This window comes from Musca autumnalis, unplaced genomic scaffold (assembly GCF_047663935.1).
Source record: "Musca autumnalis isolate F117 unplaced genomic scaffold, ASM4766393v1 scaffold_1, whole genome shotgun sequence".
NCBI lineage: Eukaryota > Metazoa > Arthropoda > Insecta > Diptera > Muscidae > Musca > Musca autumnalis.
In genome coordinates, this window is record NW_027411644.1 from 329,018,047 (window position 1) to 329,298,974 (window position 280,928).

At 34.3% G+C, this 280,928-nt stretch overlaps 1 protein-coding gene and 4 long non-coding RNA genes across 7 annotated transcripts; 3 read left to right on the forward strand and 2 right to left on the reverse strand.

The window, feature by feature from the left end:
- Positions 1–36,030: 36,030 nt before the first annotated feature.
- Positions 36,031–193,070, forward strand: aus (argus). 3 transcript variants are annotated; one of them, XM_073963369.1, is made up of 15 exons: positions 36,031–37,785; positions 83,163–85,344; positions 103,519–103,666; positions 116,583–116,845; positions 187,473–187,586; positions 187,658–187,795; positions 187,866–188,003; positions 189,317–189,420; positions 189,669–189,796; positions 190,830–190,949; positions 191,007–191,152; positions 191,214–191,388; positions 191,460–191,857; positions 192,253–192,450; positions 192,526–193,070. In XM_073963369.1, the coding sequence occupies exons 1-15, from the start codon at positions 37,702–37,704 to the stop codon at positions 192,639–192,641; spliced, it is 4,452 nt and encodes a 1,483-aa protein (XP_073819470.1). In that variant the 5' UTR covers positions 36,031–37,701; the 3' UTR covers positions 192,642–193,070. The 3 variants fall into 3 exon arrangements, with proteins under 3 accessions (XP_073819470.1, XP_073819469.1, XP_073819471.1); XM_073963368.1 differs by having other exon boundaries at positions 116,583–116,844; positions 187,463–187,586; XM_073963370.1 differs by having other exon boundaries at positions 116,583–116,647.
- LOC141390442 (uncharacterized) lies at positions 150,531–154,852 on the forward strand. The gene is made up of 2 exons (XR_012409357.1): positions 150,531–152,981; positions 153,032–154,852. It is a non-coding gene; the product is annotated as an uncharacterized lncRNA (long non-coding RNA).
- A 65,984-nt stretch (positions 193,071–259,054) lies between the features above and the next one.
- LOC141390440 (uncharacterized) lies at positions 259,055–265,801 on the forward strand. Its single transcript, XR_012409355.1, has 2 exons — positions 259,055–262,388; positions 262,466–265,801. It is a non-coding gene; the product is annotated as an uncharacterized lncRNA (long non-coding RNA).
- Positions 259,665–265,579, reverse strand: LOC141390438 (uncharacterized). The gene is made up of 2 exons (XR_012409353.1): positions 261,583–265,579; positions 259,665–260,798 (listed from the first exon to the last, which is right to left on the reverse strand). It is a non-coding gene; the product is annotated as an uncharacterized lncRNA (long non-coding RNA).
- Positions 265,802–271,022: 5,221 nt separating the features above from the next.
- Positions 271,023–274,616, reverse strand: LOC141390433 (uncharacterized). The gene is made up of 2 exons (XR_012409348.1): positions 273,377–274,616; positions 271,023–272,237 (listed from the first exon to the last, which is right to left on the reverse strand). It is a non-coding gene; the product is annotated as an uncharacterized lncRNA (long non-coding RNA).
- Between the last annotated feature and the right edge of the window lie 6,312 nt (positions 274,617–280,928).

The window sequence follows — 280,928 nt, forward strand, 5'->3', positions numbered from 1 at the left end:
TCACGGTAGTAACACAAATTTTGTCCCCGCGAGTAGATTTTCCAACGAATTGTTACTACAGTTTTGTATATTTTTTGAATATACGTTAATAAAGACGAGTTTAGTACTCCTTTAAACCGTATCAATGATTAATATGTAATAGAGAGATAAAGTAAAGCTTATTACTGCCGCACCGTTTATAGAAAACCACGGATATACCGAACAATTTGTCGCCATTACTTATTTTACTTGCAATGAAATTGTAAACAACAATATTTTTTACATTTATTATTTATTTCTTCAAAACTTCCACAATTTTAAGACTTTTTATTGAGAAGTAACCTAATAAAATCTCATAAATATCAAAAAACGGGCAAAATCGGGTTTTGAAGCCTAGTAATACCAATGCAGAAGACTTTCAGTAATTTGTTCTAGGTGGCAAAATCGCAGCCAAACACGGCCAATTTAGTATAAGTCTATATGAAGTGAGTTTAAGAAAAATAAAATATTTATTTCTGACTTTTTGTGTTTTTTGTTCGTTTCCCAAAGTGTTTAAGCTATATTATATATGAATTTTATTTATTTTTCCGCGGTTTTAAGTACATTGAAATTTGCCTTACAATATATATTTTTTAGTTCTTCTTCGAAATTCTCACTTTGACTGCAATTTAAACCGCGATAATGACGCTGTTTTGAAAAATGTCATTCATATTAATATTTTTAAATTATAAACATCAAAGGCGCGTTACCGCTAAATGATGGCTTTATCAAAACAGGTAACTCCTTACTCACTGAGGTTCCAAAATGCCAATTTTATTTACGCCGACAAATTTGATAGCGATTGAAATATTCTCTAAACACATTACATTTTTATTATCCAGTATTATTTTTGCCAATTTACAGCGGTAATATGCCAAGTTAAGTCGAAGAAGTTGAGATTTGTATGTGGTACCTTAAAAACGAAAAAAAACGATCCGCAAAGCATTCGTAGCTTATGAGTTAAATTATAAAAAAATTAAGAGGTAAATGAACAATTTCCAAAATGAAACTTATTGTTGATGGCATTGACAATATTCTTACGAAAAAAAAAAAACAAATTCAAAACTCGTTTTCTAAGTTCCTTAAAAATAAATTCTTTGTAAATGTATTTTTGTGCTATTTTTAATATCATTGCTATAAATTTATGTTGAGTTTTACTAATGTTGGCCCCGTAAGGGCAAGTCCATATTTTTTTTAAATACAGGGGAAAGTCTCTAGTTTACGATAAAAAGAAATCCAGCTGCCACCATCTGCCTCCCTGTAAGTTATTCCCCTTATACCACGTCTGTAAACGCCAAAATTCCGAAAATCGGGAGGTACGTTTATATGGGAGCTATACTGAAACGTGGACCTATATTGAACATTTTTTGCAAGGAGGTATGGTGTTCCCTCAGAACTTAAAATGCAAAATTACAGTCAAGTCGGTTGTAAAATTTGGCTAAAATCGTCAAAATGCCGAATATCGGGAGGTACGTTTATATGGGAACTATACCTAAACTTGGACCTATATTGACAATTTTTTGCACGGACGTATGATCTTCCCTTCGAAGTCAAAATACAAAATTACAGCCAACTCGGTTAGAAAATCTGGCTAAAATCTTCAAAATACCGAATATAGGGAGGTACGTATATATGGGAGCTATACCTAAACGTGGACCTATATTGAACATTTCTTGCAAGGTAGTATGTTGTTTCCTCAGAACACAAAATTCAGAATTACAGCCAAATCGACCGGAAAATTTGGCTTAAATCGTCAAAATATAAAAAAATCGGGGGGTACCTTTATATGGGGGCTACACCCAAATGTGGACCTACATCCATTAAATTTGTTTTTCTCCCTTTCGGGCTCGTTATAAAACTATCAGCCCTATTCTGAACGCATGGGAGTTGGGAATTTTTTCCCATTCCCACATTTTCGTATTCTGAACAAAATTTTGTGGGAGTTTTTTTTCCCATTTCCCATCTCCCCTCATTCTGAATGAAGTTCGAATTGGGAATTTGTTCCCATGGGAAAAAAGTATACATTCTCTATCTTGAATTGTGGGAGAATTTTGTGTCTTTTTGTGGGAAAAATCTCCCCAGCAAACAGTGTGGGAGTTTGAAAAAAAAAATTCAAGAAATTTCATATTTTTATGAAATTTCATATTTTAAGACATCTACACGACAAAATTATTGCAAATATTTATAATCGCCATGTGTTTGCTTAATAAAAGCATACAAAATGTACTGTAAAATATGTCATTAGTAGACTTCGGATTTTGCATATTCTTATATGATACAAAAACCTGCAAGAATCTAACATGTTTTACACCGATAAAAAATTTTCCTTTATGTTATCGAACAAAACAAAAAAAAAAAGTAGTAAAAATTAGTAGATTTTTGCAGTTCTGGAACAGACCATATGTATTGAAATACGAGAAAAAGAGTCATGGTTGATTCTATTAACGCAGAACAACAAGTAAAAACAAATCAATTTCAAAAGAATTTTTGGCAATAATTATTAAAATATATTGGAAAATAACCATAATATATACAATCTTTACAACTTTTATTCATTTTCGTAATATAACCTTCGGGTTTTTTAAATCAGACGACCAACGTTCTATTGAAAACGTGTTAGTCTCCTCAACGACACGACAACGATCACAGGCGTACATACATATATGCCAAATTATTGCAATGCTATTCCATTTTCCGAAATGCCTTTTCTTGAATAGGATCGTTATATTTGAACGTAGAAGCTTGAAATTTTGCAAGGGCATGTGTTTTAGTTTTAGATTCAATCACAAACGAATTTTATTATTATTTATTTATTTATTTTTTTTTTTTTTGAGATACGTCTTCGGATATTTATGGTGACGATATGTAATAACAAGCAAAAATATGTAATAATCGAGAAAAATATCCGAACTTATCCTTTTGAATTTTTTTAAAAATATGCAAAATACGAGTTCTAGCGATCATTAGGAATAAGTAAAACTAGCGATATACTCGTTAAACCCCTAACTAAAATTACTCGGTATCAACATACAATTTTTAAATTCGTTACAAACTTAAAAAGTTCCTCTTACTTTTTACATAAAAATTATGTTTGCCTACTAATTAAAAAATGCTTACACCAATTCGCACAATCTGAAGAAAATGTGCTTATTAGAACAACATCACACATCGTTGACACCATTCACTTAAAAAATCCATAAATCAATGCACGGTTGTTGAATTAAGTAAGTTGTGCTTTTGCTAATCTAATTCAAAAACCGCGAATTCAATGCAAATAGGCATTTTGTATTACAAAACAAAATTACAGCCCCCCAAAAGTATGCTATCATAATTTGGTGTAACTAATTTCGAATTTCGAAAATTCAATTCCCATGATTTGATGTTCCCACGTCGTTGAGAATATGGAAAACGTGGGAATGGGAAATTTCGCTCCCATGGGAAACAGTTCCCATGGGAATGTTCAGAATAGGGCTGTATGTTTAATTTCGAGGCGTTAACTCGATTAGAACTATTGTTGGCACTCCTTTCCATACAAGTGGGACCACTGTGCAACAGGGCGATCTTTGATTCCATAATAATTTTCACGAAAATGCTCTAATGCATTAGCATGTCATTTTCACAACGTTGGTTGTGATTCCGAGTCTCCGACAACATGAAGCCTAATGTAAATAATTAATCTTATAACGGGTGATCTAACAAGAGGTCCTTTTTTCAACAGCCTTTTTTGACAGATCACGCGTGAGTCGTGTCAGGTGTTCATGTTATTTTTGTTTAGTACTGTTTGGCATTTTATCATGGAAAAGCTTACGTCTCTACAACGTTTACAAATCGCTCAACTTTATTACGAAAATTCGCGTTATGTGAGGAGTGTGCTTTGAGCCTAATTTTGTTCAGTGATGAGGCACATTTCTGGCTTTTTTGGCCCTATTTGGCGACCGTTATTGCGCCGTGATAACCGACTATTTGATATATGAAATTGAAGCTCGTAATCTCGGCGACATTTCGTTTCAACAAAACGGCGCCACTTCCGACAAATCGCATGAATCAATGGATTTATTGAAAGAACACTTCGGTGAGCACGTTTCGGACCAGTCGATTGGCCACCACGATCGTCTCATATCACTCTGTTAGACTTTTTCCTGCGGGGTTGTAATGGTCCACCTCCTGTAGATGTAATGTTCTTATTTTGCGACATTTTTTTTTTAGTTTCGATTTAAAATGAGTCCATACCATGTGCCATTCATCTGGTGTACGCACACAACTATTTAATTGCTCCGAAACATCCTTCCACACCTCATCAAAAGTGGCTTTAGTTTCGCCAAAAAGTCTGACTCCACGAGCTACTTTTGGGTGGGCTTCCAATTATTCAAGCAGCATTTCAAATTGCTCTTGTAATAATTTTTGCCATTATAAGTACACAAACACCAAAAAACGTATATAATATTAAACAAATTCACTTAAAATAAATGAAAATGTTATTTATTTTTCAATTTTTCGTTTTTATTCACTTGTAAATCCATATGCACGGCGACAGCTAATTTGTTGTCGCCCGAAAATTAACTTTATGGCGACAGAATTTGACGTAGTCGGGCGACTTCTGCCATATGTAATGGAAAAATTGCAACTGGCAACGCGACACGACTCTGTAATGTACAAACGAGAAGCTAGCAGTTTCCTAACTAACTCTCTGTATGAGTAGTAGGGTAATTACTAATAAAATTTAATTTCTGAAGTTCAATGAACTACAAGAGGACTGGGAGCCATGATATGCCAGCATCAGCCGATTGGGGTGTTCGTGTCCCCTTGTAATCACACAACACCTACTCTCTACATAAACAAAAAAAATTTTGAGACTCCCATATATCTGTATCTATCAATTGACAAAAGAAAAAAATAAAAAAAAGATGGATTGAATGTGCGTAACAGTAAACAGTAAACCCCATTTAGTAAGGTAGTATATCTATCATATTCTTAACTGAAAACAATTTAGTTCCTGATGGTATGGAACATCTGCCTCATAACCCTACCCATCCTTGGTCTTATTGGCCTGATCATTTTAAACAAGACCCCTAACTCGGACAATACTTACTCTACTTACACATCACCGCCGTAAAATTATCTCTATTTATAGATGCATGGTTAAATTTAATTTAACAAGAATTTCATTTATTCATAATTATGATCAATAACACTTTTATCTTTAACTTAGAGCAAGGCTGAGCAAAATCGAGAGAGAGGCGAATTTAAGGGAGAATTAATATTTAATTTTTCTTGATGTTTCATTACTTATTTCAACATTTTTTAAACAGTAATGTTGTCTAAAATCGTCCACAATGCAAATTATTAAAAAAAATATAAATAAAAAATTGCATACAATTTTAATTGTTTATGGTTAACAAAAAACTAAGAGTACGTTTTCGCAATTTACCTGTGTGCTAGCACAAAGGCGTGCTCACCCCTGACTTAGAGTAATTGTAAATTATTTATGTTCGCTTCACACTCCAACATGTATGAAGAGATAAACTGGCATACTGCCGATTGCTTAGGTTTACTACAACAATGTGGATAGGTTTGAAGTTAAATACGCTTTGAATTAAACGAAGTTAAAGGAGATAGGGTATAGAACAGAATCAATTCCAGATTGCTTATTGCATAATTAGGTAGGCAGGTAGTAGATGAAATTCAAATAAACTTATCAATCATAAAATTAAAATTGCATACTAAGTACTTGAAGAAACAATTTGAAATTGAAAATGTTAAAAACTTAGTCTATGATATTTATTACGTTTATATTAATTCACGTTTTAGAGGTTACTTTTTATGGAGCAAAATCAATTCCACAATTGTTCTTGCATTTTCTAAACAGATTTGGATCAGGTTAATTTCAAATATTTACCAATCACAAAATAAAGCATTGAGATTTAGTAATTCAAAGAAAAAATTATATCTTAGATTAAATCTCTTAAATATCTTTAGAATTTGGATCTCTTGCGACTTAGGATTTTATTATGTAGGGTGTAAACTGATTTAAAGAATAGTATACTTTGGTTAAAAAATACCAATATGAATTGAATTTGTGTTGCTTAAAAATGAATAAGCTTTTTTAAAACTTCTATTTTTTCAGCAAAGATTTCAAAAAAAGATACATATTTAAAACATTTGGTTTTGCAATAGCACTACAGATGATGAGTTTCACTTACCACGTTTTGTTGCTTTTTGTAGAACTCCGAGGCCTTGTTGAACTTTTGCAGACAGTCGTGGCTGTATAAAATTTATGAAAAGGTTATGCTTCAAATATGCAATTGCAATTTAAAATCTTTGCTTGGGGACAAGAGATCTCGTTCTTATATCCATGATCAAACTTAAGCTAGTTTAGTAAAATTTTGTGATGTAATTGAGTGCTCCAGGGTAATTGAGGTTGTTTCATTGAAGGTGGTGGCTTTAAAGTTGTCCAAAAAATCAGTATGACGTAATGGCGATCTTTCGACAAAATACCAATTGAAGTTATGATTTTTTTGTCGATATCTGTTTCATTGAAGGTAGTGAGAATAACTATTTCAATTGCTGGGTTCCTTTCATTCGTGGATTGGCATAATGCTGATGAATTAGCAGGATTAATTTAGCTCTTGAATAAATAAGGATTTCCTTTGAAATATTTGTGCAGCCCTTCTTTCGCCATGTGATTGGCCACAAACACAGGCTTTGGTAAAAACCAAGAGCCAGAGGGCTGTGAACACAAAAAAAAAAATCAAATTTATTAACAACCCCACTTTTTCCTTGAATAATCTGATTTTACCTGCACAAGATTTCTTTAAGGTATTTAATTTTCTTCCGTAACGTGTTTGCTTTCTTCACTTGATTATTACAATGGCCAAAGTAATATTTCTATTAAAATCAATAAATTAAATCGAGTTTCCTTAATATCCAAATTTATGTTTAAATTACCTCACCAAGTTTTGGTTATTTTTTTTTTAAGATTTATTACTATTACAATTTTACTCTGGCTATTGTAGTTTATTAATTGGTTATAAAAAGGTTGACAATAACCTTAATTATTGAATTCACTTTATTTGCGGAGTAACTTAGGAAATTCTGATTTGGTTACTGCAATTAATGTGTACTGATCAAGAAACACGAACAGAAAGATCGATGATTGGTACAGAGAAATCAGTGAACCTCTCTTGAAACCAATCTTGAAAGCAGAGATAAAATTCACCCCAACATTATCAGAGGAACATCGCAAAATTGGACTGTTTACGGTTATTTAAAACAACTTTGGGCTAATACGATATTAAGGTTTCTAATTATGCACAACAGATTGAATAGAAAACGCTCAAAACATAACAAGAAACAACAAAATGTGAGAAAAATAATAAAAAAAATTTTATGCCCGGACTTGGGCTTGAACCTGGGCCTTCGGGTGTATGAAGCCACGTTGCTACCCTCTGGGCTACAGCGAGTCTGGTTCGTAAAACATATTATTACAAAGTAGCGCTCACACACAATTCGGCAATGTATTGTAACACACTAGGGGAAAGTATTAGGGCGCCAATATCACTTGGTCAGTGTGGTCTAAAAAAAGACACGAATCTAAAATAAAGAGTAAAGTCAAAAGAGGGAAGAATAAAACAAAATGTGAATTAGGAGGTGGTATGGGTGGGCTGGTAGAGACCTTACCCAGCATACAATTCGATTAGTGAAAAATTAACCATCATAATTTTTTTGTTTTTTTTTTTAAGCTTTTGTAATTTTGATGCTCATTACAACTCGGGTCGCAATACGGAATCGTCCCAAATTGGTAAAAAATGTTCATCGATTGTATCAAAAAATTTGGCTTTAAGATTTTTATACCCTCAGCATTTATGCTAACGAGGGTATATACACTTTCATACGGGCAAAATGTGCCTCATCAAAATAATGGTTTTAGACCCCAAGTATGTTTGGACGAAATGTGTTTCAGACAATTTGGAGTCGATTGAGCAATGTCCGTCCGTCTGTCTGGCTGGCTGGAGCGCACGATAACTCTCGAATGGATGAACCGATTCGGTTCAAGTTTTGGCTTTCGTAATATTTTGCTCAAACTTAGTTTAAGTTCGAAGATGGGCTATATCGGTCCACTCCTTCAGATACCTCCCCCACAAAAGTTCGAAAATGTTCGGAAAATTTGTGCGCACGATAACTCTTGAAGGGAGTAACCGATTTGGTCCATACTTTGCCCATCGTAAAATGTGTACCAGACTTAGATAATGTTTCAATATACTCAATCGGCCCACTCCTTCGGGTACCTCCCACACAAAATTTCGGAAAAGTTCAGTTGAGGGCCATCTCTCGAATCGCTCTGATTTTTGTTTTAGCAACTTGTATTCACTGCCCTCCATACGACGGTACAAGTTTCATTAGGGGCAAGTCCATACTTCTTGAGAAAATAGCCTGAAAGTTGCAAAAAACCCCTATGACACCGTGTGAGGTGGTTGGAGCGCAAGATAACTCTAGAACGAATCAGCCGATTCGGTCCAAAATTTGGCCTCAGTAATATTTTGTCCAAACATAGTTTAAGTTTGAAGATAAGCCATATCGATCCACTCCTTCAGGTACCTCCCCCACAAAAGTTCAAAAATGTTCGGAAAATTTGTTCATACGGTAACTCTTGAAGGGTGTGGCCGAATTGGTCCATACTTTACACATCCTAATATATCTACTAGATATAGATCAGGTTCAAATATGGACTATATTTGTCCACTCCATCCGGTACCTCCCACACAAAATTTCGGATAAGTTCACTTTAAGACCTGACATCGAATCACTTTGATTTTTGTTGAAGCAACTTGCATTAGCTGCCTCAATTACGATGATAAACGTTTTTTCAGGTGCAAGTCCATAATTCTTGAGCAAACATGCCGAAAGGGTGTAAAAACCCCCTATGGCAAAATATGTAGTGGCTGGAGATCCACTTCCATAATGGTCAATGTAGATCCATTCCTTTTAGTTTCTCCTCAGCAAAACTTTTGATCTCTAATCCTAATGAACATTTTTGTCGGTTCAAATTCCCAAAATTTTTAAAAACCCCTAAATACATACGTTTTTGAAGAAAAAATTGTTTCAATGTATACAGGCTGAGGGTATATCTCTGTCGACAAAGCCGACTGATACTTTTTTACTTGTTTTTGTATTATTTGTCGGTAACATCGACTACACATGGTAGAACAAACCAGGTAAAGTAAGTACTACAACAAATACAGCTCAACAACAACCACATAGGAATTTGTTTTTGTCAACAATAAATGTAAACAAAATAAGGAAATGTCTATAAATTATTGGAATTTAAAAAACTAGTATTTTTTCACATTTGATTGAATATTTTGGAAAACATGAATCAAAACACGTGGGATTTTCAATTTGAATGTTTCCATATCGTTCCACTAAATGCATTATTTCTCGCAGAAAGTATAATTCTTGCAAATATATTTGAGGTCGCTGGAAATTCATTGAAAAAGGAGAATTTGTTTCCATCTTTTGTTTTTGAAAACAAAATAGCACATGTTTATTAGGGCTTTACTTTTTTCAAGCTTCTCAAAATACCACACCATATTAACAAATGTTGTACCGCCTCTATAAGCGGTGTTTTAGTGTGCGGCACGTCTTTCGGAGGAGTTTACATGTCATTTATATGAAGAAGTCTTTATGGGAAATAGTTTTTTTCTAATGAATATATTTTTTCTTCAAAAAATATATATCCCTAATATACATCGAACATAGAAATAAATATATGTATAAAATGTCGTATGGAATTTGACACTAACATTACAGCCCAGTTCAGTCAGCTGGGTATTGCTGTTACCTTTTCTTGTTCTACCATGATCGACTACATATACTTTTTTACTTGTTTTTTTAGTCAACCCAATTCTTTACGTTCAGTGACAGGGTATTTTCAATTTTATAGTAACTAAAGTAACAATATTAATTTTCAACAATTGCAAATATTATACTGAAAACCCCTTTAATGTACATTCCATGCGAATATTTAGAATAGGTGAGAATGAGAACATTAAATGTGAATTTCTTGTGTGATTTTGCCATTCCATTCACTTAACCATTGTTTCAGTTATAACACCATTTTTCGTGGAATAACCCGAAATGAGACCACCAAACAGTGTCAACAACAATAAATTCTGTGAATTTTATGTTTATCTCATTTTTGTTTTTGCAAGGAATGACGAAAAGCACAGTTACGCCAAGATTAGTTGTGACTAGTCGCCGAGTCAACAGTAATAAAAGTGTCTCAAGTTTAGGAGCACTTGATGCCCGGGTGGGTTCATGTATGTGTTTTTGGCGGCTCGGCTGGTAGTGGAGGTGGTGATGGGTATGACGCTGTTATTTACCAACACCAGCAATAGTTATGGAAATGCCAACAACAACAACGACAGCAGTCAATAGACCTGACTCAGACTCAAAAGAACAAAGAGAAGATATGAGTGAAACAACAACAACAACAAAAATAAAACCAACAACGTTGGCAAAAGTTAAGAAAATAAACAAATAATGAAAATATGGCCTAACTTTCGCATTTCAGCAATTAGCCAAGCGGGCCAGACTAGGAGAGAAAATAATAATGAGTAAGCAAATGATGAATTTGATAACTATGAACTTGTTTCAGTTACATTTATGGTTGATATTAAGGGGGGTTACCAGAAGATGTAACTAAAAAAAATAGTAAATAAATTATAGCTGCTAACGATGACCTGCATCGATTTGGGTATTTGTTTGAGAAACTTCAAGGGTGACAAATTAAAACTCTTCTAAGAAGCCATGATTATTCTACTGTGTGTAAGCACCGTTGAAAAAACTGGTATGGTACTCCCGTACAATCAACTTTACCACTTTTTGTGTGCAAGAAGGTCATGCTAAATATTGCAACAGATTGCCACCGGATATATACGATGTCTTACACTGAATATCAATGCATTCGGGTGCGTACCGTGACATGCCTCACTCCCCTCATCAACCAATGGCACGGTGATGACACAGCAACGAACATGGACAACGATCGGTATTCATAACGACTTGATTGTTTCGGCCTGGCAGACGCGGCATTCTGTTACTTCAGTAAGTGAGAGTGACATCTCACCGAAATGTCTTCGTCCCAATAATACCTTGGTTAGGACTCAGAGAAAGCTTCTTATTTCCTCGTCATTTAATTGGCCTTGCAGCTTCAGTTGATGTAATCCTGATTAATGTCCGACCTGCCTCTGAACAAAAGTGCTCAGGCGCCGCTCAGGGTTCCATCCTAGACCCTGATCTTTGGAACATCAGCTATGATGAGATTCTCAAAATATACAGGCTCGAGAACACATTCATAGTAGGGTACGCAGATGATATAGTCGCAGTTATCCGCAGGTTCTGCTAAATAATAACCCGCACAAGAGCGTGGCTGGAATCACATGGATTGGAGCTGTCAATGCACAAAACCGAGCTGGTACTTCTGTCAAGGAGGCATATTCCAGCAGGTAGTCGACATGAATCGCACTAAGGAAGCTGTCACATACCTTGGAATACGACTAGACAATAAACTGCCTTTCTCGGTGTAGATGAAGTATGCAACTGAAAAAGCTACGCATATTACAACCCAACTCAGCAAATTGATGGCAAATATCGGAGCACCTCTCGCCAATAAAAGAAAACTACTGATGGAGGCGTGCAATAGTTTCCTACTCTATATATTCAAAATCTGGGCACGGAGTCTGGCACAAAAAGCCAAGAAATTGCTAGCAGTACAAAGAAAAGCGGCATTTCGAGTTGCTTCTGTATATCGCATAGTGTCAGGACCAGCTGTTCAAACAAGGCTGGTATGATATCCATCGGCCTGGTAACGGAAGAGCGGTCAAAACTGTGTGAGGTAAAACTCTCCCAAAAGGCATATGGAACACAAGTGCGAAAAAATACGCAATATGGCAAAGGCGTTGGAATGGAGGAACCTATGGCAGATGGACTGCGAACATAAGAAGATGGGTGATTAGAAGGCATGGATGTGCAAACTATTACATCACACAGATGCTCTCCGGTCATGGATATTTCGGAAGTATTTGTTTAAACGAGGAAAATGCAGTTCTCCATTCTGGCCATATGATTAAGAAGAAACACTAGGCGATGAGGAACACACGTTGTTTTCGTGCAATCGATGGCTGGAACTCCGAGAAGAAGCAGCGCGAGTAATTGGCGATATCCCGGCTGAAAATTTTGTGGAGAAAATGGTAACAAATCAAGAACACTGGAATGCAATCGCAAGGTATTGTGAAGATTTGCTGAGAAAGAAAATGGTAGACCTAGATAAACAGCGGCGCTTGGACGCAAGCAAAATGGATTAGAAGGCTAGTGGCCTGGGAGCCACACTGAAGTAATACGAAAGTGGTGCCAGCCAGATCGAGGAGTTTTTATAGTTTTAAGGCCTTTTTTGGGAAATACAAATATACTGACTAAAATTTAGGGCATTTTGGAACTTTTGGACGTTGCTAACAAATTTGGTTCGGATTAAAGTGCAAACCCATTTTATTTGTTCACCGTAGGATTTTTTGTTAACCTTTGGCTCATTGTCAGAAAACATGAACCTGCCCACTAAAAAACTACATAAATCGCTGTAATCAGAACCATAACATTAGATGAACGCTTAAAGTACTCTTAAGCAAAGTTTGAACTTTTTTGATGAGGTACCCGAAGGAGTTTCCCAATTTAGGCCTTCTTGGAACTTTATGATAAATGAGATAAATACATATATTCAAAGATTTGACCAATGCCATTTAGGTGGGTCATCGTAATATTTTTTATGAGGAGTACTGTCGGTAGTAAAACACTCCTCGAACAGCCTTTAAAGAACACTCAAGCGAATATTTTGACCCCCTTATATTTTGATGTACGTTGGAAGAAATGTTACGATGTGCAAAGTCTCAGCGAAATCGGATAAACTTCAATGCTCATCATTAGTTATGGCAATCGATCCTCGGAAAAGACTAGAGGGGTATAGTGCTGGCTGAGCCGATTGATAGCTCTATGTTTTACACGGTTTATGGGGACGTCTTTACTAAAATTAGCGAAGAGTGACATTGTTCGCCCGACATAATTATAGTGTTACTTGGACTGACAAATGACGTCACGTGGCAACCCGTAGTTTTTTTTTTTTGATCAGACCATCTTCCCATAAAGGTCTCCATTACAGATCGCCTGATTTCATCACCTCTGAGCGCCGCACTTTCCTTAATCATAGGATAGCTAATTGGGAGAGTTTCAGAGAGTTCACTAATGACCGCTTGAGTGATCTGTCCAACCTTTCTGATGTTCGACCTTTCCGAGTGATATCAAAATTCGCAGCAGAGGCTCCGGGATTAGCAAATGAGCGTGATGAGTTTCTTCGTACCCAATCCAGTGACCCCAGAGTCAGGAAGCTGACACTGGAGGTTAACAGGTTAGTCGGTTACCATAAGCGGAAAATGTGGTTAGATCATCTGAAGAGTTGCAACATTGGATCCGGAATAAGTGAATTGTGGGCAACGGTTAAGTCACTCTCGACCCCTGGAAACAAGGAACATATGAGACCTCGTTTGGCGACGTTACCCTGACTGATCTGAGTTTCAGTCGACAGTTTGTCGAGCACCCCGGGAGTGACAGGGCGAAGAGAAGAGTACAAAGTCGCATTAGATCTCTTCTTGCCGAGGATCAACCACCAGAATTTACAATGGATGATGTTGAGAATGTCATCAGGAACTAACTCATCCAAAGCGTTGGACCTGATGGAATCTACATGGTAATGCTAAACCAGTTGGATGTGTCGGGAGTCGAGTATCTCACTAAGGTTCTTAACCTGTTGCTTTCCAGGTGGTGCCGCTATTGAAGCCTGACAACAATGCCAGGAATAGTGATTCGACCGATTTCGCTTTTGTCGGCCGTAGCAAAGACCCTTGAGGCCTTTGCCCTTTCCAGCGTCAGAAATATCTATCCATTTGCCGATCATTAGCATGGCTTCCGTAAGAAGCACAGGACGACAACAGCGCTGCATGCCATCTCCACACATACTAGATCAAGCCGTGTGATGGAACAGTGGTGGTGGCGCTTGATTTATCAAAATCCTTTGATACTGTCAAACACTCAACGTTGTTTGAGGATATCGAGCAGACAACACTCCGGCCAAGTTTGAAACGTTGGATAATCAATTATGTCCTGTCCTTCGTCGAATTTAGAAACAAGAATTCCAAGCCGGTAGAGTGAAATAGTGAGTTTCCAAAGTGGAACTGTTTAACCTCTACCTCTCCTGTATTCTGCCCCTCCATACGTAATTGAGATCGTAACGTGTGCGAAAGGCTGAAATCCTATTTGACTGATCTTACCATATTTTTCCACGCGAGGAATATGCAAATATCCACCACTAAATCTACGGCAACTCTGTTCACCATATGGACGGCGGAGGTGGCAACAGAGTTGAATGTTATGGTTGATGGTAGCAGAATTCCGACCACAAACTACACCAAAATTCTAGGAGTCACATTCGACAGCATGTTCATAGCTATTTGCGACAAGCTGAGCTGTAGGAACAAGGTCCTCAAGTCCCTAGGCGGCAGTACTTGGGATAAAGAAACCACATATAGCACGATAGGTCGGTCTGAGGTAAGCCATGCGACGCCAGTTTGACCCACGAATAAAAGTGAAGCGCGATGAAAAATATTCAAACCTCTCAGAATGCCGCCCTAAGAACCGCAACATGGTGCCTCCTCATGTCTTCAGTGGACCATCTACATGTTAAGACAAAGATTCTTCCGATACAGCAACACAATGGCATGCTTTCGTTGCAGTACTTGCTAGGGAGTTACTGTGAGTGCCATCCTAATCACCGTATGGAGGAGTGATCTTCATTACCTAGAAACAGAGTTCCAACGTTACAAGCAGGTTTAAATAGCATTCACACTATTGTATGAATGCGGTCTCTGGAGGACATCCAAATGCAAAACATCTGCCCAGCATGCAGCACAGGCCCGCCTTTTCATAATGCACCTTTTCAGTTGCCCTGCCAAACCTACTGAATTTACTCCAGTAGATCTGTGGTTACATCGCAACGAAACAGCTACATTTCTAGAACTGGAGATAGACCCAGATCCAGATTAGGCAAAATACGGACATAAATATCAAATACTGCTACAGCATACATATGTATATAGCTATGGAGAACACGTTATCATTTTTCATGGAGGCAGATCCGATTATTTGAATTTCAAAAGTAACAATTGTTCTCGTACTAGAACAATGAAAAGTTATCGCGAACCGGACGACCGGGCGAATGGTTTATACGTACACATATTGTATTATAATACGTTAATCATACGCCCCATGTTTATTTCCTTTATATTCTGCAAATATGTATGTAAACATTTAAAAATGGAAGAGTTTGGCAGTCTGGTTTCTCGTTCATTATCCTAGTTCCTAAACGTATGTGTGATTTCATACAAACGATGCGATCGATTGGAACTGAATATTGAACTAGATCGTTCATTTGAACCAGATTGGCACAACTCAATAAAAATGCGGTCCGAAGTTTTAACACCCTCTATTATGAGACAAACAGAACATTTATATGATATGCCCAAATCGAGAGATAGCTTTCCATTAAAGCAAAATCAATGAGATTTTTTATGTTCTGAGAATACCAATTCTTTTGGAAATTGTGACTACATGCTTTGGACCTGTGTATTTTTGTTTGCTTGAAATAACTATCGTTTTTAAAACTCCTCTAGTCCCTTTGAGGATTATTGAAAAAATGTTTTTTTAGTTCATAAATGCTCATTTTTTACAGTGTTTTATTTTATGGGAGGTTATGACTCAACGGAGGTGTCTCATCTCATCAGATAAGTTATCATCCAATTATAATTATTCGTAATTTGGCATTTTAAAATAAACAATACGAAATGGGCGACCAGTTATGATTTCAACAAAAGACAAAACTCATCTCAAGTGTGTGGTTGGATGGTGGGTTCTTCTTCTTCTTCGTGAAAGATGGCAATGATAATGTCGGGATGGTAGTATTTCATTATGATGATGTTCTTTTCTGGAGTGACTGGCAAATCTGCAAAAAAAAACGAACATTGAGATAGGGGGACTTTATGAGATGTGTATCTCATAAATTGCCTCATATGAGCGTATTTTTTGGCGTTTGTCAAGAGAACAAAACGTATGGCACAAAGAAATGCAAACACAATTCATTCATTGTTTGTAGGGAAATTTCTGTTCACATGTACGTATGTGTGTGTTGTTGTTACTGTTGTTGCCGGTAGTTGTTGGTTGTTATTTTTGTGGTTGTTCGTTCGGTCGTTTGATTTTTGAGAAGTGATGTCAACAGAATTACATTTACTCAATCTGTACATTGATGAATACAATGACAGTTTACACTTCCAGCTTTTTGAATAGAAACGGATCAATTTCGGGATAAAATATTTTTACCTCACTTCCATTGTCAAACCGAGAAGGATTTTAAATGTATCTACAGATTTTGTCCGTAAACTTTCTATTCTCTAAAATATGTAAAATTCAATAAAATGTGTAGCCTGTTTCGGGGGTCATCCCTGTACATTCCCTGATTATTTCAAGAAAATAGGTTGAGTGGTTTTGTAAATGTAACATATTTTAAAAAGTGGGCGTGGTCAAGTTTTTGGGTTCCAAATAAGTAGGTAAGGTCGGAGACACAACCACAATTGTCTCGCAAATTAATTTCCAAACCGATACATTCGTAATTATTGTAAATATAGCATTTTTAAAGAAATAGGGTGTAGGGGAAGTACCCCGTCTCTTCCTGAAACTCAACAAAATATGTAGCCTATTTTCATCGGGGGCCATCGCTGTACATTTCCTGACAATTTCAGGAAAATCAGTTCAGTCTCGGTGGCCTCCAGAGGTACGCCAACGAAGACGAAAATAGTGAACAATTATCGCAATGGGCCGAAATAAATGATTTGCATCTGCTCATCGACGCAAAAGATCCCGTTAGTTTTCCCTCGGCAAAATGGAACCGCGATTCTAATCCAGACTACGTTTCGTATGAATTTCGATTGATTTACCGGGCTTAGAAGAAGATTTCCAGAAGTTGCAGATGAGTTAATAAAAATATATTAATATTCATTTTAGGGCCTGTTCGAAGATTCTTTGGAAATGTATACCGATGCTGTCATTGTGTTATCCGTGGACCAAGCTTCCTGGCATACTGGTCCAAAATTTATACGATGACGCACTGAAATAACTAGTGGGCGCAATATCTATCGAAAAGATATAACTCCCAAAATATGAGCCGCATCATAATGGACTATTTTCATCCATTCTTTTAAGTACCTCCTCCGCAACATTTTTGAACTTTAACCCTAATCCACATGTTTGTCGGCAGGTTAAAATATTCAAAAAGGGACACAAATTCTGAAAAGACCCAAAATACATTCGATCTGTCCGTAGATGAATATTTCAATTCACATAGGCTGAGGATATATCTCTGTCGGCAAAGCCGACTTATACTTTTTTACTTGTTCTGCTTAATTTGGCTCTGGGTCTATCTCCAGTCCCAAGAATGTGATTGCTTCAATGGCTGTGGCATGAGCGGACGACGTGAACATGGTGCCGAATTTGACCCCTAGAATTTTGGGGGTAGTTTGTGGTCGGAATTCTGCTACCATCGACCGTGACATTTAACTCTTTTCTCATCTCTGCCGTCCATGTGGTGAATAGAGTGACCTAAGATTTTTTGGCGGATTTGTTGGCAGTCAAATATATTTCAGCCTTTCACAAATAACATCAGGGGAGGTACCTGTCGGCAAGATACGTTACGATCTCTCTTCTTCGGAAGCTCGGAGTTGCTAAACCTCCTCCCTCTTCAAAACCATCTGTGAATGACAACGTCATTGCTTCTTATATTATAAAGCTATGTATATAAAGCCGAGCAAGACAAACCATTCTCATGGAAGATAAACCTGAGGTTTAACACCTACGTAACAACACAAAACATCTCCAAAACATCTAGTAGCCGTACAAGTCTTAAATTCCCTCCAGAAGGCCGGCTATGTGTACAAACTTATAATTTATAAGAAATTTTAGGTCGCATAGCCGACTTTTTCACCTTACGTCTTAAATGCAATTGAAATTTTACCACAGATAGTAGTTCTGTTTTGAACATACAGTCTGTCGCAAAAGTTAGTATACACCGTTGAAACCAAAATGTATTAGGGATAAAAAGCACAACAACTTATTGAAAACAACAAACAATTAGTTTGATTTGAGAGACACGAAGGTCATCTTCCGTAATAACAATTAAAAGTGCGCAATATTTGCATACATTAGGAAATGTACGGTTCGAATCCCAAAAATACCAAAATTTATGTGGCAAAAGTTAGTATACAACGGAGAATCCTCGTGGAACTGTGTAAAAAATTCTTGATATTTTTGAACAAAATGCAACTAAACCTGTACTTAAGATCATAAAGAGTATATTAATTGGTTTTAATGACAGTTATAGTACTTATAGTGACAAGTCCAACGTACACTGGATCGTAAAATCCACAAAAATTGGTCATCTCAAATACAACAACTGTATGTCCTGTTTATGAATTTTAAAGCCATGAAATGCTCAGAAAAGCTCTAAAGTTTCAATATGGGGTGATCTTGATCGAGTTTCGGCTTGTCGTTTTTGAAGAAACGGGAATTTCTTGAAGGAAACCCATACTTTTGAGGCCGTTCTCCTTTTGAAACATGTAATAATCCTTAATCCTTACACATAAGGACTTTCCTTTTCAGTTAATTTTCTCAAAAATTATGTCCCTTTTCACATTCCCACCAAAAATAAATAGTAGGAGAACCTCAAGTTCTGGTGTAAGCCCTACAGTGATACTCCACCACCACAGAAGGATATGATAGCTAATTTAAAATTTTAATACAGAGCTTTCTCGGCTGCTATAACGCATGGATTGTGCAAAAACGTTCTGAAAAGCTGTGTTCGCTTCACTTAGGACCAAAATACAACTAAATGGATCAGTTAGAAGTAGTTCATTAGACATTAGTAGTACATTAGACACTAGGGACACGAGAAGAATGTCCGATACTGCTAAAAGGCCGGTAGGACAGTATAACTGTAGGGCTTACAACGGACCTTGAGGTTCTCCTACTATTTACTTTTGATGGGAATATGAAAAGGGGCAACATTTGTGAGAAAATTAACTAAAAATGGAAGTTCTTATGTGTAAGGGTTCATGATTATTATATGTTTCAAAAGGACAATGGCCTTTAAAGTATAGGTTTCTTTCAAAAAATTCCCGTTTTTTCAAACAGGACAAGTCGAAACTCGATCAAGATCACCCTTTTCTGACATTTTATGTCTTTAGAATTCATAAACAGGACATAACACTCGGAATTTTGTCGCAACAGTTGTTGTATTTGTAGATGGCCAATTTTTGTGGATTGATCCAGTGTACGTTGGACTTGTCACTATAAGTACTATAACTGTCATTAAAACCAATTAATATACTCTTTATGATCTTAAGTACAGATTAAGTTGCATTTTGTTCAAAAATATCAAGAATTTTTTACACAGTTCCACGAGGATTCTCCGTTGTATACTAATTTTTGCGACATAAATTTTGGTCTTTTTGGGATTCGAACCGTACATTTCCTAATGTATGCAAATATTGCGCACTTTTAATTGTTATTACGGAAGGCAAACTTCTTGTCTATCAACTAAAACTAATTGTTTGTTGTTTTCGATAAGTTATAGTGATATTTATCCCTAATACATTTTGGTTTCAACGGTGTATACTAACTTTTGCGACAGACTGTATACGTATATTTCTTATCTGGGGAAGTCCTTACTTCCAGATATATGGGCCTTGAAAGTACAAAAAACCGGAAGGTCCTGCATAAACCCAATTTGTTCCTCTCAAACAGCGCCTAATAAAATCTGACAAAAAATTCATGACAAGGAACAATTTAATCCAGAAACTGGAGGGAACAAATTGAAGAGCATCCACCAGCTGCCTTCGTACGTCGGCGCTGACTCTGGTGTACCCGAGAGCTGAATATAACTCTCCGATATGGTTGTATAGTCCATACCTTTAATGTGGTCACGCCGACAGATTGATTACCAATGTTGGGTAATATCCAACCTCCATATATAAAGAGAAAACAAGTAAGAAAATATCAGTGAGCTGTGCTGACGGAGATATATCCTCAGACTCTGAAAAAAAAGCTAACTCAATGATTATGCCTTATTAAAATACATTGATTTTGTATCACGAGTTTGCTTCAAAATAGATAGAATCTTTATGTACCGCACTGTGGGGCTATACCAAATCAAAACATTTTAGTAAGCCAATTTTTGAAATTTTTGAAAAAGTTTGGGAGTTGTCTTGCACACTAACCATTTTAGTTGGGCAGGGTTTGTGGAGCTTTTTGGTCATTATCTCAGGAAGTATGAACTTACTCTGGAAAAAATTGTACCATTGTAATAGGGGTCCTCAAACTGCACTTTTGCCACTTTTTGTGGGACGTACAAATTTTGGACCAATCTGAAACTCCCTGTGAGAGTTATCTTGCAGATTTGCCATTTTTGTTGTTGCCGTCAGGGTTTCTTGGAGTTTTAAGACCATTATCTTAGGAAGTAAAAAAAAATTACCGTCATAAAAGGGACCGCAAGGATGACCTGCTGAAAAAAATCAAATCGATCTGAGAGGAGCCCTTAAACTTCGGTCCCGAAGGTGTGGACCTATATAGTCCATATTCGAAAGGAATAATATATATACATATCTGAAAGCATTAATACAATATGCATAGTTTACACCAAATTGATTACTCCGTTCGAGTGTTATCGTTCACACCATTTTACAGAAAAATGTTGAACTTTTGTGGGGTAGGTACCCGAAGACACCAAATCGGATGATCAGTTCGAGAGTTATCGTACGCACCACCAGAAAAATTGTCTGAAACAGATTGCATCCAAACATACTTGGGGTTTAAGCCCATTATTTCGACGAGACACATTTGGTCGTCTCAAAGGCTGACCAATTGATAAACTATGGATCGTGGCTAAACTATCAAGACATTAAAGGTGATTTTAACTAATGGTCGACGTGGTCGATTGCAGCCTAGCAGTCCTCTATTCGACCCTGATAACATGACAATAAAATTCAACCTTCCCGAAAAATATGGTCCACCCTAATGACACAAGCTGTATATGTGGTGACTCTTCCCAGACTATAGAACACATTCTGCTCTATCCTTTAATTTCCAGGACGCATTGAGGAACTCCAATCTATTATAGTACTTACTTACTTGTTTAGCTGGCCCATTACAGAACATTTGTTCCGTAGACCGAACTAAGATAAGATCTCCAATTCTCTCTGTTTAGTGCTTCGCTTTCTGGAATACCGCGCCTTGTCATATCATCATCCACTTGTTTGCGCCATCTATTCTTTGGCCTGCCAATTCTGCGTGCACCGCAATGTGGCTCGAATTTATACGCCTTTTTAGCGGTTTCATCATCGCTCATTCTTATTATGTATATGGCCTAGCAACGTAATCGCTGTATCTCGATACGTTTAACTATATTGATGTCGTTGTATAGCAGATACAGCTCGTGGTACATACGACGTCGATATTCACCGTCAACGCAGATCGGTCCGTAGATCTTTCCAAGAATTTTTCTCTCAAACGCGCCAAGCGCTGCCTTATCTGCTTGAGCAAGTACCCAGGCTTCGGAACCATACATCAGCAGGGGTATTATCAGTGTTTTGTAAATCGTTATTTTTGTTTGACGAGTTGTGGCTTTGTTTTTAAAGTGCTTACTTAAGCCAAAGTAGCATCTGTTGGACAATACAATTCTTCTTTTTATTTCACAACTGATGTCGTTTGTTGTGTTTACGGCGGTACCGAGGAATACAAAGTCTTTTACTACCTCAAAATTATAGGAACCAACTTCAACAGTTGGTCCGATCTCAATGGACGCATTGCGCGTCGACACCATCAGCTTGGTCTTCTCGCCGTTTACCGCCAGACCCAATTTAGCAGATTCTCCTTCGATCTTCGTGAAGGTATCGGTTACTTCTTTTACTGATCGTCCCATGATGTCTATATCATCAGCATAAGCAAGTAACACGTGTCTATTGGTGTAGATTGTGTCACTTCTTTTGAAGTTTGACTCTCGAATAACCTTTTCTAGCAGGATGTTGAAGAGATCACACGAAAGGCTGTCTCCTTGCCTGAAACCTCTTTTGGTACAAAATTCTTCGGAGATGTTCTTTCCTGTTTTAACTGAGGATATCGTGTCAGTTAAAGTCATTTTACAAAGCCGAATGAGCTTTGCGGGGATACCAAATTCAGACATGGCCTGGAATACCTTTCAACGTAGTGGGCTGTCGAAGACTGCTCTATAATCTTCTCCAGGATTTGCCGCAGAGTAAATATCTGGTCAATGGTGGACTTGCCAGGTCTAAAGCCGCGTTGGAATGGCCCAATTATCTCGTTGACCATAGGCTTTAGTCGTTCGCACAATATCCCTGATACGATCTTGTAGGCAATCGGGAGTAGACTTATGCCCCTATAGTTAGAGCATACAGTCTTATCTCCTTTCTTATGGACGGGGCGCAGGATACTCAGGTTCCAATCGTCGGGTACTCGTTCTTCCTGCCGGATGGTGCTAACTAGCTGACGAATACACCTTATCAGCGTGTCGCCTCCGGTTTTGAACAGCTCGGCTGGTAAGCCATCGGCTCCTTCTGCCTTATTATTCTTCAGCCGGTTTATTGCTGTCTTTACCTCATCTTGTCTGGGCGGTATACATTCAATACCATCTTCTGGGATTGGATCTGTTGTATCTTCGTCGTCTTTGCTGGATACCAACAGGTTTGAAAAATGCTCTTTCCATATCCTGAGCACACTATCTGTATCAGTTACCAGATTACCTTGCTGGTCTCTACAGGAGGATGTGTCTGTACCAAAGCCATCGGTTTGATGTTTTACTCTTTGGTAGAACTTTCGGACTTTATTCTGGCTCCTGTACATCTCGATTTTTTCACACTCCCGCTTTTCCATCTCTCTCTTTTTCCTGCGGAAAAGACGTTTCTCCTCTCTCGTGCGCTACGCGTTGCTACGGATTGTAAAGTAGCCCTATATGCCGCATTTTTCTCTTCGGTAGCAGCACGACACTCCTGATCATACCATTGATTCCTTGGTGGAGGTCTCTGGTATCCAAGTATGGATTTTGCGGCTGTTTGCATGGAGTGGGCAATACTTTGCCATAGCGCTGATATGTTATCGGGATGAGGAGTGCTTTGATTAAGCAATTGGGCTAGTTGAGTGGAATATGCTGTGGCTATCTGTTGTGATTGCAGCTTACCGATGTCCAACTTCCGTGTTGTGTCTGTTCGCACTTTGTTTGCTAAGTTTAATCTGGTACGTACCTTTGCTGCAACAAGGTAGTGGCCCGAGTCTATGTTTGCATCTCGGAACGAACGTACATCCAACACGCTTGATGCATGTCTTCCATCGATCACAACGTGGTCAATTTGATTTCTTGTTCTTTGATCTGGCGACAGCTAGGTGCCCATATGAATATCGAGATGCTTAAATCTGGTACTGCTAACTACCATGTTTCTTGCAGCTGCAAAGTCTATCAGCCTCATACCATTGTCAGATGTTTCACTATGTAGACTGAATTTCCCGACTGTTTGTCCAAAGATATTCTCCTTTCCAATTTTGGCATTAAAATCGCCTAGAACAATTTTAATGTCATGGGCAGGGCAACGGTCATAAGTTTCTTCTAAGCACTCGTAAAATATATCTTTGGTCTGTTCGTCCTTGTCTTCAGTGGGAGCATGAGCGCAAATAAAGCTGATGTTGAAGAATTTAGCTTTTATTCGAATTGCAGCGTGTCTTTAATTCACTGGGGTGAAGCTGGAGACCAGATGTTTTAACCTCCGACCAACTACAAATCCGCAACCAAACTCATGCTTTGTGTCATGACAGCTATAATACAGTGCGTCCGGTTTAGGTGGTGTTGTTGCGACGATTTTCCGAATCCATTGTATTTCCTGTATGGCAGTAACGTCGGCCTTGTACTTTTCAAGTACATCTGCCGATGCGTAAACTGCACCTTCTCTATAAAGAGTGGGAACATTCCAGGTGCAGATTCGCAGATCATGGTCCTTAAAACGTTTGCGGGATTCGTCAACTTTAGAGGGGTTTATTTTTCTTTTCTTTCGTTTTTTCATAGTAGGCTGTTTTTTCTAGGGGAGGGTTATTAACCCGACGCCCAAACCCAAGTTTTTAACGTTCTGAACGCGCGGCACATGTTAGCTCACTATCTTTAACGGGTGTTAAAGGCAGTTCCCCAGGTGACACCACGGGGAGGTCAGTGTCCACTTGAGATGAAAGAGGGATTAACATAAATCCTGGGCTTTGCCATGTTAAAGCCGGTCAGGACCGTTTCTTGGTATCTTCCATCCCCTACGTCACCTACTGATATAACAAACCCACTGGGTTTCAAATGTCAATTCCATTGCTTATCTTTCAAATAAATCCTTATAAAGAAGGCTATAATATAAACATGACCTTACACCAGAAGCAATATCCTGGCTCAATTCATTAAATCTTTAAAGGTTATTCTGTACCTCTCTTCGAAAAATCCATACGCTAAATGAAACCGTAGGAATTTATCAGCAGTGTAACATAAAATCAATATGCAATAAATTTGCTGATGCTGATATCCCCAACTTTTGACTTCAGCAGAGCTGTTCCAACAACGCTGGCAGAAGGAATGACATTTATTCCTTGTCATTGCCTCTGCCACTTTGTATTGGAGCTAAGCACAAAAAAGTCAAACCAAAATTGTCGAAAAAAAACAACCCAACAACAACTGTAAGGAAGGAATGGACAAAGTTAATAAGGGGCGGTCAAATGGCACACAGACAGATTTATTTATAATTTCTTTGTGGACACACAAAAATAAGCAGAGAGTGGGTGGGGGATGGAAGTGTGTTTATGGGCCTGCCTATTTGTTTGTATTTATAAATGATGTACAGTGTAAATTTCAGAAGGCCGACTGTCAAATTGTCTGAAATTGAAATGAATGAATTTCAAAATAAAAGAAAAATTACAAGATGTCACAAAGGCACTCGCTCCCATTCACACACACACAAACACTGGCACAAAGAAGCACACGGCAAGAGTTTCAGAGCACACGACAGTAAATACGAAACACAAAGCAGGCGAAAGTTTACAAAGTACAAAAGGACAACAGAAGAATACAACAAAAAATAATACGAAACCAAATACTCTCCGATACTGTGTTGCGGTTTGTTGTTGTGTCTTTGGTTGGATGCCAGCCGACTGGCAGGCTAGGCTGATGTGCGGTGGGGTATTATTTGTCTTAAACAAACACAAATACATACACCCATACACAATTAAAATAAAATTGTTTGCAAAGACGATGACGATTACGCTGATGATCATCGCAAATGATTCGTTCGGAACGCGTTGATGATGTTTATGGTTATGCTGTTGCCGATTATGATGACGATAATGGTTGGTGGTGTTACTGTTGTCCATTTGACTCATACAAGTCTACTATTTGAATGCTATTCTCGAATTACTAGAAAACTCCCCAGCCACCTTCTCTGGTCTTCTTCGCTCACACCAGTTGTTGTGTTGCCTTGAACTGGGCTTTAGCGGCATTCTTTATTTTTATTGCCGCCATTATTTGCCTTTGTTGTCGCTGTTTTGTTGTTGTTGTCGTTGAATTTCTGTGGTTTGAGTCGATTTCTCAGCCCAAAGGGGCTTCATTCCCAGGAAAACTAAAATGGAGAGAAATCAAAGTGAAAAAGTGAAATTGCGTGAATTAAAACAAATAAAAACAACAAACAGCCGACAACGGATTCCAACTGTAATTTTCAAATTTTATGATTCTAATGACTGTTGGTTTCAAACAAACACACACACACAAACAGACGCATGTACACAAATAAACACCTAGATATGAGAAATTAACCAGAAGTTGTTAGAATCGGTCGGTCAGTGGCTTTATTGCTGCTGGAAATGTTTGTAAATGCATTCGCTTGGACTTTTGTTGACTGACCAACAAGCAACAGAACCCGTGGCCGGCTAACTAACAAAAGGGTGTTGCCGTTTTGGGGTGTTTTTAACAACAAATGTAATTTTAATTAAAAAAATCATTCATTGTTCATGATATTCATAGGAATCCACCGTTAGGCCCTGTTGGATGCTATTTGTAATTTGGTCATTTTTGTATCCATTATTAAAAAAAATGAAATCGATAGCGGCAGCTCTGCTGAGGGCCCTTGGTTTTGTATCTTTCCCCCGCCATACGTTTTGTTGTTTTTAGGGCGCCTTTGTGTTTAATACACACGCTCTCACAGGCAGCGAAACAAGCCAGATTGGAGCTTTGATCCACATGGAATGTGGTTGCTGATGCAACAAACCAACAACAGCAGAAAAAGATGACAGTTAAAAAATTGCCTACAATAGGTGAATCTTTAGATGTGTTCTATGTGCCTCTCTGAAATGTCATCAACTGGCCGGTCGGTTGGCATTGGTAGCAAGCAGCATGGACAGCCGGCTGGTCAGGTTGTTAAATCATAAATTCATTTCGTTGTACGGCTGCTTGTCTACCTTTCTGCAGTGCTCCTCTCCATGTCTGATAGTTTTTCCAATGTAAATCGGTAATCGTTCATGGTTGGAGTCTTTTCTTTTAGCTAGCTAACCATCCAGCCGGTCAGCAAACCAGCCATCAAGCAATGCATGGTTGGAGTCATCTTTGTTGGTTTTGGGTTCGTCTTCTTGCTGTTGTTGTTTGTGTGTGCACTGGCTGTGTGCATAAGACGACCATCAACTTGCCGCCTAAGGCCATCCATTTGCTGTTATTCGTTTGGGGTCCGGTTTATAACGTAGTAGTATATGTCACTTTGGTCACCCGTTGAATCCCCTCATCCCCATAACTCTCTTGGTTTTTTTGTTTTTGTTGACCAACAACAGCAGCAACAACAACAAACTTCAGTAATCAAATGCATGATGATTGTCATCATGCTCCTGAGGGCATAAATAATGCTCTGGCAAAATGTTTTCCATATGAACATCAGAGGATTGGCATCAGCAGCAGCAAGCATCATCTATCTCTACAGCAGCAAATGCTGAATGCTGTTTGGAAAATGGAAGCAGATTTAACATTCCAGATAAAAATAAGCTACAATTGTCTGTCTGTTTTGTCGTCTGTCTTACGGGGACGCAGGGAGAACAAGTAAGCGTTTTAACAAACTACTTTGATAATTCGTTGGTAATCTCTTTTGCTGGAGGTAATACTTGGCATATTCTCCTCGAATGTTGAAAATAATTAAATAAATGGCGTGACAATTTCATTTGTCACTTTACATCAAAGTGACATGTTGTTGTAGTCTTAAGATAAGACAACTTTTATTTTGGGGGAAAATTATTTGCATGTCAATTTTCCGTGGAAAAATATAGGTTTGGACCTTTATTGTATAAACCATAGCTAAGGTTTAGGTATTTTTCGGTAAGCGGCGCAGCAACCAAGCGCAAGAAGTACATGTCTGGCTTGAATCAAGCGATTCGTTATGTGTATATGAAATCGCATACCTTATACCATATTACTCCAGTGTAGTCGCTGCAATTGGAAACCACTGTAAAAAGGTACAAAATATAATTGAGAATGCAACGGAAAGCAAAACAAAGGGTCCTCAGTAAGTGCCACAATAAAGGATCTAAGAACCCCCGGAGATCTGTTATCATCTGGGTTATATTACAGCCGACTTCGCCAGGTTTTTTGTTATATCAGCTTTATAAGTCTGGGATTATCTTGTGACTCCATTTACCACTATTTTCATCTTACTACTATTTCTTATCTAACATCCCCGGCGAATTCTGTATGTATGTGTATGTCTTTACTATATTGATTCGGTTCCGCCTCTAACTCCATGTTCAGAAAGGATGCCACATGGAGAGGATTGTTCCATAGTGCGAGTGTAGTTAGGTGAGTTGGTTTGGCTAGGCAGTATCATGCGGACTGGTGTTGTATGGCAAGATGTTGCGCGTTGTGCCATCATACACGAACTAGATCTTAGTTGCGCCATAACAACTCTCCGTTGTCTAGCTGTTGTTCTTCCGCTGTCTCGGATGGTGGATGATCTCCGAGGACAGCCTCGGCTACTGCATATCACTGAGTATCACTCAAATCTGCCTAATAAGCTTGTTGATCTGGCGATTCTCCTTTGTATCTTTGCACCTACCTCTCTAGATCATGAATATCTTTCCTGACATGCCTGGGTGGGGGGTACCTATGCATTATGTGGTGGTTTGGATGGATGCTATAGGCAAGCACCGAAGCAAATATTGCATCGACAATATTCTGTTGTGTCGACGCACCGGAAAGATCTTAGACTCCTCATGCAAATTATCCACTGAGAATATGAGGAGACATCCAGTTGCTGTTCTAGGGCTGCATTCTGGCAGGTTTCCATTGCGTTGACAATCCATACTGGCGCCACATAGCGTACCGCAGACCGACCTATCCCGTTGTATGTGGTTAATAAGGTTTCTTTATCTGTCCCCAAGTAATGACGGCTAAGGATTTCAGGACCTTGTTCCTGCTTCTCATCGTATAGCAGATAGCTGTGTCATGCGCGGACATACATTCTATCGAATGTGACCCCTAGATACTTGGGATAGTTTTTGGACGGAATTATTGAACCATCGACCTGTAGGAAGGTAGAGGTTAAACTGTTCCGGGATATCAACGGGGTTTGATTTTCTAGTTTACATAGTTGGTGGCCAAAAGTTTCAAACCAGGCCGCAGAGTAGTATTCTATGGTTTGCAGTGCTGTTGTGGTACTATGCTGCTTCCGGAAGCCGTATAGATGCGGAGTAACGCCTGGAGTATCTTTGCTACAGGTAACAAAAGTGAGATCGGCCTGTACGATTGACCTTTGATGGCATCCTTGCCAGGTTTCAGCAACGGGACCAACCTGATCATTTGCAAGGATTCGGGATCTCCTGGGTCATCCAGCTGTTTCAGCATCACCATTGAAATTTCGTCCGAACCGCTTTGGATGATTTTCGCTTCGGATAACAAACATCGTAAATTGTGTTGCTTCCTTTGCGGCTGAAAGAGATCGCAAACGATCGCCCGGTCGTTATCGGGGTTCTTGGGTAGACCGCGCTCCTCTTCGTATCTATTATAACCGTAAAACATAACCGTTAAACATGACAGATGTTCTATCATCCTTTTTACTAGGGTTCCATAACGCCTCAACCGTTGACAACGATTTATTACTACCGAAGACGTAACCCACAAAACCAAAACTTTACAGGAGAAGCAAAAAACGGTATAACATTAAAAACTGTTTTATGGAATATTAATCTTATGAAGGCGAGTATATGGGATATTATCGATCATATACGAAGGGGAATTGGTAGTGAAACCAAAACCGCTGAAGTGCTTAGTTTTGAGATCCTCCCATTTTCCGAAATGCCATTTCTTGAATAGCGTCGTTGTTTTTAAACGTAGAAGCTTGAAAATTTGCCAGAGCATGTGTTTTAGCTTTATGTATCAGATTACGTCAAAAAACGAATTTCGATTCTCATGTCGGTTACGTCTTCGGGCATTTATGGTGACGATATGCTCTAGCCACTTTTTCCGTTTCTGTTCCCCGACTAAACTATTGACTTCAATTGTCAATTCTCTGATTTTGGGGTCGCTAGGGTTCGTAGGGGAAGCTCATCAAGCTCATTAGCTAATCCCATAGCCTTTGCTGAGAACTTAGGTATTCTACCAGCAGGAATATGGCGTGCGGCTGCAGCAGTGATGATGTCTCGGAAATTCCTCTCTGCTACCCGAAAATCAGAGGGATCGGGCAGTTCTCTGAAGCGTTAGTTGGTGAATTCTCTGAATTCTTGCCAATTGGCCTTCCTATGGTTGATGATGAGCATTGAAATCCCTTAGGACCAGCCGGTTATAGCCTTACAACAGCGATCAGATACCTGATAACGCGGGACACAGCTATTTATCGGCGTTATATACACATTTATCAGTTCTCGGTTGTCCCACTTTACAGCTACCCCCATACACTCCAAGTATGGGTCACTAGAGTCAAGCTCAATCGAGATAGGTCTGTACTGCACCAACTGGTGTAATAGGATTGCAAGTCCCCTACCCCAACTGCTCGTACGATCTAAGCAAAGAACATTGTATCCATCACAACTCTGAAGATCGCAGATATTGTTCAGCTTTGCAGGAGTGACGCCCCTGCCCGAGGTGATGTTTCCTGGGGCCAATCCCTTACAAAAAAAAAAAAAAAAATAGGCCATCGCCGGATTGGAATTCTGTTTATGGTACGTTTTGCCGCTTGGCGATAACAATCTTATACCCCTCAATTTCCTACGGATCGAAAAGGAATCATTCCACCTATAGCAAGTAAAGCTTTTGTGCATACTGTGCCGTAGGCTGATTTTACCCAGTATGCTGTTGTTCGCTTCTATGATAATTTGAAGGGTCACCAATATTTGCCATGAATTTACATCATTTTCGCAGCTTTAGTGGTTGAGTCCAATCTCTATGCCAAATATTTTAGGGATTGCTTTGTAGGTATGGAGGTATGACAATGTCGCTTATATTTTCAAACTTCTCATTCTTTTTTCAAATCTTCCCATTCTTTCACTTTATAAAGTAATTCATCAGAGGCAAAAGTTATATCTGGGATGGTACCTTTGTACCCAGTCCGTCTAAAAGGCTTCCACTGTTAACAATAGTTGCACCCAATTGAGCGAGCATATCCGGATCCGATTATATTTAAGGTCTGTTGTCAATATCCTCCATTCGACAGCGCCAGAAGGGATATTTCAAAATCATCCATTTTCTCTAATTTCTTTTGATTGGAGTAAGGTAGCAGCTGATAATGGTATTCTTATCCACTTGAATCCACGAAAACCCGTTTCCATGACCGCCCTTTTTATATCCTCAGCATTTACGCTAACGAGGGTATTTACACTTTCATACGGGCAAAATGTGTCTCATAGTTGTTTTAGGCCCCAAGTGTGTTTGGACGAAATCCGTTTCAAAAAATTTGGAGTTGATTTAGCCACGTTTGTCTGTATGGCTGGCTGGGGCGCACGATAACCCCTCGAACGGATCAACCGATTCGGCCAAAACTTGGCTTTCGTAATATTTTGTCCAAACTTAGTTCAAGTCCGAAGATGGATTATATCGGTCTAATCCTTCCGGCACCTGCCCCACAAAAGTTCGAAAATGTTCGGAAAATTTGTGCGCACGATAACTCTTAAAAGGGAGTAACCGATTTGGTCCATACTTTACACATCGTGAAATTTCTGCCAGACTTAATACCAATAGTGGGATTCTGTAACTCATTTTTGCTGTTATCGATAATTGTCGGTAAAATTAAAATGCTTATAATTTCGATGCTTAACGAAATTTTTCGGTAAGTTAACGATGAATAAAAAGTAGTCGCTAGCCTCTACCGACACGGACAGTGATGCCAACTTTTCTTTATGTTTTTAGTCATAATTTTGCGATTTAATTTTACCGATTTTTGTCGGTAACAGCAAAAATGAGTTACAGAATCCCACTACAGGTGTAGTGGTTGGAGCGTAAGATAATTCTCGAACGGATTTGCAGATTCCGGCCTTCGTAATATTGTGTTCAATCTTAGTTTAAGTTGGAAGATAAGCCATATCGGTCCACTCCTACAGGTACCTCCCCCTCAAAAGGTCAAAAATGTTCGGAAAAAATGTGCGCACCATAACTCTTGAAGGGAGTGGCCGATTTGGTCCATAATTTACACATCCTAATATATCTACCAGATATAGATCAGGTTCGAATATGGACTATATTTGTCTATTCCATCCGGTACCTCCCACACAAAATTTCGGGTAAGTTCACTTTAAGACCTGATATCAAATCACTTTGATTTTTATTGAAGCAACATGCATTCGCTGCCTCAATTACTTACTTACTTAGCTGGCCCATTACAGAACATTTGTTCTATAGGCCGAACTAAGAAGAGATCTCCATTCCTCTCTATTTGTTGCTTCGCACTCTGGAATACCGCGCCTTTTCATCTCATCATCCACTTGTTTGCGCCATCTATTCCTTGGCCTGCCAATTCTGAGTGCACCGCCATGTGGCATGTATTCATACGCCTTTTTAGCGGGTTCATCATCGCTCATTCTTATGATATGGCCTAGCCAACGCAATCGCTGCATCTCGATACGTTTAACTATATTGATGTCGTTGTATAGCAGATACAGCTCGTGGTTCATGCGACGTCGATATTCACCGTCAACGCAGATTGGTCCGTAGATCTTTCGAAGAATTTTTCTCTCAAACACACCAAGCACTGCCATGTCTGCTTGCGCAAGTACCCAGGCTTCGGAGCCATACATCAGCAAGGGTAGTATCAGTGTTTTGTAGAGCGTTATTTTTGTTTGACGAGATGTGGCTTTGTTTTTAAACTGCTTACTTATACCAAAGTAGCATCTGTTGGCCAATACAATTCTTCTTCTTATTTCACAACTGATGTTGTTTGTTGTGTTTACGGAGGTGCCGATGTAGACGAAGTCTTTTACTACCTCAATATTATAGGAACCAACTTCCACAGTCATTCCGAGCTCAATGGACGCATTGCGCGTCGACACCATCAACTTGGTCTTCTCACCGTTTACCGCCAGACCCACTTTAGCAGATTCTCCTTCGACCTTTATAAAGGTATCAGTTACTTCTTTTACTGATCGGCCCATGATGTCTATATCATCAGCATAAGCAAGTAACATGTGACTATTGGTGTAGATTGTGCCACTTCTTTTGACGTTTGCCTCTCGTATAACCTTTTCCAACAGGATGTTGAAGAGGTCACACGAAAGGCTGTCTCCTTGTCTGAAACCCCTTTTGGTACCAAACTCTTCGGAGAGGTTCTTTCCTATTTTAACTGAGGACCTCGTGTCAGTTAAAGTCATTTTACAAAGCCTGATGAGCTTTGCGGGAATATCAAATTCAGACATGGCTTGGAATACCTTTGAACGCAGCGGGCTGTCGAAGGCTGCTTTATAATCGACAAAAAGGTGGTAGGTGTCGATATGCATCTCTTGGGTCTTCTCTAGGATTTGCCGCAGGGTAAATATCTGGTCAATGGTGGACTTGCCAGGTCTAAAGCCGCATTGGTATGGTCCAATTATCTCGTTGACCATAGGCTTTAGTCGTTCGCACAATATCCCTGACACGATCTTGTAGGCAATAGGGAGTAGACTTATGCCCCTATAGTTAGAGCATACAGTCTTATCTCCCTTCTTGTGGACGGGGCACAGGATACTCAGGTTCCAATCGTCGGGTACTCGTTCTTCCTGCCAGATGGTGCTAACTAGCTGATGAATACACCTTATCAGCGTGTCGCCTCCGGTTTTGAACAGCTCGGCTGGTAAGCCATCGGCCCCTGCTGCCTTATTATTCTTCAGCCGATTTATTGCTGTCTTTACCTCATCTTGGCTGGGCGGTATACATTCAATACCATCTTCTGGGATTGGGACTGTGGTATCTTCGTCGCCTTCGCTGCTATTGGATACCAACAGATTTGAAAAATGTTCTTTCCATATCCTGAGTACACTATCTGTATCAGTTTCCAAATTACCTTGCTGGTCTCTACAGGAGGATGTGCCTGTACCAAAGCCATCAGTTTGATGCTTGACTCTTTGGTAGAATTTTCGGACTTCATTCTGGCTCCTGTACATCTCGATTTTTTCACACTCCCGCTTTTCCATCTCTCTCTTTATCCTGCGGAAAAGACGTTTCTCCTCCCTCCTTTTCTCCCGGTATCTCTCTCGTGCGCTACGCGTTGCTACGGATTGTAAAGTAGCCTTATATGCCGCATTTTTCTCTTCGGTGGCAGCACGACACTCCTGTTTATATCATGGATTCCTTGGTGGAGGTCTCTGGTATCCAAGTACTGATTTTGCGGCTGTTTGCATGGAGTGGGCAATGTTTTGCCATTATCCTGATATGCTATCGGGAGAGGAGTTCTTTGATTAAACAGTTGGGCCAGTTGAGTGGAATACACTGTGGCTATCTGTTGTGATTGCAGCTTACCGATGTCTAACTTTCGTGTTGTGTCTGTTCGTACTTTGTTTGCTACGTTTAAGCGGGTGCGTACCTTTGCTGCAACAAGGTAGTGGTCCGAATCAATGTTTGCGCCTCGGAACGATCGTACATCCAACACGCTCGATGAATGTCTTCCATCTATCACAACATGATCAATTTGGTTTCTTGTTTTCTGATCTGGAGACAGCCAGGTGCCCTTATGAATATCGAGATGATTAAATCTGGTACTGCTAACTACCATGTTTTTTGCAGCTGCAAATTCTATCAGCCTCATACCATTGTCAGATGTTTCACTGTGGAGCCTGAATTTCCCGACTGTTGGGCCAAAGATATTCTCCTTTCCAATTTTGGCATTAAAATCGCCTAGAATGATTTTAATGTCATGGGCAGGGCAACGGTCATATGTTTCTTCTAAGCGCTCGTAAAATATATCTTTGGGCTGTTCGTCCTTTTCTTCAGTGGGAGCATGAGCGCAAATAAAGCTGATGTTGAAGAATTTAGCTTTTATTCGAATTGCAGCAAGTCTTTCATTCACTGGGGTGAAGCTGGATACCAGATGTTTTAGTCTCCGACTAACTACGAATCCACAACCAAACTCATGCTTTACGTCATGGCAGCTATAATACAGTGCTTCACCTTTAGGTGTTGTTGTTACGCCTTTCCCAATCCATCGTACTTCCTGTATGGCAGTAATATCGGCCTTGTACTTTTCAAGTACGTCTGCCAATGCGAAGACTGCACCTTCTCTATAAAGAGTGCGAACATTCCAGGTGCAGATTCGCATATCATGGTCCTTAAAACGTTTGCGGGGTTCGTCAACTTTAGAGGGGTTTGTTTTTCTTTTCTTTCGTTTTTTCATAGTAGGCTGTTTTTTCTAGGGGAGGGTTACTAACCCGACGCCCAAACCCAAATTTTTAACGTTCTTATGGGTGAACGCGCGGCACATGTTAGCTCTCTACCTTTAACGAGTGTTAAAGGCAGTTCCCAGGTGACACCACGGGGAGGTCAGTGTCCACTTGAGACGAAAGAGGGACCAAGATAAATCCTGGGCTTTGCCATGCGCTGCCTCAATTACGATGGTTAAAAACAGCAGAAGGGTGTAAAAACCCCCTATGGTATCCCTTGGTCTATGTCGGTCCATCCCTTTAAGTACCTCCTCTGAAAAACTTTTGATCTTTAATCCTAATCAACATTTTTGTCGGTTCATACGGTAGGTAAATCTGTAGGTAGGCTGTAGGTAAATCTAAAAAATTCAAGTAAAAATCAAACTGATTATAAAGATTTACCCGGATCCAAGGCACATTTATATAAGGTAGAATTACAAATAGAATTCACGACATACAATTAAATAATTACATCTGAAAAAAAGTGTAGTGGGCACCAATATCGGAATCCAATTGCTAAACATCTTGTCTTGTTGTTATACCTTTTCCTATGAAAACAATCGTCCAACACTGTAATTGGAAGTGTAATCGATAATGGAATCGAATCGAGAGAGTTCTCAAATTCCAATCAAAGAAGTTGCAAACAAAAACACAACACATTGGAAACAATCCAGAGACTCAGAGAAGAGTTTGTACATTCGGAATGGAATGAAAACATTCAGATACTCTCCCCACGTATTGTCTATCTTTGTTGCACACCAATGAAAGTATCTTTGAGATACAATATTTTCATTGTATTGAATTTACCACTTCAACAACCAAGAGAAGCAGAGAGAACAACTAAATGTGGAGAGAGTAAGGGAGAGGAAGCGCCAAACTTTCCAATGTGGAGAGCGGCACACCACTGACTGAGACTGAGGCAAAGACAAATTTGAATTTCTTGCACTCGTCAGATACTCCTCAGATACTAGTAGACATTGAAACATTGAACTTAGACAGCGGCAACCTTAAAACTACGCCAAGCAACTGATCAAACCGTATCTGTTCAACAAAAAAACACACATTTTTCATACAAATTACAGAAAAAAAAAATATTAAAGTGAAAAATACTTTTATATTGTGTAAAATAAAATTGGAAAAATAGTGAAGCATCATTTACCAAGAATAAAAAAGAATTCTGAAAGGAACAAAGGCTGCCTAAGGACAATAAGAAAAAAAATTGTGCTGAAGGAACAAAGAAATTATTTAAAAATTTTGCAAATATTTAACATCTTTTGCTATTCTCCGAACCTTTCGGGGCAAATTTAGTTTGTCTGAGGAAATGTTTAATTGATTTTTGTTGGTTTTTCGTGTAATTAAAGTGCAATTTTTTCACTTTTTCGGCCGTGTAATGTATGTACAAAGAAGTAGTGTATGTATGTTTGAACGCGTGTGTGTGTAAGCGAGTGTGAAAAAATAAATAAATGCAAAATTTTGTGTACCCTTAAAAAACCCCTGGTGCTCGCCTGCCCTCCCTATGGCCAACGACAACACAACAACAACAACAGCAGCACGCCAACCATAACGAAAAGTAAACGAAACGAACGACGGGATTCTGGCTTCCTTCTCATCGAAAACTCGGGTTAATTGAAGAAGAAATCAAATGCATCTCGAAACACAAAAAGAGAATAAAATGAATTACAAATTTTAAAATTAAACAAAAAAGTTCTTAAATTAATGGTTTTTGTTCTAAAAAAAGTAAAGTGTGGTGAATGAATTAAAAAAACGAAACAAAAAAATTAAAATTATAAAAACAAGTTGTGAGGAGGAAATTTTGTATCTTTGATATCTTTGAATTGTATCTAAACCCATTTTACTACTCATACAAATGAAACAATTCTCATGTCACGGTTTAATTGGATTGAAGTTGAATTGAGAGCAGCAGAGGCAGTCGGAACAAAAACAACAAGAACACCACTGACAAAAACAAACGCGCGGCCTTTCAAGTATTCCTGTGGTTTCGGGCTTCGTTGTACTTCATAATACCAACCAAGCAACCATCCATCCATCCAACCATCTATCCCGACGAACACCAAAATACACCACATAGAGAGTTGATTCGGAACGCTCGAAGAGAAAGAGCAAAACTGGAAAGAAGCAAATAGTCGTCTCCGCGCCACAAATTGCCGGAGCATAAACCGGACCTTTTGCCAGAGAGTTGAATGCGTAGTGGCTCTTTGGAGCAGCGCAGCATACCACCCAATAAACAGCAGCAACATCCATCATTTGCAAAGGGAAACACCTTGCCTTTTGTCGGCTGGCTACTACTGCTGCAAAAGGCCATAACACATAGCCAAGAAGTTATCCAGCCAGTCAGCCAGCGAACTAGTTGGCCAACATAGAACATTGAAGACGGCAAGAAAAACAAAAAAACCCAAAAAATATTTTCTCAAAATTATAAAATAAAACAATTGAAATTCAATTTGTAAAGTGGTTAATGCGTGGATCCAAAATTGATGGAGTTATTCCCTGATTGTTAACAAATTTGCATTCCATGTACGGAATTTCCAATTTTTGTGTTTGGATTTTTTGCTCTTCCTCGTCTAGAGATTTTTCATATTTCAAAATTTACCAATGATTGTGAAGGAGCAGTTTTCATTGAGTATGGATTCTCAGCAGCAGCAGCAACAACTACAACAACATCATCAACAACAACGAGTAAGTATATATTATCCTTATAGCCAGTCAGTCAGTTAGTCAGTCTTGTAACCAGTGTTCCTCCAGTGTTGTAAAGTGTTGCAATAATGTTGCCGATTTTTTGAGCAACCAATACCCGAAAATTCTGATTTGATTCATAGTTACTCTGAATCGAATGCTCTCACACGGGCACGGGCTCACACACACACACACACGTACCCACACACACTTACTCACTTAATGTGTAAATGCGTGTGCGTAAGTGTCCTTGCCTGGCCTCGTACTTTGCATTATCGTTATGTTCATCGTTCGTCAAGTATTATGTTTAAACAATTATTTGTTATCTGGCATCTGTTGTGTGACGAAGAGCATGAATTTGCTTGACTAGGCCAGGCCAGGGGTGGTGGTGCAATGGAGTGGAGTGGGGTGGTGGTGACTGGCAGTGTTCCTTTTTGTTTTTGTTTCTCTAAAGGGATAATGGTTGTGGTAAGTGGGAGTGGAGTTTGGAATTATATTTGCAAAAAGGAAACAGTGTTGCCGTTTCAAATTTGATTATCCCAACAAAATGTTTGTTGTTAATTCGACAAAAAGAAGTAGAAGAAAAGGACTTGAATGTGAATGTGGAATAAAATAATTTTCATGGTCTTAATGAAAAACAATTAGGATAAGTGACTGAGGAAGAAATTCTGGTTTCGATGGCCAAATGCTAAGGAAATTTGAAATAGTTGTTTCTAAAATCGAACGAATTCGAGTGAGTTACCATCAGTTGTTGATTAAAAAATAAAACAAAATAACTAGAATAATATTTTTTCTGAAAATACTCTGTGTAAATTTCTTATTAAGTTACAACCAAACATAACTAATGGTCTGTTTCACTAAGACGATTCGAATTCAAACTCGTTCGAACCAACAACAAAACTTATTTTTTTTAATATTTGATTCATTTTTTTTTTGTTTTAAATTCAACAAAAAATTTCTACAATAACAGGAGTTTGGTAGCAATTCGAACGAATTTCAATTGGAATCGTCTTAGAGAAACATGCCATTAGTACAAATAAATATCTCGAATTGGTCATATTTGAGCTTTGATGCCTACCGAAAATCAATTTAAGCAAAGTCCCTAGCTGTCACTATAGAGTTCGCAATATTTAACATAACATGCCTTGGTATCGTTTGGCCGTGATTGTCTAACTAAAGGTTGAATTGTTCCTGATAGGTCACAATGGAAACTGGGTGGTTTTGTAAAACTAGCATATTCCTCGCAGACCCGTGAATTAAACATGATATAGCTGTGAAGCGAGCGGGTTGTATATTGTTCGAATTTCTGGCCATCCTTTTGAATCACTGACTCAGTCTTTGTTATTTCCCAAAAGCACGGAAAATGTTCCTGTGGTTCTTATCCCGAAATCAGGAGCGGATCCTTAACAATGTAATAGCTGCAGGCATATTTCTCTGCTGTTACTTTTTTGCAAAATATTGAAAATTTTTATACAAAATCAATTAAGACAAGTCTTAGAAGTTGGACGGATTCTTAGGGCCTACAAATTTGGTTTTAATCCATGACGTTCCACAACGCAAGCCCTTGCTTCTACGTAGGTTTCTATGCTGCTACAACAATAGGCATTTTCTACAAGCTCCAGTCCTTTGGCTTCAGTGAGAATCTATGAAGACTGGTGGTCAACTTTTTCGAGGGGTGATACTTCTCAAGTGGTGCTGACAAATATTAGCATGTATGCCTCAAGTTTCCATCCTGGGGCCCTGCTATATAATATTTATATTAGCGACAGGTATGTCCCCCCTTGAGATCGTTTGTTACTGGTATATGCGGACGATGTCCTAATAGCTTATAAGGAACCATTGGCCGATGCTCTAATACGTAGGGCGAAAACTGGACAAAATTGAAGCCAGCTATACGATAAGTTTTAACTGGTCCGACCGAATTTAAATCGGGCTTAAGTGTTGAAGTTTACACTTCCTGAAAATAGAGGGCCAAATACTGCAAAATCAAAAGTTCAAATATTTCAAAGTGCTGTTTGAGACATGTTCCAGGTTTTTACATTTTTATAGCAGTTAGTCCTCCTGGTCCTGATCACAATGGTGTTTTCTGTGTTATACCCTCAGCCTTTAGGCTAAAGAGAAAATTTCCTAAAAGTGGTGTACACCATTACTCTCGAAAGGAGTAACCGATTTGGTCCATACCTTGCACATCGTAATATTTCCACCAGACACAGATTATGTTCGAATATGGACTTCAAGTACCTCCTTGCCGAAAAGTGTAGTTTAGAACCTGCAAGATAACTCTTGCAGGGAGTTTCTGATTGGTCGAAACTTTGTACATCGTCTGATTTCATCTAGTCATGTATTAGGTTGGAATATGGACTATATCGTTCCAGTCCTTCGGCTACCTCCCACACCAAATTTAGGAAAATTGCAGTTTAACAGCTCATCTATGATTGTTTTGATTTTTTTTTTCCAAAAAATTGTTCTTGCGGGACCTGTTTTTTTGGGGGCAAATCCATACTTCCTTAGATAATGGCCCAAAAGCTCCAAAAAAGCCTTTTGGCGCCAACTAAACTGGGTAGTACGTAAGATAACCCTCGAAGGGAGAAACTGATTTGGTCCAAACGTTGTACATCGTATTATAGCATACAGCCTCGAATTATGTCCGAAAATTGACAACATCGGGTTACTCTTTCGGGTACCTCTCACACAAAGTTTAAGAAGAGTGCAGTTTAAGGACTCGTCTGGGATCATTTTCATTTTCAAATTTTTGGCAATATATTGTATATGCACCCCTAGTTAGGACAGTACAATTTTTTTTCGGGGCGAATCCATACTTCCTGAGAAATTGGCCCAAAAACTCAAAAAAACCATATAGACGATACTTTCTTACTTGGTTTAGGAAATGACCCGAAAGATATAAAATGTTGCATAATATCTCTGCGAATCTTAGATAAAATTCGAAGATGGTTCTTATAAGTACACTCCATCAAGAACTCCCAAGAAAACTGAAAAAAAAATCGCTAAAAATTTAAGGCGATATTTGGTAAAAATTTTAGATCTCGTCATATTTTGTTCAAACTTATAGTACGTTTATATATAACCGGATTTAACAAACCTAATGGGTTTTAAATGTCAATTCCATTACATTTACGTCAAACAAATCCTCATAAGGAAGATTAACCCTGCAAAAGGCTATAATATAAACATGGCCTTAGTTTATGCCCTAAAATGCGCCATATCAGGCCACTCGTTTGGGTACCTCTCTTACAAAAGTTCGACAATTTTGTTTAAGTGTAGTTTAAGGTCTGTTCGAAGATCCTTTTAAAATGTTTACAGAATAAACTCCTTGTGGTCCTGTTTACATCGATATTTTGCTTTTCGTGGGCAAGTCCATGCTTCCTGATATAATGTTCCGAAAACTAGATATTACGGTGACCAATTGGGTGAACTATGTCTGTCCATTCCGTTAGGTGCCTCCTCCGCAACACTTTTGATCTAAATCAGGGCAATCATGAATATACCCCTCGAAATTTTCTTCACGGAAAATAATTTTAAAAGGGAAATTCTTTTAAAATCGATATTTTGAAACGTCGAAAACTAATAGAATTGCTTAATTATGAAATCTTCCCGACTAATCGACTAAAATATTTCCTTTTTGAACATAAATATGGAAATAAATATGTGAAAGTGGTGAAAGAGAACAAATTCCGCACGGACTTTTTTTATGATTGCTTTGAATATATGTATGTTTTTGTTTCAGCAAGTTCCTAGGTCCAAAATCACAAGCTGTATTGCTTTGCATAATTTTAAAGAAATTACCCATTATTTTTTTGGCTTACTAGTTAACCAAAAGGTAGCTAGGATACATTACTTTGAATTTTGATGGGTTTAAGACACCGAAGAAAAAATTAAATTTATTTGATCAGCTGGGTTCAGTTGAATTTTTTAGGCCCACTCTTCTGAAATGTTTTTATTAAATCTAGTTCAGGACCACTTCACTTTTTATAGCAGATACTCATTGTATCGAAGGTATCAGTTTTTCTTCAAATATGCTCCAAACAAAATGGCGTTATTTATGTAAAAATATAACTTTATTAGCTTCGCCGGAGTTGGATCTGTCAGTTAAATGTTTAAGATCACTCATTGTTTTAATAGTAATTTAACATAGTTATGTATATATTTTGCGCCTACATATATACAATTCAAGATCAGATCATTATCTTCAACCTTATCCAAGGTACATAAAATCGCTTACAACCGCATAAGTTTCCATGCGTTTTATTTATTTCTAGATTATGATGTTTCTATTTGGACTTTTTTTGGAAGTTCAATCTATGTATGATGATTTTTGTTTTGCTTATACTGTCATTTCCATTGAATTTTGCAGCTTCTCCAGCAGGATGTTCAAAAAATGTCTGCTTGTTTGAAACCTCGTCTCCTCATTACTGAAATACATTTTTGACATCAATCATTTTTTTATTTAATTGAATTAATTGAGCTTATCATGACCTAAGGAGTTTTGTATTGAAAAAGTGATATCTAGCGAAGTTCACACAGATCCAACCAATACTCGTATGCTACGATCGTTTCGCTGGTGGTTTAAGCCAGCTCATCAGGCATATTTAGATGTGTTACTAGACAAAGCCTGAGTTTGAAAACTTGTATATATACTAAACTTATTGCAATTTTTTTTTTTTAAATTTACTCAATTATTTATGTACATATATAAGTAAAACTCCGCATTAGTGACAATACTGGATGACTCAAATGATTTATTTAGCCATGCTTTAAAGATTTGAAAATTAATTCAATACTTTTCTGATAGTCTATTAGTCTAATTCAATCAAATTTGATATTAAAAAATGTTTACCATAAGTTTTAATAGGAAAATTCACGAAACGGCATCAAGGACTCTCCCCGGTTTTTCTTGTACGTATGAGAGACTAAGAGAGTTTGCATTCACTCTCACACTTCCTTTTCTCCTCACTTCGTTGTTGTTCTTTCAAACCAAAAAAATCCAACCATTCACAACAAAAAGAGCACAAAATTTTTGCCAAAAATGGATAACAAAGCAAAACAACAACAACAATGTACGTACTCATTTTTGGACACGAATCTCTTTTTCCTCTTTAACGATTCCCTTTTTCCAATGTTATGTACAAATCTGTGAATTTCGGTGCTCATCACTTGCCTTCCCGCCCAACGTTTTACCGATTTCTTTGGGTATTTTCCAAATTCACAAAAGTTGAATTCAATGTTGATTTTATTTAAATATTTAATGGTTATTTTTGGAAACTGTTTAACTTTCTGGAGGCCTGGACTAACAAAATTAAAAATTTTAATAAAGCAACACAGCCGTTACAGAGGAGGCAAGTAGCTTCAAAAAAATGAGGTCGTTTGAATAGAAGTTGTTGCTGTGTTTCTTTTGCTTTTTTCCGTCATTTCTTTTTGCAACATTCACCCACACAGTTATCCTTAGTGGCATCACCACCTTTACCAACATCAGTAGCAGCATCATCATCAACAACAGCATTTCTCCAACACACAAGCAGGCTGGCATACGTACGTCCAGAACTATGACTGCCGTGAACTTTTTTATGTTGTTGACTCGTGGCTCAAGGATACATTTTATTAAAAATCCTTTTTTACACACTCCCCCCATCTCCATTGCCAGTCATACACACACACCCACCCCTGCAACTCACCAAAGTTTACATAAACTGTTTTTTTTCTTGTTCTTGCTGCTGTTGCCGCTGTCGCTATTTCTTGGTGGGGGAGGGAGGGACCTGTTTAATTTTGTAGTGTAAACTTGACTATGACAATATTAAACTTGTAGGTTATACCCATGGCCTGGTTCATGTTGGAAACTTTTCTAAATCTTTGCCAAAGGCGATTTTTTTTTTAATTTCTACATAATTTTAATTATATTGTAGAAGAAGAATGAGAAGGAAAAAACATGGCATTTGACATTAATCTCTCGCTCTCTTTAAAAAGAAAGTAAAGAGTTTAGTTAGAAAAAAAGCGTGATGTGAACGAAGAAAGGAAGAAATGTGAATATTTTTATAGCGAAAACTAAAATTAAAATATCACCCCTTTTACAATTTAGAAAAGGCTTATCGGGTCTATAAGTAAAACACCCACATTTAATGAAATGCTTTAAGTGAAACCATAAAAAGGGAGCATATATCAATGATTTCTGCAAATGATGATAACTAGATGCTACTTATTTCTGAGTTCGGGTTGTTAAAAACATTAAATTATTAATTCTCATTTAAATGAGGATACCCGTTTTCATAATTTCAAAAACTCTGAAAAAGCCAATCGAAATTTTCCTTCGCCGGAATGAAATCATGCTATTGGTAGAGATCAGCTAATTTCAGTTCGTCAGTTCGTTTTGTAAACATTACTCTTTGTAATAGAGATTAAATGACTCATAGGATTTTTATTTTATTTTTTATTAACTTTATCGTTGGAGTTGAGCTGGATGATCGAAGATTTTTTTGCAAGTGAACAAGTAAAAAATTGTCAGTCGGCTTTGCCGACAGAGATATACCCTCAGCCAATGTGAATTGAAACTTTCATCTACGGACAGATCGAATGTATTTAGGGTCTCATCAAAATTTTGCGGCCCTTTTTGAACATTTGAACTTGCCGACAAAAATGTGGATTAGGAATTAACACAAATGTTGAACATTTGTGGGGGATGTACCCTTAGGGAGGACCGATATGGGCCATTTTAGAAGTTAAACTAAATTTTGACAAAATATTAGGAGATCCAAAGTTTGGACCAAATTGATTGTATTTTAGTGAAATTTTTAAATATTGGGGAGAAGTACCGGAAGTTGGGGACTGGTATTGCCTCATGAAACTAAGTTTGGATGAAATATGACGAAGACCAAATGTTGCACCAAATCGGTAGAACAGTTCGAGAGCCACATATGGTGACATAGGGTTTTTTACACCTTTCGGGACGTATTCCCAAGAAATATGGACTTGCCCCTCAAAAAACTTCTACCGTCGTAATGGAGGTAGCGAATGCAAATCGCTTCTGCAAAAATCAAAGTGATTCGAGAGCAGGTCTTAAAGTGAACTTATCCCAAATTTTGTGTGGAAGGCACCAGAAGGAGTAGACAAACATAGTCCATATTCGAACCTGATCTATTTCTGGTAGATATCTTAGGATGTGCAGAGTATGGATTACATCGGTCACTCCCTTCAAGAGTTATCGTGCGCATAATTTTTCCGAACATTATTGAACTTTTGTGAGGGAGGTACCTGAAGAAGTGGACCGATATGGTTTATCTTCAAACTTAAACTATGTTTGGACAAAATATTACGAAGGCCAAATTTTGGACCGAATTGACAGTTCTGTTCTAGATTTATCTTGCGCTCCAACCACTACACACGGTGCCATAGGGTTTTTTTTACACCTTTTAGGCAATTTTCTCAGGAAGTATGGACTTGCCCCTTATGAAACTTGTACCGTCGTATGGGGGGCAGCGAATACAAGTTGTTACAACAAAAATCAGAGGGATTCGAGAGCAGGTCCTAAACTGAACTTTTCCGAAATTTTGTGTGGGAGTTACCCAAAGGAGTGGACCGATTGATTCCATATTGAACCTTTTCTAAGTCTGGTACAAATTTCACGATGTGCAAAGTATGGACCAAATCGGTTACTCCCTTCAAGAGTTATCGTGCGCACAAATTTTCCGAAAATTTTCGAACTTTTGTGGGGGAGGTACCTGAAGGAGTGGACCGATATAACCCATCATCGAACTCAAACTATGTTTGGGAAAAATATTACAAAAACCAAATTTTGGACCGAATCGGTTGCTCCGTTCGAGAGTTATCGTGCCAGACAGACAGACAGACGGACGGACATTGCTCAATCGACTCCAAATTGTCTGAAACACATTTCGTCCAAACATACTTGGGGTCTAAAACCATTATTTCGATGAGGAACATTTTGCCCGTATGAAAGTGTATATACATACCCTCGTTTGCATAAATGCTGACGGTATAAAAATATGCAAAATCCGATGTTTATTCATCAGAATTAACGCATGAGGGAGTGGCTTTTCTGTAATTTGATTTCTCAAATGTAATCTGCATGACTTCCATGACAAACGCTTTCATGGCGCAGCTTTTGGAAGTTACGAGTTTCGCTTTGGACGCCAGCACGTTTTGATAACAAATTCATATGTCTTTCGAGGACATGGGTTTAAAGCCCAGCCGGGCTCATTTGGTTTGTTATTTATAATTTTGGCTGTTAGAACGAATATCATTTTAATATTAGTTTTAAATAATTTCTCGTTGGAGTTGAACTGAATAAATGAATGCGCTGATTTTTTGCAAGGAAATCCGAAGATTCGATCCCACACAACCACCAACTTATGTGCCCGGCTTGACAGTTAGTTGGGCAGCTCATCAGACATATGTTCTACTACCCCATGTTTATATTTTAATTAAAACAAATTGTAAAATGATGAGTGAAGGACATAATTTATTAACTGTTTTTTATGGAAATATTATTAAAAACAAAACATGCAATAAATCTCCTCTTCTCTACAACATTCATACATATTTAAGAGCTAAATGACAAGCAATTAATCAAAATAAAATTACTTTGCCATAAACAAAGTTTTGAATACGAAAATAAATAAAAAAAAAAAAAAAAAACGAAAAAGAAAAAGAAACAAATAACACATGTCTATGAAGAATCACTTGCAGAGTGTCAAAACAGGTTTCGGCGAGGGCAAGTCTCTGCCACAGGTTTATTATTAAAACAAATAGGTAGCACAATTTCCATCGTGCTTTTAAAAACCAAGTCAGTCAATCGGTAATTGTTGTTTTAATTACCGCAAGTTTGAAAGGTGTTAAGGTTAGGTGTTATTTGTTACTAGTTTTGTTGCCATCATTACTTCAATTTATTTATTATTTTTCAACACAAAAAAATAAATAGTAATAAAAAGTTAAATTAAATTTATGAGAACACTTTTAAGTATTTCTGTCTATAAAAATATAAATTTATTGATTTTCTTTCCTCCAAACACACACCGAGGAGGGGGGTAACATATTCCATAGCTCCAGAGCTTTTTTGGGGTCTTTAAGTATTAAATGCCATAAATTATTAATAACAAGAGAATGGTTTGTTTGTTTTACACTTTCTGTCAATTTTATGAGGACTTTGTAATTCAGTTTTGATTTATTATTATTTTTACTACATGGGAATAGTCGGGTGGGTGAAATATTAATGAGATTTTTTCTTCTCTATTTAGGCATTAAGAGTATTTGAAAACAAAAGTTGAAGAAAAATTACACCTAAGGGAATATGTCCTGGTGGCTTTTAAAGTATTCATTTAAAGGGCGAAACAAAAATTCATAAATTTTCATTGAATGGTTCGTTTAAGCCAGTGAGCAGAAATGTAGTTCCATTCTCATTCGCATTTTTATAATTTGTTGGTCTTACTTCATTTGACTTATATGAGCAATACCACCCGTACGGATAGTAACGGTACAATAACGTAATTTCTGGAGACGAAGAACTATGTTATAGAGAAAATTCGTTATAAAGAGACTATTTCGTGTGAAAATTCATATTTATGTTGTTTTTTATGCCATTTCAGTGCTTATAAAATTCATTGTAGAATTTAAAAAAAAAATGATCAAAGTTACACATAAAAAATATTGATCATCATCAAATGCAAATATGGGCTAGGTTCTCTGTGGAAATTGCAATAGAGTTTAGACATACTTTCTAAAAGCCTTGATATTATGATTTTCTTCAACATACATCGAGTTGTGGGATATTCTCCTTCGCTTGTGCTTTCTATTATAATTTTGGCTTTCCACTTTTCTTTGTGCAATGAATGGTTCCTTTTGCACACTTAAGGGGTTATGGTCACTTATTGAGCACTAAGAAACATTTTTCTTGATTTTTTTACAAAATCTACCAAACTTTTTTGGAAGATTTTGTTTTCATATGAAAGGTCAGACATAGAGCTACTTTCGGAATTTTTTTAGTTTAAAAATATTGCACAGTGTTCTGACAAATGGCGGCCTACGAATCACTGTTTTTACTAAAGTAGTTTGCGGTGTCCACTGTAGCTTGAAAACGAATATATCGTAGCTCGAAACGAAGCATCTAATAATCTTGTCCTTAAGCGAAACTGAGTTAAAAAATATCCATTAAAAAACAAAAAAACTGTCAACGTGAATGTTTCAATTTTAACTAAAAAAATAAGAGTTTATTCGCCATAAATCCGTCCAAAATTTTTTTAAAAGTCTCTCTCTTAAGGACAATTTTTTTAATTTTTATGTGTGGGATTATTATCCCACAAAAATGTTTCGATTTTGTAAAATTTGCAAGTGACCCTAACCCCCAAATACCGGCGCACAATGTCTAAGAAATCGATTTTCCTGGTCATGTATTCGATAGTGAACATATTGAAACTAAGGAATCAAGAAATAGGCCAAAATATCAGAAGGTGTGGGCGTGGCGTGCTCCTAAAGACGACAAAGTAGTTTATTTTGTGTACACAAAATGTTTTATTTTTTGAAATATTGCCTGTTAGGCGAAGGTCATTTTTAATGATTTTTATTAATTTTCTCGTTTAGAGTTAAGCTTGATGACCGAAATTTTTTTGCAAGTGAAAAAGGAAAGCCAAGGACTCGAACCCACACAGCCACCAAATTATATGACCGATTTCGCTGTTACTTGGGCAGCTCTTCAGACATATCGACTGTGGAATGGCTTCTCTGTCTTATTTTTTCTGAGGTACTAAATTTTAGTGTAATTCCAACTTTAGTGGCAGAAAGATGAGGTGTCCTCAGCCCATAACACTTTCAGAGAATTTGGAGTCGATTTAGTCATGTCTAGCCGTCTGTCTATCTGTCTGGCTGAAGCGCAGAATAACTCTCGTACGGATCAATTGATTCGGTCCAACATTTGTTCAAACTTTGGCTACCTCCCCCACAGTCGTTAACATTTTTTCGCTAAAATAGTGTGTTCGATAACTATCGAAGGGAGCATCGTAGAATTCCTACCATACATACACGAGGTTCCAATATGGGCTCTATCGTTCCACTCCTTCGTGTACCTCCCTCACAAAATGTTGGAAAAGAGCAGTTTATAACTGCTCTCGAATCACTTTAATTTTTTCGCAGCAACTTGTATTCGCTACACTCATTACGACGGTACAAGTTTTTAAGGGGCAAGTCGATACTTCCTGAGAAATTGGGCCGAAAGCTTCTACGGCCACCATATGACAACTTTCAAACTGGATACTATGTTATTCCAAACTTTGCATATCGTAATATTTCTGCACAAATTTCGAAGATGGTACTTATCGGTCCAATCCTTCCGGACCCATATTCACTAACACATTCACTAACATGGTATGCGCGATTTGGTCCAAACTTTGAATCTTTTGAATATTTTTCCAAACTTAGTTTAAGTTCGAATTGGGCCACATCGCTCCACTCCTTAGAGAACCTCTCTCACAAAAGGTCAAAATTTTTGTTTAAGTGCGGTTTTAGGTACGTTGGAGAATCCTTTGGAAAGTTTTACAGAACATACTCCTTGTGGTCCTGTTTACAGCGATATTATATTTTTCGTGGACAAGTCCAAGTTCATGACATAATGGTCCCATAAGCTGTAAATTGTACAGTGACTAACTGAAATGAATAGGTTGGCGATGGGGGTACCCCATCAGGTACCTCCTACGCAACACGTTTAAGCTACCCATACCCCTAAATACATAATTTTTGGTGAAATTGATTTTGGTTTGTGCAGCCGGTATTCGAGCTGTCCATAGATGAGAGTTTTTATTCACACAGGCTGACGTCCAGAAACCCAAATGTTCACTACTTTTACCGTTATAAAAAAATAAAACGAAGTGACCCAAACGAACTAAAGGCATTTTCGTTGTCCATGGATCCCAGAACGCTTGAATATTTTTCTGGTCAACTTTTGTAGCACAGTGTCATTTATCGACACTTTTCGAAAAGTTTGCACCTTCTCTAGGCCAAAACTGCCTCAAGAAGCGTTCCAATGCTTTTGCCATGTATTAGAGAGTTCTTAATCACTGTCTTGGCTACAATTTTTGTATTGAATCGAAAATCTCAATGGTTTGGCTGTTATATGCTAAAATGTCCAAAAAACGTGGATAATAAACTTAAAGTCAAAATCGGGAGGCTCGATTTTCGCGATAGACCTATCGTCTAGTGGACTTTTTTGCTCAGTTCAATCCCAGGAATCAGAAACGCGAAGGGCTCATTAAGTTTTTTTTCCTTCCATACAAATCGCCCCGCCCTAGTATATACACTTTCATACGGGCAAAATATGCCTCATCGAAATAATGGTTTTAGATCCAAGTATGTTTGGACGAAATGTGTTTCAGACAATTTGGAGTTGATTGAGCAATGGCTGGCTGGCTGGAGCGCACGATAACTCTCGAACGGATGAAACACAAAAGTTCGAAAATGTTCGGAAAATGTGTGCGCACCATTACTCTTGAAGGGAGTAACCGATTTGTTCCATACTTTGCACATCGTGAAATGTGTACCAGACATAGATAAGGTTCCAATATGGACTCAATCAGTCCACTCCATCGGGTACCTACCACACAAAATTTCGGAAAAGTTGAGTTTAGGGCCTGCTCTCGAATCGCTTTGATTTTTGTTGTAGCAACTTGTATTCACTGCCCTTCACACGACAGTACAAGTTTCATCAGGCGCAAGTCCATACTTCCTGGGAAAATAGCCTGAAAGGTGCAAAAAACCCCTATGACACCGTCTGAAGTGGTTGGAGCGCAAGATAACTCTCAAACGGATCTGCCGATTCGGTCCAAAATATGGCCTTAGTAATATTTTGTGCAACCTTAGTTTAGGTTCGAAAATAAGCCATATCGGTCTACTCCTTCAAGGACCTCCCCCACAAAAGGTCTAAAATGTTCGGAAAAATTGTTCGTACGGTAACTCTAGAAGGGAGTTAACGAACTGGTCCATACTTTACACATCTTAATATATCTGCCAGATATAGATCAGGTTAAAATATGGACTATATTTGTCCACTCATCCGGTACCTCCCACACAAAATTTCGGATAAGTTCACTTTAAGACCTGTTATCGAATCACTTCAATTTTTGTTGAAGCAACTTGCATTCGCTGCATCAATTACGATGGTAAAAGTTTTTTTCAGGGAAAACTCCATACTTTTTGAGCAAACAGCCCGAAAGGTGTAAAAACCCCCCTCTGGCACCATATGTGTGGCTGGAGACACACTTCCTTAATGGTCAATCCATTCCTTTAAGTATCTCCTCAGCAAAACTTTTGATCTTTAATCCTAATCTACATTTTTGTCGGTTCATACGCCCAAAATTTTTAAAACCACCTAAATACATGCGTTTTTTGGGAAAAAATGTTTCAGTATTCACAGGCTGAGGGTATATCTCTGTCGGCAAAGCCGACTGATACTTTTTTACTTGTTTTTTCAAATTTTCATGCTTATAACTCTAAAACTCATTTACTACGAATTTCGAAAATCACGTTTGATCTTGTACAGAAATTTAGCACTGATATCTGGCTATATATTTGCAAAATATGGTCCAAGTAGTTATTTTATTTTTTTCGTAACAATCTTTCTAAGTTGGGAAGTCAAATTTCAATCGCCAACTTAAAACGCGGTTTTTTAGAAACCGAATTTTTTGAGATGTGTCACTCTTTGAGTAAATGAGCGATATGCTTTTTAGCTTATTTTTCAAGTTCTAGTGGCCATAGAATAACTGGTTATTAACTAGATTACAATAACTGGCAAATCAGTAGATTAGATTACAATAACTGACTAGATTACAATAACTGGCATTAAAATAATGGGTTAGTAGCTTGTTTTGTAAGTAGTTACGACTACCAAAAATGACTATAAAAATCCATTATTTGGTAAATATTTCTTTTTTGCTGGGATGAATCTGTTCTTAGTACATTTAAGTAAAGTCCTGTTATTATTTTTTTAAAGTCACAGACTGATGGTATTGCTTAGATATATCCACATACCTTGCCTATATTAACCTCAGTGCTTTTATATATTATACGACATCTTTGACTGTATCGTGTTGGTTTCTTAATTGAATGTTGTTTTAACTCTAATTTGTATTACTTCTTGATCCGAGTATTTTTCTCATAACATTTCTATCGAAGATTCTTACATTATCTCATATATTAAATCATTACTTTTCCATCATTTAAACCTCTAATGGAGCAATCTTCGTAGATAGACCACAATGAAATTCAGCATATACCAACGAAAATTATTGTATTCGATTTTTCCAAGAATATGTTTTTTAAACACTTCAGCTTATCTTCTCCAAGATGTCATAGTAGATGCAAATTGTCCTTAAAAATATCTCACAATTTTGCATAGCCTATCCAAACCACGGCGGACATTTTCCATTTTAATTAATTTAAATATTTACTTGGTCAGGTTGAGGGTACTCTGCTGGTTTCGCTGTCAGTCGTTTAAGTAGAGTTCATTTAAGCTCTTGATTTATGGCGACATTATATTGTCATATTCGTGGCTCAGCTGCTGCTGCTCGTACACCTCTTGTGCTTAAGTAGTAGACACGAGAAAAAAAAACAAACCTTTTTTTAATTTTATTTTGTGATTCGCGTCATAAATTTCAATTTCCCCTACATACTTACCCAGGCAGAAGGTATTGAGTAACTCAAATGTACGTATGTATTGTATTTGTGTATAATTGTTATACTTCAAACATGACCTCGACCTTTTCCACCCTCTAATTTTTTAGAAGTTGAGAGAAGAAACAAAAACGAAAAAAAAAACACAAATCATCAAATTAAAGTCCTTGTCGGAGTTGTTTTTTGTTTTTGTCGTCAAAAACTTTATAGTTTCTACGAGTATTTGAAAAAAAGTTTTTTTTGTCCACCAAAAAGTATCCTGCACTTTTTCACACACACGTACATACACATGCTGCTCTTAATGGCATTCTTGCTTCCCCTTTCTTGCTTCGCTTTATCATTTACAATGGCAGTACGACCGACCCAAGCGACCCATATGGTAACTTCTGTTAAATGTAGTGTTTTCAACCCTTTTTATTTCTCAGCGGCCCTCAGACTTTTGAACATTTCCCAAACCAGTTGTTTGGTGGAAAATAATAACAGCAACAACAAAATGTTGGCTACATTTCCATTACAATTTTGACTATTGTCGCCGCCATTCTAGAGTTTGGTTATATTTCCTTTTTACGAATTAGTCGTTGTTGTTGTTGCTTTTGATGAACATTTTTTTGTTCGCCCAATATGAATTTTTGGCTTGCGCACGAGTTACAATTTTCTCCTCCCTCCCGTGTTTCAATATCAGTTAATTGAAATCTTTTTTATTGAAATACAATGAAGGATTGCCATGAATAATTATGACATATAATTTGTGTAAAAATCTATTGTAATTGATGATTTTATTGCGTTCTGGGCTATTACTTGAATACAAATACAAGTATTGCATGGCACTCTAGTTCGATGTGTGTGTGGAAAGTGACTACAGCCGCCGCACAGTGGTTCAGAATCGTTTTTTCCTGGTCAAAATTCTGTAACTTTTGAACGGTCAAAGTTAAACTTTTGAGTTTTTTAATTATTTTTCATCAAAATATGAGTGTTTTTGTGTTTTTATATCTTCCTATGTATTAAAGATGGTCAAACACCAACAAATAAACAAAATAATTACCGAAAAAAAAACTAGAAAAATAAAATCAAAAAAATTTCGAAAAATTTTTTTTTCAAAAATTTGTAAAAAAAATTGCAAAAAAAAAATTAAATTTTTTCAAAAATTAAAAAAATGTCTCCTTCGGTTTTAATATAACGTATATAACTCGTATAAAAACTCATATACTCAAAAAAAGTTGTAATTTGTATCAAAAAACTGTAATTCATATGGAAACAGTATAGAAAAACATACATTTTTACCCATGTAATTTCAATAAATTGAAAAAAGTGTTAAACGGACGGAAAGGGACGGGTAAAAAAGTATATATGGGCTGACAGAGGAGACTTTCGGGCATCTTTCCGTGAAAACAGAACTTTGTTCCATGTTGTTCCACAAAAGTTCTAGTCCACTAAATTTGGAATTTCATAAAATTTAGTACCCGAGGAAAAATAAAATATATCATGTTGTGTAAACGCTACATTAATTTACTAAAACGATTTTTAAAGGCCACAATCCTACCTACCTTACAAAAAAACAATGAATACAATAACTGTTACAGTTTCAGAGAAATAGCTTCGTCTTTCTCCAGAAATTTGCAAAAATGACGTATTTCCCAAAAATGGGGAAAATGCTCGTCTTTAGGGGCACGCCACGCCCACACCTTCCAATATTTAAGCCTAATTTTTTGGTTTCCTTAGTTTCAATATGTTTACCCAATCCCATATAGAAATTAAATATCTTTGACAAAACAAAATTTTGATTTTTGGTCAGGAAAATCGATTCCTGAACCATTGTGCGCCGTGTTACTTGCAGTGTGGAATTTCTCATGAGTGTCAGTTTTACGAATGCAAAGAACAAATGTAAAGACTAGTGGTGGTTGTTAAGTAAATTGTACTTTGTTTCAAATACACTAATGACGCAATTTACGTAAACAAAAATGTGGAGGACTCTAGGATTATGCCATTAGTTATTTGTTATGTGGTAGATAGGAACTCCCTTTTACACGTATGTACTAGAACGTATTAATTCCAAAAACATTAAATTGTTTCAAAATATTTCTCTGGGACATTGTTGCGTTGTATTTTGTTGTTCCCAATAAACTGCGTCAAACCGAGGTATTAGTGTATTTTACTAGTACCATACGCGAGCGATCACTTAATTGTAAATAAATAGTTTGAGTTCTGCTGGCTGTTCATTTTGTTATTGAAGCTACTGCTGTTTGTTTCTCCCAGCCGGTTTTTAATTCTAAAATGAACGATTAACTGAGGACTGAGACTGCATCAATGATAATTTTATGATTTATTTGAAGTGGACGTGCTGTACACATTTTTTTCCAACTCCATGTTTTTGATTAATAAACGATTTTGATAGTTCGCTGTTTGTTTTTGAGCATGGGGTCAAACGAGGTTAAGGGAAATCTAACTACAAAACTTCCATAGGAAACATTGAGAATCATGTACGAGCATTGTGTGCGTTTGTGGGAATTTTTCTTTTCTTATCTATTCAATTTGTTGACAATAAACATTAAATTATTTGAATATTAATCATACATATTTAGTTTTACATAGATTTTGAATAAAGAAAGGAAATATTGGAATAATTTATATAGAAATTAGTGAAAAAGACTGACTCTTAAAACACGATTTGGAAAAATACATAATGTATTCCTATGGAGAAACCTAGTAGGGGATTAGTGGGGAAAAATATTTACAATGTGATTTCAATTAACGTTGCCATAAACTCGACTTGAAATATCCCTTCTTAAGACTTTTTTAATTAATATAGACAAATTAAAATGCATTCTCCACCTGTTTGAGCTAATAACCATTTCCGATGTTAGACATTAAATGCAGGTGTGAAAAAGAAACTTTAAAACTTCTTTAAATTCATAAAGGTAAATTCTTTCGGGTTCTGGGCAATAATATATTGAATATGCAAATCACTGCATAAAAAAGAAAAAAATTACTTTTCAATTTCTGATAAGAAAATAGTTGCTTGCTTTTCAAAATTTTGTTGTCTACTTATTAATTTTCAGCACTTGTCTGTCTGTATGCTAAAAAGTGTGTTTTGTCGTAATAAATATCAATTAATATTGCAATCATTTCACAGATTTCATTGTCAAAAGCATTATCTCAGAATATTCTAAAACAATATTTTTGTTTGGAATGCAGTCTTATCAGGGATGTTATTTTGCTGTTGTTGATATTCTATATAAAGCATTAAAAAAAATAAATATAAATACGTATAAATACATGAAATGAAGTCTACTATACACAGTGGCGGAAACTTAATTAATAAAAAAAATTATTTTAAAAAGTATTGATTTTGTTTCATTTAAAATTTGGTAATATTTAGTTGAAATAAGTTTTTTTAATGTAACACTTTCAGATAATGCCAGAATACGAATTATTTCCCATTTCGATTTATATTTGAAAGATACTACACTTTTGTAAAATCGTTCGATATCGGCCATCTAATTAAGAACGATGTCCAAAAACATTTCTTTTATGTAATTTTCACATAAAATCTGTATGTATTTTGTTATACCAAAATCCATTTCGTCGATCCTTTTTTTGATGTTCAAAGGCCTTCAAAGGTACACGTTGTTGAGTCTAAATTCGATAATTAAGCGATAGACAATATTTTCCAACATTTGCCCATAATTTGACCATAAGACCATATTTTTGGATTTCTCTCACACCGTTGAAGGTATTTTGAACGGTATATTATGATTATCGTTTTGTAATCTGGACTTATCTAAGACTAAGATAAGACTAAGATCTAAGACTAAGATATTTTCTTTGAAAGAAGGTAAAACTGTGGTCTGCATATGGTAGACAGGAAATAAAACAATAATTGCATCTGCCACTTCACTTAATACTCGTTTTTAATAACTCATTGTTTTAACAACAGGGTAGTTCATCTTGAAAGTAGATCTAAGTTTGCGGGGCATTCAATTTTATTGGGCAATTAGCCATTTTAGGTGGCCACCGTAGGATGTTGTATGGCCAGTATGTCAGGAAGCATGGTCTCGCCTAGGAAAAATATCATTGTTTTAGTAATCGCTAGGACTACCTTCGATGGAATCTTCAAAACAATAAGCTGCACTTAAGCGACAATTTTGAACTTTCAAGAGGTATGTAGCCGAAAGTAATGTCCGATATAGATCATCTTGAAACTTGCTTATGTGCGTTCGGAAGGAATTTTACGGTGCAAACTGCACTTTTAGGAAATTTTGTGTAGTATGTACCTGAATGAGGGACCGATATTCGGATCTTAAAAAGAAATATTACGGTGTGCAAAGTTTGGATCAAATCCGTTGCTTCCTTCGTGTGTTACCATGCGCATTATTTTTGGGAAATGTTGTTAACTTATTTGGTGTAGATACCCGAAAGTGTGGACCGATATGGTTTGGACAAAATTTTGCGAGTTTAGACCAAATCGCTTGATTCGTTCGAGAGTTATCGTGTAAACAAGCAAGGAAATGAATTTCCTCCAAACATACATGTAGTATAAATCCATTATTTGGTTCGGGCAGATTTTTGTTCGTATAAAAATGTATATTTCTTCATTAGGATAAAGTCTGAGGGTATAATGACCTTCGTCCTCGCAAAACAAAAGAAAATGATATGAACTTCGTAACGTTCTAAAATACTATCAACCTAATAGTGAATGCACCGAATCCTAAAACTGTATATGAATGTGAAATGATGTCTTGAAAATTTTAGTATATATGCACATATCCAGTTTAAGGCTCTGACTCGTAAAACTTTAATTTTTATTTTTTTCGGGAATCTATATTTTCGATCCAAACTTTGCAAATATTGATACATATTTTAAAGTTTGCATGTTCGTTAAACTATTCTTCAGCCTAATCGGTTCTAAAACTTTGTAGATCGGTCGCTGATCATCATCGGACCATTTCTTGTGAAAGTAGAACATGTTTACTTTTAAAAAAATAGAATTTCAATATTTTGAATTTAATGTCCGATTTTTGATTTTTTGAGTGGGCAAAGATGATATCTTGAACTATTCTAAAGCCACTTCGATACATATTGTACTTAATTGAGGGCGCCATTCTTAAACGCTTAAGTTTAAAATCCGGTTTCTGACCGTTTGGAATTTTTAATGGGTGTTTTTCTCATATTAATGATATCGATTCCGATTTCTCTTTAATATACTTCTACGGAGTTAAAAGCAATTTCTTCCTTGTCAAAAAAATTCCATTCACCTTTTTGATTCAATTATAAAATTTCCAATTATAAAATGTTTTGGGCATTTAATTTACTAAAAAGCACAATTTCTTAATGAAAATACTGATTCTCACTATACCGTCTTTACTCAACGATTGTATTTAGAAAACTGCTACGTTGGTTAACAACAACAACAAAGCACGAAACACACGTGTTTGGCCGCATACACACCATTTATTATAAAACAGCATTCCGCAGATGCGAGAGCCCTGTTGTTACACTCTTTGAAAAAAATCCTCTCTCCACCCATAACAAATATGTTCTAACATAAAAAATATGTTGGTACCCAAACAAATAAAATTGAGATATACCAGCCAGCGTTTTTTGAAATTTTTAGTTAAATTCGAGTCTTTTTTGATCCGACTGCATGATTAAAAAACTGAAATATGAACTCATTTTCTGATCATAAATGTCTCCTTTGTCGGGATGAAAACGTAACCTCAGTTGACTCTTCTAAAGAAATCACAAATGAGTCTTCCTCTGCATTCATTTTTGCCCATTTTCTGATGGTATATAAAGTCTTTTTCGAGTCGTATTTTATTCATTTACTGGTGATTAATTTGGGACTCTTTTTCGAGTATTTTTGAGTCATGTTTATAATCGTTTATGAGTCTTTAGGGAGTCATTTTGAGTCTTTTTATTAGACGAAAACAATTGAACGAATTTTCTTTTTATTCTTCTTTGTTTTTTGTTTCTTTCCTTTGTTTTGTTGTCTTTTCTGCTTTGTTATGACTTTTAATTATCCTTTATGTTGCGCGGTGTTTGGTATATTGCTTCTTCATTTTACTTGGCAAAACCTGAATATGTGTTGTGTTTGTCTATACTCTTAATATTATACGTTACATTTAGATCACCAACCATAATAGAAAAATAAAACAAAACAATCAGTGTTTAATCACCTATCTGTTTAAAATATGATCAGAAGATACATAATTATAATCACTTTTCGAACAACTGCATGACCCTTTTTTGATTAAACATTTTTCAATCTTCAGATTCATATAAATGTGACAAAAATAACGAAAAAATTGTCGCATTTTAAACGCTTCCATGATTTATTTGTGATTGCTAGACATTTGTTGTTGTATTTTAAATTGAACTCTTTTTAATCACTACAGGGAGTCACTTTCGAGCCCCTTTCTGATCAAACCAATCGACTTGATCAGTTTTTGATCACCCAAAGGACACTAAAAAGACTCCGCAATGTGATTTTTGAAAAAAAAAACAATCTTTCAAATGCTACCTGGGATGTTACAAAATGTTGCAAACATATATTTGTTTGGACACAAACAAATTATGTTTGGATCCAAACATATATTTGTTTGCAACCAGTCCCAAACAAATATTTGAATGTCCAAACATATATTTGTTTGCAACCTGTCCCAAACAAATAGTTTTTTGGATCCAAATATATTTCTAACCAGGGTTTCGGAGTCGAGGTATTTTTAGAATCAATTGGACCATAAAATATTCTAAACATGCATTTTGTAATCAAAATAGAGATGAAAAGATTTGACTTCAAAGGATTTTAGATATCCTGTGCATCGTGCTCTAACTTAGTATAATATACCGTTTGCTTAATTGTTTTATTATATTTTTCATTTAAAATAAATAATGATTTTTTGAAAAAATTTAATGTCCCGAATTTAAAGTTATATTTCTATAATGTAGAAAAAAATTGTCTGGAGTCGGAGTCGAGTTATTTTTTTCGACTCAGACTCCGACTCCAGAAAAATTGCTCGACTCCGACTCGTAAACTCCGACTCTAAACCCTGTTTCTAACAAATATTTTTCGGCGTGTAAGACTCGTGTTAACTGTTTTGGTATCATTTCTATCATATTTACATGCCGTAAACATCTGTTAATGCACTCTGTTTATATGTTTTATATGGTTGCCCCTATCAGATATATTTTTATGTAGTTACCGCAACTGTTATTCATCGGAAATATGTGACCGAATTCTTTCTCTGCGTCTGTATAGGGCTTTAAAAAGAGTCAAACTTTTGTCGGTTAAAACTGTATGCTCGAGAGTATATGAAACAGCATTGTACGAAATGATTTTCTTATTCGTAATTTATTTCTCTATACCTATTTCGAATATTTTTGTGCACCGCACATAAAATGCTTAGGACTGTATATACCAAGGGTGACTTCTAAATTGTATGAAATAAATATATCAGTAGGAGTAAATAAAATATTTTTCTTTCACTTCTTAAAAACAATTTCGTCCTAACAAAAAACATATTAAATTATGTTTTAATATTTAACAAATTGATTTTTTATTAACATAATGATCACTTAATTATACACGCTACTACGGAAACTAAAAAAAAAATTGTTGAAAAAAAAAAAACGACACCAATCATCATTTAAAACCAGACAAACTATACAAAATAGTTATGGCATGGAGTGGGGTGGGGTGGTGGCAAAAGGTCAAATCTTTTTTTTGGCAGTCGAAAAACTTTTGAAAGATCATTTGGCAAATGAAATTGGCAATGCCACAAGCCATCACTAACATCGTCGTCATCATAATCATCAACGTTGACAAGGCAAATTTCCATTATTAGCTCAGCTATTGGATTAATCCAACTTATATTTGCAAATGAATGTTTGCGGGCAGATATGGAGATGTTCAACACCATGACACCATATCATAGATGACCCGAATTATATTTTGTGTTAAATAGCTTTTGGAGTTTATTAATAATAAAATAGTAACGGATATTGCAGAAAATGGGGGGTATGTATGTCACGCGGGGAGTAGTCTGTGTGAATTGGAGTTGTTTGCATTGTTAAATGCGTCGTCGTACATTTAATAATCACATTTTAATTCATTATTTTTATATTAATTTAACACATTTCGAGAGTGAAAAAAAATAAAGGATATGAAAACAAACAACCGCTCATTAAAAAATAACATTTTTATGCATGTTTCGTGTATTCATGAATTTTTAATTTTATATGACCGACATCATCAGTCGTCCAATATCAACACCAGTTATGGCGACGTCAACAGCAGCAAATAGCAGCCAGCTAGGAACTATGGCGACGACGTCATCAACAACAACAACCACAGCACAGAGACAGACATGACCACACAAACCATGGTATAGTTATGCATAGTCAAAGTTGTGGTCCCATCACGGCCCATCATTCACATTTGTCTGTCATTTCCATTGGCGTTTATTGTCACTTTATCAGAATGAGAAGGTAGTAAGGCTACCTGCCATCACCTATTCTCCACCACTCATTCTCCTTATTGTGTTTGGAGCTTACGAGCTTAAGGTCTATAAAATAATCAAAAAAAAAAACAAAAACAAAAACAAGAAAAAAACGCTTTGACCAAAAGTACACATTCATTCAATTAATATTTTACAACAATAAGTACCTTGGCGTACCATAATAATGGTCGTCATAATCGTCATTATGATGACGCTATCCGATAGACGACGATGGACGATGGCCAATGATGAGAGATGTCGTCGTCCTTTGTAGTAATGCAAACATTTTTATGCATGTGAAAGGCAGACAATATTTGTAGTGGTGTGTTAAGTTCGACATTTCGTTTGTTGCACATACAGAAGATAAAATTGCAGTGGAAAGAAGGGACATCACACTGGAGTGACAGTCAACACCAACGGGAGTGATTTTGGGAATTTTTAAAGTATTCAACTGAAACACATAGTTGACATTTGGCATTACGACTCCTTTGGGGGATAAAAACATTCCTGCAGGGAATGATCGATACAAGTCCATGTTTTGATAAACCCCCAATAGAACGGTACCTCTCTATTTTCGGTATTTTGAAGGTTTTAGCCCTATTATTTAACTGAAATGGCTAAAATTTTGTATTTTGTCTTCCCCATTGGAAAAATAAAATATTTCTGCACAGAATTATTGACACAGGTCCAAGTAGGTCCTATAGAAAGTTATCGTCTGATTTTCGGCATTTTTAAAGTTTTAGCGACATTAACCAACAGAAATCTGGTTGCAATATAATTTATTGTGGAGTTTATAAGGAGTTCGACCGGTCGAAATTTACGTCATTTTCACTTATTTTGAATCATTTGTATACCCTCAGCTTTTAGGATAAAGAAGGTATATACACTTAGATAAAATGTGCCTCATCGAAATAGTGGGTTTAGACCCCAATCTGTTTCAAGCAATTTGGAGTCGATTTAGCCATGTCCGTCCGTCTGTCTGCCTGGCTGGTGCGCACGATAACTCTCGAACGATACAACCAATCAGATCAAAAATTTGACATTCTAAATATGTTGTCCAGCTTAAGTTCGATGATGGACCATATGGGTCCGTCCACTCCTTTCGGTACTTCCCATACAAAAGTTAATACATTTTTCGCTAAAATGGTGTTCACCATAACTTGATCCATTTAACCGGATTGGTCAGAATTTTGCATATGGTAATATTACTTTCAGGCATAAATCGGGACTATATCGGTCCAACCTTTGGTTGCCTCCCACACAAAATTCGGAAGAAGTGAAGTTTAAGATCTCCTCTTGGATCGCTTTAATTTTTTTCAGTCGCCTCCATTGCGATTGTACAATTTTTTGTCGGGGGCAAGTCCATACTTGCTGAGATAATGGCCCAAAAACTCCAAGAAACCTTGGCAGGACCAACTATAACGGAAAATTCGTAGGACAACTCCCGCAGGGAGTTTCTGATTGGCCCAAACGTTGCACATCTCATTATTTCATCTAGTCATTAATCAGCTTGGAATATGGACTATGTCGGTCCCGTCCTTCAGGTACCTCCGACACAAAATTTGGGAAAAGTGCAGTCTAACAGCTCTTCTCAAATCGTTTTGAAATTGTTTTCCAATTATTCTTGTGGGCCCTCTTACGACGACGAGGGGCAAGTTCATACCCCCTGATTAATGACCTAAAAGCTCCAAGAAACCTTAACAGCACCAACTAAAATGGCAAATCCGTAAGATAACAATTTCTGATTAGTCCAAACTTTGCACATCGTATTATGTCATATAGTCATGTATGAAGTTGGAATATGGACTATATCGGTCCCGCCCTTCAGGTACCTCTGACACAAAATCTGGGAAAAGTGCAGTTTAACAGCTCATTTTGGATCGTTTTGAAGTTTTTTTTCCAAAAATTTCTTCTTGCGACGGGTAATTTTTTTCGCGGGCAAGTCTATACATCCTGGGATAATGGCCCACAATCCAGAAATCCAATAAAAATGCAATAAAAGCTTTGTGTCAGTACCAACTAAACTGGGTAGTACGTAAGATAACCCTCGAAGGGAGAAACCGATTTGGTCCAGACGTTGTACATCGTATTATATACAGCCTCGAATTATGTCCGAATATTGTACTGTGTACTCTTTCGGGTACACAAAGTTTAGAAAGAGTGCAGTTTAGGGACTCGTCTGGGACAGTTTTAAAATTTTTGGCAATATGTTGTGTATGCGGGCCTAATTAAGGAGATACTTCCTGAGCAATTAAAAAACGCTTATAGACGTCCGCAATAATGTGTTAGCTTTTTTTCTTTAGGTCGAGGCTGAGGGTCTGATACTTTCTTACTTGCTTATGTTCCATTTGTATGCGTTTCGTTTTTTATTTTCCTCTGGCTCTTTGGTAAATATAATAACTATAATTTGCATTCGTAAAAAGAAAATGCTTATACTGTTGTCGTTGTTGTTGCTTTGAGTAGTTATTCATAATTTCATATGTATATTTAAATAATAAAACCAACAGCCGACCAACAACCAAGCCGATAACAAACCATTATCGATTGAATTGCCCAGGCGGCAGGCAATCGGTGACAACGCAATAACATTTCACACCTTTTCAGGGCAGAGGCTATCAAGCATAACTCAATTCCATATAAGTGTGTATTTATGTATGAGTGTGTGCATGCAGATGTGACAGGCGATCCGACCGACCGACCGACCACCTTTTGCTCCGTGCATTTTTATTGTACCCTAGAATGGACAAATTAAAATGAGCAATTGAATAGTGCGTTTCACAAATATGGTCGGTCATGGCTTGTCACTTTACTCAGTTATGTCGCAGTTGTTGTTGTTGTTTTCACTGTACAATTAATTTTAAAAATATAATAACAATATTAAATAAGATTGCACACACACCGAACACAGTACACCTGCAGTCCAGGTGTTCTGCTCAGGTGAATGCACGACAACGGATGCATCGAAAATGGTTATCAAAAGCCACCGTCGTCACGTTTAAATCAAATTTTCTGTACAATTTACAATTTAATCAGATTGGTGAACTACGTGACAAAAATTGTGTCACTTTGGCGAATAATTTATTTGGTTTTAATGTTTGGGTCATTAAATCTGAGGTTTTATAAGATTTAATGGAATTTTTATTGAGGGAGGAAGAAATATAAATATTTGTCGGTGGGAATTGGAGGCCGTTAACTGTTATGGATTGTACGCTTGTTGAAAATCGTTGGATCTATATTGTAAATATAGGCTTAAAGATGGATTACAGATAAATTCCAATTATAAAGGTATTTAAAATAATTTTGTTATTATTTTAATGTTACTACACACATTATTACAAACACAAATCCATCCCCATGGAACTGAATCGAACCCATTTCCATTAGCACATTGAAATTATTAGATTACATATTATTATAAGGGTGAGGAAATTGGTTTTCCATTTCCACATGTATGTATCTAATTATTGGTGTAAGCGTGAAATAGATGTTTTCAATTTTGAACTCAACACAATATTGAAATTAAGTAATTAATATGTATTTTCATTACAATTACTTGGAAACCCCCATTTCGTTCGTATACAATATGGTAATAATACGCCGTCATGCACTGTCCTAGATAGCACATCACCATGACTAGGAGGCTCTCTTGTTGTTCTTTCTCGACGGCTCTAATAATAATTATGTCAATTGAAAATATGGTGCACAACCACCATTTATTTCTATAATAATCATAATAACAGCAACAATAATGACAGCTCTTAGACAAATCAAAAGTTTGCTTGTCAACACTGACATCTGTCAATATGAATATGAAATCACTCAAAATATCTCAAATGAGCGATTTAAGTGAGAGACTCTACAGTAACGGCGTCGGGTTGGTTTCCAAGTGAGACAATATAATTAAATTTTTAATTTTTATTATACATCGAAACGTATGTAAGTGTGTGTACATGCAGCTGTCATTATTTTACCCAACATATTCTCAATTGAATGGAAAAAAGACACTCATCAACAGATAAGAGGCGTTATTTGTCAACAGTAGTTACTAAAGACAATAAATTTTCATTTTATTACAGGTACAACTTTTACTACAAGAAAATTATTTCGTTAGATTTTTATCACCAACACACATAAACAACTTGGGAAGAAGTTGAAAAAGGAGAGTGTGTGTGTCAGTTATCAAACATGACTAAAACATAGGTAAAACAAAAGGGCTATGATAACAGGGAGTTTGTAACATAAGGACACATGAATAGGTACATCACACTTACTGAAAAATCCAATTGGAAACAGAACCCAGCAAAAAATGTCATTGCCAAGTAATTGATAGACTTAACTATTTTACTGTTGGAAATACTTAAAGGGTATTTAAAGGCTCACTAAAAGTGGAAAAATATAGTGAAACATAATTTTCATTAGGAATTGAAAGCCTCCATTCGTTTAATCGATATGGCGGATTTTTTGCATGTGAAAGTTAATTATGACTTGTGGTTATAGATAAAGCAGAAAACTCGACTTTTCTTGTCGAGCTTCGATTTTTGTCAACCGTTTTTACAGGGCAAGTTTTGAAACAACAATATCTAAAAATACAAAAAATGCTTGAAAAAACATTGAAAGTTGTCAGGAAACACCCTCACTTGGTACTCGCTTAAGTATCTTTCAGGGACTGTTCCAGGATAGTTTTTTAAAGTTTTAGTGAAGGTACTCCTTGTGGTCCTGTTAATAGTCTTCGTGGGCTAGCCCAATCTTCATGTCATAATGATCCAAAAGGTCGGAGTGAATGACATTGGTCCAACCTTTGCACATCGTAACATTTCTCCCACACTTAAATCAAGTACGAAGAAAGACTATATCGGACAACTTCTTCCGAGTACCTCTTTCACAAAAGTTAAACATTTTCACTTAAGTTGAGTTTCAGCAGTGTCTCTCAGTGGAATAATTGAACCCCAAAATGTCAAAAAATTACGCTGCAAACTTGTCAACTACGAAAATGTTATTTACTTCAAAAATTCGAGATCCTTGGGTAGTGCATTTAGGTCTATTACTTCTGCTAATGTTTTTTTTATACCCTCAGCCTTTTGGCTAAAGAGGATATATGGGTTTAGACCCCAAGTAAGTTTTGGACGAAACATGTTTCAGACAATTTGGATTCGATCGAGCAATGACCGTCCGTCTGTCTGGCTGGTGCGCACGATAACTCTCGAAAAAAGCAACCGGTCGTGTTCAAAATTTGGCATTCGTAATATTTTGTTCAAACTTAGTTTAAGTTGGACGATGGACCATATCGGTCCAACTTCTTCCGATACCTCCCCCAAAAAAGTTAGAAAATTTTTTACTAAAATGGTGCCCACGATAACTCTCTTAACGAGTAACCGAAATGAGCATAACTTTTCATATACTTTCGCATAGAGTGCAGTTTATGAATATTTGTATACCCTCAGCATTTATGCTAACGAGGGTATATACACTTTCATACGGGCAAAATAAGCCTCATCGAAATAATGATTTTAGACCCCAGGTTTAAGTTCGAAGATGGGCTATATTCGTCCACTCCATCCGGTACCTCCCACACAAAAGTTCGAAAATGTTCGGAAAATTTGTGCGCACGATAACTCTTGAAGGGAGTAACCGATTTGGTCCATACTTTGCACATCCTGAAATGTGGACCAGACCTTCGGGTACCTCCCAACACAAAATTTCCGAAAAGTTCACTTTAGGGCCATCTCTCGAATCGCTTTGATTTTTGTTTTAGCAACTTGTATTCACTGCCCCCATACGACGGTACAAGTTTTATTAGGGGCAAGTCCATACTTCCTGAGAAAATAACATGAAAGTTGCAAAAAAAAAACCCTATGACACCGTGTGTAGTGGTTGGAGCGCAAGATAATTCTCGAACGGATCTGCCGATTCTTCTAAAGTTTGGCCTTCGTAATATTTTGTCCAAACTTAGTTTAAGTTCGAAGATAAGCCATATCAGTCTACTCCTTCAGGTACCTCCCCCCAAGAGTTCAAAAATGTTCGGAAAAATTCTGCGCATGATAACTCTTGATGGTAGTGACCGATTGGGTCCATACTCTACACATCCCAATATATCTACCAAATATATATCTGGTTCGAATATGGTCTAAATTTGTCCACCCCTTCGGGTACCTCCCACACCAAATTTTGGATAAGTTCACTTTAAGAACTGCACTCGAATCTCTGTTGTAGCAATTTTTATTCGTTGTCCCCATTACGACGGAACAAGTTTTTTTCAGGGGCAAGTCTATAGTTCCTGAGAAAATGACCCGAAAGCCGTAAAACCCCTACGACATCAGTAGCTGGAGCGGACGGTATGTTTCGAACGAATCAGCCGATTCGGTCCAAAGTTTGGCCTTCGTAATATTTTGTCCAAACTTGGTTTATGTTCGAAGGTGAGCCATATCGGTCCACTCCTTCGGGTACCTCCCCCACAAAAGTTAAAAAAGTGTCACTAAAATGGTACGCGCTATATCTCTAAAACGGGCATACCGATATGGTCCAAGGGGATCCAAAGATCTCCTAATATTTTATCCAAATGTAGTTTATCTTCGAAAATGGTCCATATCGGTCTTCTCTTTTGTTATGTTATGTAAGCGGACCTTGTTATGACTGTAAAATCTTTTCGGCTGCAAATCCATACTTCATGAGAAATTGGCCCAAAAACTCGAAAATCCCCTACAGATGTCAGAAGTATAGTGTTTGTGTCTCTTCTTTAGGTCCGAGGCTTAGGACATGCATATCTCTGTCGACACATCTGGCTGATACTGTCTTAATTGTTTGTACAGTCTTAGGCGAAGGGTATTTGGCGGTCAACAAAGCCGTCTGATTATTACGTTATACCTTCAGTCTTTATACACTTTCCAATTATGTTTGGACGAAATCCGTTTCAGACACTTTGGAGTCGTCTGTCCGTCTGGTTTCAGTCCAAAATATTACCGTCTGAATATTTTTTTGTCCTAACTTTGATCAGGTTAGAATATGGAATTTATCAGCTTACTCCTCCGGATACATTACACACAAAATTTCGAAAAAGAAGTTGTTTTCGCTGCATCTTTTAGTCAGTACAAGTTTTTCAGAGACAAGCTCATACTTCCTGAGAAGATGGCTGTAAAAGCCTCTACAGTCGAACCAAATTTTACATATTGTAATATTTCCGTAAATCTTAGATAAAGTTCGAAGAGGATACCTCCCCACAAAGGTGTTATCAAATAGGCCGTGTAGTAGACAAAGCAGTGTCAGTAGTCGGAACACACTGTCTTGTCTATTTTTTTGGTAGACACACTTCCTGCAGCCAGTTGGTGAAAATCAAGTCGTAAACAAACCTGTGGCCTTCGGAATTAAACAGTTTGGCTGGTAACCCATCACCTATTGTTGTTTATCTTCATTAAAAATGATATGGTGGTTTCCAAGTATTCCTTGTCAATTGGCATTTCGTCAGAACATATTTCTAGGTATACGATCGCCAACGTATTCAGCGACACATGTTAGCCCATTATTTTCATCATATGTACAAACATACATATTTATACTAGGGCTAGGCCTTACATTTTCAGAATGTTTCGACTATGGAAAACTTCTCTATAAGTGGTGTTCTTCCGACTCAGTGATTGTTGGGATTTTACATAGAAAAAGTTGGAAAAAGTGGGAAAAAGTTGTCCGATATAATTCGGGTTATATATATTGTACTGAATTTGTCGAATTTAGGATATTAATATAATAATATTTAGACTCTGCTCGCAGTACATCTTCTTCTTCATCTGCATAAAGGGCCAACTAATACCCTACATGGAGTCCATTTTTATGTGGCAGCATGACGTTTCTCCCTCCCCCCTTCCCCCCTAAAATTCATTACACCCCATTGTGATGAATTATTTAAAATTGCTATGGCGTGTTTGTTGGACTTTAACACAAAGTGTTTTGTTGTATTTTTATTGGCTCTCATCATTCAATAATATCATTGATATTAATCTTGTATTTTGTGGACGATGGACGACGATGTCGTTTGTTGGCCGTTACCGTCATCATTCACTCGTCGGCTACATGGATAGCGAATGCGAGAGATAGAGACAGGCCTCTAGATATACTATCAGAAAAACGAATGAGCCCTTAGGATGTTTAGTGGCCATTAATCTTTAATATCTTAAGTGTACAGGTACACACAATACGATGGCCTACAATAAATATCAGCTAGAAACCGCAACAGCAGCAGCAGCGATATGAACTCTAGAATACTTCAATTAAGGCTATGAAATATTTTAAGTTACAGCATAATTGCAAGCGAGGGAAGGGGGCAGGAGGATGGAAGGAACATAACAAAATAAGCCAAGATATGAAGTGAAATGAATAAAAAAGCAAACGAGAAACAGAGTAATAACAATAAAATATGTCAGAGCTATATTCAGAGTAGCATACTTGGTGCTACAGAGGCTATGCAAGCAACTACCAGCCAGCAAACATGAAATACAAACATTTACGGACATTTTGCCATTAAGGCCGGTCGATGGTAGGCAAGAACAGCCGCAACGACGACGACAACAACAACAAAATTACTCTCACTTTAAATATTAACTAAAAACACAAGAGAAACACCACAGACCAGTTATGCTCACATGCAAACAGCAGGATAATCAGCAACAGCAGCAGCAGGGCTAGGAATAGAGCCTTTCTTGTAGTCAAGAGTTGTATATGTGTGTCTGTGTCAGTGTATGTTTATGAATAAACAAACTCACAATCTTACCTCACATTGGCATGCAAACACACAACACACAGCCCGACACACACGTGTGCATGACGCAAAGATAGCAAAGGACACATATGTATGGCCGCACAAATTTAACACCGCACACTCTCCAAACATTTCAGTGGTATTAACCAATTTTTTACATGTGTTTATGTTTCGCATTTTGTTATCCTTGTTCCCCTCCCCTTTTTTTGGTGTTGTTGTTCGTTTACGTATCCTTTTTTGGGATATTATTAAGCATACACATGCAAACAAAGCAATAATAAAAACAACAACAACCAAACAACAATCTATAGTCAATGTGTCTGAATGAATGAATGACTGACTGACTGAATGAACCCCTGCATACATATTTATATGGGTAATTCCATAGAGATTGCTTTAGATAATCTCTCTAAATTTTAATAGTTTCACCATGCCATAAAGAGAAAGAAATAGAGGCAACAACAAAGGTCAGTTTTGTATTTTAGGGATTTTATGGTGTTTTTGTGAGTTGGCTTCTGTTTTCAGTTTTTTTGCAGATTAGTTCAGCATTTGTGGTAAACTGTTAGTTATTTGTTGTTGTTGTTGCTGTTGTTTTTTATTTTGTGGGCATTCTGAGTCTCTTGACAATTCGGTTAAGGGTTCGTGTCCTTTTTTGACCTTTTTATTTGGACTTTGAAAGTGTATATTGTATTGGCAGATATGTATATTAGTTTGCGGTTTAATAATGTCGATAATTTAGTTGTCGTGTGTGTTTTTTGTTATTGTTAATTCCCTGAATAATTTTAGAATAAACTCTGTTAGGATAAACGGGGTGTGGAGTTGGCAAATTATTATTGTTGTTCGATAGAAGGTAGATTAAATAATATTAATTGAACTACTATTCGAATATAGTACAAAGTCTTATTTACATACACACTTTTAATGAGTTTACGAAAAAATAAATGAAGTTCATTTACATGGGCTTTGTGATCATTTAACATGGCCATCAACTGATGTTTGCTGATATATCCATACAATTACACATCCACACGTACGCGGGGTTAGTGTTGCAATTTATTGTCAAAGTTATATAAATCACAGCACTAACCCTGCAAACCAATAATACCGACACGTAACGAAATCGGTACGAAATTCGGACGGATCTGAAATCGTAACGAAGACCTAACAAGAGTTGTATGAAGTTGACATAATTTCAGAACGAAATATCGTATCGAAATCGCATTGATTTTGGTACGATTTCAGAACGAAGTCGGAAGAAAATCCGTGCGAAATTCGAAAGGGGAATTTTTCTTCCGAAGGTATATAAGAATGACTATATTTCGGTATTTTGAACGTTTTAGGGAAATCAACTTATTAAAATGGCTGAAATTTGGCATTTAGTTTTCTTTGGGGCTAAAAAAGGCCCACTTTTAGACGTAAAGATCCACGTTTTGGTATAGCCCCCAAAGAACGGGACCTGCCAATTTTAGGTATATTAAAGTTGTAGCCACATGAAATGACTGAAATTTGGTATTTAGCCCTCATTGGGACCAAAACATTTTCCCCCAGAAATTTTTTAGTATAGGTCCATGTTCCATACAGCCCCCATAGAAGGGTATCTCCCGATTTTCGGTATTTTTGCTACATTATCTTACCGAAATGGCTGAAATTTGGCATTTAATATTCTTTGGAGCGAATAAAATTTTCTACAAAAATACGTAGAACGTTACCTCCCTATTTTCGACATTTTGAGGGTTTTAGCGACATTATCTTACTGAAATGGCTGAAATTTGGTACTTAGTCTTCGTTCGGGCCGAAAAACTTTCCCCCAAAAATTTGTCTATATAGGTCCACGTTTTGATATAGCCCCCATATAACGACCCCTTCCGGTATTTTCGGCATTTTGAAGGTAGGTTTAAGAACATTATGGCTGAAATTTGGCAGTTAGTCTTCTTTGGGGCTAAAAAAGGCCCACGTTTAGATGTAAAGATGCACGTCTCGGCATTTTAAAGCTTTAGCCACACGAAATGACTGACATTTGGTACTTAGTCCTCTTTGGGACCAACAAATTTCCCCCCAAGAAATTTGTCAGTATAGGTCCTTGTTCCATATAGCCCCCGTAAAACGTTACCTCCCTATTTTCGGCATTTTGAGGGTTTTAGCGACATTATCTTACCATAATGGCTGAAATTTGGTACTTAGTCTTCTTTTGGACCAACAAACTTTCCCCCAAAAATTTGTCTATATAGGTCCACGTTTTGATATAGCCCCCATATAACGACACCTTCCGGTATTTTCGGCATTTTGAAGGTTTAGGAACATTATGGCTGAAATTTGGCATTTAGTCTTCTTTGGGGCTAAAAAACGCCCACGTTTAGATGTAAAGATCCACGTTTTGGTATAGCCCCCATAGAACGGGACCTGTCAATTTTCGGTATTTTAAAGTTGTAGCCACATGAAATGACTGAAATTTGGTATTTAGTCCTCATTGGGACCCACAAATTTTCCCCCAGAAAATTGCCAGTATAGGACCATGTTCCATATAGCCCCCATAGAACGGTATCTCCCGATTTTCGGTACTTTTGCCACATTATCATATCGAAATGGCTGAAATTTGGCATTTAATATTCTTTGGGGCGAACAAAATTTTCTCCAACAATATGTCAGTACAGGTCCATATTTTGATACCTCCCTATTTTCAGCATTTGAGGGTTTTAGCGACATTATCTTACTGAAATGGCTGGAATTTGGTACTTAGTCTTCTTTTGGACCAAAAAACTTTCCCCCAAAAATTTGTCTAGATAGGTCCACGTTTTGATATAGCCCCCATATAATGGCACCTTCCGGTATTTTCGGCATTTTGAAGGATTAGGAACATTATGGCTGAAATTTAGCATTTAGTCTTCTTTGGAGCTAAAAAAAAAACTTTTCCTCAGAAATTTGTCAGTATTCGTCCATGTTTTGATTTACCCCCTCCCTATTCGGTTATATTTTCAAAATGGTTGAAATTTGGAATTTAGTCTTCTTTAGGGATAACAAACTTTTCCCCAGAAAATTATTAGTATTGGTCCACGTGTTGATATAAAACCCCTAGAACGGTACCTCCCGATTTTCGGTATTTTGTAGGTTTTAGCGATACTACCTTAACGAAATGGCTGAAATTTAGTACTTATTTCCCTTTGGAACCAACAAACTTTCCCCCGTATTTTTCAGTATAGGTCCATGTTTTGATATAGCCCCAAAGAACGGTACCTTCCCGATTTTTGATATTTTGAACATTTTAGCGACATTATCTTACCGAAATGGCTGAAACTTTGTACTAAGGGACCAACAATTTTCACCAAAGAAATAGTTTTGAAGGTTTTAGGGACATTGGCTTTTAGTCTTCTTTGAGGCTAGAAACCGTTCCCCTAGAAATTTGTCAGTATAGACTCATGTTTTGATATAGCCCCCATAGAACAGTACCTCCGAATTTTTGGTATTTTGAATGATATTATCTGACATAAATGGCTGAAATTTGGCTTCTTTGGGTCTAAAAAACTTTCCCTCAGCAAGTTATCAGTATAAGTCCATGTTTTGTTAGAGCCCCCATAAAACGGTACCTCCCGATTTCGGTATTTTGAAGGTTTTAGGGACATCATCTGACCGAAATGGCTGAAATTTGGTACTTTGTGTACCTTGGGATATAAAAAAACTTTCCCCCGGAAAGTCCTCGTTTTGTGGTTTAAATCATTTTTGTGCACCCGGAACCAATACCGAAAATTACAGGTTTTTGTTTTACTAGAAATATTTTGTTCGTCCCTACTCATTCAAATGCACCCACTATGCTGCGATCCTTACTTTCCGACATCTGGTGCAAAATTGCCAGGGCCTATGGGACAATTTTAATGTCTCGCTCATGGTACACCTTTTACACTCCATGATAAACATTTATAGTTACCATTTTTTACCCCACCACAACAATGTGGAATATCCTATATAATATTCTACTTCATGTCCTGTCCTGTCCATCAACAACCTATGAAATAAAACTGCCGCTGTATGTGAACATCTGTGTGTGTGTTTATTTATTTGTGGATATCCTGCACGGTAGTATGTGTCTGGATGTGTGTGTGTGCGGTAGTTTATAGTTTATTTATATTGACTCCTGGTTTTATCATCAACAATTTACACATGAGAGTACTTGTTTACATTGGTGAAAGGGGGTAAGTGGCAGTGGTATGGATATTTTTGGGAGGCGGAGATAAAGAAAGTTTAAGTGGCGTTTTACACCAAAAAAGAAAAAAAAACAAAACAGCCCATAGATAGATCCATAAAAACTCTTGAAACTATTTCCACCCAACAGCAGCACCACTTCAACGTCAAACATTGTCATACCTTTTGGGTTAAGTTATGGATCCAAAAAAAAAAAGAAATGTTTATCTTCTTTCTACGTCGTCATCATCATCTTCTTCTTCTTCCTATTGTGCCATTGGCTACTTTTTGTGGTATACAGTTTTAGTTACTCGGTTATAGTTTCTTCCTTCTGTGACTCTCCTTTTTCCTGAATTCTCTTCAGTCCATCCAGTCCGGTTCACTTCATATTGTAAATATAAATTATAGATAAACATGCAAACATATATTTTCACCCTGTCAGGTGGTCGTTTATGTTTTCTGTTTTCTTGTCTTATGACGATGGCCGGCCATATTTCAGAACACCACCAGCAGAAGCAGGCAGCAGCAGCACAACAGACACCATCGACAACATAGGCCCAAAAGCAAAACAAAACATCAGTGCCAACAACAACAATGACGACGACAAGAAAAACCTAAAGAAAATGTGATCCCATTTTTCGTAAATATTACTTAACAGAGTTTCCTACAACAGATATCTGTTCCATGTGTTCATTTCGTTGGACACACGTTGAGTTGTACATTTGCCAGTAGTTTGTATGTTTGATTATATTACAGGGCTACATACAAAAATGAGCACGAGCACTAGACCATCCATCCGTCCTCTTACAACATTTGCCTATTTCTGCTGCTGTTTTCTATTTAATTCGTTTTTTTCTTTTGTTGTTGCTGTCTTTATTTTATGATGAAGTATTTTTTTTCGTAATTTATAAGTTTTCACAAGTTCCACATTTTATTTTCTGATCGATGGAGATTACAAAAGAAGGGTGAAATTTTTTTGGTAAATCATTTAGAGATCATCATAATAAAATAGCTATTCAACACCTAGAGTCAATTAATTATCAGTTGATTTGTTTAGAATTTTGAAATCACTTTGACTATTTATTGTGGATTATGTTTTGTTTTTTCAAGAATAGAGTTCTTTGGTGAATGTTAGAATTACGGAATAGAGATTCTGGGCAAGTACAGCGGAGTGAAATTGCAATTCAAATTTTGTAAATAATAATATAGTAATTGTTCCACAAACATCCCAGAAGGGACAAAGGAGACGTTTCTCATATCAATGAGTGCAACCCGATTCATATTAGCTAATGTTTATAGCCAAGTCCGTACGGCGTGTCTTAAGACACCACTTGTAGAGAAGTTTTACATAGCTGAAGTACTCAGGAAATGTCGCCTACATAACACTGAGAAGTATTTTCTCACCTTTAAAAATTTGATGTTGGATGGCCTGGAAATCCAACCCGGGTACTCAGCGTGCATGGCGGGTGTGCACACCATAGTACCACGGTAGAACCTCTGGTTTTAAAAATATATTGAAGAAATATCGTGGGTGCCACCGTGGTTAGCAAACTTACCTCTCAATCCGAATGTCTGAATTTATCTCGAAGGTAAGAAAAGCCGCACCCCTGATGTTGATGTCTCTTAAACCATCGGCATAATATGTCTTCTTATAGAAGACTCTAAGGTCTTCTTATAGATGGTCCCAAGGTCGTATTATAGACCACCCCATGGTATTCCTAAAGAAGATCCCAAAGTCTTCTTACAGAAGACTCCAAGGTCTTCTTTTAGAAAACCACCAGGTCTTATTATAGAACACCATTACATAAGACCGTGAGGTCTTCTTTTGGAAGACCATCTGATCTTCTTGTAAAAGAACAATAAATACTTTTTTGTAGATGCCTAAAAGGCCTACTTGTAGAAGGCCCCATAATCTTATATAGGGCCATAGAAGACCACAAGTTCTTCTTATAGAAGACCACAAGGTCTTATTATAGAAGACCAGATGGCCCTCTTATAGAAGACCTTATGACTTATAGAAGACCATAAGTTCTTATGGAAGACCTCAAGGTCTTCTTATGGAAGACCTCAAGGTCTTCTTATAAAAGACCACAAGGCCTTCTTATAGAAGACCACAAGGTCTTTTTTTATAGAAGACCACAAGGTCTTCTTATAGAAGACAACAAGGTCTTCCTATAGAAGACCACAAGGTCTTCTTATAGAAGCCCACAAGGTCTTTTTATAGAAGACCACAAGGTCTTTTTATAGAAGACCACAAGGTCTTTTTATAGAAGACCACAAGATCTTTTTATAGAAGACCACAAGATCTTCTTATAGAAGACAACAAGGTCTTCTTATAGAAGACCACAAGGTCTTCCTATAGAAGACCACAAGGTCTTCTTATAGAAGACCACAAGGTCTTCTTATAGAAGCCCACAAGGTCTTCCTATAGAAGACCACAAGGTCTTCTTATAGAAGCCCACAAGGTCTTCTTATAGAAGACCACAAGGTCTTCTTATAGAAGACGACAAGGTCTTCTTATAGAAGACCACAAGGTCTTTTTATAGAAGACCACAAGATCTTTTTATAGAAGACCACAAGGTCTTCTTATAGAAGACAACAAGGTCTTCTTATAGAAGACAACAAGGTCTTCTTATAGAAGACAACAAGGTCTTCTTATAGAAGACCACAAGGTCTTCCTATAGAAGACCACAAGGTCTTCTTATAGAAGCCCACAAGGTCTTCTTATAGAAGCCCACAAGGTCTTCTTATAGAAGACAACAAGGTCTTTTTATAGAAGACGACAAGGTCTTCTTATAGAAGACCACAAGGTCTTTTTATAGAAGACCACAAGGTCTTCTTATAGAAGACAACAAGGTCTTCTTATAGAAGACAACAAGGTCTTCTTATAGAAGGGCACAAGGTCTTCTTATAGAAGGCCACAAGGTCTTCTTATAGGAGACCACAAGGTCTTTTTATAGAAGGCCACAAGGTCTGCTTGTAGAAGACCACAAGGTCTTCTTATGGAAGACCTCAAGGTCTTCTTATGGAAGTCCTCAAGGTCTTCTTATGGAAGTCCTCAAGGTCTTCTTATAGAAGACCACAAGGTCTTCTTATAGAAGACCACAAGGTCTTCTTATAGAAGGCCACAAGGTCTTCTTATAGAAGGCCACAAGGTCTTCTTATAGAAGGCCACAATGTCTTCTTATAGAAGACCACAAGGTCTTCTTATAGAAGGCCACAAGGTCTTCTTATAAGGTCTTTTTATAGAAGGCCACAAGGTCTTTTTATAGAAGGCCACAAGGTCTGCTTGTAGAAGACCTCAAGGTCTTCTTATAGAAGGCCACAAGATCTTCTTATCGAAGGCCACAAGGTCTTCTTATAGAAGGCCACAAGGTCTTCTTATAGGAGACCACAAGGTCTTTTTATAGAAGGCCACAAGGTCTGCTTGTAGAAGACCTCAAGGTCTTCTTATAGAAGGCCACAAGATCTTCTTATCGAAGGCCACAAGGTCTTCTTATAGAAGGCCACAAAGCCCTTCTTATAGAAGACCACAATGTCTTCCTGTAGAAGGCCACAAGGTCTTCTTATAGAAGGCCACAAGGTCTTCTTATAGAAGGCCACAAGGTCTTCTTATAGAAGACCACAAGGTCTTCTTATAGAAGACCACAAGGTCTTCATATAGAAGACCACAAGGTCTTCATATAGAAGACCATAAGGTCTTCTTATAGAAGACCACAAGGTCTTCTTATAGAAGACCACAAGGTCTTCTTATAGAAGACCACAAGGTCTTCTTATAGAAGGCCACAAGGTCTTCTTATCGAAGGTCACAAGTTCTTCTTATAGAAGGCCACAAGGTCTTCTTATAGAAGGCCACAAGGTCTTCTTATAGAAGACCAAAAGGTCTTCTTATAGAAGACCACAAGGTCTGCCTATGGGGGACCACAAGGTCTGCCTATGGGGGACCACAATGTCTTCTTATAGAAGACCAAAAGGTCTTTTTACAGAAGACCACAAGGTCTTCTTAAAGAAGACCACAAAGTCGTCGTATAGAAGACCACAAGGTTTTCTTATAGAAGACCAGAAGGTCTTCTTATAGAAGACCACAACTTCTTCTTATAGAAGACCACAAGGTCTTCTTATAGAAGACCACAAGACCACAAGGTCTTCTTATAGAAGACCACAAGGTATTCTTATAGAAGACCACAAAGTCGTCGTATAGTAGACCACAAGGTCTTCTTATAGAAGATCACAAGGTCGTCTTATAGAACACCACAAGGTCTTCTTAAAAAGACCACAAGGTCTTCTTATAGTAGACCAAAAGGTCTTCTTATAGAAGACAATAAAGTCTTCTTATAGAAACACACAAGGTCTTCTTATAGAATGCCACAAGGTCTTTTTATAGAAGGCCACAAGGTCTTCTTATAGAAGACCACAAGGTCTTCTTATAGAAGGCCACAAGGTCTTCTTATAGAAGACCACAAGGTCTTCTTATAGAAGGCCACAAGGCCGACTGATACTTTTTTAAATGTTTCATTTAATTTCTTCTCACCATCACAAGATTTGGATTCCTTTTGATAGATGTCCTTTCTATTCCGATTGTGGAACCCACCTAAGTCCCTATTTGCCCAATATCATCGTATCTGTGATGGGTAGGAACTGCTCAGTCAAATTTTCTGAGTATTTCTCCCTTCTCTCTAAGTGGTGTTGTAGTCTGTGTGGCACGCCATATGGACACGGTGATAAAAAGGTAAAAATAGATTCGGGATTCATTAATTGATAAGAGTGAAATATCCCCTCACCTCTTCGGAAATATTTTTGGGGAAATAGGTTTTCTAGTTTTCAAATCATCATCATTGGCATATGATTTAAGAAGAAACTTGAAATTATTACACCAGCCTCGTAAATGGAAAATTACAGGTAAATTCAAACACTCATACATATGTATGTACATTATCTACATTCACACATAAATACTCATAAGCAACACAACTCGTTTCCTTTTCCATGGAAGAAAAAAAATGAACTGAACAAAGAAATATAAAGTGTGAAAATGACCCAAAATTGGGAGAGAAAGAAATATATACAGACGGGACGAATGAGCGACCGGTTGTCATAAATTTAAACTGGAAAAATTAAAATCCAATTAATAAATTTTATTTTACTTCTAAACGGGAACAGTTTCTTTTTTTTTTTTGTTTTTAATAGACAAAGTGTCTATTTTTCATTGCAATAGTTTTGTCTTTCAAGTTGCATCACATAATGTGGCCCCATCGATATGCAGCCAGAAGAGGCAAGGAATATGGGGACGGACTGACTGCGCCTTTTGGAATTTGAAATGTTAATAAATTTTATTGGACACTCTTATAGTTGTTGGTTGTGTTACTTTTGCCGCCTTGTTTTATTAGTTTTCTTGTAGTGTCGTTTGTCGTTTGTTTGAGGGGCCACGGCTGGCTGTCGGTGATGCCTCGCTGACTGAATGGCTGGCTGTTTGTCGAGATTTTGATTTATGCCTGTCTTAAATGTTTAAGAAAGACAAAATTTATTTTTTACTGGATTTTAATGCGCTGAAATCTATGGACATTTATATTGCTCGCTTTTACCAAAACGGCAACGACATGTGTGACTGACGCTTTGGTGTTGCATTTTTTAATTTTTTGTCTGGCAGTTGAAATTTTGCCTTTCAAGTTGCTTTTTTCTTTCCACACTATGTGAACCCCACTATCAAAGGAAAAAAGAGGGGAGACAACAATTCGTATTCGGTTACGGAAAATTTCAATTGAAAGGCGTGAAATTGTCACACATCATCAGCTTGTTTTTTTTTTTCACCGAAATTTGTTTAAATGTGGGGACTTGCCAGTGCATTTCATTGGAACAGACCGAACGGGCACAGTGAGTGTATTTTAAAGCATTTTAAACGTTTTATTGTCAACAAATTTTAATGTTCCAAGAAATTTTTATGGTTACTAAAATTAAATTTAAATATTTTGTTTTAAACAAAATATTCAAGTATCACACTTAAGACGATTATTCAAATTTTCAATATCTGTTTTCCATATCAATGGCACGGGTTTTATTATAGCAGCATCTAAATCTCCAGTTATTTATTTGAAAATTAAATGGAAGTTTTTGAAAAGGTGTAAGATTACAAACGAAGCGAGTTTTTTGGTTGGTTTTGTTTTATAAGGGTGGGATTAAGTGGGAAAATGTGAATAACCGGATATCTTTTTTATGTCAGCGATTTATTAGTATGCCATGGCTACGGCGCCACACACACCAAATGTCCCAGTGGAACACTTAAGTTTAGAATATTAATAGCCATCATTTGGTGTGACATTATTTACTCCCTTTTTCTGCATTAGGTTGGCCCTTTTTACACACACACATTTTCTTGTTTTGGATACGGTAATTTCATTGACATTTGTTTGTTCTTGATGTTTGTATGTTTGTTTCTAACGTTTCACATGATGCATTTGTTATCTATTATATGGAAATCTTTAAAATGAGTGGTTACCTTTGTAACGAATCATGGGAGAAAAATTAAACAAAATTGTTTGGGTATTTTTAACTGTCTTGTACAAAAAAAATGTCCTGTCTGTCAGGGTGCCAGCTATGCCTGAATGGCTTTAATAAAGTAATGTAAGAGAATTTATAACAAAGACATGCGCTGACAAATTCGTGAGGCAATTTAGAATTGTAAGGTAATAAATCGTTTTGTGTTCTTATTTTCATGAGGAGGGTCTTGATTGAGTGGGTAAAGTTTGTGGAGGATACAATTTACGTTGTGTATTTATATACCGAATTTTCGGCCTTTAAGCGGGAATGTATGAACTTTTTCCTATAAATGACTAATATGGCGTTTATTCTATTTAAGCATTAAAAAGTCAAGGACCTACTTTAAAAAAAATTAAAAAAATACTATAAAATGATTTTTTGATATTTCCTGTTTCACGAATGAATGACCTTTTGCCTATTATTGCCTATAATTATTTTTCATTCAAATTAAATATTTAAAAACAGCCACCTTTATTTCAAATGATATATGAAATAAAATTATATATGATATATATATGTAATGATATGATGCTAAATTTAGGTTATACCACTTTGGTTATGTCGTATGGCTCCAAAGCTTATTTTCATGTATATATCTACTTATAGAGACTTTAAAAGTTTGTCAAAAAAAGCTCATATAGAACAATTTTCAAATGGCTTTGTGCATAAGTTTTCTATCGAATCACCTCATAATTAAGATTTTATCTAATCTTAAGTAAAACTCTTCAAAATATCATACAGGGATATGAGGTTGTAAAAAGGTCATAACCCTAATGTACAGTTTCATACGACCAAAATTGTGTCGCATCGAAATAAAGGTTTTTGGGCCTAAGTATGCTTGGGCGAAATCCGTTTCAGACAATTTGGAGTCGATTTAGCAGAGTCTGCCCGCCCGTCTGTGTGTCTGGCTGGCTGGAGCGCACGATATCTCTTTAACGAAGTAACCGATCGGCTTCAAAATTCGTAATATTTTGTCCAAACATAGTTTAAAATCGAAGATAGGCCATATCGGTCCACTCTTTCAGGTACCTAACCCAAAAAGTTTAAAATTTTTCGCTTAAATGGTCTACACTCTCGAAGGGAGTAAACGAATTGGTCATAACTTTGCATATGATAATATTACTTTAGGCATAGATGAGGTTCGAATATGGACTATATCGGTACCTCCCACACAAAATTCGGAAAACGTGAAGTTTTAGATGTCCTCTCGGATTGTTTTGCATTTTTTCAGCATATTGTCCTTGCGGGGGACGCATGCATTTACTTTTTTCCGGCGGCAAGTCCATACTTCCTGTGATAATGGCCTAAAAACTCCATGAAACCTTGACCCCACCAACTAAAATGCAAATCCGTAAGACAATTCTCGCAGGGAGTTTCTGATTGGTCTACACTTTACACATCATATTATTTCATCTAGTCGTGTATTAGGTTGGAATATGGACTATATCGGTCCGGCACTTCGGGTAGTTACCTCACAAAATGTGGGAAAAATGCAGTTTCACAGTTCATCTCGGATCGTTTTGAAATTTGTTCCAAAAAGTTTTTCTTGTGTGCCCCTTTACGACGGCGCATTTTGTCCGGGGCAAGTCCATACATCCTGAGATAAAAAAACCTGCAGGCTCCAACTAAACTGGATAGTACGTAAGACAACCGTCAAAGGGAGGAACCGATTTGGTCCAAACGTTGTACATCGTTTTTATACCCTCAACCATATGGAGGGTATAATTAAATTTGTCATTCCGTTTGTAACACATCAAAATATTCGTCGGAGACCCCATAAGAGTGGGAATCAAAATTTTCGAAATCAAGTAAGAGTTTGCTTTATTAGTGAAATCGAGCGGAAAAATAAATTTAAACAATAAATGTATTTTTTGTCGATTTGTGTGTGTGAGAAATTTGAGCAAGTGAGGAAATAACAACTTACAAATAAAACAACGGTATGACAAAAACTATAAAAAGTAGCCGGCAAGAGTATTTTATTCCCACTCGAAAACGAGCTCTTATTCGAGTGTCATAGAAAAGTAAAGTATACTCAATTATATTTTTTCTACTCACAATGGGAGTACTCCCGCTTGAATTCGAGTCAGTTTCACTCTCAACATCTTCAGATGGTGCATGAGTTGATATGATGTTGTTGGGATAGCAAAAATCGACAAAGTCGTCAAAATTGTGATTGATTTGCGATTTGCATCTCTTGAATCTTCTCCAGGATTAGGGATAGGTAGAAGAACTTGTATTACATTACTGACTATAAGCTTCATTTGATCAACTTTACCCCCAATAGAGACATGTATACAGACTTTTCTCTACATATATTTCAATAAATTGAAATGGAAAATTTTAATTTTTAAAAAAGCTTCTAGAACTACTTTCCCCTCTTTGTTTGAATTATTCAAAAAGGCAGTCTGCACGAGTCTGATAATCTCAAACCCACTGTCGTGTTGTCCTATAATTGGCAAATAAAAACGAACAGTAAGCAAAAGACAGCAAATAAAACACATCTAAAACAAACATTACCAACAAATGTTTTCGCCATAGTATACCCCCTTAAGAACAACCAAAATCTTTTTTGCTCCTCTGAAAAAAACAAGACATCGTTGCTTTTAATTTTTTGATGCTCCCTTTAATTTCATACTTTTTTCAAAGTTGTCTTCAACTTGTTTCCCAATTTTTTTGTTATTGTTGTTTTTGTGAAAAATTTCAACTCATTTATATTTAATGCGTTTTTCTTTGTTGCTCTTTTTTCATTTTAGAATTCAAAGCACGCCAACACATCTTCATCAGTCGTCCAAGTGGCAACGGCAGCAACATCAGCGGCAATGATGGCGACAGCAACACAAATGAGGGCGACGTTAATATATTTAGCGCCTTTTTTGCATCCGTGCAAGAATGTTGTTCCTGGAACAACTACAACAACATCGTCAGGCATGTTGTCTTCTACACAGCAGCACCAGCACAACTTGCCCGCCGAATGGGATGGGGAAAAAGATGTGGAAATTCTACAAAAGACACATGTGGCCCGTGTTAGTGCCACAACGTCGTCGACGGTGTTGTCCTCAACCGCCAGCCGCTCTAGCATTGCAAGACGTGGTGGCGGTGTTGCCAGTAATAGCTGTAGCACTAGTACTTGTAATAGCAACCGGAATGTTACGACCATGAGTACAAACATGCTGCTACATCCAGGCGGCCATAATAATCATTATAATAATGCCATAAATTGTAATAGCACCGTCATCAATGCCAGTACAGGCGTCAGACATGGCAGCAGTAACACCAACAACAACAATAACAACAACTACGACATCGGTAGTAGCTCCATAAGAAGCAGCTGTTGTCATCATAATAATGCCGCAACAGAACGACAGGATTTAGACATGGCAAAGTTGCAGTGGCCAGAATCGAAGGAGAACGACTATCAAACGAAGAACCCGAAAACGACGAAGAAGGATAATGCAAAATGTTATGAAAATTATGAAATGCCTGCCTTAGAGACCACAACAACGATGTTTGCTAGTGCTAATAATAAAATAAGACACCAAAAACAACTACAAGAACAACAACCAGAAACTGAACAGAGAAACAAAGAAGGACACCTTCTTGCAAGGATGGTGGTGGTTGATGCGATGCAAAACCCTAACGAATGTTTTAAGAAAACAGCCGACGACAACCCATCATTATCTGCTACAACCTCCATAAATAGCAGCCACAGTAGCACCACCACGCTCACGTCTAACATGTCTGGTATGGTTCCTTCTACGAAATCCTCTCTTCAAATCCAGCAGGATAAAAAAACAACAACCTCCTCATTTGTAAACTATACGAATAGCCGTAGTACAAAATATTTACGTGAACGTGGTCGTAGGCACCATCATCAGCAACAACAGCAGCAAGGACATGACTCAACATTGGGTCTAGCTCCTGTAGGACAACCACTTAAGAAGAAACACGAAGAATTTCAGCAGTTTCAACAACGACGAAACTCGCCGTGTGGTCGTCATAGTCATTCAGATCCTTGCTCTAACGCCGCCACCACCACCACGACTACCACCACAGCAGCAGCAACACCAACAACGTCGGCTGTTGTCTTTGATAATCATAATACAGCAAAATGTTGTAATAATAACCAAATGACCAACACGTCACTGCTGTCAAGATGTCATTGCTTAAATAATATGCTTAGCAATGCCTCAGTAGAGCACTCCCCAGCGAGCAGGGATCACCACGGTGGCCAAGAAGATGGTCATCATGATTTGATATTAAGAAATTCATTGGAAGCCTGCAACAGCAGCAGCAATGCCATAGGAAATGAAATATTTTATACCCTCAACGACAACAATGTTTCCCCCACACCATCCGCTTCATCGTCATCATTGTCGCCACCACTACCACAACCATCAACTTCATCGTCATCGTCATCAGCTTCAATTTCAACTTCAACTTCGTATACAACGATATTAAATAAGGAATGTAGGTGCTTTAATAAAAATAAACGTGATATTATTATTGGCAGCGAAAAGCTAAGCAAAAATGCAGCATCAACAACAGCAACAGCAACAACTCCGCCACCACCAGCCTCCGGTTTTATGAGTTGTTGCATTATTAACTCAAATGCCGACAGTAGCAATACATTATCCATGCAACATAGTTTAGATTTATCGTCTACAACTACAACATTATCATCGGCATCTTCTATGGACTCATCCGCGGCGTCCTCGTCGGCAACGTCCTCGTCATCATCGACATCCTCATCATTCATAGCCACTGCATCGTCGTCACTGTCTTCGGTGGTTCCTTGTTGGTGGTGGTGTTGGTTAGTGGCATTATTTGGCTGTTCCAAGTTAACCAAAACGGTTACGGTTTCAAAGTGGTTGTTTATGTGGCTGTTATTTGTTGTTCTATCGTCATCCGCACATTGTTGGGCGGGTCGCAATGATGGTAAGTAGATATATTATTTTTTTATATAAAATTTGCATACAAAAAATTAAGAGCTACTCCAAAGCTGTGGAGTCGTAGAAAATGAGTAACATAAGACTTGTTTCAGAAGGATGTTATCATTTTTAATTTAAACTTCTCAGGACATAAGCTAAGCTAACATACATTCCCGTAGTGCTATAAACAAAATAAATAAAAATGATACACTGTCAGAAACTATTTTTTACTACTGATATGAGATAATTTAATATGCCGTTTCGATGTGACTTTCTATTGTCCTTATAATTTGTCATTTCTATGTCCTTATAATTTCCATTTGGGAAGATCAACGTGTTTGTTTATTTTTTACTACTGATATGAGATAATTTAATATGCCGTTTCGATGTGACTTTATATTGTCCTTATAATTTGTCATTTCTATGTCCTTATAATTTCCATTTGGGAAGATCAACGTGTTTCCCAATTGTAACAAACAACATTGTTCCACAACATCCCATACGGGACAAGGGAGACTTCTCTCATATCAATGAGTGCACCCCGATTCATATTTAGCTCAATGATATGGGTCCTACTGTTTATCGCCGAGTCCGAACGGCGTGTCTTAAGACACCACTTGTGGAGAAGTTTTTCAAGGCTGAAATACTCAGGAAATGTCGCCAACATTACTGAGGAGTATTTTGCCACCGTTGAAAAATGTTTGATGTTGCTTGGCCGAGGAATCAAACCCCCGACCTTCTGCGTGCAAGGCGGGCGTGCATACCATTGCACCAATTGTAACAGAATAGGAAATTTGAAGCCGTATAGCTTGATTGTAGATATGTCAAATTCAGCTGTCGGCCGTATTCATCCGGTCCAAAATCCATTGATATTGTCACCAGCTTCGATAACTGGAATATATCTCCTAAATCATTACATAGTGAATTTCGGTTGACCCATGCCAATGGCACTAATTTTTATCGACGTTTTCACTCATGGAGTATTTTACTTGACTATTTAGGCATATCGTCGGTGTCATGCACACAACTGCGTGGAACTGACTAAAGAAAAATAATTCTTGTCGATTTGTTCCATATCCACACTTATGACACAAATGTAAAATATTGTAAATCACATGGAACAAAATTACAAAAAAAAAAAAAAACATCCCATTTTGCGTCAATAAGTTCAAAACTTCTCAATCGAAAATTAAAGTTCTAATTTTTTGAAATGTGTTTTTAATATTGTAACTTATTAGAATATTAATTTAATTCCCTGAAGAAAACGGAAACAAGGGCAGATAGTATCAAGCCGATCAAAAATTCTGAAAGAGCATACCGGAAAACACTAGAAACCACTTGTATCTCAAAAACTCAAAAATGACGTATGGAACGCTTAAGCATGACACCTACGATTTGTAGGCTATCTGATATTTTAGATTGTATACAACTGGTTCCATATATGATTCTTTAAGCATCCTATACTTACCAATTCATAATTGAGGAAACCTGTATCATATGTAAAGGTGGTATATCTCAAAGATCCGTTGTGTTCATTCTGTAAGTTGAAGAGAAAAAATTCAATGGAAGAGATGTTAAAATGTAAAGTAAGCCTGCGAGGAAAGAAGGTCTTCATTAGAAAAGGACAGTGTCCGCTGGGTGCATGTATGATATGTATGAGACGGAAGATAACTTATAATAGCGGTACGATGTGTGTCTAGAGTTGTTTAACATTCGGCACGGGCATTGTAGGTGATCGGTGGTCTCTGCCTCCTCCTCATACTCACATAGCCTGAATTTGTTGTCGTTGTAACAGTTCGACTGAACTCGAGGGTTCTTTCCTGAAGAATATAATTGTAAATGTAAAAGAAGACAAAAATATAATAATAATAATAATAAAATAAATAAATAAATATATATATATATATATATATATATATATATATATATATATATATATATATATATATATATATATATAATTATATAATGCATGGGGTTGGATATGGACACCCGGAGAAACTGCGCCAAATCTATGGGACTTAGATCTGTTGGGTTGGATGGGCAATTGAACAGATGCGAAGCATCGTGAGGGCTGTAAAGGCAGGTTCGAGGTAAAATAAGTTCTCTATAGGAATTGAGAACATTGCTATTACGGGCCAAAGTTGGGCCGGAATGGAACCTGTTTGCAGGAGAAGTTGCCGCTTACTGCCTGAAATTGGCTTCGGAGACCGTCTATTGATGCACGGTTTTCATGAAATTCGCTATCGACAGTCGGATATACCTTCCGGAATGACCGAAGATGTAATGTTTGCAAAGGAGGTGCCCAGGTCTAGCCACACATCGTGACTGGTTGGCCTCCTAATTTCATTGGGAGCTGTTGTATGCAACCTACAACATCCAGCACAGTCTCCTACCCGCATCTATGCTCAACGGATGTTTAATGATACTGTTAAGTTTCTCGGAGAGTAATCCGGAGGAACATGACATCCACAGGGATTCATAACTGCCTGCAGCGCCAACACCAGAGCAGCAACAACCAGTCTTCCATCTAGCCTTCAGCAATCGACATTGTTTTCGACTTGCCAACAAGATTTGAATCTTACATATCGGTGTCCCGTGTTGACATCAATTCTCATCTCGACCTTCTTGAGTAGAGTAGATAAGCGTCGAGACACTGCAACCGGGTTCGTTCTTCCATTCCCGAACACATTGGGGGATGTACAGATTCCTCAATTGTAATATTAGGTGAGTGGTATCTCGTACGTACTGGCTAATCGGTAATCTGGTTTCCGATAATGCCACAGTGTCCTGGTACCCAACAGAAGGTTATTTCATTCTGTAGACTACCTTGCAGATCTCTATAAATGTTTAAAACTTTGTTAAAGCAGGATTTGAGTGCCTAGCTATCGCCTTACGCCAGTACCGGCCTCTAAGAACCACTTAAGTTGACTTGTATTAGCTGCAGGACCTTTTAATTAAATAGTATATCTGCATGGAAGACAGTACAGATCTAATTCAACTTATATGATCATCTGACATCGAGCTCCTCGCAAAAAAGTTGAGCCCTAGCGACCGTCGGTAAAGATGGCCAAGTTTTGTGGAAGTAGTCTTCAATGGTTCATGTTTATTACTAGTCGGAATCAAGACCATAGCCGTTCTGAATTATTGGTGAAAAATAATCACTGACATCCAGAGGCCCCGCTGCGTTTGATATCCAACACTGCATTTAGCGCATCCTGCGGAGTGCCTTTGACAGCAATCTTCACCAACAGATTATTGAGGATTGCACACTATCCTTTTTTGCCTGGTTTGACTTGGTACAGAGTGCATGCCACCATGCAATACATCCTTATGACAAGACTGGTCAGACCACAGACTTCTAAATCCATGTCTTAACTCCCAACTTTTGACTTAATATTATTTTGACCGCACGAACCCACATAGATGACTGAAAAAAACTCAGGAAGAGGCTCGAACTCGTGCATCTCTATGTGTATGGTGGAAAGTATTTAGCATTCATGTCATTATCACAGTAGTACTTCACAATAAATTTCGTATGAACAGCCGAGCCGGACCAATCAAAAAGATCCCAAAGATGTAGTTCAGAATTAAGTTAGTTTGGAAAGGATTTCGATATAATTTTGGCGAAATTTTGTCTACGCCTTTTTCAGATTTAATTCGAGTTATTTTTATTGTAATTCGAGAATTTCATTTGTAGTTCGAAGCATTTCAATTGTAATTCGAATCAATTTGTAATTCGCTACATTTCATTTGAAATTCGAATTATTTCGTTTGAAATTTGAATTTGTCCATTTGTAATTCGTAATATTCCATTTGAAATTCGAATTACAAATGGAATAACTTGGTAATAACTTGGTCAAAATTGGACAACAAATAGATGATATCGGGCATAATTATATACGGAAACTATATCTGCATCTGAACAGTTTGAAGTAGTCGAATTTATTTCTAAACCAAATTCCGTCACATTTTCGAAATCTCTGCCTGAACCGATCTAATAGCTTTCGTCCTTTGGACAAACCATTCTCAATGTTTTTCTCGAATAAGATAATAAATGTGACCTGTATTCCGATTACAAAAATACATGGACAAACGGATGGACTTGCATAAATAATTTGACCCCATAAAATAATTCTACGTATATACTTAAAAGTAAGTATGGGTATATCTCGTTTCCTTATGCATATCACATACAAATGCACAAATACATAATACTCTTTTCTCCAGTATAAAAATAGTGTGCTATAGCCGATTCGAATGAAAAATTTTTGGGTTTTCAACTACAAAACTGTGTGAGCTCAGAAGGACTTGGAATTGAATTTATGATGCCTGAAAATAATTCAATTGTTCACAATAATACAACAGAACTTTCTATCCAAAATATTTTTTCTATACATACATATGTATGTATATTTATGTATTTTTGGGTATGTTTATATGAGCTCAAAGAGCGAATTATAACATTACTTCATTAATGTTGTAAATTATGTATAGATGTTTGAATAAATAGGAATTTTAGTAGGAATTGGTGATGAACTTAGCCGAGGAGCTCTTGATATTTCACGGATTGCCAAGAACAAATATGCTTTCAAATTGAATAAAAAATGCATGGGAAGAAAATTGAATTCTTTCAAATATTTAGGTGTACCGTTATCAAACGTCTCTTTTCGTTCTTTCATTTTCTACAATTACAAAAGACATATTTACACGATAAACGGAACAATGGTCCAGCATTTTGGACCATTAAATATTTATTGGTTTATTAAAAGTCGTTGTTATAAATCAGAATTATATTTTTCTGTGTCTTGCCTGGGACAAATGACATTTATTTTACATTGGATTTTACAAGCCATCAAATATTCTAAAAAAATAGAAAAAAAATCTCACCCAAAAAAGGTCGTCTTTTGGAATTACGGTTATTTTAATAGACAATGGTACTTCAAATCACAACGCACAGTGGATAAAAATACCGATCTAGCGCGCCAAAAGTGAAAAGAATCACAAACGCCAATTTAAAAATTATTAGTGCAGTATTGATCTAAAGTGTACACTGAATCTAACGGAAGTTAAAATAATTTGTTTTCCATCAGTCAGAGCGGAATAGCGGTTCATTTTTCGTTGACAATTTATGAACTGGTTTTCATAATATATTTTAGTAGTAAATTGGCGATCGTCTCTTGCAGTCTTCCTACAAAATAATTTTAAAGCTTTATTGTATTAAATATTTCTTGAAGACAGGTGAATTAAAATATATTGAATATAAGATGTTATTTATTTTTAATTGGATTTTACACTTAAAACATGTGACGTCCGATTTTTTTTAACTTGAGTACTTTGTTAAAGCTATAACTAGGGAGTGTCGCAGGATGGCGCCTAGATTTTTTATTTTATTTTTAGTACACATAGTTCTTAACAAATTTGCAAAAGTTTAGCTGCAACAAACTGCAACAATTTTTTTTATAATCATTTTTAGAAAAAATGTCAATTATCCCATTATTTTGTATATTTCGCACCATATCTCCAAAACTGTTACATTTTTCGTTGACTTTCCTTCAGAAAAAATATCCGCTTTACTGTAATTCATAATTCATCAGAACATTCCATTCTTGTAAAATGCCTATATCACGCTGTTTTTGGCACATCTTTCAAAGACAATTTGATAAATATATCAACAATGCATTGATATCCCAAATATGAAAATAAACAGCCTGTGGACAAACTATGATATGAAATACCGCCTTAACAACATGAAATAAATATTTCAGAGTTTCAGAATGTTCTAAAGAATTACTAACCACATTATTTTAAAAATTTTTGCTAAAGGTTACTTGTTTGAAGTCCCAATAGTTTAGCTGCTACTGACCATAATTTCAGAAATAAGATAAACATTCGTATATTTTATCTATTATATAATAAAAATTGCCATATGTATTAATAAATGAATTAAAATGATCCTGTTTGAACTAAAATTATCCAAATCATGGATAAACATACGATAAAATAATGATTTTTATTTTTGGCGCGCTAAATCGGTACTTTTTTCCACTGTGCAACGGCTGTCTCTGGGGCCTGCATATTTTTTTTAAGACTACCGACGACAACACAAACAAACATAAAACGAATATTGTTGATTCAGCTATTATTGAGATTTGTGGCATTTTAATTTAATTTAAATTCCTTTGTTTGTTTATTTATTGTCGCCATTCTTTCGAAATGCTACTTGACCACCAAAGCTGTAAACACAAGACCCCCAAACAACTCCTGCAACCAACCCCTAGATGAGAAACAAACAAATAAAGAAAACACAAATTAACCTTCAAGTATTTGATTTCTAAACCTAATTTTTTTTACTCTGTTGCCTGCCATCTTCCCTATGCTTACAAGAAAGAGGGAGTCACATTGTGGAAAAAGTGTAACATACATAATTCCTTCCTTCACTAGGCTGGCTGTTGTTTAGACGCTTGTTGTAGCTTAGTTTGGTTTGGTTGGTTGATTTTAGTTATTCACTAAAATAAAAATTACGACCGGAAACGCTGGAGAAAAAAGCAATAAAAGTGAATTTAAATATCACTGCTTTTATTCATTTTTTTGTTTTTTTTTTGTTCTGTTTCTTATGGTTTCCTACGTTTTGCAGTTGTTGGGTTTGGCAATTATTGTCAGTTGTTGCTTTGTTGTTGTTGCAACATTTGTGTTAAAAAATAGGCCTTTTCATTCATTTATGCTTTAATTAAAAGTGGTGGAGGGTGACCGCGATCCCGACCCCCGTTTATGTTTGGTATTCATTATGTAGCTTGGAATTTTGTAAACTGCAGACTGCACCGTGTTTCCAGAAGACCATTAATTTGTGTTTACTATTGTCAAAGGGTGTACATTTATTATTTTAATTATTCACCACACTCATAGAAAGAAAACTGATTAAGTAAAAAAAAACTTGCTATTCAAGTATGTAAATGCGTAATTGTTCCAGTTTCTCGAATTAAGAAATGTCCTACACAAATTTAAATTTTGTATGCGACCACTACCAGTTGGACTCCAAACAGCCCCGGACTGGTGACCTCCTCAAATATAGCCAGCGGAAAAAGATACAACACAGGACCACAAACAATTAACATGCTGTCCTCACGGACTGCACAGAGGGTCCATAGGGACCGCGGCAACGGACAACACAACACTAACAATAAACGAAGCCACCCTCACGGATGACCCGCAAAACATCCACACCTGGGAAACACGACGCCGCACCGACACTAACTCTCATCCTCCAACAACACCCAACTGTAGAGATGACTATGTGGAGGAATCACCCCCACTAAGTCTAGTCCTTCTCCAAACAAACACTTGACGTGTAAAACTGCTTAAACAACTAAAGGATCGTCCGTCTTCAAGTGCCCTACTGAAATCTTACCCGCCCCTCCATGCGTTATACTAAATCTCTAATGTCATCATAGTACCGGCATTCCGTCATTATATGCCGCCAGTGTTCAGTCATCCCACACCCACATAAATCTGTCCCGGACAGGCCTCCTGCATATACAAATGCATTTAGAGAGCCATGCCCCTTCAGTAAAAATCCCAGACTCATGATAAAGCCGAAGTTTGGGCGGTTCAGTACGAAAGTAGCGTCACGAATAAATTCATACGTCACCCTCCCTTTGTCACTGTCCGTCCACCTAGTCTGCCACATAACAGCAGCACGCTCCCGAAGGATTGCACTGCCTAACACCCTATCCACGAAATCAGAAGGCCCGAGCCAATCATCCTCAGACAGTTGCAAGCCACGCTTGAGCTTGTACAGAACAGTCCTACATCTCGCTTCCAGGTCAAAGGGCAGGGCGCCAAGTAACACCTGCATTGCGTCCTTAGACACAGTGCGACACACTGGCAGACATGCTAACATGATTGAGTGAGCTTCCATGACACGACAAGAGCTTCCTACGCCCAACAGCAAATTCTGCTGCGGCACACCATACATGTGCAAGCAACAAAACGTCCGCCATATATGGTGCGCACGGAACGCCTGCTCAAACCCCAGTCGGTCCGCAAGACCCTTCTGACCATACCAGCAACAGCAATCAACTTGTCCTTCAAACGATCAAAGTGCGCCAGGAAGTTCATTCTCTTGGCCATCGTTATTCCAAGGTACTTGACTTGCTTGACATATGTATGCCAAATCGAACGTGTGGAGGTAGACTGTGCGCTAATCTGCCTTTCACCAGCATTAACTCAGTCTTCTCCCTAGACACCTTAACACCGACTCGGTCACTCTAGACCCCCACGACGCCCATGGCCTCCTCAGCACGACGTTACAGTTCGACACGAGTCTCACCTTCGATCATGATTAGGAGATCATCTGCATACGCACAGATCTAGAAAGTGGTCGCTAACTTCCGCAGCAGAGAATCCATCATGAGGTTCAAAATAAATGGACCACAAATAGACCCCTGAGGGTAGCCTCGCTCTACATCTGTCCACACCGCCTCATTGGCTCCCACGGCACAAGCCCTTTGTCCACTGAAATAACTGGACCAGAGTACAAACTCCCGACACCTAATCTCAGACAGCTTAGCGAGCACGCTATCCTACTAAAGGAAGTCAAATGCGTCCTTAAAGTCAACAAATATGCCTAAGACAAATTTGGCATTTGGCCCGCTCAGAATGTTCTGGCACATGCATCCACGCGTCCATCGTACCTATACCCTCGATAAAGCCGAACTGATGCGGTGAAGGAATCACGCCGCGGCATTCCCCAAGCCACGCCTCTCCAGCATTTTTTCAAACATTGGGAAATGCCCCGATACGAGCGAGGATTACTCCTCACCCGATTAGGCGAGTTAAGGAGCACCACGACGCACAGTGTTGCCGCTTGCATACAAAAGTGGACAAAAATAGAAGGAGTTGACCTAGGTTGATGAATTTTTGCACAAGTACTTGTAAGGGCATAGGAATGAAAAATTTTAACTTTGGTCCATATCGGTTCAGATTTGGATATAGCCCCCATATATATCTTTCTCCGATTTTGCTATAACTCGGTCAATTTTGATCGAGTAGCCTTCAAATGTAATATGTAATATTTTCTTAGGCCCCTGAGTAGCTCTACCGATTTTCACAGAAATCGGTTCAGATTTGGATATAACCCCCATATATATCTTTCCCCGATTTTGCTATAACTCGGTCAATTTTGACCGAATAGCCTTCAAATTTAACATGTAATATTTTCTTAGGCCCCTGAGTCGCTCTACCGATTTTCACAATCGGTTCAGATTTGGATATATCCCCCGTATATATCTTTCCCCGACACATACTAAATTTGAAGACTATTCGATCAAAATTGAATTGAGTTGTAGCAAAATTGGGAAAAGATATATATGGGGCTATATAAAATCTGAACCGATATATCTCAGAAGGTTGCAAGGATGGGCAGAATGTTTTTACACATTTTGATTTGGAAGATATGTCCAATTAACGGAAAACAGGAGCCAAGGTGGCAATCAAAAGATCTGCTCTACTAAATATTAAGAATTTTGAATTTTTTTATCAAATTTAAATTTTGATTTCTTGATAACGGTACATTGCCCATGTGCAGTTAATGCCAACTTTTTGTACTAAAACGTTATATTTATAGCCCACTCATCAAATCCCCATCCAAAACTTTTAGTATTATCAACAAATTTTTCAGAAAATGTTATTTTAAATGTCGCCTTATTTTCATATGATTATCGCCTTAGATTACCTGGGAAAATTTTTTCATATTTAAAGAGCTATAACTTCATTATGGATGCACATATGGACGAAATTCTTTCAGATACCTTGTATCGGATGTGTTTACTGTAAGAACAAAACATAAACATATGTAAAAGTTAACATCACATTTTTTGATTTTTGCGCACGCGGGAAGTACCCCACGTCAATGTTATCAGGCATGACCTTCCACATGGCTTAATACATTCTTCCGGTCATACCGTCGATACCTGGCGATTTTCAACTTCTAATCCGGCAGAAACTGTCCGCAACTTCACTACGCTCCAAGTTCGATGATCACCCAGCTCCTACACAAGCGGGGAGGTGAATGAGTCTACGACCTTGGAAAGAAAGACCCCAGCAAATTCTCTACGTTTCCCGCCCACCCAGAGGCCGACGACGTGGAGCCAAAACGCATCGCCTGTAGGTCAACCTGACGCTTAGACCCACTATGTCGGCATACACGGTATACTTTCCCCCAGGGATAATCCCTGTTGTCCTGTATAAATCTCCCCCAATCGTCTTCTTCCCCAATCGTCATTGTACGTCCTAAGAACAGCAAGTAACTTAGCTTTACGCTGAACCAGATGTTCCGCATTGGTTAGTCTTGTCCTTTGGGAACGCTTTCTCAGACGCGCAACTCCCCTCCGCATCACACCCAGGTCACGGGTCCACCATTTGACCTTGCTTGGCTTCACCTGACGGCGTCTGCCAAGGAGTACGTCATTGACGCTCCTCATCCACTCATTTAACTTGCTGACCTGGTCATCTAACGTCAGTGCCCTGAAGACCGCTAATGGCATAGCTTCCTCCCTCACACAATTCGCATAATGGACCCAGTCCACGTCTCGTTCCACCTAACCTCGAAAACGCTCAGTCGACCGGACGATATAATGGAAGAACGTCAACTGCCAATGCAAATGTGAGTGTATTTAGGTAGGCTTAATGAAGATAGTTCTAGCTGAGGCATTAGAGTAGCAAATATCACCCATAAGTATATGGAAGGCATTCTGACTCACAAGAGAGCCTATGTGCTCTAAGTGAGCGTAAATTGGTTATCGCTCACAACCTGTGTAGGTGCTAACACGTTGTGAGCATCAACAAATTTACGCTCATTGAGAGCACAAGGGAGACTCAAAAATTGTCTCTGCCTTACCCTGCCATATACGTTAACGTGACTACTTTATTTATTTATTCTCATCTACCGTGGTTTAGCAAAGGAAAAACTCTCTCAGAGAGACTAATGCCAGGTCAGGCAAGGTGCGCTTGCTGAGAGCAAGTGAGCATACATTTCAATGCTTTTTACATTGACGTTTTCTCTCACTTGCTCTCAGCAAGCGCACATTGCCTGACCTGGGACTAATGTACAAAATATTTTGAGCACCACCGCATTAGAGATACGGTACGCATAAGGGCTCCAACGTGTTCTCAGAGAACGTTTCTTCCGCCCACACAATTCAACTAATTGAAAAGGATACACTCCAAGCAAACCAATCCTTCCAAAATCTGAACGGAATCGGCTCGAAATTCGGTTGGTACGACCGAATCGTAACGATTTCTTAATGAAAGCTGTATGGATTGGAGCGAAATCAGATTTTTCTGTTGAAAATTTTGGGAAAGCGAAATTTCGCTCCGAGTTCGGAACCAAATCAGAACGAATTAGGTAAAGTTCCCTTACGAAAATCGAATAGAAATCGGCATTTTCTGATGTGGTGGCGGCCTTTATAATCCACATCATTAGACCTTTTAAAGCAGTCTCACAATTTTTTGTTTTACTGTTTTTTCTGTAATTAAATCCTTCTATTTCAACCACTGTTCCTGTGATAGGATCCAAAGATAAGTGAACACCTTCGGGTAAAGATGGTGGTTTGTTTTACTATGTTTCGTTGAGTAGTTCCTTGGTGTTTTGTTAATAGGACCCACACCACCTATTAAATGTTCCAACACACGCAATCACTTAAGCCGGACATAACTATGTATGTGAATTAAATTACATACATATGTATGTATCATCAACTACATACGTAGTATATGCATATGAATGATACCCAGGCAATCGTCATTCGGCAAACATTTCCACTACAATGTATTTCTATTAGTGAGCGATGTTGTTGTTATTATTGTTGATTTTTTATTGGATTTTTATTACATTATGAGGGCAACATGAAGCGTATGTTTTCATTTTTCCGCAACGTTACGTCTCAATGAGTGGTGATGATGGTGGCGATGACATTTGTTGTACCTCCTCATCCGACAACTTTGTATCTTAAGTGTTGAAGTGTGCAGTGTTCGTCGGTGTTCAGAGTGCGGTGAGTGTGTATGTGTATGTGGTGAGAAAACAATAACTTTTAATAAGTTGCTGTTATTGGTTCATTAAGGAACCATGTATTGCTTGTTGTTTGCCCTGTTCGATGTCCAGATGTTAAGGGCATACCCACCAATGTACAATGCTTCTCAAATCACAAGCGAATGCAAATCAGCACCAGCAGCAAACAGTAATACAAAGAAAAAAGAACAACAACAATAACAGCATTCATGCTTAAGGACTCTGTTATGCGCTTGTTGTGTAGTTAGACAAGGAGAACGAACATGCATACTTGCTGCGGGGATGCCTTGGACATTGCCATGTCTTCGCTTCGTATAGTCATAAATTATTTAATTTAGTGTGATGTCATTATTTAAATTTTTGTTTTGTTTTCCCTTTCTGCCCATTCGGGTGCTGTTGCTACCTACTCCCCTTAACATAATTAACGGTAAGGGAACACGGATGAATGGTATGCATTGAAATGATGGCAAAGGAGGACAGGCTGCTTATTGAAAATGGGTGCCTGCTTTGCATGTGGCCATGAGAGAGCAACAACAAAGGAAGCCCACAAATTAAAGTCGGTCAAAAGCCTAGGTGGCCGTGTGCTGCTATTCGGGGGTCTGTTGCTACTTTATTGGGGTGACTTGCATACATACATACGTATGAATCTAGATACATATATACATTCACAATCGACCGACCATCTCAACCAACCATCCATTTCATATACAGATATGGGAACATAAATTACTTTCATTCTTAATTACTTACAGTGGTGACAATTTAAATAGGACATGTGCGAATACCCTCATTTGCTTTCATTTCATATTGGCCTTTCCTACCGCCCCTCCTCTTTCCCCCCCCCATTTTTGCCATTCATTTTGTTCAGTCATTTATTCACCTATTCACTTTTGATACAAAACCGAACATGAGTATTGTTGGCTTTATTCCCACTATTGTATGACCGACCACTAGCCTCGCCTCGCCAACCAGTAGCTGCTGCTCGCTCTGCTTAATGGAAATTGTAAATATATGAACTAACAGACAGACAGACAGACCGACAGACAAATAGTCAGTCGAACAACGGTATATCTGGCAGCAAATCTCGATGGAGAATGAATGTTGTTCCTTCCATTCATTCCATCTCTTCATTACATAAATGTCCATTATGGAAACCCACACAATCTGCCAGCCAGGCAGCTAGCCAGCCATTGACCACAGTGTTTTTAAGTCCTGGTCTGAGGTTAAACGATAAACCAGAAATCATACTGGACGAACTGGACATTATCCTTGGACAATTCTCTTTACTTTTGCTAGCAAAGCTCGAACACACACATGCACACAAACACGTGTGAACGGACAGATACTGAGATCTTTTGGCAGGTAGGACATTTTGAAAGTTATGGCACTGAGATTGTCATCGGTTTTGGGTCCGAAAAGAAAGATAACAAGTGAAAGAAACAGTATTTTTATTCATTCCAACCAGGCATATGGTTTCTGTTATACATACTTATGATAGGTATGATTTCGGATTGTATGTTTGTGTGTGAGTGTGAGCGCTTTATTGAAAAAGCTGATATAAATCTTGATGTTTTTATAGTTGAATTTTAAATTGGTTGAAATGACACCTTTATTTAAAACATATGTTTCTGATGATATTTTAAATTCTAAATGTTGATTATGTTCCCAAGGAAAATTGTTGCTACTGATTTCTTACTTACTTAGTTGACCTTAGTCCTATAAGCCGAACTAGGAAAAGATTTCCATTCCTCTCCTTTTGTTGCTTTACTACTCCTATTTTGTTTGTTTACTCCATTGAAACATTGGCCTTCGAGTTTTGCGTGTACCGTTAATCAGGCCGTATTTATACGCCTTTTTATCAGGTTCATCATCGCTCATTCTTATGGCATGACATAGGAAATGCAATCGTTGTATCTTGTTACCTTTAGCTACATCTTTTTTAGATGTATTTTGAAACAAGTCAATTCTTATTCGACAATTCCATTTTTAATTGGAATTATTCCATTTATAGTTCGAATTATTCCTATTATTATTAAAAATAGTACAATTCGAATTACAAATAGAATAATTCGAATTACAAATGGAATAATTCAAAATACAATTAAAGCAATAAAATAATTCGAATATGAAATGGAATAATTCGAATTACAATAAAAATGTTTCGAATTACAAATTGACTTTTCGAATTACAACTAAAATGATTCGAATTACATCTGAAACAAGTAAAAAAGTGTCAGTCGGCTTTGCCAACAGATATACATATACCCTCAGCCAATGTGAAGCAAAACTTTCACCGGACAGATCGAATGTATTTAAGGTCTCTTCAGAATTTTGTGGCCCTTTTTCGACATTTGAACTTGCCGACAAAAATGTGGATTAGGAATTAACTGCACTAAGATACAAATGTTGAATTTTGTAGGGCAGGTACCCTTAGGGAGGACCGATATGGTCCATTTTAGAAGTTAAACTAAATTTTGATAAAATATTAGGAGATCCAAAGTTTGGACCAAATTGGTTGCCCCATTCAAGTGATATCGTCCTAGCATTTTAGTGACATTTTTTAAATATTGGGGAGAAGTACCGGAATTTGTGGACCGGTATTGCCCCATGAAACTAAGTTTGGATATAATATGACGAAGACCAAATGTTGGGCCAATCGGTTAAACAGTTCGAGAGTTATCGTGCTCACCGACCGCACATATAGTGACATAGGGGTTTTTTAAACCTTTCGGGCTATTTTCCCAAGAAATATGGACTTGCCCCTGAAAAACGTTTACTGTCGTAATGGAGGTAGCGAATGCAAATCGCTTCAACAAAAATCAAAGTGATTCGAGAGCAGGTCTTAAAGTGAACTTATCCGAAATTTTGTGTGAGAGTTACCAGAAGGAGTAGACAAATATAGTTCATATTCGAACCTGATCTATATCTGGTAGATATATAAGAATGTGCAATGTATGGATTACATCGGTCGCTCCCTTCAAGAGTTATCGTGCGCAAAATTTTTCCGAACATTTTTGAAGTTTTGTGGGGTAGGTACCTGAAGGAGTGGCCCAATATAGCCCATCTTCGAATTTAAACTATGTTTTGAAAAAATATTACGAAGGCCAAATTTTGAACCGAATCGGCAGATCCGTTCGAGAGTTATCGTGCGCTCCAACCTCTACACAAGGTGTCATAGGGGCTTTTTGCACTTGCCCATGATTAAACTTGTACCGTCGTAGGGGGGGGGGGGAAGTGAATACAAGTTGTTGCAACAAAAATCAAAGCAATTCGACAGAAGGTCCTAAACTAAACTTATCCGAAATTGTGTGTGGGAGGTACCCGAAGGAGTGGGCCGATTGAGTCCATATTGGAACCTCATGTAAGTCTGGTAGAAATTTGACGATGTGCAAAGTATGGACTAAATCGGTTACTCCCTTCAGGAGTTATCGTGCCCACAAAATTTCCGAAGATTTTGGAACTTTTGTGGGGGAGGTACCCGAAGGAGTGGACCGATATAGCTCATCTTCGAAATTAAACTAAGTTTGGACAAAATATTACGATAGCCAAAATTTGAACAGAATCGGTACATCCGTCCGAGAGTTATCGTGCGCACCAGCCAGACAGACGGACGGACATTGCTAAATCAACTCTGAATTGTCTGAAACACATTTCGTCCAAACATACATGGGGTCTAAAACCATTATTTCGATGAGGCACATTTTGCTCGTATGAAAGTGTATATACCCTGTCTAGCCTAAAGGCTGAGGGTATAAAAAGGTGTATACTGATGTTGTTGTATAGCCGATACAGCGCATACAGCTCATTCGGCTTTGTAAGATGACTTTAACTGATACTCGATACTCAGGGATACCAAATTTAGACATGGCTTGGAACACCTTTGTCAAAGGGTTTTTTCAAGGAATTGACATAGGGTAAATGGCGGGTTTCTAAAGCCGCGTAGGTATGGCCCAATTATTCTGTTGGCCATAGGCTTTAGTAGTTCGCAGGGGGCAGACTTATGTCCCTATAGTAGGAGGACACAGTTTTATCTCCTTTCTTGTGGTCGTGAGACAGGGTACTCAGGTCTCAAGCGTCTGGATTCTTTCTTCCTGCCAGATTGTGCTAATCCAGGGCCAATTTTTTATGTTTTTAACCGTCAAGAAGTTGAAACGGGGAAAACGTCATATACTACAGGTAAAACTTATAAAAAGTAGTAAACGTCGTAAACTTAAAAAAATTTATTTAGAGGACTATGTCTCAGGTTTGCCGTCTGATCGAAAAGCCTCGACGGCTTGCCATAAGGCAAGGAGTCGATCCACAGTGGAGAAAGTCCTCCAGTTATGGAAGGTGCTTGTACATAAGAAAGAGCGCAACTATCCATTTACGGCGACATTGATATCTTTAAGCGTGAGAATCCTGGGTGGATAGTACTAGCAGTCAAATACGTCTGTTTTTATATCCTTAACCACAATATGGAGATTATAATAATATTCGTCGGAGACCATATATTCTTGATCAGCATAAAATTCTAAGTCAATATAACCATGTCCGTCCGTTTGTTTGTTGAAATCAAGATACAGGTCGCAATTTTTAAGATAGAGCCTTATAATTTTGTATATATGTTTCTATTACTCCTAGGATGTTTGGTATTGAAAATGGGCTATATTGGTCTACGTATTGATAGAACCCCCTTAGAATGATACCACCTGATTTTCGGTATTTTAAAGGTTTTAGCCTCATTATAACACTGAAATACCTGAAATTTTGTATTTAGTCTTAGTTGGGGGCATACAACTTTCCACTTGAAATTTGTCTGTATAGGTTCACGCCATCATATAGCCCCCAAAGTATGGTAACCTCCCAATTGCCGGTATTTCGATGATTCTGGCCTCAATATCCCACCGAGATGGCTGAAATTTTTTATTTAGTCTTCGTTGGCGGTATAAAACTATCAACCTGCAATTTTTCGGTATAGGACCACGCCCTCTTGTATCCCCCATAGAACGTTCCCTCTCGATTTTCGGTATTTTGAAGTTTGTGGTCTCAATATCCCACCGAAATGGCTGAAATTTTGTATTTAATCTTCATTGGGGGTATACAACTTTTTAAGTGAAATGTGTCGGTATAGCCCTCACGTCTTTATATAGCCCTCATAGATCGGAGAAATGGCAAGAAACAATTTTTTCAAACATAACAAAGTTTTACTTAGCCACGACATAAGTCTTACTACAAAAATACGATTTGTAAAATGTTACATATGGTCCGTTTTATTGTACTCTGCGGAAACATGGACATTGAAAGCTGTAGATGAAAAAAGACTGAACTCGTTCGAAATATGGATATATCGTCGAATTTTAAAGATCCCATGGACCGAGCGCATTACAAACGACGAAGTGTTAGAACGCATGCAAGTCGAACGCCAATTAATAAAAATTATAAAAACACAAAAAACCGCATATCTTGGTCACATTATGAGGCATGAAAAATATAAGCTTCTGCAAACAATTATCCAAACAAAAATCGATGGGAGAAGACCGAGAGGGCGACGGGAAACATCATGGCTCAAAAACATTCAAGACTGGACTGGACACCATAATGAAAGAACTCTTCTGAATGCCGCTAAAAACAGAAACCTATATATAAATTAATAAACTGATTTGTTAAATATACCAAATTATCATTATGTAATTGTATGATCGCTAAAACCCGAATACGGAATGGCAAATAAAGAAGAAGAAGATAGATCGGTACCTTCAGTTTTTCGGCATTTTGAAGGTTGCGGCGTCAATATCCCACCGAAATGCCTGACATTTTGTATTTAAACTTTATTGGCGGTATAAAGCTATCAACCTGAAATTTTTCAGTATAGGTCCAAATCTTTACATAGCCCCCATAGCACGATACCACTTGATTTTCGGTATTTTCAAGGTTTTAGCCCTAATATCCCAATGAAAATCGTCCACGTCTTCATATAGTCCTCATAAAACGATACATCTCGATTTCCGGTATTTTTAAGGTTGTAGCCTCAAAGTTTAAGACCAAGTCTCGAATCGAGATTTGCTTTGAAAATACCAAATACAACCAATTTAGAACACATTTAACGAACGGTTTTTTTTTTCCTTTTATTTTCAGTGCCCACAAATTGTACATTTCCTGCCCACTGGGAGGGCTCATGGTTCCTATCGGGCTATCAACAATCCATACACATTAAAGGTTCCCAATTTAGTTATCGCGGAAGATGTGCAGCATCGGATGGTAACAAATATTTAATAGTTGACGAGTAAGTGATTGCCAATTTTATATTTTATTCATCATATTGATCAAATTAAATATATTTCCAATATATTTTTCAAAACCAAAAATTATTCATTTAACACAAATACGCCATGACAAACATCGTTAATAAAAAATTTCACATTTTACTAAAAACACTTCTTTAACAAACATAGCCATTCAAATTGCCAACTTCTTTACTAATTATTTTTTTTGGATTGACCGAATCGGAAGAAAATGATTTTTTTTATTTTACTGTTATGAGTTATGTGTACAACGATTTTTGAATAGATATATTCTAATTTTGAGCCATTAGAATTTTGTTTTAAAATAAAATCTTTTTTTTTTTTTGCTTTAGTATTTTCCTTTTTTACACAGTGTTATTTTTTGAGTTGTAAGTTTTGTTATTGTTCTGTGGTGCTCAAAAGTCATTTCCACAAACAAAACATTTACAATACACACCAAAATATGTTATATAAGCATTACAACTAGATTTATAAATATTTAATTTTTAATATTTTTATAAAAACCTCCCAACCTAACCTGCCCACCCACATCCATTTACCCCACCCATCACCCATCCAAAAGTCATGTGTATTGTATGTACGTATGTATGTTTGCATTACAAAGAAAGAAAAAAAAACAAACCTAAATATGAAATATTAAACTAGGCTATTCAAATGTTTTACGTTTAAACCATCAAATCAAATACAACCAACAAATAAAACTCATGAAAATTCATAATGAAAATGTGGCCAACAACAAACAGGCAACAAAATTTATAGGATATATCTTTAAAAAATGTATACAACCAAAGAGTCATTCGTGCAGAAAACCAAAAAACGAAACGAAAAGAAAAAAATTAGGAGAGAGACCAAAAAACGGAAAATCATTCAAAGTTGAACATAAAACATTTCATTGCTTCGATGCTCAACGAACAACTCATGAAGCAAAGGAAATGAAACAAATACAAGAACGAAAGAAAAAAATCAGCTTTTTTGGGAAACACAAAACGAAACGACTTAAAATGAGGTAAGCTACTAAATCGCTTTAATACTGTCGGAACCTACCTACTTGCCCTTACCGTGATGACGTTACAACATATCAAATAGAACTTGGGCCTTGGCTCCAGTTCTGTAGTTGCTGTTACTACATCGATTACCACTACAAGAACAACAACTACGACAAACATACAAGGTGTAATGAATTGAAATGGACACGAAATTCTCTTGGGTGTTATTCCATCCGAACAAACAAGACACAGAGGAAGAACTACGACTACAACATGAAACAAAACCCACGACAAGAAAGGAAGTTGAGAAATTCAAAAAAATGAAACGAAAAAAACGTAACGAACGAAACTCATTTGGTTTTTTATTTGTTATGGCAATGGTTGATGGTTCTTCCTCTTACGTATTGATGTAGAATTGTTCAACATGCACTCCATTGTGAGAAGCAGGAGGAGGAGTATTGGGTAGCCAATAAACCTTCTCACCTCCCAAGTCATCAAGCAGGGCAATATCAACATCAATAGACGATACTAAATAAGTCAAAATAGAAAAAAAAGCGAACTAACTGCATACAATATTAAATTCATACATTAGGGTGTACCACAAAAACAAATATATACAAGGGAAAACATTTATAAATAACTACGCAAACAATTATAATTATTATACTATAATTTTCTTCATCGCCGTAATCTACAAAATTATATTTAATATACACATTTTGTTTAGAATGAACGAACCTAAAAGAACCTATACATTGTAGGAGGACAAAAGTGTAACTCTGAACGATTACATACACAACAACAGAATTACAATATTTGAAAAAAAAAAACAGTATAAAAAATATCATCACATCACATATTATCACACATTCTCACATAGAAGCATATCTTGAAAAGATATATCTGACCCAGATACTCAAACAAGATACAAACTTAAAATCTAAACATGAAATTTGTCCCATAAGCCGAGCCAGGATAGATTTTCACCTTCCCCTATCACTTGCAATATTACTATTCCAATATTATTATTCTCCTTATATCAGAACTGGGGTCGTTTATTTATCTATGTATATAGCTGTGCCGAGGTAGAAGAAGTCATAACCAACTTAAAATTATAGTTGCCAACTTCCACATTTGGTCTGGGTTCAGTAAACACATTGTGAGTCGATACATCAACCATCCCTACTCTAGAAGATTCTTCTTCTACTCTTATAGAGGTATTCATTACTAAGACTATATCCTTATCTGAAACCACGATTGGTAATGAACTGCTCGAAGAGGTTCTTCCCTTTTTTATACCCTCCACCATAATATGGATGGTATAACAAAATTTTTCATTCCGTTTGTAACACATAGAAATATTCGTCGGATACCCTTTGAAGTATTTAAACAGATTAAAATTCAAATCAACTCAAAATAGCTATGTCCATATGTCCATCCAGATACAGGCTTCGAAATATATAAGTTAGAGCTTTATAATTGTGTATAGAAGTTTCAATTATTCCTAGGATGTTTGGTATTGAAAATGGGCTATATCGGTCAGCGTTTTGATATAGCCCCCATAAAACGGTACTTACCGACTTTCGGTATTTTGAAGGTTTTAGTCCCATTATAACATCTAAATGGTTGAAATTTCGTTTCAGTCTTCTTTGGCGGTATAAAACTTTCCATCTGAAATTTGTCTGTATAGGTCCGGTTTTCGGTATTTTGAAGGTTGTGGCCTCAATATCCGCAATGGCTCAAATTTGATATTTAGCCTACGTTGGAGTTGTACAACTTTCACCTGAAAATTTTCGGTATAGGTCCACGTCTTTATATTGCTTCCATATAACGTTACCTCCCGATTTGCTGCATTTTGAAGGTTTTAGCCTCATTATCACACCGACATGGCTGAAATTCGGTATTTAGTCTTCGTTGGGGGTATACAACTTCACATCTGAAATTTGGCGATATAAGTTCACGTCTTCAGATAGCCCCTATAGAACGGTACCTCCCGATTTTACATTTTTTAAGGATTTAGCTTCAATACCCCTCCGAAATGTCTGCAATTTTGGTATTTAGTCTTCGATGGGGAATAAACCTAAAATTTGTCGGTATAGGTCCAAGTCTTTATATAGCCACATAGGACAGTACCTTCCGATTTTTGCTATTTTGAAGGTTGTGGTCGCAATATCCCACCGAAATGGCAGAAATTTGGTATTTAGTCTTTGTTGGCGGTATAAAACTATCAGCCTGAAATTTGTTGGTATAGGTCCAGATCTTCACATAGCCCCCATAGAGCGGTACCACCCGATTTCACGTATTTTCAAGGATTAAGCTTCAATACCCCTCCGAAATGTCTGAGATTTGGTATTTAGTCTTCGATGGGGGAATAAACCTTTCCACCTGAAGTTTGTCGGTATAGGTCCACGTCTTTATATAGCCCCGATAGATCGGTACCTTCCGATTTTTCGTATTTTGAAGCTTGTGGTCTCAAATGGCAGAAATTTGGTATTTAGTCTTCGTTGGCGGTACAAAACTGACAGCTTGAAATTTTTCAGTATAGGTTCAGTCAGATCATCATATAGCCTTCATAGAACGGTTCCTCCCGATTATAGGTAGTTTCGAGGTTTTAGCCTCAATATCCCGTCAAAATGGCTAAAATTTGGTATTTAGTCTTCGTTGGTTTCACCTGAAATTTGTCAGTATAGGTCCACGTCTTCATATAGCCCCCGTACAGCGGTAGCTCTCGATTTTTAATATTTTGAGGTTGTGGCCTCAATATCCTACCGAAATGACTGAAATTGGTATTAAGTCTTCGTTGGCGGTATAATTTTGGTCCTGATCTTCATATAGCCTTCGTAGAACTGTTCCTCCCGATTTTAGGTATTTTGAAGGTTTCAGCCTCAATATTCCGCCAAAATGGCTAAGATTTGGTATTTATTCCTCATTGGGGGAATAACATGAAGATTGTGACCTCAATATCACACCGAAATGTGGTATTAAGTCTTCGTTGGCGGTATAAAATCCAGATCTTCATATAGCCTTCATAGAACTGTTCCTCCCGATTTTAGATATTTTCAAGTTTTCAGCCTCAATATCCCGTCAAAATGGCTAAGTTTTGGTATTTATTCTTCGTTGGAGGAATAAAACTTTTCATCTGAAATTTGTATAGGTCCACGTCTTCATATAGGCCCCATACAGCTGTAGCTCTCGATTTTCAATATTCTGCAGTTGTGGCCTTAATATCATATCGAAATGGCTAAAATTTGGTAATAAATCTTCATTGTGGGTTTAAAACTACCAACCTGAACATTTTCGGTATAGGTCCAGATCTTCATATAACATTCATACATAGAAAAGTATCTCCCGATTTTAGGTATTTTTAAGGTTTTAACCTCAATATACCGCAGAATTGGCTGAGATTTGGTATTTAGTTATCGTTGGGGGAATACTACTTTCCACCTGAAATTTGTCTGTATAGGTCCCTGTATTCATATTGCCTTCATAGAATGGTACCTTCCGATTTCCGGTATTGTGAAGTTTGTGGCCTCAATATCCCAACGAAATGGCTGAAATTTTGTGTTTAGTCTTTGTTGGTGGCATAAAACTTTCCACCAGAATTTTGTGGGTAGGAGGAATTATACTTAACGTAGATGAAGGTCTTATTAGTTACTTATTGTTCATATTTACTTCAATACAGGTCATGGTGGAGGGCATAAAAAGTTCGGTCCGGTCGAACTTAACGCCGTTCTTACTTGTTTTACAGATGCTTAAGTTAACGTCATGTTGCATAGTCGTATGAGCTTTTCGGAAATATCAAATTCAGACATGGCTTGAAATACCTTTCAACATAAAATACTGGATTTGCTTTTCTCCAACCTTCACATACGCTAGATACGATTTTATAAGGGATGGGATACAGACTTATGCTTCAATCATTAATTGTAACATATAATTGTATCTTCAATTCTAAGACATGCGTTCTTCTTACCTGATGATGCTAAGGAGCTCTTTGATGTCCCTTATCCAGCGTACGGAAAAAACTTTATGAAACATTTGCAAACGTTTCGTTTCGTATTTTCCATAAGAACAAAACAACAAGAAACCTAACCCAAGTTGACCGAACTCGCTGTTTAGTTTCGTTTTGTTTACATTCGTGAGGGCGAACAAAACAAAAACTGAAAATTTATCAACTTCACAACAACTCTTAGAAAACGATACCGTAAAATGCGCACTTCAAATATTAGCAACCGTTTGGTAGTTAATTGAAACATATTCCAAGTATGCGATTTTAGCTTATAGGGTTATTAAGCAATCAAATGTGTGTGTGTGGCTGTCATTGATCAATTCGCACAGCAAACTTTTGCAAAACGATTAATTTTGTTTCGTTCGTTAATGAAACAAGTCGGAACAGCATAGTCGAAGTACATTTCAGCAATCGTACCGTTTTGTTCTTTTTCAATTGAAAAGTTTGTGGTTTTGTTTTGAGAACGAAACGATTCAGAAAAAAATAAAAGTTTGTGATTTTGTGTGAATGGTACGGGAATCGTTTCGTTTGTTTGCGTTCATTGCCCTTATCTGATCGTCACCTCCGTTCATGAACAGATCGAAATGTAGATATATTTCGGAAAAGTGAAGACCTGGTCAATGCTAATTTGACGGATCTAAAGTCGGATATATATGGTTCAATAAGTTCATTGTCCATGGCCTTAGGAATGAAACTCCTGCTCGTAACAAGATTTTTTGGTGGAGAAGTTTCCTATCGTTTGCGTGGTATGGTCAATACTTTACATTTAAGTTGATACGTTATCGCGTAGAGAAGCAATTGTCTTCATTGTGCATCGCGTCATGTATGACTAGCCGATATTCATCTGCAAAACTGTGTCAGGTCACCATTATTTTAGTGCCACTAGGTAGTGAACAGAGCCATTGCTTGCTGCACGGTGGCTTGGCAACCGAAGAAAACTTGTTGGTGACAATTTACTCGAACTACAGTCTTCAGCAGAATAATGTCCCAGCTATAACCCGATATTGCAAGTTTTCTCAATAAGTAGTACTTCCTTAAGCAGAACAAAACATTTAAATTAAAATGTTTTGCTTTTTTTCTGAGAATTAATTTCCTTTATGCGAGTGAGTGAGTCGATTCTCCGAGTCATTATGGAGTTTCTGTTTTAATTTATTTTTTCCCTACTTTATTTCAATTCGTTTTAATTTTAATGATGATGACTCTTTAATACTTTCTAACAACAACAACTACAACACTACCCACCATCATAAGTTTGTAATCTTAATGATGAAGGTGGTCATATATTCCTTCATTCCTACACATGTATGTGTTTCTGTGTATGTGTGTGAGTATGGTATCCTTAGCATTAACATGTACATATGTATATACATACACACATGTGTATGTATTTATGTCCATATATAACAAGTAGTGTATGTGATGATGTTTTTTATACTCTATATTTGCATTTAATAACATTTCATCATCAAGCGTTGATGACGATGATCATCATCGTCATCATCACCAACATCGTCATATGTGATATGTGTATGTACGTCAGTCAGTTGTACAAAATTAATACAACAAACGGCGAATAATTTCGTTTTAAAGAAATAAAAAACGAGAACAGCAAATTATGAACGAAACAGAAACGTTTTCACATAACGCTTGGAACGTTTGCGTGTTTCTGAGTGCTTACCTATCTGCAAATTAAGTACCTACCTGCCTACCTACCCAGTCTTGTGATGAGCACAGAAAAACAAGCTCCGAAAGAAATACATATTTAATTTTTCATATTTGTTTTGTGTATTACTTGTACTTTGTTTTTGGCTTGGCCACTCATTCAGTTGGCTGGCTGCCTACATCATTCATTACTTACTTGGGGGCCAAAGAAATGCCCAAGCCTTAATTTTCCGTTTTTTATTTGTGTTTATTCTCTCAGTGATTTTGATGAATTACTTGATGGTAATTAAGTAAAACAAAAAAAAACAGAAACGAATTATTATATAAAATGTATTCATTCGTTTAGTTTTATTTTCTATAAGCTTTAAACTTTATTATTATTAAATGTATGTGAAATATAAAAAAAGAAAAATCATAAGCCATTCTACTTTACTTAAATATTTTGTTTCAAAGTTATCGTCTAATTTTCCTTAAAATTTAAGAATGAATGTGTTTTTGAGTTGAGGCCTCCTTTTATTTCATTTCATTACACTTTTCCCATTACAAAATATCTCTTCATTACAGTTTTTAAGCTTTTTCCCGTAAAAACCAAACGTGTTTTAGAATTTATTATTATTCTTTGAAACTTGAGAACAAACAAATACATACGTATGAATTTTTATTATTATTATTATTATTTGTAGTTGAAATGTGTTTTTATTCTCTGTTAAAACAAAGAATCCAATTAAATATAAGATTATCTTCATCTCTATTCTTCTAATATTTATAAATTTCTTTCGATGTTCTTATTTGTTGTAAAGTTACTTACTTTAAGTTTAATTTTTATATTTTTTTGGAAAGTCTAACAAAACAAAATACAGCAATGTTAAGAATTACTTTTACAGGAAAGAAACAAAAAATATGTTTTATTTCTATTATATCCTTAATATCCTTAATAATAGATGTTGTTAAATTCCTTCCCATGACTATTTTATTTAATGAATTTTTATTTTGTTGGAAGTATTTTTGAGTATTATGTTGATGGTTTTAAACAATTTGTCTTTTCGTTTTTTTTTTTTTTGTTTTATCAAAAAATCAATATTTAAATGTTTAAATTTAGTTGTCATTTTATTTGTTTTAAAATTAAACTTAAGATATATTAATTTGGGTAATGAAAAAATAAATTGAGAAAGACGTGAAATATTTCATTGATTGCTAGCAAAATACAATAAATTGCATACAATTGACTCCGAGTCAAAATATTCCACAAACAGCAAAAAAACTTTTAAAAATAGCATATTAGAAAAAGGTTTTAATAGTTTATTAATTAATTTTTTAATTAAAATTAATATTTAAAATTATCTTCGCCCTACTAGGCAACATTTTCAATGAAATGTGTTGTCACGGCTTGTTAGCGTTCAGAGCCAAACTCATAACTTCCGAAAGCTGCGCTAAAAAGCTTTTGACGTGGAAGCCATACAGATTGAATGCGAAAAAAGCTAATCACTGTAAAAAACACATTGTATGAGAGAAATGAAAAGTTCGATGACAGAGAACCCTCTCCACAGCCAATATATGTGATGAGCTGCTACCAACAGCGAAACCAGGTCACATAGAGTGGTGTTTGTGTGTGTTCGAATCTTCGCCTTTCCTATTTCACTTCGATCATTAAGCTTGACTCCATAAAGAAATTAATTAAAATTAATTAGTTTATATTTTTAATTGAGATGAAGTGATGGATTTCCTTTTTGGAAATAAAAATAGTTTTATCCCCATCCCGGAATATTTAAAGACTTCATTTGATTGTCATTTTATTTTCGCAGTTAAAATTAGTTGCCATTGTCCCGGCCCACACTAGCGTGAATTTCATTAAAAAATTTCATGAAACTAGGCGTTCTTAAATCGAATTCCCCACTACAGCAATTTTATGATTTTACTCTACTATGAAAGTCGATCTAGAGACGCATAATTTCATGCAATTTTTTTCAGTGAAATCACTCTAGTGTGGACCGGGACTTTGATGGCCAAGCCATTGCTGATTACGCAATTAGCAGAAGAGTACCAAACAACCACCCTTAGTTTTACACAAAGAACTACACGAACACAAACTGCGTCAACACAATCCCGCAAACGCCCATACACGCGTGCATAGGAATTTATGTATCTTTTCTTTGCAGGCCAACAATGATTTAGAATATCGGAGTACTATAATCCACTCCACGAGTGGTGTCGATTGGTCTTCTAATTTTCCGCCTTAAGCTGTATTTGCGAATTTAGGAATGGGTGTAACATTTCAAAAACTGGTTACAGTTTATTTGTCTACACGATTCTCGATTCTGGAGCTCAATTCCCCTCAACCCTTTCCGTTCTTCACAAAAAATGATTACTACTAAATCCAAGATACTCATATCATGGGTGATTTCTAGTTCTACATCACTATATACATACGTCGATAAAATGCTGAACTAATTCGTTCACTAAGCTTAGTTCATAAAAATGAACTACATAACGAAGCACACCATTTTCACATGTAATCGAATAATTTCAGTTGTAATTTAACTATTTCATTTGAAAATTGATACTTTCAGTTGTAATTTGAGTATTCCAATTGAATTTCGAATGTTTTCATTTGTAATTCGAATTTTTCCATTTGTATTTTGAATGTTTCCATTTGTAGTCCGATTTTTTTATATGTAAATCGAATTATTTTATTTGTAATTTTATTTGAAAAAAATCAAATTTCATTTGAAAAATTCGAGATACAAATCAAATTACAATTGAACAAAGTCAAATTATAAATGAAACAATTTGAATTTCAATTAGAATTCTTAAATTACAAGTGAAACGTTTCGAATTACAACTGAAATTATTCGAATTACAAATGAACAAAGACAAATTATAAATGAAATAATTCGAAATGCAGTTGGAATTCTACAATTACAAGTGTAATGTTTCGAATTACAACTTAAATTATTCGAATTACATGTGGAAATGGTGTAGTTTATATTGTTGTTCGATGAATCGTTTAATTGAACTAGTTTGGTCGCGAACTGAATAAGAACGACGGAAGAATTTTGTTTACACGGCTTTTTGGTATTCTTAGGACGGAGCTAAAATTGACCTCAGCCAAATTTTTTCTTTCATCTGATGAGTTGTTTCTTGGAAGGATATATTTCTACTTGTTTAAACTAGTTTTAAACGAGCTGAACTAGTTCATTCACTGAGCTTAGTTCATTAGAATTAGCTACATATATGTATCTAGTGAACTAGTTTATAATTTCTTTTCGATGAATCGTAAAATAGAATTTGTTTGTTCGCGATATGAACCAGAACGAAGGTGTTATTAGGTTGTTCCATATGACGAGTTGTTCCTTAGAGGAATATATTTATATTTGTTTAAAGTTTGGTTCAGTATATTCATAATCCGGCTAAATAAGTTACTACTCTGACGTTTTTACGATGGTCTTCTTTTAGACGATAAAATCACATTATACCTCAAGCAATGTTAATCTTTATTAGTAATAACCCATTTATTGATCTTAGTTCAGTAAATAATTTCTATGGGCCTAGTTCATGCGGATGAAAGGATTTCCATGTCCATAACTTAACCTTCTAAATACATTTACAGCGTGTTTTTGTAAAAATGCTTGCCTGTCACACGAACCGTTCGTACTAAAACGTATACGTTCAAAATTGGGTTCTTGTAAAATTTTACGAACCATTCGTTTTTATCTAAAAGCTTTCGTCTATTTCAGAAAAGCTTTTATATTTCAGGGTTTCCATGATACTTATTTTGTGAATTTTGCATAGGCATCTGTACGTAATATGTGTTACTTGATGGCAACCCCGATAAACAGATGACAAAGAAAAAAAAATGTAAACAAATTTGTCCAAAAATAATTGTGATAATATGAAGAAACGGATGTACATATACGTGTTTTGTGCCATTTATTACTCAAATTATTTAATTTTCATTCAAAACGATGGGTCATTTCCATTCGTTTATTTTTGACGTATTCGTTCGTCGATTTTGTTACGAAAACCAAAAAAAATACGAAAATAAAAAGCTTTCATTTCTTTGTCACACGAATACAAACGTCGATAGCTATGAAAACCAAATTGTGTCTTCATTCATGAAATTGACGAACGAATGGGCAAAAACTTTTTACAAAAACACGCTGTTACAATTCAAAAGTTTCTTTTTAGTCAAGAAAATGTTGAAAATAGATTAGTAATCAGTCGTTCCCTTATCTAAGTTCAGTGAACAAAAAAAATTATGTATAAACGGAATAAAAAAAAAATATGTCTAAACGAAATTGGTTCACGAGCTCATTTTAATGAAAATGGTTCAATTGAACCACTTCGTTCATAAACAACAATCTGAACAATGCTTTTGTTATCGTTTGGCTATAGGCTTTTTTTAAATATAAATCGATGTTGTGATTTTTAATGATTTCTTTTATTTCCAATATTTCGATTGGAATCTCCAATCATCATCAGGGAATTAAAGAGAGTTAACGTTGTGTAATTGTCAGCGAACTTACTTTAACACTTTAAAGTAAGGACTGAAATGAAATTAACTTCAGCCAAATATTCCTACCACCTGGCGAATTGTTCTTTCTATTCGTTTAAAGCCTGCGCACAGTTCAGATATGTAATGTCAATACTAAGAGTATCCACAATTAAATTCAATGCTCACTGAAGTATTTTACGATAATCTTCTTCACATTATACGTAAATAAAAGTTGAACCAGACTAGTTATCATCTGTTCATTGATCTTAGTTCACTTAACAAAAATAAACTATATATATTGATCTAGTATATATGCTCATTTTAATGATAGCAAGTCTAATATGATAATTACTTTCTCCTTTGAAAGAAGGGCTGCGGGTTCTTTAGTACCGGATTGACCCGAAACCAAAAGAAACTAAACCAGCATCATATCGACACCTCCAAATAATAGTATGCTAAGTCTAAAAAGTGAGTTTTGCAGGACAAACTCTAAAAGTTTGGAAATTTCTTTGACCTTCAGTATGCTAAGTAAATATTTGTTTATAACTTCTTTGCGGATTGTCCGATCATTACCAAAATTGGACAGGATTTAAGTTAAAGGACGTTAAATATAAAAATGTAAAGAACTTGAAAACATGCTAAGTCGACTTAGCATACTATAGTTTGGAGGCGTCGATATGCTGATATGATGAGTTACTTAAACTTCTTATATAGTTACTGTTCTAAAGTTTATTTTGCGCCAATTAAATATTGAACTAGTTTAATAATCAATAGATCTTATAGTGCGTTTACCTTTAGCCGGATTTAATAAGCCCACTGGCTTTCAAATGCATTGTGTGTGTATTCGTCTAATAAATTCTTTTAAAGAAGGTTAACCCTGTAAAAAGCTGTAATATAAACAGGCTTATTGAATTAAAATAAATTGTAACGGCGAAACTAGTTCATACGTTCATTTTAAAGAATTGTTCAATTGAACTACTTCCTTAGTGAAGGGTTTCGCATTATATAGGTCTGAACGATAACTCAAACGTTTGTACAAATTTGTACAAACTTTTACAAAATGCTGTTCGATAACAAATATGTTCAGTGAAACAGAACTGGGAGGTGTTGCAAGTACTTGCAAGAACTTACAAATACTTTTTACTTGCGAAGTTATCGAACAGGCCTATTAACTATGTTATTTATACAAAACGTTTTGGTTTTTGAAAGTGTGACATATTCACTTGGAGTCAATGAGGTTTTCATCAACATTTCAACATTCTTTTAAAGTGGAAAAGTTTCACGAGTGATTTCATTTTCCAATAAAAAGTATTACTAATTTATTTAAACAATAGCAATCAGTGAAATATTTACCTTTTAATCCAAATACCTACTCTTTCTCCTAACGAAAAAAGAAATATAAAACTCATCATTTTCATCCGAATCAATCGAAACGCCCTCTTAACAAACTTATTGTACTAACCCTCTCGCCCGCCAAAACGTTAAACGTTAAAACTAACCTTCAAATATCAGTTAATATTCTATTCAAATAATTTTACTTTTTCTTATGGTTTTTTTTCCTTCGAATATTTTCATTAATCAACAAAATAATTAAAAACTTTTTATATTTATTTAAAATAATACTATTATGTTTGTTTGTTATAACCAACAAAAATAAAAAAAAATATTTATTATTGCCCCACGGAATGAAACAAATCAAATAAAAACCACACAATGTGACCAACTATATATATATTACAATATTCTAGGAAAGGATGTCATCGGTGCCTGGTCATATACGAGAAACATAAAAATGTTCTGCAGTATAAAGAAAGTGAGTGCGAAGGTGATAGTATGTATATGCATCAAACAAATCCATCAGCCATGGCGATGCGTAGCGTTTTAAATCAAAAGCCCAGCTTGGGCAATGGTGGTGATCATAGGGGGGGAGCTCATCCCAATTTGAACGGGCATTCAAGACTATCCTCATCGGATCAATATATAATGCGATCCAATGATGATATGAATGATTGTAAGCATTTTTTGTGTTTTTCTATTCCTACTAAACTAAAAAAAATTATTCCAAAAAAGTAAACATAACGTAACTGTTATTCGATTATTGTAATTATTATTGTTATTTATTATTTATTGTTAAACAAAAGTACAAACGAAAAAAAGAATCCAAATATCCAAAGAAAAATAACCCAAAATTCAATTAAAAAAATTAAAAAAATAGTTGTTAGTTTTTTGTGTTATTTGTCTTTGGTTAGGTTAAGTTTTTTTGGTTCTTAGATTCGTTTGATTACAATAATTTCTGTTAGTTTTTTTCTGTTTTTATTTACTTCTAAAGAAACTCATCATCAAAATGAAATACATAAGACACGTTGATTAGGCAGTTAAATGTCAAAGATTTTAGTTTTCCTTTTTAGGTTTCGTTAACAAAAATTTGACAACAACAAACACTTGTAAATTTATTTATTTACTTCATGTTGGTTAATTTACTTGATTTGAGGTTGTATTTTGTTCTTCTATAATTTATCCATTTATTTTGTTGTTTTTGGTTGATCCACAATCTTTGTAAATAGCTTTCTTCTCTTTCTCTCTTTAAAATCAACAAACGGTTTTGTGAAAAATCATTTCGAAAATATACGATTCTGGATTTTCGTATAATTTCGCAAGCAAGGGTCCTCTTTCCTTGAGTTTGGAATTTCAACAAACTCTTGGTCAAGGAAAACAAACCTCAAGGAGATCTTATTTCCTAAGGGTTTGAATTTATTTGAAGAAGCCTTAAAAGAATACAATTTGAAAATACCTGAAAAAACTGAAACGTATTAGCGGAATAGCAGATTAACCCGTCCCAACTTTTGTCATTTAAATTGTATAATTTTTGTTTTCTCTGTCAAACAAGTCAAGAAAAAAAAAAGAATCAAAGCAAACAAAACAATTTCTTATACCACCAGGTTCTAAGACAAAAAAGGTATAAAGTATTTCATTTTTAACAAAAAAACAAAATACATTAAGTAAACTGTATAGTTTAATTACATTTTTTGTTTTGGTTTTGTTTCAATTTTCAACTAATTTCGAATTCCCCTTTTCTGTTGATTAACTGTAAATAATTACAATTTTTGTTTCGGTTTTTTCTGTAAATATTTATTAAAAAAAAATTACAACAACAAACTAAAATGATTAACTCAACAAATAACAAAAAATTTGTTTGTTTCTCTACATATATTCTTTATAAATTATACATATAAATATTTTGTAAATTCTTTTCCATATATATATTTAAAAACTAAAACTAAAAAAAAAAACAACAAAACATATATATTCTGCAAATTCTAAATTTTGGTATTTTTAAATATTATAAAGCAAAACAATTTACCTTTTCCTCAACTAATATTTTACTCTTTGTTTTTGTTTTGTTTTGAAAATTGTTTGTTACAGTGTTTCCGAAATTTAGAGGAAATGTGAAGAACATTTATAGAGTGTGGCTTGTCAGGCCAAGCATATGAATTTTGAATTATATTGCGTTACGTTGCGTTCAACTCTTAACTTCTCATCTGTAAATAATCATAAAAAAGCACCTGATCTTAAAACAAAAAAAATTACAAAACCAAAAACAATAACAAAATAAATACATTTTTGGCGACAGTGCATCATAAGGTTTTCAGTGACATTGAGGATCAAAATACTATTTTAGTTTGGCTAGAAAAATATTCAATAGATGTAAATCAGTAAATAGATTTATTTTCTGTCCTGTAACTCTTCACAATGATACTCATCACACACATATTCTCTCGTTCCTTAAGGCCCTGTTAGGTTCTCATTAATATCACCACGTAGAGAAGGAGCATGGTCGTAGCAACCATATATTAAGAGCAAAATAGAATATTGTAAATATAAATCATGCCTTAATTCATATTATTATTATTATGTATATGGTTGTAACAAGTACATATATTTTTACATATTTACAATATCTTTTTTTTCAAACAAAATATGTTTGCTCTGACCATTTTGCTGCTCTGTATTTTAATATTGTTTAAATACTCTTCTAGCTTTCTCTGTGTGAAGTCATATGTCTCTGGTGAGCTAATCTGATTTTTAAGCGCTTTAGTAACACACATACACATTTTTCTGTGTACCATTCAGTGCGTCTCTGTGAACGTAAAAAAATGTTTGACATTCGCTTTGATTGAGAACTTATTTGATGATATCGACACTATTGATTCAGCTTTACTATTGACGTCGCTTTTGCGTCTTAATAGCATCACCTAGACACGGTCGAATATGGGTTATATCTCAATCATCAATAAAATGTTCTTTTGACTCTCTCCAATCTTTGTTTGAGCTATACAAGTCAACTAAAAAACACATCTAGTCCAGGGCAAGTCAGGGCAGATCTAGTCCAGGCTTAATAACCACATACAATCTCAGTTTTCTGTTCAAGCTCTCCACTGGTCTGATTATTTGTTTTCCAACACCAATAACATGCAGACCATATCCAAGATAAATCAATTCGGTACTGGATGTCATAGGAGGTAACTAATAGCCTCATTCTCTACATTACCCACGCATGGTGTTACACTACCCGCTAGTAAGATGATTCCGTCGATTCCCAGGGTTATAGTAACTACACCATTTTCACATGTAATCCGAATAATTTTAGGTGTAATTCGAAATATTTCACTTGTAATTTGAGAATTTCAATTGAATTTCGAATTATTTGTAATTTGAGAATTCTATTTGAAATTCGAATTATTTCATTTATAATTTGAATTTTTTCATTTGTAATTCGAATTATTTTATTTGTAATTCGAATTTTTTCATTTGTAATTTGAAGTTTTATATTTGTAATTTGAATTTTTCCATTTGTAATTTGAATTTTTTCATATGAAATTAAAAATGAAAAACTTCGATTTACAAATAGAAACATTCAAATTAGAAATAAAAAAATTCAAATCATAAATTAAAAACCTCAAAATATAAATTAAATAATTCGAATTTCAATTGGAATTCTCAAATTACAAGTTAAATGTTTCGAATTACAACTTGAATTATTTGAATTACATGTGAAAATAGTGTAGTTAGATTCTAAACTTTTGATCAAGAATGAGGTGTTATTGCTTGTTTCATGATTTCCAATTTTAATAGAGAGAGAGAGAGAATAACTCTCTTGTCAGTGAGCCATAGATACTACACCATTTTCACCTGTAATTCGAAGAATTTCAGTTGTAATTTGGTTATTTAATTTGAAATTCGAAACATTTCACTTGTAATTTGAAAATACCAATTGAAATTTGAATTATTTATTTATTTTTTAATTTGTATTATTATTTAATTTGTAATTCGAGCTATTTAATTCGCAATTCGAAATTTTTCATTTGTAAGTCGATATTTTTATTTGTAATTTCAAATAAAAAAATTACAAATCGAAAAATTTGAATTACAAATGGAAAAATTCGAATTACAAACGGAAAAATTTGAATTACAAAATGATAAATTTAAATTACAAATGGGAAAATTTGAATTAAAAATTAAAAATTAATTTATGAATGAAATAATTCGAATTTCAATTGGAATTCTTAAATTAAAAGTGAAATGTTTCGAATTACAACTAAAATTATTCGAATTACATGTGAAGATGGTGTAAGGCTACGATTTGCTCGATTTCAGTCGCGAGTTGGACTACGGTTTTACAAGAAGCTTGCTCTTCACTCTTTTGTTTTAGAGCAGCATTTCTCAGCCCTTTACTCGCTGGCAAGCAAAGAGAGCTTATCTCTCCACTCACTAATTGAAAAACATGCAATGACAACAGTGTTTGCTCAAATTGTTGTTGTTGTGTGCCGAATGCTGTTGTAGAGAGAGAGAGAGAGAGTGAGCGGGAAAATAACTCTCGTGTCAGTGAACCATAAAGACTAGAGCTCCGATTTACTCTATTTTACTCGCGAGTACTCACAGAGTACGAGTTTTACAAGAAATTTACTCTCCACTCGTTTGTTTTATATGGCAGAGGCCGTGAGTACTCCTTGTAAGAGTGGGAGTCAAAATGTTCGAAATAGAGTAAGCTTTTACTCTAAGAGTGAAATAGAGTTGAAAAATAAATTTATTTTTGCTAATTTCTGTATTCATGTGTGTATAGTAGCAAAGCATTAATCCATTCACTACGTCAGGTTACAAACCGCACATCACAAAAGCTAAAATTTGCTCGATTTCGAGTGTATTCTACTCCCACCCGAAAACAAGCAAAGAATATGCGCTCTTTCTTCTACCCGCAGCAGTACTCCCGCTCGAATTCGAGCATTTTGGAGAAACGTCAGGTTACAAACCGCACATCACAAAAGTTAAAATTTAATAAAATTTTATTCTACTCCCACCCGAAAACAAGCAAAGAATATGCGCTCGTTCTTCTACCCGCAGCAGTGCTCCCGCTCGAATTCGAGCATTTTGGAGAAACAACTCTGATTTAATCGTTCAGAATAAAAATACAATTTGTTTTTTATTTAATTGTATTGAGTACTGCACCAACGATGCCAGGGGATCGGCCCGGGGCGCCCCAAATGCTCTTGATTTATGAATTTTACCCACAAAATTCAAATTTTGTCCATTGGACCCCATGATGTGGTGTTGAGATACATTACTGGCTACCTCATGTACCTCAGGGACGTAGTTAAATTAAATCTCCCATTTATAGCCTCTCCCTTTACAAGTTTTCCTCCTGTATGTTCAGGTGGATTTGTTTATAAAACATTTGGTATGTCCCTGCACTTCTTAATGGTAAATATAGCAAAAAAGCGAAGTGTAGAATATTTCTCACACGAACAAAATTATTCAAAAAGTATAGGAACGGAAAATTTTGAGAAATTGCAATATTTCCAGCTAAAATATTAAAATCTCTGTATATAAGCCTATCAGATACCAGCAAGTATGTTGTTAGTATTTGCTCGGCCGAAGTAGCAGAGAAAGAATGCGTAATTCGTGACCATGTTCGCTTAAAGAGAAGTGCACGATTTCCAAGCTTTTGGTTTTGCATTTCTAGCAACAAATTGTACAAATATTACAAAATAGTACTATTTTGCAAGTTCTGGAACAAAGCTATTATTGGAACTTTTAATTTGATCGCATATTCAGAGTGTCCTTATACACATATATCACAATTAAAAGAACAGGGTTTTCGTATTCCGGTTATTGATCTCCCTGATAGAGGTTGTCTGCGATTTGTGTACACCCAGAGATAAAATGACACCAAACTGACCACTCCCGTTGTCGATAGTGTATCAACACTGTTTGAGGTCGAAATGAGCACGCCTTTGCCAATTCGACTGGTTTCGAGAATTGACAACGTACCGTGGTCAAAGTGAGCACGTTTGTGGTCGAAATATTAAAAAATTGCGAATGTCCTCATATTGACACCGTTAGTGGACAGATTCAAAAAAATGACAATAGCAGTGGTCAAAACAAAAATAAATTCCATTGCTAGTCTGCGTGGTATACAAAAATATAAATATATTATCCTACATAAAAAACAGACCTATCTGTTAGCACCTGAACCCTATAAAAATTATAGTATACATTGTATCTCTCAATTGTATCGTACTCGTTAAAAGTCTGCGGGAAATGTTTGTGCTTTGTGTGCCCCTTTAAGAGCTTTTCAGTGACATTTAGTGACGAAGTAAATAACAACATATGTATATAGTTGAAATAATATGTCATAAATTACACCCCTGATATTTAGCCAAACACTTGTTCCATCTCAACAAGAGACACTGGCGCTTCCATACCCTCCATCATCCTTGGGGAATTTTTTACAATATTTTTCTAGCTGTCTTAACTGTAATGGTAATCGTGTTCCTCCATGTCGCTGCTACTCATATATGTGCCTGTCTGTATGTATGTGAAAACCTTACGTCGTTTGTCAATTGACATCTCCATAAATTATTTTGCTCCTCCACAAAACACATGGTGTTATTTATTGTAAATTATGTACATTTTTTTCGTGGCTCAAAATAATATATAAATATTTCATACATTTATATTTATTGTTTCTTTTTTCGTTTTTTTTTTGTTTTCGGTTAATTTTCCTTTCCAGCGTTTATTTTTCGTTTCGTCATCATCGTGTGGTGTACAAAAATGTGAAAAATTCTCGCCAAACGAAATATTTATGATACGTGTACAAATTTTTTTCTGTTCGTTGTTGTTTAATTTCATTGTGCACGCCTAAAGCCAATTTTTAATTAAAAATTGAAAGTTATCTCCCTGTGTTTTTCATAATTTTTGTCATTTCATAGTGATTTTTTTCGCTCGTGTAACATCCAAGGTTCGTTCTCCCCTTTAACCATAACAGAAAAAAAAAAACAACATTGATTTATATTTATTTTCTTCCCACCACCCCGTGGTGTTTTTAATAATTTTCTTTTTTTAATAAATTATTTTTCAACAACATATTATCGCAACTTTTTTTCCGGCATTTCTTTTTTTGTTTTGCAGAAAATGTTGTTGTGCAGTAAAAATAACCAATAACTGAAAAAATTGTGTGGTTTTTTGCGTACAGCAGTTTTTTTTTTTAATTTCGATTTGTGCGTAACCAACAACCAAACATATTCTCATTCAATTCGATTCAATTCACTTCAACCAACCAAAATATATGTGTGTGTCCTTGTGTGTGCTGTTTAACCCTGTCTCTGGTCCCCACATTATAGCCAAACCACCCTAATACCACCTCCTTGCAAATCCTTCCCTTAACCCCATCTCTTGATTTTCGTAACAAATAAAAAAGTGACCATTTATTTTCATTTGGGTTTTTTGTTTGTTTCTTTTTTACTCTTCTTCTGTTTGAATTTGAATTACGAAAAAGAATAAAAACGTATTTTTATTATTCGTTTGGTTAAAAAGATGATCCCACAAACATGAATAAATTGAAATTGCAAATCTAATTTGTGGTTATAACTAATAAAAAGTAATTAATTAAAAGTTAATTAGCATTCCGTTCTGTTTAAGGACTGGGGTCGTCACACAGTAAACTCCAGCAAAAGATTAATTGACAAAAAAACATTTGCTATAAAAAATAAATATAAAATTGTCAACTATGTATTTCATAGTCAGTTGGCTAATTAGTTGGCTTAGAGTGCCACAAGCTGGTCATTTGGTTTTTATGTTACAGAGATTAAATCGAAAAATTGTGATTCAAATTGAATTTATTGTCAGAAAATAGAAGATATAAATAAAAATATTGTGGAGGGAAATAATTAAATTCAAAGATCCACATACATGTATGTATATTTGTGTGTGTGTCGTTCCGGTATGTGCTATGTCACGTTTTTTTCATTGTGTAAAATTGAAATAACGTTTTTCACTAATTACTCATTAAAACCGTGATTACACTAAACGGCAACATGTTGGCATTAAATGTGATTTAGATTCTTTGTTGATAGTGACTGATTGTTTTAAGGACAAAGGATTTGAAAGGGGCTTTCATACTTAAAAAAAATGTAAAATTTTTCAAAGTCTTTGCCCTCTCAAATTCCATTTGAGACAGTTTTCTTTGCTTTAGTAAAGTTATGGCCAACACAAAATTAACATCAATTATAGATCGAAATAATAATAGACCCAATGTGGCAGCAACGCTTAACCATGAAATATTTCATGCTGCAAGAACTATAAAATTGTTGAAATTTTGGTTGAATACGCAATAGATTTAATAAATTATCAATTAAACAAAATGAGAAACATGGGTTACTTATAATCCAATTAGGTAAACGACTAGGCCTTCTCAAGAAAATCGTAAAATCCAAAGATTAAAATAAAATAAAAGAAATTGTTTGACTGCCAACATTTTGTTTATATTTGAGCTTTAATTAAATAACATATTTTACATTTCTTAAAACTTAACTTCAAAATAATTTTTTCTAAATGTTAATAACTTAATCCAATTACAAGTTCAGCCAAACAAAAATATTTTTGTTTCTTAATTGAAAACCTCAATTTGGTTATTAATTAAATAATATTAAATCTATGAATGTGTTTGTTCGTGAAATTGTAACCCAGACAAATCTCTGAAGTGAATTTGTATTTGTGGTCTGTTAAACCATCCACCTGTGACGAACTAAAAAATATAATTAAAATAGGATTAAAAATTTTGAATATTTCCTTAGGACTAGATGTGGACTTGAAATGCATTTGATAAATACTGCCAGAAAGAAAAAATGTTTAATTGAAATGCAAAAGATTTGTGAAATGAATTTGATTTTAAATTTTTAATAGATTTCTATACATAACGATTTTGAAAACTTTTACTAGAGTTGAGCAATCTAGTTCCCGGAGCCAATCTATCTTTTTAGATTAGCTTTTACCCAAAAGGAACTAGTTCCTTAATATAGTTCCATAATTCCAAATATCGAAATAGTTCAATGAATCGTTCCGTTCATTTTCTCGTTCCAAATAGTTTAGTTGTTCTTTATTTTTTCATCAACTGACATAAAAATAAATTGCAGCAATGTAACGTACATGTGACTTACGATTATATAGATTTGGGCAAATCTCGTTCCCAATAGTTCTAAACCGTTTCAAATAGTTCCGACACCGATACAATGTTCATTTTTCTATCCTTCCCCAGCAACATTTGAAGGAAGGGGTTTTATGCGACGACGTGATTTCATGGCATATTTTGCATTGGTTCAAAGCAAGTCGTGAAATATCCGATCTTTTCATCAGCATTTGAATCATTTGTACAGATCACTACAAACAAACAAGTCGATTTTTACATCCCTACATGTAGCGACATCAAAACAAAAGAAATCTGAACTGGTGATGAGAAGGTAATAGAAAAGCTTTTGTAAGATGAAACAAAATCAGTAGCTGAGAGTGGACGAAGTAAACTCTGTTGCGGTGTAGCGGCGGTGATTAAATTGAAATTTTGGATGTAAACTTTATGCTGATAAATTAGTGCTAGTTATTTCATGAATTAGTTTGAATTAATAAAGAGTTTGGTTTGTCATGAAAATCATTTTTCAATACAGAATTTTCGATTTTCCAATTTTCATGCCAAAGGGTTGGTGAAAATGACATATCAAAGCATTGGTCAAAATGACATGCTTAAGATCCGAAAATGAATGCCATCTTATGGTGGTCACGCTCATATAAAATTCATGTGTGAAAATGCTAAAAAGATGATATGCCAGATCACTTGCAACCATGATTCAATAGCATCCTTGGCATCGAACATTTTGCTGGGTCTTTATACTTCCCAGACCGATATAATTAAATGCATCTTGCAATTCACCGTTATTTTATGTATTCACGCGTTTTCATAGTTCTGATCTTTGATACATAACCAATATCGTTTTTTAGTGGAGGAACTAGGTAGTTCCTGTTCTACCCAACTCTATTTTATTTCACAATGTGGCAGCATCAGAATAATGAATAGAGATGGGCGCGTGTCACAACAACAACTAAGCACATACACAATCTCTAAGCACTTTAGTAATGACTAAACACTGTAGTTGTTGTTGTTATTAATAAACTCATTAACAAAACGAACGAGAAAGATCGAAGTGAGTGTGGAATTAAATAAAGGAGTTGAACTATACGAATGAAAGGAACTACATATGTATATGTACGACGGGAATTATATGAACGCAAGAGAGGGGCGCGAGTCACGATCTTGACACTAAACTGAGCACTTTTGTGATGAGTTAGTACTAAACACTGTAGTCGTTACCGAAACAAACGAGAAAGATCGAAGTGAGCGTGGAATCTAAAGAATAAGTTGAACTATATGAATGAAAGGACCTATATGCACTGCAGGAACTATATAAACACAAGTCCAGAATGGTTTCTTGGAACTAGTTCATTCCGGAACTACACAACTCGACTATTTACACACATTAAGCAAATTGATTAAATTATTGTGGGGAGCGGGCTAAGCATTGAGTATTTGGCATCCAGGTTTCAGTATCCTACGACCCAGCTTCTCGAAGTGACGATTTTTAGATCGATCGACAGAGAACCAACTCTAGCTAATTCGTTCCCAATTATTTTGCAATATCCGGGAACCCAATAAGATTTAACTAGGTTAGGTTAGGTTAGGGGATGTACAGCCACTAACTTGTGACTGCGTCACTAGGAGACCTTCCGGTCCATTGTGATCGTCCAGTAGCAAAAAAGAGGAAAAAAGCTGCAAAGAAAAGAGGAGATGGAAAAGAGAGGATAGGGGGAAGAAATAAAATGAGGAAGTTGTTAGAAAAATAAAGAACGAATAAATTACAAGAAAGTTTAAGAGGGGAGGAATAGTTTTAGAGAAGGAAAAAGGATTTATTTTTATTGGTAGGCAGAATAGTTGAAAACATAATTTACGCGTTCAGGTTGCGCTGTCCCAGCCACTTCAGATTTTTGATGATGTTGTAGATCGCAGCAGGTTTCACAGTTGAGTAGAAAGTTAGACACGGTGGAAAGTGAACACCTACTAACCTATGCCGTCTACGAGCCAGGGCTGGACAACGACACAGGATGTGTTCGATCGTCTCTAACTCCTCCTTATCCTCACAGAGTCTGCAGTAGTCAGTAACATCCTCATCCCATTTGATGGTATGGGCCCTGCTATAACAGTATCCAGTAATGACTCCCGTCGTTACTCTAACTTCAGCTTTACTCAGGTTCAACAGAGAGTTCGTTCTTTTGACCGATAGAGACGGCCATATGGATCTTGCCACAATGCACCTAGGTTCATTATGCCACAATTCACTGGCTCTTTCGCCAGAGAACGTTTCAATTTTTTTAAAGAAATGACAAATGGGTGGTTTGATAGAGTCAGCGATAGCTAGATCTGTAGACTGCGATCCTCGTCTAGCTAATTCGTCTGCTCTTTCATTACCCAGATAGTCGCGGTGTCGTTAGTTAGTTAGTTAGCGTTCCCAAGGCTGATCTACACTTAAGGACGACATCGGATTTGATGTTGCAGGATTTGATGGCTTTAAGATCCGCTTGACTATCCACAAAGATAGTCACCGGTTCAAAGATTTCTACATCCAAACTTTTTATCAATTCCGCTGCCTTGCAAATCGCGAAGATTTTAGCCTGGAAGACACTACAGTTGCTGTCTAGCCTGTAGGTGTACTCAAGAGATAGCCTTTCACAGTAGACGTCAGCCCCGGTACCTTTCTCCATCTTGGAACCATCTGTATAAAAAGCCAGACCGGTCAGAGGGGGGTTACTGCGGTTCCAGTCGTCTCTACTAGGTATAACGACGTCTATATCGTCAAATCTCAGGACTGGTGATATATAGTGGCTCACTTTTCCGCGTTGGCTCACATTTATGCGTGATTCGTTCAGGATACATCCATGCCCATAGGTACAACCGCGCCAGAGATCCTGTTCATGCAACCGTAGGACACTACGAGTTGCCTGACACCTAATGCTGAGACTCAGTGGTTTTAAGTTTAGCATTGCGTTCAGAGCAGCCTGTGGTGTGCTCCTGGTGGCTCCAGTTATGAGAATCGAGGCAGCTCTTTGTACCTTGTCAAGCCTACCGGATGTCGATTTTGGGCGCAGTGAGTGCCACCAAACAAGAGAACCATAGGATAAGATGGGTGGAACCACGGTGTTATACAACCAGTGTATAATCGATGGGTTTAGACCCCAACTTTTCCCAATGAATAAAGTGCAATCAATCCTCTCAAATACGCCGAGCTTACGCTTTCTCGTGAACATTACCAGTTCTGTCTTGGTTGGGTTTACTCCAAGGCCATTGGCCTTAGCCCATTTTACAATATTTTTTAGCTCTCGGTTATGAACAACCACTTGAACAGGTCTTTTTTGTTCAGTAGTTCAATCGTTCGCCATTAGCTATTTTAGTTTTTTTTTTAGTTCCATCGTTTGTTTGGGCCAATTTGCTTTCTATGGTGTGCAAAGTCAAAAACATTGATTAGATTTGTGTATAATGTCAGACCGTCCACCGAAAATCTACTTAAAGGGGAAGGTTACCAACATCACTGAGAATTTTGTATTTTGCAGCAAAAAAAATTAAAACCAAAAACACGTCTTCCGATAACTGCAAAAATACAATCACAGATTTTTTTGTGAAAAAAAAAAACATCATAATTTCCAAGGGTGGCAAAATACCCCTAAGCGTAATGTAGGCAACATGTCCTGAGTATTCCAGCCTGTAAACGTTCTAATAAGTGGTGTCGTAAGACACGCCGTAAGTCCCATATCATTGGACTAATAAAAATCGGCGTGCTCTCATTGATATGGGAGAAGTCTCTAAAGTCCTTCGGGGATATAAATTTGAACAAGGTATCGTTTATATTAACGAAAAATGTAAATATGTTCTGACAACTCTTTCTACGAACTTTACACTCCTAGACCTCTCACTAGAAAAACATTTTAAACACATTTGGAAAGAATTATTAGTATTAGAGGCTGAATATTTCACTTATGAGCCAATTCTTTGGCAGGTAGGCTAATCGACTGCCACTTTTTGGAAGTTAATTCAAAAGTAGTGTTAATAGTAAATAGATCTGAGGCGGTTGGGCTACGCTGGTATCGCGGTATATCAGTTCAGTTTCACCTTCTTTAGTTTAGACTATTATGTAGTCGTCATTACCGCAAAGCGGTTCAGAGTAAACTTTAAATCTATACCACGAAGTACAAAAACTATGCTCTAGTTAAGCTTACCTTTCTTAAATATAGCCAATATCGAATTTAATCTAAATATCAAAAAGAATAACTTAAAAATTTAACATAAAGCAATTGTCTTTAATTGAAGTTATGATGAAAATGTTAACCAACAATAACTTCTTCGGATCCGTTATTCGGATATAAGCGATCATACAATACTATATGTATTACAAATTAATATATTTTAATGTTTTATGTTATGAAATTATTGACAGCTCTCGATTCTTCGCAGCATATATTAGATTCGTTTCATCCCAGTATCCTGTCCATTCTTGGATGTTCCTTAACCAGTACGTCTCTCTTCTGCCTCTTGTTCTGTGTCCTTCTATATTACATTTAATAATGGCTTGTATAAATTTATATTTATTATACAATAACACTGTGCAACATTTTTGAGTCAATCGCGTGCAAACAACTTCTGTCCAGAATTTTATGAAAGTAGAGGACCAATAGGCAAAAACCATATTTGGGTTTTGTTTTCTTAGATCGGGTTCGGATTTTATGGCCTCATCTAAACATAGTTAAATATCGATTTTTTTTAAACAAATCTAGGCTGTATCTCTGACACCAATACGAATCTTGTTTTGACTTCTGCAGCAAACTTAGGATAAGAGCAGGAAGAAAATATTTGGAAGAATAGTGAACTCGAATAACTGCACTCATTGCATCAAATTTTATAATATATCTAAAAATTCCATAATTTGTGTACATTTCGCAGCGTATCTCCCAAGCTGTTAAATTTTTCTTAATGTTACCTTTTGGGAAAATATTCGGTGGAATGTAATACACAACTCTTCAGAACATTATATTGTTGTAAAATGCCTCTATCGCCTTGTTTCTAGCAAATTATTCAACAACAATTTGGTAAATATTTCAATAATTCATTGAAATCCACAACATGAGAATAAACAGCCTGTGTGAACATTGTTTGAAATAAGTTTTGTAAAAGGTATGTTATGAAATACCCCTTAAACAACGTGAAATAACCATTTTAGAGTTCCAGAATATTCTGAAGAATTGAAGGTCACATTATGTGGAAAATTTTTTGGAAGGTTACTTGTTTCAACTCCCAATAGTTTAGTTGCTACTGCCCAGAGTTCCTGAAATTATGTTAACTTTTCTATATTTTAACGAGTTTGATGCGCTAGATGCAGCTTTTCCTAGTTCATATGTTTGACACATATGTTCTACTACTTTGGGGCTATAATATTGCTGAAGACTGCAAAGCAAAATTTTTATTAGTTTCGGAGATAAAGATCCGATTACTAGAAAAAAGGCTCATTTTAGGTCGGTTTAGATGAGGCCATAAAATCTAAACCCGATCTAACAATGCAAAACCCAATTAAGGTTTTTGTATTCTCAATATGTAATTTCAGAAAATGCCCATTAGAAGTTGTTTGCATTTCCAGTGTTGCACAGTGTAATGTAAAAAAACGGCAGGAGTATTGAAAAAGTTTTGATTTCATTATATCTTTCGAAACAAAAAATTAAACTGGCATACGAAATAAAAAGAAACTACTCAAGTTGTACGTGTAAACAAGTCCTTGTAGGTTCGTTCTTTCTGCTTGGCCTCCATCCTAATTAAACTTTTGTAAATAAATTATTACGAGAAAAAGAAAAAAAAAAACAAGGAATCACAAAATAATTGAATATGCTAAATGTTCGTTCACATGTTCCGAAAGCTAAACGTATATTCCATGAAAACTGCCAAGACTGCGTACCTATGTGTGAGTGTGTGTATTTGAGAAAACCAGGATATGTACTATCGAAAAAACGAACGACACGAAACAAGGAAGATTACAGGAGCCACATACACACAACCGACAAACTAACAGACTTATCGACTCGGAAAAACTGACAGATAGAAAGAAACAAGCTAGTTGAGTAGAGTACCAGCTTAAGATACTACTTGACTCGAATAACTGATGCTGTTTGGAATTTAGGGCACCCATCTACTTGTGCAACCATCCAAAAGAATCTCAGCATCGAAAATGAGACACAACTCACAAAAAATGAATAAATTGGCAAATATACAAAAATCATTCCAAAAGATATGAAGACTAACAGCAGTTGGTTGGTTGGTTGGTTGGTTGGTTTGTGACGACTGTAACGGTGCAGAAGACACGACAAGGAACAGCCAGCCAGCCAGCAGCTCACAAGTCCCAACCTCAAACATATTTTAATTTCCATGATGGAGGAAATATTCTATGCGTACTTAAAATCCAATAAAAATATTTATATAGACAGAAAACGAATCACAAACAGCGGGAACAGCATCCATCAGTCGCACTAGCAAATGGCAGCGGTATATCCAGCAGCATTCAACGTCAAAGGCCTGGCTGCCAGCCTGCCCTGCCTGCATTCATTCATTCGTTCTTTCTCGTTCACATTTTTCTCAGCACGAAATGAGAAACGATAATTGGACGACATGTGAAGTTAATGCCAGAAATGTTGTAGGTTTAGTTGCGGTTGTTGTTGTTGCCGCGGCTGCTATTGCACTAAAACCCAACAAGAAAAATCGAGGAATGGAGGAATTATTTTCCAGCATTTAAGTTGAAATTTTCAACTTACAATGATGCTCCACATAACGAAGTGAGGACCAAATGCACCAAAATAAGTCAAAGCACGCCACAATCATCATCGTCATCATCAGAGACTAATTTGAGAGGCAATGAATGTTTCAATTAAATGATGACCGCCCAAACTAAATCCAGTTGTTATTTGTTTCGGTTTTTTTATTTCATTTCAATTAAATCAACTTGACTTGATGACATTTCGGATAAAATGGAGTAGGCAGAATAGTCGACAGACCCTCTTTACCATTGAATTCAAGTGAAGTTGGGTGGAAGAAGAAAAAAAGATTTTTATTGACTACAGAAATAAAAAGAGAAAAAACTCATCAAACCCTTTTTACTACTCCCATCTGTTTTGACTAATATTTGAACTTCACCACCACTCACTGTAACCACCCGATGGGGGTCATACTCTGCGGCCCTTTGTGCACTTTATTTTATTTCTTTTGTCTGTTGGTTTTTTTTTGTAAACAAGAGTCGGTTTATATTCTTTCCTAGAACAACTCACTTCACTCACCAGTAAATGCTAAAGTTTTAGTTAATTCAACGAGTAGTTTAAAATCTCACCAATTTATTTCCACCATTTATTTAAATCGTAGGAGAGTTTCTTTTCCAATCATCTTTTAACTCTTTTAAATTGTAATTGTAAAGCACATTGTGGTTTCCTTTCTAAAAAGACATATAACAAAATAACTGTAATTTTTTTTATGAATTATATTGAGTTGATGAAGGCATTTATTGAAGTGTGGAACTGCCTAATACTGTTCAGTATTTAGATTTTTGAAAAATTGAATAAAGCAGCAACAATTTGAGGTCAATTTCAGAAAGATAGCTGATTTAAACAGTTTTGAAAGAATAACGGTACACCTGGCAGACAAGCCGAAATATAAATAGACTTCCAAATAACTACATCAATCTTTTACATAATTTTCCAATATTACCGAACTAAGAAAAGATCTCCAATTCTCTCTGTTTTGTGCTTCGCTTTTTGGAATACCGCGCCTTGTCATCTCATCATCAACTTGTTTGCGCCATCTATTCTTTGGCCTGCCAATTCTGCGTGCACCGCTATGTGGCTCGAATTTATACGCCTTTTTAGCGGGTTCATCATCGCTCATTCTTATTAGATGGCCTAGCCAACGCAATCGCTGCATCCCGATACGTTTAACTATATTAATGTCGTTGTATAGCAGATACAGCTCGTGGTTCATACGACGTCGATATTCACCGTCAACGTAGATCGGTCCGTAGATCTTTCGAAGAATTTTTCTCTCAAACACGCCAAGCACTGCCTTATCTGCTTGCGCAAGTACCCAGGCTTCGGAACCATACATCAGCACGGGTAGTATCAGTGTTTTGTAAAGCGTTATTTTAGTTTGACGAGTTGTGGCTTTGTTTTTAAAGTGCTTACTTAAGCCAAAGTAGCATCTGTTGGCCAATACAATTCTTCTTTTTATTATACGAAGTCTTTTACTACCTCAAAATTATAGGAACCAACTTCAACAGTTGGTCCGATCTCAATGGACGCATTGCGCGTCGACACCATCAGCTTGGTCTTCTCGCCGTTTACCGCCAGACCCACTTTAACAGATTCTCCTTCGACCTTCATAAAGGTATCGGTTACTTCTTTTACTGATCGTCCCATGATGTCTATATCATCAGCATAAGCAAGTAACATGTGGCTATTGGTGTAGATTGTGCCACTTCTTTTGACGTTTGCCTCTCGTCTCCTTTCCTGAAACCTCTTTTGGTACAAAACTCTTCGGAAAGGTTCTTTCCTATTTTAACTGAAGATCTTGTGTCAGTTAGAGTCGTTTTACGAATGAAACTGAACCGAATGAACTTTGCGGGGAAACCAAATTCAGACATTGCTTGGAATACCTTTGAGCGTAGCGGGCTGTCGAAGGCTGCTTTATAATCGACACAAATGTGGTAGGTGTCGATCTACATCTCTTGGGTCTTCTCCAGGATTTGGCGCAGGGTAAATATCTGGTCAATGGTGGACTTGCCAGGTCTAAAGCCGCATTGGTATGATCCAATTATTTCGTTGACCATGGGCTTTAGTCTTTCGCACAATATCCCTGACACTATCTTGTATGCGATAGGAAGAAGACTTATGCCCCTATAGTTGGAGCATAAAGTCCTATATCCTTTCTTATGGACGGGACACAGGATGCCCAGGTTCCAATCGTCGGGTACGCGTTCTTCCTGCCAGATGGAGCTAATTAGCTGATGCATACACCTTATCAGCGTGTCGCCTCCGGTTTTAAACAGCTCGGCTGGTAGGTCATCAGCTCCTGCTGCCTTATTATTCTTCAGCCGGTTTATTGCTGTCTTTACCTCATCTTGGCCGGGTGGTATACATTCAATACCATCTTCTTGAATTGGATCTGTGGTATCTTCGTCGACTTCGCTACAGTTTGGAAAAATGCTCTTTCTATATCCTTAGTACACTATCTGTGTCAGTTACCAGATTACCTTGCTGGTCTCTACAGGAGGATGTGTCAGTTCCAAAGCCATCAGTTTGATGTTTCACTCTTTGGTAGAGTTTTCGATTTGTTCACACTCCCGCTTTTCCATCTCTCTCTTTTTCCTGCGGAAAAGACGTTTCTCCTCTCTCCTTTTCTCCCGATACGTCTGTCGTGCGCTACGCGTTGCTACTGATTGTAAAGTAGCCCTATATGCCGCATTGTTCTCTTCGGTAGCAGCACGACACTCCTGGTCATACCATGGATTCCTTGGTGGGGGTCTCTGGTATCCAAGTACTGATTTTGCGACTGTTTGCATGGAATGGGCAATGTTTTGCCATTGTTCTAATATGTTATGGGGACGAGGAGTGCTTTGATTAAGCAGTTGGGCCAGTTGAGTGGAATATGCTGTGGCTATCTGTTGTGATTTTAGCTTACCGATGTCCAAATTCCGTGTTGTGTCTGTTCGCACTTTGTTTGCTACGTTTAATCTGGTACGTACCTTTGCCGCAACAAGGCAGTGGTCCGAGTCTATGTTTGCACCTCGGAACGATCGTACATCCAACACGCTTGACGCATGTCTTCCATCTATCACAACGTGATCAATTTGATTTCTTGTTCTTTGATCGGGCGACAGCCAGGTGCCCTTATGAATATCGAGATGCTTAAATCTGTTACTGCTAACTACCATGTTTCTTGCAGCTGCAAACTCTATCAGCCTCATACCATTGTCAGATGTTTCACTATGGAGACTGAATTTCCGGACTGTTGGGCCAAAGATATTCTCCTTTCCAATTTTGACATTAAAATCGCCTAGTATAATTTTAATGTCATGGGCAGGGCAACGGTCATAAGTTTCTTCTAAGCGCTCGTAAAAAATATCTTTGGTCTGCCCGTCCTTGTCTTCAGTGGGAGCATGAGCGCAAATAAAGCTGATGTTGAAGAATTTTGCTTTTAATCGAATTTCAGCGAGTCGTTCATTCACTGGGGTGAAGCTGAAGACCAGATGTTTTAACCTCCGACCAACTACGAATCCGCAACCAGACTCATGTTTACGTCATGGCAGCTATAATGCAGTGCGTCATCTTTAGGTGTTGTTGTGACGCCTTTCCCGTTCCATCGTATTTCCTGTATGGCAGTAATATCGGCCTTGTACTTTTTAAATACATCTGCGTAATGCGTAAACTGCACCATCTCTATAAAGAGTGCGAACATTCCATGTGCAGATTCGCAGATCATGGTCCTTAAAACGTTTGCGGGGGTCGTTAACTGTTGAGGGATTTTGTTTTTCTTTTCTTTCGTTTTTTTTCATAGTAGGCTGTTTTTCTAGGGGAGGATTACTAACCCGACGCCCAAACCCAAGTTTTTAACGGTTTTATGGGTGAACGCGCGGCACATGTTACCTCACTACCTTTAACGGGTGTTAAAGGCAGTTCCCCAGGTGAGGTCAGTGTCCACTTGAGATGAAAGAGGGACCAAGATAAATCCTGGGCTTACCATGTTAAAGCCGGTCAGGACCGTTGCTGGGATCTTCCATCCCCCTACGTCACCCAAATTGGGTGACAATATAGGACACCCTATTTGAAGGGCTAGTTATGGGACCTTTAGCCCTATTTTTCTGAGTGAACTCTCGTCATTCTCCTGTTATATTATTTTGATAGTGGGACCATCAGCCTGTGTATACATATCTTGAAAGTATCAAAGTCGGACGGGTTCGAATATATGATACCCAACACTCAAACGGATGAAAATATATATGGGAGCTATATTCAAATCAAAGTGGATTTTCACCAAAAGCAATAGCGTTCTTCCTATGGCTCAAAAATTGTCTTCCAAAATTTTTAGCCGAATCGGTTAATAAATGCGACCTGTACGTTGCGAACAAAAATACATGGACAGACGGACAGAGTAAAGAAGAATCAAACATTTCTTGGCAAAAAGTCGTCAGATATGTATCAGAACTCGTAATCGTTTCGGGTACATAATTTCACCATTATTTTATTTAATGAAGTTCCCTTTCGCATTTATAATGAACTTTTTAATAATATTTCAACAAAACCCAACATTTATTTTCCGTTAGAAGTTTCTGCCTGCCATAGAATGATTTACTACAGATAATATGTCAATTATTATTACGGAAACTTTTAGCGGCAATAAATCTTAAAATAAGTTCATTTCTTCTTCTACTTCTTCGTTCCCCCTTTTGTTACACGTCAATCTTCTTTTTTTAACGATAACTGCCAAAAGTAAAGAAAAGTTAATGTTTTTGGGTTAACAGTATTCGCTGGTTAAAGATTAAGACTAATCATATTGCAATTCCCTTTTTTTATGAAGAATTACGTTTCCAGTTACTACCTACCCCACCCCCCCCCCCCCCCCCCTAAATGTTTTCTTAATTTAATTCAACAAAGTAGAAGCAACATTTTTAACGTTGATTTTTTCCCTTCAGTTCACGCTGAGACTGACTTCCTCAATATTAATTAATAAATTAATGTCCCTGACGAAAAAGCAGGAAGAAGCAACAAAACAAGTCCCCTCTATTCATGCTTGGCTCAACATTGATGTCGTTGTCTGGGCGCTTGTCTCACGCTTTCTTTATGGGGGGAAAGGGGGGGAAAGGGGGGGAAAAAGAAAATGTTTTTTGATAAGCATATAATCATTTTTATTATATCCTTTATCAAATAAAATGTTCCAACACAATGTTGTAACACTTTGATAATAAAAAAAGGAACGAAGTAAGGAGTATCGTGCCCTTGCCGCCCCCTTTCAACCTTGTGACTGCTCCCAACATTGGTACGAAAAGAAAAATATAAACGGGTAGAAAAGAAACATCATAAAATCTAGTGGCAAAGTAACATCAAAATTGCTCAGGACTTGTTGTATATGTATTTTCCACGGGTTTCCTTGTTAGGTATGTAGATTGTTTGGTTGTGTGTGTATGTATACATTTATTTACGCTATACTATGTACATATGTACAACATTGTATATAACCATTTGTTCATGTCTTTTCTTTTTCTGGAATCTTTCAGACAACAACATGTTGGCTGTAGAGTTGAATTAGCGATTTCGACAAAGGTTGAATTAAAAACAAAAACGGGAATTTGGTGATTCTTCCAAGACAATTGCTATTTGCGATACTCAGAAATATAGCTTAGCTTTAGGAGTCCTTTATAATCACAATGCCCAATAGCTAGAGTTCAATTGGTTTCCAATTTATCCAAATTGTTTACAACGATATTAACTAATATTTGGAAATTATTGAATTTTTGTAGGTATCTGGTTTAGACGTTATAAATATTTGGCAATGAGTGGTTGTTTATTTTATGTACCATACTGTATACTTTATTATTACATAGAATAACAATCGGACGGACAACATCATCAAGCTTAAAAGCAACAATGGCAGCACAGCCAATTCCATTCTCTTTACCAATTCCCCGTCTTCTTGTGCTTTTGTTGTTGTTGTGTTTCTTGGTGTAATGACATTTTGTGCTACTTTGCTGAGGTCATAGGTATACTTATCATGATTTCTTTACATTTCAGTTGTTTTTGGACATTTTGTTCTAGTTGTATTGTAACTTTGACAACAACAACAACACCAGCAACTACTGCTGTTGTTATTTTCTTCTCTCTCTCCCTGTTACTTATTATGTATTAACAAAACAAAGCCAAGCACAAAAGTAAGAAGACAAGCCTGAATGTATATCGAACGAAGAAACACGAAAAGAAAAAACAAATCTAAATAATTTTAAACAAGTCAATTACCCCTAATTTCTTTTGAACATGTCAACATTTTCAAGTGACAGGATAACCCCTTTCCTGGCTTGCCGTGTTTGTCTTAGCCCCATACCCAGCACCATCATCGTCATTCAAATGTTTATGAATAGAATACAACGACTATGATGATGATGATGATAAAGAAGATAGAAGAAGCTTCTTGTTCTTCTGCTAGCGCCATTGCCCAAATCCACTTCAATATTCTATGCCATTCACCATTCAGCAAGAAATAATAAAGGACACGGTAGACAAATCATCAGCAGCAACAAGAAGATGAAGGACTTTAACCGTGTACAACAAGTAACATTTTTATTTCTTCTTCTTCTTGTTTCATTTTAGCTCTTTAGAAATATATAAAAAAGAAGAAAAAGTAGAGGAAAAAAACAACATGAAGATGAAATGGAGGAGTAATGTGTATATGTGAAGAGTAGGTGAAGGCCTCTTTACAGTGCCAGTGAATAGAGAAAGAAGTTGTTTTATGCTGTTTCTTTTGTATGGAAGATGACTGTGCTCGTTGGATGGCATGGCATCATATGCTGCTACTTAGAACTCCACGCTTTGCGGTAATACCCTACATCACCATACCAACGAGTTTTGTCTTGAAAAACTTTTATTTTCAAGTAAATCTTTGCACAATATCACCAAAATGAAAAAAGGGAGACTGAATAGATGCAAAAAATGCCAGTATAAATTGGGGGATTTTGAAGGCTTAGTTGTGAGGAACCTGAAAATCTTTGTAATTCGAAGTAATTTAATGTCTCCACAATACAGTGTAATGTGTGTTAACCCTACACCATCACCTAGGGAGGGTGTTACATGTTACTTTTTTCGAAAACTAGGCTCTGAAATTGAACAGGCAAATATAGTGAAATATGGATTATATATATAATTGTTCCACAAACATCCCAGACGGGACAAGGGAGACTTCTCTCCCCCCTTGAAACATGTGTATAGGTATCAAAAATCTACTGTGGTAGAAGTCCATACCAGAATTTAATTAGTCGATCACAGACGTAATTAATTTGTTATACCATCAGTCGTGAGGCTGCCTAACGAGGGTTTTAGAGTCGCTTTAGCCCTCTCCGACAGTACGGCTGGCTAGCTTGAGTGCACGATAACTCTTGAACAGATCAACCGATTCGGAACAAAATTAGGGCCTCATAATATTTTGTTCAAATTTAGTATATGTTCGAAGTTTGGCCATATCGGTTCACTTCTTCGCCACAAAAGTTGTTCGTTAAAATGATGCGCACGATAACATTTGAAGGAAGTAACTTACTTGATTCATACCAAACAAAATTTGAAATTTTTTGGGAAAATTAAGTTTAAGACCAGCTCTGAAAATGCTTTGCTTTTTTGCAACATCTTTTCCATGCTGCCGCTATTACGGCGGCGCAAGCTTTTTTCAGGGGCAAGGCAAGTCCAAACTTCGATTCCCTGGTCAGGCAACAACAAATTTTCAACGGTGGCAAAATACCCCTCGGTAATTTTGTCTACATTTCCTGAGTATTTCAGTCTCTTAAAACTTCTCTGCAAGTGGTGGCTTAAGACACTACGTTCGGATAAACAGTAAGTCCCATAAACAGTAGGTTCGATATCATTGAGTTAATATGAATCGGTGTGCACTAGGGTGGGGCGATTTGTCTACGGTGAAAATTGAGCCCCCGTATTTTGACTTGAAGTTTTTTTCAAGGTTTTTTCGATATTTTGGCATATTTGTATGTAACAGCCAAACCACAGAGATTTTCGATCCAACACAAAGACAAAAATTTTAGCTAAGACAATAATTAAGAAATCTCTAGTACACAGCAAACGCATTGGAACGCTCCTTCGGGCAGTAATGGCCCCGAGAATGTGCACATTTTTCGGAAAATATCGATAAATTACACTGTGCTACAAAATTTGACTCAAAGTCAGTGGGTGGAAATTTCCTTTTGGAGATGAAAGCCCTTAGTGAGTGTACAAAGAACGCAAAAGGAAATTTTCAGGATAGGTCAAGTTTCTGAGATATGGTTTGGCCAAAATATCCTTGAAAAAAATTTCAAGTCAAAATCCGGGGGTCGATTTTCACCGTTGACATATGGTCTAGTGGACTTTTTTGCTCAGTACAATCCCAAGAATCAGTAACTCCAGGCGCCACTATCACTTTTTTCCTTCCATACAAATCGCCCGGCCTAGTGTCCACTCCCTTGTCCCGTATGGGATGTTTGTGGAACAATTATATATATTCTGCGAATCTTAGATAATGTTCGAATATGTACATCGGTCCAATCCTTCGAGTACCTCCACCCCAAATGTTGCAAATTTTTGACAAAATGCCCGCAAGATATCTTTCGAAGAGATAACCAATTTGGTCCAAATTTTGCACATGGCAATATTTCTTCCAGACATAGATCAGGACGTAATCGGTCAGGACATATCGGTCTAAACATTTGGGTACCTCCCACACAAAATTTCAACATTTATCGCCAAAGTGCGGCCTAATGACATGTATCGGATATTTTTAAATTGTTTCGCCTTATATTGTCCTTGAATGTCGTCCTTTCAGAGGATTTTAAGGTCGTCATACTACTTTTAGGGCGTCTTTCCAGAAGACTTTAAGGTCATATTTCCAGACGACTTTAAGGTCGTCCTCTCCGACGACTTTAAGGTCGTCTCTTTAGACGATTTCAAGGTCGTCTCTTTAGACGATTTCAAGGTCGTCTCTTTAGACGACTTTAAGGTCGTCTCTTTAGACGACTTTAAGGTCGTCTCTTTAGACGACTTTAAGGTCGTCTCTTTAGACGACTTTAAGGTCGTCTCTTTAGACGACTTTAAGGTCGTCTCTTTAGACGACTTTAAGGCCGTCTCTTTAGACGACTTTAAGGTCGTCTCTTTAGACGACTTTAAGGTCGTCTCTTTAGACGACTTTAAGGTCGTCTCTTTAGACGACTTTAAGGTCGTCTCTTTAGACGACTTTAAGGTCGTCTCTTTAGACGACTTTAAGGTCGTCTCTTTAGACGACTTTAAGGTCGTCTCTTTAGACGACTTTAAGGTCGTCTCTTTAGACGACTTTAAGGTCGTCTCTTTAGACGACTTTAAGGTCGTCTCTTTAGACGACTTTAAGGTCGTCTCTTTAGACGACTTTAAGGTCGTCTCTTTAGACGACTTTAAGGTCGTCTCTTTAGACGACTTTAAGGTCGTCTCTTTAGACGACTTTAAGGTCGTCTCTTTAGACGACTTTAAGGTCGTCTCTTTAGACGACTTTAAGGTCGTCTCTTTAGACGACTTTAAGGTCGTCTCTTTAGACGACTTTAAGGTCGTCTCTTTAGACGATGATGGTACATGTTTTTTCGGGAGCAAGTCCAAGGCTATAGAAGAGTGATGGCCAAAAACAACAACTTTCCTATGCCCGCGGGCATACGACACACACGTACACTGTAAACACATTCGTTCCGTTAATGCATTTTTTACGTTTCCACTCACACTAGCGCAAGTTATAATCTGCAAATGTGTGTTTTTGGCCATCACTGCTATAGAACACGAAAATCTATAAATTGAATATCCGCTTTGGCCGACATTTTGATCATCGTAAATTTCATGTAAACGTATATCAAGTTTTAAGAGAAACAACACCTTTGGGTACCTTCTCCACAAAAGTTTAACATTTTACTTAGGTCCTTTTTGCAACGATATTATGGTTTTCGTGGCAAGTCTATGCTTTCTGACATAAAAGTACAAAAATTTTATGTTCTACGGTGACCAACTGAAATTACTGGTGGGCACGATATCTAGCGAAAGTAATGCCTCCCCCAATATGATCCACTTTCAAAATGATTCATTCCCTCGGGTAACTCATCCGCAACACTGTTGTTTTTATCGGCAAGTTCAAAGGCCCCACAATTCTGAAAAGCCCCTAAAGCTAGGGTCACATTAGGCAAATATTTGCTTTAGTGTGCGCTTACTGACAGCAAATGAGCGTAAATAATGCATTGAAATGTATGCTCAATTGCTCTCAGTAAATACACACTCCCTGTCGCTGGAGCAAATATTTGCCTAGTGTGACCCTAGCATATATATGAAAATCTCAGGGTATAACTCTGACGGTGTGCTTCTTTCCAGTAGTTCACTCGACAGGTTGTCACCTTATCTGAATCCTAATTTGGCGTGAAAATATGCAGAGAAATTATGTTTGCTATTTTAACCGGTGATTTGTATCAGTTACAAGACATTTACGTAGCCTTATCAATTTCATCCAAACACGAAACTCAGGATTGGCTTGTGGCATCTTTGTCGGTAAGGTAGGATTGTGTTCAAATAATTGTTTCGTGGATCTTCTCTAGAGTTCGACGAAGGTTGGAGTTCTTGTCTATGGAAGATTTATCAGTTCCAAAAAATATTAATCAGATCCGAATATTTCTTTGACCATAACTTTTAACCGACCTCATAATAGGTCCATCCGTACTCTCTAAGTATTAGTAGAAGACTCAGTAAGAAGAGCGATTAATTGCTAGTCTGACCTCATTTTGGCTAGGTGAGATACATTTATTTTACTAAAGTGTCCTCTCCAGATTTTCAGCAAACTTATGTACCTGTTATTTAAATCCGTTCATTCCATATAAAGGTACTTAAAAAAATTTAATACTTTGAAACCATAGTGTCACATTATGGCCTTTTCTGTTGCAAAATGTGACTAAACGCATTCGGATTTTTAGGTCAGCAACTAAGGACCTATTCTACGATAAAAGCATAGATTATCGGCTATCGCATTTGTCAGGGCAGAGTTGCTACCTAAGTATTTATATTTTAATTTCTCAGGCTCATAGATCTTCGGGTACGATAAAATTAGATTTACATTAGGGAAGAAAGTCTCACATATAGATTGGTGTAACTCACAAAATCCCAGAGTTATGATCACTGGGGGAAAAATTGACAATATATGTCAATAAGCTGCATATTTAGGTTATCTTTTTATTGAGGCCATAATTTTAAAGTTAAAATATTTGCGTAATATTATTTCAGAAGGTATGCAATTTAGTCGACTTATTCTTCTTCCACAAGTGCGGCATTTTCACTTGCTAACTAAATTTCCATACAAATTTCAAAATTAATTAATTTTTCAATTTTACATTGGGGCGTATACAATTCGACAACATTTATACGCATCGGTGGCCAAGTAGACAAAACAATATGTGTTATTTGTAAACATAAGCATTTAGATCTAGCATTAAATCCAGCATAAGTAAATGTTTAAATACTTCATAAATTATCCTATTTTTTCTTGGGCCCTTCAATTCCTCGGAATATCACGTAGAAGATATTCATTATCTATTTTATTTTCATACTATAGCAGCAAAGATTATTCATCACAATGCCTTTTACGATTTTACCAAATTGATTTGTATATTCTAAACCTCTGTTAATCCGTATACAATTCATGAAGAAAGATGTATATGTAGCTTACTTTTTTATTTTCGAAAAGATTTCTAAGCATTATTACGCTTAATTAATTTTTAACACAAACAAAGCAAATCTCTGTGTTATAGCGTTTGGGTCTTCTTATCTGCTTACTCTGGTTTTGTTCGTATGTAATGTGTATCAAATGTAGGGCAGTCTGTAAACGACTTTAATTGACCATCATCGTCATCATCAGCATTATGATGATGTTGCTGCTTGCTTGCCACCTACCCTTTTAGTCCTTCTATGATCCAAACAATTTGTCATCATAAAGGATACGGATATATCTAAAGAGAGTTTGTGTTCCTTGTTATCTTTCATATCGCTTCATCTCTTTCTTTTTCTGGCCTGGCAGTCGGGCAATCTGAAGGACTTTGCCTTTGCAAGAGTGGATGGATATTTAAAAAAATGGGAAAAGTTAAACAATGTAATAATTAATTAAAGAATAATGCTCGTAAGAAACAAAAAAAAAAGACAGAACAAAAAATAAATGCGACAGAATAAAGGCAAGGATAACTGTCAGTCAGTATAGAGCAAAGAAAAACAATCACGCTAATGAATAAAACATGTTGGACCTGAAGAAAATTGGACCGAAAAGGAGCAACAGTAGCAGGCAGGATATCTACTGGCGTTAAGGACTTGACGAATGTATGAATGCTAGAAGTAAAGATTACAGGGAGGACAACAGCAAAATAAACAATTACAACAATTTAAGGACCCGTAAACCGCTGGCCATTGAAATGAATGATTTCAAGAAAAATCCATGATCTTGTTGTTGTTGTAATGTTTATTTGCATTTATTGTTGGCTGTGACATTATGAAAGTATTTCAGCTATTAAGTAGATGGAAATGCTTATAAAATGAAATGGAATGTGGGTTATGATGGTTTATTATTAATAATGAATGAATGAATGAATGAATGAAGAATTATGAATTTCCCTGTGAGAAAGTCATACTAAAGACAAAAGAGACACAAAAGCAACAGAAGACATTTCAATGACTTTAAGGGATATCACCAATTTGAAGTGTTAAAAAATTGCGAAAATATGTCACATGAAACTCTGCTATTCACCCTTGACATTTGCTATTGTAACGCACGAAAAATTTGACAGTTCTGACTGGGAACGTGACATTTCAAATTTTTGTCTTTTTTGTTTGGTGTTAAGTTACAACAATTGAAGTAATTCCTTGGGGTAAAAACTACCCACGTCTTTAAATTCCCAAGGAAGCCACAATTCTAATTAGCCAAATGTGAAGTGGTTTTCTTTTGTCAGTCAATAATTTTTATGATGGTTGTTGCTGTTGTAATGGTAGAAGAAGGTTGGCGTGCCAGAAATTTGATACTTTTAAAACAAGAAAAGGCCTTTTAAAAAAATTTGAGGTTATAAAAATGTTTCTTCTTAATGGATTTCAATATAAAATAAGAAATTAAAAACAAATAGGGTTTGAAAAGTATAAAAGTTGCTATTGGAATATCAATTAGCTGGATTACAAAATATTGAAGAACATTTAATATGATATAGCAGGTATTGTTGGGGTTATTTATTTCATTAGCCTTATATAAATATACATATGGGGAATTCCAAGTGAAATCGGACAGTTCGGAGAAAAGTAATTTTTGATTTCAATTGTTTTTGGTTCAATTAATGCTCCTAGCCAACAGAACATTTTAGTATATTTTAAAAATGTTTTTTTGACCAACGGTACAGAGATATCGCCTACTGAAATTATCGCATTTTTAAAGAACTATGTTCAAATAAATACTCATAACTTCTTTAATATTGGTCCAAATGGGACCATCTTTTTTTTGATTTGTTTGTTTTTTTATCAGCTATCGAAAGAAATATTTAAAAGAAAAGTGCACAGTGGGCTTTAATGCAATTTTCGGGATTTAATATTTAAAATCAATTTTTAAACATGATTGCACCCTTCGATTTTTTCAAAAAAAATTTATGTTAAACTACGTTCAATTACAAAAATTTTAAGCCCTATGTGGTAATGGGATTCGGACGATCACTATTTTTTCTGAATTTTTTAAAATTTGTCAATACAATTTTTCCTTAATACCTTTGTCCAAAATTTGTATTTCCTGTATTTTTGAAGATAAAAGTACATATTTATCATTATATATTATATATTTATCATAAAAAATAGAAAAAAAATCCACAGTGGACTTTAATGGAATTTTCGCTGATGCATTTTCAAAATCGAAAAATGACGCAGTTTTTAAGATGTTTGAGATAAATTCATAAATATAAAATCAAAACAGATATTTATAAATGAAATTTTTAATTTTTTTAATAAAATAATAAATTTTGGACAAAGGTATAAAGGAAAAATTGTATTGACAAATTTTAAAAAATTCAGAAAAAATAGTAATCGTCCGAATCCCATTACCACGTAGGGCTTAAAATTTTTGTAATTGGTTGTAGTTTAACATAATTTTTTTTTGAAAAAATCGAAGGGTGCAATCATGTTTAAAAATTGATTTTAAATATTAAATCCCGAAAAATGCATTGAAGCCCACTGTGCATTTTTCTTTTAAATATTTCTTTCGATAGCTGATAAAAAAAAACAAACAAATCAAAAAAAAGATGGTCCCATTTGGACCAATATGAAAGAAGTTATGAGTATTTCTTTGCATGTAGTTTTTACAGAATTTGACTTTTTCAAGGCGCGATATCTCTGGAACCGTTAGTCAAAAAAAATTTGAAAATATACTAAAATGTTTTGTTAATCAGCAGCATCGCCACAGCAAAAAATAAAGGAAATCAAAAACCTCATCTTGAAAAAGTGTCCGATTTCACTCAGAAATCCCCATATATAAAATTTTTACTGCGAAATTCCTTGTTTAAAACAAATTAACGACTTTTATGCCGTCCAATAAATGGTATTTGTTTTATATTTACCATGGTAATTTCTAACTACATTTTGTTATGAGCCAACAAATTTATTGCAGTGCCTTGTAATGCCCCATAAAATGGCCATTACGAAACAAAAATAACTAAATTTCGTGGATTGCTAAATACCATAAAAATCTGTTTTAATAAAGCCTATTATAAAAAATGTATAATTCTCATTTTGTGTATTAAAATAATTTATCAAATATTAGGATATATCGTGACAATATATTTTTTAACAATTTGTTTACTATAATTTATTTATTTTATTTCAATTTATTTTCAATTTCAATTTATTTCCATTAAATTCCCAGTTTTGCAATTCTTTTTTTAACATTTTATTTTGATAAAGTTCCAGCAAAGCTATAAAAAAGTAGCCAACAGAGATGTTTTACTTCAAAAGAGTTTTCCAGAGTTCCTATTTTAAAATTATGTTTATTTAGTTTTATATAAACAAATTGAGACGGGTTAAATTTGCTTCCCTCCTTTTTTCTCTTTCTCAATTCCTGTTAACAAAAAACAAAAAAAAAAAAAAAAGAAGAAACCAAACCCAAAAACATATTTAAGAAATCTTAACTGAATTAAACCAAATTGCACACACATCACATACATCTTACCCGACCCTATTCTGCATTACTTTCAATTTATTATGGCAAAAATGAACAGTTTTTCCTTTTTTTGCAAAACAATTTGAGAGTACGTAGTTCATTTTCTTCACTAAATGCAAGCCAAAGATTTTTCCCATTACAAAGTAAAAACAAAATGCGGCTTAATATGTTCTCCATTTGTTTCGTCATATTTTGGCAAACAACAAAAAATATTTTGTGTACAAAAATATGATTTTTATGTATTTTATGATGTCTGCAGTTTATGAAACAAAAAAAAAAAACAAAACACGAACAACAAAACAAATCACCATTGAAAAAAACACAACACAAGAATGGTAAAATGCTAAAAATCCCCTCCTTCCTCCCTGCCTTAAAACACAAACAAGTGTATAAAATATCTGAAGTGGTAAAGCGCGCGCGCACTTCAACATAAAACACCATAAGTGGAAATATGGGAAATATGGTTGAGGCCGCGGGCTGGGGGAAAGTAGCAACGGCAAAATACTCTACACTACACAAGATTTGTTGTTTTTGTGTGAAAGGTTATGTCTGTCCTGTAAAAACTCCTGGATTATTTTTTGTTTGTTTTTTTTTTTGTTCTTCTTCATCGTCTACAATAGCAATAACCAAAAACGAATCGGCAAAAAGGAACTGGGAACTGTTTATGTTGCTGTTGGTATTTTTCACTGCCGCAAATAACGCATCAAAAAGCTCTCTCTCGTTTTTGCACACAACTCAACACACTCCACCATACCAAAAAGACGCATACTTTTATTTGCAAGTGTGTTTTTTTTTACAAACATACGCACCAATATCATCAATCTTACACACAGACACACACACACACACAAATATACACATTTTTACATATCCAGCTTGGGTTGGGAACGCGAAAAACATCATAGCCATGTGTATGTGTAGCAATGATGATGATGACGATGACGACGATATCGACGCTAAATTCGCCAAGACCAACAACGGCGAACACCATGACATCCCCATCAACAAAAACAACAACAACAACATCAGCATCGAGTTGAAACGGAAAAGGATGTTAAAGTGAAAAAAAAACTGAAAATGAAATATGGAAGCAAAAAAAAAAGGAAAGAAACTATAAACTCCGAAAACTAAAACTAAAGTTGAAGAAAAACAACATTCCGACAATCCATGTTTGTTGTTATTAATGTTACCCTTGCTAGTTAAAATCACAATGGGATAGGGGATTTTATGTCTCGTCTTTCTTCTAACTAAAGGGCCTTAATCAAGAAAATTGCATCAGAGTTTTAAGTCCAGACCAATATATAAGAACCAAGACGAGCAATTCGAACATTTGAAATATATAATAAGGATTATTATGCCAAGTTTCGCTACTCTAAGTATCCTGAGCATGCCACAGATACTGGCTAAACCTCTCTGTAAGATCCGTCGGCAGGATAGAATTCAAACACTTGTATATGGGGTGTACAACTCGACCTAGGTAGTGCAATTTCATCTGTATTTTCCGTCTCCATATACTCTTGGAAAGTGGTTTCTCTTGAAAGCTATCAATACTATCTCATTTGCTTTCGCAAGTATTTTCATGGATACTATCAGTGTTATATATCGATGCCTTACTTTCTCAACCTCGTATCTTATAATATATAAACAATTTTCTGGAGATCATATTTTGATAAATCGGGGTTTGGTAAAAGTTTAAATATTAATTTTTTAATAATTGGATTTCAACTTTTACCCAACCAGCTACATATGTTTCAAATATTAATCGTTTTTTACCTCTCCCGAAAAAATTTATTTTTTTTAAAATACGAGGGTGAAAAAGTAATGAATAGGAAAGTATCAGCACCATATTTTCCGTTACATATTTCAGGAAGCTGTTATTGTGTGCGTGATGAGAGAAACTTTCTCTGAGAGCACCCCTATTTTGTTTTCGAAGTTCTTGGTCAGACCAAAGTAGAGTCCATTGGTCAGTTTTATTTTTTTAAAACAAAATCTTTTTTTGTTTTGTTAGCGATTCCGAGGTAACAAAAATCTCTAGCTACCTCATAGTCCATCATTCAAAGCCTGTCCTAACCACCTGGACTGTTGGGTGTTGAAAACACCAACTTGTTCTAATTGGCCAGTAAAGACCCATGGTGTCGATGTTATCTCATTTTTATTGACATTTACATGTCTTAAATGTCCCACCTCTGAAACATCGTCGGGGGTCAGAGGGATTCTTGTCTTTGCTGCCCCCCTTACGATGGTATAATTTTTTTCTGGGGAGAGTCCACACTTCCTGAGATAATGGCCGAGGGTATATACACTTTCATACGGGCAAAATGTGTCTCATCGAAAAAATGGTTTTAGACCCCAAGTATGTTTGGACGAAATGTGGAGTCGATTGAGCAATGTCCGTCCGCCTGTCTGGCTGGAGCGCACGATAACTCTCGAACGGATTAACCGATTCGGTTCAAATGTTGGCTTTCGTAATATTTTGCCCAAACTTAGTTTAAGTTCGAAGATGGGCTATATCGGTCCACTCCTTCCAGTACCTCCCCCACAAAATTTCGAAAATGTTCGGAAAATTTGTGCGCACGATAACTTTTGAAGGGAGCAACCGATTTGGTCCATACTTTGCCCATCGTAATGTGGTTTTAATATGGACCACTCCTTCGGGTACTTCCCACACAAAATTTCGTACAAGTTCAGTTTAGGGCCATCTCTCGAATCGCTTTGATTTTTGTTTTAGCAACTTGTATTCACTGCCCCCCATACGACGGTACAAGTTTCCTTAGGGGCAAGTCCATACTTCTCGAGAAAAAAGCCTGAAAGTTGCAAAAACCCCCTATGACACCGTGTGAGGTGGTTGGAGCGCAAGATAACTCTCGAACGGATCTGCCGATTCGGTCCAAAATTTGGCCTTAGTAATATTTTATCCAAACATAGTTTAAGTTCGAAGATAAGTCATATCGGTCCACTCCTTCAGGTACCTCCCCCACAAAAGTTCAAAAATGTTCGGAAATTTGTTCGTACGGTAACTCTTGAAGGGAGTGGCGGAATTGGTCCATACTTTACACGTCCTAACATATCTACTAGATATAGATCAGTTTCAAATATGGACTATATTTGTCCACTCCATCCGGTACCGCCCACACAAAATTTCGGATAAGTTCACTTTAAGACCTGCTATCGAATCACTTTGATTTTTGTTGAAGCAACTTGCGTTCGCTGCCTCAATTATGATGGTAAAAGCTTTTTCAGGAGCAAACAGCCCGAAGGGTGTAAAACCCCCTTATCGCTCTGTAGTTGGAACATACTGTCTTGTTCTCTTTCTCATCCATTTCTGTACGAGACTATAAATTGTTATTGGATATTTAGAAAACGTTTAACCAAGTTTTAAACATTATTGAAATTGGTGAAATTCCATTTCAAGGATTTAGTTTAAGAGTAGAGTCATCGAAAATCTCTCACAGATTACTTCGATTTACTGCTAATCCGAATTACGTTTCAGATGTCTGAAATCCATAAATTACTTAGAGTATTGTTGTGTTTATTGGACCTGAGAGATGGAGTATAACTCACAGGCTGCCATTAGGAACCATAGTATCAGTTTTATGATGGGAGCTTAGACACAAAATCCTCTCAGCTAAGTGCGGCAACACACTCTCACGTCAATATATACATACACACATCCACCTACACATGTATATATGTATGTATTTGTTACCACATTTTATTAGTATTTCTGTTGCTGATACATCTGATGATGAACATCAACAACATCTGATGTTGTTGTGCTCCGACAAAATAGGAGCAAAAGAGAAATAAACAGAAAAACATCAATAAAAACAAACTTTGTTTGAGAAATTATAGTTTATAATTATAATGTGTACACACATTTATTACAAGAACACAAGAGCGGACACACACACACACCCACCCATCCACAATGAGTGTGCGCTCGTGCAAAACTGTATCCTTCCATCATATACTTATTTATACATTGTATCCTTCGAATTTTTGTGTTCACATAGACAATGCTTGTTCGTGATACTTCTTCTACCCGGCTAAAAGTTCTGGTTATGCATAATCTGATGAAACTACCAGTGTACGTACGCATTGTAGTATCTTTCCTTTCCTTGGATGTTTGTTCTAGAAAACATCCTCTTTGAATATAACCGAAAAAATCCAAAAAAAGAAAAAGTTTCACAAAACTATTTTTCGCCAACACCTATCTTCGCCTTCACTTAGGACAAAGAGTGCATTTTGCCATTCTATTTTTTTAAACAAAAAATATGTTTTGTAATTTATTTTCTTCCGGGCTAAGATGGTGCCGTCTTTGTCTCCAACTTAGCACAAGCATGTACCACTACCACCAGTAACTAATGAAACACAAAAGTGTCATAAAAAATTGAATTTAGGTTAATTCACAATATATACTTATGGCCATGTCCATGTGTGTGTACGTGTGAGTGTTCTTGTCCTTATCCAGCAGCTTTCATTGTTTCGAACTGTCGTCATTGTTGTTCCTGCTTTAATGACATGCACGAGTTATGACAAATAATTAAATTTGATGGAGTCTTAAGTTTCTCTCTTTTTTGTTTTGTTCTCCATTTTTTATGAAGAACCAACGAACGAACAGGACATGTGTCTTTTAATTGTTGCAAATATGGCAAACAATAGAACGAACTGTGCTCAAGTGAAACCGCCAAGACAAAAACAACAACATTGTTATGTTGCACACACACACATGGACCGGATGACACAAATTGGATAAGCATCATTGTTCGACATGTTGAAAAGAGTTCGCAACATCAGATGATGTCATATAGAGCGGGGGAATATATCCTAGATCTAACAAGGTATTTGAGTGGTGTCGATATTTATTGATGTTGTTTAAAAAAAATGGGTCAACTATTGAGTGGAGTTACATAGATAGGAAAAGGAGAGTTTAGTGTGAAATTAAATGGAGATGTTGAGAATGATGATTTTTGTGATAATAATAATAACAATAATGTTGATTATGTAGGACTACCAAAGAAAGCTGAATAGGCAGGCCATTCAAGTGCTTTAGAATTAGCTTTTTGGCAAATTAAATAAAAAGAACTAAAAAATGGAACTAGAACTAAGAAGTAATATTTTCGACACAATCCCTCGAATTTAAACAATGATAAACTTCATCATATCAGTGAGTGCAGCATATGAGAACCTTTGTGTAATAATCCACAAGATAAGTTAGGTTCGTAAAAAATTAGGAAGAGTGGAAGTTACTCTACTCCGAACGGTATGTTGATCTAAGTAAGACAAACACACGTTGAGGAGTTTAAAAACAGTTTAAAACAAGTAAGAAAGTATCAGTCAGCAGTGGCGACAGAGATATACCCTCAGCCTCGGTCCTAAAGAAAAGAAGCAGACACAATACTGTCGAAAAAATTTTATCGTCGTAACTAGAGCCACAAACACAACATGTTGTCAGAATTTTTAAAATAGTCCCAGTGCCCAAATGTTCGGGCATAATTCGAGGGGGTAAGAAATAACCCGATATATAACGTTTGACCCAAATCGTTTTCTTCCTTCGAGGGTTAGCTTAGTTATTACCCAGCTTGGTTGTTGCCGACAGGCTCTTTATAGATTTTGAGTCATTATCTCAGGTAGTATGAATTTGCACCCGAAAAAATTGTACCGTAGTAAGGGGCTGCAAGAACAATCTGCTGAACAAAATTCAATATGATCCGAGATGAGCTGTTGAACTGTACTTCTCCCAAATTTTATGTGGGAGGTCAATCGAAAATTTCCTGCGAGATTTATCTTACGGATTTGCCATTTAAGTTGGGGCCGTCAGGGTTTCTTGGATATTTTAGGTAATTATCTTAGGAATTAGGACTTGTCCCCGAAAAAAAATTGTACCGTTGTAAAGGGGACTTCAAGGACAACCTGCTGAAAAAATTTCAAAACAATCTGAGAGGAGCTCATGTACTTCACTTTTTCCGAATTTTGTGTGGGGGGCATCCGTAGGAGTGGACAGACGATTGGAAGTAATATTACAATATACAAAGTTATGACAAATTCTGTTACTCTCTCCGAGAGTTATCGTGCTGACCATTTTAGTGAACATTTTCGAACTTTTGGGGGAGGTACCGGAAGGAGTGGACCGATGTGGACATATTCTAACTTAAACTAAGTTTGGACAAAATATTACGAATGCGAAATTTTGGACCTCATTGGTTGCTTCGTTCGAGAGTTGTCGTGCGCACCAGCCAGCCAGACAAACGGGCGGACGGACATGGCTAAATCGGCTCCAAATTGTGTAAAACAGATTTCGTCCAAACATACTTGTGGCCTAAAACCATTATTTATTAGCCTAATGGCTGAGGGTATGAAAACATGATGTTGTCTGGCCTGCAACTCGAACTTAGCCCTTCCCTGAGCATGGCGGGTTTGCTTTCCACTGTGGAACCCCAAATTATAAATTTAAATGAGTTTATTATACAGACAAAACTAGATCTCATTAGTGCATACATCTCATCTAGTTTAATCTGTGCACCAAAATCCCCAAAATATTCTTCTCACCTTAAATGCCATTTGCTAAATATTCAAATCTCATCTGATTACTTCATAATTCTAATATACTTTGACACCATCTTACCTGATGCTAATTAAGTCTAATTACTGACATTTAGCACACTCACGCACTCAATCAAAAGTTTAACTTTAATTGCTACAATTTTGAAGCAAAACGCTGTTAATTTAATTAAGGATGCTATAAGGAACGGAACTTTGATAACGGCATTTATACGGTTGCCATACGTACAGCTTGGCTAGCTGCTCAATTTCATTAAGTTTCGATGCTATTATTTTCAAATTCCGAAGCATACTTTGGCCATAAAAGAAACACAGTGTCGCTTACGCACTCACACACACACACACACACTTTACTAACAAATGCAATGACATGTTGTGCTATGCACAAAAAGGAACAAAAAGGTAATATTGAAAATTAGAAAAACCTCTGATTTTATTGGCATTCAAAACGTTGTTATTTTGCAATCACCACAGCATGCGGGAGCTGGGAATATACCTGAGATGGGCGGTGTTGGGTGGTGGCGTTAGTGTGGCATAAACCACATCAGCAACTTCTTTACGTACGTGACTTTCAAAACCAATTAAAAACATCTCTCATCGACCTACATTTGTTTAATAAACACCACTCTAATAAAAACGTAGCAAACCCATATGCCCCGCCGCACACCACACCGCCATACTTTGAATGGGCCACCCATACACCAACAAGACCCACATGCCTTGCAACCCACTTTTAAAAGGAATTTATTTTTTTTTTCCTTGCTCCATTGTTATTTTTTTAGTGTAGGAACTGGCAAATGGATACGGGTAGAATAGAATATAGTTAACATGGCTTAAATTAAATTAGATGCTAGAACAGGGGGTTAAAACATTTCGACCATGTGGTGTGAGAAGTTGAAATGAGAGGAGAGGAGGTTGGTTTCACAAAATGTCTGCTAAGTGACATTTAGTTCAAGGCTTTAAGGAAACTTTTGTTGATTAGAAAAAAACAAATTCAAAGGAGAAGCTGAAAAAAGAAAACAAAAAAACCTCCTACAAAAACAATGAATCTGATCCCAGCATTTAGTAATGCTAAGCACTAAATTATTGCCTAATTGCCAGCCATTACACACACCTTCAGCTGTTATTAAAAAAAAACAACAACAACTTTTGTTGTTCTATACACCACCTGTGTTGTTTTTGTCCCAAGCTAATGTATGCACCAGCATTTCTATGGTGTGAACCGTTCTGCCTGTCCATTCCCTGCTAATCAAGGATACTCCGCAACAATTCCTGCCAATTTGCACGAATGACTTGACTGCTAATGAAATGAACAATCGTGGCTTATCGATTGATTTTTTCCTGCTTCTACTCAGCTGTGTACACAATATTGGAGAAATGGCAAAGATTTGGAGGGCGAGCGTGGTGATGTGAATGACATATTGGCTGGCATTTGGCTGATGTAACAAAAACACTCTAAACAATTAATTATAAATTGTGATAATCAAGATTTTTAATGAATTTGTTAGCGTTTATAACATTTTCGAATAATTTTTCGAATCATGCGGCGGAATTGCTGGAATTTCAAAGAATATAGCATATTTATTTGATGTCAATATTGAGAGGTTGGAATGAAAGAGTCCGACAGAAATATAGATCCAGCCAATGTAAAAGAATAAAAATGGTTGATCAATTATTTATACAGGATGGATGTATAAATAATTGGAAGGATGCGTAGCTGTTACTGAGAAACAGCGACACCACTTCTGAATATAAAAAAAATAAAAAATATGGGGAAAATATAAGGTTACATTTTGGTGACTTGTAGAAATATAGGGTGGAATGGAGTCAAATAGAATCGAAGTAATACATCTAGTTTGTTCTGAAAGAAAGTTGAATCTGTTGTTTATCAGAAAGTTACAGACTTTCTTGTGAGAACATAGGACATCTACTCGTGCTCGATAGCCTTTGTTTCCTCCTTGTCTTCGAAGAGTCGACAATAGTATATGTAATTACACTCATATTTTGAAGACATTGAGATTTTATAGCAGTTGTCCCTTTATGTCCACAAGTAGTCGTCGCTAATTTTATTTTGGCAGAGAAGAGTATTCGTTCTGCGTCTGGGTAGGCTTAGCCTTATTGTTTTTGAATCCTTATTAGATTAATGTTACAAAACTTCCTTTTTATGGCCAAGTCCGAACAGCATGTCTAATGACATCACTTATAGATAATGTCTACATGGCTGATTTGCTTGATAATGTTTCCCACCACTGAACATTTTTGATGATGTCTGTCTTGTTTATCGAACCCAAGCACTCAGCATGCGAGGTTAGCAAGCACTCGACGTGCGAGGTTACCATAAATCTATTAAAAGGTCTCTTTCTCTAATTTTTAAATTTATTAAAGGTTTTTGTTTCAGAATTTTAAATAAATTTTAAGTTATTAATGTGGGGAAATATGGACTCAAGGTATAAAAATTATAAATTTAATTGGGAGATGTGGTAAAGAATTCCAAAAATCGTAGATTAAATTGGCTGTTTGTGGTATATAATTGTTCCACAAATATCCCATACGGGACAAGGGAGAGTTCTCTCATATCAATGAGTTCAAATTAGCTGAATGTTGTGGGTCCTCCTTTTTATTGCCGAGTCCGAACGGCGTGTCTTAAGGCGCCACTTTTAGAGAACTCTTGCATGGCTGAAATACTCAGGAAATGTCGCCAACTGAAGGGTTTTTTGCCACCGTTGAAATTTTTGATGTTGCCTTGCCGGGGAATTATACCCACGACCTTCAGTGTGCATGGCGGGTGTGCATACCATTACACCACAGGTACCAGAAATAAAGATGCTAAGAATATTGTGAATACCGGCTACACGAATAAAAAATTCAGAAAATACGTCATTTTGGTTTGTTGGATTAGGGTTTTGATAATTATTTGGGCTCTTATTACGTAGAATATGGGGTTTCCTAAAAATATAATATTTTAAAAGAACCATAAGGAGATGGTCTATAAGTATATCTTTAAGAAGAGAGCCAAGTAAGAAAGTATCAGTCAGCGGTGCCGACAGAGATATACCCCCAAGCTCAATCCTAAATAAAATAAGTAAACTCAATATTTCTGCCGCCTATATGGGTTTTTTGAGTTTTTGGGCCAATTTCTCGGGAGGTGTTAACTAGCCACTGAAAAAAGTATACTTTACTAAATTATACTAAGACCGCATATGCGACGTAATGCCAAAAAATTAAAAACAATCACAGACGAGTCCTTAAACTGCACTATTTCCAAACTTTGTGTGGGAAGTACCCGAAAGAGTGGTCCGATGCAGTCAATATTCGGACATAATCCGAGTCTGTAAGAATTAATACAATGTATAACGTTTGGACCAAATCTATTTCTCCCATCGATAGGTATTTTAAGTACTACCTACCTAGATTAGTTGATTTCGGCAGGCTTCTTTTGGGTCATAATTTCAGGAATCATGGACTTGTCCCCGAAAAAATGCGCCATCGTAACGTGGCGTGCAAGAAGAACTTGTTGCAAAAAAAAAAAAAAAAAAAAAAAAAATTATCCGAGATGAGCTGGTGAACTGTACTTTTTCCAGAAGGTACACGATTTAGTCCATATTCAAACCTGATCTAGCCTGGAAGTTATATTACCACATGCAAAAGTATGACCAATTCGGTTACTCCCTTGAGGAGTTATCGTGCGCACAATCCAAGCGACAAATTTTGATATTTTTGGAGGAGGTACCAGAAGGAGTGGATTTGCCTATCTTCGAACCTAAACTAATTTTGGACAAAATCTTACCAAACCCAAAATTTGAACAAAATCGGTTGATCCGTTCGAGAGTTATAGTGCGCACCAGCCAGCCAGACAGACGGACGGACATGGTTAAATCAACTCCAAATTGATTGAAACGGATTTCATACAAAAAGAAAAAATTGAATTTTAAAACCATTATTTTGATGAGGCACAATTTTGGTCGTATCAAAATGTATATACCCTCTTTAGCCTAAAGGCGGTGGGTATAAATATTTTACGGAGCAGCCCCTATACTGCACCAGAAGGTTTTCGTCGGTAATTCAACTTTTTAACTTTATCTAAGTTTGGAAGACATTCTACGATAAGTCCAGTTAAACTAGAGAAGCCACTGCGGTTCAGTGGTGAGCATGTCCGCCTTGAACTCGGAAAGTCTGCGGCCCAATAGCTGAACAGAACATCCGATTTTCGGTGGTGGCAAATAATATTGGATTACATTGGTGGTATCGTGTCGCAATATGATATGGAATGGAATATGCAGTCATTGACATGGAAGAAATCTTCCTTATCCCTTTGTCCCATGTGCGAACTTATATATGTACATATGTACAGTTTACACCAATATGATTAACGCCTTCAAGCTGTAATGCGCAGCAGAGCAGAGCGATATGACTAAATTGACACGGAATAAACTGAATCTCGGATGGGTCTTAAAATATGCGATATTCTAAAGTATTTCCTTTTTCGATTAGGAACATATTTTGTCAAAATTTATATACCCTCATTAACCATGCGCAATGTCCTTTATGGCCGAGTCCAAAGGACGTCTCAAAGCTTTTTTAAATAAACTGGAAATTTATGGAGAAAATGGGAATGCTAAATATTGGACTACACTGGCACCCTTGAAGCGAACAAACCAACAACTATTTGCAGAAAATTCAACATCAAAAATGACCTTTTCGAAATAGCCTGGAAATAGATTTCAACTCCTTCTTTCAAAAACATACACTTTCCACTTGAAAAGGTCAACTGAAGAGGAAACAACTATTTATATTCAGTTCTTGAGATGTACCGAAAAAATTCAAACTTTTAAATATCTCTGCTTTAAATCCCACATCGTTGTTGTTTTTAAGTTGCTGCAAATCCAACAACAAACAAACTTTTCTTTCTCTGTTCATTTTCTTGATGAAGTTCTTCCAATGTCGTCCCCCAAGTTATTAAGGGGGGAAAAAAGTTTGTCATCTATTTTAATTAGCTAAATGACAAAGGAGATATTTCATAAAAACGATGACGACATCAAAATCTCTGGCACATGGTGTCTGCTGTCTGTGCTACAGTTCGGAGCTTTGCATTGCCTTGTGCGTGGCACAATTGTGGAACTAATTTCCCATAGTTTATGGCATAATTGATTTGTGTCCACTCACTATTCAATAGTATGGGGCGATTAAAAGGCATATTGTCCAGTGGATTTTCTAAACATCCATTCCCCCGCCCCTCACTCTAGAGTTTGTAAATAAAAACCACACTACTGCTAACCACTTAATCTATTCCCTTTCTTATTCCATTTCTCCTCTAGGACATTCATGTCCATTGTGGCTAGCAGTAGCGAGTCCAGTCTGTTACAGACAGAACAAAAAGTTTATCTATTATCATAAACACAATATCCCCGAGATGGCCACCCTAATTATGATATCAGCCATCAGCAAAACAAAGGCCACAACACGCTCGACACAAAACTTCTTATCGTCCTCTAATAAATATGACAAAAATTGAAAAGAAGTCCTGTGAATATTTTATTTTATTATTGAATTGAGGTTGCCATGAAGGGAAGTACTAAAGTGTTATGGGCGACCTTAATCTACTGAAAAAAATGCGAACCGAACTTATCACTGAACATTAAATCCAACCGAACAGATAGATAGACAAACAGACAGACACAAGGCCTTATGTTTAGTGCTAACTTTACAAAAGCAGCCAGGGGTGGGGTGGGGGGTTAAAAACTTTACAAGTTGTGACAGTGTTAAACGAGGGTTGGGTTGCCGGGGGTGAGGGTTGATTGTTGGCATAGATGGAGGTTCAAAAATGTCATAACTATTGTTATTATAGTTATTAAAGTTGTTTATCAAGTGAAAGCAAGGCAGCCGCAGCCACAGCAGCAGCAGCAGTGGTAAACTTTCATGGGTGTGTCGTTGTTTTGTTGATGTTATCCCAGAACACAAAAAACACTTGAAACACTCCCACACCCGCACAAAGAGATACACATAGACGACTATAAACTACTAAACTAAACAGTTACAGCCGGATGTAAATATCCTTGTAGGAGACACACACACACACCAACACATGCTTACGCAAATTCTACACATTCTTATTCATATCTGCTGCTGTATCCCGCACAATCACATTCTCACGCACACACACATACATTTACATTTCTCCAAATAAAAATAACAATCATTACAATAAAAAAAATTCATAATTTTTTGTTGCTTCTCCTTGGTAAGCGAGTCGCAGAGTGGGAGGAAAATATTTTTAGTTGTCGTTTTACAAGGAAAAAAAGACAAATTCTATAACATTATGTACTAGTTTTCTGTTTGTTCGCTGGTTTTGTTGTTTGTCGTCGTCGTTGGTTGGTGTTTTCATATGAAAACCAAGATCTCATCGAAACTATGCAGATAACAACAACAACAACAAAATAGCCACAATATAAATAATGGTTAAAGCTAAAACTTTTATAATATTATTTATGTGAGTGTTTTTTCTTTTCTCGTTTGTGTGTACACATTTCCATGTAGTATTGTGTCATACTCCTAGTTTTCGTTCTCATCTCGATGTGAACAAATCGATGATATTTGTGTGGATATAAAAAGATGAACTTTCTCTTCAGCACAGAAAAATGAAATTCATAACAAAAAATCCTTCAACTATAGCCTTGCATTGTGACTCCATGTACATAAATAGAAAAAATGCTACTAGAGACTGACTTTGGTGTTTTTATAATCTAACAACGACCACCACCCACTTCCTTTAATGTCCTGCTTCCTGAAGCATTGCTCCAAGGGGAATTCCACTGTGGCAGTGGCAGAGGAAGTTTTACATGCATATGAGCAATAGAGTAAATAGCTTTGTTGTGTGAGTTGTAAAAACGTTCGTTTTAGTCAGAAATCCAAATCCTTTTAATGTGTGGAATCTGACTGAGTTGGTTTCCAGGAGGCGTTAAGCATAGCGAAAAATGGTGGATGAAATCCTGATTTAAACATACACACATAAATATGGTCATACATCTGTGATAACGGAACAAGAATTTGTTCAGCTTAAAATAAAAAAAAACATACATTAGAGTGTTTCCATGTAAAGTGTTGATGCACATGGCAAGTTTGTCAATGTTTTATTTTATGCCTCCAAGGACATTGATTGCAATTGGAATGATAAAATATCAAACAATCGAAGATTATTTTTTTTTTTTAATTTTTAAAATAACAAAATGAATTAATATGCATTTTTTTGTTTGACACACGGCGGGTCCTAAAAAGTGAAAAATATAAGTCAGCTCTGTCAACAGATGTGCATATCGCTCATTTACTCAAAGAGTGACACATTTCAAAAAATCCACTTTCGAGAAAAAGCGTTTTAAGTTGGCGAATGAAATTTGACTTCCCCACTTAAAAATATTGTTGCACAAAAACTAAAATAACTACTTGGATTATATTTCGCAAACAGCTAGCCAGATATCAGTGCTAAATTTCTGTTCAAGATCAAGCATGTTGGATTATGCGAAACTCGTAGTAAATGAGCTGTAACTCGACGAGTTTTGGAGATATCAGTATGAAAATGTGACAGAAGATAAAGTAGAAGTCGTAGAAAAAATAGAAATTGCTAACTCAGAAAACGTATTTTTTGAGTTACGCCACTCTTTGAGTAAATGAGCGATATTAGTACCTTCGGCCTGCGACTGTGCCAAAAAAAACAATAACATTACCCTCGGTCTTTAGGATAAAGAGGGTATCTATACTTTGATACAATTTTGGCCTCATCGAAATAATGGTTTTAGACCCCTATGTTTGGACGAAATCTATTTCAGGCAATATATACTCCTTCGTTTAACAGTTCTTCTCGGATTGTTTTGTAATTGTTTGCAACAAGTTTTTTTGCGGGCACTGTTACAACGTCGAAATTTTTTCGGGGGCAAGTCAATATTTCCTGAGATAATTGCCAAAAATCTACAAAAAAACTTGTCGACACCAACTATACTTGGTAGTATACAAGATAATCCTCGAAGGGAGAAACATATTGGGTCCCAACGTTGGACTTCGCATTATTTCTTACAACATCGAACCACTTTTTTCGGGTAGCTTCCACACAAAGTTTGGAAAGAGTGCAGTTTAAAGACTCGTCTGTGATAGTTTGCAAATTTTTGGCAACATGGTGTGTAGGCGACCTTTGTTGCGACGGTGTATTTTTTTCGGAGACAAGTCCATACTTCCTGAGAAATTGGTCCAAAAACTCAAAAAAAACCTGTAGTCGTTTATTTATTTTATTTAGGTCCAAAGCTGAGGATATATCTCTGTTGGTACATCTGACTAATACCTTCTTACTTGTTATACCCTCAGCATTTATGATAACGTGGGTATATACACTTTCATACGGGCAAAATGTGCCTCATCGAAATAATGGTTTTAGTCCCCAAGTTATATTTTGTCCAAACTTAGTTTAAGTTCGAAGATGGGCTATATCGGTCCACTCCTTCCAGTACCTCCCCCACAAAAGTTCCAAAATGTTCGGAAAAATTGTGGACACGATAACTCTTGAAGGGAGTAAACGATTTGGTCCATATTTTGCACATCGTAAAATTTCTACCAAACTTAGATGTGGTTCCAATATGGACTCAATCGGCCCAATCCTTCGGGTACCTCCCACACAAAATTTCGGATAAGTTCAGTTTAGGACCTGTTCTCGAATCGCTTTGATTTTTGTTGCAACAACTTGTATTCACTTCCCCCCATACGACGATGCAAGTTTCATCAGGGGCAAGTCCATACTTCCTGAGAAAATGACCGGAAACGGGGCAAAAAGCCCCTATGACACCTTGTGTAGTGGTTGGAGCGCAAGATAACTCTCGAACGGATCTGTCGATTCGATTCAAAATTTGGCCTTCGCAATATTTTATCAAAACATAGTTTAAATTCGAAGATGGGCTTTATCGTTCCACTCCTTCAGGTACCTCCCCCACAAAACTTCAAATATGTTCGGAAAAATTTTGCGCACGATAACTCTTGAAGGGAGTGACCGATGTAATCCATACTTTGCACATCCTAATATATATACCAGATATAGATCAGGTTCGAATATGAACTATGTTTGTCTACTCCTTCTGGTACCTCTCACACAAAATTTCGGATGAGTCCACTTTAAGACCTGCTCTCGAATCACTTTGATTTTTGTTGAAGTGATTTGCATTCGCTACGTCGATTACGACGGTAAAAGTTTTTCAGGGGCAAGTCCATATTTCTTGGAAAAACATCCCGAAAGGTGTAAAAAACCCATATGTCACCATATGTGGCGGTCGGAGAGCACGATAACTCTCGAACTGTTTAACCGATTTGCCCAACATTTGGTCTTCGTCATATTATATTCAAACTTAGTTTCATGGGTTATACCGGTCCACAATTTTCGGTACTTCTCCCCAATATTTAAAAAATGTCACTAAAATGCTAGGACGATATCACTTGAATGTGGCAACCAATTTGGTCCAAACGTTGGATCTCCTAATATTTTATCAAAATTTAGTTTAACTTCTAAAATGTCCTATATCGGTCCTCCCTAAGGGTACCTCACCCACAAAAGTTCAACATTTGTGTCTTAGTCCAGTTTTTAGTCGGCAAGTTCAAATGTCCAAAAAGGACCACAAAATTCTGAAGAGACCTTAAATACATTCGATCTGTCCGTATGTGAAAGTTTCACTTCACATTGGCTGAGGGTATATATCGGCAAAGCCGACTGACATTTTTTACTTGTTTTGAAAATAAATAGCATTTTCGTAGGTGACAAAAGAAGTTTTGGAGGTTTTCAGTGTAATTTTTTAGGCGTTTGTGGGGTAGGTGTCAGAAGCAGTGGTCCTCATTTTTCCACTGTTAACCCTATTCAACAAAGTCTACACAGAATAAAATTAAAACATTGTAACAAAGATTACTAAAAACTTTAGTGCCATATAAGTATGGAACAACATTTTAGATGGTGCCGACAGGCCATTATTTCAGGAAGTTGGACTTGCCCCCGATAATTAAAATTATCGTTGTAATAAGGGCTACAAGGACAATATATTGCAAAAAGGATATGAATAATCAAAATCAAAACAGTGTAAACAATGTTTAAATTTTGTATGGGAGGTACCCACATTCGGATTTGATCTATGTCTGGAAATGTTACGAACAATTTAGGAAATAATTAGAATTTTTTTTTGGACAAAATAGGTCAATCCGTTCAAAAGTTTTCATGAACAATTTTTAACTTCTGCGGGTTAGGTAGAAAGGAGTGGACCAATATGGTCCATCTTCCAACTTGATCTAAGTTTTGACAAAATATTACGGAAAACACATTTTGGGCCAAATCGGTTGATCCCCAGCCAAACAGATGGGCGGACAGGGCTAAACAGACACCAAATAGTTTGAAACTGATTTCCAAACATACCAGGGGTCCAAAATCACTATTTGGATGAGTCACATTTGTTAGCGTATCAAACTGTAAACAGCTTTCTTAGTCCAAAGCCTTAGCACAAAAACGTTGGGATTCGTGTTGAGATAGGCATTTACGGGAAAGCTGGAAATAATCTTTAGTTCAAAAAATATATCGTTGAATAAAATTTGAATTTTTAGGAGATTTATATATACTACCTACAGTGGGTTGGGGATACTTTTTGTATATTTTACATTTGTTATTTTATCTCTCCATGGTATTCCAGGATGGAAATAAAAAGTTGTTGTCATCATCGTCATCGTCATCATCATCATCACAACAACAAAAAACCAAGGCAAACTCTAAAATATTCAAATGAACAAAACAAAAAAACTAACTGCCAAAAAATGTATGAACATTTACGTTGGATTTTAATATTTTCTTATTTTTATGGTTTTGTTTTTGCACATTTTCTTCAGCACAGCAGGAGTAGGGGGGAGAAGGGCGGACATTAAAAGGGATGGGCTAAATTATTTATTTATTCAAATTTAAAGAATGGCCAAAGTTCTTGAATATTGTAATTTTAAGCTATTTTGCGGCATCATTGTGTCATATGGCGGGCGCTGTGTAGCAAAGTAATTTCATTTCTTTGTTTGCGGTTCTTTATGAATTGTTTTAGTCTTTTACAGGGGAAAGTTGAAACATAAAATAAGTTGGGTAACACAAATTTTGTGGTAAAACTCTCTATGACATTAGATTATTATTATTACTATTAGATTTGCATATGTAAAGTTAAACCTTCTCAAGCAGTAGGTTTTGTTTTCCCTCAAAACCCAAAAATAGTTTAAAAACCTATTTTCACACTTAAATAGTTAATACATTAACACCACAACATTCACACACATTTAGATAAAAGCTATAAATTTAGATGAAGAAGAATAAAATGTAATTTTCAAGGACATTGAGTGTTTCTTCCCCCTCACCAAAACACAAATCAACTGCATAGATTGTAAATAAAAATGAACAAAGTTTGTAGTAATTTTATTGTTATTTGTTTCTTATACTGCCTACATTAAAATACCAAAAAGAAAAAAACAAACTCTGTATATAAACCAAAATATTTATTCTTAATTTTGTGTGCAGATGGATGGCGTTTATGAAGAAATTATTCATGTTATTTTATGTTTTTCTTGTACAAAGTTTTTTTCTTTTTTAATTATTAAAGAAAATACATATTCTTTTTAGTTCAGTTGCTATTGTTTTGTGGTCTATCTTTGGATTGTAATTTGTTGGATTTTGTATTTTGTTTCTTTTTTTTTTGTATTGTCTGTCGTTTTTAATTTTAGCCTTTGATTATTGTCATTTGTCATCATTACCTGCATTCGTTCGTTTCGTTTGTTTACTCCATTTCCATTCATTCATTCATACTTTCATTCTTTCCATTTAGTTTTGTACAAAAAAATCATTGTTCTCTCTATCTCATTTTTCTTTTTAATTTTTGTTTTCATTTTGTCATTGTTGTATATTTCTATATAAACAATACTTAAATGCTACACATAATTATGTAATTATCCTTTTGATTATCATCTGTATTATTCCTTATGGATTATTCACATTTCATATTGTTTTTTGTTCCATAAGTAATGACAACTGGTATAATTTCTTTTATTTCCGTTTTGATTTTCATGGTTTTATTTGTTGTCTCCAATATTCAAATGGAATGTGAATTTCTCTCCATAGGTCTCTTTTGTTGTAAATAAACGAAAAAAAAACAAATCACCAGAAAAGAGAAACCCCACAACAATTTGTTTTGTGTTCAAACAAAAAATATTCAAATATAATTGAATATGGAGAATGAGTAAAAGTGTATAAATAATTATTTCGATTTGTATTACAGGTAAGGGAATTGGCACAACACAAATTACCACTTCGTTATTTATTCTAAAAGGAATCGACTGTGTTTGCTACAAGGGGAAATAAATAATTTACAAATTGATCGAATCAATTCAGTTCAACACTTTAGTCGGTGTATAGTTTTTTTTGTTTTTTTTTTTTTTGTAGTAAGAATAATTTTTTAGGTTAATTGATTTTGATTTCCGGGGGGAGAAATACAATAGAAAATTTGTAATTAGAATTTGTTGTAACATAAGTGTTAGTGGGGAAATGAAACTAGTTCGCCTTAAGAATGTAATTTTATAATCGGGTTTTGCAATATTTAAAATTTCCTGCAAATATGCCATTCTTATAGAAAATTTAGAATAGTTTCAACTACTTGATTTTTTATGCCAGATTTATTTAGAATTTCTGTTATTTAAATATCAATGTGATTTTGAAAATAATTTAGGCAATTTTACAATGTAGGAATAATTTGTTCCCTCCCAAAATCTTCAGTTAATGCTGTACAGATTCTCATACAGTCGAATGGACTTGTAGGGGTTCAAATTCTACTTAGTAGATTATGAACCGAAAGTATATTGTTGGACAATGTTGATTATTCGCAACTACAACTACAAATTAAGTATTCTGGCGATGGATGGCCCTAGTCTACACTTCTTTCGGGGGCCTCACTCACTGAATTCGAATTGTAGGAGAGATTTTCCGACCCTTTCTGCTTTTTCTTCTTGAAGCTGTATTTCTAAAGATTGGATATAGCGAACATATTTTCAATATCGCCTTGGTAATTCTTGATCGCAAACTTTTTGTGGGTTTCTTGTTCGATTGTTGTCTAAGTTTCAAAATAATCACACTCCTACAGTTAAATTTTTGTCATCTTATTCACTGTGATCTTAAATGTTCGACTGTGTCATTGCCGTTCGTCTACGCAGTCGGGTCCATTGATTTTCTCAAAAATCTATTTTCTAGAATACTTTAACTACCACCTAGTACAGCGGTGCTTTCCCATACCACCTTCACAAAAGTTAAACATTTTTCTCTAAAATGGAGCACACGATTACTTACGAACGAATCAACCGATTTGCTTCAAAATTATTCATCGTAATATTTTTTCCACCGTGTTGCAGTCCGCCTTGCACACTGAATTTATCCGGTTCAATCTCTGACCAGAATATCAAAAAATGTCTGCGGTGACAAATCCCCTCAGTGTAATGTAGGCGACATTTCCTGAGTATTTTAGCAATGAAAAACTTCTCTTAAAGTGGTGTCATAAGACACGCCACGCCGTTCGGACTCGGCGATAAAAAGTAGGTCTCATATCATCGAGCAAATATGAATCGTCATGCACTCCTCATTCCTTCAGGGTTGTTGTGGGAACATATGCAATTTATGAAATATATTTTTGCAGACCTAGATCAGTAGTGCTATTCTGTAACTCATTTTTCAAGTTTCCGTCAAAAATCGGTAAAATAAAAATACTTATAATTTCGGTAATTAACGAAATTTTTCGGTAAGTTAACAGCCAAAATAAAATTGTCGCTAATTCCTACCGATAACATTGATACTTTTCATTCATAATTTTGAGTTTTACTTTTACCGATTTTTGCCGGTAACCCGAAAAATGAGTAACAGAATTCCACTACAGGTTCGAATATGGAATATATCGGTCAAACCATTCTTGTACCTCCCACATAAAATTAAAAAAAAAAAACAAGTAAAAAAGTGTCAGTCGGCTTTGCCGACAGATATATACCCTCAGCCAATGTGAAGTGAAACTTTCACCTACGGACAGATCGAATGTATTTAAGGTCTCTTCAGAATTTTGTGGCCCTTTTTTGGTCATTTGAACTTGCCGACAATTATGTGGATTAGGAATTACCTGCAGTAATACACAAATGTTGAACCTTTGTGGGGGAGGTACCCTTAGGGAGGACCTATATGGGCCATTTTAGAAGTTAAACTAAATTTTGACAAATATTAGGAGATCCAAAGTTTGAACCAAATTGGTTGCCCCATTCAAGTGATATCGTCCTAGTTGTGGACCGGTATTACCCCATGAAACTAAGTTTGGGTATAATATGACGAAGACCAATTCAGTTGAACAGTTCGAGAGTTATCGTGCTCCCCGACACAGATGGTGACATAGGGATTTTTTTACAACTTTCGTGCTGTTTTCCTAAAAAATATGGACTTGCCCCTGAAAACACTTTTACCCTCGTAATGGAGGTAGCGAATGCAAATCGCTTCAACAAAAATCAAAGTGATTCGAGAGCAGGTCTTAAAGTGAAGTTATCCGAAATTGTGTGTGAGAGGTACCAGGAGGAGTAAACAAATATAGTCCTGATCTATATCGAACCTGATCTATATCTGGAAGATATATTAGGATGTGCAAAGTATGGATTACATCGGTCACTCCCTTTAAGAGTTATCGTGGGCCCAATTTTTCCGAAAATTTTTGAACTTTTGTGGAGGAGGTACCTGAAGGAGTGGACCGATATAGTTTATATTCGAATTTAAGCTATGTTTGGAAAAAATATTACGAAGGACAACTTTTGGACCGAATCGTCAGATCCGTTCGAGAGTTATCTTGCGCTCCATCCACTACACACGGTGTTATGGGGGCTTTTTGCATCTTTCAGTCTACTTTCTCAGGAAGTATGGACTTGCCCCTGATGAAACTAGTACCGTCGTATGGGAGACAATGAATACAAGTTGTGGCAACAAAAATCAAAGCGATTCGAGAACTGGTCCTATACTGAACTTTTCCGACATTTTGTATGGGAGGTATCCGAAGAAGTGGACCGATTGAGTCCACTTTGGAACCTCATCTAAGTTTAGTAGAAATTTCACGATGTGCAAAGTATGAATCCAATCGGTTACTTCCTTCAAGAGTTATCGTGGGCACAAATTTTCCGAACATTTTCGAACTTTTGTGGGGGAGGTACCGGAAGGAATGGACCGATATAGCCCATCTTCGAACTTAAACTAAGTTTGGACAAAATATTACGAAAGCCAAATTTTGGACCAAATCGGTTCATTCGTTCAAGAGTTATCGTGCGCACCAGCCAGACAGACAGACGGACGGACGGACATTGCTCAATCGACTCCAAATTGTCTGAAACACATTTCGTCCAAACATACTTGGGGTCTAAAACCATTATTTCGATGAGGCACATTTTGCCCGTATGAAAGTGTATATACTCTCGTTAGCATAAATGCTGAGGGTATAAATATCCCACAAATGTCCTTGTCTCAGATTTGTTAGACATTTTGTACATCAACATTTTTGGGGGACAAACCATATTTCCTGAGATAATTGATTAAAAGCTGTAATATATAATATATTTCTCAAACGAATATCAACTTCCAAGGCCGTACAACACCTTCGGGTCCCTCTCTCACAAAAGTTCAAAACTTGGCATGAGTGTAGTTTAAAGGCTGTTCGAGGTATGTTTTGAAATTTTCATTCAAGGTAGTCCTTGTGATTCTGATTATAACGATATAATTTCATCGAACATAAACTTTAGTTACTCACAGTAGGATACACTTTCTTTCCTCTTCTAGAGACATAAACGGTTAGTCTAAGGAACTCGTGCCAACTTAGTTTTACGGCTAGGTAAATTCAATGGCATTGGCATTGTCTTCGTCACTACCTCATCTGGAATTAGATAATAAATCATTTTTGCTGAGAATACAGACACATACATACATTTGTCCACATTTTGCTCTTGTATAAAGCTATCAACTGATTTTGGGAATTTCGTTTACCATTTCTGGTTTGTAGACGTAAAGTATACAAACTTTTATATCAGATGTTGAAAAAAAATAAGCATTTTAAGCTCTCTTTCCTCACCCAAAACTCGAAAATGTTTTATGAAATATTTTAATGTCTGGCATGGCATAAAAGAAAGGTCAAGTCAAGTGGGCGTATACTTATTACATTAAAACTACTTATACGATCCAAATGACTAGAACAATGTTGAAACAAAACTTGATAATGCTGTTATTTTAGGATGTGTATACACAACATGGTAGCCCCGTTATTTTAATAGATTATCTTCGCGTGTTTTTTTTTAATTAGAAATAATTCCCAACTTTTATGAAGTTATGAAGTTTTCTTTTAAAAACCATTTTTAAACTATAACAATTCTTTCAATTACCTTTTTTATGAAAAAAAAAAAAAATAAATTAAATTAAATTGAAATTTTTAATCTGCAAATGATATAAAAAACAAATCCCCCCGTCAGGTCAGGTTGCTGGTATATTTGTTTAAAATCGAAACGAATATTTAATACACATTTACTCATTTCCAATTCCCTTTTTTTGTTATTGTTCACAAATTTATTGGTTTCATTGTTTATTTATTTTTTTGTACATTGTTACAACAACTTGTAAAATATTTAACTAAATAACTCTGTGTATGGTCCAGTTCGTTTGTTCGTTTTTTTATTTATAAATTTTATGTTGAATTTCATTAAAGATTTTCGATTGAGTTTTGTAAATATGAAATTAAGAAAAAAAGAAAATAGTTGTTAAAATTTTTCGTAAAAAAAAAACAAAAAATACACTCAAAAACAAATACACTTCAATTCAAATAAACAACAACAAAAAACCTACTTTATACATAAATGTATGTAAAAATGAAAGCTTTTTTGTTTATTTGTTTATTTATTTACATACATATATATGCTACATGATGTGATATGCCACACAAGCAACTAAACAAAATTGTATATTTCGTTTTTTGATTTCATTGTGAAAAGTAATTCATATATTTTTTAATTTACCTATTAAATATTGAAAAAAGAAACAACAATAGATTTTCAATTCTTTCTCTTATCCAAAGCCGTAAAGAAACCAGAATTTGTTTTCAAATCAATTCAGTAACCAAAAAAAAAAAAAAGAAAATTCTCAATGATAAATGGCGAGAAAACAAGAACGCACTTCTTTCGGTGACGTTTTGGTTTTCTGCTTAAAACGCCGCACGAAAAACATGTTTAAACACGAAATGTTGGGATGGGCTGCCCGGTGACCGCTAGTATTGTATAAAACTTTAAAACCAAAACTAATAAAAAAACAAAATCGAAATATTATTTATGTGTCTTAATCACTTGTTTTGTGTCAACATTTTCTGTTATTTCTTTCTTTCTTTTCTTTGACTTAAAAATCTAACCCAAAATAAAAGAAAAAATCCAACTATTAAATGTATTATTAACCATTATTTTTGTAAACATTATGTTTGTGTGTATGTTTGGTATATTTTTTTGTTTTTCCTTATATATTATTTTGTAAACTATTTCAGTCTTAAAAAAACAACAATTTCTGTTTTAAGTTTCTTGTATTACTTGTTGTTGTAGGTATGTAGATTTATTTTGTTGGTGTCCTTTTAAATATATCAATGTGTGTGTTTGCTAAAAAGAATGTTTAGTATATAATCATCATCATTATCATCATCTTTTATAGAGTAAAACAGAATTATTTTTATTTTATGTTTTAGGTGTTTATTTAAATAAAATCCAAAGTATGTCCATCCATTCAACCATCCATTATGCAGCCCCACCCACCCTTCCACCTTCATTCTAAAAGCGCCTCTGAGAAGAGTGTTTGTTGTTATGCGATCTAAATGTGTTTCATTTTCCCTTAGTTGTTGTTGTTGCTGTTTTGCTGATGTTTTTCCCTTTTATTCCTTTCCGCTTTTTCTTCTTCTTCTTTTTTCCGGTGGATATTAATGTTAATGCCTTTTTTCCAACTGGTTTTTATTTATTTCCGGTAAAATCGTTCTGTTGATGTTGTTGTTGTCGATGTTGTTGCTGTTGTTATTATTATTGTTGTCCTATAGTGTTTTCTACTTGAGAAAACTTTCATTTCAAGTAGAGAATGGGGTAAACTATGTACACACATACATATACATATTTGTGTATTCCCCGGTTGTATTACATTTCATTTGATTTTGTTGTTGTTGCTATTTGCTGAATTACAGCTCCAGGTTGCTGCTGCCAAGCTCCTCTTTTGTTGGCACATAAAAAGAAAAAAACATTAATGCTGTGGTGTAGCCAAGAGCAGCAGCAGCAGCAGGAGGGGACTTTTTATAATAGAAAAACAAAACGAACATTATCAATGATTAATAATTCCAGGAAAAAATATTTAAATATATCTGATAAAATGTTACAACAATTTGATTTCAATATAATTGTTGTAATTTTTAGTTTCTTCGTCAGAAAAAAATGGATTTTAGGACAATAATTTATTTGTTTGTCAGGATGATTTGAACAGTTATCCCCATACATCAATCATCGAGTAATGGATGGAATTTGCATTAACCCTCCCAATCCATATGACGTATGTATTTGACATTTAGCAATGTTTTCACATGGGCAGCAATTTTTTTTTGACACTGAGAGGATTAAACTTTTTTCCTCAGTGTAGCGCAATTGGCACCAAGTTTCACATTATTTCTCTTGAATTAAAATGTCCAAGGACGTTTTGGGTTTTCTCTGCTGCATGAATCCAAGGAGGTTCAAATTATTATTGGAGCAAACTTATGCATTCGCACCGAGGCAAAAGCTCAATTTTGTCCGTCTGCAACGAAATCGTCTACTTAGACATATTCTTAGGTGTCGTATTACGACACGGGAAGTTTTTGTGTTTGGTGCAAAGTGACCAGACAATAGGTAGTTGTCGTGGTTTTGCAATGCTTCCAAGGAACCTGTGTGGTGTCTTCTTTAGAGTTATATTCTCGGTATCTCAAATACGTACAGACAAAATGGTACCTGCTGAAAGGCACGCTTTGATTATGTCCTTATCCATGGTAAGTCTTACAAATACAGAATTAAAAACATTTCTAAAACATTTTTAAAAAACATGATTCGTGATATCAACAACTCTGGTTAACTTTCATATGGAAGCCGACTTGAAAAATCCAATACAATTAAACCGAAGCTTAAACCATATTTATACGAATATACCAGAAATTACTTCTTCCAGATAGCACTGTTCGATTGTGTTATCGTTAAGACATATCACCGAGCCCGAACGTGGAGCATATGAATAGGTTGGTCTTACATACATTAGGGCGTGTCGATTTTTATGGAAGGAAAAATGTCTTAATGGGTGCTTCGCGTTTTTAATTCCTGGGATTCTACTGGGCAAAAAAACCACTAGACTACGGTGAAAATCGAACCTCCCGGTTTTGATTTGAAGTTTTTTATCCACGTTTTTTTTGGATATTTTGGCATATATGTTGGATATATGACATATATTTTGGCATATAACAGCTACGCAATTGACATTTTCTATCCAACACCAATACAAAAATTGTAGCCAAGACAATAGATAACAACTCTCTAGTACATCGCAAAAGCATTAAACGCTCCTTCAGGCAGTTTCGGCCTTGAGCCAGTGGCAATTTTTCGGAAAATATCGATAAATGACATCGTGCTATAAACGTTGACCAGAAAACTATTTAAGCGTTCTGATGCAAAAATTCTATCGTGTTGGGATCCATGAACAACGAAAATACCATTGAGACACTTTGTTTTTTTTTTTTTGTTCTATAACGATAAAAGTAGTACAAACTGAGTTTCTTAGATTTTCAAATTTAAACGGGTGTAACTTTTTTTCACAGCGGATTTATATTAATCCTTTTTCCTTTTAAAAAGGTGAATAATATCCTTCGAACAAGATATTACTTTTTTATTCGGTTAGCCAATGGCTATGTTATAGTGGTTGAAGTGTTAAATAAGTAAAAAAGTGACAGTCGGCTTTGCCGACAGATATATACCCTCAGCCAATGTGAAGCGAAACTTTCACCTACGGACAGATTGAATGTATTTAAGGTCTCTTCAGAATTTTGTGGCCCTTTTTTGGACATTTGAACATGCCGAAAAAATGTGGATTAGGAATTAACTGCACTAAGACACAAATGTCGAACCTTTGTAGGGGAGGTACCCTTAGGGAGGACCGATATGGGCCATTTTAGAAGTTAAACTAAATTTTGACAAAATATTAGGAGATCCAAAGTTTGGACCAAATTGGTTGCCCCATTTTAGTGACATTTTTTTAAATATTGGGAAGAAGTACCGGAAGTTGTGGACCGGTATTGCCCCATGAAATTAAGTTTGGATATAATATGACGAAGACCAAATGTTGGACCAAATCGGTTGAACAGTTCGAGAGTTATCGTGCTCCCCGACAGCCACAGATGGTGACATACGGATTTTTTACACCTTTCGGACTGTTTTCCTAAGAAATATGGACTTGCCCCTGAAAAAACTTTTACCGTCGTAATGGAGACAGCGAATGCAAATCGCTTCAACAAAAATCAAAGTGATTCGAGAGCAGGTCTTAAAGTGAGCTTATCCGAAATTGTGTGTGAGAGGTACCAGAAGGAGTCGACAAATATAGTCCATATTCGAACTTGATATATACCTGGTAGATATATTAGGATGGGCAAAGTATGGATTACATCAGTCACTCCCTTCAAGAGTTATCGTGCGCACAATTTTTCCGAACATTTTTCAACTTTTGTGGGGGAGGTACCTGAAGGAGTGGACCGATATGGCTTATCTTCGAATTTAAACTATGTTTGGACAAAATATTACGAAGTCCAAATTTTGGAACGAATATGAAGATCCGTTCGAGAGTTATCTTGCGCTTCAACCACTACACACGGTTTCATAGGGGTTTTTTGTATCTTTCAGACTATTTTCTCACGAAGTATGGACTTGCCCCTGATGAAACTTGTACCGTCGTATGAGGGGAAGTCGTTGCAACAAAAATCAAAACGATTCGAGAACTGGTCCTAATTTTAACTTATCCGAAATTTTGTGTGGTAGGTACTCGAAGGAGTGGACCGATTGAGTCCATTTTGGAACCTCATCTAAGTTTAGTAGAAATTTCACAACGTGCAAAGTATGGATCAAACCGGTTACTTCCTTCAAGAGTTATCGTGCGGACAAATTTTCCAAACATTTTCGAACTTTTGTGGGGGAGGCACCGGAAGGAGTGGACCGATATAGCCCATCTTCGAACTAAAACTAAGTTTGGAAAAAATATTACTAATGCCAAAATTTTAACCGAATCGGTTTATCCCTTCGAGAGTTATCGTGCGCTCCTACCAGCCAGACAGACAGACGGACGGACATTGCTAAATCAACTCCAAATTGTTTCAAACACATTTCGTCCAAACATACTTGGGGTCTAAAACCATTATTTCGATGAGACACATTTTGCCCGTATGAACGTGTATATACCCTCGTTAGCATAAATGCTGAGGGTATAAAAATGCACAAAAAAAAACGGGAAAATGTTTTTCCCCGTGCTCTAGGCCGCTAAGAAGATACCAAACAGCATAATGAATTATTTTTACCAAACAAGAAATTAAGTTAGCATTCGAAAACGGGAAAAACTAATGAAATCGTTTGAAAAATAGATGAGCTATGGATTTTTTTGTGTTTTAATTTTTTGGGTTTTTATGCAAGTCCGTCCCTCCGTCTGTCTGTGGTAATCACTGTAGCATCCCCAATTTTTTTTTTTAAAAATTGAGCAATAATTTGACATTTAGGGTTCCCAGTGATCAAGAAACTTCTCCACCAAAAGTTATGGACATAGGTCCACGTTTTGTTATGGCCCACATATAATGCTGCCTCCTTATTCCAGGTATTTTTACGTTTTTAAAACAAAACCTGGACCTATGACAATAATTTTTTTGAGGCTTTTCCTGATCATGGAGAACCCTAAGTGCCAAATTATAGCTAATTCTAGGTTCTGTCATTCAAACGCAGTTAGTATGCCAATCGATGCAGCCGCCCGTCCCCTTTTGCATCTTCGGATCTCTACATCATGAAGTGCCTGGTATGTAAGTATGGACATAGGTCCACGTTTTGTTATGGCCCCCATATAATGGTGCCTCCCTATTCCAGGTATTTTTACGTTTTTAGAACAAAGCGTGGAGCTATGACAATAATTATTTTGGATGCTTTTCCTGATCATGGGGTTCTCCATAAGTGATAAATTATAGCTAATTCTAGGTTCTGTCATTCAAACCCAGTTAGTATGCCAATCGATGCAGCCGACCGTCCCCTTTTGCATCTTCGGATCTCTCTACGTCATGAAGTGCCTGAACGAAGGAAATAAAGCTGGTACTTTGTATTGTGTTGAGTTTTTCGCTTCCTTATGTGATGCACCACAGGTGGTGTGCATATACACTCTGATTCAAAGCGAAGTTTTGTCAGCTTTAAAGGTACTTCCTCGGTTCGCCCTGTTGATCAGTGACTTGGAAAGCTTGTACTACTTCTTTAACAAATGCAGCTGTGTTACTCACTGATATACCCCACCGATATAGTTTAGTTTGTTGTCCTCCACTATTATGTTCATAGGCAGCTTCATCCTAAGCACTCCTGTAATGTACATTGCGGCCGCTGACTTCGTGGTAGATATTTTCGTAAGGCGACGAGACAGACAAATGTCCTCGTAAGAGTAACAATTTTATATAGTTTTGATATGCTGATTGAAATTTTGCTATTATTTCTCTTTCGTCCTTGTTGAATAGCTTTTAACAATTATTTATAGAAAACTTTCCAATCTCCTCCACCTTTTTCCAAGCTCCATCAAAAGAATAGTAAGAAAAATAAAAATTACAAAAAAAAAACAAACATCCAATGAAATATCTTTACTAGTCAAACTTTGTGCGATTTCATCAGCAATATCATTGTCTCCTATTGAGGTCCCTATGCCCTATACCCGTGTGTCTCCCTTATGGATTCTTCTGTTTTTGTTTCTTAGATCGTTGTTTTAGTTGATGTCGTTGTTCTTGTTGATTTTCATGAACATCATGACAACTGTATCAGCAGCAGAAGCATCAGCATCAGCTTGTAACATGTTTTCCATTTATTTAGATTTATACAAATAACAGAAACATTTTCTTTCGTCCTTCATCTCTAATGTTTCCTAGGGCTTTGTGTGCCATTTTTAAATGGAACTTGGGGAAACCTTAGAAACCAATTCCCACATTCATTCCCATTGGATCCTCATTCAAGGTGTGTTGGTGTATTTGTTTTGCTTTTAACCTTATGAAATGTAGACTACACACCTCCCTCGTGTTCATCTTATTCCTGTGTCCTTTGCAATAACTTTCAAGCGTTCGGTATTAATTTGCCATACAACGAATGAAGCGAAGGGAGCGAGGGTGGGAGGGCGCACAGGAGCTGCCTTGTTTTCATTGTAATAATTTTTTCTCATTTATTTCTTCGTTTTCGCCTTCATTTTCCATCATTTTTCATTTAGTTGTATTTTTAGACTATTTCAGCACTATTTGTTTGTGTTTGTATTTGTTTTTATATTCGTATTTGCCTTTGAACAACGTTTGTGCTCCGTTGGCACAAATGAATTCTGCCATTATTATTACTGCTACTACTTCGACTGCTGCTGCTGTTGTTGTTGATGATGTTCAGGACATGGACACAAACGGCGAGCCACCCATACACCCTCAGCTTTGACTACACTATTTTCAAATTCACTATATCTCGCTTCCCTCGCTTTTCCTTACCCCACTCACATACCACACACGCACACACAAGTATTTATAAAAGGAAGGAAGAGTGCGTTTGTTGGGTATTTAAGATGGATAGGTTGGGGCCAACAACTTACAAATTATATATACACGCAATGTGAATGTGTATGTGTGTGTGTGTAATGTATTAGTAGAGTATAAGTATTTGCAATTTATATGTTGTAAGCCCTTTCATTGCTTAATTTGGAGTACAGACCAGACTTATGGTAGCGGCTGGTTTAATACTTTGTGAATACCCCGCCCTCCTCATACCAATAGACCAACAAACATTTGCCTCCTTGTCTTACAGTTTCATTTAGCAGAAATGTTTGTTTGTCTGTCTGTCTTCCTGCTTGAATCCTTTCATTTTCGCCTGGCAAAACTAAACTGCAAATGAAACGAAGTGCAAAAAACGGAAATATTTTCAATTTTAAAAATGAGCAGAATACCTTGAAGTCGAAGCTTTTCTTTTGCTCTTATTTTGGGGTTTGGTGCGATTTCCCCCATTCGTTTTTCTTCTTAATTTAGTTCATTTGTTTCCCTTCAGAAGAACGAACACACAGGTCCTAAACAGAGCAACAGCATCCGAATCAGAATCAGCAAAACTAAAAAAGGAAATAGTACTTCAATTGTTTATTATTTGTAATTTTTTCCTTATCATTTTTACCATTTCTTGTGTTGTACACAACAACAACAAGAACAACATCAAGCTGACGAACATACCGACAGACAGACAGACACAAATTAGAACAGCCAACATAAAAGGCTTTATCTAAATGAGTGTTTGTTTGGATGTGTGTGTGTGAGTCTGTATGTGTGTTGTATGTATGTATTTGAATTGTATGCCTTGCCTGTCGGTATCTTCTCTTTATAATTAATATAAATGTGCTGTCTATGTATACGTGTATGTTGCTGCTATTGTGTGTCCGTCTATGTGTTTTTGCCTGTGTGTTTTTCTCTATGTAATTAAATTATTTTTATAACGTTTTCATTTAAAGGATAAAACCAAAAAAGGACATACTGCAACTACATACATGCACTTTGTGTGTCTATGTGTGTATGTATGTTTCATTTTATGTCATTGTATGCCCTATGAACTCCATATATGATCTTTGCTTTTATATTTCTATGTTCTGTGTATGTGTATGTTTGAACTATGTATTTTACATTTAAACTAATGAACAAAGCACAAAAAAATAAAACAAAGAAGAAGAAAAAGAACAAAAATATCGACAGACAATAATGAATAAATTTCAGACGATCGAAAGAGGACCCTTTCTGTAAAAATTTATTAAATTAAATTCAAGATTTATTTTTTTGGTTCTTATTAAAATATTATTTTTTAATTGCAAAAAAGTAAAAAGAAATGAAAACAAAATGTTTGTTGTAATTATGAAAAAAGAAACATATTGAATATTTATAGATTTGATGTGTATATGTATATTTCCAAAAAAATCGCCGAAGGGACAAGGAAAACTTTTCTTTTCTGCTCATATGAATTAAATTTTCTAAAGATTTACACTTTTGGAACATTTGTTTGATTTTAGGCACAGACTGTTCATCAATTAAAATTCAGTTTGAACATAAATACAAAACTTTACGTTCATGAAATCGTGATAATCCAAAAATAAGACAAAATGAAAAAATCATATTTTTGTTTCTATGTAAAATCTATTTGGACCGCCATGTGAAATTAAAAAATTGCAAACTTTTCTCTGATCGAATCTTTTGCGCTTCTGGAAATTGTTAAGTGACTATTTTATTAATTTTATTTTGCATATTAAGCATGGGAAAATGGATATACAATAACACATTGAAAGCCGGCAAAGTGATTGGATTACCTTGGTATTTACATGTTTTGTGAACAGGGTGGTAAATTTCATAAATATTCAATACGAAAACTAACGCCATAACAACAAACATATTTTGTTTTACTTTTGCCCACGAAAATGGTTTCAAATGTATACCTCAATTTTCATTTATTTTAACCACATGAAATATAAACTATTTGCGTTTTACTTTTATTTTTCGGTTTTTATGAACAAACAAATACTAAATTTTATTTATTTTTTATTTTAAAGGAAAATAATAAATATTTATAGGAATTTACATATTGTTACTTATATTACTTGAATATTCGTTACATTTAATCGTTAATGATTTTTTTCGTTCAAATATTTTATTTACACTCTAAACCCAAATCTAGATAAACAATAAATAAATGATCTATGGTTTAACAAAATAAAAAATGAAAGACTAACGCCAGACATTGACTCCAACAATAACAGCAACAATATCAATCTCATGACAATCATTCGATTAGAAGAAATGCTCCAACAAATTCCATTGTTGCTTCTAATGGCCGATTTGTTGTTTTAGTACGGCTCATTGCATTTTGCTTTTTGTTTCATATCTTTGTTTGTTTATTTATTTGTATAATTTATTTATTTACTTAACCGAAAATCGAAAAAATAAACCAAAAGAATTGAACCCCACTTGCACACCACCTTAAATTGGGGGCAACGACGCATGAACGAGCACAGCATTGGAGGAGGAATGACCGGCTGGCGACCCATGTTTTCACTTCAAAAGAGAATAATCATTGTGTCATTGATTTCGAACGTTTGTGTGAATTATCCAATAAATAGACCCTAAAACAACAACAACAAATGTAAATAACAAGAAAAAAAGTGTGAATTAAAAAGCCATTGACATTTGAAAAGTGTTGATGAATTAGTTGGGTTGAGGTGGCGGCAAATCCTCGATTCAACTATGGAGAACAGTATTTCGAAGATAAAATTAATGTTAATAATATTATATGGTTTATGAGGGTGTGAAGCTAGCTCCAATTTTTTTAATTATCGGGGAAATAACACTGTGCGACAACAAAAAAAAATTACAAGGAAAATCGAGTAGATTATGAAAGTAGAGCTAAAAATATGAGACACGTGTATCGGCGTTTTTAAAGTTTACGTCGGAAAGTAACCAAAATAGGCGGGGCAAGTTCCGCCCATTTTTAAATTTTTCGAAATATTCGAGTTTAGATATCTTGGAATCCTTGCATTTCAGGTATACAGTGTCTTTGGCAACTTTACTTAGGACGGTGTGGGAAATATTTTTGTTAAAAATTTTAACCCTCATGCAGTTCATCATAGGAGTCTTTTTTGTACTTTTTCCCAAAATCTTTCAAAAACTCATTAAAAATGTGATCGTATGAAATCCGAATATTCTACAAAATTGTTTACCATAAAATTTTACTTTAGGTCTCGGAATACACCAAATCTGTAACTCTTGTCTAATCGCCAGGAATCTCTAAAAATGAAAAACACGTTTTAGGGTTGATGTCGGACTTCATCTGAGTTTATTCAAAATTGTCCCACAAACCATCATTTTAGAGAGATGATGTCAAAGACAAAAATATTCTTCGTCAAATTTCACCATAGATCACCAAAGAAATGAAATGTCTATTTACATTCTATAGCATGGAAATATAAGTATCAATTTTACTGAAAAAACATGAAAATATTTCCCAATTTTTTTGATGAAAAATTTTCCCTTCTTTTTTCTAGTTGATACATGGAAGTAATATAAAACTTGGTTATAGGTGAATAGTGTCAAAGGATGAAAAATTCTACACAAAATTTCACTATGAATTTCAAAATAAACCACAAATCTATGTACACTATTTCCTTAAAAAAAAATAGATTACAACTTTATATTTATTTTTATTTTCAATCTGTATGAAAATTGGAAAATACGGCCCGAAAACCTATATATCAAAAACAAGTGCTGCTAAGAATGTTATATATTATGGTTACAGATTTCTTTTATTCAGAGACCCATAATAAAATTTCATTTGGAACATTTCTTTCTTTAACATTATTCCCAAAAAGTAAAGGATTTTGCTACATTTTGATCCAGTATGGAATTACGTAAAATTAACAGTCCAAAATTAAAACATATAATTTCATCCTAATATATATAAATTTGGAATCTATTTTTTTAAAGAAATAGTGTACATAGATTTATAATTTTGCATCAGAATGCTTGAATATTTTTCTGGCCAACTTTTGTAGCACAGTGCCATTTATCGACATTTTTCGAAAAGTTTACACATTCTCAAGGCCAAAACTGCCTGAAGGAGCGTTCCAATGCTTTTGCGATGTATTAGAGAGTTCTTAACTACGGTCATGGCTATAATTGTTGTCCTTGTGTTCGATCGAAAATCTCAATGGTTTGGCTGTTATATGCCAAAATGTCAAAAAAAAAAAGTGGATAAAAAACTTAAAGTCAAAATCGGGAGGCTCGATTTTCACGATAGACCTATGGTTTAGTAGACTTTTTTGCTTAGTTCAATACCAGGAATAAGAAACGCGAAGGGCCCATTAAGGTTTTTTTCCTTCCATACAAATCGCCCCGGCCTAACCTACATATATTACCCATCAAAGTTTTCGACGCTTTTAAAAGAAGGCCCGATTGCAGGAAAACTACAAGTTTAAGGGAAAAAGTTGTTTTTAAAAAAATACTTAGACTGTCATTTTCATATAGAATTTTAAGTTTTCTTGCAAAAAAAAAATCTCGGCGCTTAGTGTGTTAATAATGGATTTAGACCATAAGTACGTTCGCACGAAATATGTTTTCGACAATTTGGTGTCGATTTGGCCATGTCCGTCCGTCTGCCTGTTTGTCTGACTGGTTGGTGGACACGATAACTCTCAAAAGGATCAACGGATTCGTTTCAAAATTTGAGATTCGTAATATTTTGTCTTTTTTTCCTTTGGGTACCACTCCCACAAAAGTCCAAAACTGTTCTGTAAAATGGTGTGAGCGATAACTCTCGAAGCGAGCATCGTAGAATTTCTATCATACATAGACGAGGTTCCAATATGACCACTCTTTCGTGTTCCTCCCTCACAAAATGTTGGAAAAGTGCAGTTTAAGAGCTCCTCTCGAATCCCTTTGATTTTGGTTGTAGCAACTTGAATTCGCTGCCCTCATTGCGACAGTACAAGTTTTTTCAAGGGCAAGGGCATACTTCCTGAGAGAATGGGACATTTCCTGTGTATTTCAGCCATGTTAAACTTCTCTACAAAGTGGTGTCTTAAGACACGCCGTTCGGACTCGGCGATAAACAGTATGTCCCATATCATTGAGCTAATATGGATCGGGGTGCACTCATTGATATGAGAGAAGTTTCCCCTGTCCCGTATGTGATGTTTGTGGAAAAATTATATATATAATATTTTGTCCAAACTTAGTTTAAGTTCGAAGATGAGCCATATCGACACCTCACCCACAAAAGTTGAACACTTTTCGCTTCTATGGTGCGCAAGATAAAACTCGAAGTCAATAATCGGGTTGGTCCATAATTTGCACATTGTTATGCCTCTAAGAGATATGGATCAGCTTCGCATATAAGTCTTCAGGTACCTCCCAAACAAAATTTGAAATAAGTGTAGTTTAAGACCTCCTCTTGGATCGCTTTGATTTCTTTGCAGTATACATTTTTAGGAGCAGTCCATACTCCCTAAGAAAATGGTCTGAACGAATGAAAGGTCTGTCCTAGAATCCCTTGGAAATGTTTACCGAAGGCACTCCTTGTGGTTCTGTTTGCAGCGATGGCATTTTTTTCGTTGGCAAGTCCATGTTTCCTGATACTATGGTCCAAAAGCTCTACATTATGCGGTGACCAATTTAAATGACTGGTGGACGCGATATCTATCCAAAAGAAATGACTTCCAAAATAAGATCCATTTCCAAAATGGACAATACGGTCCATTCCTTCAGGTACCTCCTCTGCAACACTTCTGAGCATTAATCAAAATCCATATTTTTTATCGGAAAGGTCAAAAGGCAAACAGATTCTGAAAACCCCCTAGAATATATACATTTTGGAGAAAAGGATCTTGAGTTGATGAGAGTTTCAAGTTACACATGCTGAGGGTATATCTCTGTCGGCTTAGCCGACTGATACTTTTTACTTGTTTTGTTGTTCTTTGCATTCTGACCTACTTCCAAGTAAGCAGCTTGGAAAATACCCTTTCCACAAGTTCAACACACTATAAGTGTATGTTGACATTTTTCAGTTTTTGCAATAAAATGGGCCCACCTGATAACCATATTTTTGAAGTTTCATTTTTTGATTAAATTTTTGGACGTCATTCCGACTCCTATATATCTTTCTCATCACAGAATTATCGTTGAATTATGTAGAAATCAGATGGTAGTAACCAGCAGATGCAAAACCCTTATCGGCGTATTGCCTTTAGTCTAAAACAATTCGGCTGGTAAACTATGGGTCCCTGGTGTCCCTGGTGCCTTATTATTCTTTGTTTGTTATTGTTTGATCCCATCGGTGCGAATTGTTTAAACTCCCTTTAAATTTTTATTGACTTAAGCTAGGGTCGGTCACATTAGGCAAATATTTGCACTAGCGATCGGCAGTGTGCGCTTACTGAGAGCAAATGAGCGTAAATAATGCATTGAAATTTATGCTCACTTGCTCTCAGTAAACACACACTCCCTGTCTCTGGAGCAAATATTTGCCTACTATGTGACCCTAGCTTTTAACTTAGTGATCCAAGAGGATTAAATTCACATTTGTGGTGAAACCTGGTGGCCTCTTTCTCTAAGATGACTCTATCGAATTACTTCCATACTTCTTGTAGTGGCGGAAAATTGTTTCCAAAAACAAATATTGCAATTTTTATGTAACGCAATTTCTTGAGTTTTTTGATTTGTTATTAAAGTAAAGGGATGTTGTAACATTATCATGGATTTGAAATTTATTGAAAATAAACGTTTTTCCATTAGTACAGATTAGATAGTCCAATTTAGAATATAAGTCAACGGGGAACCCGTAACTAATGAAAATTTGAAATACTTTTCCAATTTCTATAAATTTAAAATGTATATAAATTTGAATTTTTGTGCCTCAACAGCCATTATCGTATGCAAATAAATTAAATGAAATACCAGTAGTCAAATTATATAAATTTTCTACAAGATCCAGAAAATGAAAAACATGTTGTAAATGTGTTCACCAAAACAGAGTCACTAAATATATTTGTCTCCCATTAGTTTCACCTAAAATAAAGTTATAAATTCTATTCGTTGACTTTAATATTCAAAATAATTAAATAACATGACCACCGAGAGTTTAAATGGGAATTTTATGTTAATGGAAGTGGTAACCAAAACTCTTATCATTAATGGCACAATCAATGTGATGCTGTCTGTGGTGCACTGGGTCCTCTGTGAGTTTGACAATTTTCCAAACACACACACACCCATTTTATCATTAGAAAATGAAATGTTTTTTTTTTCAAATGGAATTGGGTCAAACCTGACCATAACCTGTTCCCCACATAAAGAAAAACAAATACCATTTTTTTTTAATTTCTTTGCTCTAGATTTATTCAAATAAATGTTGATTTTCAAATCATTTGTTAAGTTAAACAAAGCAAGCCTACATTTTAGCGACCACCCACTGTTATGGTCCGTTAGTTAATTGATTGTGGAAGGAAATTCTTTTAAATGGGAGTTAAATAAAAAAACCAAACTGCACCTCCACCACAACCGTATCCATAAACAAACATTGTTGTTGTTGCTGTTCTTCTTCTACTTCATGTCCAGTCTATATAGACTGGGTGTTGCTGCGTTTTTAACTTAAACTTCAACCAGCCCCACCAATCATTTATTTATTGTTTATTTGTTATTGTTGTCAATTTTGATGTTTGTTTTATTATTATTTTCCCTGTTGTTGTTGTGGTTGTCGTTGTTTACTCTAATTATTATAGACATTTGTTTTGTTTAAACACCATCGTTGCTTAATGTGAACGACATAACGACCGACACATCAAATCATCATCGTTGTCGTCGTTGTCATAGTTCTCATAATGATGAAAATAATAATTTTTCTTACAGTTTTTTCATTTTGTTTTATGTACATTTTAGTATGTGTTTGTATTGATTGTTTTATGTGTATGTGTAGCACTACTACAACTACTACTCTACTCTTTACTATTTACTATTCATTTATGTATGCCATTTACAAACAGATACCAACATACTATTTGTTATTCAAACATTCATTATCGTATTGAATTAATAATGAAAATGGAATAAACCTCTTGCTGCGAGTCTTATGTTTTTCATTTGTTTTTCAACATCAATTTTACTATAATTAATTAATAAATTATAAAAAATATACATCAGCAAATTAAAAAAAAAAACAACAGTACAAATATTCATAGATGAATGCAAGTTGAATTGATTTTTTTTACTGTTCTATATTGAAATTTTATCCATAGCTAAAATTATGATGAGAAAAGCAAAAAACAAGAAAAATAAAACAGAAATTGTTGTTTGATTTTAAGTTTAATTTTTATAAACAAACTATTTTTTAATTAAGTTTTAATTTATTTGAATTTATTTTTATAATATTGATGTCAGGTATGTTTGTGATTCAAAATAAATGCCATTTATAAATTAGCAATGATTGAACATGCCAGCAAGAGAGAAGGATAGGAAAATCTATATTTTATATTTAGAGAAAAACATACTTAACTTGTTCAGTTTCAAAATAAAATTAGAATATTTTAAAGCCATAAAGCAATGAATTTAATGTTTGCGCCTAGAAGTATGCATCTTTATTTAACTTTCCCTCTCAACTACAATCAAATGGTATCAAATGGTAGTTACTGGCAATTTTGTTCTAGTGAACTCTATAGACAACTGCCAATATTTTCGTAAAAAAACATTACAAATGTTACAAGATATCGAATAGCACAATATTAAGGGCAAATTTCCAACTTTTTTTCAATTTTAAATTTATTCTATTATTAGAATTAAAAGAATGTTAGAACTCACAGTGTCTCATCGCCATTTGACATTATTGAAGCTATCAGGCAAGATTTAAGAATTTACTCCTTAAATCGAAATAAAATTCAGAACTTTTTGAACAAATTGGTAGTTATAACAAATTGTTAGTTATAGAAAAGTAGACAGACGTCATATGATTTTATGCTCCGGTTCGACGAAAATGTTGGCATATACATATATCTTTCCTTTACCGACCCACCGCAGAAAATTATGAAAAAATTACCACAGATAATGCTTTTCATGCCGATTCCAACGATGTATTTCTTTTGTTGGGGAAATGTATACTTACCGAGATATAGGCCTCCGAAATGCCGAAAATTCCCTTGTTTACTTGGGAAAAAATTTACGATTTAAAAAAAGTTTGTTCGCGTAGCCGAAATTCGCTCCTGTCCATAGAAGAAAGTTTTAAATCCGCGGCCAAAGGCCGGCTACCTAAGAAATCTTGCGATTTAAAGGAAATTTTTGTATTTTTTTCTGCGAAGGGTCGTTAAAGGAAATTTGTTCCAAAATGTTCTTTGAATAAAATCATTCTGAAGGGATACAATCATCCGTTTGAGGAAATAGGTTATATTAAAGTCGCTTTATAAATGGCATGAAAATCGGGTTATATGAATGCTTATAGTGCTGCAGAACATGCATATTTGTTTTTATCTATTTGATATTACAACAAATAAACTATTATTTTGAATCACAAACATATTTGAAATGTAAATATTTTATATGTATATTAACAATTTATCTCATTATTTATTATGTATGTATAAGAATTTTAATTTATAATATTATTATTTTATGAATTCTTAAGTTATTCTGTGTTCGTTCTATATGTTGTATGTTTGTTCTTTGTACCTTTCCACTGAGAAATATTGTGCATTAATCTATTTCTTCTATTTGTGTCTTTGCTTTAAAAACTTTATGTCCCCCAGATTTTTGCAAAGGTCGTGAAACGTTACAGAATCTCTGCGATCAAATACCTGGTGATGCTTTACTGTATTCCTTGTTTAGGGAAAGTGCTGAACCTGTTAAGTGTCCACTAAAAGGTAAGAGGATTTCAAATAAATTTCAAAATTCGATTTTTTATTTTATATTAATGACTGAATTTACCGTACAGGTCCCTTTGTTTTTACCTATAATCGTGGAAATGGCGAGTGCAAAAGTCCTGTCTCAAATATTGAGAGCTGTACCGAAGATAGCCGTTTGCTATTAAGTTTCCAGGCCTGTCCCGATGTTGTGGGGACAGAAAGTACAGGTGTGTGTTTAAAATTTAAAGAAACATTTAAATATTTAACAAATATATAATTATTGTTTCCTTATTACAGTCGAAGAGCTAACTTGTCTGGCCACATGGAAGGATGGCAATTCTCGCTATTTAGTGGGCCTAGTATCTCATCACCATGCCATATCCAATGAAGAACGTTATCGTTGTTTTGTCTATGAGAAGATATCTTCATTAATGGGTAAGATTTTTTTCAAATTCTCTGCGATAAAAAAATGTGAAACATTTGCAATAGTAAAAGATGGGGCATATAAAAGAGATTGGTTTTTCGTATCTTCTATTGTTTAAACTTGCAAATGAAAAAATGTTTGCAAGTACAAATTTCTCTAAGGTTTTTTAGTTGGAGAATTTTTTTATGTTTTCGTGAAGAAAAAAAATTATTTTGAAAATTTTGCCTGGGACGAACATCATTTTAATATTAATTATACCCTCAGCATTTATGCTATCGAGGGTATAAACACTTTCATACGGGGAAAATAAGCCTCATTGAAATAATGGTTTTAGACCCCAATGTGTTTCAGACAATTTGGAGTTGATTTAGCCATGTCCGTCCGTCTGTCTGGCTGGAGCGCACTCGAACGGATCAACCGATTCGGTCCAAAAATTGGCGTTCGTAATATTTTGTCCAAACTTAGTTTAACTTCGAAGATGGATTATATCGGTCCACTCCTTCACTTTAAGACCTGCTCTCGAATCATTTTGATTTTTTTGAAGCAACTTGCATTAGCTGCCTCAATTACGGCAGTAAAATTTTTTCAGGGGCAAGTCCATACTTCTTGAGAAAACATCACAAAAGTTGGAAAAAACCCCTATGGCACCATATGTAGTGGCTGGATGGTTCGAACCGAATACTGCGTTCGTCCACACATTGGATATTGTAATATTTCTTCGAATATTAGATGAAATTCGAAGGTGGTGCTTATAAGTCCGCTCCTTCCGGTACATCCCCTACAAACGTTCGAAAATATTCGCTAAAATGGTACGCGCGACTTCTCATACACGTAACAACCAAACTTTGGATTTCTAAATATTGTCGAAATTTAGTTTATGTTCAAATTTGGGCCATATTTGTCCAATCCTTGTGGTACCACCCACACAATTGTTCAACATTTTTGTGTGGTTCGTGGACCCTTTGGACATTTTTACCGAAGGTTTTCTAGGAACTTGTTTACAGCGATATTATGTTTTTCGTAGCCTAGTGTGATAAAAATGCCCTATCTATCGATAACCCCGCAAATTTTTGAGCTTTAATCATATCCATACTTTTGTCGGTGCATACCACCAACATTTTGAAAACCCCCCTAAATACATACGTTCTTTTTTGGGAAAAAAAGTATTTCAATCCACACAGGCTGAGGGTATATCTCTTTCGGCAAAGCCGACTGATACATTTTTACTTGTTTTACTTAATTTCTCGTCTTTGCAAGGACAAATTAATTAAAAAAAGAAAAAACAATTAAAACATACTTTACCATATTTTTACCCTTTTAACAGATATGGGTCACTTTGGTGGACCTAGCATGTCAACGTCTAAGGATGCAGAATACAAACTGGCTCAATCGGGTGATGCAACATGTAACGGTTTGGATAGTGCGGAGGTAAGTTTTATTTAAAATAAGTTAAGGCCTCGACACATAAAAAGCATGGCATTCTTGCTTAAGTCATATCTGATAAAAGACTAAAGACCAAGTTCGACCTAATAAAAATATTTCAGAATTACATTTGAATTAGATCGAACTTGATCTTTAGTCATTTACCAGACATGACTTCAGCGAGAATGTCATTCTTCTTATGTGTCGAGGCCATTAGCTAGAACATAAAACTTATTATGTATTTTATTTTATAGGTGGGTTCACGAATTATGTCATTGCGTAAGCCACCGGTCACAGAGCGCTGCGATTTTCCAGCTTGGTTTAAGGGACCTCGACATTGGCACGTTCTAATGGGCAATGCGGTTTATAATTATCACTCAAAGTAAGTCAAAATGAAAAATATATACTTTTTGATGATATTCGACATTGTTTGTTCGTTGTTACAATTAAATGGTAGGAACGGAACAGACTATTTCCAAGGAACTATTCCGAATAAGAAACTATTTGAACTTTATCCACCTCTTGCATTCCTATATGAAGTTCCTGTCGTGCACAATATCCCTTCATTCGTATAGTTCATCTCCTTCCTTTAACTCCTCACTCCCTTCGATCTTTCTCGTGGTATCGTTCATTATTCAGATGCTGTCACATTGTGATTTAATTTAAAGCAGACATGACCAAGAAGAGAACAGAGAAAATGTGAATGTATTCAAAATATTGGTAGCTTATAACAGTGTTAGTAAGTTTGTATTCACGCAAGCTACAAAAAAATAACAAATCAAAAAATTTGCTCTCTTTTGTACGCTCTTTCTGTGCATTCGGGTCATGTGCGTGTAAACTGCCGAAGATCATCGGCACCGCCGTGCCAAATGTGATCATGTATGATTTAAAGTGAACGATTCATTGAAAAGAGCTTAGCAACTGATCAGCCGATATATTTCAAAAATAGTTCACAAAACTAAGATCAGATTGAGTCATGGTTTATTAACCATATTCTGACACCGCAGCGTGATAGAAGACCAAAAATAGGAAGATACGTGTTCCGTCGCGGTTATGGGCAGGTTTGGGTTATGACATCAAGGCCTCAGGCCTTTGGGGGCCCATAACCGCGAAAGTTGAAGTGATAGGGAAAAACTCCGGGACACGTATCTACTTATTTTTGTTCTTCTATTCCGCTGCGGTGTCAGAATATGGTTAATAATTTTCGTGTCGCACAGTGATATTAACTAATGCCACAATAAAAACGTCCGGTCCCGATGGGATTTGAATTACAACATTTACAAGTTGAATCCGAATTGTAATGAAATTTACTCAAATTACATGTGACAATTGTGTATTACAATCAAAATATCTTAACTTCGAATAATAGTTCTATTAAATTTAATAACTTTCTTCATATCTCTCTCCCATTTTAGCGACGGTTCCATACACATTATAAAACCCAATGGTTATATGGATACAAGAGCCTTGTGCGAACAAATCAATAAACAGACGGCAACGGAAATGATGTCAGTGGTACATTATACCACCGGATGGTGAGTGTTTCGGACTCTATCAGTTCTCTGTGGAATACTAATAAAATTTTTTTACAGTCAATCTGGTTTTATGTGTATGATGTTCTATCGTCGAGATACGCATATCATTGAAATTCAAACAGGAAAACCAGCCTCACGTCTCGAAGATGCCTGTGCTCCGGATCATTTTGATATTAATAAGACACCCTATATAACTCTACTAGGTAGGCTAGAATAAATAACAAAATCATCACCAAAAAATAATATTAATTTCCTTCATTACAGCATCCAATCCTGATCCTCAAATTTGTCCCATGGAAGGCTTGTATACACTGAGAGGTGCCATAGGTCCTCCATATATGGCCACAAGACATAAACGTAATCACAACAACAAGGTGCATGGCATACACAATCATCATCATCAATATGAAAGTAATGAAAGGGGTCTACTGCATAGAAGGTAAGATAAATCATACCATAGCTCCATCTCGAATATAATGCTTAACGGGAGTTATCATTTTTCTCACACAGACACGCCTCGTTGAGTTTCCGTAACTCAAACCCCAATGAACGCAATGCTTGGCATTCGAATACACGCGGCTTGCCGGGACGTTCTCGGCGTGATGCTTCCAGTACCACAACCCAACCCACTACATCTACATTGAATAGTAGTCAAGTGGCATCCTCGGCGGTGGCGGCGCCTGCATCAGCATCACCCAAAGATGTAACGACCCAGGAGATTTTGGTTGTGGGCAATAACACAAATGTTGGTTTTGTACAAGATCCCGATAGTGATAATAGATTAAGAAGTAGACGTAATGTTCCTGAATGTATAACAAATTACAAGGCTCAACGTCAGCTGTGGATAGGTTGTACGGAGCCCAATGTCATTGATGTTCGACCATTGTGCAATGATGAAGGCGATGAAGGTGAGTTGTACACATCAAAAGAAGGAAATGTGATAGGGGAATCTTTCATCGGAGAACTTTTTATTTAAGTAAAAACAAAACCCGGTTTGGAAGGAAATCATAGGTTTGGGAACATTTTTAAGTAAGAGATGTGTTATTCGTCAATTCGGTTTTTATATTCCGAAACTTTGGCGTTGTTTGCATCCGTAGCAATATAGTGTCGAAAAACCCATCCCACATGAATTTGTTTGCTAGAAATTATTTAGCTGGATTTCCGTGAAGGTGTTTCCAAAACTTTTGGGCTGCATTAAAAATGTTTTTAACTTTTCAAATCTTCTAGCTCAGTTTGGAAAGAAATGTTTCAAATTTCAAGTGATCTGTATTTTTTTATTTAAAATATGTTATTTTATTTTCAGAATATTCCTGTCATGGTTCGTGGACTGAGAATGGTACGGTTTATATAATTGCCCGGCACAAGGGAACAAAGCACGGTGTCTGCATTAGCTATCGGCCAACAGAAGGCAACAATGCCAAATTAGTGGTGGGAGATGCATGTTATCGGGGAACCCAAAAGCCACCTGAACATCATTTGGAAGCCAATTTATCAGTGTTTGGTAAGTTTGAAAACCAATTTAGAAATACTCCGATGATTTAAATAATTTTTATTTCTTTCCCATCTGCTTCCACAGGCAAATGTGGTGAGACTGGTAATACATCGGCAACCACACCCATATTCAGTTGGTTACATTTAATGGCAACCGCTGTAATAATAACTCTATTAAGTCAATTTACAATACCAAGATGATTTAGCAAATAATAGAACTGCAACAACCCTCACATACCCGACAACAAAACATGAAAATATTTGAAGAGAGAAGAAGAAGAAGAAATATCGCTTTAAACAACAACAACCACAAGAAAACGAATATATTTGATATAAGAAAATTGTCTATATATACAGCTAGACTAGATACGAATTCCAACTTAAGCAAATATCACATGTTATAAATACAACAACAGCATCAGCAAAACCAAGTTCTTAAAAAAAGTAAAATGCACCCTAATACATAAACCAATTGTTTGTGTATTATTCTTTATTCAAAGAATTTTTAATAACAAAAAATTACAAGAAAAAAAAAACTGGCAATTAAGAAAAAATGTGAAATGTAAATAATGCTAATAACGAAAACAAAAATTATAGAAATAAAAAGAATGTTATAAAATAAAAAAAAAACATTAAATTTAAGTTCAAATTTTCTACTTCTGTTTTTTTATATATAGATGTCATATAAATTAATACTAAACTTATGAATAAAAATAAACATAAAAAAATACTAAATGTTGTATAATCTGCGCTCTATTCTTCCCCCCACTTGATTCAGCAACAATGTTAAGTGATTGTAAATACAAAAAAAAACTTGGAAATTTGAAATAGTTTCAACTTTTCATTTGCCTGTTCTAATGTGTAAATAAAATAAATAACTGTATGGTTTTCGTTAAACATAAAAAACAACAATAAAGCAAATTGAAAACATAAACAGAATGGTTTGCACAAAAAATATAACTAGTAAATAATTCAACAACAACAAAACAAAATAAAACGCTATAGCAAACAAATAATAACAATTTAAATATAACGACAAAAGACTTTTGCTGTGCGTTCAAACATTTCTTTGTGTATTGAATTTTTCTTGATTTGTGTAACAATTATATTAATAATGTTTTTTGCAATTTTCTTTAAATCGATTTTTTGTGTTATTTTTTCAATAAAATATTTTATGTATCCTAAGCTTTATAAAGTAAACATGAAAGAAATTGCTAAAACAAACAGACAACAACCAACTAGACATCAATTACGAATTACAAAACAAACAACAACAATAAGAACATCTTGTGAGCTTTTATAATTTCCCTATTATCAATGTTTATGTTAATATTTTCACACTTATAACTACATAATTATAAATTAAATAAAAAATATTATATAAAAAAAAAACAAAAACAAAATGCAATGTTATACGATTTGTATTAAGCTTAAAGCTTTAAATGTCTTCTGAAATGCATAAAGAAAAGAAATCAGGTTTGGTTTGATATTTTTTTATTATTTATTTTATTATTTGTTTGGAAGATTATTGTACCAAAACAAAATCTAAATGGGAGGGGAAATGTTATGAAATGCAAGTGAGAAGATAAAATTAAAAGTAAGTCCTTTTGGAATGAGAGAATCTAACAGCATGGTATTATAGAACTATTTCCACACGAAGCATGTGAGAAGAATTGAAAAATTAGAAGCGTTTTCTTCCAAAAATGTTTGATAGATTGATATATTTATGTTAGGGATTTAATATGTATGGAATTAAATCAGCCAGATAAGTTTAAAATTGGGCCTGTTTTTCTAATATGTTTCGAATTCAAATCTGTTCGAATTACTACCCAATTCGTGTGGTTTTAGAACAATTTTTTGCTCTGTTCCAGAACCTACTATTTTTTACTACGATAACATTTATTCCTTTATGTTATCGAAATAAATAGTAAAAATTAGTAGATTCTTGCAATACTGGAAGAGACCATTTGTTTGATTGAAAACAAAAATGAATCAAATATTTTTCAAAAAACATATGTAAGTTTATTAAAAGTACCCCCTGTTTTTGTAACTATTTTTTGTTCGTTCGTCTATATTCGTAATAATTTGGGCATCCATAGCTCAGCCCTAGATGGCATACAGATTTAATTCTTCGTAGACCCGTTCTGTATATAGTAAAGAATTCCTCATTAAAAATCAGCGTTCCACATTTGCGCTAAGCCAAGTAAATCGATCGAACATTTGACAATTCGTGTGAGAACATGATTTTTTTTTACAAAAACAGGGGGTTAGATTTGCATTCGAATCGTCTTAGTGAAACAGGTAATTTATTTTCTGTATTTAAATTATACACTTTAGAACTAATATTTATTTGAGCATTCATTTTTGATTCTTGAACGTGAAGGAACCTCTGAAAACTATGAGTAGACAATGTAAAATTGCACGAACGTTTTCGAATTCATAAAAAAACAATTATTTATTCATTTCTCGTTGGAGTGAGCTGAATGTTCGAAGATTTGTGTATATGAAAAAGAAAAGCCGAGAAGATTCCAACACAACCACCAAATTATGTGACTGGTTTCAACTATATTTTAGACCGACTAAACTATTAAAATTATCAATAACAAGTAAAAAAGGTGTCAGTCGGCTTTGCCGACAGATATATACCCTCAGCCAATGTGAAGCGAAACTTGTCCGATCGAATGTATTTAAGGCCTCTTCAGAATTGTGTGGCCCTTTTTGGACATTTGAACTTGCCGACAAAAATGTGGATTAGGAATTAACTGCACTAAGACACAAATGTTGAACTTTTGTAGAGCAGGCACCCTTAGGGAGGACCGATATGGGCCATTTTAAAAGTTAAACTAAATTTTGTAAAATATTCCAAATATCCATAGTTTGGACCAAATTGTTTGATCCTAGCATTTTAGTGAAATTTTTTAAATATTAGGGCGAAGTACCGAAAGTTGTGGACCGGTATTGCTCATGAAACTAACTAGATATAATATGACGAAGACCAAAAGTTGGACCAAATCGGTTGAACAGTTCGACCGCCACATATGGTGACATAGGGGTTTTTAACACCCTTCGGGCTGTTTTCCCAAGAAATATGGACTTGCCCCTGAAAAAACTGTTACAGTCGTAATGGAGGTATCGAATGCAAATCGCTTCAACAAAAATCAAAGTGATTCGAGAGCAGGTCTTAAAGTGAACTTACCCGAAATTTTGTGTGAGAGGTACCAGAAGGAGTAGACAAATATAGTCCATATTCGAACCTGATCTATATCTGGTAGATATATTAGGATGTACACAGTATAGATTACATCGGTCACTCTGTTCAAGAGTTATTGTGCGCAAAATTGTTCCGAACATTTTTGAAGTTTTGTGGGGGAGGTACCTGAAGGAGTGGACCGATATAGCCCATATTCGAATTTAAACTATGTTTTGATAAAATATTACGAAGGCCAAATTTTGGACCGAATCGACAGATCCGTTCTAGAGTTGTCTTGCGCTCCAACCACTACACAAGGTGACATAGGGGCTTTTTGCAACTTTCCGGCCATTTTCTCAGGAAGTATGGACTTGCCCCTGATGAAACTTGTACCGTCGTGTGGGGGGAAGTGAATACAAGTTGTTGCAACAAAAATCAAATCGATTCGAGAGCAGGTCCTAAGCTGAACTTATCCGAAATTTTGTGTGGGAGGTACCCGAAGGAGTGGGCCGATTGAGTCCATATTGGAACCTTATCTAAGTCTGGTAGAAATTTTACGATGTGCAAAGTATTGGCCAAATCGGTTACTCCCTTCAAGAGTTATCATGCCCGCAAATTTTCCGAACATTTTGGAACTTTTGTGGGGGAGGTACCGGAAGGAGTGGACCGATATAGCTCATGTTCGAACTTAAACTAAGTTTGGACAAAATATTACGAAAGCCAAAATGTGAACCGAATCGGTTCATCCGTTCGAGAGTTATCGTGCGCACCAGCCAGCCAGCCAGACAGACAGACAGACATTGCTAAATCAACTCCAAATTGTCTGAAACACATTTCGTCCAAACATACTTGGGGTCTAAAACCATTATTTCGATGAGGCACATTTTGCCCGTATGAAAGTGTATATACCCTTTCTAGCCTAAAGGCTGTGGGTATAAAAAGACGGTTAGAACAAAACTCCAAAAATGAAATAGTGTGGGATAGTGTGACAGATGCCTTTTGATATATCGCAGCTGTTCAACAAAAGGGTAGTAACTCAAAATTTTCTACTTTTCAGTAGAGACAAAAAACGATTTATGTTAATATTAAAAGGTATAATACACAAACAACTATGCCATCGTAAAGATATCTTTTTTACTACACTACAGCAATGGATTTCTTTTTATTTCATTAGGTATTTGGTCATATTTCTAACCATTTTTCGAGTTACTACCATTTTGTTGAAACAAATGTTTGTTTTAGTAGAGAAATCATTTCGACTTGTGCCCCTTTAACTGAAAAAATGGGCGGCGATTGATAACATAAAGAGGGAACAATTCGAAATACTACTCTTTCGCTGAAAAAATTGCGATGTCAATGCCTGAAACATGTGGGCGCAACTTGAAATAAGTCTCTTTTGTCGATACAGAGTAGTTATTCTGAAGAGATGACAATTGACTTATCGGTATTTTTTGACGAAAGAGTAGACAAAACAATGGGAGTTTTTTACAGTAGGTAAAGTTGATTATTATGTATCGTTTTTTGATTAAAAGTGAAAATTTCAAAATTTTGAGTTACTACCCTTTTGTTGAACAGGTGCGATATATTTGATCACAGTGACAACCTACTTGGAACTGATTTAAAACTCTGCTGGTTATCTTGATTAGCAAGTTATATGTGTATAATTCGCCAAATAGAAGCAGATATGTTTTCATAAAATAAAATTTGCAAAATATTTAAATTGGGATAACTGAGCGCCTTTTAAAATAACTATGATAACACTATGCAACACTGAAAATGCAAACAACTTGTAGTATCCATTTTTTTGAAAGTTCATATTGAGACTACAAAACCGCTACTAGGGTTTTGTCATGTCAGATCCAGTTTAGATTTTATGGTCTTATCTAAACCGGGCTCAAACTACAGTTTTTTGCATTCATCGGGCCTTTATCTCAGAAACTATTAGGAATTTGTCTTTGACAATATTGTAGCCCTATACTAGTAGAACTTATCTCTTGAACAGACCTCATAAGAAAAACTCCATCTAGGACAAGAAAATCGATAAAATATAGAAAAATGTACATAATTGCTGAAATTCTGGTCAGTATCGCCTAAACTGTTGGGAGTTGGACCAAGTAACCTTTTGCAAAAATCTTCCAAATAAAGTTCTCAACAATTCTTTAGGACATTCTGAAACTCTAAAATGCTTACTTCATGTTGTTTCAGCGGTATTTTGCATTATTTACTACTCGTATTTCAAACCCCCACCAAAAGTTTATTCTCGCATTTCGGATCTCACCACATTATTGATATATTTATTAAATCGTCGTTGAAAAATTTACGTGATAGAGGTATTTTACAATAATAGCATGTTCTGAAGAATTGTGCATTGCATTCCAGCGACTATTTTTCCAAAAGAAAATATTCAGAAAAAATAACGGTTTTGGAGATATGCTGCGAAATGTATACAAATTATGGAAATTTTCTTTATTTTATCAAAATAAATAAATGTATAAATGTAATTTTTCGAGTTCGTTGTTTTTCCCAATATTTAATTCTTGTCCTACAAATTTGCTTCACAGGTCAGATGAAGATTCACATATGTTTCAGAGATATAGTCCAGAATTGCTTTAAAAACTCAATATTTAACCATGTTTAACCATGTTTAGATGGGGCCATAAAATACAAGTGGGATCTGAAACTACAAAACCCAATTGGAGTTTTTGTCATTTAGGTCTGTGCTTTCAAAAAATCCTCAGCTCAAATCGTTTGCACAAGATCAACTTAAAAATTTTGCACAGTGTAATTGGCCAATTGACTAACACATTAGGTATCGATTTAAAGCTCAGACGGTCTACTTTCATTATCAGAGCTTTCCATTGGAATACGTCCTACTGAATCAGATACCCTACACTACAACAATTTGATATAAGATTCACATTTTCCGAATTACATAAAAATATCTAGCCAATATTGGTGGTGCAATGCACAGATTCGATTCCCCGGACATGCAACATCATCATTTTTAAAGGTGACAAAATTTCCCTCAGTGTAATGTGTCAGAGCGCCTACTTTCCAAATTTGATCAAAATTGAACAGAATTTGGCGGTTCGGGCCAGCAAATATATGAAATCGGCCGAATATATATGTATTTGGGAGCTATATCCAAATGTGAACGGATTCTTACTTAGTTTAAGTTCGAAGATGATCCAGATCCACAAATGTTCAACATTTTTCTGTAAAATGTTGTGAACGATACCTCGAAGGGACGATCGATTTTGAAAATTGCAGTTTATTAGCTCCTCTCGGATCGCACTGTGGTTTAGCTTGTATGGGAGAGAGCGACAAAAATATTTCTAATGAAGATATCGATCTGAAATTTTTTCAGTAAACACGTAGTAACTAGATGATAATTTTCCCCACAAATAGTCAGGATTGGTCCACTTATATAGACCCCCCATAACGGTACTTCCAGTTTTTTTATTAATTTAAAAATTTTGTCCATATTTTCAAAGTGAATTCGCTGTGATTTGACATTTTGTGTTCTTTGGTGGCATTAAACATCTTGCGTAGGTCCATGGTCGAAAGAGGTCCATGTTTTGGTATATCACCCACATAGACGTACCTCCCGTTTTTTTATAATTTCACGATTTTGGCCATATTTTCCAACTGAATATGCTGCATTTTGACATTACGAGTTTATAATCTGTATCAAACATTCTTGCCAAAATTCATCAATATATGTCCACATTTTGGTATAGTCCTGTTATAGTCATGTTAACTTCCGATATTTGTCATATTTAAGTATTTGGCCTAAGTTTTTGACCAAAACCTTTGCAAAAATCGTGACATTTTATGAATTTTATTCTTGACTAGGATTAATGGGTAACAAGTATCAGCAATATGAGGACCAGAATATTCTTACTAGGAGGATTATCATATGTACCAAGGGCGTACCAGATTATATTAGATGTAAACAATGTCCTATAGGTCTCAAACTGCTGCCAATTTAACCATTCTACGTTGTTTAGTTTTCTGTGTGAAGCTTAAATCTACGACAGGCCTTCCGCGTTGTTACTTTCAACGGCAGATAATTCTTAAAGTGGCATGTATCTTTCAAAAATAATGGTGTCTTTTATATCAAGCCAATTTGCATGACTTTTATCAATTTGTTTGTTCTCTTGTTCTGTACCCAGATTTTTGTTTCTTCGAATACCGTCCTATGCTGGCATTGACAACGTTTTTTGAACACCATATTTCAAAAACATACAAATGTGAAAACACACATTCATACTGTAATCCTAAAATCATCATTTTTTATAAAATAAGATCGAAACAAAATACAAAACAACAACACCGATAACTTCAAAACACCCAAAAACCCTATACCTCCGAGTATAGGGTTTTAAAATGAAAACTGAATATCGCTCGGCAACTTTCGGCAGACGAGATAATTTTTTTCTAATTATGGACACTTCCACGAACATTTAAATAAAAATAATGTGAGCATCCGCGAGGATCCAAGGTACAAAAAGTATACTTCTTTTCATAATATTAAATGAAAAACACTCACAAAAATACATCTCAAAAGATATCAATTTTACTACAAACTAAATATACAAATTTATGATGTTATCCATTAAAAACAATAACAATAGCATTAACTTTAAATTCAATTTCTTACTATAGTAATTTTACACATTACTTTTTTGTGATATCACTTGTAACTTGTCACTACGTTAATGGAAATTTCAATGTCTCAATTTCTTAAAATGGAAATGCTCACTTCTGTGGCTCTGCTTTAGCAAGTACCGTTAGAAGTTGTAAAAAGAGAGCCTGAATAGTAATATTTGATGTGTCTACGATAGATTTGAATATTTACAATCATAATTTGTAGACGTCGATTTTTGTATTTTTGTCGCAGGCTGGGACCACAGTGGATCGTGTTGAATTTTACGAGGTAAAATTTTTTTAAGGTGGCAAGTCCTGACTTAAGGACAAAAAGATCCAAGAAACCCTGACGACACCAACTAAAATGGCAAATCCACAAGATAACTGTCGCAGGGAGTTTCTGATTGGTCCAAACTTTGTATATCGTATTATTTTATCCAGCCATGTACCAGGTCGGAATATGGACGTCCCGTTCTTCGAGTACCTCCCACACAAAATTTGGGAAAAGTGCAGTTTGAGGGCTCGTCTCGGATCTATTTGAATTTTGTTGTTGTTTGTTTTCATGGTCCCCATTAGAACGGCAATTTTTTCCATAGTTAGTCCATATTTCCTGAGATAACGGCCCAAAAGCTCCAAAATACTAAAATGACTACTATGCAAGGTAACCCTCAAACTTTTTGCAAAAATGTCTTCCAAACTTTGTTTAACGTAATTCAATAATTCGAGTTCTCTATACATCAGTAGGCCTATTCTGTAACTTTTTAACAATCCGACAATCGACAACGTTGTGGACACTAAAAATTGTTTGCAGTAACGATATTCAAATTGTCCATAAACTTTCAAACGCCTTCAATTTTGAATGTATTCATAAACAATGTATTCATGTATGTATGTATTCATTAACAACAACTATTATTATATGTATGTTGTTTTCATAACGACATTTTTAACAAAAGTTGTTAAAATTAGTTTAGAAAATAGAAAGGTTGGTAATTATGTTATTAAAATGAGTTTCTCGAAAAAATAACAATATCGACTGTTGTTAAAAAGTTACAGAATAGGCCCACAGAAGTTGCCTACTTTTTTTTTGATATATGCCATTGAGTTGGTATAGTCCCACATTACGGTACCTACAGATTCCCCCTATTTTGAGGCAAACTCGTGATAGTAATAATTATGTTTGTTTTTGTTTTGGTCAGAGGCTGAGGATATATCTCCGTAAGCACAGCTGACTTTTATTTTCTTACTTATTCTATATCTCTTGTATTTGACCACTTTTGGTAACACAATTGGGACCAATAGGTAACATTTTCTACTTTCATTGCAAGGCTTTCAATTTGGAATACGCCTAATTAGAGCGGAAATATTCGCTTAAAACGTAACGTATGGATGGATACACATAACCAGATCGACCCATCGCGTCAAAATATTTACATTGGTATATGTATGGTATGTTATATAAATAAAATAGTTGAATAACGCATTTAATTTTTTAACACTTTTAGTTATTGGTCGGTCCACAATAGCGAAAATATTTCATTCATATCCTAAAATTCAACCTTCCAAATTCAAAAATTATGCAGCCTTGTGTATATTGAGATAAATGATAATTTGTCCTCCAAAACGATTTTTTAGTTAAAGTTTTCAAAAACAATATTTGTTATTTTAATTAAACATTTTTTATTAAAATTTTAATTTTTATTACTTATTTTTTTTATTATTTACTTAATATAATCTATTACCTTATATAATATTTTTACTACCAAGGAGACAATACTATATAGTAAAGAAGTAAAAGACAAACGAGTTACTTTAGTTATTAACAACAATTGAGTTTCTAACCAACAACAAAACTAACAAATTAAGTTTATGTGTATCATTTAAGTTTAAATAATGTATATTTTATTTCAATATATGACAAAGATACATAAATGATATATTTTTATATATTGGTTTTTGTGTTTTCAAAAAAAAGGAAATAAAAATATTTAGAAATAAATGTATGTAAAATAATAAAGCACTTGATTTGAATTGAGCGTAAAAAAAATTAACTAAATCGCAATTGCACAGGAAATTTTCAAAATTTCATCTCAACATGCAAACTGGCATATATGAAAAATATATATAATAAAAATAATTGCCTAAAAAATCGACTCTTTTTTATAAAATAAATGTACAAAAGAAAGTATATAAACAATATTAGAAGAGAATACAAAACTGTGTATTCAAACTTATAAATAAGTAATATTTTGCATAGTAAAAAAGACATTGCATTCATTGGTTTCATAAATAAAAACAACAACAATATAATTCACATCAATACGTTTAAACAAGAACATTAATGCTACTTTGAAAAAACAAAAAAAAACGTAACTTCAAAAGTGACATAACATTAACTTTAGATTAGTTATATTTAATTCAACTAATTATAAATAAATGTATTTACAATATATATACTAATAATTACAATATAAACAAAGAACTCTCATTTAAGTAGCACTAAATATTAAACTAATAAACTAAAAAGGTATCATTTAAACATTTTTTAACTATAGAAAATAAATAAATTGCAAAAAAACAAAACAAAAACTAAATTTTTCAATTAAAACAAAACACGCAAGTATTTAACTCCAGCAATTGGCATACAAACCATTATTACATTAGTACTAAAAACAAAACAAAAAACAAAACTAAATAATTCAAGTAAATTTAATTAAAAAACAAACTGAAAAAGAGCAAAGACGAAAACGACGATGAAAAAGACAGATAAAAAAATCATTTAAATGTTTTTAGAATGTTTAAGGCAATTAAGAGGTGATATAGATCTAGAAATTGTTTAAATATAAACTCCATCATGCACCTAAATAAAACACCCACTCACTCACACACATCCTCAAACATCCACTCACTCCCACACTCACTCAACAGAAGAAGCACACTCACTCCAACTTCATTTTTCCTATCAAACATCAAACAATGCAGTCAGTCAACTTTACATTCCAAGTCCTTTCCTCGCAACGAACAACAAATTCCGTTAAATTTAAATTTCCCCCTCAAACCAAATTCTAATACTTACGAAAAAGAAGATGAAGAAGAAGGATAAACAAAATTATACATACATAAAGAAATAAAAGAAAAAAATGAAAACCCGAATAAAACGCTTATGAATGCATAATTATTATTATTAACAAAAAAATACAAACAAAAGGAAAACAAAACTGAAATGCAAAAAGACAAATATTTAACTCTTTTTTTTTTGTGGCATAAAAATATAGTCTATAAGTTCATGAACAGAAAAAAAGGTTTTGCTATACAATAAGGTTAAGTGATTTTACTAAAACAAATTGAACCCCAATTTAAGTTTATCTATTTCATTTCAATCATAATAAAATCTGTCGAGTATTTAAAGGATACAATGAAGGAATTTTTTGATATATGCATTATATAGATGGCTTCTAACGGAATTTTGTTTCTTTAAGAGGATCTTAGTATAGATTTTCATAAGCGTTAACGTTTGGCTAGGATTCTCAATATCATGTTCAAGATATAATGCTGGGCAACAGCGGTTTTGGGTGGGTGGAAAACTCTTTTTGGAGATGAAAGCCCTCAGTGAGTATATTAAGAACCAAAAGGGAAATGTTTACCATAGGTCAAGTTTCTGACATATCGCGTGATGAACTTTTTGATTTCCCCCCATAATGTCTCAGTCAAATCGAATGGCGAATCTATTCGTAGAACATTTCATCATTGTAACTCCTTTCTTTTCATGTCCTTTTGCTCCTTTCTTGAACCGTAGTAAAAATACCACAAGATGAGCTTTTTTAGCCTCCAAATATTCTACAAAAATGTTGCTCGGAAGATTTTAGGTAAGGTTCTCATTGGCATCTAGTCAATGTTGTCCAGTTTTCATGGTACTTTTTGAGATTTAATCGGTTTTGGTTCAGAAAAAAAATATGTTTGAGGGTATAATTATATTTGTCATTCCGTTTGTAACACATCGAAATATAAAGTATATACATATATTATTGATCAGCATAAAATTCTATGTCGATTTAACCATGTCCGTCTGTCCGTCCGTCCGTCTGTCTGCTGAAATCAGGATACAGCTCGCAATTTTAAAGATAGAGAGTCAATATTTGGTACAGAGGTTTTTATTACTTGCTGGATGGTTGGTATTGAAAATGGGATATATCGGTCCACGTTTTGATATAGCCCCCATAGGACGGTACCTCCCGATTTTCGGTATTTTTAAGGTTTTAGCATCATTATCCTACCAAAATTGCTGAAATTTGATATTTAGTTGTCGTTGGGTGTATAAAACATTCCACATGAAATTTGTTGGTATAAGTCCACTCATTCATATAGCCCCCATAGAACGGTACCTCCCGATTTTCGGTATTTTGAAGGTTTTAGATTCATTATCACACTGAAATGGCTAAAATTTGGTACTAAAGTTTGCGTTAGGTATTGATCCATGCCTTCATATAGCCCCCATAGAACGGTACCTCCCGATTTTCGGTGTTTTGAAGGTTTTAGATTCATTATCACACCGAAATGGCTGGAATTTCGTACTTATTCTACGTTGGGGGTATAAAACTTTCCACCAGAATTTTGTCGGTATCGGTCCATGCCTTCATATAGCCCCATAGAGCGGTACCTCCCGATTTTCGGTATTTTGAAGGTTGTGGCCTCAACTTTCCTGCGAAATGCCTGAAATTTGGTATTTAGACAACGTTGGGGATACTCAATTTTCCTCTTTAAATTTGTCGTATAGGTCAACGCCTTTATATAGCCCCCATAGAACGATATCTCCCGATTTTCTGTATTTAGTCTTCTTTGGGTCTAAAAACTTTCGGTCAGAAATTTGTCGGTATGGATCGACGTTCTGAAATAGCTTCCATAGAATAGTGCCTCACATTGTTTTACCAAAATTGCTGAAATTTAGTATTAAGTCTTCTTCATACACGATAGGAAACTAATTATTCCATTTTACTTCAATATAAGTCGTGGTGGAGGGTATAACAAGTTCGGCGAGGCCGAACTTAACGCCGTTTTTACTTGTTTTTCTGTATATTCGTCATTGGTTATTTATTGGTATGTAGACATACCAATTGTTTATTTTTTATGTAGACATCTTAGGTTCTTCTGAAATACCTACTTTCCGTCATTGTAAGGGTGATATTTTCTTCTTTCGTTCGAATGCCTCTAATAGAAGCGAAGACATTCGCATAAAAATGAAACGTTGACTTTTTCTCGATAACTCTAGAACAGATCAACCGATTTAGTTCACAATTTGGTACTCGTAATATTTCTTGCAGACATAGATCAGGTTCGAATATGGACTATATCGGTCCACTTTACACAAAATTCCAATTTTTTCTCAAAAGTGCAGTCTAAGTACATGTCACGGATCGTTTTAATTTTTATACCCAAAGTCCCGGTCCACACTAGCGTGAATTTCATTACAAAAATTCATGAAATTAGGTGTTCTTCAATCGAATTCCCCACTACAGCAATTTTATGATTTTACTCTACAATGGAGGTCGATCTAGAGACGCATAATTTCATGCAATTTTTTCAATGAAATCACTCTAGTGTGGACCGGGACTAAGCATTTATGCTAACGAGGGTATATACACTTATACATTGTGCGCACGATAACTCTTGAAGCGAGTAACCGATTTGGTCCACACTTTGCACGTCGAGAAATTTCTACTAGACATAGACGATGGACTCCATCGGTCCACTCAAAATTTCCGAATAGTTCTGTTTAGGACCTGCTTTTGAATCGCATTGATTTTTGTTGTAAAAACTTGTATTCGCTGTCCCCATTAAGACGGTATAAGTTTTATCAGGGGCAAGTCCATACTTCCAGAGAAAATAGTCCGAAAGGTTTAAAAACCCTCAAACGATTTAGCCGATTCGGTCTAAAATTTGGCGTTCATAATATTTTGTCCAAACTTAGTTTAAATTCCTTTAGGTACCTCCCCCACAAAAGTTTGAAAATGTTTAGAATAATTGTGCGCACGATAATTCTTGAAGGGAGTAACCGATTTGATCCATACTTTTCGTATCGTAATATCTCTACGGAGCATAGATCATGTTCAAATATAGATTATATAGGTCAACTCCTTCGAGTACTTCCCACACAAAATTTGTGAAGAGTACAGTTAAAGGTCGGCTCTCAAATCTTTTTGTAACAACTTCTTTTCGCTGCCTCCATTACACGTTTTTTCAGGAGAAAGTCTATACTTTCTGAGAAAATAGTTCGAAGGGTTTAAAATACCCCTGTGGCACCATGTGTAGTGGCTGGAGCGCACGATAACTCTCGAACGGATCAGCCGAATCGGTGCAAAATTTGGACTTCGAATCCCTTTGGTTTTTGTTGTAACAACTTGTATTCGCTTTCCCCAATACGATGGTACATGTTTTTTCAGGTACAAGTCCTTACTTCTTCAGATAATGACCCAAAAGCTCCAAAACAAGCCTGCTGGCACCAACTAAACTGTGTATTAGGATAACCCTCGAAGTGAAAACCGATTTGGTCCAAACGTTGTACATCGTATTATATAGACTTCAGAGGTATTGTGTGTTACTTCTTTTTCTTTAGGTCCGAGGCTGAGGGTACATCTCTGTCGGCCAATCCGACTGATACTTTTTTACTTGTTTTAATGGTAAATTCCCAATAGCAGTTTAGTAATAAATTCGGTATATCCTGACTATCTTTACTTAATACACCTGATAAGTTCCTCTGGCCTTCTTTTTCATTTGCAAAATTCTTCTGATCATTCAGCAAGCTCATCTCAAAAGAGAGAAACAATTGAAATTCAATCGTATGATATTCATCGTCTTAACAGGCAAACATACACTTTTTCAGTATCAAGTCCACACTTCCTGAGATAATGACCCACAAGAACACAAGACACTCTCAGTCAATTAAACATATTGTTTTGTTCAATCTGGTCAGATACTCCAAGGAAATGGTAATCTACCTATCCGTCGCGTCATGTTACCAACCTTCTCATTTAAAGTCATATAGTTGCACACTGCTCTATTTGAAACTTCCTTAGATGGACTGAGTCATATGTTAGTTATGTTATTTGTAATATTTATATCCTTTGGGTGGCATATCCTCTACAGCAGCGACCAACATTGAAATACAACGAAAACGAAAGTATGTGTGAATGAAGGAGTAACAAGTAGGAAAAGCGTTAAGTTCGGTCGGGCCGAACTTTTTATACCCTCCACCACAAATTTCAGCCATTTCGGTGGATTAATGTGGCCACGACCTTTAAAAGGTACCGTTCTATGGGGGCTATATGATGGCGTGGACCTATACCTTAAAATTTCTGGGGGAAAGTTTTATACCCCCAACGAAGACTAAATACCAAATTTCAGCCATCTCGGTGTGATAATGAGGCCAAAACCTTCAAAATACCGAAAATCGGAAGATATCGTCCTATGGGGGCTATATCAAAACGTGGACCTATATAAACACTTTACGGTGGAAATGTTTCTTAGCCTCTGGAAACACAAAATACAAAGTTACAACCGATTCTGTTGTCAAATGGGACTAATACATTCAAAATATATTAAAATGACGCGTACTTTATATGGGGGCTATACCAAAACGTGGACCTATATAAACCAACTTTAGTAGGAATGTTTTTTGGCCTCTGGAGACACAAAATACCAATTTACCACCAATTCGGTGGTAAAATTGGACAAATATCTGAAACATTCCTTAAAACGACGACGCGTCACGCGTCAATTTGTATGGGGGCTACACGAAAGCGTGGACCTACATAGCCCGCTTTCAATACCAAAAGTCCTACGTACATATAATAGATTTTCCCAAAATGTCATCCACCTACGTCAATCCGTTCGGACGCTAGAGTTATTTCCACAGACGGACGGACATGGCTATATCGATGTAGAATTGCACGCTGATCAAGAATATATATAGTTTGTGGGGTCTACAATGATTGTTTCCTATGGTGGAGGGTATAAAAAAGGAACAACCAAATGATGTCATTTGTTTGTTTTTGTTCACGCACAGTGTACGTGAGTGAGAAAAGCAATGGCAAAGACTACTCAGTGGGATCGCTGAATATACTGTCTTTGCAAAGAAGATCATCCCGGCTCGTGTCTTTCTAATAAAAATTATAATTTCCAATAAAATTATGAATGGCAAATAAATTTGACTCTTAACCTAAAATCTGTCATTGGGACTTGAATTTGTGAAGTTTTAGTTTGCTGTAAAACCTAACAAATGTTATGAATAAAAATTCCTTCATTGTATCTTTTTGTATGTAATCGACGCAAAATATGTTGTCCCCTATCTTCAATTCATCCTCATTCTTATTGAGAAGATATCCATTATCATCATCCCCTCCCCCCATAATATTACTTTAAGTGTAATCGTATATATACTTTTTAATATTATTATTTTATTTTCATAAATCCTGTGTAAATATGATTATAAAAATAATAAATTTGCATAATTGTGTAATGTAAACAACAAACAAGTGGAGTATTTTTTTTTTCCTTCAAGGGGTGCTTCCACAGCTGTGGTCGAAACAAAATCATGGGAAATAATGAAGAGTATAAAACGACTCTGGCCGTCAGAAAGACAAATAGACTGTAGTTTCTATAATCCGTACAATGCGCACACTAGATTTGGAGTATAAAACGGTACTGGCTGTTAAAGAAGTACAGTATACTCTCGATTACCAGACACTACATTTGTTTACATGTTAGACCCTTAAGCCGGACGAACCTCACCGATTTTTCTTACCTCTTTAATCCTGAAATCAACATTTTTCCTATCATGAGTATTATATTCTTATGTATTTCATTGACTTTTTTATTCGGCACTATCATTTACTTAAGGGGTGACCCTTAGTTGTAAAGCCCCATTAATGCAATTTTGCGTATGTTTGGATCCAAGCAAATATTTGTTTGGGACTGGTTGCAAACAAATATACGTTTGGATCCAAACATAATTTGTTTGTGTGCAAACAAGTATATGTATGTTTGCATCATTTTGTAACATATCTCAATTTTATTTGTTTGGGTACCAACATATTTTTATGTTAGAACATATTTTTTATGGATGGAGAGATGACTTTGTCAACGAGAGTAATACAAGGGCTCTCGAGGCTGCGGAAGGCTGTTTTATAATAAATGGTGGTGTGTATGCGATCAAATACGTATGCCTCGTGGTTGTTGTTGTTAACCGACGTAGCATGCGAAGGGGAAAAGAAAAAAATTTGTTACTTTTCTTCAGCTTTCTAAATACAATCGTTGAGTAAAGACGGTAAAGTGAGTGAATAAATCAGTGTTTTGTGTTTTCTTTTAGAAATTGTGCTTTTTAGTAAATTAAATGGCCAATACATTTTACAATTGGACATTTTATAATTGAATCAAAAAAGTGAATGGAAATATCTTAGTGGACATACATACATATGTATATTTGAAATATGGATATAAACATTTGATAATCATTTGATTCCAGATGCCGATTTCACGCTGATGATTTCAACCTTGAGGAAAATGTGTTTTATTTCACAACTAAGGAGAAGCCTTCAACGATGTTTCTATATATTTTTATTACAGTGTTTTATTTAACTTGCATTGGTGTGTGTTTAGTTCAAATCTGGTAACTCATTTTTAACACAGTTGCAGTTTACCAATCGAACTAAAACTTTGCACACTTTTCAGATGTGAATGACAATACATGAATATGAAATCAAAACTAATATTGGTCCATTCTTACAGTGTTTTTAATGTGTCTAACTTGACCCCCTTTTAAAATCTGGTAACTGATTTTTAGCACGGTTGCAGTTGACCAATCGAACTAAAACTTTGCACATTTTTCATATTTAGATGACAATACATGAATATGAAACCAAAACCAATATGGGTCCATATTTTCCTATAGACCCCATATAACGGTACCACCCGACTTCTGGTATTTTGGGGATTTTGTCTTCATTTTTAGTACGAATTTGCTGTAACTTGGCATTTGGAGTTCACAATAGTCCAGGAACTTCCCCACTAAAAATTGTGGACGTAGGTCAGGGTTTAATATAGCCTCCATATAACGGTACCACCCAATTCCAAGCATTTTAATCTACATTTTCTGCTCAAATGGACTGTTACGAGTATTCGGCATTTGGGATTCTCAGTGGTCAAAAAAATGTATTTACTAAAAAGATAAAAATAAAAAATAATTTAAAAAAATTAAGTTTCAGTGTTTTATTTAGAAATGCACTTAAAACTAAAAAATAATGTGTCGCTTAGCCTCAATAAATATATTCTTTCTCATGATAGAATCTCTCAAATAAAACGCTTGCCGTTTAATTTTGCCACCATTCATAATTTAAATGCAAGCGTTTTATTTGAGAGATTCTATCATGAGAAAGAATATATTTATTGAGGCTAAGCGACACATTATTTTTTAGTTTTAAGTGCATTTCTAAATAAAACACTGAAACTTAATTTTTTTCAATTATTTTTTATTTTCTTTTTAAAAGTGTGACTTTTTATACCCTACTAGCGGACCCGGCGAACTTCGTCTCGCTATTAAGGAATAAAATTTCATACAAAAACTCAATTTTCGATTTTTCCAATTTTCCGACTTTTCCAGAGAGATTTTCCAAAATTTTCTTCCGTAAAGACCTTCTCCTCGAAAATACGAATAACTGACAAAAAATTTTACAGAAATCGGCCTAGCCGTTCTCATGAATTACTATACATTTTTTACACCATTTTTATATATATAAATACCACAATGCAGTATAGGTAATTTGCCCTGTTTTTGAGACAAAAATTAATAGCAGCGGAATTAAAGGATTTTTTAACTATTTAAATTATTTATGTGTAAAAGTGAGATAAAACAAAGATTTTTACAGAGAAATTCGGATATAACGAACAACGGTTATAAGCAACTACGTATATAACGAACAAACCTATTTTTTCCAATGCAATTTTCATTAGTTTTCTTATACACAACAAACTGTTGAAAACGATCACCATAGTAAGAAGCAACAATTTTGTCTCCGCGATTAGATTTTCCAACGAATTGTTACTACAGTTTTGTATATTTTTTGAATATACGTTAATAAAGACGTGTTTAGTACTCCCCTAAGCCGTATCAATGATTAATATGTAAAAGAGAGATAAAATAAAGCTTACTACTGCCGCACCGTTTATAGAAAACCACGGATATACCGAAAAATTTGTAGCCATTACTTACTTTGCTTGCAATGAAATTGTAAACAACAATATTTTTTACATTTATTGTTTATTTCCTCAAACCAAACTTCCACAATTTTAAGACTTTTTATTGAGAAGTACCTTTATAAAACTCATAAATATCAAAAAACGGGCAAAATCGGGTTTTGAAACCTAGTAATACCAATGCAGAAGACTTTCAGTAATGTGTTCTAGGTGGCAAAATCACGGCCAAACACGGCCAATTTAGTATAAGTCTATATGAAGTGAGTTTAAGAAAAATAAAATATTTATTTCTGACTTTTTGTGTTTTTTGATCGCTACCCAAAATGTTTAAGCTATATTATATATATGAAATAAATTCCTCTCGCAATTGCCAATCTATTCCATTTTACATATATTTATATTTGGTTTATTTTTCCGCGGTTTTAAATACATTGGAATATGCCTTACAGTATATATTTTTAAACCGCGATAATGACGCTATTTTGAAAAATATCAATCATATTAATAAATTTTGACATGTTCTTTTTTTAATGCTAAGTCCCAATTTACATTAGGCGAGTTTACTTGCGGCAATTGTCAGTTTGTAGGTGAGAGAGGGGGCTGAGATGCAAAGGGTTACCATATGCCTCACCTCTCTCTCCATCAAACTGACAATTGCCGCAAGTAAACTCGCCTAATGTAAATTGGGACTAATTAAAAAACTATTATTATTAAAAGTTGCAAAATCGACTTTTTGCCTCAAAAACTGGGCAAATTACCTATAGTGCAATGTGGAAAAGGGTATTATAAGTTTGTTTTTGTAAAAATTCATGTAACACCGCGAAATATTCGTCGGAGACCCCCAATGTGGTATACCAATCTTCATATCTCGACGAGATAAAGCGATTTTGAGATGTGTGTCTGTCCGTCCGTCCGTCTGTCCATTATAAATTGTAAACACGCTCCAGGCCGCAATTATGGACCGATCGTCACGAAATTTTGTATGGAGGTCGGGTTCAGATCAGAATAGATCCCTATTCTTATTGGTGATGATCGTGAAATATTTAGCGGGTGAAATGGACCAAAAACATAATATTTATCCATCTTTCTAGCGGTTCTGTAGGTCTCAATAATAGTCCGATCAACGCGTAATTTTAAATAAGGTGAGAGTATATCACAAAGGAGAAGCTTGCAATTTCAGATGGCGATCGTATAATATTTAGACTGTTAAATAGACCAAAACTTTTGTGTGAAAATTGTAAAAAATTTTAATATACAGCTTATATCTTAATTCCAGGAAGTAACATTCCGGACAAGTGAGATATACTTGAAAGTGGAACGCTTGACCTTTCAATTGATGCCAATTATGTTGGTGTGCATGATGAGATAACAGAGTTACAGCCTAATATATATACCGGGTAAGAGTATAGGTTGAAAAAGATGCCTACAATTTGAATGATGATCTGATATTCTTTAGCGGGTGAAATAGACCATTACTTTTGTATGAAAAATATAAAAATTTTATTTTTGGTCAATATTTTAATTCCTTGAGGACATATATGGTTTGCAATGTAGCCTACATATGGAAAAAAAAAACTACTGACCTTCCCCCTGATGTAAATTGCAATAAAGTGTTTGCTAGATAACGGGCCTACTGCCGAATATATAATGGGTTCCGTGTAGAGAACCACATTTTTATCACATGCTACATATTGTCTCTCCAAAAGTTTATGTAACACCACGAAATATTCGTCCTAGACCCCTTATTTGGTATGCCAAAATTCATATCTCTACGAGATAAAGCGATTTAGCGATGTGTGTCCGTCCATTAAAAAGTGTAACAAGCTTAAGGCCGCAATTATGGACCGATTGTAACGAATTTTTTAAGGAGGTTGGGTTTGGGCCAGAATAGAAATGATTAGTTTTTGGTGATGATCGTGAAATGTTCAGCGGATGAAATGGACCAAAACCAAAATTTTAACCAATTTTGTAGCGGCTCTGTAGGTCAGAATAATAACCCGCAAAATTTAAAAAAAATTTGAGTTTATGATGAAGAAGAAGCGTAAAAACCAACGTGAAGATCAGATAATACTTAGCGGGTTAAATGGACTGAAACTTTTGTGTGAAATTGGTAAAAATTTCAATAACGTAGTGGTTAAACAACGGAAGTAGTAGTACTACTAAATTTTCCTTTCGTGCTACAAAAATGTCTTTGTCATGCTAGATAACTTTTTGGTTTTGGTCATAAGTATTATCATTACATCTCTGATATTTGATAATTAAATTTTCACAATCATTGAAAAGAAGTTCCGTGGAGAGCGATTGTCCAGGGATAGTGGTATAGGGTATCCCATGGTCGGCTCCGTCCGACTATAGACTTTTCTTACTTGTTATAAATAATTTCTTATTCATAAAAGGTTACAGCTGAATTTTTTTCTTTTTTTCTTTGGATTTTTTATGTATCTATGTGTCTGTTGTTGCTTTTGTGTTTGGTATTTATACATTTCAATAATTCACCACCATTTATAAATGGGTGTATATGTTAGAGATAGCCAGTGGGCGCTTACTGAGAGCAAGTGAGCATACATTACAATGTGTTTTACATTGGAATATATGCTCCCTTCCTTTCAGTAAGCGCCCACAGGTGCATGTGTACTTTTTTTTGTGACTTTTGGGTTTGTATTTGTATTATATCTAAACAAATATTTGTGTGCACCCGAACATTAATTTGTTTGCAGGACTCAAATATATGTTATGTTTTGGACTGATTGCAAACAAATATATGTTTGCTGCAAAATAGAGAGGCCGTTTTTCCGCCGTGTAGGAGCTATATCCAAATCTGAACCGATTTCAATAAAATTTGGCAAATTTATTTCTAGTCCAAATTCCTTCACACATCCAAAATTTGGAGACATTATTTCTTACCATTCTATAGATATTTACAAAAAAAATCTGAATTTGTTGGAGGTATCTCCAATTCTGATGCTAAATCTCCGGATCAACGCGGAATTTCAGAAATTGTTATAGCCTATGTTACTTTCAGGCCATGTAGTGATATACCCTGAAAATGTCAGGAAGATCGGTTTAGCGGTTTTTGAGTCCATTATATATATACATTATATATATATATATAAGCTTCGTTCCAGAACTTAAAAGCTTTTACACATTTAACACATTTTGCACATTTTTCCCCAAAATGCGTTCCCGTACACAAAAAAAATTGCAAAATTTTTACTTCTCTTTGAACAAGAATGGCGCTGAATAGCTTTCTCTTAAAAACTTTTTACACGTTTACACGAAAAATTTGGGCGAGCAAAAATGTGCAACATGTTTGCCGGCTTCTGACTTTGACATTTGTTCCAGTTTTTTTTGATTTTTCTGTCATTTTTTCGTTCCCGTCGTTTTGGAAAAATGTGTATGTGGAACTATGGATACACTAAAAACCAGAAAATAGATTTTATTTTAGCCTCTTCAAATAAAACGCTTGCTGTTTATTGTGATTTAATTCTGTTACTATTTTTAATTTAAATGCAAGCGTTTAGCTGACCTATGTAGGTCCACGTTGCTGACCCGTTGTTTGAAAAACATAGACATATAACGACAATTTTGTGCAGGAATAGTTTATACCCCCAACGAAGACTACAAAATACAAAATGTTTGCCCTATCTATAATATAATGAGGCTAAAACCTTCAAAATACCAAGAATCGGGTCTTACCGTTCTATGACGATAAATCTACAGTTGTTATTACACACCCAATGAAAACTATTTAACATTTCAGCTATTTCGGTTTGATATGATGGCTAGAACCTACAAAATTTCCAAAATCGGAAGCTATATCAAAACATGGACCACTACTGAAAAATTTACGAGGCAAATTTTATAACCCTAACGAAATTTTAGTTGCAGTTGCTGAAATTATTCGAATGTTCGGCACAACTTTCGAAAACGACTATCACTGTCGAATGTTTGGCAAATGCTTTTCGTGTGTTCACAAGCACGTTGTCTTGTTCGTCAAAAGTTCGAGAACGATATCATTTTCAATACTGTTTCTAGAAACATTTTTTGTTTTGAAAATTGTTTTGTTTCAAAAATAATTTTATGTTATTTGTATAAAATTCCTATTTGCTTTTTATAACCTCAGCATTTATGCTAACGAGGGTATATACACCTTCATACGGGCAAAATGTGCCTCATCGAAATAATGGTTTTAGACCCCAAGTATGTTTGGACGAAATGTGTTTCAGACAATTTGGAGTTGATTTAGCCATGTCCGTCCGTCTGTCTGCTGGCTGGTGCGCACGATAACTCTCGAACGGATCAACCGATTCGGTCCAAAATTTGGCTTTCGTAATATTTTGTCCAAACTTAGTCTAAGATCAAAGATGGGTTATATCGGTCCTCTCCTTCCGGTACCTCCCGCACAAAAGTTCGGAAATGTTCGGGAAATTTGTGCGCACATTAACTCTTGAAAGAATCAACTGATTTGGTCCATACGTTGCACATTGTGAAATTTCTACCAGACTTAAATGATGTACCAACCTGGACTCAATCGGTCCACTCGTTCGGGTACCTCCCACACACAGTTTCGGAAAAGTTCAGTTTAGGACCTGATCTCGAATAGCTTTGATTTTTGTTGTAGCAACTTGTATTCACTGCCCCCATACGGCGATATAAGTTTCATCAGGTGCAAGTCCATACATTCTGATAAAATAGCCTGAAAGGTACAAAAAACCCCTATGACACCGTGTGTAGTGGGTGGAGCGCATGATAACTCTCGAACGGACCAACCGATTCCGTCCAAAATTTGGCTTTCGTAATATTTTGTCCAAACTTAGCTTAAGTTCGAAGATGGGCTATATCGGTCCACTTCTTGCGGTACCTCCCCCACAGAAGTTCGGAAATGTTCGGAAAATCTTTGTGCACGATAACTCATGATGGGAGTGACCGATTTGGTCCATACTTTACACATCATAATATATCTACCAGATATAGATCCGGTTAGCATATTACTATATTTGTCCACTCCTTCGGGTACCTCACACACAAATTTATGGATAAATTCACTTTAAGACCTGCTCTCGAATCACTTTGATTTACGTTGAAGCAACTTGCTTTCGCTGCCTCAATTACGACAGTTTTTTTTCAGTCCATACTTCTTGAGAAAACAGCCCGAAAGTTGTAAAAAAGACCTTATGGCACCATATGAATTGGCTGGAGAGCTCGAATACTGCATTCGTCCACACTTTAGATATTGTAATATTTCTTCGAATATTAGATGAAGTTCGAAGGGGGTGCTTATAGGTCCACGCCTTCCGTTACCTCCCCCACAAAAGTTCGAAAATACTCGCTAAAATGGTACGATTTCTCATAGACGTAGCAACCGATTTGGTCCAAACTTTGGATATCAAAATATGTTGTTTATGTTCAAATGTGGGCCCTATCGGTCCAATCCCTGTGGTACCACCCACACAAATGTTCAACATTTTTGTGTGGTTAAGGGTCTATTCGAGGATCTTTTGGACATTTTTACCGAAGGTTCTCCTAGTGGCCCTGTTTACAGTGATATTATATTTTTCGTAGGCTAGGTAATAAAAGCTCTATCTATCGAACTCCCACAAATTTTTGAGCTTTAATCCTATCCATACTTTTGTCGGTTCATACGCCCAAAATTTTGAAAAAAGTATTTCAATCCACAGAGGCTGAGGGTATATCTCTGTCGGCAAAGCCGACTGATACTTTTTTACTTGATTCAAATAATTTCGATATAAATTCTACGTATAATATAAACAATAAGTGTTGATAAAGACAACATATGGGTAGGTTGCCAAACCCAAGACAAAAATGTTTATCAACAGTTACTTATCGAGTCGCAAACATAACAAAAAAATAAAAACGGAAAAAGTACATAAAACAAACATCAAGAAACTCCACAAAAAATGTTTTCGTAGAAACTATTCATTAGTTGTGTCTTTTTACTTTTTCAGTAATAATTATTCAGTAACTTCTTTTCACGATACGAAAATAGAGAAAAAAGTAAAAAGACAGCATTTAGTAAACTTTAGCTAGGTAACAGTTGATTACCAAAACAATGTAGGAAAGAAAACCCAACTAAAGCAATAAAAAACTTCTTAAATTTTAAGCAAAAAAATAAAAATAATTTATATATTAACAAAACAATCAATAAATGTAACTGAATCGTAATATTTATAGTATTTTTCCACAAAAATAAGATAAACATTGAGCAGCTGACCATTAGCAGATGATTAAAAACAGCTGATCCAACTTGCTAAATGTTGCTGGGAAAAATTCTTTCAGCAACTTTTAGCAATTTCTCAGCAAACAACTGTCAAAATTGTTCTCACTTTGCTCTCTTTTACTGAACTTTTGTGTAAAAAGACAGCATTTAGTAACATTTCGTAATAATTATTACAAATTATCACGTAAAAAGACACACCTATTGGCTAATAATATTATTGCCGATATTCGAAATCGAAGGTATTCCGCCACAAACTGAGCGACGAATGAATCGTTTTCAATTCATTCTCGTGTGTCGTTCTCGAACAAAATATACGCAAAACTATCGAGAAACATTCAAAACGATATCATGTTCGATAGCAATGGTATGGTGGGTACTTACCTCTTGTGCCATATTTGATTCATAAAAATATTTTTTTTTTTGTTATTTTATTTTATTTATTTACTAATTATTTGATTACTTTTTATGTAATTTTATTTTATAAAATTTATATATAACGCAAATTCGTTTTATAACAAGGCAATACAATTTTCCATATCTTTTTAATAACATATTTATCTTACTCTTATACTATAATTGATTCTTAAAAATAGTTGGAGTGGTTTGTTTTAATGTATTCCATATAATAAAAAAAAAACTTTCTGTAAGGAAGTATTCAAGTACAAGTACATCGAAGTAGTTTAACATGCCCACCTGGATATGCATATTTAAGGTAATATATTTATTTAATCACAAAATATATTATTTTGACATTACAATGTAATAAATGAAAATAAATAAATAATAAATTTGAAATAAATATCATAAAGTTTACAAAGGTTTACTTAAAACAAACTGTACTTTATAAAGTGGTAAAAGTCGTAAAAGTCGTAAATGATTTTCATATAAATTTTGTGTACGGGAACGCAAAATGTGTAAAAGTGGTAAAAATTGTAAAAACTTTTTCGTTCTGGAACAGAGCTAATATTTGTATTTCTATTTTGTATAAAGATATGTGTATTTTCGTGATACTTTAAGGCCAGCCCAATATCTGTTGTGAGATAGGTTGCTTGGCAAATGATTGCTGGGTTGGCAGCCACTGGCCGAAACACTATAGTTTCGGGCCAATCCGGTACGAAAGAACCCGCTGCGGTGGGATTGATAGATCACCAATGGGCATCGACTATGCTCCTGAACATAGGGAAGACGAACGGAAGCACCTACACTGTACGGCAACATCATGTAATTTCGTTCGGTTGTGGCCTCTGTTTCTGTTTAACACAATATGTACAAGGACAATGTTTAGTCTTTAATTGCGATGGTACCCGTTGCTGTTATATATCCATCGTAAAACTGAAAAATTATAAAAAATAAAAATTACATAAATAATCGTTGTTACCTTTGTTTAAGTATTAAGATTTGTACCCAGTATCAAGGGTCATCCTTCATTTCCAATATAGCAATAAGCTAACAATATTTAACATTTATTTTATTCGCAGTGTATAGATTTATTTTCTGAGAAGTAAAGCTGTAAATGGAAGAAAAGGGTGAGTAGTGACACATAAGCTCTTACCTCTATTTATAAGCATATTTTCGCCAGTAAGGTAATATCCATTAGCCCAATGAATTCTTCTAGTTGCATGTTCACCATCGTGTTCGCATTGCATTTTATTTAATAAGTAATATGTGATATTTGGTCTCTCTTGGTTACTGCAGTTTGAATATTTTTTGTTTGAAACAATTTCAATCTCTTTTTTAAAATATTTGGTGGGTGGGCCACACCCCTTCGATGACGAATAAAATTTTCTCTGTGATGGTGATGTAGAAATATACAACAATTACATGACTTACTTCCGTTTTATATTTGTTAGATATTCCTCCATTTCCACCTGAAATCCATTAGGTCAATTAGCATCTTCAGTAATCCTCTTGATCCAGCATAGTTACAGTAATTGGGATTCTTCTGCCGAAGCCAGCCTTGGTGTTCCATGTTTGTGAATTTTATTTATCCATAATGACAAATAACTTGCTGCAGCTGAATTTTTAGTTTGAAACAATTTTCAATCTCTTTTTTAAAATATTTGGTGGGTGGGCTTTCAAACCTCACCCTTGAAACGATGTAAATTATATGCTTTAAAGTTTAGAAAATGGATTGATTTTAGAAATTTTTATTTTTTTTATGAGTGTTTGCCTAGTTTTAGTTTAATAAACAACATTTTTTACGAACGACCCACGCCACACACTAACCCGCCCCAACCGACCGAGAGGGCTCGTCCTCATGACGTAAGGACCTTGCGTACACACCATAATCCGGATTATGGCGGAGAAAATCATTTTTTCTTGACTAGTCAAGTGAGAACGCGAAGAGAAATATATTTCTCCAAAAATATAGAAACGTATAAGATTTGATTTATTATTTCTTTTTTTTTTTGTAATGGATATTTAAATAAATGTTTATTTTTAAAATGTTTGTTTTTATATTTTAGCTTTATTATATGAAAATATTGATTTTAAATTTATAAAATTTCGCAAATTTTATTACATTGTCATGTTATTTAAAAGGGTTATTTTTATTGACATTTAGTTTATTTGAGTAAATTAATATAATTATTATATATTTCTTTGTATGTTATTTGAAACTTGGAATTTTTGCATTTCAACGCTGAAGAATATTCGCATAAATAACTGAATGTTTTTGTTTTGTCTCGAGTTTCCTGGCATTTTGAAATATGGTTTTATTTCGAACATTTTATTGTATTGTAATTTTATGCTATTTGACTTATCTGCTTTGTTGAAATTTTATATTGAATTATGTTTTTAAAGAGTTGAGACTCTAAAGTATTGAAATATCATATATATTTTTAAATATGTATTTTATTTAGCATTCTTTGCCATTAGACTTAATTTTCTTTGTGTTTTTAAATAAAATATCTGGAATCCCTTATAGATATTTTATGTTTTTTTAGAATTTTGAATTTTTTTTATATATTTGTTATATGTGAGCCCACATATATTTAAATGTATTTTTGCCAACGTAATTTTGAATTTATTTCTGAAATGGTTTAAAAAACTGTTGAATTTCCACTTTTCTGTGGTATTGGATTTTGAAAATTATACGTTGTTTTGAGTGTTTTTGTTTGAATTTTTTTATATTTTATTAAAAATACTATGTATTGAAATATTTAGCAATTTTGATAGTCTGAAAAAGAGCAGTTAAAACATCCATTTACGTTATGGAGAATTTCATTTCGTTTACTTTGAGAAAAAATATGTTTTAAATTGTTTGAATAATTGACGACATATTTAAGTAGTTTTTTCTTAACGTAATTTTGAATTTATTTCTAAAAGGGTTAAAAAAACTGTTGAATTTCCACTTTGCTGTGGTATTGGGTTTTAAAAATTATACGTTGTTTTGAGTGTTTTTGTTTGAATTTTTTATATATTTTATTACAAATACTATGTATTGAAATATTTAGTCTGAAAAAATCAGTTAAAATATCCGTTTATGTTATGGAGAATTTCATTTCGTTTACTTTGAGAAAAAATATGTTTAAAATTGTTTGAATAATTGACGACATATTTTATTAGTTTTGTGTTATTTTTGAGAGCAGTTGTCTTGGGTTTTTAGTGAAGACATTTCCGTAATTTATTTAAATTATACCATAATTTTAACATTATTATTGGAAATTGCATTTCAAATTTTATATTACATTTTCATTGCAGGTAAATTTGAATTGTTGTTATTTTTTAAGAAACTTTTTGTAGCGAATATTTTATTATTCGGACAATTGAATACTGAATTTCGAGAAAATACAACAAAATTATTAACATAAAATGTTGTTAAATATTTGGTTACATATTTAAATGTATTATTTAAATAGTTTAATATTTAGATATCGCCTTATTATTTATTAAGTGAAATAAAATATAAGTTATCCAGGGAAATGCCTAGCTATGTTTGTGGCAAAAATTTACGATTTTTTGATTTATGAAAATAATTTTAGTAATATTTATTGGAAAAAAATACGAATACCAAATGGTTATGAAATATAGAAAATGATAATATTTTTTGTCGACCTAGTATAAATTGATGTTGATAATCAAAACATAATAAGAATCGAAGTAATAATAGTTAGAAATAAAGCGCATAGAACAAATTTGTTTCCAAATACAATTTTTCGTGGCATTGCTAATAAAATAACGTGGATTATTTTAAACATAAAATGTATATTATAAACAGAGAAAATATAAAATATTTGGGATATATACCCCATTTTATTATGGGTACTTAATATTCTTATTTTGTATATTTTTGGTAGGCTGAATCAGCTATTAACTCAATGGATATTGGGTTGAATAATACACAAAAATAGATTTTACCTCCTTTGGTCGTAAATTTTTGAAGACGTTATAATAATTCTGTACTAATATTTACAAATCTAAGACCATTGAAAGGCCATTTGTATGCACACATTCATTTCTTTTACGTTTAAATAAATTAATTTGTCAACACTTTAGAAAAATTGCATATTTAAGGATTTATTTTAGTTATTTTTACAATATCGAAGAAGATATATTTTGAAGAATAACATACAGAAAATTAAAGAGTAGTACATGTAAAAAATGTAGAGTATGCATTTTTAAAAACAGCAGCAATATTTAGGCCAAGGGACTTTTACGACGACTTACATCCTCAAAGAGAAGTTCTCTTTGCAAGTGAAGCATATGCTGAGTTTCTTTCACTTTGCATGAACTTATTACAATTTATAAGATTGAGCGCCATTAAAAGGATTGCATTTTTTGTTATGTTACAAATGTTCGAATAGGCCTTAAAGTTTAAATTCGATCTTCACATATCTTTTTATAAAGTGTGTACAAATAAAGAACACTCTGGAAAGGAGTTAACAATATTTACTCCATACGGTACATATACAATTTGTTCAACATAATCATAAATAGTACAAGCATATGTTAATAATGTTTTACAATGTTCAAAACCATGTGTAACCATATGTAGGTAATGACGAAATCTTCTCTGAATTGAATAGAAGAATTTTACAAAAACATTGTCTTGCAACTCTTAACATGTTTCGGGTCTTATTTTTAATGTTTATGGGCCAGAAGACACGACATATCTCTACATGGATATTTTGTTCAAATCATCAGTTGTGAATAAAATTGTATGTACTCTTTCTATAATAGTGGAGATTGAAGCTGTATAAAGTGGATGGGTCGTTGTGTTTTTGTTCAATAAAAAATACAATGAAGAACATATACAAATTATATATATTTTTTTTAGAAATTCAACATAAAATGTTCGTATATATTGTTATAAAGAATATTTTTTTTATGAAACATTCAAAAATATATGTATGTAGTATATATTAGTAATGTATTTTGTACAAAAATAGTATAATATTTAATAATTATTAAAATATTGAAAATATAACAACTGCATATAGAAAAGAAAAACTTTTTTTGTTGCGATTAAGTATAGCATGTTCACATATCACAAGTTCAATAATTATTGCCAAGGGATACTTGCATTGTAAGAAGTTGCATTAACAAATACATATTTTTTTGAGATAAATTTGAGCATTTTTGGTTCCACTAAATACATACATATTCACCAAATGCAAATATGTATATAATTTACAAGCCATTTTTTGGAATATAACAAATTTTTGTGAAGCCTCCACCATAAATTAAAACTTATAAATGGGAATACAAAAACAAACACATGTTACATAAAGAAATATTTGAAATAAAATGTAGACTTGTCATAACATTTGTTTGCATAATTTGTTTGTAACAAAGAAGGACACCACACACCGTACGTAAATAATTCATTCATTCTAATTTAAAATAATTAAACTCTAGATGAACAAAAACATTGGCATTTAAAAAAAAAAAAACGTAATACAAATTATTTCTGTAAACCCACAAATAAATCAAACAACAAATTCAGTAACTTGCGTCAGCAGTAAAAAAGAATGGGATAACATTGAAAGAGAAGAAGAGCATGTATCCCAAACATTGTCATAACTTAATGTTTTAAATGGGCCTAAAGAAGCATTATACATAAATAGGGGGATTGATAAATCAGTTTTCAATTACTTTGTGTCGTAATTTATTTCCATTATACATTTACAATTAGAAACCTTTGGAGTTAGCTTTGTAATCTTATTTAGGTACATTTTTTAAACAATTCACATTAATTACATTGAAAATTCTCCAAGAAGGAGTTTGTGTAACAATCTTATTTTACGAGTTACCATATAAAGAACATTTACAAAATATGTCATGATGTGGTCGGTTGGTTATGGCCTTAAATGGTCTTTTCTTTTCTCTTTTGGTTAATATGGTTCGATGTTCAATACCAATATTAGTTGGTGAAATAAAGCTTTTATTTTTGGGACATAAATTATTACAACAATTAACAAAATATTCTCAGGGAGTGCAGCAGCAAATGTATGTAAGGTGGCAGTAATCAACTAAGGCCTATAACGCTAGGTTTTACACATAACAAGCCACTTGGAGACCAAGTTGAGTAAGAAGGTGAGTTCAAGAGTTATTTGAAATATGTACGTCAAAAATGTTGCTTATTTCTTATGGTGGTGGTGGTGGTGGTGGATTTATAAAATGTTGATAATGTTAGAGAATATATATTTTCCCATAAAGGACATTTTTGAAAACAACAAGGCATTTTGTACACTATAGTAGTCATTATCGATTACTTTTCAAATAGAAAAACTAAATACACAACAAACAAAGAAAGACGAGAATCGGCTGACATACATGCTTATGTTGGTTATTGTTGAATATTGAGTTATGCGCGTTACCATTGAAAATAATTTATATTAAATACACCACCCCAGTGTGTTTTCTCAATACAAATAATATACGGCAAATACGAAAACATAGATTATATGAAAATTATATAACAACAAAAAGGAGAAAAAAAGAAACGAAGCTTTCTAAAAAAAAATTATGTGGGGTAACAAATTCTATAAAAAGTAGTAGTATCAGAAACGTATACATTTGTTAATATCTAAACAATATTGGCATAATAGCATATATGTTGAATACAGTATTCAAGTTACAATTCGTGGTTAGATTCAATTGGGTGAAAGTTTTCATTAGAAAGGTATATACAAACACAATGGCGGCTTGCTGGGCCTATGTAGTTTTACAATGATGAAGGCGCGCGTTGTTTGTTATAATCTGGAAAATTTGACAATTGTTAAAAGAAATCAGAACAAAAAGTTGACGACAAAAATAAAGCTTTACTATTTAGAAGAACACAATATGGAATAGATTTGTAGAGTATTTTATATTCTTTGAAGACATTACAAATGTTATGTTGTTGTAGCAGCAGTTTGATGTTGTTGTCGGTATGTTTGTTTTAAATATTACGTTGAACTTTTGAGTTAATGTTTGTCGAATATTGAGGAGTAGTTTAGAGATAAGATAATCCAATAGATGTTGTGATGTTTCTTGGTGCTCTATATATTGGAGGTGGTGGTCATGATGATAATCATGCTGTTGTGATTTTGATGCTCTCGCAATTATATTGTGGATGTGTGTTTTGTTGGTTGTGAAGGATGTGAAGAGGAGGACGGTTAAAGGTGGTGGTGGTATATCGTGGTGGACAATAGATATCGTTGTAATTGGTAGGATGGTGGATATAGTTGATGTTGAATATTGACATTTTGGTGTAGATAGGCGCAGTTTTTTGCAATTCATGGAATTTGGTAAAATATTATAAAATTTAATTTCAGCAGTTGGTGGTAGAGTTGAATAAATATTGTTGTTGTTGTCATTGAAGCGTAGGGGATGGAAGATACCAAGGAACGGTCCTGACCGGTTTTAACATGGCAAAGCCCAGGATTTATCTTGGTCCCTCTTTCATCCCAAGTGGACACTGACCTCCCCGTGGTGTCACCTGGGGAACTGCCTTTAACACCCGTTAAAGGTAGTGAGCTAACATGTGCCGCGCGTTCACCCATAAGAACGTTAAAAACTTGGGTTTGGGCGTCGGGTTAGTAACCCTCCCCTAGAAAAAACAGCCTACTATGAAAAAACGAAAGAAAAGAAAAACAAACCCCTCTAAAGTTGACGAACCCCGCAAACGTTTTAAGGACCATGATCTGCGAATCTGCACCTGGAATGTTCGCACTCTTTATAGAGAAGGTGCAGTCTTCGCATTGGCAGACGTACTTGAAAAGTACAAGACCGATATTACTGCCATACAGGAAATACGATGGATTGGGAAAGGCGTCACAACAACACCTAAAGGTGACGCACTGTATTATAGCTGCCATGACGTAAAGCATGAGTTTGGTTGTGGATTCGTAGTTAGTCGGAGACTAAAACATCTTGTATCCAGCTTCACTCCAGTGAATGAAAGACTTGCTGCAATTCGAATAAAAGCTAAATTCTTCAACATCAGCTTTATTTGCGCTCATGCTCCCACTGAAGAAAAGGATGAACAGACCAAAGATATATTTTACGAGCGCTTAGAAGAAACATATGACCGTTGCCCTGCCCATGACATTAAAATCATTCTAGGCGATTTTAATGCCAAAATTGGAAAGGAGAATATCTTTGGCCCAACAGTCGGGAAATTCAGTCTCCACAGTGAAACATCTGACAATGGTATGAGACTGATAGACTTTGCAGCTGCAAAAAACATGGTAGTTAGCAGTACCAGATTTAATCATCTCGATATTCATAAGGGCACCTGGCTGTCTCCAGATCAGAAAACAAGAAACCAAATTGATCATGTTGTGATAGATGGAAGACATTCATCGAGCGTGTTGGATGTACGATCGTTCCGAAGCGCAAACATTGATTCGGACCACTACCTTGTTGCAGCAAAGGTACGCACCCGCTTAAACGTAGCAAACAAAGTACGAACAGACACAACACGAAAGTTAGACATCGGTAAGCTGCAATCACAACAGATAGCCACAGCATATTCCACTCAACTAGCCCAATTGCTTAATCAAAGCCCTCCTCATCCCGATAACATATCAGCGCAATGGCAAAGCATTGCCCACTCCATGCAAACAGCCGCAAAATCCATACTTGGATACCAGAGACCTCCACCAAGGAATCCATGGTATGATGAGGAGTGTCGTGCTGCCACCGAAGAGAAAAATGCGGCATATAAGGCTACTTTACAATCCGTAGCAACGCGTAGCGCACGAGAGAGATACAGGGAGAAAAGGAGAGAGGAGAAACGTCTTTTCCGCAGGAAAAAGAGAGAGATGGAAAAGCGGGAGTGTGAAAAAATCGAGATGTACAGGAGCCAGAATGAAGTCCGAAAATTCTACCAAAGAGTCAAGCATCAAACTGATGGCTTTGGTACAGGCACATCCTCCTGTAGAGACCAGCAAGGTAATTTGGTAACTGATACAGATAGTGTACTCAGGATATGGAAAGAACATTTTTCAAATCTGTTGGTATCCAATAGCAGCGAAGACGACGAAGATACCACAGTCCCAATCCCAGAAGATGGTATTGAATGTATACCGCCCAGCCAAGATGAGGTAAAGACAGCAATAAATCGGCTGAAGAATAATAAGGCAGCAGGGGCCGATGGCTTACCAGCCGAGCTGTTCAAAACCGGAGGCGACACGCTGATAAGGTGTATTCATCAGCTAGTTAGCACCATCTGGCAGGAAGAACGAGTACCCGACGATTGGAACCTGAGTATCCTGTGCCCCGTCCACAAGAAGGGAGATAAGACTGTATGCTCTAACTATAGGGGCATAAGTCTACTCCCTATTGCCTACAAGATCGTGTCAGGGATATTGTGCGAACGACTAAAGCCAATGGTCAACGAGATTATTGGACCATACCAATGCGGCTTTAGACCTGGCAAGTCCACCATTGACCAGATATTTACCCTGCGGCAAATCCTGGAGAAGACCCAAGAGATGCAGATCGACACCTACCACCTTTTTGTCGATTATAAAGCAGCCTTCGACAGTCCGCTGCGCTCAAAGGTATTCCAAGCCATGTCTGAATTTGGTATTCCCGCAAAGCTCATCCGGCTTTGTAAAATGACTTTAACTGACACGAGGTCCTCAGTTAAAATAGGAAAGAACCTCTCCGAAGAGTTTGGTACCAAAAGAGGTTTCAGACAAGGAGACAGCCTTTCGTGTGACCTCTTCAACATCCTGCTAGAAAAGGTTATACGAGAGGCAAACGTCAAAAGAAGTGGCACAATCTACACCAATAGTCACATGTTACTTGCTTATGCTGATGATATAGACATCATGGGTCGATCAGTAAAAGAAGTAACTGATACCTTTATAAAAGTCGAAGGAGAATCTGCTAAAGTGGGTCTGGCGGTAAACGGTGAGAAGACCAAGTTGATGGTGTCGACGCGCAATGCGTCCATTGAGCTCGGACCGACTGTGGAAGTTGGTTCCTATAATATTGAGGTAGTAAAAGACTTCGTCTACCTCGGCACCTCCGTCAACACAACAAACGACATCAGTTGTGAAATAAAAAGAAGAATTGTATTGGCCAACAGATGCTACTTTGGATTAAGTAAGCAGTTTAAAAACAAAGCCACATCTCGTCAAACAAAAATAACGCTCTACAAAACACTGATACTACCCGTGCTGATGTATGGCTCCGAAGCCTGGGTACTTGCGCAAGCAGACATGGCAGTGCTTGGTGTGTTTGAGAGAAAAATTCTTCGAAAGATCTACGGACCAATCTGCGTTGACGGTGAATATCGACGTCGCATGAACCACGAGCTGTATCTGCTATACAACGACATCAATATTGTTAAACGTATCGAGATGCAGCGATTGCGTTGGCTAGGCCATATCAAAAGAATGAGCGATGATGAACCCACTAAAAAGGCGTATGAATACATGCCACATGGCGGTGCACGCAGAATTGGCAGGCCAAGGAATAGATGGCGCAAACAAGTGGATGATGAGATGACAAGGCGCGGTATTCCAGAGAGCAAAGCAACAAATAGAGAGGAATGGAGATCTCTTCTTAGTTCGGCCTATAGAACAAATGTTCTGTAATGGGCCAGCTAAGTAAGTAAGTAAGTAAGTAAGTAAGTTGTCATTGAAGTTGGGGATATATGTGTGTAGTTGTAGCATTCAGCTTAGAATTGCTATTCTTCATTGAGTCACATAAAATACAATAAAATTATATTTTTCATTTTAATGTCTTTTTTTGAAAAAAGGTTTTGGAATTTTTTACATTCATCTTTATCGGTAGGTGTATACACAACCATAAAATACAAGTGGTTTATATCGTTTTGAACATGTATACATCCGTATTCACAGTGTTCGAAAAAGGTTACATTAAATCTCTTGGACCTTTTTTTTAAATCACATTTAATGTTTTCTAGGTATGATACTGAAAGGCTACTTCTGTTGCTTGATGTGTTGATTGGAGCTTTCTCTCTAAGTACTTGGGTTACAATTTTGAGTTTAAAGTTGTTGAATTTGAGTTTGAAATTGTAGAAAAAACACGTTCACTAGATAAAATGCTAAGAAGAAATTATTGAAATTACCATTTTTTAACTTGTAGTACAAAACTGTTTATGTTGGGTCGCAGTTTCTGGGATTTCTTGTGGTGCTGCATGTGCATTTAAGAGGATTGCAATTGGTTGTTAAATCGATGTGTTTGAATGTAGTTGTCTAGGACCGGTGCATTGGTGTTGTTGAATGTGGTGTTGTTGATGTCCAAATCCAATAAATGGTAGTGTTGATTATCATAGAAACAATAATAAAGTTGACATCTCTCATGGAAGTAGTTGATTGCTGTTTAAAATGGTCATCCATAAAATTGAAAAGGTTGTAAATGTTGAGCTTAGTTCTAATTCTAAATCTTCTTTGGGTTGTTTAAGTTTATTATTTAATTTTCTTCCTATAGTTGGTGTTCTTTAAATATGTATTTTGTAAAAAAAAGAATGGATTTCATATATATTTAGGGTTTCAATTCAGGGTTGCATAGATCTTGCTGTTGAACTAATTTAATTTAAATTTTGTACGTTGTTTGACTTGGTTTTTGACTTTGATGTACGCTTTTGTTGATGAGATAGACATGGTGTAGAAATTTGGGGTAGATACATACTTCAGACATGTTTCTGAGGATTCGGAAATGTGGTGCGCCTGCTGGTACATTCGAAGAAAATTGAGTTTTGTTCTTCTCTAGGCTGTTTTTATGTTTAATAAAATTTTATATTTAATTTTTGTGTGATCGTTGTGTTCATTTTGTAAAAGAAAAGAATTGGATTGCTATCTATATGGGGTTCCAACAATTCTGGATTGTATGGTGTTTGTTCTTGAACTAGTTTAATTTCAATTTTAGAAGTGGATTGACTTGGTTTTGGACTTTGAGGTACGATTTTGTTGAAGTGATAAGATATAGAAAGTTTTAGTTATTTCGTATAGATACCTCTTGGGATGTTTGGGGATTCGCAAAGCTAGTTGTAAATACTGTTCGCTGATTAAATGCAAAATGCTGTTCAGTTGATGCAATGTAATTAGCTTGAATTGTGAAAATTGTATACGTTTTAAATGTGTATGTTATTCATTTTGTTTTGCCATTGAAATTTGGAGTTAAAAGTAAAATAACCCTGTTTAAGTAAGCGACAGGATAACTTCGTCGAAATGTTTGATATTGTTGTCGCATTCATAGCGTTTAATCATTCCAAACTATTCATTTAGAAATTTTTTTCATTATTTTACACCAGGTAGAGTCCGTGGTTTTATCTCTAAAATAAGATTTAAATAATTTTATACTTCTGCCGGTTTCCAACCTTGGATAGGTTTTAAAAATGTCGCTGCCGTATATATGCATTTTTGAACAATTATCCAGGCATGAATTATTGCTGAATTCGATTATTGGTGATTTCATAAATTATAATGATAATAATTACTGAAATAATGTTGGATTATCACATTGAAGATTCCATTTTAATATACTCATCCAAAAACTCAATGGATTTAGAGCTTATTTGATTAGCTTCGTGTCCTGATGAGGATGAGATTGGCAAATAATCTGTAATACTCCTTGATTATAGAATAATGGATAAAGGAATGGTTTTCTCTTTAAAATAACTTGCGTTACTATACCGCAGCAAAATGTCTTGTAGTGATTTTGGAAATAAGGCGATTAGCTGTCTCTTCATATTTCTTTACAAAAATGTTACTAACATTTTTGAAATGCGATTGTGGTATATAAATATTATACAATTCAAGCCTTTTTTGTAACTAACATGTTAATTGGACATTTTATCAGCGTCATAAAGTGTGAACATTTGTTAGAAAGCTTCCATTATTTTCATGTAAATGCAGAAATCGTCAAAAGATATCAAATAAGACGAAATTTCGCTTATATTTTTATGTGTTTTGATTGTCATTTTAACATCGAAGGCAGAAATTTGTCGTTGTCTTGATGTAAAGGTAAGTTGTAATGTTGGTGGTGCAATAAATAAGAAAACGCTTATGGCAGATGGTTAATTTCTTCAATAAAAATTCTTGGCCGCTGAAAATTGTTTCCGCTGTTTGAAGGGGAAATTTCGCTTATATTTTTATGGTTTTTGGTTTTTAATTCAACTTCGAAGCCAGAGGAATGAATGCCTTTTTATCGTAGCTTAGTCATGATTCTTGATTTTGTGTTGACACAAGGTGGGGGCAATGTCGTGTTATTACCAAAGTATGTATGTTGTAATGTTAAATAAAAACAATCTTTCTGTTGCAAAATGATATTGAAACGGTATTTCAGGAAATTTTTTTACATTTATGTTGATAAAAAGGGGTAATTGTCGCAATGTTGTTGTAACAACAATATAAAGTGTCGATCGTTGTAAATTGTACACTCTTGTTTAGAATACATTTTAAATATATAAATTATAGTGTGTCAAATCTATAATACTCTTCAATTCAATACCTCTTCTATTTCTAAATAGACATTATGGGTGGTGCATTCAAATGTGTACTCAAAATATTTAAAATAGAACAGTGTTTTCTTTTTTGAACATTTCGTAAGATTCCATCAGGGCACTGGCGGCCAGCAGACACAAAGCAGCATGCTACATACAATTTGACATCGAAGAAAAGCCACAATTATATTTTGGTCCTATGAAATATGTTGCTATCCCAGTTAAGTTTAAACGTGTCTGTTTTTTGCAGTTGTGTTGTTGCAATATGAGCCAAAATGCGTGAAGAATATTGTAATTCCAAATTTAATCAATATTTGTGTTGAAAGATGGGGAGTTGGGGTTTTCAAAGTGCTGCATTTGAATTCGTAATTCATTTAGGTGTTGTTGTTTTTCAAAAATAATTGACAAGAAGGTCGAAATGTTCAGTCAGTGCTGATGTAATAAATACTAATTACATATAATTACTATTTACTCTGCACTTGGAATATATTTTCAAAATTCATTCATTGATGGGCTCAATATTTTATTTGGAAAATTTATAAAATATTTCTATTTTGTATCATATTCTAGTTTGAGATTTTTGAGATTTTTGAAAGTGTTGCATTCATACTCATATCTTTAATATTCATATTTTAATTTTTGAGCCATTCGTAAACAAACATTTTTATTTTGAAATTAATTGATATATGAATATTGATAAGGAGGGCGACATGTTTATGTTCCAAAAATTGTTGTGATGTCTGTTCACTGATTGTTGTTATGACTTTTCCAAGTCTTGCTATAAGACGGGCGATATGTACAGTGTTGATGCAAAATATAAGTTTGCCAACCGGTGAAAATTGTTGTTGTTGGATATATCAAATTTGTAATATACAATATATTGTATATCGTTGATTTATTGGTTTGATTTTGAAAAAGTTGAATTTGCAAAGTCATGCAAATATGCCTAATATTTAAAAAGGTTTTTTAATTTCTTAATAATTGATATCGATGTTGATAGAGAGGGCGAAATGTTACAGTGTTGCTCAAACATATAATACTAATGAAAAAACCAACTTTGTTAAGAATTGCTTGCAGGTGTTGAAATTTCCTGTTTTGGAGCAGGGTAGAAATGCAATGCATTCAGCAAGGGTCGGTTAAAAATATACTTTTTTTAAATACATTAGTGGCGTCGTTTTTTTTTTTAAATGTATACTAAGCAAATAATACGGTGACAGGTGATTTTTTTTTTAATTTAATCATAGGAAAATATCGTTAATCTTTTGTCGAAAATAATTGCTTTATTGGTAATGCGGGCGAAATGTTGCAATCAGGTGTTGAAATGAGTTTTTTTTTTTTTTCTGGGCGGAAGACAGTGGACTCTCTTCCAAATCGAGTTTTTCAGTATAGTTTTAAAAATATTATAACTTTTTGATATATCGCAAAGTAGCTCTGAAAATTGGTTTCAGTGATAACTGTTGGGCAGCATTTGATGGACGGAGGCAAGAAATTTGCTCGATGAACTAAAATTTTTAAAGGGAATGTTGCTTGAAGTAGGATTGCATAAATGTTACGTTGGTGAAGGCTTTTTGTTGATTTCTCTGTATGATTTTGTATATTGAAACCATTGAAGATTATTTTGAAGCTGGGCAGAAGTTTTTTTTTTTTTTTTTGAGAAAATCTGTTTGTTGGTGATTATTGAAAGTGTAGTTCTCGTTCGATGATACCTTAAAGACATTCGAATTTTATAATATTGGGTATTTTTCAAAATCAGTTGGTATGGTAAATAAGAAACAACATTTCAATTAAACTCAAACAATAGTGAATAGATACAATCACAAATGTTGAATGAAATTCATTATCTTTTGAAGGAGACAGGACGTGAACCTTAACTTTTGGAAAATATTTTGAATCTGGGCAAACGTTTTTTGATGAAACTTTCATGTGTTGGTGATTATGGAAGGGGTTGTTCTCGCCGTTCGCTGATGATGACATGTTGAAGACGACATTTGAATTGTGTAATATTGGATATTTTGCTAAACCCGTTGGTGTGATTTCAGGATAAGTTAGGGCGAAATGTTGTTGTTTCGTACATTGTTAATCAAATATTTTTTGCAGACAGTGTGTGACTTTCCGTGTTTGCAGATTTATAAAGGAAAAAGTAGTACAAATGTTGAAAATAGTAGATTTTTGTAGGTTCTGAAAAACACATAACATGTGCAATTTATTTTATTTATATACCAGGATTGATCATTTTTGAGCAATTTGCAACAAAACTCAGGGGACTCTTTTTAATTGTCATTTGCATCTCATATAATTTATGAAAACTGCCGATGTTTGACAAGACTTCAGTTATAATTGTTGGGCAGCAGTTGATGTAAGTGGGCAAAAATGAATTAATTAAAAAATCTGAAAATAAAATTGTCCGTGAAGTATGTTGCTTGAAGTATGGCAGAAATGTTACAATTGAAGATTATTTTGAAGCTGAGCAGAACTTTTTTGATGAAACTTTCATGTGTTGGTAACCATTGAAGGGGTTGTTCTCGCCGTTCGCTGATGATGACATGTTGAAGACGACATTTGAATTGTGTAATATTGGATATTTTGCTAAACCCGGTTGGTGTGATTTCAGGATAAGTTAGGGCGAAATGTTGTTGTTTCGATGTGAGGAACAATAATACAATTAAAAGCAAACAATAGATAATCGATATAATTAAAAATTTTGCGAGATGTTTGTGTTCCATTTTCTCTTTTGAAGGGAGCAGGACATGTACCTTTCTGTACATTGATAATTCTATTTTATTTGCAGACAATGTGTGCGTTTCCATGTTCAAAAATTGTTCAGATTTATAAAGGAAAAAGTAGTACAAATGTTGAAAATACATAGTAGATTTTTGCAGGTTCTGAAAAATACATAATATGTTTGTGTGTGCGTAATTTATTTATATACTTGGATTGATCATTTTTAAGCAATTTGTAACAAAACTCAGGGGACTCTTTTAAATTGTCATTTGCATTTCATATAATTTACGAAAACTGCTGATGTTTGACAAGACTTCAGTTATAATTGTTGGGCAGCAGTTGATGAAGATGTTGAAAAAAATCAGTTACCTAATCTAAAGAAATATGTTGCTTGAAGAATTACAGAAATTGTGTTATTTTGGCGAAGAATTTCGCCACATTTCGATGTGTTTTTGAATATTGAAACAATGGAAGATTATTTTGAAACCAGAAGAATTTTTGAAGAGAAGATTGTTGTGTTGATGATTATTGAATGTGTTGTTCTCGTTCGTGGATGACGACATGTTGAGGACATTCGAATTGTGTAATATTGAGTATTTTGCAAAATCTGTTGGTATGATTTCAAGAAAAATCAGGTACTGCTGAGGTCAAGTATTAGATGTAGTTGTCAAGGTGGTGCATACATTAAGCAAAATCATTTGGTAAGTAAGAGTAAAATATCAGGTATCATTTATGATGAACATGGTGCTCTTTGCAGCGTTTTGATGGCATCTAAGCTAAAGCAAAAAAGACACACTGAAGATAAAAATGGCTGATATTTAGATCATTTTAAGAGATGGCTAAGGGATTTGCTATGAAAATATTTCGCTTTTTACTTGTATATGTTGATAAAGTGGGGTTTGAGGTGGTGTTGATGGTTGCGAACAGTTGTATTTTGTTGTAATGCCTTGTACTGTTGATAAAGTTTAAAATAATGTAGGTAATTTTTTTGTTATTTGGAATTGTATCCAGAATTCAATTGAGATAAATATTTTGTATTTTGGATATTGAAATATATATTCATTATACAATTATTTACTTGTTTTTGTATAGCTACAAATTACTTTTTGTATTTGGCATTTTTACATAATTGTTGAAAATTAATTATCTGCTTGTTGTTTATTTTGTTGGCATCTAATGCTGGAATTGTTTGGGAGATTAAACAATATAAAAATGTTAAAAAAAAACACAATAATGAGAGTATATCATGGTGGACACTGTAAGGACAAAATCTAGGCAGTATTACCAATTACATTTATTGAGTGAAACATTATTTGTATTTTACACATAAGAGAAAAAGAGGATATTTATTTTAAATTTACATTATCCTATAATGAAAATGAAGTAAAAAAAGTATTGGACGACGACTAATTACTATAGTTAACAAAAGGTACAAATTATTATTTACGAAAAATTATATCAATATATTTTACCTGAAATTGTATTAGAAAACTTAATCGAGAGATTGAAACAAAGAAAATTAAGTCAATAATATATCAGGCGATGACGACGGTGGCTTCACAACATATCTAAAGATGCATTCGTTTGAGTTTTATATAAAATTGTGTATTGGAGAAGAAAGAAATACAATATTTAATAAATAAAATATACCACATTATGTAACAAAGTATTTGTTGTTAGACAAGTAGAAAAGTATATGTTTTATATTATCAATAATACGAGCCTTTTAAAAATATGCAGTGGAAACAAACCCATAGATTAGGAGAAATAAAAAATAAGAACAAAAAATATAATCTACACAAACAAAATTTAAACACAGCTTATAAACAAAAAATCATGGCAATGATATATTCCATTCAGTGGTCGGTTAGTTTTTAAAAATTTGCCAATTTGCTTTGTTATTTGTTTAGTTTCTTAAAAAGTTGAGAATTAATTCAAGCTGGAGGTATTTAAATAATTCAAGTTTCTTTAAATAATTCAGCAATAATATGATATAGGGTATGTGGAAATTGTATCCATGTTAATAAAACTAAGGCAATCAAATAATTTAGGTATTTCGTATGTGTACTATAATGTAAAGTATAAAACATGGCATTATGTACCACGAAGGTTGGATTGTGTGCCAGACAAACATAGCCGCAGAAATATACTGTAAATATATTTTTTAAAATTTATAAATTAATATCAACATTTAATAATATATTTGATTATGATTTTAACAGATAGCATTAAATATGATTATTTTATTTAATTATAACATCCATTTAGATTTGATTTTTTTTTATATTTGTAATTTATTTAAATATCCATTTTATATACGTAGAATTAGCTTTTTTATGTTTTCATAGAATTTATATACTTTGTATTTAGTTTTAATGTTTGATACAATAATACACATAATATTAGTATGTACATCGGAGTTTTATTTGGAAAACAGTGATATTTTAACGCTTTTTAGTTTAAATATGGTAATTGCTTAGAGCGTTTACGCTTTATAATATTTTTATTGCATTCGGAGTTCATCAATTTGATGAAAAGGTGGTGTATTTTTTAAAACTGATTTGTTTTTTCGGCATGTTTCATATACATTTTTTGTTTAATATTACGTATTGCGACTTATTCTTACTTTCATAATCTTTCAATCGACGCTTTCTTCAGAAAATACTCTTTATAAAATCAACGCTTTGTTTAGAAATTATACTCTTTCTTGAGAAAATCGACGCTTTCTTTATAAAATATTTTTTTAGAAAATCGACGCTTTGTTTAGAAATTATAATCTTTCAATCGACGCTTTCTTCAGAAAATACTCTTTATAAAATCAACGCTTTGTTTAGAAATTATACTCTTTCTTGAGAAATTCGACGCTTTCTTTATAAAATATTTTTTTTAGAAAATCGACGCTTTCTTCAGAAAATACTCTTCATAAAATCAACGCTTTGTTTAGAAATTATACTCTTTCATGAGAAAATCGACGCTTTCTTTATACAATATTTTTTAGAAAATCGACGCTTTCTTCAGAAAATACTCTTTATAAAATCAACGCTTTGTTTAGAAATTATAATCTTTCAATCGACGCTTTCTTCAGAAAATACTCTATATAAAATCAACGCTTTGTTTAGAAATTATACTCTTTCTTGAGAAAATCGACGCTTTCTTTATAAAATATTTTTTTTAGAAAATCGACGCTTTCTTCAGAGAATACTCTTCATAAAATCAACGCTTTGTTTAGAAATTATACTCTTTCATGAGAAAATCGACGCTTTCTTTATAAAATATTTTTTTAGAATATCGACGCTTTCTTCATAAAATACTCTTTATAAAATCAACGCTTTGTTAATAAAATCTACTCTTTCTTCAGAAAATACTCTTCATAAAATCAACGCTTTGTTTAGAAATTATACTCTTTCATGAGAAAATCGACGCTTTCTTTATAAAATATTTTTTTAGAATATCGACGCTTTCTTCATAAAATACTCTTTATAAAATCAACGCTTTGTTAATAAAATCTACTCTTTCTTCAGAAAATACTCTTCATAAAATCAACGCTTTGTTTAGAAATTATACTCTTTCATGAGAAAATCGACGCTTTCTTTATACAATATTTTTTTAGAAAATCGACGCTTTCTTCAGAAAATACTCTTTATAAAATTAACGCTCTGTTAAGAAATTATACTCTTTCATGAGAAAATCGATGCTTTCTTTATAAAATATTTTTTTTAGAAAATCGACGCTTTCTTCAGAAAATACTCTTCATAAAATCAACGCTTTGTTTAGAAATTATACTCTTTCATGAGAAAATCGACGCTTTCTTTATAAAATATTTTTTTAGAATATCGACGCTTTCTTCATAAAATACTCTTTATAAAATCAACGCTTTGTTAATAAAATCTACTCTTTCTTCAGAAAATACTCTTCATAAAATCAACGCTTTGTTTAGAAATTATACTCTTTCATGAGAAAATCGACGCTTTCTTTATAAAATATTTTTTTAGAATATCGACGCTTTCTTCATAAAATACTCTTTATAAAATCAACGCTTTGTTAATAAAATCTACTCTTTCTTCAGAAAATACTCTTCATAAAATCAACGCTTTGTTTAGAAATTATACTCTTTCATGAGAAAATCGACGCTTTCTTTATAAAATATTTTTTTAGAAAATCGACGCTTTCTTCATAAAATACTCTTTATAAAATCAACGCTTTGTTAAGAAATTATACTCTTTCATGAGAAAATCGACGCTTTCTTTATAAAATATTTTTTTAGAAAATCGACGCTTTCTTCAGAGAATACTCTTTATAAAATCAACGCTTTGTTAATAAAATCTACTCTTTCTTCAGAAAATACTCTTCATAAAATCAACGCTTTCATGAGAAAATCGACGCTTTCTTTATAAAATATTTTTTTAGAAAATCGACGCTTTCTTCAGAGAATACTCTTTATAAAATCAACGCTTTGTTTAGAAATTATACTCTTTCATGAGAAAATCGAAGCTTTCTTTATAAAATATTTTTTTTAGAAAATCGACGCTTTCTTCAGAGAATACTCTTTATAAAATCAACGCTTTGTTAATAAAATCTACCCTTTCTTCAGAGAATACTCTTTATATAATCAACGCTTTGTTTAGAAATTATACTCTTTCATGAGAAAATCGACGCTTTCTTTATAAAATATTTTTTTTAGAAAATCGACGCTTTCTTCATAAAATACTCTTTATAAAATCAACGCTTTGTTTAGAAATTATACTCTTTCATGAGAAAATCTACCCTTTCTTTATAAAATATTTTTTTTAGAAAATCGACGCTTTCTTCAGAGAATACTCTTTATAAAATCAACGCTTTGTTTAGAAATTATACTCTTTCTTGAGAAAATCGACGCTTTCTTTATAAAATATTTTTTTAGAAAATCGACGCTTTCTTTATAAAATATTTTTTAGAAAATCGACGCTTTCTTCAGAGAATACTCTTTATAAAATCAACGCTTTGTTAATAAAATCTACTCTTTCTTCAGAAAATACTCTTTATATAATCAACGCATTGTTTAGAAATTATACTCTTTCATGAGAAAATCGACCCTTTCTTTATAAAATATTTTTTTTAGAAAATCGACGCTTTCTTCAGAGAATACTCTTTATAAAATCAACGCTTTGTTTAGAAATTATACTCTTTCTTGAGAAAATCGACGCTTTCTTTATAAAATATTTTTTTAGAAAATCGACGCTTTCTTTATAAAATATTTTTTTTAGAAAATCGACGCTTTCTTCAGAAAATACTCTTTATATAATCAACGCTTTGTTTATAAAATCTACTCTTTCTTGAGAAAATCGACGCTTTCTTTATAAAATATTTTTTTTAGAAAATCGACGCTTTCTTCATAAAATACTCTTTATATAATCAACGCTTTGTTTATAAAATCTACTCTTTCTTAAGAAAATCGACGCTTTCTTTATAAAATATTTTTTTTAGAAAATCGACGCTTTCTTCAGAAAATACTCTTTATATAATCAACGCTTTGTTTATAAAATCTACTCTTTCTTGAGAAAATCGACGCTTTCTTTATAAAATATTTTTTTTAGAAAATCGACGCTTTCTTCAGAAAATACTCTTTATATAATCAACGCTTTGTTTATAAAATCGACTCTTTCTTGAGAAAATCGACGCTTTCTTTATAAAATATTTTTTAGAAAATCGACGCTTTCTTTATAAAATATTTTTTTTAGAAAATCGACGCTTTCTTCATAAAATACTCTTTATATAATCAACGCTTTGTTTATAAAATCTACTCTTTCTTGAGAAAATCGACGCTTTCTTTATAAAATATTTTTTTTAGAAAATCGACGCTTTCTTCAGAAAATACTCTTTATATAATCAACGCTTTGTTTATAAAATCGACGCTTTCTTTATAAAATATTTTTTTAGAAAATCGACGCTTTCTTTATAAAATATTTTTTTTAGAAAATCGACGCTTTCTTCAGAAAATACTCTTTATATAATCAACGCTTTGTTTATAAAATCTACTCTTTCTTGAGAAAATCGACGCTTTCTTTATAAAATATTTTTTTTAGAAAATCGACGCTTTCTTCAGAAAATACTCTTTATATAATCAACGCTTTGTTTATAAAATCGACGCTTTCTTTATAAAATATTTTTTTAGAAAATCGACGCTTTCTTTATAAAATATTTTTTTTAGAAAATCGACGCTTTCTTCAGAAAATACTCTTTATATAATCAACGCTTTGTTTATAAAATCGACTCTTTCTTGAGAAAATCGACGCTTTCTTTATAAAATATTTTTTAGAAAATCGACGCTTTCTTTATAAAATATTTTTTTTAGAAAATCGACGCTTTCTTCATAAAATACTCTTTATATAATCAACGCTTTGTTTATAAAATCTACTCTTTCTTGAGAAAATCGACGCTTTCTTTATAAAATATTTTTTTTAGAAAATCGACGCTTTCTTCATAAAATACTCTTTATATAATCAACGCTTTGTTTATAAAATCTACTCTTTCTTGAGAAAATCGACGCTTTCTTTATAAAATATTTTTTTTAGAAAATCGACGCTTTCTTCAGAAAATACTCTTTATATAATCAACGCTTTGTTTATAAAATCGACGCTTTCTTTATAAAATATTTTTTTATAAAATCGACGCTTTCTTTATAAAATATTTTTTTAGAAAATCGACGCTTTCTTTATAAAATATTTTTTTTAGAAAATCGACGCTTTCTTCATAAAATACTCTTTATATAATCAACGCTTTGTTTATAAAATCTACTCTTTCTTGAGAAAATCGACGCTTTCTTTATAAAATATTTTTTTTAGAAAATCGACGCTTTCTTCATAAAATACTCTTTATATAATCAACGCTTTGTTTATAAAATCGACTCTTTCTTGAGAAAATCGACGCTTTCTTTATAAAATATTTTTTAGAAAATCGACGCTTTCTTTATAAAATATTTTTTTTAGAAAATCGACGCTTTCTTCATAAAATACTCTTTATATAATCAACGCTTTGTTTATAAAATCTACTCTTTCTTGAGAAAATCGACGCTTTCTTTATAAAATATTTTTTTTAGAAAATCGACGCTTTCTTCATAAAATACTCTTTATATAATCAACGCTTTGTTTATAAAATCTACTCTTTCTTGAGAAAATCGACGCTTTCTTTATAAAATATTTTTTTTAGAAAATCGACGCTTTCTTCATAAAATACTCTTTATATAATCAACGCTTTGTTTATAAAATCTACTCTTTCTTGAGAAAATCGACACTTTCTTTATAAAATATTTTTTTTAGAAAATCGACGCTTTCTTCAGAAAATACTCTTTATATAATCAACGCTTTGTTTATAAAATCTACTCTTTCTTGAGAAAATCGACGCTTTCTTTATAAAATATTTTTTTTAGAAAATCGACGCTTTCTTCATAAAATACTCTTTATATAATCAACGCTTTGTTTATAAAATCGACTCTTTCTTGAGAAAATCGACGCTTTCTTTATAAAATCGACTCTTTCTTGAGAAAATCGACGCTTTCTTTATAAAATATTTTTAGAAAATCGACGCTTTCTTTATAAAATATTTTTTTTTAGAAAATCGACGCTTTCTTCATAAAATACTCTTTATATAATCAACGCTTTGTTTATAAAATCTACTCTTTCTTGAGAAAATCGACGCTTTCTTTATAAAATATTTTTTTTAGAAAATCGACGCTTTCTTCAGAAAATACTCTTTATATAATCAACGCTTTGTTTATAAAATCTACTCTTTCTTGAGAAAATCGACGCTTTCTTTATAAAATATTTTTTTTAGAAAATCGACGCTTTCTTCAGAAAATACTCTTTATATAATCAACGCTTTGTTTATAAAATCGACTCTTTCTTGAGAAAATCGACGCTTTCTTTATAAAATATTTTTAGAAAATCGACGCTTTCTTTATAAAATATTTTTTTTTAGAAAATCGACGCTTTCTTCATAAAATACTCTTTATATAATCAACGCTTTGTTTATAAAATCTACTCTTTCTTGAGAAAATCGACGCTTTCTTTATAAAATATTTTTTTTAGAAAATCGACGCTTTCTTCAGAAAATACTCTTTATATAATCAACGCTTTGTTTATAAAATCTACTCTTTCTTGAGAAAATCGACGCTTTCTTTATAAAATATTTTTTTTAGAAAATCGACGCTTTCTTCAGAAAATACTCTTTATATAATCAACGCTTTGTTTATAAAATCGACTCTTTCTTGAGAAAATCGACGCTTTCTTTATAAAATATTTTTTAGAAAATCGACGCTTTCTTTATAAAATATTTTTTTAGAAAATCGACGCTTTCTTCATAAAATACTCTTTATATAATCAACGCTTTGTTTATAAAATCTACTCTTTCTTGAGAAAATCGACGCTTTCTTTATAAAATATTTTTTTTAGAAAATCGACGCTTTCTTCATAAAATACTCTTTATATAATCAACGCTTTGTTTATAAAATCTACTCTTTCTTGAGAAAATCGACACTTTCTTTATAAAATATTTTTTTTAGAAAATCGACGCTTTCTTCAGAAAATACTCTTTATATAATCAACGCTTTGTTTATAAAATCTACTCTTTCTTGAGAAAATCGACGCTTTCTTTATAAAATATTTTTTTTAGAAAATCGACGCTTTCTTCAGAAAATACTCTTTATATAATCAACGCTTTGTTTATAAAATCGACTCTTTCTTGAGAAAATCGACGCTTTCTTTATAAAATCGACTCTTTCTTGAGAAAATCGACGCTTTCTTTATAAAATATTTTTAGAAAATCGACGCTTTCTTTATAAAATATTTTTTTTTAGAAAATCGACGCTTTCTTCATAAAATACTCTTTATATAATCAACGCTTTGTTTATAAAATCTACTCTTTCTTGAGAAAATCGACGCTTTCTTTATAAAATATTTTTTTTAGAAAATCGACGCTTTCTTCAGAAAATACTCTTTATATAATCAACGCTTTGTTTATAAAATCTACTCTTTCTTGAGAAAATCGACGCTTTCTTTATAAAATATTTTTTTTAGAAAATCGACGCTTTCTTCAGAAAATACTCTTTATATAATCAACGCTTTGTTTATAAAATCGACTCTTTCTTGAGAAAATCGACGCTTTCTTTATAAAATATTTTTAGAAAATCGACGCTTTCTTTATAAAATATTTTTTTTTAGAAAATCGACGCTTTCTTCATAAAATACTCTTTATATAATCAACGCTTTGTTTATAAAATCTACTCTTTCTTGAGAAAATCGACGCTTTCTTTATAAAATATTTTTTTTAGAAAATCGACGCTTTCTTCAGAAAATACTCTTTATATAATCAACGCTTTGTTTATAAAATCTACTCTTTCTTGAGAAAATCGACGCTTTCTTTATAAAATATTTTTTTTAGAAAATCGACGCTTTCTTCAGAAAATACTCTTTATATAATCAACGCTTTGTTTATAAAATCGACTCTTTCTTGAGAAAATCGACGCTTTCTTTATAAAATATTTTTTAGAAAATCGACGCTTTCTTTATAAAATATTTTTTTTAGAAAATCGACGCTTTCTTCATAAAATACTCTTTATATAATCAACGCTTTGTTTATAAAATCTACTCTTTCTTGAGAAAATCGACGCTTTCTTTATAAAATATTTTTTAGAAAATCGACGCTTTCTTTATAAAATATTTTTTTTTAGAAAATCGACGCTTTCTTCATAAAATACTCTTTATATAATCAACGCTTTGTTTATAAAATCTACTCTTTCTTGAGAAAATCGACGCTTTCTTTATAAAATATTTTTTTTAGAAAATCGACGCTTTCTTCAGAAAATACTCTTTATATAATCAACGCTTTGTTTATAAAATCTACTCTTTCTTGAGAAAATCGACGCTTTCTTTATAAAATATTTTTTTTAGAAAATCGACGCTTTCTTCAGAAAATACTCTTTATATAATCAACGCTTTGTTTATAAAATCGACTCTTTCTTGAGAAAATCGACGCTTTCTTTATAAAATATTTTTTAGAAAATCGACGCTTTCTTTATAAAATATTTTTTTTAGAAAATCGACGCTTTCTTCATAAAATACTCTTTATATAATCAACGCTTTGTTTATAAAATCTACTCTTTCTTGAGAAAATCGACGCTTTCTTTATAAAATATTTTTTTTAGAAAATCGACGCTTTCTTCAGAAAATACTCTTTATATAATCAACGCTTTGTTTATAAAATCGACTCTTTCTTGAGAAAATCGACGCTTTCTTTATAAAATATTTTTTAGAAAATCGACGCTTTCTTTATAAAATATTTTTTTTAGAAAATCGACGCTTTCTTCATAAAATACTCTTTATATAATCAACGCTTTGTTTATAAAATCTACTCTTTCTTGAGAAAATCGACGCTTTCTTTATAAAATATTTTTTTTAGAAAATCGACGCTTTCTTCAGAAAATACTCTTTATATAATCAACGCTTTGTTTATAAAATCGACTCTTTCTTGAGAAAATCGACGCTTTCTTTATAAAATATTTTTTAGAAAATCGACGCTTTCTTTATAAAATATTTTTTTTAGAAAATCGACGCTTTCTTCATAAAATACTCTTTATATAATCAACGCTTTGTTTATAAAATCTACTCTTTCTTGAGAAAATCGACGCTTTCTTTATAAAATATTTTTTTTAGAAAATCGACGCTTTCTTCAGAAAATACTCTTTATATAATCAACGCTTTGTTTATAAAATCGACTCTTTCTTGAGAAAATCGACGCTTTCTTTATAAAATATTTTTTAGAAAATCGACGCTTTCTTTATAAAATATTTTTTTTAGAAAATCGACGCTTTCTTCATAAAATACTCTTTATATAATCAACGCTTTGTTTATAAAATCTACTCTTTCTTGAGAAAATCGACGCTTTCTTTATAAAATATTTTTTTTAGAAAATCGACGCTTTCTTCAGAAAATACTCTTTATATAATCAACGCTTTGTTTATAAAATCGACTCTTTCTTGAGAAAATCGACGCTTTCTTTATAAAATATTTTTTAGAAAATCGACGCTTTCTTTATAAAATATTTTTTTTAGAAAATCGACGCTTTCTTCATAAAATACTCTTTATATAATCAACGCTTTGTTTATAAAATCTACTCTTTCTTGAGAAAATCGACGCTTTCTTTATAAAATATTTTTTTAGAAAATCGACGCTTTCTTCAGAAAATACTCTTTATATAATCAACGCTTTGTTTATAAAATCGACTCTTTCTTGAGAAAATCGACGCTTTCTTTATAAAATATTTTTTAGAAAATCGTCGCTTTCTTTATAAAATATTTTTTTTTAGAAAATCGACGCTTTCTTCATAAAATACTCTTTATATAATCAACGCTTTGTTTATAAAATCTACTCTTTCTTGAGAAAATCGACGCTTTCTTTATAAAATATTTTTTTTTAGAAAATCGACGCTTTCTTCAGAAAATACTCTTTATATAATCAACGCTTTGTTTATAAAATCTACTCTTTCTTGAGAAAATCGACGCTTTCTTTATAAAATATTTTTTTTAGAAAATCGACGCTTTCTTCAGAAAATACTCTTTATATAATCAACGCTTTGTTTATAAAATCTACTCTTTCTTGAGAAAATCGACGCTTTCTTTACAAAATATTTTTTTTTAGAAAATCGACGCTTTCTTCATAAAATACTCTTTATATAATCAACGCTTTGTTTATAAAATCTACTCTTTCTTGAGAAAATCGACGCTTTCTTTATAAAATATTTTTTTAGAAAATCGACGCTTTCTTCAGAAAATACTCTTTATATAATCAACGCTTTGTTTATAAAATCGACTCTTTCTTGAGAAAATCGACGCTTTCTTTATAAAATATTTTTTAGAAAATCGTCGCTTTCTTTATAAAATATTTTTTTTTAGAAAATCGACGCTTTCTTCATAAAATACTCTTTATATAATCAACGCTTTGTTTATAAAATCTACTCTTTCTTGAGAAAATCGACGCTTTCTTTATAAAATATTTTTTTTTAGAAAATCGACGCTTTCTTCAGAAAATACTCTTTATATAATCAACGCTTTGTTTATAAAATCTACTCTTTCTTGAGAAAATCGACGCTTTCTTTATAAAATATTTTTTTTAGAAAATCGACGCTTTCTTCAGAAAATACTCTTTATATAATCAACGCTTTGTTTATAAAATCTACTCTTTCTTGAGAAAATCGACGCTTTCTTTACAAAATATTTTTTTTTAGAAAATCGACGCTTTCTTCAGAAAATACTCTTTATATAATCAACGCTTTGTTTATAAAATCTACTCTTTCTTGAGAAAATCGACGCTTTCTTTATAAAATATTTTTTTTAGAAAATCGACGCTTTCTTCAGAAAATACTCTTTATATAATCAACGCTTTGTTTATAAAATCGACTCTTTCTTGAGAAAATCGACGCTTTCTTTATAAAATATTTTTTAGAAAATCGACGCTTTCTTTATAAAATATTTTTTTTAGAAAATCGACGCTTTCTTCATAAAATACTCTTTATATAATCAACGCTTTGTTTATAAAATCTACTCTTTCTTGAGAAAATCGACGCTTTCTTTATAAAATATTTTTTTTAGAAAATCGACGCTTTCTTCAGAAAATACTCTTTATATAATCAACGCTTTGTTTATAAAATCGACGCTTTCTTTATAAAATATTTTTTTAGAAAATCGACGCTTTCTTTATAAAATATTTTTTTTAGAAAATCGACGCTTACTTCAGAAAATACTCTTTATATAATCAACGCTTTGTTTATAAAATGGACGCTTTCTTTATAAAATATTTTTTTAGAAAATCGACGCTTTCTTTATAAAATATTTTTTTTAGAAAATCGACGCTTTCTTCAGAAAATACTCTTTATATAATCAACGCTTTGTTTATAAAATCGACTCTTTCTTGAGAAAATCGACGCTTTCTTTATAAAATATTTTTTAGAAAATCGACGCTTTCTTTATAAAATATTTTTTTTAGAAAATCGACGCTTTCTTCATAAAATACTCTTTATATAATCAACGCTTTGTTTATAAAATCTACTCTTTCTTGAGAAAATCGACGCTTTCTTTATAAAATATTTTTTTAGAAAATCGACGCTTTCTTCAGAAAATACTCTTTATATAATCAACGCTTTGTTTATAAAATCGACTCTTTCTTGAGAAAATCGACGCTTTCTTTATAAAATATTTTTTAGAAAATCGTCGCTTTCTTTATAAAATATTTTTTTTTAGAAAATCGACGCTTTCTTCATAAAATACTCTTTATATAATCAACGCTTTGTTTATAAAATCTACTCTTTCTTGAGAAAATCGACGCTTTCTTTATAAAATATTTTTTTTTAGAAAATCGACGCTTTCTTCAGAAAATACTCTTTATATAATCAACGCTTTGTTTATAAAATCGACTCTTTCTTGAGAAAATCGACGCTTTCTTTATAAAATATTTTTTTTAGAAAATCGACGCTTTCTTCAGAAAATACTCTTTATATAATCAACGCTTTGTTTATAAAATCTACTCTTTCTTGAGAAAATCGACGCTTTCTTTATAAAATATTTTTTTTAGAAAATCGACGCTTTCTTCATAAAATACTCTTTATATAATCAACGCTTTGTTTATAAAATCTACTCTTTCTTGAGAAAATCGACGCTTTCTTTATAAAATATTTTTTTTAGAAAATCGACGCTTTCTTCAGAAAATACTCTTTATATAATCAACGCTTTGTTTATAAAATCTACTCTTTCTTGAGAAAATCGACGCTTTCTTTATAAAATATTTTTTTAGAAAATCGACGCTTTCTTCAGAAAATACTCTTTATATAATCAACGCTTTGTTTATAAAATCGACTCTTTCTTGAGAAAATCGACGCTTTCTTTATAAAATATTTTTTTAGAAAGTCGACGCTTTCTTCAAAAAATACTCTTTATATAATCAACGCTTTGTTTTTAAAATCGACTCTTTCTTGAGAAAATCGGCGCTTTCTTTATAAAACATTTTTTTTAGAAAATCGACGCTTTCTTCATAAAATACTCTTTATATAATCAACGCTTTGTTTATAAAATCTACTCTTTCTTGAGAAAATCGACGCTTTCTTTATAAAATATTTTTTTTAGAAAATCGACGCTTTCTTCAGAAAATACTCTTTATATAATCAACGCTTTGTTTATAAAATCTACTCTTTCTTGAGAAAATCGACGCTTTCTTTATAAAATATTTTTTTTAGAAAATCGACGCTTTCTTCAGAAAATACTCTTTATATAATCAACGCTTTGTTTATAAAATCTACTCTTTCTTGAGAAAATCGACGCTTTCTTTATAAAATATTTTTTTAGAAAGTCGACGCTTTCTTCAAAAAATACTCTTTATATAATCAACGCTTTGTTTTTAAAATCGACTCTTTCTTGAGAAAATCGGCGCTTTCTTTATAAAACATTTTTTTTAGAAAATCGACGCTTTCTTCAGAAAATACTCTTTATATAATCAACGCTTTGTTTATAAAATCTACTCTTTCTTGAGAAAATCGACGCTTTCTTTATAAAATATTTTTTTAGAAAATCGACGCTTTCTTTATAAAATATTTTTTTTTGAAAATCGACGCTTTCTTCAGAAAATACTCTTTATATAATCAACGCTTTGTTTATAAAATCTACTCTTTCTTGAGAAAATCGACGCTTTCTTTATAAAATATTTTTTTTAGAAAATCGACGCTTTCTTCATAAAATACTCTTTATATAATCAACGCTTTGTTTTTAAAATCTACTCTTTCTTGAGAAAATCGACGCTTTCTTTATAAAATATTTTTTTTAGAAAATCGACGCTTTCTTCAGAGAATACTCTTTATAAAATCAACGCTTTGTTAATAAAATCTACTCTTTCTTCAGAAAATACTCTTCATAAAATCGACGCTTTCTTCATAAAATACTCTTTATAAAATCAACGCTTTGTTTAGAAATTATACTCTTTATTGAGAAAATCGACGCTTTCTTTATAAAATATTTTTAGAAAATCGACGCTTTCTTTAGAAAATACTCTTTATAAAATCAACGCTTTGTTTAGAAATTATACTCTTTCTTGAGAAAATCGACGCTTTCTTTAAAAAATATTTTTTATAAAATCGACGCTTTCTTCATAAAATACTCTTTATAAAATCAACGCTTTGTTTAGAAATTATACTCTTTATTGAGAAAATCGACGCTTTCTTTATAAAATATTTTTAGAAAATCGACGCTTTCTTCAGAAAATACTCTTTATGAAATCAACGCTTTGTTTAGAAATTATACTCTTTCTTGAGAAAATCGACGCTTTCTTTAAAAAATATTTTTTATAAAATCGACGCTTTCTTCAGAAAATACTCTTTATAAAGTCAACGCTTTGTTTAGAAATTATACTCTTTCAATCGACGCTTTCTTCAGAAAATACTCTTTATAAAATCAACGCTTTGTTTAGAAATTATACTCTTTCTTGAGAAAATCGACGCTTTCTTTAAAAAATATTTTTTTATAAAATCGACGCTTTCTTCAGAAAATACTCTTTATAAAGTCAACGCTTTGTTTAGAAATTATACTCTTTCAATCGACGCTTTCTTCAGAAAATACTCTTTATATAATCAACGCTTTGTTTATAAAATCGACTCTTTCTTGAGAAAATCGACGCTTTCTTTATAAAATATTTTTTTAGAAAATCGACGCTTTCTTTATAAAATATTTTTTTTTGAAAATCGACGCTTTCTTCAGAAAATACTCTTTATATAATCAACGCTTTGTTTATAAAATCTACTCTTTCTTGAGAAAATCGACGCTTTCTTTATAAAATATTTTTTTTAGAAAATCGACGCTTTCTTCAGAAAATACTCTTTATATAATCAACGCTTTGTTTATAAAATCTACTCTTTCTTGAGAAAATCGACGCTTTCTTTATAAAATATTTTTTTTAGAAAATCGACGCTTTCTTCAGAAAATACTCTTTATATAATCAACGCTTTGTTTATAAAATCTACTCTTTCTTGAGAAAATCGACGCTTTCTTTATAAAATATTTTTTTAGAAAGTCGACGCTTTCTTCAAAAAATACTCTTTATATAATCAACGCTTTGTTTTTAAAATCGACTCTTTCTTGAGAAAATCGGCGCTTTCTTTATAAAATATTTTTTTTTAGAAAGTCGACGCTTTCTTCAGAAAATACTCTTTATAAAATCAACGCTTTGTTTAGAAATTATACTCTTTCTTGAGAAAATCGACGCTTTCTTTATAAAATATTTTTTAGAAAATCGACGCTTTCTTCATAAAATACTCTTTATAAAATCAACGCTTTGTTTAGAAATTATACTCTTTCTTGAGAAAATCGACGCTTTCTTTATAAAATATTTTTAGAAAATCGACGCTTTCTTCAGAAAATACTCTTTATGAAATCAACGCTTTGTTTAGAAATTATACTCTTTCTTGAGAAAATCGACGCTTTCTTTAAAAAATATTTTTTATAAAATCGACGCTTTCTTCAGAAAATACTCTTTATAAAGTCAACGCTTTGTTTAGAAATTATACTCTTTCAATCGACGCTTTCTTCAGAAAATACTCTTTATAAAATCAACGCTTTGTTTAGAAATTATACTCTTTCTTGAGAAAATCGACGCTTTCTTTAAAAAATATTTTTTTATAAAATCGACGCTTTCTTCAGAAAATACTCTTTATAAAGTCAACGCTTTGTTTAGAAATTATACTCTTTCAATCGACGCTTTCTTCAGAAAGTACTCTTTATAAAATCAACGCTTTGTTTAGAAATTATACTCTTTCTTCAGAAAATCGACGCTTTCTTTATAAAATATTTTTTAGGAAATCGACGCTTTCTTCAGAAAATACTCTTTATAAAATCGACGCTTTGTTTAGAAATTATACTCTTTCTTCAGAAAATCGACGCTTTCTTTATAAAATATTTTTTAGGAAATCGACGCTTTCTTCAGAAAATACTCTTTATAAAATCGACGCTTTGTTTAGAAATTATACTCTTTCTTGAGAAAATCGACGCTTCCTTTAAAAAATATTTTTTATAAAATCGGCGCTTTCTTCAGAAAATACTCTTTATAAAATCAACGCTTTGTTTAGAAATTATACTCTTTCTTCAGAAAATCGACGCTTTCTTTATAAAATAGTTTTTAGGAAATCAACGCTTTCTTCAGAAAATACTCTTTATAAAGTCAACGCTTTGTTTAGAAATAATACTCTTTCTTGAGAAAATCGACGCTTTCTTTATAAAATATTTTTTAGGAAATCGACGCTTTCTTCAGAAAATACTCTTTATAAAATCAACGCTTTGTTTAGAAATTATACTCTTTCTTGAGAAAATCGACGCTTTCTTTAAAAAATATTTTTTATAAAATCGACGCTTTCTTCAGAAAATACTCTTTATAAAATCGACGCTTTGTTTAGAAATTATACTCTTTCTTCAGAAAATCGACGCTTTCTTTATAAAATAGTTTTTAGGAAATCAACGCTTTCTTCAGAAAATACTCTTTATAAAGTCAACGCTTTGTTTAGAAATTATACTCTTTCTTGAGAAAATCGACGCTTTCTTTATAAAATATTTTTTAGGAAATCGACGCTTTCTTCAGAAAATACTCTTTATAAAATCAACGCTTTGTTTAGAAATTATACTCTTTCTTGAGAAAATCGACGCTTTCTTTATAAAATATTTTTTATAAAATCGACGCTTTCTTCAGAAAATACTCTTTATAAAATCGACGCTTTGTTTAGAAATTATACTCTTTCTTGAGAAAATCGACGCTTTCTTTAAAAAATATTTTTTATAAAATCGACGCTTTCTTCAGAAAATACTCTTTATAAAATCAACGCTTTGTTTAGAAATTATACTCTTTCAATCGACGCTTTCTTCAGAAAATACTCTTTATAAAATCAACGCTTTGTTTAGAAATTATACTCTTTCAATCGACGCTTTCTTCAGAAAATACTCTTTATAAAATCAACGCTTTGTTTAGAAATTAAACTCTTTCTTGAGAAAATCGACGCTTCCTTTAAAAAATATTTTTTATAAAATTGACGCTTTCTTCAGAAAATACTCTTTATAAAATCAACGCTTTGTTTAGAAATTATACTCTTTCTTGAGAAAATCGACGCTTTCTTTAAAAAATATTTTTTATAAAATCGACGCTTTCTTCAGAAAATACTCTTTATAAAATCAACGCTTTGTTTAGAAATTAAACTCTTTCTTGAGAAAATCGACGCTTCCTTTAAAAAATATTTTTTATAAAATTGACGCTTTCTTCAGAAAATACTCTTTATAAAATCAACGCTTTGTTTAGAAATTATACTCTTTCTTGAGAAAATCGACGCTTTCTTTAAAAAATATTTTTTATAAAATCGACGCTTTCTTCAGAAAATACTCTTTATAAAGTCAACGCTTTGTTTAGAAATTATACTCTTTCAATCGACGCTTTCTTCAGAAAATACTCTTTATAAAATCAACGCTTTGTTTAGAAATTATACTCTTTCAATCGACGCTTTCTTCAGAGAATACTCTTTATAAAATCAACGCTTTGTTTAGAAATTAAACTCTTTCTTGAGAAAATCGACGCTTTCTTTATAAAATATTTTTAGAAAATCGACGCTTTCTTCAGAAAATACTCTTTATAAAATCAACGCTTTGTTTAGAAATTATACTCTTTCTTGAGAAAATCGACGCTTTCTTTAAAAAATATTTTTTATAAAATCGACGCTTTCTTCAGAAAATACTCTTTATAAAGTCAACGCTTTGTTTAGAAATTATACTCTTTCAATCGACGCTTTCTTCAGAAAATACTCTTTATAAAATCAACGCTTTGTTTAGAAATTAAACTCTTTCTTGAGAAAATCGACGCTTTCTTTATAAAATATTTTTAGAAAATCGACGCTTTCTTCAGAAAATACTCTTTATAAAATCAACGCTTTGTTTAGAAATTATACTCTTTCTTGAGAAAATCGACGCTTCCTTTAAAAAATATTTTTTATAAAATCGACGCTTTCTTCAGAAAATACTCTTTATAAAGTCAACGCTTTGTTTAGAAATTATACTCTTTCAATCGACGCTTTCTTCAGAAAATACTCTTTATAAAGTCAACGCTTTGTTTAGAAATTATACTCTTTCAATCGACGCTTTCTTCAGAAAATACTCTTTATAAAATCAACGCTTTGTTTAGAAATTATACTCTTTCTTGAGAAAATCGACGCTTTCTTTATAAAATATTTTTTAGGAAATCGACGCTTTCTTCAGAAAATACTCTTTATAAAATCAACGCTTTGTTTAGAAATTATACTCTTTCAATCGACGCTTTCTTCAGAAAATACTCTTTATAAAATCAACGCTTTGTTTAGAAATTATACTCTTTCAATCGACGCTTTCTTCAGAAAATACTCTTTATAAAATCAACGCTTTGTTTAGAAATTATACTCTTTCTTGAGAAAATCGACGCTTTCTTTATAAAATATTTTTTAGGAAATCGACGCTTTCTTCAGAAAATACTCTTTATAAAATCAACGCTTTGTTTAGAAATTATACTCTTTCAATCGACGCTTTCTTCAGAAAATACTCTTTATAAAATCAACGCTTTGTTTAGAAATTATACTCTTTCAATCGACGCTTTCTTCAGAGAATACTCTTTATAAAATCAACGCTTTGTTTAGAAATCAAACTCTTTCTTGAGAAAATCGACGCTTTCTTTATAAAATATTTTTAGAAAATCGACGATTTCTTCAGAAAATACTCTTTATAAAATCAACGCTTTGTTTAGAAATTATACTCTTTCTTGAGAAAATCGACGCTTTCTTTAAAAAATATTTTTTATAAAATCGACGCTTTCTTCAGAAAATACTCTTTATAAAGTCAACGCTTTGTTTAGAAATTATACTCTTTCAATCGACGCTTTCTTCAGAAAATACTCTTTATAAAATCAACGCTTTGTTTAGAAATTATACTCTTTCAATCGACGCTTTCTTCAGAAAATACTCTTTATAAAATCAACGCTTTGTTTAGAAATTATACTCTTTCAATCGACGCTTTCTTCAGAAAATACTCTTTATAAAGTCAACGCTTTGTTTAGAAATTATACTCTTTCAATCGACGCTTTCTTCAGAAAATACTCTTTATAAAATCAACGCTTTGTTTAGAAATTACACTCTTTCAATCGACGCTTTCTTCAGAAAACACTCTTTATAAAATCAACGCTTTGTTTAGAAATTATACTCTTTCAATCGACGCTTTCTTCAGAAAATACTCTTAATAAAATCAACGCTTTGTTTAGAAATTATACTCTTTCAATCGACGCTTTCTTCAGAAAATACTCTTTATAAAATCAACGCTTTGTTTAGAAATTATACTCTTTCAATCGACGCTTTCTTCAGAAAATACTCTTTATAAAATCAACGCTTTGTTTAGAAATTATACTCTTTCAATCGACACTTTCTTCAGAAAATACTCTTTATAAAATCAACGCTTTGTTTAGAAATTATACTCTTTCTTGAGAAAATCGACGCTTTCTTTAAAAAATATGTTTTATAAAATCGACGCTTTCTTCAGAAAATACTCTTTATAAAGTCAACGCTTTGTTTAGAAATTATACTCTTTCAATCGACGCTTTCTTCAGAAAATACTCTTAATAAAATCAACGCTTTGTTTAGAAATTATACTCTTTCAATCGACGCTTTCTTCAGAAAATACTCTTTATAAAATCAACGCTTTGTTTAGAAATTATACTCTTTCAATCGACGCTTTCTTCAGAAAATACTCTTTATAAAATCAACGCTTTGTTTAGAAATTATACTCTTTCAATCGACGCTTTCTTCAGAAAATACTCTTTATAAAATCAACGCTTTGTTTAGAAATTATACTCTTTCAATCGACACTTTCTTCAGAAAATACTCTTTATAAAATCAACGCTTTGTTTAGAAATTATACTCTTTCTTGAGAAAATCGACGCTTTTTTTAAAAAATATGTTTTATAAAATCGACGCTTTCTTCAGAAAATACTCTTTATAAAGTCAACGCTTTGTTTAGAAATTATACTCTTTCAATCGACGCTTTCTTCAGAAAATACTCTTTATAAAATCAACGCTTTGTTTAGAAATTATACTCTTTCAATCGACGCTTTCTTCAGAAAATACTCTTTATAAAATCAACGCTTTGTTTAGAAATTATACTCTTTCAATCGACGCTTTCTTCAGAAAATACTCTTTATAAAATCAACGCTTTGTTTAGAAATTAAACTCTTTCTTGAGAAAATCGACGCTTTCTTTATAAAATATTTTTTTAGGAAATCGACGCTTTCTTCAGAAAATACTCTTTATAAAGTCAACGCTTTGTTTAGAAATTATACTCTTTCAATCGACGCTTTCTTCAGAAAATACTCTTTATAAAATCAACGCTTTGTTTAGAAATTATACTCTTTCAATCGACGCTTTCTTCAGAAAATACTCTTTATAAAATCAACGCTTTGTTTAGAAATTATACTCTTTCAATCGACACTTTCTTCAGAAAATACTCTTTATAAAATCAACGCTTTGTTTAGAAATTATACTCTTTCTTGAGAAAATCGACGCTTTCTTTAAAAAATATGTTTTATAAAATCGACGCTTTCTTCAGAAAATACTCTTTATAAAGTCAACGCTTTGTTTAGAAATTATACTCTTTCAATCGACGCTTTCTTCAGAAAATACTCTTTATAAAATCAACGCTTTGTTTAGAAATTATACTCTTTCAATCGACGCTTTCTTCAGAAAATACTCTTTATAAAATCAACGCTTTGTTTAGAAATTATACTCTTTCAATCGACGCTTTCTTCAGAAAATACTCTTTATAAAATCAACGCTTTGTTTAGAAATTATACTCTTTCAATCGACGCTTTCTTCAGAAAATACTCTTTATAAAATCAACGCTTTGTTTAGAAATTATACTCTTTCAATCGACGCTTTCTTCAGAAAATACTCTTTATAAAATCAACGCTTTGTTTAGAAATTAAACTCTTTCTTGAGAAAATCGACGCTTTCTTTATAAAATATTTTTTTAGGAAATCGACGCTTTCTTCAGAAAATACTCTTTATAAAATCAACGCTTTGTTTAGAAATTATACTCTTTCTTGAGAAAATCTATTGAGCCAATGCAAAGGTTAACCTTGCTCAGTTTTGAACGTTAACTTGACACAGACAAAAAGTCCTATTCGATAGCTAATAATTCAACGCTACGTTTGTTCGCTGTTTTCAAATTTTGCATTTTGATTCTCGAAATATACGCTCTGAAACCTCTTTCATTTCCATCGAACGCATTATTTTCGAATCATTTTTGTTTTATGTTTACCTAAGTCGCAAATGTATTCATAGTCAAATTCCCAACAATCATTAGTTATAAAACCGTACTACATTTACTTCCTATTTAAATATATTGCTAGTCAGATTTAAATTTGAATCAAATTTTGTCCTCTTTTCAAAACAAATTCGTACGCAACTCATATACTCGTATTTCAATACCTTCATCAGTCATCAAAGTGTTCACTCACGATAAAATCAACTTCTTCAATTAGATGTACTCAATCATCCTTCACAACACTCTCTCGTAAACTTTAAAACGCACGTAAACTTATTTATTTAGAACTGCTATACTCTTCATTTATTACTTCACATTAGACGTCTTGTATAATATTCAAAACACTAATTGAGCTCCTTCTTTCTCTTCCATTTACTCTTCTGGTATCAACCTTATTCCATAATTTGTCTGCGTATTTTAAACGGATCCTTTAACATTTACTCATGGTTTTTCTTATACGCATATATTCTCTTCTTCTTCAACAAACTTCAAAATTATTCTCATACTCTCAAATACCCACAAAATGTTCCTCAAACACATATATTTATCTTTAATACTTTCATCTCTGTTTCTTTCGCATACTCTCAAAAAATCACAAAATTGTCGAACACATCAACAATTTTCACACTAAACTATGCTCTCATATTCTTCATTTCGCATATAGCAATATTTTCTTTCTCTCAATCTTTTATATTACACGCTCTCTTAACTCATACTAAACTCTTTTACCGACAAGCTTCAAATTCTCTGAAATTTGCTTTAATTTCATTCATTTCATCAAAAAACATTAATATTGCATACTGAACTCTCTCTCCCTTTGTTATTTTCATCATCATATCTTTCATTTCGATTCCTCTTTTTCCCATTTGAACATATCTCCAGTGAAACAATTAACGGTTTTTGAAACGACGTTAGTAAAACAACTCGCCACTCAAACTCGTCATCACTTTTATCTTTCAGTTGGATTCCCTTTGTTACTTCATTTGTTCACTTAAAAAGAACTCCGATGAAAACTTAAACGACGAAATAAACTATAATTGATCTCAAACTCTCATGTATATTTCAACCAAATTACTCCTTTTCATTGCGTTCCTTCCACATTTATTCTTTCATATTTCCCGTATTTCCTATTGATAATCATTTCTCGTACTCTTTCTCTCTTATCGCAGAATTTTGTCACGTATTCTCTTATAAATTGTTCAAGTTTGAAAACTCACATACTTTTCAAGAACTCAATCGCTCAATTCGCATAAGCATCATAAGTACACATTCTATATAAATCTCAATTAAAATTCGGTTTTACCACACTCCATTTTTAAATCTTATTATCACTCGGTAATGGTCTCTCAATACTCTCACTCTCTCTCATATAACCTCAACATTATTCATTATTAAAATATTTCCTGTAATCATATTTCTTATCACACATATGGATTCACTTTATTTTCATTATTATTCTACATTATTTTTCACGTAGAAGTACTATTTCATTCATGTCTTTTGAATTTAACTCTCAAAAACTCTTTTCTTCCATATACAATCGAACATAAATATTCTCTTATACTCTTTATGTTTCACACTCTCATAAAGACCCAAACACACCATTTAATTTCTTTGCTAAACTTTTCTCATTCTCCACACAGGTCTTCCTCTCATTTCCTCAAATGAACATACAACTTTTTAACCAATCATTTGGATTCCCTTTTATTTTCATTTTACGCAACTGTTTACATAAATACGACGAAAATAAAATCTAAATCTTGCAAAATCATTCATTTAAATCTCTCTTCAAATTCAACTTAGTCTCTCATAGATTATTTTAACAATCGCACGGTTATCCTTAAATTTTCTCTCATGTTCATCTATCGCATTATAAGCAAATTAACCATTCCACTCTGTTCTCTCGAACTTTGCCAACATTCGTTTGATTCATCAACAATTCTCTAATAACATTCATATACTTATAAGTCTTGGTTTCACGCATTATTCTCAAATGTCATCTTATTTGGATTCTCTTACACCATACTAACTCATCTGTAATTTCTTAACCAATATTTTGGATACCCTTTTTTCACGCGATTTTCATACTTCAAAAAAGAAAATTATAATGTCGCAAAAATCAAACATCTCTCCTCAAACTCAAATCAGGCTCCCGTATATAACTTTAAAAATCGCAAAATATTCTATAATTTCCATCTTTCGCATTATAATCAATTTAACCATTATATTCTCTATATCTTCAGACGTTGTCAAATCCTTATCTTCTCCTCACACACGACTTCTTCCTTAGTTCTGGTTTCACTAATTTTTCTTAAATGTCATCATCTTATTTGGATACCTTTTAATTAATGTTTTATACATCATATCTTGTGCTCAAAAAAATAAAGGACCGTTATTAAAATATCACAGAAATTAACTCCATTAAATCAATTCTCCATTCACATATATATGCAACTACAAAAATACTCAACCTCTTTCGAATTCTTAAATTCAAACGTACTCTCTCATTTCTATCGTTCTCATTTGTTTCATAATCAAAATAATCACTGTCAAACCCCTTTCGTTATTATTTTCTCATTGACGATCATCATCGAAGGACCTTTTTCAAATGTAAATTTGCATTTTACTGTAATGTATGTATTCGTTTTTAAACACTCTGTCTCATATTTTAATGTCGTCTAGTTTTTATAAAACGCGCTAACAGACTCCCTTGTGTTTTGGTATCGTTGTTACTAAAACTATAAATTCTATCTATCTACGAATATTATTTCTACACTACGATTTTAAAACTTTTCTATTTGGAATGAATAACTTTTTAATATTTTATTGGGAAATGTAAATAAAATTCTGGTTTATAGATTTTAAGAATCTTCTGTAATTCTATACTCTTATTTTTAGTATTTATTTGTCTGAATGTGCATGCCGCAAACAAACTTTCGTTACTATTAAAACCTTTACCAAAACAACACCGCTCTATTGATGGTTATATTTCTTCTGTATTTTGACGCATTAATTTATTTAAATCATTTCTAATTAATTTTATCTTACAATCGAATTCTTAACATTCTATGATCGCTCATTTTATAGAATTACATCCATCAACCTTTGTCATTTTATCTTTCACTACCTTCTACGCAATGTATTTTCTTAAACATCATACCAACACTCTTTTACTACTCTCTTTAGATTTTCGCAAACCATTGTTTTGTCACTTGACTTCAACTTTTAGATCGCATAATAAACCCATACTTTGTTTCACTCCAATTTGTGCTCATGTCTATATATTTCTGAAATTATTTTTAATCCATTTCTATTCGTTATCAATCATTTTCATTTTAAACATACTCTCTCTTTAGATTTTCAGAAAAATCTCGTATCATTCTCATTCAATTTCAAATGCATTCTCATTTTCAATAAGTACTCTCTTAGTTTTTCTTCTGGAACTCTCCTTTCATCTCCTTTAACTCAATGTTAAATTCTATCACTATCGTTCCCAAACATCTTCAATTACACACTCTCTTTAGATTGCCGCAAATCTTGAATTTCCATATTTAACTTCAAACGCTTTCACATTCTCTTTATATACTCTCAATCCAATATGTTCTCAATTGTCTATATATTCCTGATTTTGTAATCCAACTCTATTTGTTCTCAAGCTTCTTCAATTTCACACAAACTCTCTCTTTAAACATTCAGAAAAACCTTATATCATTCTCTTTTAACTTCTAACTTTTTCTCATATTCTGAAATTCATCTTTTGACTCTTCGATTTGTTAACATTTTCTTAAATGAAATATATTTTTGAAATAATTTCCAATTCAACATTATTCGTTCCTAGACATTTTCAAATACGCATTTTCTTTAGATTTTCGCAAATTATCTTTTCTGCACTCATTTAACCTCAAACGCTTTATCATTCTTCTTTCTGGTTCTGTACCACATTCTCGCATTTATTCATAGAACATTCAATACGCTTGCATTAAATCAATTCCGTAATGATATGTAGATAGCTTCAGTATATTTGTATATAGTTTCTTTTTTACTTCTGTCTAATTTTTAAATTTTAAGTTGTTGAATGCTTGCATTTTGTAGTGAGTTAATATAAGTTATTGACCATATTGGCTTTTTTATATTACAAAGGAAGAAAGAAATGAAATGTAAGCTTATAAAAAGCAGAATCGTTTCGAATAATAATGGCTTTGTTTTCACCTTTCATACATTTTTTTAAACACAATACGATGATTTTTAAAGGTTTTGCCTAATATACGTTTTAAATTTCGAAAGAAAGCCTTTACTTATTGTAATAATTACTCCTACTTAGGCTGAACGTTTCTTTGATCCTAAATGAATAGTCGGGTTTGGAAATTGTAAAGTATCAGAGTTTTGCATATTTAAAAAAGAATTATCTTCAAGAACAAATCGATCGATAGCGCAAGTTTCCTTTACTCAGAATTCGAACATTCCGTACTTATTCTCTATACTCTTAAAACATTATTATATTTACTCCCATATAGAAACTTAATTTCTAACAAAGAAAACATGTCACAGATTTTCTTTTTCAAATTTCGAAAACTTTCTTTGAAATCTAACATAAAATTTGAGGAAATTGGAAAACACACCAGTAACGAAAGAAACTCGTTAAGAAATTCATGGTGTTTTAGGTGGCATTCATCACATTTTTTTGAAAACATGTTTCATGTTTAACCTTGTTAAGGAATGAACGCTTGATCATCTTTCTTTAAGAATTCTATCTTAAGAAATGTTTCACATCATATTTTATGTTCTAAAAGTCGACTCCTCTTGCAAATTCGATTTCGCCTTTCAAAATTATTTCTCAAAATATAATATTATATTTATTATATCCCATAATATCTTTAGAACTCTACTCAAATGTTTCTCTATATACTGTATATCAGTTGATCGCAATATTGTATAATGATTTTTCGCAAGTATCAATTCAACTTTCTGATGAAACATTGAATATTTTTTGATATTTGAAAAAATATGTCGTCATTGAGAATTTTATGGGAAGTAATTTTTAATTAATCATCATTTAAATTTATAAATATACTATTGGGTTTTGTCGCCATTAAAAAACATTTAGAAAATCAAATGGTACACATTGTTCCATGATGACCTTAATGAACGCAATGCAATTTCCGAATCTATTCAATGTTTGGAGTGGAGCTCCAATACATTTGTTGCTTGCACACACACAAATAACATACGAATATAGGAAATTTATTTTATAATTTTTATTAAAATTGAGTTTTACATTTATAATTTCGACATTCTAATTGATAATATATAGCTATAGCTATTTTAAAGGACGTAAAGCAAATATTGATTTATACGTGAAAATAATTGATGTAATTTAGTATATTTTGATTTCTATATTAGTCTAAATACAAGAGAATGAATACAATATTTCGGGTGCTATTTGAATAAAGGTGGGAAGTTTATTTGTACATATGTACAAAAAAGAGTATTTTTTAATTGTATATAAACTTTATCATACAAAAAAAATAATTAATTTGCATATATTTCAATTTATTGCTACTTTACTTGGAGTTTCGTTAAGTGTAAGTGAAAATATTATTGTCCTAAATATCTATAACTAAATTGTAGACTATTATACAGAGAAAGTCTCAAAATTTGTTAAGGTAATATTAAGATTATATAAAAATATTGTATTGTGTAGTATATTCTAAATACATTCCTAAACATTCAAATGCGCACCCATAACAATTAATTGTCAGAATATTCAAGAATTCATAGAATGTGGAAAATTAGGAAAACAAGATTTGTGTGAGCAAAGGGAAACTAGTAGTTCGGAAATTGTGATATAAATACTGCAGGTGTACTAAATATAATAATTATCATAATAATCGAAATGAAATAACTAATTGTTTAAAACTATTGCATTAGGGTCATGGAATAAGTTTTACTTTTTAGGCAGATAAATATTGAAATTGGGTCTTTAGAATTTTAAAATAGACTATTAGTTTATATGCATTGAGAATATTTCAATAAGGCTTTATGATATTGTACTTGATACTCATACTCATTTAAGTGAATACCAAGAATTATATATGAAATACAATTTATTTTAACAATTATACATTTTTATAATGCATTTTCTAGGTAATTTTATATGGGAATTACTTTTCTATAACATTCTGTGTTGATTTGCTAGTAACACGAAATAAAGATTTTACTTAATGTGAAATGTATCTGCAATTAAATTCGAGCAAGTGGAATCAATTTGAAATTAAACGAATCAAATAATTATTTTTGATTTTATCGTTAAATGTATTAACTATGCTTCGATTTCCAATAATTTTATTTCATATATTTTGAAGGCGCATATCTCTCCATAACACCTATGCAAGCATGGAAATTGCAAACATTTTTTTGAAATTTTAGAAAACATTGATGTATCTGTGGATTTTCTGAAAACAAGAAATTTTGATATTAAAAACGATTTTGTAAACCCCCTAAAACAAATATGTTGTTTTGGGTCTCAATAGAAAAACGCAGACTGTATAATAATAAATATTATTTTGTGTTCATTCATGTTACAGCAACGGAATCATCGAAGTAATAGGGATATACATATGTATATATTCGTAATCTACTGCATTGTTAATTGTGTTTTGCGATTTCATAGCTCTTATTCCGTATACCTTGGTGTTATTAAAATAGCTTCCCTAAATAGGGCACGTTATATGTTATATTCAATAATATGTATATGAGACTTTGTCGTTTGTCTTTTTATTTTTATTATAACTGCAATTTGTTTACGAGCGTATTAAACATATAGTAATTAATATTCATATAGAATAGATTTTTATATTATCGTAGGGGGAATATGTACGAATAATTTTGTTTGTTTCATAAGAAATCCTTTAGTAAATTATTTATAATTAATATAAACATTCGAAGAATTCAAGATATTTGGCCAACTTTTTTATGTTTTTGTAATGAAAATGATAACGGAGAAGGCTTTTATTTTAAACCATTCGATGTTTTTATAATTCTAGCTTAATTCGTAATAACGTAGACATTATGCCATTATATTTCCATATCAATAACTTTTGTACCTTATATGAGTTTAAATAAAACTTGCTTTAATATTAGTTTGGAACCTTTAATTAATAAGCCGCATTTAACATTACATTCTTTGTGAAAAATACCTTAAACTCTCTTTAATGATAATTTAATGCTTAGGCAGAAAAATAGCTGTAAATGTACCTTGAGTCCTAGAATACTTTGAATTGCACTTGCGCTAAACATAGTTTGAGACTTTTTGTGATTTTAAGGCGTTTTTGTAATATTTTGATGACGCATAATAAACTCAATGAAATATTACGTAAAATGATTTTATCATAAGGAATATAAATTTTTTAAGGAAATAATGTAATTTATTTTTAAAATAAAAATATAAAAGATTTTGTTGTATTATGTGGGAAATTAATTCTCAATCATTATAGATTGGAATTGAAGCGGGTGGGTTGGTTTTCTTCCAATTGTTTTTTATCCTAGCTCTATCTCTACCATCGATGGGGGTATATTAACACAACATATACGAAAAGGTTTAACGTTAATTTCGAAATATAATGTGTTTATATACAGGGACAATTAAGGGCAATATACATATATTCGTCACACACCTGACTATATTCAAATAATAGCAAATGTTTTCTAAAATTTTCAGAATATGTATTGTGATTAACATGTGTGCATTGGAAAATGTAAAAAACAGATAAAATGCAAATAATATAGAAAGTGTATTTTCATTGAAAGCTTCAATATACTGTGTGTGCAAGCAGAAAAATATTGTTAATTGAATTATGAAAGATTGGCTAGACAATATGTCTTTTAGAGTTTTGTGAGAAAAATATATTCTTAATTTGTTGCATCAAATTAAAATTTCAATTTTGACATTTGTGCCATTAAAAGTAAATAAGTCAATTGACTCAAATTTGATGCATTACTAAGTAATGTTTACTTTTCATTTCTATAGTTTAGTCCTTTCTGACCTAATTTTATTAATACATTCACTACGAACTTTTTAAAAAAGTTTATGTATTTTGTAAAAATACTATGCCTTTTGACGCGCTTCATATGTATACAATATTAAAGTTTTTCAACTTGAATCCCAATTAAGCTTTGAATGCGAACATTTGTTTGTATGAATTTTGTACTTAACAGAATTTAAGAAAGTGTAACTGTATCTTTTATACAGCAGCAAGATACGTCTTCACTAACAATATTAATTCATTACTGAATAATATGATGCTTTTTAATATGTATAACGCTTCTTGATTATATGACACCTCATAATCATACGACGATACACAATAGAAATCGATTTCCAATTTATACGACTAACGTCCTATATTATCATATTTTATGAGTTCATGATGCTTTACATATTATCAGATCATTTATACATCATTAAACACCAGTTGATACGACGCATAGATTCAATTTTGAATTCCTACACAATTTCTCAAGACTTTATGAAAATCAACATCGCAGCCGCATAATTTTTTTACCACAACCTTAACGCTTCTAATACACTTCATTCAATTCTAACTTGTTGATATACATAATCGAAGATCATCTTTTGATGTGAGTTTGTAAACCATTTTCAAAAATCTTAAACTTCTTACACTTAAACTTTTCTTCATATTAAAATACGCTTGAATTGGATATTTTATAGAAAACTTTCCATTGTTTTAATGCTTTTAAATTGTAAGTCCTTGGTATTGAAATTTTACTTTTCTGATAAATTTGTTTTTTATCTTCTAACAATGTTCAAATCTAATCATATCGACGCTTTCAGCAATTTTTAAGACGCTTATCCATTTCTAATATAATTATAACTTTCTTTAATTTATTTTTTCTGTTATTTAGGAGGACGCTTATAAAACATTTTGGTTATTGAAATTTTATTTTTCTGATAGATAACTTTATTTTTTATCTTTCTCTATCAATGTTCAATTTAATCATATCGACGCTTTCAACAATTTTTAACACGCTTATCCCTTTCTAATATAATGATAACTTTCTACCATTTATGTATTCTGTATTTTGGACGACGCTTATAAAACATTTCGGTTATGATACATTCGGTGTCGAGACTTCAAATTGAATACGATGATATTTTACAAATGGTACACATTGTGCAAAAATACCATATCCGTTCATTACTATTACATTTACTCTTTTTCATGTTGACGTTTCTTTCAGACATTTTCAAATATATTACACTTCTAATAAATTTGTTTCAAATCGAATTTCATCTCTTTTTACTGCATAAAGCAAACCCTTTTTTCGAAGTAAGTTTAATTTCTAATTAGACGCATAGACAACCTTTTCAATACGCATATCGATTCTATTCACCCGTTTATTTTTTTAAAAATAAATGATTCGGTTCATAATAATACAACGCATGAAAATCTCTTTCTAATTTGATGATACTTATTTAAATATATGTTTTAATACGTTAGACGCTTCAATACGCTTTTAATATGTTCGACGCTTCAGATACAACGTAACGGTTTTAAAATGCAACGCAACCCCATTATTTTTTCATAATACTGCGTATTTAAATATGTTTTTATTTATTTCCTTTAACTCTATTTATCGCTTGACTCAATCCTAACCTATTCTCCTGCAGAATTTACTGGCATGTTTCATCATCATATTCTGGGCTATTGAAATATTCAGAGTAATCTTAACTACTTGACTGACTATTGTTAATTAATTATTATTGTTAAAATTAGCGGTATTGCGAAGCAAAAGCTTTGCTATGGAACTACTAAGCTCAAATATTCACTCGTTTCAGATTTCGAGGTAAACGTACTCTCAACTACAAAGAATTATATCTTTAAAACTAAGCGGCTAGCAAAAACATTATTTCCAAAAATGCTAACTACATTTGTTTTTCGGAATTTAACATTTGGTCAATTACTTCAAAGTCTTGGTATCTTTAACGCATTTTTAACCAGAAAATTAACAAAGAAATCTAGCCACTCATTAATTGAACGCAACGTTAATTAAAATGTGATAACGCTAACAATTGTTTAAATGAGGTTTAACATAATAAGCAATGCTTTGTAAAACTAGGACGTTTTCGAAAATAACGTTTTAGAAAAATACTACACTTTGGGAAAAACAAGACCAATTATATAAATACTAGTTTTTTTAATGGAAACAAACTTTTTAAAAACCTTTATGCCTGCTAAACGCTTATAATTCTCAATCGTTAAAAATTGTAAATTATACAAAAAATGGATTCTTTAAACGCTCCGAAATAGTTTTTCAAATTGGATAAATATTACGGAGCTCTTACTTTTTCCGATGTAAAAGTTTTCCAGAATGTTTGAATGTACACGTTTTTTAGTTAGAAATTTAGATAATGAAACACACATTCGGTGAAATTAGAAATTCTTTAAGCTTTCTATACAAAAAAATCCGTTAAGGATATACATAATTTGAAGTACGCCTAAAACTGATTTTTTTATTTATATTTTTTATTAATATTCGACGCAATTGAACTGTGATTTCTATAAAACTAACTTTTATAAAAACACCGCATCGCAAAATTGCAATTGGAAAAATTTGGTTGTTCCTGTCTACTTCTTTGGATTATTTCTATGTAAGGATTTAGGTTTTATATTATTTTTTTCATTTTATTTTTTATATTGTTTTTATATTATCGTTTACATTTTTTTAATATTAATATATTGTTATTGTATTGATTTGGCTCGATGTCATTATTATTTAATATAATTTTTCTTTTGGGATTTTATTTCTTTCTATTATCAATGATTTATTTATTTCATAGTATTGTGATTTTTAAACATCTTTTTTAAAAAAGTTTCAATTTTGTAAAAGAAAACAACCTACGCTTCGCAAAATTGCATTCTTGTAAATATATTCAGTTTTGTTCAACATTTTTACCCTTAATTATTTTCGATTTTAATTTTATATTTTCCTTTGGAATTCGTTATATCTTTGTATATCTTTGAATAGATTGTTGTGGACATTCGTATAGAGCTGATCAAGGCATATTGAAAATCTTATGACAAGTCAGTCTTAAGAACTGTGGTTCTCCAGACTTTTTGAAATTTTCAGTAACTCTGCGATTAACAGGTATCTGAGATTATGGAAAATCTCTTTGGAATTCAATGAAATTTTATCTATATCGAAAATTTGCAATATTTTGGCTATTTTGGATCTACGTTATATTGCTTCTTTCTTCTATAGTATTGATCTTCGGTAATGCTGCTATAAATTCTACTTCGACAATATTGTCCTATTATTTATAACTAATTTAAAGTAGCTACGTTTTTTCATAAAAAATTTAAAAACTGCTTTTAGACAGTAATAGGCCGTTTACATATAACCGGGTTAACCCAGTGGGTCTGGGTTTCAAATGTCATTTCCATTGTGTATACTTCAAATAAATCCTCATAAACAAGGTTAACCCTGCAAAAAACTATAATCTAAACGCCGTATTACAGAATTGTAACAATGTCGTATGCTTTTATGCCATAAGTAATTTTTGCATAAGGATAAATTCGGTGTTTTCACTTTCTTCTTCTTCTTCCGAAGGTCTACTGGTTTTGTTAGAAACAAAAGAAATAAATTCAATTAAATTATTCTCAAATAATCTACCGGCATAAAATGTTGTAACAGCCCTAAGGTCGAAAGACTGGGCATTAAGAATTGAAATAAATTAAAATTGAAATATTTTCTGATGAATTCCAAGTCAAAATTGTTAATCTATCTATCAATAGCTACATGTAAATCCATGAAAAACTCAATAGTGATGAATTCCGTAGCTAAATAGTCTTCCAGACCTTTAGAGATACCGTTATTATTAGACCCTATGAGCTAGGCATTGTTACACGAATCACAACCTATAATCACAACATCCAATCCATGGATTGGAAAACAAAGAAAAAACTGATTTTAGGAGAGAGGTAGGGACATAGAAGAATTATCATGTGCCTGGCTCATCTCTGCTCTTGTTCATAAATCAGACTCACTATTTAAATTCGGACCTCAATACGTCATATTAGGTATTACCTTCTATTAAATTTTGAAGCGACAACTGCCTTTACCAATGTTAAGTGTTCAGTCAAACTACTAAATTAAGTAAAAACTTAATTTACGCTTTGTACTCGTAGAAACCTACAAGGTTTAAAAGCATTTTTTATGTTTATAGTTTAATACCTTTCATAAACATGTCTTTTTCGTTGTTCTATTCACAAGGAAAACTAATTGTAATCTCCTATTTGACAAACGGATATCAAGTCAACATTTTTCAATTTTAATGTGCCTATTGTCTCGAAGAACGCTTTATTTAAAAATATATTTTAACTTAATTTATTATTCCCTATGTAAAGCGCCGTGTATTAATGAAATCATTGAGGTACGACGAATTCTCAAATTTTCGTTATTAATTCTAAAAATTGAAAACAAATTGCGATTATCACGCTTCTTAAATTTCCTACCTAACTCAAGGCGCCTCTTTCTCTATGTATTTTGTTGAAACATTTTCTTAATACCAAATATCGTTGTTTCGCCCTTTATGGATCTTTTGATTTCTTTTTCAGAGTTAGTATTTTTCGGAATTCGACGATTATTAACCATTATTAACTACATAAAAAGACTACCAATTTACGCTTTCGTATGTTATATTATTTCGTTGGTTTTATATGTGTTATACTACGGAGGTTTTCAACGCATCTCAAATAAATATTTACGTGATTTCTATGTCTTTCAGAACGCTTTGTTTAGTTTAGAAGTTTTAAATAAATTTATTATTCCCTACCCAATGCGGGTGTACATTTATGTATCGACGAATTATAGCAAATGATTTTAAATTTCTAAAAATGCAATTCTCAACTATGATACTTCTCAATTTCCTACCTAACTAATCGTTAATGCACTTTGTTGACGCAGAAGATTTTTCGAAATACCAAATATCCTGATTCGCAGTGATTTTCATTTCAACCATTTTTACGTCTTTCTCTTACGACATTTTGATTTCTTTCTTGGGGTTTATATTTTTCGCAATTCAACGATTATTAACCATATGTAATATGTAATATTTTTTTCATGCGCATTTTAAATTATAATATAACTCTAAAATCCCTACCTCACAAATTACCATTTCTGAATTTGTGCGCATTTTTTAGTTACCATTTGCAAAAATAAACGCATTTTATTTTCCATGTACCCTTATTGTGGTTTATGAAATTTCGACGAATCTCAACAATATGCGGTTTCTTATAATACATACGCTTGACTTTTTACTTCGCTTTCGATTATTTCGCTTTCTTTGATTTTTAATTGTACCCATTTATGTTTCTTTTACATATTTAATAACTCTTTAGAATTTTATGCGATATTTTGTGGTATACCATGTACCCATTAATTAAATATTTCGCTTTTTATTTCATATGTTTATTTCATTGCATTTTGGGTATTATTTATTTATAAATTTTTTTTATATGTCTTGAAGCGTCGTAATACAGATGACCAACATAGGTTGAGTTGACAAAAGTTCTATTACCACATGTGTGATGATATCGATTCAATTGTAATGATATTGAAATTACTCAAAATATTTTCGACCATTGACGGTTATCATTCAAATTGCATAAATTTTTTCTATACATGGACGACTCTTTCGTTAATATTTAATATTTTTCGTTTCATTTAAATTATATTTTGATTTAATCATAAGCTTAGTTTAACTGTTTTTTCGCATTTGTACTAATTATTTCCCTATTTAACTTCTACAATTCTTACCTAACATATGCATCGCGTTGAGCTCATATTTTTGGGGTTTCAAATTTGTCCTAACTAAGTTTTGTGGTTTTGTTTTCTTTTGTTTTGAAAAAAAATAATTAAAAAATTATTATAACTATTACTCACTTTGTTTTGAAATACGTGTAAAGAACGCAGTTCCTACGTTAATAATATATAACGTAGTCACATAACGTGTCTATAACGTAGTTATTTCGTGCCTCTTTTCACGCTGGTTGTTTTTTGGAAGGCTGTAAAAGAAATGGCTGTGGGGTTTTGGTAAAGAGCTTTGGCTATACCTGCCGCCGTCTCCCATTGATGATCGAGAGTTTGAAACTCGAAACAATCAGAAAGGATCGGAATATTGGTGGTATGGTATGGGTCAGCACAAAGCAGTATTTTTTGAGTTTTGAAAGGAAAAACAATTTTTGGTAGAGTTGTTTTTAGAAAAATCATATTCTCATATATTTATTTCAAAAATATTTGGTTTTTTATCATTTTTTTCTGAATATCTTTTTTGATTTTGATATTTTCTTTTTTAATCTTTTCTGTGTATTTTTTCAAAATATTTTTTGTATTTTATTTTTTTTGTGGAGGATCTTTTTTTCGTTTTAACAAGAAAATGAAGAATTTATAATTTATATACGTATATAATTGTTACTGAAGAAAACTTAATTAATATGTATAGAGGTCATGTTTAGCTGACGAACAAACGTATGAAGAAATAAAATAAAAGACAACTTAAGGTTTACAACATTGTAATCTTAATACGAATGCAAAAAATGAACATGTTAGAAATATATTCTAGACACGTTGGTGTTTTATTGATTAGTATGTATGTAGTATGTAATAACAAATTATATAAATCTATAAAACACTTAACCCTTAGGTTGCTAAAGGGGAACGAAGTTGTTGGTTTTAATGTTTTTTTTTTTTATTATTTCTAAATAACGTTGTTGTTTTTGCACTAAAGCATTATCATCAATCAGTCTATTTTGGTTTAACAAAAATATTTCTTATAAATTCTAAACGCATACCTCTCAGATAGATAGCTCTATTATTCAGATCAGTTGGTCGTAGTCTTGGGGAAGGTTTCAATTCTCATTCTGAATCTGAGTGATGTGTTTGTTTATCTGCCTGCCTGATAGATACGACATTCCTTTCATTTTCTGTCAGAATATACCACATATAGTAAATCTTTCATTCTCGGACACGATTTATCATAAACGCAGTGTAATTATTCTCGTACATTTCGCATTCATTACACATTCATACTCTCTCTTCATCAAATTCATATTCAATTTCAAATACCATACTCTTTCTCATCATTTATGACTTGCGATAGATCTCAGATTGTGTAGATGTGATTGGTTATATTCGATGTCTACATCTTTTTGCTGTATGTACTCTATTATATAGTATATGTATGTATGTACACTCTATGGTAATATACAACAATACTCTTCGCAGTTTCTTTTCTAAAGATGAGGATGGTTTTTTACATTTCTATCGAATACGAGAAAATACGACGACGATGTGACGACGAAGACAGAATTTGGACGTTATATTGCAAATTTAGCACATAATTATGATAAATTTACACGACGCCGCCCATTATAATAATCACACATAAATATTCGCTATATGATTTAAAAAAAGAAAGGCATATTGTAAGTTTCAAAAATATAGTTATGTAGAATGGGAAAATAATAAATGGTAATTATTTGCAATATAATAAATATAAATACGCCTAAAATTATGCTTTAATTTAGGACGGTATATATATGAAAAGACAAAACAATGATTGGCAAGTTTTAAGACTTGCCAACGATGCACAAGAAGAGAGGGAGAATGCGCCTGGAAACATTTCTGTTATACAAAAAAGGGGTATGTGAACAATGAAAATTCAAAACAGATAGATAAATAAGGCGTTGCATTGCCAGTGTGCAAACACAGGGGGAAAAATGGAAATTTCATGAAGTGAAGTACAGTAATTGGGGGTTGTAGAATTGTATTAAAAAATACATATTCGAAATATAAAAAGGGATAATTCTAGAAATTCCAGAGCCTATGCCAAAAGAAGGGTTGGTTCTCTTTATTAATGGGAAAATATTTTCAAAATAAATTTTTCTGGCAACGTTTCAGCAGCCAAACTAATATTTCTTTTTAACAAAGGGGGGAAAAGACAATGGCGTGAAATAATTGCTTGGCTCTCATCAACCCATTATAGGGAAAATAATAGAAAATGGTATGTGGGGTAGACGATAATGGCGTAAAAAGACTTTTTTGCTTTCAAGAAGACAATATGAGGAAAATTCTATGCGGTTGGCAGTGGAAGCATGATACGAACTTTTTACAATTTGTAAAAATGGGATATTTTTAGAATTTGAAGGCGCATGACTTAATTTATTGATCTCTCCCATTGATTCTAAGGAAATTAAGTATACACTATCTGGAAAATATTGAATAGAAAAATTATTTCACTGGATTCTAAACAATGCGTGTTAAATTACACAGAACTAGAACAAGTTTTCAAAGCAAAAATGGTATATTGTAGACAATTCCAGATTCTGGAACAGAGCTAACCTAGAATTTACTCTAGTTGTGAAATATGGCAAAAGAATAACTGTGTTATTCATGTAAAGAATTTTTTGCTTTTTCCAATATTACGAAATTGTTTTCTCTCTAATTACGCAGTAACTTATTTAACAAGTAGGTATGAAACATATTTTTTGTATGCAACAACAAAACAAAATTGAATATTTAAAACAATGCTTACGGCTTGTGATTGGACAACCAAAGCTCAGCCAAGTGTAAAGCTTGCTAGCCATAAACCCAGAGACACACGGCTATAACATCGGCAAAAGATGATTCATCAAATATAGTTGTTCCCAGCCCATTCAGAGAAGTCAACAGCCATTTCTCAATACATTTTCATTCTGCCTAGTTGATTCACAGCTCAATAATTAGCCACACAATACGGCTTCCGCAAAATTATTTTTCAATTTTTCCCAAATTGCAAACAGCATTTCAGATTTCTCTCCTCACACTATTTCGGCCTACTACTCGAACAATAATATTCAGCTTTTCTAGTTGATTCAAGGTTTACAATACAACGCTTGACAATGTTGAATACAGCCATTTTTACTTTGGCAAGAATAAACCACTTTAAACTCTTTTTTTTCAACCAAAAACACACTTTGACACAACTTATAAAATAAATATTCCACTATATTTTGTCCCCTGGACAAGTTAACAGCAAGATTTTTAAAACACAACTGATACCAAGGCAGGCCATGCAGTGGTATTTATACGCTGTCGTCCAACTTGCTTTCATTGGAATGTCGTGAATTTTCCATTGACCCTCTCTAGCACATTCGATTGTCGCTTGCAGTCGTCTCGTTGTTTCTATTTGCTCATGCGTGTTATCTCTTTCTTTTGTTGTTTCTGTTATAAACTGTTATAATAGGGGAGGGGTAAGGAGAGAGGTTTGGTATTATTTTTTGTTTTCATTGATAACCCACCCAAGAAATGGGTTTTTTCATTTGGAAAATAGGTAGGAAAAGTCTAGAACTGGTTGGAAAATGTTCCAAGCCCTGGGAAAACTGCAATTAAAGAAGATTTTAAAGGGTTAGATGATGTATCTGGAAACCAGCACCAATTTTTCCATGACGAAAACTATTCTTTGTTTTGGTATTTGTGTTATACACAACAGAGACAAACATTGAATTTAATAACTCATGACAAAGATAGCTATTGTGAAAACAATAATTCCAGGAGGTTTATCTACTTGTATATTTAGTTTTTACAGGTTCTAAATATCGACTCGAAAATTGAAGTAATTAATATTTTCTCCGTTATTTTTGGGCCGTAATTAATTATTTATATACCCTTTTAATATAATTAATTGGAAAATCTTGTCAATTATTCCATTTAATACCCCCCACTTTACATGACATTAGCTCCACTCCATTGTCGACAATTCTAGATTTTTGCGTGAAAAAAATGTAAACAAACTCATGATGTACGTCACGTCTTTAGTTGAGTCAAACATTTGGTCTGTTCCAGAACTGCAAGAATCTACTAATTTCTACTATTTTTTCCGATAACATAAAGGAAAAAATGTTATCGTAGTAAAAATAGTAGCTTCTTGCAGGTTCTGGAACAGAGCAATTCATACAAACAAATAGTTTGTATTATGTACATCAGTGTTCACCAGCGAGCTGCTACTGAGAGCAATTATCGTAACTTTCAATCCAAAACACACGGTAATGTATGCTCAGTTGCTCTCAGTACGGGCTCGCTGGTGAACACTGATGTACATACATACATATAATTACAAGAAACAGTATCTCAAGAAAAAGATCTATTGCAAGCTTAATGCTTGATTTAATTGACATACATATGTACATATGTATGTATTTTGTATGAAAATGACAACTTACATCCACTGCTTTTTTTAAATCAAGCCGAGTATAAACGTACTGCAGAGCCTCAATTTTGTTAATTATTATAATAAATGGAAACAGGAAAACTTTGTCCCGCTCCACACTATACTGATTTCAATGCAATAATTTCATGAAATTACGCGTTCTTTGATTGCAATTTCATAATTCAATTCAAAGTTGATTTAGTATGGAACTCGATCTAAGTCCCGGTCCTAGAGTAATTTCATTGATAACATTTTATGAAATTAGGTGTTCTTAGATCGAGTTCCCCACTGCAGCAAGCTCATCATATTACTATAGTATGGAACTCGATCTAGGAACCCATAATTTCATGGTTTCACTCTACTGTGGATCGGCACTAATATTTTTTTTAATAAAATCATAGGAAATAAATGCATATTTCACTTTGTTCTTATTCACACAGACAACCAAACATGTGCATTCGGAATTTGCTACATTTATTTGACGGATACCTACCTATTCAGTAAAAAACCTTGATTGTATTCTGCTACACAAACACTACATTTCAAATGAAAAATTGGGTACCTAAAAATTTTATTGTTCACAGTTGCTCGTCATTTTCACTATTCATTATTTTACTGTCTCCCACAGCGTGTTGCATCTGTCCCCTAGGACAGACAGATAGGCCCACATTTCAATAAACCATTTATGCGAGCATAAAATCTGTTGTATGTTTAAAATAAGGGTAGCGAACGGAAATGCAACTGAGGTCATTTATTTATTCGAAACCAAGACTATGTGATACGAATTCTCATGAAAATTACTCTTCTGCATGCAAACAATCCATGAATATCATAAAGGTAACAGCATAAAGGTGCCGATGTAAATGCGACCGGTGCTTTGTAATCATAAGTTTTTGTTTATACATATAGCTTTTAAAAGAAAGGCTTGGGACGCCTGCAACTTTGATGGATCGGTTCAGTAGTATTGGAGATATAACATTTAAAAAAACGGGCGTGATCGGGTCTTTAGGCCCCAAAGAAGTACTACAATGTAGATTAATCCGTAAATTTTTAAACCGAAACATGCGTAATTTTTGCAACTATAACGTTTTTTTTTAAATATCGCATAGGGGAGGTACCCATCCCCCTCTGGAATTCAATAAAATATGTAACCTGTTTTCGGAGCCATCCCTGTACATTCCCTGACAATTTTAGGAAAATCGGTTCAGTAGTTTTCGCAGAAAAACTTTAAATTGAAATGAAAATTGAAAAAAGTGGGCGCGGTAAAATTTCCTTTCCATAAAAACCTTAGTTGGGTTATGACGGCATTTGATTTTTATTCATAAATATATGTCGGTTTTTTAAATATGGCAAAGGGAAATTCGAAATTCAAGAAAATATGTAGCCTATTTCACCGCAGGCCATCCCTGTAAAATCCTTGAAAAATTTCAGGAAAATCGCAAATTGATTTCCAAAAAAAAAAAATTCAGGAAAATCGCAAATTTATTTACAAAAAAAAAAAAAAAAAAATTCAGGAAAATCGCAAATTGATTTCCAAAAAAATTCAGGAAAATCGTCAATTGATTTCCAAAACGATACATTCGTAATTATTTTAAAAAATAGCCTATTTCCGGGGCTATCCCTGTACATTCCATGACAATTTCATGAAAATCAGTTCAGTGGTTTTTGTGGAAAAAAATTAAAATTTAAAAAAATTAAAATCTTCAGTTTATATTAACGACAAACATGGTTTATTTGACTCAAAATTAATTTTTATTTGACTCAAAATTAATTAAGTCTTAATGACATTTCACGAAATAAGCCGAAATATAATGTTAGGAGACCAATATTTCTTAAGAATACATAAGGTATTTTTGTAGCACTTTTCGAGTTGTTTCGTCCTTATCGAGTAATTCTATTGCATTTATTATAATTTATGGTAGTCCATCGTCGAGAACTAAAAAACTAATTAGAAAACATAGTTATTCAGATATTCCCGATTTGAGATTTAAAGGGCATTGTTTACCTCTAATGGGACCGACCTGGTACTTCTTTGGTCCATATGGTAACCCATATAGTGGGGCTCTATATATAGCTAAACCTGTTGATTTTTGTTGTAGTTGATTCCTATTAGCAATAAAACACATAAAATGCCATAATTTTCAAATATTTACCTGAATCACGAGGTATTGTGGAACGGCCATTACATTTTGAAAACATTTGTTTGGCACCTTGCATTACATTTAATTATTGGTTTTGTTTATTATTGTTGTATACGTGGATTGATTTTTATTTACACATCCAATCTTCCAATTTAATACATGAAAATGGTTCGTTTTCTTAGTATTGGACATGCCGTTCTCCATCGACCATAAAAAATAGGTCCCATATCAATGCACAGTGGATCCACCCATTGGCCAAAAATAAAAAAATGAATGTCAAAATTTTGGTACAACATCTGGCAACTCCGGCAGCTATGACATGGACCTTTTTAAAAATATATTAGTTTTTGTTTCATTCGACCGCGATCTTCTTAAGAACAGCTTCAAAAGTCGGAACATTTGACTAATATTTTTTGTTGTAAGTTCTACCTATATTTTAAGTGCAAGTAAATATATTCTAAATATCGCAAAACTAATACGTATAGCAAAATATTATAGTGGCTTTTGAAGGAGGAGGTAATAGCTTAATTTTCATTAAAAAATAGTGTTTTAGCGAGTTGCTGAATTCTAGTTAGCTGCATATTTTCTTAGTGTATTTTTAATGTCATTTCGATCATATACTTAAATTTGACCTAAGGTTTTAGTCATGATGCCCACCTCGGGAATAATTTTCCAAAGTAGCTCATGGGTTTAAGATTATTCAGTCTTAAAATCAGCTGCCATCTAGTGCCAGACTATAAATGGTGGGCCGCTGACTAAAGCTGCCCTAGAATAGGGTTTCTATGGATATATTAGCGTATAATTCTGTTATCTGACCACGTACATTAACATAATTGGTATCAGTGGCAAGATGAAGAAATCTTCTTCCAAATTTGTCTTACGTTGGCGGTACGTGCCTTCCAGAAAGAACGCTATAAGATCTATATTAAAAATTTTACCAATTTTCAGACAAAAATGTTGATTTTTTTAATCCGCTTAATTGGTTGGATTTTATGTTGTTTTGGAGATTGTTTTGTTTCCACAAGCCTATTTTTGCATCATAAGATAATCGGGACCTTAGTTCATGTCAGTTTGTATTAACAGCATAAAACAATTCTTACCTTATACCCCCTCCAGAGGGGAAAGGGGGGAGAATGTTACGCTTGTGGTTTCTTAAAACACTCTTCGCAGCACCACAAAGCTGTAACCAACGCATTGGTTTGATATTTACACGGGAAATATTTTTGGCCACTTTCTCCATACAAGTGGATCCACTGTGCAATGGTCCCATATTAGGAACAGAATCGGACTGCTCACATTAATATAATAGGAGTTTCTCATTGTTCCTTCGGAGATTTTATTCAAGGAAAAAATTGCAAAAAATATGAAATAGCGATGAAACTTATTGATTCAGGGGTATATTGCAGAGCAATTCCTTGTACATGTTATCGTTAAAATTTGATAAACGCCTTATAACGTCACGTAATTTAGATACAGGTTTAACGAACTATAGGCCAGTTGCAGAACATCGAATTAATCATTGTTAACCCCCCTTATATAATTACATGGTTTTCTCTAACACATTTGAAAAGTTTTACAAGTGTTTGCATATGGGAAACACTTTAAAATAAGAATGAAAAATACCACATTTATGTGTTTTTGTCTTTGGTGAACCGTTAAAGCGCCGTCTACTCCCTTATGGTATAATCAGCAAAGACATATAATATTACAAGATGGGACATTTGCATTGCTACTATACATCGGCCGATGGCGCTGGTGGTCTAACATAATGTGATGTTACAATATTGTGACATGGAATTATGTTATATTTAACATAGTTCACATTTTTGTGTCTGTTGTATTCTGTTAATTGTCTGTTATACATAAACGCCTTCTACAGTATCGGCCAAAACTAAAGCACGCCCTCAGTAAATTTTTTTGAAATGATAATTTTTTTATGAAAACTAAATTATAAATTTATTTTTTATTTTTCTTTTTATTTATTTATATCTTTATAATTGAAAAATACAAAAATAAGGAGACCAGAATTTAATAAACAAAAGTTAAAATAAATCTGAAAAATATATAAAAAATATGTACGTAATCTAAACATCGCGAAGATTCAAATGAAACCAAAACTATACAAATCCGTTTAGCGGTTTGCATATTATAGCAAAAAACAAAAATATATTGAGGAAATTTATAAAATTGTTGTAAGAGAAAATATTTATTACAATTTATTTTGTGAGTTAGTTGAACAAAATGTAAGAAAAATAGGTCGGAGTTTTTCTTCTATTTTAGTTACATTTCACGCAATAAATCACATTTTTTATTCTAATCACTTCTCGAAAACACGCTAACATCTAGCAGAAGATATGGATATCTTTCAAATAAATGTTGGGTTCCTTTAAATGGGGTATAATCTTGAAATAAAATTGTATCGGGTAATGTTCATTTTGAAATGCGTGTAAATCGCGAAATCCTCAAAATCACTTGATGCGCATGCGGTTTACCAATACAGCGAATTCTTCTCTTTTAATTTGTACACATTTGCCAGGATTTACTTTGGCCGCTAAGATGTAGCATCGTCTGCAGTTTAGTGTGCAACAAACTGTATAACGCTTATATTTTGCACAAAGTGCATACACTTTTTATGCGCATCCGATTTCACTATCAACCGTGAAAAAATACATCGATCTAAACATATTTCAATAAAATCCATCAAGAACCGTGGATGTAGCATCACACAGTATTTTTTGGATAAATCGGATACAGCTCAAATGCCACTAAATTTTTCAAACCGCTGTTTTCGCACAAACGCGAGTGATGATTCACTTTCTTCATTGAAATGGAAACGATCCACATAAAACGCGAATTAGTCAGCGATATTTTGAAGAACATTTTTCGCAAATTTTTAAATTTTTGCAGTAGCCATTTCCGCCGTTCTAGTAGATGGATTTTTACGATCTGTGATTCATATGATCCGGATCGTCGAAAAACTAAAATATCGCGGGGTACCAGCACACTCAAAACGATATTGTAAATACTGTACCCAAAAAAAATAGGTTTTTTAGAAAAAATATCGCACTAAATTTTGGCCTTTGGCAGTAGATTACTCTGCTGCTGTGTGTGCTACATACTCAATATACATATCAGATTATGCAAAATCGCGAGTTCTTTAATCCTATAATTGGTTTTTCGAAATATCCGAATGCGCGTCCCAGTTACATAAAAAATACAAAAAACACCTGAAATCCGGCTTCAAAATGTCAGCATCCATAAAAGGTGGATGCAGTGGAAATTTTGGAAAGTGATACATTAGAAGTGTAATCTTCATTTTGTATTCTCCTACTTTTACTTTGGACAGATGTCCGTCATTTGAATGGTTTAATCAGAAATCGAATAGCAATGTAAAAAACCTGTTTAGCTTCAACGTATTTTTACCTATGTTTTTTCCTTTACGCGGTCGTAACTACCACGTAAATTAAATTTGTTTGCTATATTTTTCAGCTTTGTACAAAAACAAACTACAATAAACTACAATAGTTCGCGTATTATAATAGTGCAAACCTTGGCTTCATGGAAACTAAAAAAATTTGACTTTTCCTCATATACCCCCATAAGAATAAAGCCTGAGGTTATAAAAATAATTCCCCTATGATGGGCAATAATTCGTATTGTACACTTAAAGTTCTGAAAGTCGCCAAAACTTTAAAAATTAATTAAAATTATTGGAATTGTTAACCGATTACCGCCAAGTTAATGTAAAGTGCAAGAAT

Excerpts from the sequence above, each read along its gene's own strand:
- aus (XM_073963368.1), top strand. The coding sequence starts at position 37,702 with ATGATTGTGAAGGAGCAGTTTTCATTGAGTATGGATTCTCAGCAGCAG. Across the intron at positions 37,786-83,162 it reads AACATCATCAACAACAACGA|AATTCAAAGCACGCCAACAC; the intron begins GTAAGTATATAT and ends TTTTCATTTTAG. Across the intron at positions 116,845-187,462 it reads CCAATGATGATATGAATGAT|TGTCCCCCAGATTTTTGCAA; the intron begins TGTAAGCATTTT and ends TTAAAAACTTTA.